Here is a 288,358-nt window from a genome sequence, read left to right as displayed (position 1 = left end):
TGCAGTGTAAGCCGAAGTGTGTGTACCGGTCTACGAAATGTGCAAATTTTCACCCGACCACATGCGTGCGGGCAGGCGGGTGGTGTGGTGTAAGGCTCGAGCGTAAATTTGCCCTTACCACGCACTACTATTGCAATGCCACCAATTAGCTTTGCAACGAGATAATTAGGTCAGTGCAATCTGCGATATAAATAGTACGCCCTAAGCTGGAACGTGTAAGCATAGTAGCGTCATGATATTTGTTAAAAAGAAGAAAAAGAGCCGAAACTCAGGGTAACACGGCGCTGGAACGTTGCCGCTCAAATGTCCATAAGGCTGCAAAATACGACTACTGCTGAGTGAGAGCGGGTATTGACCTGAGAAGCGCACAGGTCGAATAGAAAGAAAAGCTGAAATCTGTGCAAGCAACACTTTTCTGTGAAAAAATAATTAAATTACCCTTACAGTATAAAAAATTTAGCTTTCTACGCGTTCCTATTCGCACGCTTTCGTCTCTGCCTCCTACCGACGGCTTCTGCACATTAAAGGAAATAGGACCTTGCATCAAAGTGAAGGCAAAGTAACTATGTCAACTGATGTGCTTTATGGCGATGGTAGCTTGCTGTGTGTGAAAACAGATCGAAAAGAAATAATTATGCACTCTTAACATTCAGTGATCTTGCTTCACAACACGGCGACAATATTTTGAGCTCCGACAAGGGGTCATCATGACATCCGTAATAATCGCATTTCGTACACCAACAGCCAGGATATCAAAGGCCATGCTTTTGCCGTGCATCGGGCGTCTGAAAACTGCTGGCGTCATAGCCGCCACGCTTCGGACATGTATTTGACTATAAAAAATAGTACTAGAATGTGCTTCACCGCTGGGCGCCAGGGAGCAATGTTTTGTCTTTGAAAGCAGCAAGTGCTAAAGGATGCTTTTGCGCAAAATAGAATATCCACATAATTTACCCAATATGATTTTATTTTTCTATGTATATTACATTTCGAGAAAAAAGTCGGTTTTCAGAGCAATAATTGTTTCGAAAGATAAAACTATACAGCCCCTAAATGCCCAACAAAATCGAGCCGGCTGTCCGATCAGTTATTTTTTTTTTTTCAACCTTGGCCACGAGGGACATTCCTCCCTCTAGGTGTAGTTCCCAGAAAGGGGTGCGTACAAAAAGGCCGGCCACAGCTTTCACCGAGAGGCGAAGAATGTCTAGGTGTGAGTCAACCATCGCAAGGTAGTGGGGGAGGGGGGGGGGGCATGTTTCGGCTTAAAGAGGGGCTTTAGTTCCGCGGTGGTCAAGGCGAAGCAGGTGGATGGAAAGAATGTCCCATGCCACTCCCGCGCATGCGCACAAATTTGACAAAGTTGGCCGAGTCGAGGCAAAGAGGGAGACCATCGCAATCGCCATCAGTTGCTTTGCGACACCTGCATGGCACGGTCGGGGCGATGTAGGTTTCGTGGCGTATTTTAGCAGAAATCTAGCTATTTTTGCTTCTATTTATTCTTATGCTGTGTTGTGGCTAATTGATCGATGCAAGCCAACCAGCAAGGTGTTTTCGAAGCCCACGGTACTTTCTTCGTTCCGTGATGTGAGCGTTTCTGGAACTTCTCTGCCAGCTGCGATGCAGTGTCGTGTGAAGTGATTTAATATTGGCACTGTCCGTGTTTTAAACTGCGCAAATAGCGAACAGCTGTTCCTCAAGACTGCTATGCGCCGAAGTTTTCTCTATCTCCAAACTCTAATAAAAGGTATGTTCTATTCCATCATTTTTCATAAACATATTATTTTGATGTTATTTTATTTCTGTTTCTTACGCCGCATTTTGGCAGGTTATTGTAGCCCGAACTGTAACGACGTGAAATGTTTTAAGAACGATTGTCTTACATTTTCCAGCTGCCCCGCGTCATGCGGTTCGCTAGAAGTTGCTATAAACAAGCGTGCGAATACTTCGTTTTCACAGCGTTCGCAATGACTTAATGTATTAAATATTGTCTGATATTAAAATCATTCTTTGCTCTTTCCTACTCTGGCTGCACTTAGTGAGAGATAGTAAAATATTGAGCGTATAGTTTCACGGTTCACAATTACATGTTTCAGCGAACCGGTTCACAATGCCATAGGTTGCACTGGTTAGACAAGTGCGAATGTGAAAGAAAATCATTCGCACTTGTTTAACCATTGCAACCAATGTCATTGTGAACCGGTATTTTTTGACACTGATATTTTGTTTTCGAGTAAAAATAAACGATCACGTCGAATTACAGAAGCGTTCCATGTAATAAGGCGTGCTTAAATATGCGTCAGTCAGCCATTGGTTGCTATCAATGACAAAGCATTTGTATTCTTGAATACTGCTTCAGGCTCTGTAATCTGCTTATATAAATATGGATGACACGTTTTGCACATGCTCGGTGCAGCTAGCTGGCGCTGTTACGTTCAGTCCTTCCAAAAATAACCAGCTGTGAGTAAGCGCTCGCGTGTCCACCGTCTCTGCGTCCGTGTCTGATGTGCGCGCTACAAATTTCACCACGAATAAACCATGCAATTAACTTTTTGAGTGAGTAACTCATTTATGCAGATAATTGGTAGAGAAAACATTTTGGACACTTTCCTAATTTTAATAACACGTAGTAAATACAACGCAGCAAAAGATACGCATTGCAAAATGTTCCTCATTGTTGCCATCTCCTCTGCAAGTAAGCAGAGATGACTGTTACAATTTTAGGATTCATGTGAACCCTGTTAAAAAGCTGTTCTGTGTATGTGATATGCTAACCTGAACATGATGTTAACACTGACCAACTTGTTTCTGTGCAGGGTTGGTTCATTCTGCAAACATTCTCAGACATCAGTTCTGAATCTAAGAAATACATTATAATCGATGCTTGCTAGAGACTATGCGACAGCTGCCATGCCGCAATCAACTAAGTCATTATTCATTTATTATTTTTATTAATTTCTCTACTACTTCTCTCACAATTCTGTGTAAATATTTTTGTGTGAATAAAATTCTTTCAGTGCAAACTTGCATTTGTTTTTCATGTACATGCACCTTCTAGGTTTCATACTGCCTTTTACCAACATGTTCACGCATACTGACAAGTTTTTACACTATGCTACTAGGTCGTATGTGGGAAAAATGTTACTAGGGGGATAATAAGACCTCAGTAGCAAGTACACAAGTACATGGAAGTAAAATATTGCCAGAGTGTTACTAAAGAGCCTAAGGACTTGTGTTGGTTGGCGGTTAGTAGAATGTTTACAGACCATCTATGAACATGCTTCAATTGAAGTACGGTAGCCAATTCTTGATGGCATCCAATTCTTGATAGGATGTTACTGGGGTGTTTAAAGACAAATGTTAATAGGTGATTGGTAGGAAGTTGGCAGAACGTTTACAAACATTGTTCAATTGGAAGAATGTTAATACGGTGTATAAAGAAAGCTTGTTAATAGGGATTGGTAGGAAGTCAACAGAAAATATATGAAAATTTTTCTTTTGAAAGAATGTTAATATGGTGTATAAAGAAAGCTTGTTAATAGGGGATTGGTAGGAAGTTAACAGAATATATATGAACATTTCTCTTTTGAAAGTATGTTACTAGGGTGTATAAAGACAAATGTTCATAGGAAATTGGTAGGAAGTTTAAAGACATCTAGTTTCTAGGATGTTACTAGAGCGTTGTTAGGATGTATAAAGACAGCTGGTAGGATTTCAATTGACTGTTGGTAGGTTCTAGTAACAAAAGTCTAAAGAGTGTCTAAAGAATGTTGCTAGAAATTTTTATAAGGGATAGCATTCGCCGCCAGCGCTTCCCGGTAAACATTACGGTTACATACGCTCCAATTGCCGGGAAGCGTGAGAAGCAGTCAGGGATCTTTAAATGCTGTCGGCGTTCCTCTCTTAAAGGCGAAGCTTTATCGTCCTCCAAATTTTATCTTAGGGATTGATTTTAAGGGTACTGACGGTGCAAACGTGTACGAATGGAGCTTTCTTTTTTCTTTGTTTACGGGTTACGGAGCTCAGACATTTTATAAGCTTATGCACGAGAGCTATTCCTGGTGCTCGTTCAGATTTAATTTCCTGATTGTGCTATTGTCAACAAGTGTATGAAGCTACGGAGCGCGTAGGCTGTGTGCTGTCATACATCGTGCTAAAAACGTAACACGCATTATTGTTGTGCTACTGGGTGTGCGTAGCGTTCTCAGTCCATGCTTTTGTTAGGCGCTGCAAATCCATTTTACGAGAACAAGCCGCTCGTTACCAAGTGTAAATGACTTTGACTATTGTGAGTAGGCTTTCTGTCCTTCGCTGCCTCGGCAGAATGAAGTGGTGCACGAGTTTGTTGGCTCATATTGACTTCAAAACTGCGCAAAGAAAAGGGGGAAGGTGCTAGCATTGATGCAAACCATTACTATGTGCAATTTTCAAGCTTGCGTACGCTTTCTTTACAGATGAAGTACAGGTTCACTGTGATGGTTGCGTTTGGGAGCCAGCCGCACCAGTTTGTCATAAAGGTGTATAACCAGTTTCCCTGCATGCAGAAATGTCGGCGTCATGACGAAATTGCGAGAATGGTTCAAATGCTCAGCTATTCATCATCGTTCATAGCACAGCCCTTAATAAACAAGCCTTCAATACAGTAAAATCCATGTTCTATCACCCAACAACAATTTTTAATGTCTCACCCCGAGTAACTCTATGGGCGAAGCGCGCACACCCAGAAACGAACGACCAAACTGCGAGGGCGAGCAACGAGGGAAAGCGCTAGAAGCGAGGAGACCACAAGGAGAGGCCGGGCGAGGAGGAATGTCGCTACCTTTAGTTTTCAAGAAGCCTAGTTTATCCGCCAATCCCTTAGTCTCTAGACTTTTGCACTAGACTGTACGTAGGCGCACTTGCTGATACACGTCCCCCCCCCCCCAACTCTCCGTCCTTGAGCGCGGCCCCTACGAAAAGGACAAAGACGTATTGCATGCACTCAGATTGTCAGCTCAAAATGATCATACCTGGTGAGGGCCTTTTACGAAATAGCGATCACATTTCCAACATTCAGACGGCAGTTGACTTCAGCAGGAGGGTAGATTGGGTGCATCTGGCGCTTTTCTTCAACTAACCCACACGCCTCTCCTGGTATCTCCCAATTCCCAAGAATTATAAGCAATCTCCTCCGATGACGCCGAGAAAATAAAACGCTTCCCAGCGGTCTGCACACTGAATTCCAAGGCCAAAACACTTCATGCACGTGGATATTCAAGGCCATCACCGGCCGACCACAACATCCGTGCAATCATCACTCGAGGGAAGCGTAGTGCAAGAGAACGTACATCTTTATAAAAGTATAGCACTAGCAGCTTACAAGACAGCACCCTAAAGAAGAGGTCCAGCAATCGTGCCTGGAGGCGCCGCTTCGTCGCGTCTTCTGTTCTGGCGGACTCTGCATCAGAGAGTGCAAGGACACAGAATGCTGCTGCTCGCTGTCCACCGGGACATCGTCCCTTCAGCGGAGGTTGCACGTCTCGCAGTTGAAGCGGCACTCGTCGTAGTGAACTTCGAGACGGCTCAGCTCGGACCTGAAGGGGCAGCCGAGCCGCGCGTGGACGCAGTACACCTGCAGGTGCCGCAGGTACTCCAGGCTGTTGTGCAGCTCGAGGTCGCGATCGCGGAAAGGGAGCCCGTCGTGAGGGCACACGCCGCCGAGGGGTAAACCGCTGAACGCGTCGTTCCTGGTACTCAGCAGCTCAGCATACAAATCCGAGCATCGGCACAAGCCGCACATTGCGTGGCCGCAGGGAAGCTGTAGGTTCTTGGCAGGAACCCTGCCGCAGCGGGCGCAGACCATAGAAATCGGTAGCGGCTCCACAAACGTGATGTCCCGCCTGTCTACCAAGGAACCGTCGAAACCGACGAGGGTGTAGGTAGTCGGGCGGCTTTGCTGGGAAGCCTGGAAATGGAGCCCCGCAAGCCGCGCCGCGCCTCTCTCGTCATTTGAGTGCAACGAAAGATTAGTGAAGGCGCCGCACACCCCCGATTCCGAAATCGACTGATCTTCCTCACTTGCAGTGACGACGCCTTCGCGGTGGCTGACGAACTTCGAGTTGGCCATGGCGAGGTCAAAGGGCGACCGACTAGCGCACGGATGTCACACACTCCTTTCCGCCGACCTGCCGCTGGTTTTCTCCGCGATAGGCGATGGTGGCAGTGTCGTCGCGTCCAGCTCGCGTGGTCGCTGCCTATTGCTCTGGTTGTCGCAGCAATTCTGGCTTGGAAGGACCGTGCACAGTTCCTGTGGGAAAGGGGGATGGGATGGCGGAAATTCTTAAAAGCTAGATAAAGCACGGCTACAGATACGAGGCACGAAGTCGGGAGAGAGCCGAGTGGGACAGTGACCGTCAAAACAGCTGGCTCTGCATGGAGGGGATTGGGTTCCCAGAATTGCCACGGGGTTGGCTTGGCTGGCGAAAGCTAGGATGAAGGCAGAATACGATGCAGGTGTGGCGGGAAACATGGTGCAGAAACTGCAGCGCTTCCCTTACTACTAACGTGCGAGGCCAGAGCGGACGCAGGTGGAACTGTAGAGAAGAGAACAATAGGAGAAGAAGGGGAGGGAGGAGAAGGGGCAGTTCCCATATAAGAGATGGGGTGCTAACGTGAGGAGGCAAGGAAACCCTACTACTATACGACAGTGGCTGCGGGGAAACAGGACAAGCTTAAGCTCAAGGTACGGTACAGTACGTTGCTGCTATTTCTGAAAAGTAAACGCCATGCAAATATGTCTAGCGGACAAATTACGCAGGGCGTTCATAAACAGAGCTATATTACTTAAATAGCTCCGCAAGGACTAGGAGACCTATGGAAGCAGTCGACCGCTCAACACGTCTGCGCCCGTCGCGTTAGCTTTGCGGCTATGAGAGAGAGAGAGAGAGATAGAAACAACTTTATTTGCCACTGTAGGGTAGGAAGTTAGGGCAGGTAGGCCTGGTGTGGCTCCCAGGTGGGGGCGACGTCTTGGGCCCACGAGACGAGTGCGAGTTGCGTTTTCTTGTCTGCTCTTGTCAGCAGCTGGTTCCAACCCTCCTCGGAGGGAGCTGGCAGTAATGATTGTGGGGGAGGGTTACCCTCCCATCCCCAGAGAATGTGTGCCCGAGTGGCGAACACTCCATTGCACTTAGTACAGACGGGGTTGTAATCCCCTCCAGTGATTAGATAAAGCCTAGAATGACTGAGGATTGAATCCGTCTGCAGTCTGCGAAGCATGGTGGCTTGCGCTCGTTCGAGGTCGGGGTGGGGAGGCGGGTAGACGCGTATCGTCTGCTTGTAGAAGTTGGTAATGTCAGCATAGGATTTGGGGACCTCTACGAGCGCATCTTAGTTCGAGGGGCCGGCCTCCCGGTTAGTTAGGCCTCGGGCTAAACGCTCGACCCGTTCCATCCCAGAGTTCCCCGCGTGAGCAGGTACCCACACTAAGCTGAGGTCGTGGATTTGATCCCAATCGCGGCAACGGCATTTCGACGGGGACGAAATAGAAAACGCACGTGCACGTACAATGTGGGACACCTTATAGAACATCACGGCGTCAAAATTAATCCGGAGTGGTGACAGTCCGGCTTGCCTCGTAATCCAAGTGTTCTTTTGGAACGTAAAGCCCCATAATCTAAGTTTAACACTTCTGCCATAATACGATGTGCTATGTGAGGAAATGACAACGCTCAACCCTCTCAAAAGTTACAAGATATGGCGCACAAGAACGCCTCCAGTGCACACCTCTACCTGTGTGATCTGTGTACTACGCAGACAAACAGCAGTGGGGCGTGCAAGGTAACGTTTAATATCAACTCACCACTCTCGTGTTAGCCTAAACGTTGAAGAAATTAAGCTTTAGACGTAAGCATCAGCGCTCATTATCATCAATGCATCCGGCCCGGAAAGCTTCGCCTACATCGATTCCCACAATGCGTGGGATCTGCATAATTTTAACAGGGGGGAAAGAAGAAATTGCTCATACCAGCACAACCTAGATTTGGTTTGGTTTGGTGCGCACGGATATGGATCAGCTCACTACGGGGGATCAGCCATGAATCGGAAGGCAGTAAGCAAGCAGGGAAGAACACTGAAATAGACTTTTGTAATTTAGAAATGATATAAAATTAATACTAATTGTTATTATCAATTTTCAGGCTGTATTGTTCTAAAATTTCAAGTTAATATTTATGTGTTCATATTGAGGAAAGCAAACCAATGAAATTAACATGGCCGTCTCTACGTACGTATCACTTACAAAATTAAATATGGCGTCAAATACGTTCCCGTTGCAGTGTCCTAGTGCAGACGCCCCATAGACAGTGTCATAGGGAACGTAATGCCCAATCCAAGTTGGCGAAGGGGACATTCTAGAAGTTATTTTCTCTGCACGTCGAGCCTAAAGCCCCTGCATCTATATATACGCGCCACCGCCGCTTTCTTAAGTAGCGACAACCTTTGTTGTGCGCCGCATTTTCCCCTCACACCAAATCCGATTCCGGTATTTCCGGTTCAGGCATTTCCGGTTTAAAAATTTCCGGTTCCGAGGTTTCCGCTTCCTGGAGTTGCGCTGCGGGAATTTCCGCTTTGACTGCTGTTAGACGATAGTGAGACGCCCGCGCGTGCTTAGCAGAGTTGTAGCAGTCACCATAACAAAAATGCAAAGGAGACAAGCTGTTGTATTCCGCTGAAGTAGTAGTTCGCGGTCGCTGTTGCCCAAATGCACGAAAAACGGCAGTGCTCTCCAAGCGCCCAGGCACTACATTCCACTGTACGTTGTCGCTCGTACCACAACCCGTCGAAGCAGCCAACACGAGCAAATCGCTGGTTACAGTAGGCGGTGGTTCTTGGATGGAATCGCATTCACAGTTTCAAGCGCAGCTCGTGCAATTTAAAGCCTCTCCATCTGCGCGAAAGCAAACATGCATCGCTAAAAACAAAGTGTCACTTCCACTCGGAACAGGAAGCTGCAGCTACGTAAGTTCCGCTTGCCGCCGGAAGCTAAGGGTGTGAGTGGGAGAGGATCGTGGAGGAGGAGGGCAGGTTGGTGGTACTTAACCTGGTCGGCGGAAACGTGTATGGAGGGGCTTTAGTCGAGACTACATCATCATCATCATCATCATCAGCCTGGTTATGCCCACTGCAGGGCAAAGGCCTCTCCCATACTTCTCCAAGAACCCCGGTCATGTACTAATTGTGGCCATGCCGTCCCTGCAAACTTCTTAATCTCATCCGCCCACCTAACTTTCTGCCGCCCCCTGCTACGCTTCCCTTCCCTTGGGATCCAGTCCGTAACCCTTAATGACCATCGGTTATCTTCCCTCCTCATTACATGTCCTGCCCATGCCCATTTCTTTTTCTTGATTTCAACTAAGATGTCATTAACTCGCGTTTGTTCCCTCACCCAATCTGCTCTTTTCTTATCCCTTAACGCTACACCTATCATTCTTCTTTCCATAGCTCGTTGTGTCGTCCTCAATTTGAGTAGAACCCTTTTAGTAAGCCTCCAGGTTTCTGCCCCGTAGGTGAGTACTGGTAAGACACAGCTATTATATACTTTTCTCTTGAGGGATAATGGCAACCTGCTGTTCATAATTTGGCGTGTAGAGCGGCGTAGTCGAGACTACGCCGCTCTACAAAGAAATATACTTCAGGTCTGTTGAGCTGGACGGTCCAACATTGTAAACTGCAAATACAGCGCAAGAAATACACATACAGAAGACACGAAAGACGCGGACAAGCGCTTACAAAGGCGCTTGTCCGCGTCTTTGCAAGCAATTTGAATTTAACCGCTTTTATAGCACTAAAATGTGCATCCGCTTAGGAAATTACGAATCCATGCAATTATATGCTGTGGGAGATTCGCACTGTTAAGTCTGTCGATCAAGATGGTGTGCTTGACACTCTCATACGCCTTCGCAATGCCTAATATCGCTAAGGCCGCGTACTGGTTGTTGCGGCGAGCGAGTTTAATTCGACTCTACAAGTCAACATGCGAACGTCGAATTGAATACCCAGGCCTGAATCCTATTTGAGAGTCACTTAATATTTGGTTGTCGCCCATCCACCTATCGATATGACCATACAGTGCACTCTCGATTAACTTTACAAGATTTGAAGTCAGAGAAATAGGTCTAATGTTATCCATTGTGTACCCATCGCCCTGCTTTTTAAGTAGCGGAATTACTTTGGCAACATTCCAATCTGGATAAATCCATGCATTTTGATATGAAAATATTTATAATGTTAAGCAAATCCTGTGAAGACAATTAGAATATTATTTTTATCATTGCTGGAGTTATGCCATCAGGACCTGGAGGTGAAGCTGGCAGGGACTTTGTACCACTTTCACTCATTCTTCTAATGTGGTTGCTGTGAATTCATAAGCTCGTTCAGGTGCCGTTATTTGGTAGGGAAGAAGTGACGAAAATCGACTCTCTAAGCATTTTGCAATCTCCTCCACTGACTGCACCAATTCCGTGGAAGTTAACCTAACAGATCCTACATTTGTTGGTGGTGAGACAATCTGTTAAGACTGTAGAAACCTAAATAGGGCTTCTTTATTACTAGACTGGGATACATAACTATAATGTTTAGCGTTATATTTTTTTTTCGCTTTGTCGACTGTCTGGCTGAATGTAGCTGGAACAAATTTATAGTCATTCCGATTAAGTGGCCACTGGTTATAGAGTAACTTTTTTCATGCAGCTTTTCTTCTATATTCGCTTTCACAGTGAGGATTTCACCAAGGGGAATAAGAACCACTTTCGATTGACTGCATACTGAATCTGGATTTTGTATAACTCTCACTTATCACGTGACACAATCTAACTTCCTTTGCTTTGTCACTTAGCCCTCCCTGTTTATTTAGATCTGATCTCAATCTTGAAATTTGCTATTGTTAATATAGGTGCGGACATGCTTATTCACCAACTTAATTTGGCACGCGATTTCAAAAATTACTGCAAGGTGGTCGCTGTTTGTGGCCGAGGTGATAGCAGACTAAGACAAAATGACACAACCGGAACTGGAAAATGTCAGGTCTAGCACCAAACGCGATTTCCCAGATACTTAAGTTGGGGTTCTTGAATTCACACAATCAAGGTCATTTGTTTAAATCCAATCTACAATAGTTTTCCACAAGAATCGGACCGATAGCCCCATGATACATGGTGAGACTTGAAATCACCAGCTGCGATTTTATTCTTTCTACACGATGCGACCGCGGAATCAAGATAACCTGTATTTATGACTCCTGTAGAAAAATACACATTTACTATTGAAAATGGGGCCCAACGAGGCAGCATCACGTCCAATGCTAGCGCCTCACTTTCTGCAGAGAATGACTGGTGACTAACGTTAACTCTATGACAGATTTTCGATAAGATGAAAAATGCTAAACCCCCTCTACGAGAAGGGCGATGTAGACTAAAACTACGATAATTCTATAAACGATATCTCCTTTGTGTAGATAACCACGTTTCTTGCAAAATAATCAAATCAGGAGAAAGTCCTTCACAAAGATGTCGCAAATCAGTGACTGCAGCGAAAATGGAGCGACAGTTCCACTGCAGCACTGTTAAGGTCCCTATCTTGACGATATTCCGGCAGTATTAACTGCCGTCTGTATCTTTTAGGAACTCATCCTTTGATAGGTTGTCATTTTGACTGTTTTTAGTGTTTAGGTTATGAAGGATAGTAGTTCTAGGAGAGTACGGAGAAGCGCGACCTTTGCACGTTCGAGCATCCAGACCCATGTTCTCAATCTTTGCTGAACGGGACCCTGGCATTCGACTGAGATGCGGAAGGTTCTGTGTCGCCAGCACTGCGGCGCGAGGCCTTTTTTACATATATTTTCATGAGAAGCTGTAATCTCAGAAACAACACTTGGTCTCGCAGCGACCTGCGAAATGTTGTGACATCTGAGAATTGGAAACTCTCCCGATGGTCTCAGAAAGGTTTAAAAAGATACAATCAAGGGCTTTTGCCATAGCTTTCTCCACAGCAGCCGCTACATCACCAAGAGATGCATGCACAGCTTTTGAGTGACGTACAACAGCTTCATCGTACCGGCATGACTGCTCTAGTACAATAGCCCGAGCCTGACGACGCGAACATCGCTTCCATTCTGTAACTTGTAGAATTTGAAGCTCTTGGTGTCTCGCAGGGCATTTCGAACAGTCCGCAGGGTGGGACACTTCGCACAGGCAGCATCGCTCGTTCAGAGAGGGACACGTCTTCGCGTTGTGGCCTTTTAAGCAAAAGCGGCAGCGAAGCTCTGGTCTACATCCCTTAATTCTACGGCCACATCGCCTACATGAACGCATTGCAGTGGGCGGGGAGTACGCCTTGTCCTCTGAGGAAATAACTGTGCCTGCGAAAGTGATAACGACCGACTCCGTGGGGTCTCCTTGAATCTCAGACGCTCGTGAACATCGGTAGACGCATATGGCACCTGCCATGGAAAACATCTGCAGCACCTCGATAGTACACAGACTCGCGTCAACTCCCCGAACTAGCCCCTTGAAGCGAGCTAGATGAGCAGGAATTAAAGGGTTTACCGGATGATTCGCGAACACTCCCCAATTTAGAAGGTCGGAGACACAGGTCTGATCTGCTGAATAACATAGATTGCCCCCTCTGGAAAATTGTCGGACATCGGTTATGCAGCTCTTCTTGAACTGTCTTTAGATTCTTCAGGCGGATGAAATCCCCATTGGCCGGAACTAGGGCAACTGGAACGTTGTAAATGCCACTGCGCAAGAAAGCCTCTATAGACGTATCACTAGTGCGAAGGGAAGCCGTCCAGAGGTAACACCGTTGGCCAGGAGAAGAGACATTAGGAACTCACAATGAGATCAACCAGATTATAAGAGGAAGATACTAAACAAAAGTAAAAACAAATCAACCACTTCGTGCACACTTAAGAGGGTGTTTCTTCTCCTTTCAGCATAGTTTTCTACTTATTCTGTTTCTTTGTAAATAAACTGTTAGTGGCGAGTAGCGCCCGTGTTTGTAGTTTCTCTTTTCTCGTCTACGTCTTTTACGCGCAATTTTCCTTACGATGAAACCCCACCAACTCGCCCAACTCTCAGATCTGATCAAACCACCGATTCTTGACCAATAACCCGCAGCACGACGCCTGGGAAAAGCGTCCGTAGAACACCAAGCCAAACTGTCGACCGCCTGGTTGACTGAATCAACGCTTCCCAACCTGTTCTGGGTTCGTACATGTTGCATCCTCCTTACCTTTCACTTGTATGCTATTTTCCCCCTAAAAATGAAGGAACTCTTTCTTTTCTCGCTCTTTCTAGATTTTCCCCGGCTCAAAGGACGTTAGAAGAAACACGCCGACCTCTTTGGTGCATTTATAAGACAGTATTAGACAGTTTCAGTTTAGCACGCGCTATATTGTTGTGTACGCTATAATATAGCAGGTCGTCACTGCGCATGCGCAAAACGCCTAACGACCCGTCGTCTATAGCATAAGCACGCTTTTTCTCATGACTTAGCGTTACTGTCTCGGCATGGTTTACGAAAAACATGGCGGTGGCCCCGGCTTCGCGCTTCGAATTGAATTTGACGTTGCTTTTGTAAAACTAATTTCGTTCGTACCAAATGACTGTGCAAACGGCTTTCGCTTCCTATCAGGCCGCTTCGACGAAAGAGTATTATAGTTAACATTGCGAAGTTTTGGAGATCGCTCCTCCTTTTGAACGAGTCGAAGCCTAAGAAGATGAATGGGTGAATGGATGCTAAGAGCGTCCCCTTTGGTACGGGGCGATGGGTTGCCCCACCAAGCTCTTCTTATGGTATTGCCTAGTGTGCTACCTATGTGAAAGAAGAAAAAAAGAAGGAAAGGAAAAAAAAACCCAAGATGGAATCCCACAACCAAACTTTCTCAACCCCTACGGGGAAATTTGTTTTTGCACACCTCCATTGTGTGTCGTTTTCCTACTTTTCTTGAACCAATATTCCAATCGCAGCTTACTAATCTCTACTGTGGACATCTTCACTTTCTCCCTGCTCTCGCTGAACCCAAGGACTTCAAGGAGGCCTAAGAGGTCTAAATCAACAACTGGGCAATTACTTTTAAATTCTAATAAGAAATGCTCCATCGTTTTCTTAGTTTTACCGCCGCAAGCACGTGCTTCTTCTTCCTTCTTATAAGTGCTTTATAAGTGCACGTTCTAAAGAATCCTGATCTCGCTTCGAAAAGTAATGATGTTTCCTTTGAGTTATCGTAAATTGCTTCTTTCCCGATTTCGTTTTAAAGCTAAGCTTTCTTTGCCTTTTCCTTCGACTTTCCCACTGCTGCTGCCGTCGGCACACCCCATCGGAGTGATTCACAGCGTGTATGTACATGGAAGGAGCGTGGCAGAGACGAGGCACTCGTTTGGACCGCACCGCGTCGAATGTGCACAATGCCCTCTGGGGCTCCCGGGTCATTGGCACATTAGCCTCCTGACAGCTGTAATTATCCGTGACCCCCCGCAAGCGCTTACCTTTCTACCAACGAACAAGTCCAGAGAGAAGCTAAACAGAATGGAAGAGAGGAGGAGGATATGCAGAAAATGCAGACCACCGTACAAAGCCCCTCTTACAGAGCGCGTGACGTCACGCTAGTTGCCCGTCCGAAGAGCGGCCGCTCCTTTCGGTAGCCGCCTGGCATGTTTCTTCTTTTTTTTATTTTTTTGACAGGCTTTGGATTAGGAAGGTATTGGACGATCCGTATCAGCGCACTTGAGTACAAAAAGTACAAAATAGTTTTCTGCAGCTTCAAGGCATGCAGCGCGAATATCTGAGGCCGCTTGTTGACTTTAAGATATGATACTAAACGGGAGTCAGAAATGCGTCTGTACAAATGATCTTATTGGGATACAGAACTAAAACCAATCGAATTCATTCCTTCCTTCGTGTTTTCATCTTTCTGACTGCAGCCTTCTTTTGCGCAGTGCTTTCAATCATATCACTTTGCAAACTACATAAGTTATTCAAAGCGACGTTCGCTGCAGCACGCACTACATGTCGCACAAGAGTCTCTGATGTGTGACCATTCTCGCAAGTTTCTAAATCAACATCTCCCAGGAAGGATGTGCCAATGGAGGTTGCAATGCCGCTTTCGTTATAGGATGCGAGGAACTGCTTGACATTTTCTCATGTGGCGAGTTTTTAACAGCTAGCTTGGTAACTAGCACCACGTGCACAGTGCACGGCTGCGGAAACGTTAAAGGGACACTAAAGCGAAACAATAAATCAGTTTAGACTAATAAAGCATTGTTCGAGAACCCTGCAGGCGGTCATTTCAAAATAATATTATTAGATGAAAGGAGGAGGAGGAGGAGATAAACTTTATTATAGAAGAGGTCTTAGGCGGGGGTTGGGGTGACGTTCCCCTCCCCGCAGTGGGCTCCTCTTCTAGGCCGGACGCCAGGTGGCCGACCGACGATGTCATTCGGCGACCTCTTCGGCCCGCTCCGTGACTCGGAGTTGAACCTCCGGGTCCGAGCTGAGCAGCGCGGCCTCCCATTGCAATTAGGTAGAGAGCTGCAGACTGTTCGACGGCTTGTCTTGATTACATGAATATAGGATGTGTGGTGTGTCTGCCTTATGGTGCCCACAGAGAGAACAGACGGGGCTGAACTGCTCTGGGAACCATATAGAGTATATGTACGGATTAAAGAAAGTGTCTGTTTGGAGCTGTCGCCAACTGACTTGTTGTGTTTTACTTAGAGATCTATTTGGTCCTGGGAAGATTTGTCTTTCTTTCTTAAAGTGGGCAGTAATTTCTTTGTAGGTCGTCATTCGCTCCTTGGCCGACCTGAGCTCGGGGTAACGCAACTCCCGGTTAACTACGAATCCTCGGGCAAATTGGTGCGCCGCCTCATTTCCAGGATGGCCTAAATGGGCGGGGACCCAGATCAATGTGATCTGGCGCGTATTGGAGATTGTTCGTAATATTTTGATGGCTGCTGAGTGGGCCCTTCCTTTGCAAAAATTTCGAATTGCGGTTTTAGAGTCGCTGATGATGTATTTGGCAGTGGTGGAGGTAATAGCTAAAGCTATGGCAGCTTCTTCGGCCTCCTCTGGAAATTTTGTTTTATCGATTGTCGCTGATGCGAGGGGAGAACCTCGATGATCGACAACTGCCAGGGAAAAGGCGTCTCTGTCCGCATGTTCTGCCACGTCCACATGCGCCGTATCTTTCTGAACTGAAAATCTTTCATGAAGTTTTTGTGCCCTAGCCTTTCTTCTGTTTGTATCGTACTGTGGATGCATGTTTTTGGGCAGAGGATGGACTATTAAGTGTTCGTGCACGTGTCTTGGAATCGGCAAGGTGTGTGCACGGATTCCTTCATATTGTATGCCTGCCTTCTTTAGGATGAATCGTCCCGTTTCAGTTCCTGATAGTCTTTCGTATTGTGCGGTGAGGTGTGCTTCCATCATTTCCGCTAAGGTGTTATGAATTCCTAACTGTAGTAGTTTTTCATTTGGGGTATGACGAGGGAGGTTGAGCGCAATTTTGTAGGATTGTCGAATTAGAGAATCCACGTCGTTCCTTTCTCTGACTGTGAGGGTGACGTATGGTGTAGAGTAGATGACTCTGCTAAGAACGAAAGCCTGAATTAGTTTCCTGGTCTCGGCTTCTTTAACTCCTCCTCGCCTATTCGCGATGCGTCTGATGAGGAAGGAGATTTGGTTGACGGTGTTTCTCAGCTTCTCAATTAGTGTGTCGTTTTTTTGGTTTGACTGTATCAGCATTCCCAAGATTCTTAGGGTTTCCACTTCTGGCATGGCTGCCCCTTCCGCGTAAATTTTGATCTCAGGCGCTTTATTTTGTCTTTGACGCTTTGGGTGGAGGATGAGGAGTTCAGATTTTTGGGGGGACCACGCGAGTCCCGCGGCTAGTGCCTCCTCTGCTACTACATCTGCCGCTTGTTGTAGCGTATCTTGTATCGTGCCGATACTCCCCTTGGTTGTCCAAAGGGTGATATCGTCCGCGTACAAGGAGTGTTCTAGGTCAGGGATTTTGGCGAGTTCGTGTGCCATTTTGATGAGGGTTATATTGAATAAGAAGGGGGAGAGGACCGATCCTTGCGGCGTTCCTCTGTCTCCTAAAGTGAAGGTGTCGGATTTGATTGTGCCAATTTGAATTTTAGCCGTTCTATCGGAGAGGAAGTCTTCGATGTAGTTAAACGTTCTTTCGCCTACATTCAACGGTGAAAGAGAATCTAGGATTGCTTTGTGTTTGACGTTATCAAATGCTTTGGTTAAATCTAGAGCTAGGATTGCCCTTGTGCTCCTTTCTTGCTCCTGAGAAAGGACCTCGTTTGCTAGTCTGAGCATCGTATCCTGTGTTGATAAATGTGGTCTAAAGCCGACCATAGTTTTTGGATATAAATTCTCTTTGTGCATGTGGGACTGCAGTCTGTCTAGTATGACGTGCTCTAACAGTTTTCCTATGCAAGAAGTAAGCGAAATAGGTGTGAGGTTTTCGAGCGCGAGCTTTTGCCCGGTTTTGGGATGAATTTAACGATGGCATGTTTCCAAGACGCTGGGAGTTTTCCTTCTCTCCAACACCCGTTCGCAAAGTCCGTGAGGGCTGTGATGGAAGCGTCGTCTAGGTTTCTGAGTGTCTTATTGTTAATGCAGTCCTCTCCCGGAGCGGATGTCGTGCGTATCTTAAGGAGGGCTGCTCTTATTTCCGCCATTGTTATGTCAGCGTCCAGGATGGGGTTAGGTTGTCCTTTATAATCGGGTAGGGACTTCGTCTCTCGAGTTGTGCAGAAGTATTTCTGCTGTAGCGTGTTTATAATATCTTGATCCGTGCCTGGGTCTATGTTTAAAATTTTGGTGATTTCCTTTTGAGTCGTAGCTTTGTTCGATTCGGGATCAAGGAGATGCCGCAAAAGATTCCACGTCTCTCTCGTGCCGAGATTGCCATTTACATTTTCGCAGATATGGTTCCACTGCTGTCTTGCGAGTTCTGCGGAGTGGTGTTGAATTGCTTCCGTGAGTGTGACTATCCTGTTTCTAAGCTTTTTCTTCTATTTTTGCTTAAGCCATCTTTTTTCTAGGCTTTGCCTTGCCTCCCACATGTGTGTGAGGCGGCTGTCAATCGTATTTACGCCTAGGTCATGTACTACGTCTTTAGAGGCCTTTCCCACATCTGATAGGAGGGTTTGTGTACACTGTTATAGGTCTGCGATCGGTTCCTGATTGTGGTCACGGATCGTCCTAAATTTGTCCCAGTCGGCGATTCTGTTTTTTCTAGGTTGGGGTTTGAGATTGCCAATGACGATTTTAGACGTCATGATATAATGGTCACTTCCCAGATTTTGTCTGGTGTTGCTCCAGCTTAAGTCTGGGAGATTTTTGCCTATCGTGAGGTCCGGGCACCTGTCCCTGTTCACGCTGTTGCCTATCCTGGTAGGTTGCATGGGGTCCGTGTATTGGGTTAGCCCTCTTTGCTGGATAAAATCCATTAGGGCCGTGCCTTTCCTGGATATTGTTGCGTGTCCCCATCGCACGTGTTGACCGTTGAAGTCGCCCACAATTAGGATTAGGTTCTGGCCTGCGATTTGTAGGGCTTTGAGTATAGCGGCTTTCGCTGGTCCAGCCTGTGCCCTGGGGTGGCTGTATGCGTTAAGTATGAACAGAGAAGAGGAGTGTTTTTTGCTAGGTAGAATTTTGAGTAATATACAATCGAGCTCTATGTCTTCAATCTCGTGGTTAACCACGGAAGATTTATATGTACCATCGTAGTGGTTAATGGCTGTTCTGCGATGTGACATGGCAGAACTGCCCGATACCCTGGCAGTTTTAGTCGAGACATTCTGGGTTCCTGGATCGCAATTACGTCAGGTTATTCGAATTGCCATTGAATGTGTAACTGCAGATGTGCTTTTTTATTGCGCATAGACCTGCAGTTCTACTGCCAAATTGTTATGGTTTTAGGATTGGCCATTTTGCTGGGATTGATCGATTGCCGCCCCTTGACCTGACGGGGGAAGCCGACGTAAAATTTCCTGTAAAACGGTGTCGAGCACTCCGAACTTGTTATTTACATCCTGTATGTGTTGTTCAAGGATTTGTGTTAGATTGTTAACTCTTTGTGTTAGGTTATCGAGTTTCTGGCTGTGCTCTGCCACTTTTTGTTTGAGTTTTGGGACTCTATCTTCGAGTGAGGGATTTCTTACGTCAGTTATTGCTCGTTTTTTGCGAGGTGTTTCTTCCTTGCTTACTACGCTTACTGGTGTTTCGACTGATGCGGCCACAGTAGTTTCCATTTCTGTGACCTCCAGCATTGGGAGTGGTTGTGGAAGAGGGTCCTTAGAATTTGTGGGGGCTTTTAGTTTACTGTTTTCTTGTTCCAAGTGTTTGATTCGGTCCGTGAGCATTTGCATGTGGTGGAGTGCCTGATCGAGTTTAGACTGTAATGACTGCAGCTCCGTCCCCTTTCCGTGAGAGGCCACTCCCGCCCAGCTCACCTGTTTCGGTCCGGGACTCTGAGTCCGGCTGCTGGTGCTGTTGCCACCTCCGCTGCGGCTGCTGCTGCGTCCGCTGTCCAAGGACGGGAAGGAGCTCGAGCGATCCTTCCTTTGGGTGGATGTTGCGTCGTCGCAGGTCCGGGATTTGGATCTTGACTGGTGCTCCGATGTTTTCGTTTGGGGTCGTTGAAATCGTTTCTTGCAACTGTTATCGCCTGTGCGTTGCCCTCCTCTGCAGACAATGCAAACTGGGTCGCAGATTTCTTCCTTTAGGTGCTGGTTGCCGCAGTACGGGCACCGTTGTTGCGGTGGCACCGGACATACGTCTCTCCTGTGTCCGACTCTTCTGCAGTTCGTGCACGCCTCTACTTTCGGAATGAAGGGGTAGACTGGGTACAGGACTCCGAAGTATACGATGCTACCTGGTAGCTCGCACGCGTCGAAGTGGAGCAGAAGGGACTTTGATGTTCTTCCCATGGTTCGTGCTTTTACGATTTCAGGGTTTCTTTTGTGGAATTCTGTCATCATTTCTTGTTTAGTTTCGCCATCGTAACCCCGATAGATGATGCCTTGCAGGGCCCTGTCCGGAGGGGCGATGTACGACGCTCATGATGACGTCTTTGCCTTCTATCTTGATTTGCTTGACTGTGACGTAGCGTAGTGCGTTTGCCTGCACCGGCGTCGATATGGTGAACACATTTTTTGCAGAATTTGTTCTAGATTGGTCTTTATCAGCCTCAGTCGCGGTGATGCCACTCGCTGTTGCGATCGCGTGCCTGATGGACTTCTCGGTGTAGCGCGTGAAATCAACGCCACCCGTTGGTCTGTAGATGATTTTATAGTCCTCCTCCGGGAGTCGGGGAAGCCGTTTCTTGGGATGCAGTGGAGGGAGAGGTTGCGCCTGCGGCTTCTCGGTCTGCTTATTTGGCTTCTGAGCTGTTAATGACTCAGCTTTGGGGTTCTTATTACGATAGGAAACAATCGTTTTCCCATCGGTCGGGTCAAATTCGACTGGGGAGGCGTTAGTCCCAACTATGGCGTACTCCATGACTGTCGCCGAGGCGTTCGCGCCGTGCTAGGCCTGGCGTTCGGGTAAGTTAAGGCGCCGGGGCGACGCTGGCTTGAGACAGTCGGAGCTCGGTCGCCCGAGCTCCGATTTGCATAAAAGAGGTCTTGAAAGGTGCCTTATACACTCACGCTTCTTGTCCGTGTATCGGCGTTGCCGTATCCTGGTGTTTTCCTTCGCAGCAGGTGCTCGAACACGGAGCCCAAACGAAGTACATGCGCCTCTGTTGGCCCCCTAGTCGCAGTCCTTCTTAGATAAGAAAATGAAGGTCAAGTACCACTATTTGAATTTCGCGCCGAAACCTTAACATGACAGAATCAGAAGTGTACCGTTATACCGTTATGTTTCGTTATTATGTATTTGGTGCAGAATATTGGTTTCTGGTGGTAACAGCCTTGTGGTGGGATCGTTTTACAGGCCGCCATCTTCAACAAGCTCAGAACCATTTGACAGGCTTGCACGATCACCGTCGGTCTTATCATCGGAAACTATTCTACTTGTGGGTGATTTTAACATGCCTGGAGTTGTATGGCGTGACCGCTATCCTCTAGAGACGAGCGCTTCGGCACTTCACTTGGCCTTCATTGAACTAACCCAGAACAATGAACTTGCTCAATTTGTAAATTTCCGAACGCGTTACGGTTCAGCCGAGGACAGTACGTTCCTCTTAAAGCCGAAGCGTCATCCAAAATTTTATCTTAAGAATTGAGTTCAAAGGTACTGAAGATGCAAACTTGTACGAGCGGAGCTTGTTTCTTTGTTGTCGGGTTACGAAGCTCAGACATGGGTAAGCTTATGGCCGAGTGCTATTCTTGGTGTTCGTTCAGTTTCCTGGTTGCGCTATCGTCAACAAATGTATGAAGTTATGGAGTGCGTAGGCTGTGTGCTCTCATACATCGTGCTAAAAACGTTACACGCATTATTTTTGTGCTACTGGGTGTGCGTAGCTTTGTGAATCCATTCTTTTATTAGGCGCTGCAAATCCATTTTACGAGAACAAGCTGTTCATTACCAAGGGTAAATGAATTTGACTGTTATGAGTAGGCTTTCTATCCTTCGCTGCCTCGGCAGAATGAAGTAGTGCACGAGTTTTTTTTACTAATATTGACTTGAAAACTGCGCAAAGGGGGAAGGTGCTCATTGATGCAAACCATTACTATGTGCAATTTTCAAGCTTGCATACGCTTTGTTTACAGATGAAGTACAGGTTCACTGTGATGGTTGCGCTTTAGAACCAGCGGCACAAGTTTGTCATAAAGGCGTAGGACCAGTTTCCCTGCATGCAGAGATGCCAGTGCCATGACGAAATGACGAGAATAGTTCAGATGATCAACCAATCTTCGTCGCTCCTAGCACAGCACTGAAAGCAGTACCGACAAAATTTCTCGATCTTTGTTTTTTCTGCTGAAATAAGTAGCTAATGACCCAATAATCACCGCACGAAACAGCATTAAAAAGAAAAATGTGGGGTTCTACGTGCCAAAACCACTTTCTGATTATGAGGCACGCCGTAGTGGAGGACTCCGGAAATTTCCACCACCTGGGGTTCTTTAACGTGCACCTAAATCTAAGTACACGGCTGTTTTCGTATTTCGCCCCCATCGAAATGCGACCGCCGTGGCCGGGATTCGATCCCGCGACCACACGAAACTGCATTGACTTCATAGCGCGAAAGGCAATTATTGGGAGTCTTGTTTGTAGCGACCAGTCCAAGTTTCGGTTTGAGAGAGCAATGAGATGGGCCAAAGAGGAATGTAAACACAGCTGGACACGTGATCGCTTAAAACTGGGATGTGCACCTGGCAACGCACTTGTCGACGCGCGAGCTTCGTGTTGCTAATTCGTCTGCTACTCCTGCACGTGTTTTACGATGTCCTCACCATCATCGCCGCCCTTGTTTTCGTCGTCCAGTGGCGACTATTTCCTGCTTGCGGCAGTCGCCGCCGAACTAGGCGTGGCCAACCCCATTTGAATGGATCCACTACAAAGCAACGACACGGAAAGTGCGGCTAGCGAAAGCTGTCAATATGCGTACGCACCGGTACAAATAGTACGATGCATTCGTCGAGGGCGCTTTGGGAATGAAGCATATTCCGGAGCAGGACACAAGGCGAGGCAAAAGTCCGGACAGCATCAGGCTTCGGGTTACGTACTCTTGATGGAAGGTCATCGGACTGCTCTAAGCTCGGCCGGTTTCATTTACACCAGGCACGCTCGCAATTAAACGAGCAAATCTGGCTGCTCTGCAGCGGGTCCCATTCTAAGCGTGCAGCGGCGCGCACGAACTCGGACCCCTTATGCAAATTGATTTTAAATATGTTCCAAGCTATATTCACCATTTATATTTTGCAGACGATGTGTGTGTTCGCACATAATTCGATCTCACACGTTAACGCGACTTCGAAATTTTGTGTCAGTACTCATTTAACAAGCAAGCCGTTAAAAATCCATGTGCTATCCCCCAACAACCATTTTAATGTCTCACTTTCAGTAATTTTATGGGCGAAGCCCGTGAACCCAGGAAAGAACGTCCAAACTGCGAGGGCGAGCAACGAGGGAAAGCGTGAGATGCGAGGAGATCAGGAGAAGGAGAGGCCGGGCGAGAAGGAATGTCGCTACCTGTAGTCATATTTACGCTTGACTGTACCTAGGCGCACCTGCTGACATACGTCACCCCTCGCCCTCCCTCCGTCTTTGAGCGCGGCACCTACGAGAAGGGCAAACGGGGTTTAGTCTGAAATTTAAGCTCTTTCCGCGGCACGTAGCGAGGTAATTCTGAGAAGACATATTGCATGCACTGAGCTTGTCAGCTCAAAACGATCATACTTTGGCCTTTTATGAAATAGCGATCACATTTCCGACATTGAGACGGCGGTTGAAGACTTCACCAGGAGGGTAGATTGCGTGCATCTGGGGCTTTCTTCAATTAACCTACACGCCTCTCCTGGTATGTCCCAATTCCCACGAACTATAAGCGCGCTGTTTCAATCTACTCCGACGACGCCGTGAAAAGAAAACGCTTCCCAGCTGTTTGCACATTGAATTCCAATGCCATAAAACACTTCATGCACGTGGATATTCAAGGCCATCACCGGCCGACCACAACATGCGTGCAATCATCACTCGAGGGAAGCGTATTGCAAGAGAACATACATCTTTATAAAAGTATAGCACTAGCAGCTTACAAGACAGCACCCTAAAGAAGAGGTCCAGCAATCGTGCCTGGAGGCGCCGCTTCGTCGCGTCGTCTGTTCTGGCGGACTCTGCATCAGAGCGTGCAAGGACACAGAATGCTGCTGCTCGCTGTTCACCGGGACGTCGACCCTTCAGCGGAGGTTGCACGTCTCGCAGTTGAAGCGGCACTCGTCGTAGTGACCTTCCAGACGGCTCAGCTCGGACCTGAAGGGGCAGCCGAGCCGCGCGTGGACGCAGTACACCTGCAGGTGCCGCAAGTACTCCAGGCTGTTGTTGTGCAGCTCGAGGTCGCGATCGCGGAAAGGGAGCCCGTCGTGAGGGCACACGCCGCCGCGGGGTAAACCGCTGAACGCGTCGTTCCTGGTCCTCAGGAGCTCAGCAAACAAATCCGCGCATCGGCAGAAGCCGCACATTGCGTGGCCGCAGGGAAGCTGTAGGACCTTGGCAGGAACCCTGCCGCAGCGGGCGCAGACCATAGAAATCGGTAGCGGCTCCACAAACGTGATGTCCCGCCTTTCTACCAAGGAACTGTCGAAACCGGCGAGGGTGTAGGTAGTCGGGCGGCTTTACTGGGAAGCCTGGAAACGGAGCCTCGCAAGCCGAGCAGCGTTTCTTTCGTCATTTGAGTGCATCGAAAGATTAGCGAAGGCGCCGCTCACCCCCGACTCCGAAGTCGTCTGATCTTCCTCACTTGCGGTGACGACGCCTTCGCGGGGGCTGACGAAGCTCGAGTTGGCCATGGCGAGGTCAAAGGGCGACCGACTAGCGCACGGGTGTCACACACTCCTTTCCGCCGACCTGCCGCTGGTTTTCTCCGTGATAGGCGATGGTGGCAGCGTCGTCCCGTGCAGCTCGCGTGGTCGCAGCCTATTGCTCTGGTTGTCACAGCAATTCTGGCTTGCAAGGACAGTTCGTGTCGGAAAGGAGAAACGGGTGGCGGAAATTCTTAAAAGCTAGATAAAGCACGGCCACAGATAAGGGGAACGAAGTCGGGAGAGGGCCGAGAGGGGAGAACGACCGTCAAAACGCGGTCGCTGAAAGGAGGCGATTGGATTCCCGGTATTGCCACGGGGTTGGCTTGGCTGGCGAAAGCAAGGATCAAGGCAGAATACGATGCAGGTGTGGCGGGAAACATGGTGCAGAAACTGCAGCGCTTCCCTTACTACTAACGTGCGAGGCCAGAGAGGACGCAGGTGGAACTGTAGAGAAGAGAACAATAGGAGAAGAAGGGGAGGGAGGAAAAGGGGCAGTTCCCATATAACAGGTGGGGAGCTAACGTGAGGAGGCAAGGAAACCCTACTACTATAAGACAGCGGCTACGGTAAAACAGGATAAGCTTAAGCTCAAGGTACAGTGCAGTTCGTTGCTGCTATTTCTGAAAAGTAAACGCCATGCAAATATGTCTGGCGTACAAATTACGCAGGGCGTTCAAAAACAGAGACGCATTGCTTAAAGCGCACCGCAAGGACCAGGAGACCTACGGAAGCAGTCGACCGCTCAACACTTCTGCGCCCGTCGCGTTAGCTTTGCGGCTATGGCATTGCTTGAGGTTGTGGATTTGATCCCCATCGCGGCAACGGCACTTCGACGGGGGCGAAATAGAAAACGCACGTGCACTTATAATGTGGGACACGTTAAAGAACATCATGGCGTCAAAATTAATCCGGAGCGGTGGCACTCCGGTTTGCCTCGTAATCCATGTGTTCTTTTGGAATGTAAAGCCCCATAATCTAAGTTTAACACTTCTGCCACAATACGATGTGCCATGTGAGGAAATGACAACGCTCAACCCTCTCAAAAGTTATAAAATATGGCGCACAATAACGCCTCAAGCAAACACCTCTCCGTGTGTTATCTGTGTACTACGCCGACAAACGGCAGTGGAGCCTGCAAGGTAGTGTTTAATATCAACTCACAGCTCTCGTGTTAGCCTAAACGTTGAAGAAATTAAGCTTTAGACGTAAGCATCAGCGCTAATTATCATCAATCAAAGCATCCGGCCCGGAAAGTTTCGCCTACATCGATTCCCACAATGCGTGGTTCTGCATAATTTTAACAGGGGGGAAAGAAGAAATTGCTCATACCAGCAACACCTAGATTTGGTTTGGTTTGGTGCGCACGGATATGGATCAACTCACTACGGGGGATCGGCCATGAATCGGCAAGCAGTAAGTAAGCAGGGAAGAACACTGAAATAGAATTTTGTAATTTAGAAATGATATTAAATGAACACTAATTGTTATTATCAATTTTCAGGCTGTATTGCTTTAAAATTGGAAGTTAATATTTTTGTGTTCATATTGAGGAAAGCAAAACAATGAAATTAACATTGCCGTCTCTACGTATCACTTAAAAAATTAAATATGGCGTCAAACGCGTTCCCGTTGCAGTGCCCTAGTGCCGACGCCCCATAGACAGTGTCACAGGGAGCGCAATGCACAATCCAAGTTGGCGCAGGGGACATTCTAGAAGTTATTTTCTGTGCACGTCGAGCCTACGACGCTCTATAAAGAAATATACTCCAGGGCTGTTGAGCTAGACCGTCTAACATTGTAAATTGCAAATACAGCGCAAAAAATATACATACACACAAAGAAGACACGAAAGACGCGGACTCGCACTTACAAAGGCGCTTGTCCGCGTCTTCATAAGCAATTTGAATGTAACCGTTTTTATAGCACTAAAATGTACATCCGCTTAGGAAATTACGAATACATGCAATTATATACTGTGGGAGATTCGCACTTTCAAGTCTGTCGATCCAGATGGTGTTCTAGACACTCTCATACGCCTTCGCAATGTGTAATGTCACTAAGGCGGCGTACTGGTTGTTGCGGCGAGCGAGTTTAATTCCACTCTCCAAGTCAACATGGGCACACCCAGGCCTGAATTTGAGAGTCACTTAATATTTGGTTGTCACACATCCACCTGTCGAAATGACCATACAATGCACTCTCGATTAACTTTAGAAGACTTGAAGTCAGAGAAATAGGTCTAATGTTATAGATTGTGTACCCATCGCCCTGCTTTTTAAGCACCGGAATTACTTTGGCAACTTTCCAATCTGGATAAATCCATGCATTCTGAAATGAAAAAATTTATAAAGTTAAGCAAATCCTGTGGAGACAATTAGAATATTCTTTTTATCTTTGCTGTAGATTACATAATGCGAACTGGAAAAAGTCAGGTCTAGCACCCAATGCGATTTACCGGACACACAATTTGGGGTTCTTGCATTCACACAATCAAGGTCATTTGTTGAAATCCAATCTACACTAGTTTGCCACATGAATCGGACCGATAGCCCCATGATACATGGTGAGACTTGAAATCACCAGCTGCGATTTTATTCTTTATACATGATGCAACCGCGGAATCAAGGTAACCAGTATTTATGACTCCTGTAGAAAAATACACATTTACTATTGAAAATGGGGCCCAACGAGGCAGCATCACGTCCAATGCTAGCGCCTCACTTTCTCCAGAGAATGACTGGTGACTAAAGTTAACTCTGTGACAAATTTTCGATAAGATGAAGAATGCTAAACCCCCTCTACGAGTAGGGAGATGTAGACGAAAGCTACGATAATTCTATAAACGATATCTCCTTTGTGTAGATAACCATGTTTCTTGCAAAATAATCAAATTAGGAGAAAGTCCTTCACAAAGATGTCACAAATCAGTGACTGCAGCGAAAATGGAGCGACAGTTCCACTGCAGCACCGTTAAGGTCCCTATCTTGACGATATTCCGGCAGTATTAACTGCCGTCTGTAAGACAATATCTTTTAGGAAGTCATCCTTTGATAGGTTGTCATTTTGACTGTTCTTAGTCTTTAGTTTATGAAGGATAGTAGTTCTAGGAGAGTACGGAGAAGCGCGACCTTTGCACGTTCAAACATCCAGACCCATGTTCTCAATGTTTCCTGAACGGGACCCTGGCATTCGACTGAGATGCGGAAGGTTCTGTGTCGCCAGCACTGCGGCGCGAGGCCTTTTTTACATATATTTTCATGAGAAGCTGTAATCTCAGAAACAACACTTGGTCTCTCAGCGACCTGCGAAATGTTGTGACATCTGAGCAATGGAAACTTGCCCGATCGTCTCAGAAAGGTTTAAAAAAATACAATCAAGGGCTTTTGCCATAGCTTTCTCCACAGCAGCCGCTACAACATCACCAAGAGGCCACAGCTTTTGAGTGACGTACAACAGCTTCATCGTACCCGCATGACTGCTCTAGTACAATAGCCCGAGCCTTACGACGCGAACATCGCTTCCATTCTGTAACTTCTAGAATTTGAAGCTCTTGGTGTCTCGCAGGGCATTTCGAACAGTCCGCAGGGTGGGACACTTCGCACAGGCAGCATCGCTCGTTTAGAGAGGGACACGTCATCGCGTTGTGGCCTTTTAAGCAAAAGCGGCACCGAAGCTCTGGTCTACATCCCTTAATGCTACGGCCACATCGCCTACACTGAACGCATTGCAGTGGGCGGCGAGTACGCCTTGACCTATGGGGAAATAGTTGTGCCTGCGAAAGTGACAATGACCGACTCCGTGGGGTCTCCTTGAATCTCAGCCGCTCGTGAACATCGGTAGACGCATATGGCACCTGCCCTGGAAAACATCTGCAGCCCCTCGGTAGTACACAGACTCGAGTGAACTCTCCGAACAAGCCCCTTGAAGCGAGCTAGATGAGCAGGAATTAAAGGGTTTACCGGATGATTTGCGAACACTCCCCAATTTAGAAGGTCGGAGACACAGGTCTGATCTGCTGAATAACATAGAATGCCCCCTCTGGAAAATTGTCGGACATCGGTTATGCACTGAAAGTGCGGGGTGGTTTTCCGCAGCTCTTCTTGAACTGTCTTTAGATTCTTCAGGCGGATGAAATCCCCATTGGCCGGAACTAGGGCAACTGGAACGCTGTGAATGCTACTGCGCAAGAAAGCCTCTATAGAGGTATCACTAGTGCGAAGGGAAGCCGTCCAGAGGAAAGACCGTTAGCTGGGAGAAGAAAGAGACATTAGGAACTCACTATCATATCAACCAGATTATAAGAGGAAGATACTAAACAAAACTAAAAACAAATAAACCACTTCGTGTACACTTAAGAGGGTGTTTCTTCTCCTTTCAGGATAGTTTTCAACTTATTTTGTTTCTTTGTAAATAAACTGTTAGTGGCGAGTAGCGCCCATGTTTGTAGTTTCTCTTTTCTCGTCTACATCTTTTTCGCGCACTTTTCCTTAAGATGAAACCCCACCAACTCGCCCAACTCTCAGATCTGATCAAACCACCGATTCTTGACCAATAACCCGCAGCACGACCACTGGGAAAAGCGTCCGTAGAACACCAAGCCAAACTGTCGACCGCCTGGTTGACTGAATCAGCGCTTCCCAACCTGTTCTTGGTTCGTACTTGTTGCATCCTCCTTGCCTTTCACTTCTATGCTATTTTCCCCCTAAAAATGAAAGAACTCTTTCTTTTCTCTCTCTTTCTAGATTTCCCCGGCTCAAAGGACGTTAGAAGAAACACGCCGACCTCTTTGGTGCATTTATAAGACAGTTATTAGACAGTTTCACTTTAGCACGCGCTATATTGTTGTGTACGCTATAACATAGCAGGTCGTCACTGCGCTTGCGCAAAACGCCTAACGACCCATCGTCTATAGCATAAGCACGCTTTTTCTCATGACTTCGCGTTACTGTCTCGGCGTGGTTTACGTAAAACATGGCGGTGGCCCCGGCTACCCGCTTCGAATTGAATTTGACGTTGCTTTTGTAAAACTCATTTCATTCGTACCAAATGACTGTGCACACGGCTTTCGCTTCGTATCAGGCCGCTTCGACGAAAGAGTATTATAGTTAACATTGGGGAGTTTTGGAGATCGCTCCTCCTTTTGAACGAGTCGAAGCCTAAGAAGATAAATGGGTGGATGGATGCTATGAGCGTCCCCTTTGGTACGGGGCGATGGGTTGCCCCACCAAGCTCTTCTTATCGTATTGCCTAGTGTCCTACCTATGTTAAAGAAGAAAAAAAGAAGGAAAGGAAAAAAAAACCCAAGATGGATTCCCAGAACCAAACTTTCTCAACCCCTACGGTGAAATTTGTTTTTGCACACTTCCATTGTGTGTCGTTTTCCTACTTTTCTTGAAGCAATATTCCAATCGCCGCTTAATAATCTCTACTATGGACATCTCCACTTTCTCCCTGCTCTCGCTGAACCCAAAGGCTTCAAGGAGGCCTAAGAGGTCTAAATCAACAACTGGGCAATTACTTTTAAATTCTAATAAGACATGCTCTATCGTTTCCTTAGTTTTACCGCCGCAAGCCCGTGCTTCTTCTTCCTTCTTATAAGTGCTTTATAAGTGCACGTTCTAAAACATCCTGATCTCGCTTCGAAAAGTAATGATGTTTCCTTTGAGTTATCGTAAATTGCTTCTTTCCCGATTTCGTTTTAAAGCTAAGCTTTCTTTGCCTTTTCCTTCGACTTTCCCACTGCTGCTGCTGTCGGCACACCCCATCGGGAGTGATTCACAGCGTGTATGTACATGGAAGGAGCGTGGCAGAGACGAGGCACTCGTTTGGACCGCACCGCGTCGAATGTGCACAATGCCCTGTGGGGCTCCCGGGTCATTGGCACATTAGCCTCCTGACAGCTGTAATTATCCGTGACCCCCCGCAAGCGCTTACATTTCTACCAACGTACAAGTCCAGAGGGAAGCTAGACAGAATGGAAGAGAGGAGGAGGATATGCAGAAAATGCAGACCACCGGACAAAGCCCCTCTTACAGAGCGCGTGACGTCACGCTAGTTGCCCGTCCGAAGACCGGGCGCTCCTTTCGGTCGCCGCCTGGCGTTTTTTTTTTTTTGTTGTTGTTTTTTTGACAGGCTTTGCATTAGGAAGTTATTGGGCGACCCGTATCAGCGCACTTGAGTACAAAAAGTACAAAATAGTTTTCTGCAGCTTCAAGGCATGGAGGGCGAATATCTGAGGCTGCTTGTTGACTTTAAGATATGATAATAAACGGGAGTCAGAAATGCGTCTGTAAAAATGATCTTATTGGGATAAAGAACTAAAACCGATCGAATTCATTCCTTCCTTAGTGTTTTCATCTTTCTGACTGCAGTCTCCTTTTGCACAGTGCTTTGAATCATATCACTTTGCAAACTACATAAGTTATTCAAAGCGACGTTCGCTGCAGCATGCACTACATGTCGCACAAGAGTCTCTGATGTGTGACCATTCTCGCAAGTTTCTAAATCAACATCTCCCAGGAAGGATGTGCCAATGGAGGTTGCAATGCCGCTTTCGTTATTGGATGCGATGAACTGCTTGGCATTTTCTCACGCGGCGAGTTTTTATACCGCTAGCTTGGTAACTAGCACCACGTGCACAGTGCACGGCAGCGGAAACTTTACAGGGACACTAAAGCGAAACAATAAATCAGTTTAGACTAGTAAAGCTTTGTTCGAGAACCCTGCAGGCGGTCATTTCAAAATAATATTATTAGATGAGAGGAGGAGATGGAGGAGATAAACTTTATTATAGAAGAGGTCTTAGGCGGGGGTTGGGGTGACGTTCCCCTCCCCGCAGTGGGCTCCTCTTCTAGGCCGGACGCCAGGTGGCCGACCGACGATGTCGTTCGGCGACCTCTTCGGCCCGCTCCGTGACTCGGAGTTGAACCTCCGGGTCCGAGCTGAGCAGCGCGGCCTCCCATTGCAATTAGGTAGAGAGCTGCAGACTGTTCGACGGCTTGTCTTGATTACATGAATATAGGATGTGTGGTGTGTCTGCCTTATGGTGCCCACAGAGAGAACAGACGGGGCTGAACTGCTCTGGGAACCATATGGAGTATATGTACGGATTAAAGAAAGTGTCTGTTTGGAGCTGTCACCAACTGACTTGTTGTGTTTTACTTAGAGATCTATTTGGTCCTGGGAAGATTTGTCTTTCTTTCTTAAAGTGGGCAGTAATTTCTTTGTAGGTCGTCATTCGCTCCTTGGCCGACCTGAGCTCGGGGTAACGCAACTCCCGGTTAACTACGAATCCTCGGGCAAATTGGTGCGCCGCCTCATTTCCAGGATGGCCTGAATGGACGGGGACCCACATCAATCTGATCTGGCGGGTATTGGAGATTTTTCGTAATATTTTGATGGCTGCTCAGTGGGCCCTTCCTTTGCAAAAATTTCGAATTGCGGTTTTAGAGTCGCTGACGATGTATTTGGCAGTGGTGGAGGTAATAGCTAAAGCTATGGCAGCTTCTTCGGCCTCCTCTGGAAATTTTGTTTTATCGATTGTCGCTGATGCGAGGGGAGAACCTCGATGATCGACAACTGCCAAGGAAAAGGCTTCTCTGTCCGCACGTTCTGCCACGTCCAAATGCGCCGTATCTTTCTGAACTGAAAATCTTTCGTGAAGTTTTTGTGCCCTAGCCTTTCTTCTGTTTGTATCGGACTGTGGATGCATGTTTTTGGGCAGAGGATGGACTATTAAGTGTTCGTGCACGTGTCTTGGAAGCGGCAAGGTGTGTGCACGGATTCCTTCATATTGTATGCCTGCCTTCTTTAGGATGAAACGTCCCGTTTCAGTGCCTGATAGTCTTTCGTATTGTGCGGTGAGGTGTGCTTCCATCATTTCCGCTAAGGTGTTATGAATTCCTAACTGTAGTAGTTTTTCATTTGGGGTATGACGAGGGAGGTTGAGCGCAATTTTGTAGGATTGTCGAATTAGAGAATCCACGTCGTTCCTTTCTCTGACTGTGAGGGTGACGTATGGTGTAGAGTAGATGACTCTGCTAAGAACGAAAGCCTGAATTAGTTTCCTGGTCTCGGCTTCTTTAACTCCTCCTCGCCTATTCGCGATGCGTCTGATGAGGAAGGAGATTTGGTTGACGGTGTTTCTCAGCTTCTCAATTAGTGTGTCGTTTTTTTGGTTTGACTGTATCAGCATTCCCAAGATTCTTAGGGTTTCCACTTCTGGCATGGCTGCCCCTTCCGCGTAAATTTTGATCTCAGGCGCTTTATTTTGTCTTTGACGCTTTGGGTGGAGGATGAGGAGTTCAGATTTTTGGGGGGACCACGCGAGTCCCGCGGCTAGTGCCTCCTCTGCTACTACATCTGCCGCTTGTTGTAGCGTATCTTGTATCGTGCCGATACTCCCCTTGGTTGTCCAAAGGGTGATATCGTCCGCGTACAAGGAGTGTTCTAGGTCAGGGATTTTGGCGAGTTCGTGTGCCATTTTGATGAGGGTTATATTGAATAAGAAGGGGGAGAGGACCGATCCTTGCGGCGTTCCTCTGTCTCCTAAAGTGAAGGTGTCGGATTTGATTGTGCCAATTTGAATTTTAGCCGTTCTATCGGAGAGGAAGTCTTTGATGTAGTTAAACGTTCTTTCGCCTACATTCAACGGTGAAAGAGAATCTAGGATTGCTTTGTGTTTGACGTTATCAAATGCTTTGGTTAAATCTAGAGCTAGGATTGCCCTTGTGCTCCTTTCTTGCTCCTGAGAAAGGACCTCGTTTGCTAGTCTGAGCATCGTATCCTGTGTTGATAAATGTGGTCTAAAGCCGACCATACTTTTTGGATATAAATTCTCTTTGTGCATGTGGGACTGCAGTGTGTCTAGTATGACGTGCTCTATCAGTTTTCCTATGGAAGAAGTAAGCGAAATAGGTGTGAGGTTTTCGAGCGCGAGCTTTTGCCCGGTTTTGGGATGAATTTAACGATGGCATGTTTCCAAGACGCTGGGAGTTTTCCTTCTCTCCAACACCCGTTCGCAAAGTCCGTGAGGGCTGTGATGGAAGCGTCGTCTAGGTTTCTGAGTGTCTTATTGTTAATGCAGTCCTCTCCCGGAGCGGATGTCGTGCGTATCTTAAGGAGGGCTGCTCTTATTTCCGCCATTGTTATGTCAGCGTCCAGGATGGGGTTAGGTTGTCCTTTATAATCGGGTAGGGACTTCGTCTCTCGAGTTGTGCAGAAGTATTTCTGCTGTAGCGTGTTTATAATATCTTGATCCGTGCCTGGGTCTATGTTTAAAATTTTGGTGATTTCCTTTTGAGTCGTAGCTTTGTTCGATTCGGGATCAAGGAGATGCCGCAAAAGATTCCACGTCTCTCTCGTGCCAAGATTTCCATTTACATTTTCGCAGATATGGTTCCACTGCTGTCTTGCGAGTTCTGCGGAGTGGTGTTGAATTGCTTCCGTGAGTGTGACTATCCTATTTCTAAGCTTTTTCTTCTATTTTTGCTTAAGCCATCTTTTTTCTACGCTTTGCCTTGCCTCCCACATGTGTGTGAGGCGGCGGTCAATCGTATTTACGCCTAGGTCATGTACTACGTCTTTAGAGGCCTTTCCCACATCTGATAGGAGGGTTAGTGTCCACTGTTATAGGTCTGCGATCGGTTCCTGATTGCGGTCACGGATCGTCCTAAATTTGTCCCAGTCGGTGATTCTGTTTTTTCTAGGTTGGGGTTGGAGATTGCCAATGACGATTTTAGACGTCATGATATAATGGTCACTTCCCAGATTTTGTCTCGTGTTGCTCCAGCTTAAGTCTGGGAGATTTTTGCCTATCGTGAGGTCCGGGCACATGTCCCTGTTCACGCTGTTGCCTATCCTGGTAGGTTGCATGGGGTCCGTGTATTGGGTTAGCCCTCTTTGCTGGATAAAATCCATTAGGGCCGTGCCTTTCCTGGATATTGTTGCGTGTCCCCATCGCACGTGTTGAGCGTTGAAGTCGCCCACAATTAAAATTAGGTTCTGGCCTGCGATTTGTAGGGCATTGAGTATAGCGGCTTTCGCTGGTCCAGCCTGCGCCCTGGGGTGGCTGTATGCGTTAAGTATGAACAGAGAAGAGGAGTGTTTTTTGCTAGGTAGAATTTTGAGTAATATACAATCGAGCTCTATGTCTTCAATCTCGTGGTTAACCACGGAAGATTTATATGTACCATCGTTGTGGTTAATGGCTGTTCTGCGATGTGACATGGCAGAACTGCCCGATACCCTGACAGTTTTAGTCGAGACATTCTGGGTTCCTGGATCGCAATTACGTCAGGTTTTTCGGATTGCCATTGAATGTGTAACTGCAGATGTGCTTTTTTATTGCGCATAGACCTGCAGTTCTACTGCCAAATTGTTATGGTTTTAGGATTGGCCATTTTGCTGGGATTGATCGATTGGCGCCCCTTGAGTTGACGGGGGAAGCCGACGTAAAATTTCCTGTAAAACGCTGTCGAGCACTCCAAACTTGTTATTTACATCCTGTATGTGTTGTTCAAGGCTTTGTGTTAGATTGTCAACTCTTTGTGTTAGGTTATCGAGTTTCTGGCTGTGCTCTGGCACTTTTTGTTTGAGTTTTGGGACTCTATCTTCGAGTGAGGGATTTCTTACGTCAGTTATTGCTCGTTTTTTGCGAGGTGTTTCTTCCTTGCTTACTACGCTTACTGGTGTTTCGACTGATGCGGCCACAGTACTTTCCATTTCTGTGACCTCCGGCATTGGGAGTGGTTGTGGAAGAGGGTCCTTAGAATTTGTGGGGGCTTTTAGTTTACTGTTTTCTTGTTCCAAGTGTTTGATTCGGTCCGTGAGCATTTGCATGTGGTGGAGTGCCTGATCGAGTTTAGACTGTAATGACTGCAGCTCCAACCCCTTTCCGTGAGAGGCCACTCCCGCCCAGCTCACCTGTTTCGGTCCGGGACTCTGAGTCCGGCTACTGGTGCTGTTGCCACCTCCGCTGCGGCTGCTGCTGCGTCCGCTGTCCAAGGACGGGAAGGAGCTCGAGCGATCCTTCCTTTGGGTGGATGTTGCGTCGTCGCAGGTCCGGGATTTGGATCTTGACTGGTGCTCCGATGTTTTCGTTTGGGGTCGTTGAAATCGTTTCTTGCGACTGTTATCGCCTGTGCGGTGCCCTCCTCCGCAGACAATGCAAACTGGGTCGCAGATTTCTTCCTTTAGGTGCTGGTGTCCGCAGTACGGGCACCGTTGTTGCGGTGGCACCGGACATACGTCTCTCCTGTGTCCGACTCTTCTGCAGTTCGTGCACGCCTCTACTTTCGGAATGAAGGGGTTTGACTGGGCACAGGACTCCGAAGTATACGATGCTACCTGGTAGTTCGTCCGCGTCGAAGTGGAGCAGAAGGGACTTTGATGTTCTTCCCATGGTTCGTGCTTTTACGATTTCAGGGTTTCTTTTGTGGAATTCTGTCATCATTTCTTGTTGAGTTTCGCCATCGTAAGCCCGATAGATGATGCCTTGCAGGACCCTGTCTGGAGGGGCGATGTACGACGTCATGATGACGTCTTTGCCTTCTATCTTGATTTGCTTGACTGTGACGTAGCGTAGTGCGTTTGCTTGCACCGGCGTCGATATGGTGAACACATTTTTTGCAGAATTTGTTCTAGATTGGTCTTTATCAGCCTCGGTCGCGGTGATGCCACTCGCTGTTGCGATCGCGTGCCTGATGGACTTTTCGGTGTAGCGCGTGAAATCAACACCACCCGTTGGTCTGTAGATGATTTTATAGTCCTCCTCCGGGAGTCGGGGAAGCCGTTTCTTGGGATGCAGTGGAGGGAGAGGTTGCGCCTGCGGCTTCTCGGTCTGCTTATTTGGCTTCTGAGCTGTTAATGACTCAGCTTTGGGGTTCTTATTACGATAGGAAACAATCGTTTTCCAATCGGTCGGATCGAATTCGACTGGGGAGGCGTTAGTCCCAACTACGGCGTACTCCATGACTGTCGCCGAGGCGTTCCCGCCGCGCTAGGCCTGGCGTTCGGGTAAGTTAGGGCGCCGGGGCGACGCTGGCTTGAGACAGTCGGAGCTCGGGCGATTTGCATAAAAGAGGTCTTGAAAGGTGCCTTATACACTCACTCTTCTTGTCCGTGTGTCGGCGTTGGCGTATCCTGTTGTTTTTCTTCGCAGCAGGTGCTCGAACACGGAGCCGAAACAAAGCACATGCGCCTCCGTTGGCCCCCTAGCGGCAGTCCTTCTTAGATAAGAAAATGAAGGTCGAAGTACCAGTATTTGAATTTCGCGCCGAAACCCTAACATGACAGAATCAGAAGTGTACCGCTATACCGTTATGTTTCGTTATTATGTATTTGGTGCAGAATATTGGTTTCTGGTGGTAACAGCCTTGTGGTGGGATCATTCTACAGGCCGCCATCTTCAACAAGCATAGAACCATTTCACAGGCTTGCACGATCACTGTCGGTCTTATCATCGGAAACTATTCTACTTGTGGGTGATTTTAACATGCCTGAAGTTGTATGGCGTGATCGCTATCCTGTAGCGACGAGAGCTTCGGCATTTCACTTGGCCTTCATTGAACTAACACGGAACAATGAACTTGCTCAATTTGTTAATTTCCCAACGCGTTACGGTTCAGCTGAGGACAGTACGTTCCTCTTAAAGCCGAAGCTTAATCGTCATCCAAATTTTATCTTAAGAATTGAGTTTAAAGGTACTGAAAGTGCAAACTTCTACGAGCGGAGCTTGTTTCTTCGTTGTCGGGTTACGAAGCTCAGACATGGGTAAGCTTATGGCCGAGAGCTATTCTTGGTGTTCGTTCAGTTTCCTGGTTGCGCTATCGTCAACAAATGTATGAAGCTATGGAGTGCGTAGGCTGTGTGCTCTCATACATCGTGCTCAAAACGTTACACGCATTATTGTTGTGCTACTGGGTGTGCGTAGCCTTGTGAATCCATGCTTTTATTAGGCGCTGCAAATCTATTTTACGAAAACAAGCTGTTCATTACCAAGTGTAAATGAATTTGACTGTTATGAGTAGGCTTTCTATCCTTCGCTGCCTCGGCAGAATGAAGTGGTGCACGAGTTTTTTTACTAATATTGACTTGAAAACTGCGCAAAGGGAGAAGGTGCTCATTGATGCAAACCATTACTATGTGCAATTTTCAAGCTTGCATACGCTTTGTTTACAGATGAAGTACAGGTTCACTGTGATGGTTGCGCTTGAGAGCCATCGGCACCAGTTTGTCATAAAGGCGTAGGACCAGTTTCCCTGCATGCAGAGATGCCAGTGCCATGACGAAATGACGAGAATAGTTCAGATGATCAACCAATCATCGTCGCTCCTAGCACAGCACTGAAAGCTGTAGCGACATAATTTCTCGATCTTTGTTTTTTCTGCTGAAATAAGTAGCTAATGACCGAATAATCAACGCACGAAACAGCATTAAAAAGAAAAATGTGGGGTTCTACGTGCCAAAACCACTTTCTGATTATGAGGCACGCCGTAGTGGAGGACTCCGGAAATTTCCACCACCTGGGGTTCTTTAACGTGCACCTAAATCTAAGTACACGGCTGTTTTCGTATTTCGCCCCCATCGAAATGCGGCCGCCGTGGCCGGGATTCGATCCCGCGACTGCACGAAACTGCATTGAATTCATAGCGCGAAAGTCAATTATTGGGAGTCTTGTTTGTAGCGACCAGTCCAAGTTTCGGTTTGAGAGAGCAATGAGATGGGCCAAAGAGGAATGTAAACACAGCTGGACACGTGATCGCCCAAAACTGGGATGTGCACCCGGCAACGCGCTTGTCGACGCGCGAGCTTCGTGTTGCTAATTCGTCTGCTACTCCTGCACGTGTTTTACGATGTCCTCACCATCATCGCCGTCCTTGTTTTCGTCGTCCAGTGGCGACTATTTCCTGCTTGCGGCAGTCGCCGCCGAACTAGGCGTGGCCAACCCCATTTGAATGGATCCACTACAAAGCAACGACACGGAAAGTGCGGCTAGCGAAAGCTGTCAATATGCGTACGCACCGGTACAAATAGTACGAGGAATTCGTCGAGGGCGCTTCGGGAATGAACCATATTCCGGAGCAGGACACAAGGCGAGGCAAAAGTCGGGACAGCATCAGGCTTCGGGGTACGTACTCTTGGTGGAAGATCATCGGACTGCTCTAAGCTCGGCCGGTTTCGTTTACACCAGGCACGCTCGCAATTAAACGAGCAAATCTGGCTGCTCTGCAGCGGGTCCCATTCTAAGCGTGCAGCGGCGCGCACGAACACGGACCCCTTATGCAAATTGATTTTAAATATGTTCCAAGATATATTCACCATTTATATTTTGCAGACGATGTGTGTGTTCGCACATAATTCGATCTCACACGTTAACGCGACCTCGAAATTTTGTGTCAGTACTCCTTTAATAAGCAAGCCGTTAAAAATCCATGTGCTATCCCCCAACAACAATTTTAACGTCTCACTTTCAGTAATTCTATGGGCGAAGCCCGTGCACCCAGGAACGAACGTCCAAACTGTGAGGGCGAGCAACGAGGGAAAGCGCAGATGCGAGGAGATCAGGAGAAGGAGAGGCCGGGCGAGAAGGAATGTCGCTACCTTTAGTCATATTTACACTTGACTGTACATAGGCGCACCTGCTGACATACGTCTCCCCTCCCCCTCCCTCCGTCTTTGAGCGCGGCACCTACGAGAAGGGCAAACGGGGTTTAGTCGGAAATTTAAGCTCTTTCCGCGGCACGTAGCGAGGTAATTCTGAGCAGACGTATTGCATGCACTGAGCTTGTCAGCTCAAAACGGTCATACTTTGGCCTTTTATGAAATAGCGACCACATTTCCGACATTGAGACGCCGGTTGAAGACTTCACCAGGAGGGTAGATTGCGTGCATCTGGGGTTTTCTTCAATTAACCTACACGCCTCTCCTGGTATGTCGCAATTCCCACGAACTATAAGCGCGCTGTATTAATCTACTCCGACGACGCCGTGAAAACAAAACGCTTCCCAGCTGTTTGCACACTGAATTCCAATGCCACAAAACACTTCATGCACGTGGATATTCAAGGCCATCACCGGCCCGATGGGGGCCAAATGCGAAAACTCCCGTGTGCTTAGATTTAGGTGCACGTTAAAGAACCCCAGGTGGTCGAAATTTCCGGAGTCCTCCACTACGGCGTGCCTCATAATCAGAAAGTGGTTTTGGCAAGTAAAACCCCAAATATTATTATTATTATTACCACAACATGCGTGCAATCATCACTCGAAGGAAGCGTATTGCAAGAGAACATACATCTTTATAAAAGTATAGCACTAGCAGCTTACAAGACAGCATCCTATAAAAGAGGTCCAGCAATCGTGCCTGGAGGCGCCGCTTCGTCGCGTCTTCTGTTCTGGCGGACTCTGCATCAGAGCGTGCAAGGACACAGAATGCTGCTGCTCGCTGTTCACCGGGACGTCGACCCTTCAGCGGAGGTTGCACGTCTCGCAGTTGAAGCGGCACTCGTCGTAGTGAACTTCGAGACGGCTCAGCTCGGACCTGAAGCGGCAGCCGAGCCGCGCGTGGACGCAGTACACCTGCAGCTGCCGCAGGTACTCCAGGCTGTTGTTGTGCAGCTCGAGGTCGCGATCGCGGAAAGGGAGCCCGTCTTGAGGGCACACGCCGCCGAGGGGTAAACCGCTGAACACGTCGTTCCTGGTCCTCAGGAGCTCAACAAACAAATCCTCGCATCGGCACAAGCCGCACATTGCGTGGCCGCAAGGAAGCTCCAGGACCTTGGCAGGAACCATGCCGCAGCGGGCGCAGCAGATAGAAATCGGTAGCGGCTCCACAAACGTGATGTCCCGCCTTTCTACCAAGGAACTGTCGAAACCGGCGAGGGTGTAGGTAGTCGGGCGGCTTTGCTGGGAAGCCTGGAAACGGAGCCCCGCAAGCCGAGCAGCGTTTCTTTCGTCATTTGAGTGCATCGAAAGATTAGCGAAGGCGCCGCACACCCCCGACTCCGAAGTCGTCTGAACTTCCTCACTTGCGGTGACGTCGCCTTCGCGGGGGCTGACGAAGTTCGAGTTCGCCATGGCGAGGTCAAAGGGCGACCGACTAGCGCACGGGTGTCACACACTCCTTTCCGCCGACCTGCCGCTGGTTTTCTCCGTGATAGGCGATGGTGGCAGCGTCGTCCCGTGCAGCTCGCGTGGTCGCTGCCTGTTGCTCTGGTTGTCGCAGCGATTCTGGCTTGCAAGGACAGTTCGTGTCGGAAAGGAGAAACGGGTGGCGGAAATTCTGAAAAGCTAGATAAAGCACGGCTACAGATTAGGGGCACGCAGTCGGGAGAGGGCCGAGGGGGAAGAAAGACCGTCAAAACGCGGTCGCTCAAAGGAGGCGATTGGATTCCCGGTATTGCCACGGGGTTGGCTTGGCTGGCGAAAACAAGGATCAAGGCAGAATACGATGCAGGTGTGGCGGGAAACATGGTGCAGAAACTGCAGCGCTTCTCTTTCTACTAACGTGCAAGGCCAGAGTGGATGCAGGTGGAACTGTAGAGAAGAGAACAATAGGAGAAGAAGGGGAGGGAGGAAAAGGGGCAGTTCCCATATAAGAGGTGGGGTGCTGACGTGAGAAGGCAAGGACACCCTACTACTATAAGACAGCGGCTGCGGGAAAACAGGATAAGCTTAAGCTCAAGGTACGGTGCAGTTCGTTGCTGCTATTTCTGAAAAGTAAACGCCGTGCAAATATGTCTGGCGGACAAATTACGCAGGACTTTCAAAACCACAGCCGCATTGCTTAAAGCGCACCGCAAGGACCAGGAGACCTACGGAAGCAGTCGACCGCTCAACACTTCTGCACCCGTCGCGTTAGCTTTGCGGCTATGGCATTGCTTGAGGTTGTGGATTTGATCCCAGTCGGTAACGGCACTTCGACGGGGGCGAAATAGAAAACGCACGTTCACTTATAATGTGGGACACGTCAAAGAACATCATGGCGTCAAAATTAATCCGGAGTGGTGGCACTCCGGCTTGCCTCGTAATCCATGTGTTCTTTTGGAATGTAAAGCACCATAATCTAAGTTTAACACTTCTGCCACAATACGAGGTGCCATGTGAGGAAATGACAACGCTCAACCCTCTCAAAAGTTATAAAATTTGGCGCACAATAACGCCTCAAGCGAACACCTCTCCGTGTGTTATCTGTGTACTACGCCGACAAACAGCTGTGGAGCGTGCAAGGTAATGTTTAATATCAACTCACCACTCTCGTGTTAGCCTAAACGTTGAAGAAATTAAGCTTTAGACGTAAGCATCAGCGCTAATTATCATCAATCAAAGCATCCGGCCCGGAAAGCTTCGCCTACATCGATTCCCACAATGCGTGGATCTGCATAATTTTAACAGGGTGGAAAGAAGATATTGCTCATACCAGCAACACCTAGATTTGGTTTGGTTTGGTGCGCACGGATATGGATCAACTCACTACGGGGGATCGGCCATGAATCGGCAAGCAGTCAGTAAGCAGGGAAGAATACTGAAATAGAATTTTGTAATTTAGAAATGATATTAAATGAACACTTATTGTTATTATCAATTTTCAGGCTGTATTGCTTTAAAATTGGAAGTTAATATTTTTGTGTTCATATTGAGGAAAGCAAAACAATGAAATTAACATGGCCGTCGCTACGTATCACTTAAAAATTAAATATGGCGTCAAATGCGTTCCCGTTGCAGTGCCCTAGTGTCGACACCCCATAGACAGTGTCACAGGGAGCGTAATGCACAATCCAAGTGCGCAGGAGACATTCTAGAAGTTATTTTCTGTGCACCTCGAGCCTACGACGCTCTATAAAGAAATATACTCCAGGGCTGTTGAGCTAGACCGTCTAACATTCTAAATTGCAAATACAGCGCAAAAAATACACATACACACAAAGAAGACACGAAAGACGCGGACTAGCACTTACAAAGGCGCTTGTCCGCGTCTTCATAAGCAATTTGAATGTAACCATTTTTATAGCACTAAAATGTACATCCGCTAAGGAAATTACGAATACATGCAATTATATACTGTGGGCGATTCGCACTTTCAAGTCTGTCGATCCAGATGGTGTGCTCGACACTCTCATTCGCCTTCGCAATGTGTAATGTCACTAAGTCGGCGTACTGGTTGTTGCGGCGAGCGAGTTTATATCGACTCTCCAAGTCAACATGGGCACACCAAGGCCTGAATCCTATTTGAGAGTCACTTACTATTTGGTTGTCACACATCCACCTGTCGATATGACCATACAATGCACTCTCGATTAACTTTACAAGACTTCAAGTCAGAGAAATAGGTCTAATGTTATAGATTGTGTACCCATCGGCCTGCTTTTAAGTAGCGGAATTACTTTGGCAACTTTCCAATCTGGATAAATCCATGCATTCTGAAATGAAAAAATTTATAAAGTTATTCAAATCCTGTGGAGACAATTAGAATATTCTTTTTATCTTTGCTGTAGATTACATATAGCGAACTGGAAAAAGTCAGGTCTAGCACCCAACGTGATTTACCGGATACATAATTTGGGGTTCTTGCATTCACACAATCAAGGTCATTTGTTGAAATCCAATCTACACTAGTTTGCCACAAGAATCGGACCGATAGCCCCATGATACTTGGGGAGACTTGAAATCACCAGCTGCGATTTTATTCTTTCTACACGATGCAACCGCGGAATCAAGATAACCTGTATTTATGACTCCTGTAGAAAAATACACATTTACTATTGAAAATGGGGCCCATCGAGGCAGCATCACGTCCAATGCTAGCGCCTCACTTTCTGCAGAGAATGACTGGTGACTAATGTTAATTCTGTGACAAATTTTCGATAAGATGAAGAATGCTAAACCCCCTCTACGAGTAGGGAGATGTAGACGAAAACTACGATAATTCTAAAAACGATATCTCCTTTGTGTAGATAACCATGTTTCTTGCAAAATAATCAAATCAGCAGAAAGTCCTTCCCAAAGATGTCGCAAATCAGTGACTGCAGCGAAAATGGAGCGACAGTTCCACTGCAGCACTGTTAAGGTCCCTATCTTGACGATAATCCGGCAGAATTAACTGCCGTCTCTAAAATAATATCTTTTAGTATGTCATCTTTTGATAGGTTGTCATTTTGACTGTTTTTAGTCTTTAGTTGATGAGGGATAGTTGTTCTAGGAGACTACGGAGAAGCGCGACGTTTGCACGTTCGAGCATCCAGATCCATCTTCACAATATTTTCTCAACGGAACCCTGGCATTCGACTGACATGCGGAAGCTTCTGTGTCGCCAGCACTGCTGCGCGAGGCCTTCTTTATCTATATTTTCATGAGAAGCTGTAATCTCAGAAACAACACTTGGTCGCACAGCAAACTGCGGAAAGTTGTGACATCTGAGCAATGGAAACTTGCCCAATGGTCTCAGAAAAGTTCAGAAAAAGACAATCAAGGGCTTTTGCCATGGTTTAATTTTTTCTCCAGAGCAGCTGCTACAACATCACCAAGAGATGCATCCATTGCTTTTGAGTGAGGTGCAACTACTACATCGTACCCGCATCACTGCTGTAGTACAACGGACTGAGCCTCACGACGCGAACATCGCTTCCATTCTGTAACTAGTAGAATTTAAGCTTTTCGTGTCTCGCAGGGCATTTCGAACCGTCCGCTGGGTGGGACACTTCGCACAGGCAGCATCGCTCGTTCAGAGAGGGACACGTCATCGCGTTGTGGCCTTTTAAGCAAAAGCGGCACCGAAGCTCTGGTCTACGTCCCTTCATTCTACGGCCACATCGCCTACACTGAACGCATTGCAGTGGGCGGGGAGTACGCCTTGACCTCTGGGGAAATAACTGTGCCTGCGAAAGTGACAATGACCGACTCCGTGAAGACTCCTTGATTCTCAGACGCTCGTGAACATCGGCAGACGGATTTGGCACTTGCCGTGGAAAACATCTGCCGCACCTCGGAAGCACACAGACTCGCGCCAACTCCCCGAACTAGCCCCTTGACGCGAGCTAGATGAGGAGGAATAAAAGGGTTCCCTATTGAAAATCCCAGCATTGCCCATCATGAATTTTATGCTGGGCATGATGTAAAATGTGCTGGGCATGATGGAAAACTTGGTGGTGATGGTGGAATTCATCGTGGGTATAATGGGTGGATGGTGGGTACAGTGGTAGATGGTGGGATGTATTGGTGGGATACATACTGGGTGACTTGTCTCAATGGTGGGCGGGCTGGGTGAATGGTGGGTATAGTGGGTGGATGGTGGGATGACTACTGGGTGACCTGTGTAAATGGTGGGTGAATGCTGGGCGTGCTGGGAGGATGGTGGGTACATACTGGGTGAACTGTGGGAATGGTGGGTGAATGATGGATGTGCTGGGTGAATACTGCATGTACGTACTGGGTCAAATGTAAATGATGGGTAAATGGTGTGCATGCTGGGTGAATGGTGGGTGTACTCGGTGGTTTGTGAAACACATAGTGAAGAAAAATTTTGCTTTATAGCACGATTTCTACAGCTTGATTGCTATGATATTTCAACCCCACTAGAGGCATTTTACTGTCAAGCAGGAACAGGACACTTATTGAAGAAGGCAAAGAAGACAAAATTAGTCACAATGTGACGTCATGTCCCACTTTAAAAACACAACCTGATCAATATTTAATTTAAAATTGAGAGACCTCTTTAAGGAAAATGTAAATTTCTTAGTACAAAAAAAAGAAAAGTATAAAAAAATATTTTCTCAACCGGGATTCGAACTTGGGACATAAGGATCACGAGCCTAGCATCTTACCACTGCACCACGGCGCTGTTATCTCTCAGCGTACATTTTGGCTGTGTCAACAGTAAAAACCACTGTCTCCGTTGCTGTTTACATTTGTATTTTAAAAGCCAAGATGTGGGTTCCCTCCACCGCGTCAGCTGCCACATCTCTAGAAGAGCACAAGTGTTGTTACGATCGACAGGTAGTACATCGTGGAGTGATAGAACATCGATTTTGCTGTACGATATGCATATTGAATAAGAAATTCAGAAATAGACAACGGCGACCGGGGACATTGTTAGGGTTGTTACTGCTAATTTCGACAGTTGTCTCTCGCTCTTTACACTTTTGAGCGCGCACATAATTCGTGTGCTCAACGCAAAATAGCTACATAAACACTCGTGGATGAGTCTTCATTCTGACAGCATACTGGCTTCTCACGGCAGCGCTGTACCAGATTAATGAGACCCGAGCGAGACAAGTTTTCACGCAACTTTGTGGAACAACCGAAAACTTCTTTTCCGCTTCGCATAAGCTTCTGCAATAATTCTGGGAAATTAACTAATGTGACAGTGTAACCACACATGTAAGTCCACAGGCTTGTGTGCCACATCTTACCAAATAAAACAAAACGGATACGCAGCCATTCCCGCAGATGGTATGATTTTGATCAGCGGCCGATTTTGAGGAGGCGGGTAGGTGCCGCGTCGTCACGGCACAATTATAACAATTGGCCACGTCGACTTTAATACCGGTGTCGGTGCTATCAGCATTGGCGGCTTGAGAGAAGCACGGTTGAATACCGCGCAAGAGAAAAGTACAGTGCACACCACCGATGCGAAACTGACAAACAATTTTAAAGGGCAGCGACGGAAAGCGCTTCTGTTGCGACTTCAGTGCTCTTGGCCGTCGCGACCGGATGTTTCTGTTGCGACGTCAGAATTGCTGTCGTAATGTCAGAGTCGCTGTCATGATAGAAAGTTGTTGTTCCGACTTCAGAACTCTTGTTGTCGCGACAGAACGTTTCTGTTGCGACTTCAGAGATCTTGGCCTTCGCGACAGAATGCTTCTGTTGCGACATCAGAATTTCTGTCGTAACGTCAGGAATGTCTGTCAACTACGGAAACGTGAGGAACTTCTGTCGTACAACAGAAATTTCGCTAGTTGCGACATTAATTCCTGCTGTCTTCTTCAACTGGGGTACCTTGTGGATTCTATCGCAGACGCAAGTAAATCACAAAGCTAATGAAGAAACACTGAATAAAACCGTGCATAAGCAGCCGCGTCTATTCGCTGGAATGCACGGTAGCACTCGGCTGCGAACATATTGTACACCGCCGCACATTTCTGGCACCACCACATAGGACACATTCACGCGGCAGAGACATGCGGTTTTTTCCAGGAATATTCGTGCGCCGCACGATAAATACAGAAGGCATGCACGACAGGAGCGCAATACGCACACATTCACCACACCAAAACGAAAGCAATGCGGATGACACGGGTGTAACCCGCGCCACACGAGCGATTAATTCTCGTAGATTTGATGCTTTCTGACTGAATAAGTTACAACGCGCACGGAAACATCGCACACTGGACGTGTACCTCCGAGATCATGTCAACAATTTCTATTGCTACAGTAGAGGGTGACGAAAGCAACAAGTCGTTTAAAACGAAGTGACGGCGCAGGTTGCACGGGCAGTAGCGCAAGGCGTCGTGGGTGGGCATGGATGGGCTTCAAAACAGCTGAAAGTAGGCGGCAAACTTTCCGGAAGGGAGCAATGGGAGACTTGGCTCGCCAGCCTCGACCAGGCACGGCGGACCGCACAAGCCAGTGGAGTTCTGGGCTAGGGGCTCCACCCCCTCAATTTCCACACCTTTTTTTTCTTGTTTACTAAACCTTTTTATATATATTTCTTCAAATTACAGCCCAGAGAAGGCTTCCTAAGAATGGCATACGCGAATCTCGAAGGCCATCTTTTTACTGCCCGCATGCGACGGAAGCTCCTGGAAATCGAAAACACGTCATAGAATTTCTTTCTGCGCTAAAGTATAGCGGATAATATAAACTGTGTGATGGTTGTTTATGTATTGCAACATCTATATGCAGTTGGGCGCAACAAGGCACAAAGCGAGTGTGTGCTGGTTATTATTTTAGTCATAGCGGAGGCCAACCAAACTCCCAATTTCACAGGTGGCGCCACCCACCACCCCGTTTCAAAGTGGTTGCTCATAGTATCCATCCACCAATCTTGTTCTCTTGTTTACATGTGCTGTCGGTCGTACGAGTTGCTACGATGTGTTTGTTTGATCGTGTTTTTGCGTTTGCTGTAATGAATTGTGACATAGTTCGCGTGCACAAAAGTGCCAGAAGATAGCTTGTGTCTCGCTGCAAACTCGCGGTATGCGTGGTGCGCCAGGCAAACGTGGACCAACGATTTTCATGCCATCGAGTGCGTTCCCTTTGTCCGTGGTGGTTCTGGAGAGTTCGGTGGGCGCCGCAAAGAAATGATGCGCATTATTAGCGTTCCGCAGGTCGTCCACTACGCAACTGCATGTATGCGGGAATAACTTTGCAGCTCCGGCAACTTGGAGGGCGCTTTTCGACCGCATCGTACCATTTAAAAGGTGAGTACACGCATGCTGTGCTTGCTTCTCGTGTGTGCTTAGAGTGCCTTGCGAGCGTAAGAAATCGAACTCCCGCGACGACATTGACTGTGCCGATGCTTGCTGAGCGTTGGTTGACATAATTTGCTTGCGCAAGCTTATTGGCTTAATGCTAAATTGAAAGTCTTGGTGAGCGCTTCCTTCCGGTGAGAGGGATTAGGTTCGGCAACAGTCCTCATTTGCGCGAGCTGCCACTTTTCTGCTAAAGTTGGATAATAAAGACTCATCTGCCTCTTTACCTATTCTTACTGCAATGACGTTTCCTCTCTTACTTACGCTTCGAGGTTGAAAATAATGTCTGTTTACGCGGTTGTCGGTTTGTGAGCAGTTATTGGGAAAAAGTATAAACACCATGCAAGTGATCTTGCGCGCGACAGCGACGCGATGTAGATGGTTGTCGCGCTCGCTCGTTCCCTACAAGTCGTACCCCATGCGAGCGGTCTTGCGCGCGACAGAGACGCGATGTAGATGGGTGACGCGCTAGCTCGTTCCGTACAAGTCGTACCCTATGCGAGCGACGACATTGAGAGCCGTCTCCCCGGTGTTGCCGGTATGAGGGCAGCAAATACGCGCCAAAAGTGTGCTTTATTAATTTAGTTTGCTGTGTTTTACTCAAAGGAGCAGCGTAAAACATTTCTTTAAAGTCTTGCAGTAGGTTCTTAACCTTGCACGTATCAAAATAGTCGTTTGCTTGTTCCATGCAACAAGCGGTAGTACTCGACTGATGTACAATTCCGGCTTCGCGCTATTGTCTGTTCGCTCATAGCACTTCTGGGCGACGAGCGACGAATTCTAGATTTCCAGAACCAGGCGACAAAGAACGAGCGATATGTTCGCGCGACGGCCCGTTTTCTCGCTCAAAGCCGTCGCGCACAAAATCTCCCTCATAGGGTTCGGGCAAAAAAATTTAAGCAATTACGGCTTGCTACTACTACAGCTTACGTTTTGAGACAAGGTGTTTTGACATAACTTTGACATAACTAGATATGACAAGGGAAAGTTGCTTAACTGATAGAAAAAAAAATGAATTGTTACGTAAACAAACATTTGTTTGTAATGTACTGTAGCTGTAGGTCTTAAAAATTTTATTGTCATGAAGAGGTCCCTATTATCACAATATTCATCAGTAACTTTGACCTTGTGCTCTGTTCCCACCCTGCAGTGGTGCAAACATTGTTTTTGTGACTTTTTCTGTGCTCCTTGCATGTGTTCACAATGACTTCTTTAAAGTGCCACTGCTATAAGTTAACACAGAACCTATCTTGCAGGGGCAAGGCCGTGACCAACAACAGTGTCCACGTCAGGGAGGAGCTATGGCTGCAGCAGCACTGTGTGTAATCGGATGGTCTGGTCAGGTATGACTGAAGTGTATGTGTTTGCAAAAGTAGGATCTCAGTATCATTCGTCAATAAGTTTATGGACATATTACTCAGCAGTGCTTACTAAATAGGCTAAATATCTGCTCAACTTTATTCAACTTGCTGCTTATTTGTGTCTGTAGACATTATGTACACATTACCTTGTTCACTTTAAAGCTAGACCTAATATGTCTTGAGGTTTATTTTTTCTTGCATCAATCACTTGGCTGCACGTTAAATTTTATTTTGCTTAGTACACATTATATCTACCTCTTGTTATTTTGTTTTATTGATTTGAAACTTTCCTGTGTTACACCTTTTATATCCACTTTTTTTTTCGTTTAGGCTACACGCTTGTGCAGTTTCTGCACACGTAAGGATTAAAATTGTAATGGGCCAAATATGTCACAGGTCTAAGCATGCAGCATGGTTACCATTGTTTAACATTGGTATTACAATTATTGTGAGGTTTACTTGCACGAACAAGACTAATTGAAAAAAGTTGGACAAGACAGTGCACTAGACTTCAACTTACAAGCTTTATTCAGAAAACACGCAATGAGGCCCCACCTTATGCTCAAAAATATCTGCAGACAGATGCATAAATAAATGTTCCACATGGGAGGAAACCAAATGCGCAACAAAGCCAATACTGCCCAAAACAAACCATTACAAAGCATTCAGCAGGTTCTTCTCAAGGTACAACAAACACTCCTTTATCAGTTAGTTCCAGTGAAGGAGTGCTTACACATTCATCATCAGCCTTTGAAATGCCAAACACCAAATATTTCCTTATCTAACTGCCTGCCAAACCGTCTGAGCACTTGCTTGTTTTGAAAACACAGGTAGCATTTACGAGCACATCTTCGGCAGTGGTCAGCCAAATGGGCAGTGCCTGCTAGAGTGTTTACAGCGTTCCGGTGCTCCCTAAGCCTCTCATTCAAGAACCTGCCCTTTTGTCCAATACAGCACTTTCTACAGGGAAGTGAAATCTTGTATACCACCCCCACATTGCAGTTAAAAAAGTGGGTGACATGCTCCTTAGTGCATGTACCCTGATTCTCGGCGTTGCTTACCAACCTGCACATTCTTGCGAGCTCTAGTGGCGCTGAAGAAAACACCTACACTGCACTGGTTTGCCACATTGTTTAGGTGATGGGACACCCCATGTACAGATGGCACAGCCACAGGGCACCCACTGGCACGTGCGTTATTGCACCGAGCAGCTGCCAGATTTGTTTTTACCTCTTTAATGAGGCTCCCAGTAGTTGACACCAAAGTGTTATCGAGATACCCGGCCCTACATAAATGGCTCGCTTGTTGCTGAGCGCTGCAGGAAACCTGGTGCACAAGATTTAACCAGAACAGCTCTCGGGCAGCTAGGAGCTATGCATCCTTTAACATGGAGTATGCCAAACGGTAGTCGAGCAAGGGCTTCGTTTTCCTAAGAGAGTATATATAATAAGGAAAGTATGATTTAAAATTATACGAATATCGAATGATTGCAGGTGATCATCTTCTGGCAACTCATGTGTGAACTTGAGTCCTACTGAACACTGTTCGAAAACACCCACAATGTTTTTAATAGCAAAGCCAGCACAACAAGAAAGTCATTAGCACTACCACATTGCCCACTGGACGTGCAGTAACGCATGTCCCAGTGGTAGCCGTGCAGCTCTGCCATACATACACAGGGTGTCCCACCGCCTAGAAGAAAGGTGGCGAACAAGTTTGGTGTAGGCATTTTTTCGGCACCGCTAATGCTCACAAGAATATGCAAGTTGGCAAACATTGCCGGGCGTCAAAGTACATGCACTAAGGAGCATGTCACCTGCTTTGTTAACTGAAATGTAGTGGTGGTATGCTACATTGCACTTCCCTGCGGAAAGTGGTATATTGAACAAACAGGTGCCTGAATGAATGGCTTGGGGAGTACCGGAAGGCTGTAAATGCTCTCACAGGCGCTGGCTACTTGGCTGATCACTGTTAAAGTACCCATAAGTGCTCCCCATGTTTTCATAGCACACAAGTGCTCAGTCAGTTTGCCAGGCAGTTATATAGGGAAATGTTTGAGGTGTTTTGCATTTCGAAAGCTACTGATGAATGCATAAGCACTCCATCACTGGTACCAGCTAATAAATAAGTGTTGTCTTCAGAAAAATCTGGTGAATGCTTTGTAATGGCTTCTTGTGGATGCTTATCAGCTTCTATGTGCATTTCGTTATCCCCTATGTGGCACATTCTTTTATGCATCTGTCTCCACATTAACTGAGCATGCGGTGGCCTGTTTGCATGTTTCTTCTGAATAAAGCTTGTCAGTAGAAGTCTACCGCTTTGGCTAGTCCGACCTTTATTCCGTACGCCTTGTTTGTGCTAGTAACTATGTCACAGGAGCTGTGTCAACGCCAACTAGCCTAACCTTCTCCATTTTTTCACAATTATTTCTCAAGTTCCCAGAACAATAGACACGAGCTTGAATTTCTTTAAATGGTAAATGAAGGCCAGTATTCACTGTGCTGTAAGTACTACAGCAGTGAAGAGTTTTCTAGTAAGCTTGCTTTCTTTCTCTACATTTATTAATATTCTTCTTAAGCTATACCCATTCATGCAAGTAGGCATTGTGGCAGAGTCTGTGTCCAGTTGCATCGTTTTCGACTTTGTCTATACTGCATAGACCACATAGTTGGTACATAGTTCAGTCTATTGATGCACTATCATTAAATAAGCATGCAGTTTTGCACATGCAAGATTGCCTGCTCGCTATTGCTAAAGCATTTGCTGGTTATTGCTATGTTGCTCATCAAGTGAACTTGATTTCAACAGCACCACACAGAACATCTGTTTGGCAGTGGTGTAATTTTAATAGTGACTATCAGCCAACAAGCTCTAAGTCTACAGCGGTCCAGAAATAATTCTATTACTTTGGGTCTCTCCATATATTTGGTTAGCACAGTGGGCAGTTTTCTATTTATTCTGCTTGGTGCTGTTCACGTGAGAATATTTTCAACTAGCAAGTACAAAGTGTAATGCTGTCAAAAGCCTTTGATTACTGCGCAAATGAATTGAAAGCATGGTACGTAATCCAAAAAGTATTTTTCACAAAATACTAGTGTCAAGAACAAGCATCATATGCACTGCAACTCATGGTTTTATGTTGGTATGCAGGTATCTCAAGCTAAGGGTGCTTGTGCATGTATTTTCCACATATTAGCTAATGCTTTAGCTACATGAAACTGTCTATGTTCTGGCTGCTGAAGTCAAATTTGTGGTTGATGAACCTGCTTGTTTTTGCTGTGCACTTACATTTCTGTTGTTTCTTAAGGGTTGTAGCCATGTGACAACTGATGTATTGCAGCAATGTCAAAGGTAGCTTCCACCCATTATTGCTACAGTGTGCCAACAGACACCTGTCGCCGTATTGGTGCATTTTCTGAGAACCAGCCGTATCCTCTAGGTGAAATTTGTAGTGTCGTTTTGAGTTTGCCAGTCAGTTCATATAACTTGAGGACAAAATTTACACAGTGAAGGAAGGGAGACCATACAACATGACCAGTGATGACTGAATATTTTGATAGAAGGAATAAAAATAACACTGAATGTGTGCTTATATTGTGCACAAGTTCCTTCAGAAGGAAAATGTGAGTTGTAATACAAAGGCAAAAAATCACAATAAACAGTATATGCGTAAAAAAAGGTGAATAGTCAGACTAATTTCTATCCCTTGTCATCTAGAAATGACGCCTTTTTTCATGCATTCATAATGGGGGCTTGCTCACACGTCTTGTGGTATGCCTCTCTGATTTCTCTTGTCAATTTTTCACCGTGGGTGGAAACAGATAAACTAATTTAATCTGGCCTAAAGCCCTATCGCGGCAATGCACGGCCAAGTCAGACGAGCATGCCGGTCTTCTCAGTAAAATGTGGTGATTTCTTTGGTACATATTTAGTTCCTGGCCTGTCAGCTTCCTAACATTGGAATGCAGTACACTGCCCCTAACACACACTAGACATATTTCGTGGTATGTTTAACCAAGCGTACCTCGCTTGCCTGCTCGCTTTTCTCAGTTCACTTGTGGACTGTGCGGCATACCTGCCTACTTTATTTTTTCTCTCGAAATATGTGTGCATAGCATTCCACAAGCGCATTGAGAAAGGCGTCCAGGCAAAGAAGATTTGTATAAATTACCACTAAATATGTCTTGTGTCCGTCATTAGTAGTGTATTCTATGCCTCTGTTCATGTGTATGTTTGGTCAAATGCACAGGGTCGTCAACTCTTGGCACGAATACGACTCAGCGTGACCACGCCCCGCGGAGTGCCAGCGTGCATGGCGCAGGGGGGATGTGGAGCTTCGTGTCATCTGCTAAAGTGCGGGAGCACGCCATGCTTTAGCGGATGACACATGACATGAAGTCCCACCTCTAAGCCCCTGTGCGCCTGCGCCGCTTAGCTCCGTTGCACAGCCATGCAATGCGCGCTGGCAATCCGCGGAGTTCGGCCACTCTGCACCATCTTCGTACTAAGAATAGACGGTCTTGTACATGGGGCAGACTGGCCGCTGTATAAGCATGTGCCCAGGAGAGCACCATTATTCACTCAAGGGACAAGCATGCTCGTCCCACTTGACAATGCATTGACACAACTGGTGATGTACGCCAGATTTAGATTGTTCATCTCTTTTGTTTACTTAAGGCAACCGATTGATCAACAATATCACTGAGGCATACCATTTAAAAAAGAGGGACATCTGTCAGCCAGTGCTCATTATGATTGCATTACAAAGAGGAATACTCTCTAAATGACACGGAATAGTGATCACTCCGTGCTTATTTGTTCTATTTTTATGCAAGTACTGTTTATCATGATTTTGTACATTTGTATTGCAACTTGTGCCCTTTGTCTTAAAAGATTGCTTGTGCAGTGCAAGGGCACACGCAGTATAAATATTATCTTAAATTTTTGCACCAAAATTAATGTTGAATTGGTAGCTTTTGTGTCTTGTTGTCTTCTTTCTGTCCCTTGTATCACTCAAAAGGTAAACATTAACGTACACCAACTTTCTTAATTACTTGCCCGTCAGTGTTGATAAACATGAAATGTTGTTTTCAGCCAGAATATTCTTACCATTTCTCATTTCCGGTCAGCATAGTGCTAATCCTTTGGCTTTTTATAAAGCGTGCTAATATGTACTTCTGATTAATGCAAAAGTTAGTTCTAGTTGGTGGTAGCTGAACTTGGACATCATGACAAGTGCAAGGGCACACACACACACAAAGAGACACAGTCTGAACGAGTGGCTTAATGACAAAAAACAGCAACGCACATATTGCGCAAAAACCTACAAAAAGATGTAGAAGGTGCAATTGTCCCTAAAGAGAATTCCGCTGCCGCTGTACTAGCGCTGTACTGTTACAACAAACATTTCAAACCTGGTCGCAGTAAAAGGAGCGTGCACACTGAGTTCTGAAGTTTGAAGTTGTGACGGGACTTGGCGCATTCGTCGCTGCAGTTTAGTCATGACGAAAATATAACTGCTGAGATGAGTGAGTGGTGCGAGTGGTTTTCATCAACTGAAGGGCTTAATGACAAAAAACAGCAACGCACATATTGCGCAAAAACCTACAAAAAGATGTAGAAGGTGCAATTGTCCCTAAAGAGAATTCCGCTGCCGCTGTACTAGCGCTGTACTGTTACAACAAACATTTCAAACCTGGTCGCAGTAAAAGGAGCGTGCACACTGAGTTCTGAAGTTTGAAGTTGTGACGGGACTTGGCGCATTCGTCGCTGCAGTTTAGTCATGACGAAAATATAACTGCTGAGATGAGTGAGTGGTGCGAGTGGTTTTCAGAGCCCACAAGGGAATTCACTTGTTTTCAACCATGCAAGGGTAATCTTACTTTCAAGGCATGTCTCCAATGTTCTTTAGAACAAGGCCATGTAGTGTGTGATGGTGGTGGATTTTGGAGACTGGCGCGCGTAGGTCTCTAGGTAACGTGCTGCACTGTTCTCCGTGTGACACTGCAATCTTGGAGGCCTTGACGTCACTCGTTCTTGCACTGTTCTCTGCATGGCGGTGCGCCTATTTGAATCAATTGTTTCGCTTTCTCTGTTAATTTCATTATTGCAAGGTTAGACTGTACGAAATATGAGTGTTTGCTGCCCTTAAAATGGGAAAATTTTATTAGTTTAATCCTTTACACAAAAATGAATTTCTTGGTGAGGTTGGGTTTAACCCCAGTTTTTTTTAAACTTGTTCGAGGGGCAGAAATAGGAAATTATAGAGTTGCATCAGAAATTGACGGATCTAATTAACCTATATCATATTGTTTTATACAAGTGCGTTTTAGTGTTAAGAATACTGCTCAGGAAAAAAACACTTCATATCTATTGCAGGTACAGATTGGTGTGGGATTTGTGATGCCACTCAACAAGTGGCATTACATATTCAAGTCTGCTTCCGACGGAAAGTACCCATTAGAGGTGGCATGGCACCTGTGGACACCAGTGCAAGCAGGTGAAAGCAGCCTGACTGGACAGGCCTGCCGGACAATGTGCCGCGCATCTTGGAAGCTTCCGGCAACACCGGAGAAAGTGGCTGCTTTGAAGAGTAAGTCAACAGTCACCTCATTTGAGAAACATAACTGCATATCTACAAGTTATCTGAATGAGTTAGCATTACATGATGTATACAGAGCGACAAGAAATGCCAAAGCAAGAATGAGGCAAGTGCCTATATATTATATCTTTTTCTTCTGCTGTATATGCACTGTGTCTCGACACACAATTTAAATGTCTCTGTGGGTATGAAAAACAGCACAAGATAATTTCGGGATATGGGTTTCCGGCGAAAATCGCCCACAAAGTTTCCCCCATAATCAGTTTCAATTAAAAACAATCAAGAAAGTCGGGTGGCTACACGAGCGGTTAATTTTGACAGGACCTTGATAGCTTGCATTCACCTGCTGCTCATTGTCTTAACAGAAGTGAACATTTAAGCACCTCATTGTCTTTGAAATTTCTGATGTAGACTTGGCATGCGTTATTGTAGCTTTTCACGCTGCAGCTTTCATTTCACTTTTTTGAAATAATGCTTCTCAAGAAAATTGGGTTCCGACACAGCTTGGCAAATTGTATGGTCTAAAAGAAGCTTTTTAAACTACTGCCGTCCAAAGTGTTGACTGTGGTCAACTGATGTGCTGCTTTACAATCTGCAGCATTCACAGCCATGCAATTTCAAAACACTATTCTGATTATTGGGATGTAAAAGTTATAAACAGGGATAAAGTGCCTCGGAAAGGGTGGCCAACGTTTCGTTAGGAGGACCTGTCTTCTCAAAGGCTGCCTCGTCATCCTCGGCATGTTGGTTTTAAAGTGTTAGTAGAGTGACGTCACATGCAGTTGTCAGGAGTGGCTGGTTGTAAAGGGAGAGACTTGAAGGAGAATGAGCGCGGTCACCTGATGTCTGTAAGCATGATTCCTAAGACGTAGGAACAATAGTGGGAGTGGGAAGGCGGGGAGAAAAGGAGAAAAAAAAGAGACCAAGAGGGAAAGAAAGAACAAGAAAAGAAAAAGAAGGGCATAGGAAGGTGTTAGGGACGCAAGAGGTTAGGGAGCATTCAGGGGTGTCTTTGGCAGCATGTTCTTGTGGCTTTAAAGGAGCCGGTGAGGCGGTCAGTGCTCGAGTAACAAAAACAACCCGAAAAGACATTAGTTGAAAGAATGACTTGAGTAGCATAGGAGCAATGCGTCGGATAATTTAGAAGGAGTTAAGATGGCAGCAAGGAGTCTGGAATGCAGTGCATAGGGTAGCTGGAAGGCAGCGGCACGGTCTTTCTAGGGACGTTAGTCCCAGTAGCTCAATGTAGGTGTCGTCACAGCGGTATGCAGAAGTGGCGATACCCTGTGTGGCTGAGGCTCCGAAGAAGGTATCCTGGCGCCTGGGATTTTGGAATATGTTGGTGAGGGTGTTTCGAAAAAATAGAATAAAGAACAGACAAATATGGGGGCGAACTGAAACTGGAATAACAAATAAGAGGGTGGCATGAGCAAAAGCGGGCGGAAGCAGATGTACATGGGAAAACATATTTATGCGAACATATTTATGGGGATTCTACAGACTTCCTATTGCGCTGCACTGACAGGCCCCACACATACCTACGATACATAGACGACATATTCATAATATGGTGACATGGTCAAGACAGCCTAGATAAATATGTAGGATTTCTAAATTCTTTTCAGCCAACAATAAAATTCGCATCAAAATCTTCAGTGGAGCGCATAAACTTTCTGGACTAAACAATATACATTGACACTGGGACACTAATGACAATGCTGTATGGAAACCTTTTGACAAACAACAGTACCTAGAATATACAAGCCACCATCAAGCCACATTGCAAAGAAGGCATCTTTAAAGGCCAAGCACATGGCTACGTCACATGTGTGTTGAAAACCAAGACTACATAGATAGACTTGATCACCCTAAAGAAACCCTATCATACGGGAACCACCCAAAGAGTGCCCTTCAGAAAGCCTGCACCGATGCAACCAAACTTGACTGAGCCGACGTGCTCAAGCCCCACCCTAGGATCACAAGAACAGCGCCTCTTCTTACTACTAAATTCTCACACTCCCAAACATGAACAACATCCTCAATAAATACTACCCAATTCTCACCAGCAACCAGAAACAAGATTTTTCCCGCCCTGCCCAGAGTAGTCTTGAGATGCAACACTATAATATTAAGGATATTCTTGTATGTGCCAAACTAAAAACAACAACAAAGTTAGGAACCAGTCCCTGTGGCCGCCTGGGTGCTCTACATGCAAACATATTTAATCTACTACTACAGTATTAAGTACAGCATCAAATTACTCAAACAACGTAACTTCGAGTTTCATCTGCACATCAAGCAATGTAGTCTACTGTCTAGAATGTGCCACTTGTAGCAAATAATACATAGGTGAGACAGGACAAAACAATCATAAAAGACTGAACGGTCACCGCGCAGATACAAAACAATTTACCTAAAGGAGTAGCCAGCCACTTCAATGAACATGTCATATGTGACAAAGCAAGGCTCTATAGACTACAAATTTCCGCTCACCTCGCTAGAGGAAATATCTGGAATCATACCTCATACACAAGTTTAAATGCCTACATCCAATGGGAATCAATTTAACACAGCAACTTAGAATCTTTAAAAACTTTAAAGCTGTAACTTAAATCGGAAAGCCTCATGTCATCAACCAAGGCGCAAAACACATTGTGCCACCAGCTAAACTTAATTCTTAACCTCACCTATTCCACCGTTTCTAATTTTTACCTGCTTACTACTCAATTTAATATATTCTTTCGTGTTTTAATGTTTATATCAACTGTATGACCCCTTTTCCCATGTACACCTGCCTCCGCCCGCTTTTGCTCATGTAACCCTCCTATTTGTTATTCCACTTTCCGTTCCCCCCTTTTGTCTGTTTTCTATCATATTTTTTGAACACCCTCACCACCACAATCCAAAATCCCAGATGCCAGGATACGTTTTTCTGCGCATCAGTCACACAGGGTATCACCAGCTCTATATACCACTGTGACGACACCTGCGTTGAGCTACTGAGGCTGACATCCCTAAAACACCATGCCTCTGCCTGCCAGCTACCACATACATTGCATCCCAGACTCCTTGTCGCCATCTTAATTTCTTCAACATTACCCAACGCGTTGCTGCTACGCTACTCAAGTCATTCTTTCAACTGATATCTTTTGGGGTCTTTTTTGTTACTCGCACACTGACCGCCTGACCAGTTCTTCTAAAACGGCAGAAAGATGCCGCCAATGACACTCCTGAATGCTCCCTAACCCCTCACTTCCTTAACACGCTCCCATGCCCTTCTTTTTCTTGTCTTTCTTTTTTTGCCTCTTGGCATCTCTTTTTTTCTCCTTTTCTTTTGTTTCTTTTCTCGCCGCCTTCCTATTCTCACGGTCTTGTGCCCTCGTCTTAGGAACCATGCTTACAGACGTCAGACGACAGCACTCATTCTCCTTAAAGTCTCTCCCTTTACAACCAGCTGCCACTGACAACAACTGCACGTGATGTCACCCTACTAGTCCTTTAAAACTAACATGGCAAGGCTGACCAGGCCACTTTTGACGAAGATAGCTCAAAAGTTGGTCAGCCTTTCTGAGGCACCTCATCCATGTTTATAACCTTCATACCACTGTGTGCTATTCCATCTGTCAGCCGATTTCTTGATTTTAGATGTTCTGATTATTGAAGTTTGTAAGACATGGCCTATCAGCACTTTCGGCATACTTTCAGTGATCTCATTTTATTTAAGCATAAGAATGAGGAAAGAACTGCTACACAAAGAAAGCACCTCGAACATTAGTCGCATGTACGCTCTGATCTGCATAGCTGATCTTGTTCTACGCAAAGCATCCTAAAATTTTCATGCCTCTTGTCGGTGCCAAGAAAAGCAAGGTGCTGGGCATCATGTGGAATTCCAGCGCTTTCCGCCAGCCTGGATTAGAAAGGAATGTATAGTGTGGCTGTAACTGGCATTCTTCTGCCAAGATTCAATTGTTTTATGGATCAAAGTACCAGGTACTCTTGTAGTCGCATCAACACTCTGCCGAAGATTTCATTTCCTACATAAATATGTTTTTTTTAAACAGACGAGCATGAAAGATTGCTCTGTATTACGTTAAGATGCTTCTTTGGGCTTTTTTTACATTGAAGATGTAGGTTACCTTAGCAAAGTAGCAATATCGAGATTGAAAAGTAGAAAAAAAATGGCAGATCCCATGCACTGTGAGAATCGATGTACACGAAGCACACATTGTTTGCTTTGATTGACAATAATTAACGGTGATGTTAGTGGCAAGTTTGTAATTTTTTCAGTGTTTAGTCCAATACGAAAGTGGCGAGTTGATGTTAAGCATTACCTTGCATGCACCACTTCTGTTTGTCTGCATAGCCCACAGAACACACAGGGAGATGTGTTTGCTTGAGGCGTTGTTGCGAGTCATTGTTCATAATCTCTGAGAAGGAATGGAGCGTTGTCATTGCCTCACATGGCGCACCGCATCATGGCAGAAATATTAAACTTTAATTGAATTATGAGGCTGTGCATACTTCAATTAGCTATTGTAATTGTATGTATACAATGTATACATAAATTCGCGGTCTGCACTACATTTCACTGCGTAGCGAAGACGCTCCTGTTCTGTGTGACACTTCTTTCAAGTCTGGGTGTCCTCGACGTCGAGTGCACGCCTTGCTGGCGCGTTTAATGGGCTCCTTCTACATACATGGCGAACACACTGTTGAGATTCCAGCTCAAAGCGCTCTCTTCAGACTAAGGACGATTCTAATGTTTACACTATCACAGCCCAGCAGCTGCATTTTTCTCGCATAGAAATTAAAACCAGCACAGCACGTGCAATACACACTAACGGTGAAATGCTGGGGCAGCAGCGCCGGTCAGGATGTGCAGAGGTGAGCGCCATCTAGTAATGTTGCAAGAAATCCAACGGCAGGCATGACAAGACCATAGCAGCTGCAGCGCCCGTAATGTTGGGAGAAGAGGCAAAAAAAGCTTCACTTTAAAACATTAGTTGCCATCATTTGCAGCTAAATAAAGCTTGCAAGCCAGCCATTATACAGCTTTTACATGAAATCTTTTATACCTATATGGCAAATGCTAAAGTTACGACTTCCTCACCAACTGCACGAGCAACAAGTAAAGCTAACAAATGATAGAATGGACAAATCAGACAGCTTGCACCTTGCATCTCCGCTGCATGCGTTAGAGACAGTGTAGCCAAATTGTGGCTCTCTGAATTTGACAGGAATTTGGGTGGTTGAAGAGCAGACAAATTATGCAAAATCAGAAGCCAAATATCCACCCCATAAGGCTTTGAGTACAGCTCCCATGTGTCTAAATTTTGCAGTTAAGCCAACCTCCAGATGAGAAGAGGCGTGGCTTTGGCAAAAAACATACAAAAATTCCATGTAAATCTGCAAAACAATGTGATGCATGTGTATGCATACTCACTGCAAATAAACCTGTGCTGGCTTGCGTCCTGGGTAGCATGTTTGTGTGTGACATTTGCTGCATTTTGTTATCTTAAACTTTTTTTGAAGTGATTAGAGCAGATTTCCTTCATTCACTTATTGCTAGAAATCATTGGAAAAACAATTTACTTATATATTTATTGCACTCTCCTTTTAGACTGCCTGGCGAAATACATAAGTGACCATCCAATGATGCCACCTGCACCACATCCGGAGAACCACCTTGCTTCCCTGCGAAAGCACCTTTGGAGCTCTCTTTTACACAAGGAGGACGCCAGAGCAAGCGAGTGGAAAAGTAAATACAGTACAAGTCCAGTGATGCTTTTTCAATAAAGTGTGATGATATGCTACGTAGTATGGTGCTTTACATATTGATTTGTTATGGCATGAAAATAGCCGCATCTTGGCAACATGTATATACAGACTGTACACTTCACAAGACTCAACATCACATAAAGATAACCCGTCATGAGCTTCCGAATGGCAATGGCTGCTCCTTCAATTCATCACACAACTTGCCTTTGACGTGCTGCGCCCACGATGATATCCAACCCAGTGCCCACCGTGCCACCCATCACCCACCGTGCCGCCCAGCACCCACTGTGCCCAGCAACCACCATGCTGCCCAGCACCCGCCGTGCCCAGCAACCACCATGCCGCCCAGCACCCACCGTGCCACCCGTCACCCACCATGTCACCCAGCACCCACCATGCCACCCGTCACCCAGCATGCCACCCGTCACCCATCATGCCACCCACTACCATAATCCACCATGATGATGGATGATGGATTCCACTATGCCCAGCATCGGGCAAATTTTCAATAGGGTTTACCGCATGATTCGCGAACATTCCACAATTTAAAAGGTCGGAGGCACAGGTCTGATGCGCAGAACAACATAGAATGTCGCCTCTGGAATATTGTCGGACCTCGGTTATGCTCTGAAATTGCAGGGTAGTTTTCCGCAGCTCTTCTTGAACTGTCTTTGGATTGTTCACGCGCTTGAAATCCCCATTGGTCGGAACTAGGGCAACTGGAACGCTGTGAATGCCACTGCGCAAGAAAGCCTCTATAGAGGTATCACTAGTGCGAAGGGAAGCCGTCCGCAGGAAAGACAGTTGGCCGGAGAAGAAAGAGACATTAGGAACTCACTATGAGATCAACCAGATTATAAGAGGAAGATGCTAAACAAAACTAAAAACAAATAAACCAGCTCCTGCACACTTAAGAGGGTGTTTCTTCTCCTTTCAGCCTAGTTTTCGAATTATTCTGTTTCTTTGTAAATAAACTGTTAGTTGCGAGTAGCGGCCGTGTTTGTCGTTTCTCTTTTCTCGTCTACGTCTTTTTCGCGCACTTTTCGTTAAGATGAAACCCCGCCAACTCGCCCAACTCTCAGGTTTGATGAAACCACCGATTCTTGACCAATAACCCGCAGCACGGGGCCTGGGAGGAGCGTCTGTAGAACACCAAGCCATGCGGTCGACCGCCTGGTTGACTGAATCAACGCTTCCCAACCTGTTCTCGGTTCGTACTTGTTGCGTCCTCCTTGCCTTTCACTCCTACACTATTTTCCCCCTAAAAAATGAAATAACTCTTTCTTTTCTCGCTCTTTCTAGATCTTCCCCGGCTCAAAGGACGTTAGAAGAAACACGCCGACCTCTTTGGTTCATTTATAAGACAGTTATTAGACAGTTTCACTTTAGGACGCGCTTTACTGTTGTGTACGCTATATAATATAGTTGGTCGTCACTGCGCATGCGCAGAACACCAAACGACCCATCGTCTATAGCATAATCACGCTTTTTCTCAAGACTAGCGTTACTGTCTCGGCTTGGTTTACGTAGTTTACGTGAAACATGGCGGTGGTCCCTGATACCCACTTCAAATTGAATTCGGCGTTGCTTTTGCAAAACTCATTTCGTTCGTACCAAATGACTGTGTAAACGGCTTTCGCTTCGTATCAGGCCGCTGCGACGACAGAGCATTATGGATAACATTGGGGAGTTTTGGAGATCGCTCCTCCTTTTGAACGAGTCGAAGCCTAAGAAGATAAATGGGTAGATGGATGCTATGAGCGTCCCCTTTGGCACGGGGCGGTGGGTTGCCCCTCCAAACTATTGTTATTATATTGCCTAATGTCCTACCTATGTTAAGAAAGAAAAAAGAAGGACAGGAAAAAAAACCTAGATGGATTCCCACAACCAAACTTTCCGAACCCCTACCGTGAACTTTGTTTTTGCACGCCTCCACTACGTGTCGTTTCCTTACTTTTCTTGAACCAATATTCCAATCGCAGCTTACTAATCTCTACTGTGGACATCTTCACTTTCTCCCTGCTCTCGCTGAACCCAAGGGCTTCAAGGAGGCCAGGGAGGTCTAAATCAGCCGCTGGGCAGATACTTCACATTCTAATAAAACATGCTCCATCGTTTCCTTAGCTTTACCGCAGTAAGCACGTGCCTCTTTTTCCTTCTTATATCTCGCTTTATAAGTGCACGTTCTAAGACATCGTGATCTCGCTTCGAAAAGTAATGAGCTTTCCTTTGAGTTATCGTAAATTGTTTCTTTCCCAATTTTGTTTTTAAAGTTAAGCTTTCTTTGCCTTTTCGTTTGACTTTCCCACTGCTGCTGCTGTCGGCACACCCCATCGGGAGTGGTTCTGAACGCGTATGTACATGGAAGGAGCGTGGCAGAGAAGAGGCACTCGTTTGGACCGCACCACGTCGAATGTGCACAATGCCCTCTGGGGCTCCCGGGTCATTGCCACATTAGCCTCTTGGCAGCTGTAATTATCCGTGACCCCCCAAGTGCTTACCTTTCTACCAACGTGCAAGTCCAGAGCGAAGCTAGATAGAATAGAAGAGAGGAGGAGGAGGATGCAAAGAATGCAGACCACTGGACAAAGCCCCTGGACGGAGTGCGTGACGTCACGCTCATTGCCCATCCGCAGACCGGCCGCTCCTTTCGGTCGCCACTCGTACGCGTATTCGGCGCTTGTCCTTAAAATGAAAACTCGCTGACGTCTTCTTTATTTTTTTTTTTTTGCAGGCTCTGCATCAGGAAATTATTGGACGACCCGTATCAGCGCACTTGAGTACAAAAAGTACAATATAGTTTTCTGCAGCTTCATGGCATGCAGCGCGAATATCTGAGGCTGCTTTTAGACTTTAAGACATGGTACTAAATGGGAGTTAGAAATGCGTCTGTACAAATGATCTTATTGGGATACAGAGCTAAAACCGATCGATTTCATTCCTTCCTTAGTGTTTTCATCTTTCTGACTGCAGTCTCTTTTTGAGCAGTGCTTTGAATCATATCACTTTGCAAACTACATAAGTTATTCAAAGCGACGTTCGTTGCATCACGCACTACATGTCGCACAAGAGTCTCTGATGTGTGACCATTCCCGCAAGTTTCTAAATCAACATCTCCCAGGAACGATGTGGCAATGGAGGTTGCAATACCGCGTTGATTATTGGATGCGAGGAACTGCTTGGCATTTTCTCCCGCGGCGAGTTTTTCTACAGCAAGCTTGGTAACTAGCACCACGTGCACAGTGCACGGCTGCGGAAACGTTAAAGGGACATTAAAGCGAAACAATAAATCAGCTTAGACTAATAAAGCATTGTCTGAGAACCCTGCAGGCAGTCATTTCAGAATAATATTTTGATTATTAGATGAGAAAATGAAGGTCGAAGTACCAGTATTTGAATTTCGCGACGAAACCCTAACGCCGGTATTTCAGTGTGACATCAGGGATTCCGAAGTATGTTTTCGCATTTGGGCCGCGTTGGCTGAGTAAAGGTTACCGAAACTTGCAATGTTTAATGCTTGGTTCCTTTAGAACACAATGTAGTCAATCTGTACCGCTATATATAATTAAGTAGGCCTTAGAAGATGCCATCAAAATCCATGACGTCACAGCGACCAGGTGCGGGAACTTCAAGGAGGCATCGCCACCCGTCTTTGGTTCTTGCACTTTTTCTGGCTTACCAAGCGTCTTATCGTAGTAAGAGTGACCTTGTTGCTGTTGTAGAAAGGTTATTTACTGATGCAGAAGAAATCAATTTTCTCTTTAGTGTTCCTTTAATGCTCCTCTTGACAGGTTGGCAATCATTCTTTTGTATTCAACTTTTATATTCCTGTTTTCGAGAATGAGTGTGCGAAATGCATAGGACACTTTTTTGAGAGCTGAGTGGGCTCAGTATCCAGCGATGTAGGCAGCGGCTTCCATATCGTGCTTTGGGCGTGAAATATCTTCATTGGATATGACCACAGTGAAGTCAATGTCGTTGTTGCTCTATGGCTTAGGAAGCATCAGGAGCTTTTGTAGCCGAATTTTATTTTCGGATTCGAAAAGCTGCCGCCCAGTAGCATGATACTGTGCACAGCAAGCATAGGTGTGCACAGGGAGCCACTGAAGCGATCTTCTAGAGTACCTGTTTGAAATTTGCCCAGGAGAACGTACTTCAACTTGAGCTCTTCTAAGCAGTACCGCGACAACTGAACAAGCGAATAGTAAGTTAGTCTCAAAGCAGAGTGGTTTTCCTTCATCATGCAGCCCCTGTCCGTGTTGATACTGCGCCAATCGTCCAGCCAGTCTACCATAGCATTCAGGAAAATCAGCGACAAGCATAAAACGAGTGAATTATATTCGGTACATGCACACACTATTCCAAAAAACATGTGCTATAATGTGGGCATTTATTGTGCACTTCTTCATCATCTGTATATTATCATCATCATCATCATCATCATCATCAGGTATGTACCCTTCTTCTTCATCGTGCGGGTAGTCGCATCATCATAGTGGACTGTGCCGAGGGTCCTTCGCCGCGTCTCACAGGCTCAATAAAGGTCAGCCCTTACTGTAGCGTCACAAGTGGTGGAGGAGCTTCTTGATCTTCCGTCCTCTGCACGCCTGGCATACTCCCTGGAGCTTCGTTCAGGTCGCCGCTTGTGCCGACTGTCCGCCAGCATGTCGCAGGACGAGCAGTCTGGCGCTTCTGCCGTAACCATCTCGACACCGCAAGCCGCACCTTCTCTGATCATCAGTGGCCAGCGGCGTGATCCCCATCTGTTCGCTGGTCTTCGCGGTGAAGATGTTGAGGACTGACTGGACGATTACGAGCGCGTAAGCTCTGCTAATTGGTGGGATGATCTACTCAAGCTACTCAATTAAACGCCAGTACGACCTGCCTCACACTCTAAGAAGAATTCTGGGGAAAACGGGAGTAACTGGGCAGTTCGTCCTAAAAAGGGCGCTTTCGTCCCTCAAGGGAGTAACTGCATGGATGTGCGTGTCGTGTGCAAATTTTGGAGAGTAAGTGTTTAGTCCCTGGTCAGAAAGAGAGCAACGGGAGGACGAACGGCAACAGTTACTCCCCACGCGCTCCGCTGTTTTCGTCCATGTCGTGGAGTGATGCGGCAAAAACTGTATTGTCTATAAATCGTGAATAGTTCGAAGTTAGTGCGCTGTCTATTGAACTACATGCAAAGCAGCACTTTGCCTCTTCGTGAGAAAATGGCGTGAAATTTAAAGTTGGAATGTGAAGAGCCATGCCCTTTGTGGGCACACCATAAGTGAGCGATACACATTAAACGCGCAAGTCATTGATAGACTGCCAGATTGTGCTGGTCGATAGTACCTAAGTTCATACCGTTCCAAGAAGATTGCGAACTTAACTGAAGTGGTGTGTAGCTCAAACGGGACACACTAAGCGACAGAGCAATTGTCCGTCTCTGTCGTCTTAGGTGCCCCGTTTGAGCTCGCATATACACGTTTACATCGCGTAGTGCCTAAGTTTAAAGCACCCTAAGAATACTCGGGCAGATTTCTTTTCGCACTCGCTTATGGTTGCAGGTACACTCAACGTTACACTCTCTCCGCACAGCATACACAAAATGCCGAGTCGCTTTTACATTGCTGCACCTGCATGCCAATGCTTAACTTGTCTCAATTTCCTACCCCGTCAAGCAATCTGCCGTGGCGCAGTGGTTACAGTAGCTGACTTGTGGGCGCGAGGACGTGAGTTCGAATCCTCCTTTCGGACACCTTCTTTTTCTTTTTTTTCAGCTCAGTAATCTTTTTTATTAGTGTATAAATGCCTAATTTTATTAATTCCACCTTTGCGAAGCATCGGAAATAATGACCGTTACTCCCTTGAGGAGCATCGGAAAAGAGCAACTGTTAGTCCTCGGAAGAGTAACTGCATGGGGAGTAACAGTTCATCCCCTCGCACTTACCCCCTAAAGGGAGGAATGGTTGTGGCGGATCAGTTGCTCCCCTAAAGGAGTAACCTCAATACCCCATTTCCTCCTTTACTTCTTAGAGTGCATAATCCCATGGCGGTTTTGGCACGTGCAGCCCCATAATCCAATCCAAGTTTAATGATTCTGCCACGATGCGATGCGCCATGTGAGGTAATGAAAATGCTCAACCCTCTCAGAGGTGATGAAACATGGCGCAGAAGAATGCCTTAAGCAAACACCTCTCCCTTTGTGTTTTGTGTTCTACGCACGCAAACAGCAGTGGTGCACGCAAGGTAACGTTTAACATCAACTCACCACTCTCGCGTCGACAAAATGTTGAAGAAATTAAACATTCGCCGTCAACATCACCGTTAATTATTGTCAATCAAAGCAAATAGCACTGAAAGCTTCGCTTACATCGATTCCCACATTGCCTCGGATCTGCATAATTTTTGTCCTCTTAAGTAGTTACTCACAGCAGGTTTCTTTTCCATTGCCACCACCAATGGTATTATCTCAGCCTCTCTGACTTTCCGCTTGACGCTCTTTGTTGTCATGTTGCTCACCATACAGGTCATGTACACACTTGCTGGTAACCTTTTTAATTCTTTTCCTCCATTGTGAATCAATGTTATTCCTGTACGAGTACCTGAAAACTCTCCCAGCCCATTTACTTTCTACCACATTCCTCAGCCGCTCTTCATATTCAATTTTACTGTGAGCTTCTCTCACTTCAAAGCTTGTCCAGCACATATCACCTTGCACATTTTCATTTGTAGTCTTCTAGTGAGGCGTCCCACTGACCTTTGTTGCTATCGAGTCCTGATTGTACCCCTGATTTCAAACAAACAACCGCATTTCGATATGTAAGTCCTGGAACCATTACACCTTTCCACATACCTCGGAGCACCTCGTACCGGTATCCCCATCACGCTCTGTGTTTCATTATCGCCGCCTTCCCCTGCCCCCTTTGCTGTTATTGTTTTTTCCTGTGTGTCCACATATCAATTGCCTTCGTTTATCCATATACCGAAGTGTTTATATTCTTTTACCCGATGTGTTTCCTGGTCCTGAATTGACACTCACTGTTCACTGTTTTCACTGAATACACTAAACCCGACTTTTTAAAGCGCAGCTCTTTGGCACCCGTTCCCGCGTTTCGCGTCGCCGTCAGCCTCGAACCCTTGACCTCCAAAGCCGTATCACGTGTTCTCGCCTATCCTCTCGCCCCTTTCCTCCGCGCACCGCCGTTGCGGTGACTCTCGCCGCTACCGTGCACTCCGTCCTCACTGTCCCTTCACCCGCTGTCGCGGCACTGCCGCGGTGCCGGCGGCGGGCGTTCTTTGCCGCCTCGCGCGTGATCCACGGCTCTCCGCTCCTCCTTCTCCGCGTCGCGTGGCCGTACGGCTCTCAGCCGCGTCTCTTGCTTCCCCGTCCGCGGGGTGCGTTCCTCGGTGATATTTGTCGCCTCTGGCAGTGCTTGCGCCTGGCTGTCCTGCCGCCTCCATTCCTGCCCTATACCTCCCCTTACCTGGCACTGTGCCGTTGCGGTGACTCGAAAAACAGTTATAACGTTTCTTCCCCTTACTCCTACTTTCCACCCTAACCTTGTGCGGCCACATTGATGCCTGTCTGTGAGTGAATGAGTGTGTGACCTCTACTAAATACCAATGTTCTCCAGCCGTTTCCTCATCGCACGTCAGAAGAAACATTAAATGATTGCTACCCATAAACCATATGCTGCAAAATGCGACCCATAATGCTGCATTTTTTTATGCTTCCGGCCTGGCCATCTGAGTTTTACTGCGACAATTTGTACGTTGCATAAAAATGGGGGGGGGGGGGGGAATCTTCAGTATGCCGAATATTCTGCTTGGACTCATCACCTCGCACGTCGTTAACTGTTATTCAGTCAAAAATGAAGCACTGTAGGCTCTACTTTCCGCTGTGAAGTTGAAGTTGAAATTTATTTGCATCATCATAATGCGGGAATGCTCGGGCAAAAAGCGAAAATCAATTCACTTGAGAAGCATCCGAGCCCCCATATACAAGGCATACAAAAAGGGCTATAATGTGTATTAACAAGGCATTTTAACTGTTTATGATTGGAGGCCAACCTCTAGTGTTATACAACGTAATATAATACGAACAACTTTACAGTAATTATACATACATAAAAATACTGACAGCAGTGATAAAAGAGTACTGACATCATGGACTTAAAAACTCTCGCATGTTAAGTATGCTGCACATTACCACATGAATGTCTTGGAAAATTAGTCTGCAGTGTTCAACAGAAGTGGAAGTGCATGACGTAACATTTGCCGCCCATGCTCAGTACGACAAAATGGCACGCGCCAATACTCTTTACTACGGAATGGACATACAATGGTATTCGTCTTCAGCCATAATACGCTAAGAAATGCATACTCGCAGCTATATACAGATTGTTTGTATCTTATGCATAGAAAATACTCGTAAATTTTGGGCACGGGAACAATTTTAAACTGACGAAACAGTTCAGCAGTGTGTGCATTGTAATCAGCACTAGCGATATGACGTAAGGCCTTCTTTTGTAGCACATGCAGTTTGCTAATGTCAGACGATGTGGTATTTCCCCAGACCAGGAAACAGTACTTAAGATGTGATAAGGAGAGTGTGTTATAAATTAACATTTTTACGGATACGGGAAGGTATGAGCGAAATTTTGTTAGAACACCAACACATCTATTTAGGCGTGACATAACTGAGCTAACGTGAGGATCCCAGCTCATGTTTTTATTGAAAAGTATTCCTAGCGTTTTTACAGTATCAACTATTTCAATGTTGCAGTTGTTGAACTTTATCACTGGTTTTACAATAAGCGAAATTTGACGCGCATGGAACAACACAGCTGTTTTTTTAGAATTTATTAGTAGGCAATTTGCAGCACTCCATGTACTAAGGTTTTCCATATTATCGATAATAACCAAAATCAGGTGCTGTATGTCGTCGCTTTTAAATGGGAGGCTTGTGCCATCTGCATACAGAATGTAACTTGGATCGTTGTTAATTGTTGTTATATCATTAATATATAGCAAAAGCAATGATGGGCCCAGGATGCTTCCCTGAGGGACTCCTGTGGTGATATTCTGCCAAGTAGACACGTGGTTTCCTATCGCCACGCGCTGGCATCGATATTGTAGGTAAGTTTTTAAGAGGAGCGGTGCGATTCCATGAATACCATATAATTTCAGTTTTTCCAAAAGTATTTCATCGTTCATCCTATCGAACGCCTTCGAGTAGTCTACAAATACGGATCCCCTGTTGCAGGATCAAATGCAGTATCCCCTGTTGCTAGGCATTGCTAGCCCCGGACAGAATCTCTCTTGCGCCGGCCGAACAAACGTATCCTGCAGGTACGTAGATGAACTTACGAAACCACGTACACATACTTTCATGCAGTCAGAACTTGGAACTGAGGTAATTACGCGCGTGTTTGAGCACACCGTGTGCATGCGTCGTGTTTAAGTAACACGCGCTCTCAACGTGCGGGCGCTTTACGCCTTAAATAATGGCCATTTTCTCTATCTTTTTGCGCAATCCCAACACGACTTTATTAGGGCCAGTTACGGACTAACGAAGCAAAACCCCGCCTCAAAAACTGCTCCGCAGGGCTCGCGCGAACTTTTCCGCGGATTTCCTTCAGTAGCGTGTTTAGCCGTCGTCTGCTACGGCAGGGCCAGCACAGGCGACGCCACCGTCGAGGCCGTGCAGAGCGGAGGAGGAGGGAAGTGCTTGGCACTACTTTTGGAGATTGAAGGGTTTTACGATGCGTCGGGGCAGAACTCACGTACGGGGCAGAAACCTGGAGGCTTTCGAAGAGGGTTCTACTTAAATTGAGGACGACGCAACGAGCTATGGAAAGAAACACGATAGGTGTAACGTTAAGGGATAAGAAAAGAGCAGATTGGGTGAGGGAACAAACGCGCGTTAATGACATCTTAGTTGAAATCAAGAAAAAGAAATGGGCATGGGCAGGACATGTAATGAGGAGGGAAGATAACCGATGGTCATTAAGGGTTACGAACTGGACTCCAACGGAAGGGAAGCGTAGCAGGGGACGGCAGAAAGTTAGGTAGACGGATGAGATTAAGAAGTTTGCAGGCACAACATGGCTACAATTAGGACATGACCAGGGTAGTTGGAAAAGTATGGGAGAGGCCTCTGCCCTGCAGTGGGCGTAACCAGGCTGACGACGACGATGACGATGCGTGGGAGGCGAGCGCTATCTGGAAGTGTTGCGAGGCAGCGGGCGCGCCGCTCCGTAGACTCTGAGAGGCGCCGGCGTGCGCAAATGGCAGACGCCGTCTCCGGTCTATGAATTGTGGAAACGCTGGAAAAGGGGTTTGTTTGAGTTTTCGCGTATCAGAATTAGGTTTTCTCGTATATTCAAATTACAATCCGAGAGCTACCATGTCTTTAGGTTGAGTGTAAGTGGTAGTTTACAATTTTTGCACGTATTTTAGCATCGAAAATTCAATTAGCTCAGTGAATTCCTTGCGTCACATGAACGGCTGGGTATGTGGGGTTCGAAAATCTTTTTTTTTTCCCACGCTGGGCTAGGCCCCGCACACTTTCAAGTTCACCAAATGGCCGCAGAGGGCGAAAAAATCGACAGCGCGCCGGTGCTAATGAAACCAGCATAGTAAGATCACTTCGGGATGCTTACGTTGGTTCCAATATTTCCAGCTAGAGGCGCCGTAATAAACGCAATTTCATTTTAGAAACTTTCTCCTACAATTACCGAAGCATTCTTATTACATAAAAAGGAGGGCAAAATTATCATTGCTAATTAGATATTGTACCCTTTATTAGTAAGTTTATTGTTTCTTTGTCACTATAAACGCAAATAGCGTTCAGCATCATCGATCTTTCACGTGACGTCTGGCCTGGATTTAAAATTTTTACCGGTATTTTCGCGTGAACGGCGGCTCGGATTCATTGGTTCGTACATTAAGAGTGGTTGCTTCTTTGTTGCTAAAGCTAGTTTATTGCGCTTCGATGTCTCGCGTTATTTAACTTGGGGTGAGGCGACGGGTTTGCAAGCGGACATGTTAGCTCGAAAGCTAGGTTTCGGTCGTGAGCCATTCGGAACACGTCTGCAACGAAACGGGAGCTGGATTCTGCTGCGGCTGACAATGGCAATAACAGTGAGTCGTTTACCACCGCTGCTTGAATCGTTATATAATATTCGTCTCATTACCTTACAGGTGGAGACAAGTTAACGAACTAGATCCTGCATTACATATGGGCAGTCAGGATCCTCCGTTGCTGTTTCCTAAATAAGCCTTTACTTGCGGGGCCGTCGTTATACACACACACAATCAGGAAAGAAAGAGAGAGCGATATCGGAACGCGCGTCACATTTTTCATCTTGTCGTAGCCGTGGCCATAGGTGACTGAGTAGCCTTATCAATAAACATATAAAACATTTTTCCGAGTCCGCCGGCAACTTCTTAAGTCCACACAACCGATAATCCTTTGGTAAAATGAATAATAATAATAATATTTGGGGTTTTACGTGCCAAAACCACTTTCTGATTATGAAGCACGCCGTAGTGGAGGACTCCGGAAATTTTGACCACCTGGGGTTCTTTAACGTGCACCTAAATCTAAGCACACGGGTGTTTTCGCATTTCGCCCCCATCGAAATGCGGCCGCCGTGGCCGGGATTTGATCCCGCGACCTCGTGCTCAGCAGCCCAACACCATAGCCACTGAGCAACCACGGCGGGTCTTTGGTAAAATGAAGTGAAAGTACAGAATTTAATGTATTGAATATGAGCAAGCATGATAATTCACATTATCTAGTGAGGCGAGTCTAGCAGTGCTAGTGGAGGAATTAGAGGGCAGTAAATGGGATATAAAAAGGAAATGGGATAGGACAGCCGTAAGTGGACCTGGAGGAGCCCGAACGGCGAGACTATAAATGAAATAGACTTCATACTCTGCGCTAACCCTGGCATCATACAAGATGTGCACGTGCTCGGCAAGGTGCGCTGCAGTGACCACAGGATGGTAAGAACTCGAATTAGCCTAGACCTGAGGAGGGAACGGAAGAAACTGGTACATAAGAAGCCGATTAATGAGTTAGCGGTAAGAGGGGAAATAGAGGAATTCCAGATCAAGCTACAGAACAGGTATTCGGCTTTAACTCCGGAAGAGGACCTTAGTGTTGAAGCAATGAACGACAATCTTGTGGGCATCATTAAGGAGTGTGCAATGGAAGTCAGTGGTAACTCCGTTAGGCAGGATACCGGTAAACTATCGCAGGAGACGAAAGATCTGATCAAGAAATGCCAATGTATGAAAGCATCTAACCCTATAGCTAGAATAGAACTGGCTGAACTTTCGAAGTTAATCAACAAGCTTAAGACAGCTGACATAAGGAAGTATAATATGGACAGAATTGAACCTGCTCTCAGGAACGGAGGAAGCCTAAAAACAGTGAAGAAGTAACTAGGAATTGGCAAGAATCAGATGTATGCGTTAAGAGACAAAGCCGGCAATATCATTACTAATATGGATGAGATAGTTCAAGTGGCTGAGGATTTCTATAGAGATTTATACAGTACCAGTGGCACCCTCGACGATAATGGAAGAGAAATTAGTCCAGAGGAATTCGAAATCCCAAAGGTAACGCCGGAAGAAGTAAAGAAAGCCTTGGGAGATATGCAAAGGGGGAAGGCAGCTGGGGAGAATCAGGTAACAACAGATTTGTTGAAGGATGGTGGACAGATTGTTCTAGAGAAACTGGCTACCCTGTATACGCAATGCCTCATGACCTCGAGCGTACCGGAATCTTGGAAGAACGCTAACATAATCCTAATCCATAAGAAAGGGGACGCCAAAGACTTGAAAAATTATAGACCGATCAGCTTACTATCCGTTGCCTACAAACTATTTACTAAGGTAATCGCAAATAGAATCAGGAACACCTTAGACTTCTGTCAAGCAAAGGACCAGGCAGGATTCCGTAAAGGCTACTCAACAATAGATCATATTCACACTATCAATCAGGTGATAGGGAAATGTGCGGAATATAACCAACCCTTATATATAGCTTTCATTGATTACGAGAAAGCGTTTGATTCTGTCGAAACCTCAGCAGTCATAGAGGCATTACGGAATCAGGGTGTAGACGAGCCGTATGTAAAAATACTGAAAGATATCTATAGCGGCTCCACAGCCACCGTAGTCCTCCAGAAAGCAAGCAACAAAATCCCAATAAAGAAAGGCGTCAGGCAGGGAGATACGATATCTCCAATGCTATTCACAGCGTGTTTACAGGAGGTATTCACAGACCTGGATTGGGAAGAATTGGGGATAAAAGTTAATGGAGAATACCTTAGTAACTTGCGATTCGCTGATGATATTGCCTTGCTTAGTAACTCAGGGGACCAACTGCAATGCATGCTTACTGACCTGGAGAGGCAAAGCAGAAGAGTGGGTCTAAAAATTAATCTGCAGAAAACTAAAGTAATGCTTAACAGTCTCGGAAGAGAACAGCAATTTACAATAGGCAGCGAGGCACTGGAAGTCGTAAGGGAATACATCTACTTAGGGCAGGCAGTGACGGCGGATCCGGATCATGAGACGGAAATAATCAGAAGAATAAGAATGGGCTGGGGTGCGTTTGGCAGGCATTCTCAGATCATGAACAGCAGGTTGCCATTATCCCTCAAGAGAAAAGTATATAATAGCTGTGTCTTACCAGTACTCACCTACGGGGCAGAAACCTGGAGGCTTACGAAAAGGGTTCTACTCGAATTGAGGACGGCGCAACGAGCTATGGAAAGAAGAATGATAGGTGTAACGTTAAGGGATAAGAAAAGAGCAGATTGGGTGAGGGAACAAACGCGAGTTAATGACATCTTAGTTGAAATCAAGAAAAAGAAATGGGCATGGGCAGGACATGTAATGAGGAGGGAAGATAACCGATGGTCATTAAGGGTTACCGACTGGATCCCAAGGGAAGGGAAGCGTAGCAGGGGGCGGCAGAAAGTTAGGTGGGCGGATGAGATTAGGAAGTTTGCAGGCATGGCATGGCCACAATTAGTACATGACCGGTGTTGTTGGAGAAGTATGGGAGAGGCCTTTGCCCTGCAGTGGGCGTAACCAGGCTGATGATGATGATGATGATAATTCACCCATATTTTGTACTTGTTGGTTCCAAATGTTCTTGCTGTTCAGTTTGGTTTACCGTAGGGTATATATTTTTGCAGTAGTGAAGCGGTGCATCACGTTCGTGCAGAAAAATAATGCACCAGTTCTAATACCTTCATGGCTTTCATGCATTTGCTTGTGGAACCAGCAGTGTGATCTCTTCTAGTGTATAAATGAACGCACAAATGTTCTCATTTGTGATCTTAATAATACTTAAGCTGTTGACATGCATTGTATTTAGGCAGACATCCAATTTTATGGATAATAACAGCATTTATTTAACATGTTGCTTAAGCACCCTAGAACAGACAGTATATACATGTGGATGTGTTCCGCAGTCGCAAACCATTACAATATATATGTCACACCTTCTTGCGTTTCATATTGCAAAATTGTGCTTTTTCAATTTCTGATGCAGTCAAAATTTATATTCCAGACGTGCAGTAATGAGCACGGCACCAGTATAAAGCAACACACTCAATGCACTAAACAGAAGCTGCTACCTGCTACAACAAGGTCATTGTGTGGACTTTGGCTGCTACTACAAGGTAAACAACACCTGGTTCAGAAATAAATATGCTCGATATATGCTGTATTGGCTTGCTAGTCTTGAGATACACGTCATTTGTTTGCAGCAGATATAAACGTATTTTTTTCATATTTATGGTTCAGTATAATTGGGCTCGAACATAAAAGAAAACACTACATGAGTTTGGCTAATCTGTGCTGTATCTCATGTGTCACTGTTCTGTCCCATCAGAGTTTATGCCACCCACATCTTGGTCGTCACAGGAGCTCCCATCTACACCAACAGGAAGGGGCTCGAACCGAATTTGCAAGGCTTTTACACCACGAAAGAAGAAGTGCATGCAGAAGAATTTGGATGAGATATCAAGTCTGCAGAGGACTGTGTCAACACTGAAAAGAGCTTCAGCCACCATTCCACCAGCACGGACATTTGGCCGAGTCATCCAGGTAACTCAAAAAGGACTTTCTAGAAATTCTTCGTGTTCAGATGCACCTGCAACTTCTGACCAAGCACGGACGACGCTGGCCAAAAGAGTTCCGTCAGTTTGCCCTTAATCAGCTTCCTGTCCATGTCAATTCCATTTGTGCCAAGTGTAATTTCTTTCTATAAATGCAAGCTTTTTCTTTGCCCATGCTCATTAGAGATCATTCATACTCATCCAAACATAAAGGTAAACCGATTCTTTGCTGATACTTGATCCCAGTCACTGTCGAGTAGCGTAACGCATCTGTAGCAGTATCTTCTAGTGTTTGTTGTCGTGCGCAACTCCTCTCCTGAAATAGCTGATGCAGTATTTGCATGTGTATTGCATTAACCTACGCGCTGTGTGTTATGCACCATTTTACTTGTCTTGATGTTTTAGGCTTTAACGCTTGCAGAGCAGAGTGGCTTCTTTCTTGAATGCAAGCTTTCTCATTTTCCACATTTCTAGTCTAGTTGATGATTGCTCTTCTTCCTCGATAGCCTGGGTCTTGGCGCAAGCTACATTGAAGTGAATGATTGCAGAATCTGGGTTTGCTGCTCTACTTGGTTGTGGTCGCCGTGTTACTTTTTTCGGGTGCGGTGGTCTGGTCAGTTGGTTTGGGAAGCAGTCTCTCGAGGTAAGCATTTGCTCCTGCAGTCCGCACAACGACATAGACTCCCAATATACACGCACCGTAACTGGTGCTCCCCGTTCGTCCTTTCCTGCTGCAGCCATGGGCAAATTGTGCCTCTGGCGTTTCTCGACCGAGACTGAGCATGAACGGAGATCAGCATACGTGCTTACATGGTCCGACGTGTATGAAGTTGATAGCCACATGGGTGGTAAGGCCCGCAAAAATGGCTGTCGAAGGTGATGCCCACGAAAGAGACTTGTCCATATTGAGACAAAGTGGGACACCAAGTGTGAGCCACACATTAGCGGCGCCCGAAAGAAAAGAAACGTGCAGGTCGGAAAGGAATCAACGCTAGAATGCCGGGTAGTTCATGTCACTGTGTTAGCTGCGGCAGCAGATGCCTGCATTACCCGATTGCTTCGCAATGAAAGTTTCTCGTCTTTAACGGTGACTGCAGCTTCAAGCAGGTGGGACGCTCTGTCCAATCTGCTTGCGCCGCTGGTTGTCGCTCGTTGCCAGAGCGCCATGTGCGACAACGACGGTGAGCCGTTTACGAGCTCGCGTCAATGATTCCAACGTATCTCGACATACAAATTTTATTTCTGCTATTGCACGAGAATGTGCTGCTTGTCTTCTCTCAGCAAAGTCGCACGTTCTGTTCACTCACTTGTGGCTTGTTTGTATGGGCGTCAGTAGAGGCTCTTTGGTCTCCTGGCAATTGGAACGCACCAGCTACGCGGCAGCCAAGGCATTGAGGCATGCCGCATAGCCGGCAGGGCAAGCACGGCGCATACCAGCGTACGCTGCCAGTAAACCCTTACAAAAATCGGTTTGACCTTTCAGTCACTCATGAGTCACCTATCAGTCACCCCTGTCACCTATCTGTAGACTCGACCTTTCTGTAGACTAAGTCTGCAGAATGTCTGCAGACACCGTGCGGACTGCAAGTAGACTTGTCTGTAATATGCGTGCCCAGTGAGTGTGTGTGTAAATATATATATGTATCTATATATACATACATATTCTCAACCATGACATATATTATAATTACGGTTAAATAGTTTTGACCTTTCAGTCACCCATGAGTCACCCACCAGTCACCTCCACGTAGACCTAGTCTGCAGAATGTCTGCAGACACCGTGCGGACTACAAATAGACTTGTCTGTAATATGCGTGCCCAGTGAGTGTGTGTGTGTGTAGATGTATATCTATATATAAACGCATATATACACATATTGTGAACCATGACACATTCTATAATTACGGTTCAATAGGTCTGACCTTTCAGTCACCCGTGAGTCACCCACCAGTCACCTCCATGTAGAGCTAGTCTACAGATTGTCTGCATATTGTCTGCAGACACAGTGTGGACGGCAAGTAGGTAGACTTGTATGTAATATGCATGCCCAATATATATATATATATATATATATATATATATATATATATATATATATATATATATATATAAATATATATATATATATTCTACATCACACATTTTATAACAGTTAAATCGGCTTCACCTTTCAGCCACACACGAATCACACACGCACACAAGCACACACACACGTGTGCGCATCCTGAACCATGACACATTTTATCATTGCGCTCTGTTTTGCCATTCTAACATTTTGAAAACTTTGTCACTGATTGCTACACGAACAGTCTGATAATGGCAGTTATATAAATCAATTATTTAATACTAATTGAAATAAGGTAATGGTTACATAACGTACATTAAATGCAGTAGTTGTACTATGGCTCGAACCGCAGCCTGAATTTAAGGACATATCTACCGCGCGACGCCGACACCATCCATCCGACCACCGAAGGCGTGGTTGCTTTCGGCGCCGGCCCCCAGGAGGCGCTGGCCGCTGGCACCGGTAAAATTACGGGTGAGATTATTTTCCCGTCTGCACCTGTCACCGTCATGTCACGGCGTGCACGCCGCATTGACGGCGACCGATGTGGTAGTGTACTATCGGCCAAAAAATTAAACCGACCACGGCACCGCTGGCCGGAGCGGCTGCGGGGCCGCACAGGGGCGCTGCTATCTCGCTTCGCGCGCTGACGGCGAGAGGGCCCCGAGTGACGCCAGACTTCGCCCTCTCTCTCTCTTACGGATCCTTGTCACGCTTGATAAATTTCTAGTGCTCCGTTCGGTTGCTCTGCTGCTGACGGTCGCGACGAAGGGGACTGTGCATCGCCGGTAGTTTAGCACATGGCGCTGTCGAACAGTAGTGGACGGCCGCGGGGCGTCAAACCGCGCCACTGAGAAGGAACGAAGACTCGTTCTTAATGTTGTTTTGCTTATATTCACCATACCTCTCATATGAGTGCATTTCGCTGGCGTCCACCGCTGCTCGATTTTAGACAACACAACGAAAGCAGCCGCAGCGGCGGCTACGGTGACGCGCGCTTGCAGGTGCCAAGCTTTACTGCCGGCGCGGGTTCTCTGTCGATATTACTTTTCCGGCATTGTCTCCAGCAGTGGGTTTATTAACTATAGCAGTGCGCCTCTTCACACTGCTTTAATTCGCTACTACAATACACAGTCCGTTATGAAACTTTCTTTACAAAAGTACCATCAGAAAGAGATGATTGGAAAGACTAATCGGAAAGACAAGTCGCTCGTGAAAGTTTATTCACGGAAGAAAATAAAAATTGGGGTTCCATGCGTTGAAGAGGTCCTCAATGGGATGAAAATTCGCCGTCGTCCGCGATTACTTGGCCTACTCGCCTTGGCATCGAGTCATAGAGCGCGGCCACTAGCTCCGGACGTTCGCGTAGTGCTTCCCACCCTTCTTTCGCGGTATGATGCAGCTGATCCGCGGTGCCACAGCAAAGGGGCCAATAGGACACCGGCGTTCAATATTTCCTTTTTATTCTCTGGAACGGTGTCGGCGACGCGCTTTGTAGTGCGCGCTGCTATCCAGATATGGTTGTGTCCAGCCATTGGACACTGGAAGACTAGGAAATGTGTAAAAACGAGAACGGCCGCATTCGTTTCGTCGAAAAAATGCCATCCAGGGTGCCGATCGAGGAGAGAAGGCGCATCGTGCGGCTTAGCATAGAACGTGTCCCTCAGCGTGAAATCTGCCGCCGCACTAGAAGGAGCAGAACATCGGTGAACCGCATTATTCAAGCCTATAGGGATGAATACGGCAGAATTGCTGATGCTCAGCGCAGTGGGCGGCCAAGGCTTACAACGTTGGAAGAGGACCAACAGATAGTTGCTGCCGCTGTTGTTGACCCCTTTCTGAACGCCAGGGAAATTCGCTACGCACTGGACCTCAGTTGCTGCAGCGAGACTATCAGGAGCAGACTGCGAGAGGCAGGTCTCATGAACTGCGTTGCCGCTCAGAAGCCGCACCTGACGACGAAGCAGAGGGAAGAGCGACTGAATTTTGCCCGAGCGTTCGAGCAATGGACTGCAGAGGAGTGGCGGGAGGTCATCTTCACGGATGAGTCAACGTTCAGCACACGCTGGGACCAACAGCAGCGTCTGTGGCGTCCGTTGAACAGCAGGTACGACCTGTCATCCTTGCAGCTGAGGGAAGTTGCGGGTAAAGTTTGCATAGCTAGTCAGTGCTAAAAAATAGGGATTGTTTGCAACGCATACTAGCCTTAAGAATGCTGTACAGCCTCATTTCTCGTCTTACTGCATGACTACACGTAGGCGCAGTATTGACTACGAAGTGTTTCTTTTGCGTCATTGCATATCAGCGAGCTGAATGTTAGACAGGGTATGATTTAAGCTTTGATTATTTTCTTTTCTACAGCAGAGTGACGTGGCTGCGCGTTAAGTTTTGTACCCGACATATGTTAATGACTGCTCTCTCATATGCCCAGATATGACCCCGGCCACATCCACAGCGTGCTCAGCAGCGGCCGCTGCTCGGTTAGTGTTTGGGGCGCCATCAGTAAGGACGGCCTTGGCCCACTCGTGCGGATTGAGGGCTCGTTCACTGGGTCGAAGTACTGCGAACTCCTCGTCAAGCACTTGATTCCATACGTTCTGGACGGGCCATTCCGGGACGGGTGCTACATGTTCCAGCACGACCGCAGCCCTGTGCACAAAGCCCGCGCTGTGAGTGCACTTCTGGAGAGCTACGCCGTGCGTCAGCTTCCGTGGCCGCCTAACGGGGCTGATCTTAACCCCATCGAGAACATTTGGGCAATGTTGAAGAAGACTCTTGCCTCACGGCGCCTGTGTGGTGGCACAGCGGATCAGCTTTGGCATGCCGTGAAGAAAGAGTGGGAAGCACTACGCGGACGTCCGGAGCTAGTGGCCGCGCTCTATGACTCGATGCCAAGGCGAGTAGGCCAAGTCATCGCAGTCGACGGCGAATTTTCATCCCATTGAGGACCTCTTCAACGCATGGAACCCCAATTTTTATTTTCTTCCGTGAATAAACTTTCACGAGCGACTTGTCTTTCCGATTAGTCTTTCCAATCATCTCTTTCTGATGGTACTTTTGTAAAGAAAGTTTCATAACGGACTGTGTATTGTAGTAGCAAATTAAAGCAGTGTGAAGAGGCGCACTGCTATAGTTAATAAACCCACTGCTGGAGACAATGCCGGAAGAGTAATATCGACAGAGAACCCGCGCCGGCAGTAAAGCTTGGCACCTGCAAGCGCGCGTCACCGTAGCCGCCGCTGCGGCTGCTTTCGTTGTGTTGTCTAAAATCGAGCAGCGGTGGACGCCAGCGAAATGCACTCATATGAGAGGTATGGTGAATATAAGCAAAACAACATTAAGAACGAGTCTTCGTTCCTTCTCAGTAGCGCGGTTTGACGCCCCGCGGCCGTCCACTACTAAAACCCCTCAATCTCCCAAAGTAGCGCCATTCGCTTCCCTCCTCCTCCGCTCGGCGCGGCCTCGACGATGGCGCCGCCAGTGGTGGGCCTGCCGTAGCAGACGACGGCTAACACTCTACGGGAGGAAATCCTGCAGAAAAGTTCGTTCGAGCCCTGCGGAGCAGTTTTTTCAATCGAGATCTTTCTTCGTCAGTCGGTAACTGGCCTTTAGAATTTCGTGTTGGAATTGCGGAAGAAATAGAGAAAACGACCATTATTCAAGGCGTATTTAAGGCGTAAAGCGCGCGACGTTGAGAGTTCGTGTTGCTGAAACACGACGCAAGCACGCGGTGTACTCAAACACGCGCGCAATTACCAAAGTTTCGGGTGTTGACAGCGTGAAAGTATGTGTACGTGGTTTCGTAGGTTCATTCGCGTACCTGCAGGACACTTTTGTTCGGTCGGCGCGTAAGAATCCGGCTGTGTGCGGTCAGCAACGCCTGGCAACAGGGCCGTCTTTTTCATTGCGTGGTGCTTTGGTAATCGTGACGATATATTGTTTTTTTTTTACAAGTACTGCTCCAGGAGGGCACATGTAATGGCTAACGGTGGCCTCTGAAGAGCACGTAACATTACACTAATGCAGGCGTCGCAGGGAGTGTTCGCATACAAAATTGGCTGTCCGCGATCTTATACCCCCTTGGCATGCACAGGCTTCGGCAAGCCCCATCCCGCCCTGGTTCTAGCTTTGGTGTTCCCGTTGCCGCTTTGGTGCCCTGGAGGCGCCGTCAATAATACGAAATAATGAAAAGTTGTTACAACTAGTAAATAAAATTTATTGAAGAAATACAATCGCGCCGAGGCGCCAACTTCTAAAGCAGCGCCAGCACGCGAGTATTATGAAACGCCAACGAGGAATTTACCGGCCCACGTACGACTCTACGATCAAAGTGCACGTTAAACATCCCCAGGCAAGCTAGATAAAGTTATCCGGAGCCATCCACTACGACCTCCATCCTAGCTTTAGTCGCTTCGGTACGTTAAAAACGTTAATCACCACAAACCAAATCAGCACATGCGGGCGTACATTCGAAGCTAAAAGACTGCATCGTAACTCATAGTGAGCCTTGCAAAAGCGTCGAGAATGTGCTAACTTCTGGTGGAGCTCAAAACACACTCTGAATAAAGTCGCTTTTATGTCACAGGCCAGCTGCAGATGCGTGAATTTCACCGCAAGACGAAACTACATGAAACAAAGAGAGCACATTCGAAAAAAAAAAGTCCGACAACGCGCTAAAAACCACGCAGAGCATGAACACACACATTTCGAAGCGGAAGGCGTGAACTAGGCTCAAAATAAGAGGTTGTGAGTAGCCGTGGCCCTTACTTCACTAAGCCGTGCGTTCTTTGCCACTTCCTCGAAGTCAGCCCGCCCGATCCTGCGAATCCACACTTCTTTTTGCGTTGCGCCCGCCGGACGGCAAAGCAAAAAGCTTTTTGCCCTCGCTGTGTCTGTTGCGGCAACCGAAGGCGCAGCAGCATGGCATCGCAATTAAGTTCTCGGCCTTGCACATTCTATTACGCTAACGCACTCCGTCAGTCCGCCTGCCGTACTTTCGTCGCGCAGGCCCAACAATGGAGGGCGGCGCGCGCTGGAAAGAAAAAATATACAAAAGCGCGGCGCCTGCTCTGCGCTGGATATAAAAAAATATACAAAAGCGCGGCGCCTCCTTCGACGTGACACACATTGGCCAATGGGGGAGCGGAGGAGGCTGGGGCGACAGGAGGCGTGGAGGAGGACGCGCCAGGGTGAGCGGGGTGGCGGAAAGATCTAAGAATGGCACTACTTTTGAAAAATTGAGGGGCTTTATCCACTACTGTTCGACAGCGCCATGTGCTAAAGTACCGGCGATGCACAGTCCCCTTCGTCGCGACCGTCAGCAGCAGAGCAACCGAACGGCGCACTAGAAATTTATCAAGCGTGACAAAGAGAGGGCGAAGTCTGGCCAGGCCCCACACACTCTCAAGTTCAACAAATGGCCACAGAGGGCGAAAAATCGATCGAGGCGCGTTTCAGCGTAAGCGCGCAAGTGGAGCTACTGTAATTTGGTCGAATACTTTAATTTGTGCTTTCTCTGCTAGGGGCGCTGAACATGCCGAATTTTTTACTTTACACAAACCATTGACATAAACAATCGAGGTGTCTAAGGATGCTTTTTTACCTCAGGCAAATAGGCAGTTGATTTTTTTTTAAATTTGATTGTTGAAGCTGCTTTTCAGTCATAGCGTCAAGGTTTTTGTACTTGATTACCCACCGACAGCCGACAGCCTATTGGTATCGATGTGTTTTCCTGGCCGTTGGCGTTCGAATACTACGGCGGTAAAACATTTTCGAAAGCATGCTGGTTTCGTCTGCGAGTCACTACATAGACTTGCTGTAAAGAGGTCTACTCTTGGCAAAAAATAGTGCCTCATTTTGTTTAGGCGTTGATTATCATAATGAATGCGGCGGAGGTTGACGGAATACGCTTGAAGGTACGTTTTTATGCCGTTGATCTCCATAACACCGTAAGTACGCAAACCGATGTCACAGAACACCCGATGCATCATTGTGTGTTCTCCGTCATCGCTTGTTTGCTGTACGCCTACTAATTCTTCACTTCTTCTTCAAGTGTTGCATCCTCCTTTTGTCCTTGTTCTCTTGTGCTTCACTTACAGTATGTCGTTCCGTCAGCTGTAATGCGCATTTGTAAAACCAATACGTTTGATAAGACGCAGTGGTTATCATAATTTCACTACACATGTATTAAACTGGCACATGTGGTTCAGATACAGATACCTGTATGCGGACTTGCACTACATTGATGCGGAGATTAGGATAATTATGACACCCGTAAGGAAGAGGCAGCTGACGGCCGTAAGCTGTTGCGTTCTTTTCGCCAAATTACCCGGCCTGGTAGTGCTCTAAAGATGCTGTATAAAAGTGACACGCGGTGACAGGGAAGTAATGTTTAGCAGCCGACTGTACGTTTTGTAGCTTAGGTCTTCTTTCTTGTGCGTCTGTGCTACCCTTATTAATGAGCCATTTCTTGACTATGTAACCGCGTTTGTGTGGATCCGTAGACGTGTGCTTTTTGTTGTACTTGTAAAATGCAAATAAAATATTTTCAAGCTTACTCAATCTTTGGTGTGTGCGTTTATTCCAGTCGAGGCCATCGTGCCACCTGGAAACCGCACTCTGACGAAATGCAACAGCTGGAGCGCGGCGGCACAACTCGGGGTAACGGCGGCGTAATAAACGAAAAACCGCTCGGGATGCCCTTAAAAGTCAGTTCAGAGTGTGCCTTAACTCGATATGACTCAGCGCTACATATATTCTGCTGCGCCTTGATCGTGCTCCCGCCAGTTTGGTTGCTGTGTGGCAAACGTAGCGCCTACATACATATGTAGGCGCTACGTTTGCCACACAGCAACCTAACTGGCGGGAGCACGATCGATGCGCATCAGCCAGAACCCAGTAGGTAAAGCGACCATACTGTGCAAAACCCCGTTTCCGGATGGATGGATGGATGGATGGATGGATGTTATGAGCGTCCCCTTTGGAACGGGGCGGTGGCTTGCGCCACCAAGCTCTTGCTACTATGCTGCCTAATATCCTACCTAGATTCACCAATGAAAAAAAAACCACTATGAACTACCACGTCCAAATTTTCTGATACCCTATTGCGAACTGTGCTTTTGTACGTCTCCGTCTTTTGTAGTTTCCCTACTTTTCTTCCACCAATCCTCCAATCGCCTCTTACTGATGTCTATTGCGGACCTGTTTGCTTTACCATTGCTCCCGCTGAACCCAAGGGCTTCAAGGAGGCCAGTGGTGCCTAAATCGACCGCTGGATAGATGTCTTTACATTCTAATAAAATATGCTCCGTCGTTTCCCTAGCTTTACCGCAGCAAGCACATGCTTCTTCTTCCTTCTTATATCTCGCTTTATAGGTGCGTGTTCTAAGGCATCCCGATCTCGCTTCGAAAAGTAATGAGCTTCCCTTTGAGTTATCATAAATGGTTTCTTTCCTAATTTCGTTTTTTCCCCTTAAGTAGTTACTCATGGCAGGTTTCTTTTCCATTGCCGCCACCCATGAGATTAATTCAGCCTCTCTGACTTTCCGCTTGACCTTCTTTGTTGCTGTGTTGCCCACCCCACAGGCCGCATACTTGCTGGTAAGCTTCCTAGTTCTTTTCCTCCACTGTGAATCAATGTTTTGCCTGTACAGATACCTGAACACTCTCCCAGCCCATTTACTTTCCTCCATATTCCTCAGCCGTTCTTCATACTCAATTTTACTGCGAGCTTCCCTCACTTCAAAACTAGTCCAGCCCATATCCCCTTGCACAGCTTCATTTGTAGTCTTCCCGTGAGCGCCCAATGCGAGGCGACCCACTGACCTTTGGTTCCCGTCGAGGCCTGATTGTACCCCTGATTTAAAGCAAACAACCGCATTTCCAAAAGTAAGTCCTGGAACCATTACCCCTTTCCACATACCTCGGAGGACCTCGTACCTATTGTATCCCCATAGCGCTCTGTGCTTCATTATGGCTGCATTTCTCTTCCCCTTGACTGTTATGGTTTTTTCCTGTGTTTCCATATATCCGTTGCCTTCGTTTATCCATATACCAAGGTATTTATATTCTGTTACCCGAGGTATTTCTTGGCCCTGTATCTCCACTGTCTGTTCACTGTTTTCATTGAATACAATAACACCTGATTTTCTAACACTAAATTTCAAACCTAAATTGTTGCCTTCCTGTCCACAGATATTAGCCAGACGTTGCAAATCACTTTGCTTGTTTGCGAGCAACACAATGTCGTCCGCATAAAATAAACCTGGGAGTTGCTGCTCTATTACTGTACCTGCCTGTTTGTATGAGAGATTAAACCCGATATTACTTCCTTCTAGCGCCCTCTCCATCCTCACCATGTACATCATAAACAGCAGCGGGGATAAAGGGCACCCCTGCCTCAGTCCCTTGTTGATATGAACTTTCTCCGCGCTCCTCATCCCCTCCCATTCAACGCAAACAGTATTTTCTAGGTAAATCTCTCTCAAAAGCTGTATAAAATCGTTACCTAAGCCTTCCCCTTCCAGAATATCCCACAAAATGCTGCGGTCTACGTTGTCGTATGCTCCTGTAATGTCCAAAAAGGCCACATACAACGGTCTGCTTTCTGCTTTTGATATTTCAATACACTGAGTAAGAACAAACAAGTTATCATCCAAACGCCTACCTATTCTAAAGCCATTCTGAAGCTCTCCCAAAATGCCATTATTTTCTGCCCATGCTTGAAGCTTTAATTTGATTGCCTGCATTGCTAGCCTGTATATTACCGATGTAATGGTCAACGGTCTATACGAGTGAATTCTGTCTTTCTCCCCCTTACCTTTATAAATTAAATTCATTCTACTTTGTCGCCAACTGTCTGGTATTCGTCTATCTTTTAAAGTTTTTTCAACTGCTTTCACGAGAGCTTCCTTACTTTTTGGTCCCAGTTCATTTATCAGCCTAACGGGAACCTCGTCTAGCCCTGTGGCTGTGCGCTTAGGAATTTTCTCTTCCGCTTTCTTCCAGTTTAAATTTGTAAGCACTAGCTCCTTTCCCCCTTGGGTCTCTTTCATGCTCTTTTTTTCTTCAAATACAACCTTGTCCTTGCCTTGGAAAGATTCGGCTGTTACTTTTTGGATGTAATTTATTGCTGCTTCTCCTTCCAGTCTGTTTTCATCTTCGTCTAGGATATGTTGTTGTATTGTTGTTGCCTTCCTGCCTAATAATTTTATGTGATTCCAAAATATTCTAGGTGCGGCCTTCTTTTTCTCACGTATTTCTGACAACCAACGTTCACTTTCACCTTTTAATTTTGCTTGCACCAGTATTTGAACCATAGCCGTTTCCTGTTGTACAGCGCCACCCGTGGTCACATACTTTAGTTCACGACGCCACCGCTACGCTTATTTCCGTAGCACTGTGGAAGGTACAGTTTCCCTTCTCTAAATTTGTATGGGGAACCAGCGCTGGAGTTTTCACGGCGCCTGCAGCGCCGCCCTGGCGGTCAGAACGTGCACAATGCAGCCTCCCCCGCGGACGAAAATTGCGTTGCGTGCCCTTAAAGTCGAAGGAAAACAAAAGGGCGCCGACGATACTGTTGCGCATACAAGTGCCACAACTAAGTCGGGATGAGGGAGGATGTATCCTTCTGCGTCTTTCCATCTAAACCCTACGAACAAGAACGGAGGCGGCGTTGGATCCAAGCAGTCAGGCGAGCGGAGTAAGCTCCCGTCTTGTCGCCCTGTCAAGCGGTGTCGGGCTGGTTTCTAAATCAAATTTTGCGTGTATCCTTGGTTTATTCGATAGTGAAGACGGTCAGCCATGGCAGACAGTACCAAACAGCAGAATCTGCTATCGGTATTTCGTCGGAAACAAAATGAGCAATAGCATGCACCATCCGGCATATGTACCATTTTTCCTTCGCAATGCCACCGCCAAGCCCCTTCCAACGCCACCGCACCAAGTGAACGATACGAAAGGTAAAAATTATCCATTCATTGCCAAGAATTATGTAGGAGGGAAGCTGCCTTGTAATACGAGTTGTATGCGCATAGTGCCGGCGCACGCGCGACTAAGCCACCTATGTGTTCATAAATATGCGCATGCGGATGAGGACTCGGCGCTGAGATGCATCCGGCAAATTAATGTAATTAGTGCTAAATGTAGCCAGAATTGTTACGGATCAAGCAGCCGAGCACTCAAACCTTTGCTTGCGCGAGTCAGCTGATGCGATAGAGCTTTCTTCTCCATTGACTGCTGTGGCGAAGTAACATCAGAATTTTTTATGTCTAGCCAGAGAAATATGGAATATCTTCAGGCCAACTAATACTTCCGAAACCATAGCGCAGCACGACCGGAGCCATAACTGCTAGATTTGCGAGGCAGGCAGCCACGCAAGCATGGCATCGATACACGACGCAACCGTTAAAGAAACACACGTGCTCGCCGCGACGCACTGTGAAAAATGTATAAAGCTTAAAAAGCTTCTTTCGTCATTTCTTCACTTGATGGCGCTAGCTTCTTTACAAAAACTCCACTTGAAGCGGCGCGAAAACGGAAAGATACGAACTATAATACGGCTGCGTATGCGTGTGTCGTCTGGTTGTGTGGCTGGAATATGCCGCGCTTCGTCGCCAGGGCGGCGTGCAACGCACTCTTTTCGACGCGCCGCCTATCCAGCGCTGGTTCCCCATAGGTGTTCTGTGGTCTGGCGTCACTCGGGGCACTCTCGCCGTCAGCGCGCGGAGCGAGATAGCAGCGCCCCGGTGCGGCCCCGCAGCCGCTCCGGCCAGCGGTGCCGTGGTCCGTTTACTTTTTTGGCCGATAGTACATGCCGTGCCGAGAGGAATTGTGGCGATTTTTGTGTGTATTAATGATCCAAAACCCCTGTGACTGCATAACGTAGCTCTCAGTGTTTTTCGTGTGGCGTGCCGATGCCAATTATCGTAGTTATGGCCCGTTCGCGCTTTCTTTGTCCCCGGCTTATGAAAAGCCGATGGTACGTACTCTCGCTGCGCTCGCATTCCATCACAGTGCGCGGAAGAATTTTTTGAAAGTTGTGCTATCACGTGCTGTAATTCATCGTCAATTCTACACTGTTGACGCCGGAGGCACCGTACACCGACTGTCCTTCCTGCGGTACCTGCGCGATGCGGCCGCAGCTGTCACGGAGACGCGTTTACCGAGCACGCCTAGAAAGGTAAGTCCGGCGTGTGCGCGCATTCTTGTAGTCCGTGAAGTGTGCATTTCTGTACGGATAACAAGATGATTAGTAACGTGACAAAAATGATCGCGCTTTTCGAATCTTCGTTCTTGTCGCAGGGCACATTTGGCGAACAGTTTGATAAAAATTGCCCTAAAACGTGATGTTGCCAAAACCTATCGATTATTTGCTTTCTGCTGTGAAGTTTCCTTGCGCCGGGGACTGTATGATTTGAATAGGCGCGAAAATTCAAGCAGGGAAAGTTACTATTTCTGTACGTAATTTTTCAGCGAGAAATCGTATAGCCATTTCTAGAGGTACGTCGATATGTCGTCTTCACAGCTAACGGCTGCGCGAGATGGCACCCGATTGCTGTGTCTGACGCATGGCCAGATTTTAGCTTGTATGCAAGTTCTTTTATTTATATAGTGTCTTCAGACAGCCTGTATTTCTTGCGTTGGGTGTCATGTGTTTTCGTATATTTCTAAAGGGTTCCGAGATTTCAACAACAGCATTTCTTTTTAATAGAAAAAATTGTTTTCTCACCTGAAAAAGAGGGAGCCTGTTCTTTTTCAATGCATCGTCCTTTGGGGCAGGGCTTTGTTGCACCGCATAAATAAATTAGGTTTTTGAACGCTTATCATGTGTTAAGGAGTTTTCTGCTTGTGCAATTCGCATTTGACTTAGTACAGACATGCGTTTGTGTGAATTTTTTTTATAGTAGATTCATGTATGCTCCAGTTCCATTTACATGTTAGCCGCCTGTGATGTAATAATCGTGTATTTGTGCAACCATGCAGCTTCATGTAGCTGTTAGTACGAGACTTTTCACAATGTCACAAGTTTACAGTTTCAGCAGGGTTTACAGTAAACTGAACATTTCTTCTTGTTTAGGGATGTCACGATTTTGTGAGCCAGAGGAATCTACACCACTTGGGAGCCTGCGGCACTTCTGCAGGCTGAACAGCGCGTCAAAGCATCTGATTTGCATGCTGCGACAAGGTGTGTGCAAGACGGTCACTGCCACTCACATGAGATGTCGGTACTCACTACTTCGTTCCTTGGAAGAGATATTTTTGGTCCCAACCAAGCAGCCCGGAAGAAATCGGAGACAAATAAAAAGTGCAATGAATACTATTACGTCTGTTATTTTATTGCATGCATGCATGCCAGTACCCCATAGTGGGGCTACAGAAATTCTCTCTAATGTCTGCCTAAATGCTGCATCCTGTGACCACAATCTCGACAGACTTTCTGCAGAAATGCTGTATCCTGCAGCTACACAGATTGAGCAGACTTTCTGCAGAAAGGGTGTACCAATTGGGCGCTGGGAGGTGACAGGGGGTGACAGAAAGTCTGTCACCTGTCTTCAGATATTCTGCATCCCGGGTGACTCAGGGTATGCAGAATTTCTGCAGCAATTGTCTGCAATGATTTTCGTAAGGGAAGCGCAGCCATATTGGATTTTGCGCTAAAGAAAAAAAAGCGCACTTACGCTTCCTAGTTGAGCAGCGCTATCTGGCGTCCACCTAAGTAAGCTCCATGCGCTGCCGCCGCTTATTTTAGTACCACTGCGGAAGGTACAGTTTCCCTTCTCTAAAGTTGGTTCTTTATTCTAGGGCTGAAAGCCAACGCCGGATTTTCTGCGACACGGGCTCCTTAATGCTATCGCGCTAATGCATGCACTGTATGCCGTGAGTGTTTTGAACATCCGGTTGTGCTCCCATGGAACAATGGTACATCGCTGACATGCTCCGGGCAGAGCTACAAGGGCGCGCACGCGCTAACCGACCGCGCCGGTTCAGGGCAACGGCTCGGCGACAATGAGGTTGCGGAGAACAGGGACGAGCCCACCACGTAAAACGAAATTACCCAGCATTTCTACCTCGCGCGAAGAGCGCATGTACCAACTCCTTCACCACAAATATGCCGCAGGCTCTTACGCTCAGACTACTGCAACAGGAGACGTGGCCTAATCTCAGCAGCCTGCACGCATGTTATCCCGAGGTATTTCCTAACGACGCTTGTCACGCATGCGGGGACGTAGCCATGCTAGCGCGCATGCTCTGCGAGTGCAAGGCAACGTACAGTAGCCCCATATGGGAGGCGCGCCACTCCGCAGCCCGCTCCTGGCCGACCAATTCTGGGCCTTCCGGGAGGCCCGCGGAGCGACCGACAGGCTTAGACTGACAGTCCCGATGTGGGAGTCGCGCGCTGCGCGCTTACGGGGGCCTTGCAGGACCTCAATAGAGTTTTTCAACCAACCAAACAACCAACCGGGAGAGCTAGCTCTGTGCCGCGCGTGCTAGCGAAGGCTCTATTGACTTTCGCTGCAAGACAGACATGAACTGGAACTTGTGAAGCTCGATCAATATCCCCATATAACTCTTCTGAAAGATCACTTTTCCTTTGTGTGTGTGCGTGTGCGTGTGTGTGTGTGTGTGTGTGTGTGTGTGTGTGTGTGTGTGTGTGTGTGTGTGTGTGTGTGTGTGTGTGTGTGTGTGTGTGTGTGTGTGTGTGTGCGTGCGTGCGTGCGCACGCAGCGTTAAAAGCGCATGGCAAGGTGAACCTGACCACCTTTCGTCCAAGTCATTATTGCTTCCTCTTCTCTTTTAATTGCGCAGTGGGGCCTCAAAACTGCCGTGTGCGGCGGTAGCCCACTGAAGCACCACAATTCTTCTGTCCTAAGAGCTATTATACGGTTCGTATGCTATCCGCCAGATGGTCCTAGCTGTCTATCTATCCCCAGTGCCATATACCTCTTCGCTCTCCGCTTGCAAACAGCGGAACTACAGCCGACTGACTTTCGCCGCTTTGCTGCGGAAGTTGGCTCGGCAGCAGCCAGCTCGGCAGGCATCAGTGTCGAAAAAACCCCGGCATTCTGAGCAAACGCGGTCGCAGTCCGATTCCGTGGCAAAAAGTCAGACGCTGTGTCTGTCCCATGCAGAGCAGTGCGCAATGAAGCCTTCAGCGGCGCTTGTGTGGGTCATCCGTCTGGCCTTCGTGACGAAGACAGTGACGCAGCCATTTAGTGGTAAGTTGCGCTCGCGTTTCACTCTTTAATAATATTCTCATTATCTTTTTTTGCATTCCTAGTCAGTGGGGGACAAACAGGCTTGTACAAAGTACTGCAAGAAATGTATTCAAGTACCAAAGTACCACGCCCCCGCCCTCCCAAAAAAAGTTGTTTGGTGGTGTACTAAATTTCGAATAGCGAAAAGGTATTAGCGCAGTCCTTTGGAACTCTGACCAAACTCCTTTATTGTTTTTAGGTTAGAGTAGCTTGAAAACGAAGTCGTAAAACTGATTCGTAATTTCGTAACTACTTCCAGGGTCTATGCTATGACCTTTGAAGACGAAAACAAAATATAAAGAAGCTGTTTGCTTTGGGAACACATGCTACGAGAACGAACCTTAGAAAAACCGTTCGGCACACTCGAATTAGGTCTGCTGTTACAGATATTCTATACATTGGTGAGAAGGTTTTTTTTCTGGCATGCGGGATTTTCCTTTAGTTTTAATGAAATTTATTCGCTAAATTTGGATCTTAATATTTTTTTGCCATATGTAATTGCATTATTTTAATGCTGGGAATAATACTATATTTTATATTAATATATACTCTCCAACTTGTGTTTCATTTATTTCTAACCCACATTTATTACAAACTATTGGTTAATTCCTTACGTATTATATATTATAATTTATTATTTTGGGATAATGTATTCTTAGCCGACACCGAAGAGTGCGTCTGAGCCATTACAACTAACATAACGATCTGCATCTATGCTGCGCAAATGAGTGTGCAAAATCGAGCACAGTTGCACAATAAATGTGGTAGTGTATTTTGATACGTCAGTACAAGATGTCTGGAATAAGTATGTAAGTAATATTAGTAAATAGTAACATTTCTGTTCACCCGTGACATATCGAATTACTAGGAACAATGCTTTTTCAGGAAGGATAACGTGAACCTTGTACTTAATTTGCCCAAGTTTGCAACAGGTATCCAACTGCACCAGCAAATAAAATAATGCGACACAACTGAGAATAACAAAACATTAGCAAGGGTCACACTGCAACTTTTACACACAGTGCCAATAATTATGAGGCAACATGGCTGCTTAGCTCGAAAGAAAAAGAAATGCAACCTTCATAATCTTCGGCTTTCGTATACCTCGTCCTCAACACCCTCGAAAGAATAATGGTTGTCCTAGGCCTTTAAACCATAGAAAAATACTGAGAAGCCTCAGAGAGCCCTAAATAATTTATTATAATAATAGGTTTTTTACGGTCAATTCCGGCTTCGTTTCGCGGGCGGGGACTGTGGTGGTGACGTCGTGACGCAGAAAGTGATGACGTGACATCAGAAAATCACGAAGTTTTAGCTCTCGCTTGCGCTAGCGCAGCCATATATACATCGGTCTAAAGATTTGTAGCAGGGTATTAGGCGACCGAAGGAGCCGGAACAAGCGCCAAGAACGTTGAACACGTCTGCACGGTCGCCCAAGCATTTAAGTGCAGGAGCAGGCTTAAGTCGTACCTGTTGTAGTTGTGTTCCCCTGTCGTGCGAATGTTGCCTGCGAAGGGATCCGATGTACGTCATATCCCACGTGACTTATTTCTCAGCGATCGCAGCCGTCGCGTAAATCCTGCTTGAGCATTGGTGCTGTAAAAGCGAGCAACCTGTGTCGTATGTATATGTGTAGAAATCACGCGGCGTGGAGACAGGACCGGTTGATCGTTGCACTGTCACGAGGCAATCGTTTGACTGCGTACCGACGACTCTCCCTTGCCGACGCGACCGTCGGCGGACCGTTTTAAACATGTCGGCGTTGGAGTAGTGTCACAGGGTGGCCGAAATTACAAACCCTAACGGCCGAGGGAAGTCGGAAGGCCAGAATCGAGGTCGCGTTGGCTGTGTGATCTGGTCTTTTGTCGAACACTCGTCTGCTGCGCTTCAGCGCATCCGTAAACCGTACGTGTCATCGTTTTCAATACTTCCTACATTTGGCGAAACCGGCGAAACTGCGAAATATTTATTGCGATAACACTTATACGGAAACACTCAAGGTGCGTTCGCGCAGGCCTGAGTTAATAAAATCAGAGAGGTGACGCTCATTACTGAGAGAAGAGACAACAAAATAGTTCTGGACTATACTGAACCCCTATGCATGGCAAGAAAAGAAACAGCGAAGTATGTGTCACAAATAATGACCTCAATGCGACATCTAAACTGCAAATGAGATAAAAGGCACAATTATTGTCTCTAGAGTGAAATCAAATTGTCACTAATTTTTTTTACAATTTGTTGCACGAAGTGAAAGCTCACCAATAACGCTGAGAATTGGCCTGCAGTATCTGTAAATAAAATAAATAAATAAATAAATAAATAAAAATGAGGTGGGCTCCACCTAAAGCCACCTAAGGCTTCATTCGGAATTTGTACAGGCAGTTCTCCTCACACGGGAACCACATGTGTGCATTCCATGTGCTTTATATCGTGTGTGTAACACCGTGCACTGCCAGTCGGAGATCTGACATTGCTCTGTCTCCTCTGACAGTGCTTTCAAAAGAAAGCGAGTCGCACGCCAAACTTCTTCTTCATCACGTGATTCTGCTCCAAACGAACAAATGACGCTTTCTGCCTGTCGTTCAGTGTTGGCCGAAGACATTTAGCCGGAAATTTCATACTCAATACTGAAATTCGGCAAAACAATATGTGTGTGTGTGTGTGTGTGTGTGTGTGTGTGTGTGTGTGTGTGTGTGTGTGTGTGTGTGTGTGTGTGTGTGTGCGCGCGCGCGTGCGTGTGCGCGTGCGTGTGTGCGTGCGTGCGTGCGTGTGTGTGTGTGTGTGTGTGTGTGTGTGTGTGTGTGTGCGCGTGCGTGCGTGCGTGTGTGTGTGTGTGTGTGTGTGTTTGTTTGTATGTGTGTGTGTGTGCGCGTGTGCGCGTGCGTGCGTGTGCGTGTGTGTGCGTGTGTGTGTGTGTGTGTGTGTGTGTGTGTGTGTGTTGCCTGTAAGCAACACTCGTTCATAAAGGGTTAAGATACCAAGAAATACGAAAACAGAAACACGTCACACAACGCGCGCACCCTTCATCCTCAACAGAAGTGCACAGACGCGAAAACTCGCATGCATTGTATTAGACACAAAAGAAAACAGCAGGAAATGGAATACGAAAACTGCAAATCGCACCATATTTTGAAGAAGACAAGCATGCACAACGCTTACTAAATAATCAGACATATTACTCAAGTGACCGTATGAGTGCTTTCCAACTAAGCTCGCTCATAAAATAGTTGATGGTCTCATATCTGTTGTCCCTACACCAGAAATTATCGCACGGTGTCCCCAGTCTGTAAATTGAGGGAACTCTCTGAAAGCATTTGTAGATGGGCCTAGTTTCACACGAGCGCTTGTGTGGAGAGTAGGGCGGGCGAATGGGGGGGTGGGGGTGGCATTTATATTTTCTTTTTAGTGCGCGTGAGAATGCATACGTGTGCGCGGATAAGTTTTCTAATGAGAGCAGCATTCCGGGCAAGTTGGTAATCCATTACTCAAGTATTACTGTCCAACAAAAAAGACACGGACGTAAGAGAAGAAGAACACCCACCAAGCGCAAACTTTCAACTAAATTTATTGTTCCACTGAATCGGTGTTTATATAAGTTTAGTCTAAAGTTCGCGCTTGGTGTGTGCTCCTCTTCTCTTACATCTGTGTCTTTTCTGTTGGGCAGTAATATTTGAGTAAAGAGTTTTCTAATCACAAAAAAGACACACTGCAATATATAAATAACTCTTAATCCGTCCTGCATTTGCACGATTTTCATGATTCCGAAGATGGAGGACAGTAAAAGTAAATGTTAAACGGGCACAATTACTCGGCGTCCGAAAGGTTTAATGCGGCGCAACGCGCTTGCACAGGTGCGCCAAAACCGGAGAGTTTCGGTTTTTCTACCCACCTGCGACCGGGCGACGAAGCCGTTGCGACCTGCCTACTGAGAAAGATGTCGCCCGAGCAGACGGCGGAGCTGACCTGGCTCCGGGAAGGCCGCCCGGTGAGAACGTCCGCCGATCGGCGAGTCGTCATCGTGAAGGCCTCGCAGAACAGCCTCACCCTGGCCATCAGGAACGTCCTGGTCGGAGACGTCGGCAACTACAGCTGCGTCGCCGACAGCGAGGCCGGCCGCTTCGACACCACCGCATCTCTCGTCCTCCACGGTGAGCGCTGAATGCTATAGCTTGCAACCTCGACACGCTGCCCGGCAACGAGTCTGTCTACGGAAGTCGGGGCATACCGTCGGCCGTTTTACTTCCAGCCTCTTTTAAGCAGTCACCGAAAGTCGTGCTAAACATGCGTGTGGCGTTACTTACGATGACAAAACTACAGTCCTATCTGCCGCTCTAGTCGGTATAGATAGCAATGGCACGAAGAAGTAGCGCCGGAAATAAAGTATGACGTATCTGAAACTGACATGGCTAAATTTAAAAGGCCAAGTGACTGTCAATTATAATGGCACAATTAGCGAGCGCCCGGCTCTGCGGAAGAAACATTTCGCTGTGAGAAGTTTCTAGAAATATTCATCTCTCTCGCTAACTGCGAAATATATAATCGTCGTTTTCGAACCAGGAACGCCACGTGAAAAGCGCTGTCAATTTTATGCACGCAACTCGATCTGTCTTCACTGCGTCTCACCATCAGGAGAGAGAGAGAGAGGACATTTTACTGTGAGAAAATCAGAGAGATCGGCCGGAGAAGCTTTGTCTCTGGCGTGCTAGTCTACGCAGCAGAAAGGAATCAACATCAGGCTCGAGCACATACTGTGTACCGTATATATAGGAACCCATACTGCATTGATTTGTTCCGCGTTCGGTGTATTTCCTTGCGTTGCCTCGCGAGATAAAAGGGTGACACATGAGCGTTGATGTATCTTGCCAGCGCTTCCGCACTGAAGTGCGACGAGCTGCGTGCGCTCGTTTCTACTATATCGGGTCCACGCGTTTCTTTTCTTTTTTTTTTTTTCTTGGTAAGATGAATAAAAGCATTCTGGATTCTTGACGTGCCTCCCGCCGTCTATACGGTTGGGTTGACCAACTACACGGAAATAGCACGACATGCATTCCGACGCCGTCAAGGAGTTTTAAAAAGACCGCCAGCAAAGCCGCCGTTTCTTCGCACCAGGTGTCGCGAGTGCCCTTGAAGACGTAAAGCCCCTCAATTTTTCAAAAGTAGCGCCATTCTTAGATCTTTCCGCCACCCCGCTCACCCTGGCGCGTCCTCCTCCACACCTCCTGTCGCCCCAGCCTCCTCCGCTCCCCCATTGGCCAATGTGTGTCACGTGGAAGCAGGCGCCGCGCTTTTGTATATTTTTTTCTTTCCAGCGCGGAGCAGGCGCCGCGCTTTTGTATGTTTTTTCTTTCCAGCGCGCGCCGACCTCCATTGTTGGGCCTGCACGACGAAAGTACGGCTGGCGGACTGACAGAGTGCGTTAGCGTAATAGAATGTGCAGGGCCGAGAACTTAATTGCAATGCCATGCTGCTGCGCCTTCAGTTGCCGCAACAGACACAGCGAGGGCAAAAAGCTTTTTGCTTTGCCGTCCGGCGGGCGCAACGCAAAAAGAAGTGTGGATTCGCAGGATCGGGCGGGCTGACTTCGAGGAAGTGGCAAAAAACGCACGGCTCAGTGAAGTAAGGGTCACGGCTACTCACAACCTCTTATTTTGAGCCTAGTTCACGCCTTCCGCTTCCAAAAAGTGTGTGTTCATGCTCTGCGTGGTTTATTGCGCGTTGTTTTACTTCTTTTTTCGAATGTGTTCTCTTTGTTTCATGTAGTTTCGTCTTGCGGTGAAATGCACGCATCTGCAGCTGGCCTGTGACATAAAAGCGACTTTATTCAGGGTGTGTTTTGAGCTCCACCAGAAGTTAGCACATTCTCGACGCTTTTGCAAGGCTCACTATGACTTACGATGCAGTCTTTTAGCTCGCATGTATTGATTTGGTTTGTGGTGATTAACGTTTTTAACGTTCCGAAGCGACTAAAGCTAGGATGGAGGTCGTAGTGGATGGCTCCGGATAACTTTATCTAGCTCGCCTGGGGATGTTTAACGTGCACTTTGATCGTAGAGTCGTACGTGGGCCGGTAAATTCCTCGTTGGCGTTTCATAATACTCGCGTGCTAGCGCTGCTTTTTAGAAGTTGGCGCCTCGGCGCGATTGTATTTCTTCAATAAATTTTATTTACTAGTTGTAACAACTTGTCACTATTTCGTATTATTGACGGCGCCTCCAGGTCACCAAAGCGGCCACGGGAACACCAAAGCTAGAACCAGGGCTGGATGGGGCTCGCCGAAGCCTGTGCGTGCCAAGGGGGTATAAGATCGCGGACAGCCAATTTTGTATGCGAGCACTCCATGCGACGCCTGCATTAGTGTAATGTTACGTGCTATTCAGAGGCCTCCGTTAGCCATTACATGTGCCCTCCTGGAGCAGTACTTGTAAAAAAAAACAATATATCGTCACGATTACCAAAGCACCCCGCAATGAAAAAAACGGCCCTGTTGCCAGGAGTTGCTGACCGCACACAGCCGGAATCTCTCACGCGCCTACTGAACAAAAGTGTCCTGCAGGTACGTGAATGAACCTACGAAACCACGTACACATACTTTGACGCTGTCAACACCTGAAACTTAGGTAATTACGCGCGTGTTTGAGTACACCGCGTGCTTGCGTCGTGTTTCAGCAACACGAACTCTCAATGTCGCGCGCTTTACGCCTTAAATACGCCTTGAATAATGGTCATTTTCCCTAATTCTTCCGCAATTCCAACACGATATTCTAAAGGCCAGTTACCGACTGACGAAGAAAGATCTCGATTGAAAAAACTGCTCCGCAGGGCTCGAACGCACTTTTCTGCGGATTTCCTCCCGTAGAGTGTTAGCCGTCGTCTGCTACGGCAGGCCCACCACCGGTGGCGCCACCGTCGAGGCCGCGCCGAGCGGAGGAGGAGGGAAGCGAATGGCGCTACTTTGGGAGATTGAGGGGCTTTATGAAGACGCGCGAGAAACGAAAAACGAGCAGCGGCAACGTGTCCGCGCATGTCCGCTTCACCGCGCTGCTTTGCTCGGTGACAGAGCGGTCGGTGCTGTCAGCAGCTCAGTCGTCGCTTGCTGGAAGACATCGCCATCGCGCAACCCCACTTTTGGTCTCGCGACCTCCCTTCAATTTGCTGGTTTGTCTTCGCTCTTGGCCTCGATGAACCAACCGGTCATGCCGGTCATTTCGCCGTTGCCACTGCTGCTGCTGATGCTGCTCACTTCGGTCCCAACGCCGTCCGTTGCTGAAGGTAAGCATTAGTCGATGTTTCCAATCTTGGTTCTCTCTAGCTCTCTTTCTGTGGCAAAGTAAGCTTTCCGGGTTGGCAGAATGCTAGTACATAAAAAAATAAAACATCCCGCCCGCCCAGGTGAAAACGAAAATATTGCCACACACAGAGTGATGTGCGCGTTGCGCAAGCGCAAGCAAAAATACAACAGAGTGAAAAGGAAAGTAATAACTATTACTGCAGAGTATACAAAAAGAGTTTTCTGTTAGGCTGTACCGGGTGTTTCAGCGAACACTTCCTAATTATTTTTAAAGGTTGCCTGTGGCCAATAGCACAATGCTGGTTCATGAGCTGGCCTACTCGAAGAGGCGGACATTGCTCAAAAATCTGAAATCTATAATCGACTAATTAACAAAAATTCACTAATGAAGTTTTTGACTGATTATCTTATGGCCCCATATTGCAATTTATAAATTCTAGCCGTGGAGTTCGCCAGGCGATCGGATCCACATGGAACGAATCCTGAGGATGCCAACAGTTTCGAGATGCCGATTCCCCAACTTTGCGGAGAATTGCATTGGCGTTCCTTTTTTTCACCATTGCTTTCTTTTTTAACAAAACGTCGTCTTATGCACTGAAGCACCAAAGTAACTGGAACGCCAATGCATTTCTCCGCAAAGTTCGGGAATTAATATCTCGAAACTGGTGTCAGCTTCGGAATTCGTACCGAGTGGAAATGCCCGGCGAACACCACGGCTAGAATTTGCAAATTTCAATGAGAGCCATAAGATAATTAGTTAAAAACTTAATTAGTAAATTTTTGTTCGCCAATTCTACATTTCAGTTTTTTGTGCAAGTAATGTCCGCCTCTTCGAGTAGACCAGCTCATGAAGTATAAAAACCTTTTAAAAAATGTGAAAGTGTTTGCTGAAACACCCAGTTCGTACATGATATTTAGAAGAAAGACAATGCGATAAAACGGGACGAGAAAGAAAAAAAACATGGCGCTGTGTGTTTTTCTTTGTTTAATCCCTTTCTTTCATTCCTTTTTCTGTTGTTTTTTTGTTCTCAACAGTATACAAGGCAGAGACAACTCCATTGATATCTCAGCAACACTGTCGTAGCGATGCAGCGGCACCATTTAGAAATTAGCTGCCCTGCTTTCGGAACGGACAAAGCCAAGAAACGATTATTCAAAGCAAAAGCTTTTCGGAAAAACCCTTTCGGTATGCGACTCTCCCGGGGGGATACCACCCTTGGTGCTGCCGAACTGGGTTTGAGTCGCATGACTGTTTGTTGCGACGCCCTCTGCAATTTTATATGTAAGACAAAAAATGACAGCATACTAAAGTTTCCTCTTTTTGTATCATGTTCACATATTCATTTACGGCAGTATTGAGTTACTATAGGCTTCATATCGGTAGCAGCTAACTTTAAAGTTCACAATTCTCAGTAATCAATTTTTGTTTAATTTCTTTTTTTCCCTGAATCCTTCTACCACCCAATTTATGACCAATCAGACAGAGTGGGTTATCAAAGAATTTTAAGGAAGCCTTTCTAACAAACCAGTGCGCTCATTTGCTGCCCTGCCCTCAGAGACGACCTCAGTTCCAAAACCGCAAAGTCTCGGCTTCCCGCCCAGCCTTGGGCTAGGCGATCTTGCCATTGTGAGCTGTTTCGTCAAGGGAGGCACGTCTCCGGGGCAGACGCTGGCACTCTGGTGGGACAAGGACGGCCGCGTAATCGTCCCCGACCAACCGCATTGAAGTGCACACAACTTCGGCGAGCGGAGCCATCGTGTTGAGCATCCGGAACTTGCAGCCAGACGACGTCGGCAATTACACGTGCACAGTTCGGAGCCCCGGAGGATCTCAAGGCGTCACCGTACCACTCGTGGTCACCGGTAAGCCAAGAAGCCGGAAGAACGTTAGAGCTGTAGAGACGGGTGGTGTAGAAAATTGAGCTTTAGCTTTGCGTGGCATCACACGTGATACGTTTGCCCACAGCGCATGCGCGGCTTATGCCTCTGACTACCGCGCAGATTTCCGTGATTGCGTAATGTGAAAGCGCCTGGACCAGCCCAGACCTCCCACTTCAGTTTCACAGAGAGGTACACTCCCTGTGGCACATACCTAATTACCCAAGTTGGCGAGTCCTATCTCGCGCTGAGGACAAAGTGTTAACGATGTCTCATCGTTATTTTTGAGACTAGTCGTTTGGTTTGGCGCTGCTACAGGCCAAGAGACACGGCACCGAGCTGCGAAGCTGTTTTGATCTCCATCCTGACACGTGGTACCACAGAATTCGCGTTCGTGTTGCGTTGATGATAGCAAACGCCCTATAATCACGACAGTTCACTTCAGTCCACGCTTCACCGCGGTATGCAAATGACGGTGTGCTAAAACGGATGTCTCGACATGCCTATACCGCGGGTACACGGAGTAGCGGCATGTGTGCAAAGGGCCTAACGTATCACGCAAAACTAAAACCCTCTAATACCAAGGTTCCATCGTGACACTATCCACTGTAAACGAAAATAAATCTATACCTGGGAATTTTTAACAGGTGATGTGCCCTAAAACCTCCCCGTCCTTGAATATTCACACCGATGCATGGGAGCAATACAAGCGGCATTCCCTCGTTCCACTGCGTTGGCTATCTGCGGGAGGATTAAAGTATAAACCCCATGCAAGCGATCTTGCACGCGACTGCGACAAGCGACGCGATGGAGATGGCTGTCGCCTTCGCTCGTCGCCTACATTTTGTACCCCATGCGAGCGATGACTTCGAGCGACGTCTCCCCAGTGTTGCCGGTATGAGGGCAGCAGTATAGGCGCCGAAACTAGCGTGACACGTGCTTATTAACTTAAGTCGATGTGTTTTACTGTAAAAAGCAGCATAAAATATTTCTGAATGCCTTGCAGTAGGTTCTTATCCTTGCACGTATAAAAATTCAATCGTTTGCTCGTTACGGGCGACTATCGGAAGTACTTGAGTTATGTACGTCCAGTTCCGGCTTCGCGCTATTGGCTAGTCGCTCATAGCACTTCCTGGCGACGAGCGACTAATTCCAGATTTGCAGAACCGACGAGCTATCGCGCGACAAGACCGAGCGATCTGTTCACGCGACGGCCCGATCCGTCGCTCGTCGCTGCGGCGCACAAAATCGCGCACATGGGGTTTAGCCTTAAAGCGACATGACGCGATTTTACTCCGCTTAAGAATCTTGTCCTCCTGGGAAAAATCCGCACCGGGAGTTTTACAAAACGCCCCGCGCCGAAACAGGTTGGTCACGTGGGTCATCCCATGAGGCAATGCGCCGCCCCAGCGACCGGCCGCGTTCGCCGGAGTCGGCAGTGCTCATGGCTGACGATTTGCTTACATCTGTGAGATGTCGTTCCGTGACAGCGTTTCGTCAATTTGTTTCCCCTATTTCTTTCCAGACAGTTTTATAGGCGTGCCTGAAGCTCACAGTCTCTGTTTCAAGTATGTTAGCTGCGATCGCTTTGCTGACAACGATAACTGCAACATGAACGTTTTCAAGTGCGGAAAAAGGCTTAGGTGTACCTCACAGTCTCTCAGTTTCAAGTATGTTAGCTGCGATCGCTTTGCTGACAACGATAACTGCAACATGAACGTTTTCAAGTGCGGAAAAAGGCTTAGGTGTACCTCACAGTCTCTCAGTTTCAAGTATGTTAGCTGCGATCGCTTTGCTGACAACGATAACTGCAACATGAAAGTTTTCAAGTGCGGAAAAAGGCTTAGGTGTACCTCACAGTCTCTCAGTTTCAAGTATGTTAGCTGCGATCGCTTTGCTGACAACGATAACTGCAACATGAACGTTTTCAAGTGCGGAAAAAGGCTTAGGTGTACCTCACAGTCTCTCAGTTTCAAGTATGTTAGCTGCGATCGCTTTGCTGACAACGATAACTGCAACATGAACGTTTTCAAGTGCGGAAAAAGGCTTAGGTGTACCTCACAGTATCTCAGTTTCAAGTATGTTAGCTGCGATCGCTTTGCTGACAACGATACCTGCAAGATGAACGTTTTCAAGTGCGGAAAAAGGCTTAGGTGTACCTCGGAGCTGCTCGTTGACTCGTGATGTCGGCTCAGGTTTCTGACTGTGTTTTCGTGCCGCGTGACCGTGGCTTGTGTCCTGTGCGTGAAATGCGACTTTTATGTCCTTGTGAGTACGTGCTGACAACGTTCGGTGCAATGTTTGAAAGCACCGCGTAGCAATGGCAACCGCAGCCACTGTTCGAGCGACAACGTCCGTGCTAGTCGCACTTGAATAGCATACTGGAAGTTCGTTGCGGTGCTGTGTCGCCAGTGAGAAAAACTGGAGTGCAAGCAACTGTTTTTATGTATCTGTGTATACGAGTATCCTCGCCCAAGAAAAACAGTAGGACATAAGTATGCGTACTGTAATTAAAGCTTCTTAGTGAGCGATGTGAATCGAATTGTTATAGCGAATTTTGGTCTTGGTCATGTCGTTGCTTCCTATTTTGCATTAATATTATGCTCTATCCCAGACACAGATTTAGAAGCATGCCTGGTGGCTCAGAGTCTGAGGATTCGCTCGACAGATCAGCGTTGTAGCTCCTTGTCACAACCGAGGGCGATTGCTTGGACGCTGAGCAAGTAGTGCGGTCTAGAAAATGTATGACTACGCACTTTTCGGTGTTACTGCGGTGTTGCGTTTCGCCTGCGACACGTGGTTTTGCCGGCGCGACTGCGGCGGGGCGGCAGACATTTTGGCCCGATCGTCGTCGCCGCAACACTCATCGCCAGGTGTTTCCAGGCGCGACTGCGGCGATGCGACCGCCTAGGGATCATCCTCGCATTCCAGTCATTGTGCCCGAAACAGGCGATGCCAAAGCAGGGATCTCATTCCAGTCATTGTGCCCGAAACAGGCGATGCCAAAGCAGGGATCTCGTTCCAGTCATTGTGCCCGAAACAGGCGATGCCAAAGCAGGGACCATCCTCTCATTACAGTCATTGTGTCCGACCGGCAGCGCCACGACAGGGTGCTACGAGATCGTGCTCGACATGGTGCTACGGCATCGCTACGACAGTGTGCGTCACCATTAGCCCATTGTACATTCACGTGCTCGTCTTTTGAGGGGTTCCTTCTTGCCCTCAACTGCGAGAGTATAAAAACAGCTGCCCCCGGACGCCAAAAGGAGGGCTCCGATTTCTTCTGTTGAGTGAAGTGCTCTCCCGTCTCTCTACTACGGTCAAACCTGACCGCCAACTCTTTGCGATGTTAAAATAAACAAGTTGTTTCGTTGTTACCAGTCGACTCATGCTTTGCCGGGACCTTCGGATGCTTCCAGTTGTACCCCAGGCCGCCAGGCCAACGCTACCCTTGGGGCTTGCGACCCAGGTACAACCACGGGCGTCAGCGCCGAGTTCCCAACAGATCGTACCAGCAGTCCGATCCCAAACATCTGGTTGGCAGCGGTGAGATCGCCTCCGACTTCAAACATCTGTCTGCCAGCGGTGAGATCGCGACAACGGAGGCCAGCAGCGAAGAGATGCAGTTGACTGTATGCTGAGCAGCTCAACGACGATCCGGGAGCAGTGCAACGAGCCCTGTGTGACGACTGGTTGCCTGCAGCGGAACGACTGCGCGGAATTCCTGCCTGCGAGGTTTGGTGAGTGCGGGACTTTCTTCTTCTGAGCTTTGCCAGGCTTTTTGTTAGTGTCAGAAACAGAGCTGGTAATTGTGGTTGTCGTTGCTGCCGGGTTAGTTTGCGGCAAGACAATAGTAAGCAGTAGAGAAAGCAGCATTCAGAGCAGCCATGGATTTGAAGTCGTTGCGCAAACCGAAATTGTTGGAGCTTGCAAGAGAGTTGGGTCTGGATGTCTCAGACAAACTAAGAAAACCTGAACTGCTAAAGGCTATTCTTGAGTTAGAGGCTGAGGATGACGAGCTGTCGGAATGCCTTGAGACTATTGAAGAGAGGGAGACTGCAAAAAGACAGGAGCGCGAACGTAAAGAACAAAAAGAAAAAGAAGAGCGTGAACGTAAAGAACAGAAAGAAAAAGAAGAGCGTGAACGTAAAGAACAGAAAGAAAAAGAAGAGCGTGAACGTAAAGAACAGAAAGAGCGAGAGCAACAAGAGCGTGACCGTCAACACGCTTTGGAAATGAAGCGTCTTGAGGTAGAGATGGAACGCGCTCGTAATGGAAGTCAGGCACACGGTGCAGGAGAACGCGTATTGTTCAAAATGACTGACCTGATGCGGCCGTTTAAGCTTGGAGAGGACATTGGTTTGTTCCTGGTTAACTTTGAGCGAACGTGCGAGAAGCAGGGGTTCTCTCGGGAAACGTGGCCACAGCGCTTGCTCACTTTGTTACCCGGCGAGGCGGCCGACGTAGTCGCTCGCTTGGATAGAGAGGAGGCAGAGGATTTCGACAAAGTGAAATCGAGTCTTCTAAAAAAGTACCGGCTGTCTGCGGAGGCGTTCCGTCGGAAGTTTCGGGAAAATGAGAAAGGCAGAAGTGAGTCATATACAGAGTTTGCGTATAGGCTTATGTCGAACATGCAGGAGTGGCTCAAAGAAGAGAAAGCGTTTGGTGACCACGATAAAGTTCTGCAGTGTTTCGGGCTAGAACAGTTTTATAGTCGGTTACCGGAGAACGTGCGATACTGGGTCTTGGATAGGCCAGACGTTTGTACGGTGGCTAAAGCCGCTGAGCTAGCCGAGGAGTTTGTGACGCGTCGGGCTCGCGGAGCTAAGGACGGTCAAAAGGGTGAATTTGGCTCGAAGTTTGAGAGGCCGAAGTTCACGCCCATGAGATTAAAAGGGGACACGCGTAGTGCGGATGCGAGCGAAAGCAGTCCGACCAAACGTAAAGAGACGGCGGCAGCCAAACGCAGAAAGCGGTTCGAGATGAGGCGAGCGCGCTTGTGTTATACGTGCCAGAAGCCGGGTCACTTTTCGGCGCAGTGTCCGGAAACAACACCAAAAGTTGTGTTTTTTTCAATAGGCAGCACTGACGAGAACATGAAGCTTCTCGAGCCTTACATGCGAGACCTCCTCGTGAACGGGAAAGAGTGCCGAGTGCTTCGCGATTCCGCAGCTACGATGGATGTAGTTCACCCATCTTACGTAGAACCCCATATGTTCACGGGCGAGTGCGCGTGGATCAAGCAAGCCGTGGAAGCTCATAGCGTGTGTCTGCCAGTAGCAAAGGTGCTTATTGAAGGACCTTTCGGAGCGCTTGAGACAGAGGCGGCAGTGTCATCTATGCTGCCACCCCAGTACCCGTACCTATTTTCAAACAGGTCCGATCACCTCCTGCGCGAGAAGGGGCTTTTGTTTGGTGAAGCTAGTGTACAGGCCTTAACCAGATCGAAGGTTCGGGAGCTCGCTGCAAAGGCGGTAGTTGCGGGGCCGACGTTATCAAACAACGAAAAAGGGTCAGAGGCGCAGCAAGCTGATATTCAGAGCACGCCCGAACTGAATAAAATTGAGTCTGTAGCGTTGAAGGCGCCAGATACTGGAGAGGAAACGCCCGACGCGGGAAAGTTAGAAGAGCTATCTACTGATTTGCTCATCGCGCCTACGTCAGACGGACTTGATAGGTTGCTAAAAGTCAGCCGGACGGCTTTGATAGCCGAGCAAAAAAAGGATGGCAGCCTGGAAAACGTGCGCTGCAATGTCAAAGAAGGTATCGCCAGGAAAACTGCGCGTTTTGTGGAAAGAGGTGGAGTCCTGTACCGGAAGTATCTAGACCGAAGAGGAGTGGAGTTCGATCAGCTGGTCGTGCCTCAATGCTATCGTCAGGATCTGTTGCGCTTGTCGCATGGGGGTTCGTGGTCCGGACACCTAGGAGTTAAGAAAACTAAGGACCGTCTCTTGCAAGAGTACTATTGGCCAGGGTGTTTTCGGGACGCAGACCATTTCGTGAGGACATGTGACACTTGTCAGCGGGTGGGCAAACCAGGGGACAAATCAAGGGCGCCGTTGAAATTGGTACCTATCATTACGGAGCCTTTTAGACGGCTCGTTATTGATACAGTGGGACCTCTGCCGGTAACAGCCACGGGGTACAGACACATTTTGACTGTGATCTGCCCAGCGACAAAGTTCCCTGAAGCAGTGCCGCTTAAAGAACTCAGCTCAGTTGAGATAGTCAATGCACTACTGTCCATATTTGCGCGAGTTGGTTTTCCTGCGGAAATCCAATCAGATCAGGGCACAGTGTTTACTAGCGCTTTGACGACAACTTTTCTCGAAAGGTGTGGGGTAAAGCTGTTACACAGCTCAGTGTACCACCCACAGTCGAATTCCGTTGAGAAGCTCCACTCCGTCATGAAGCGCGTGTTGAGAGCGTTGTGTTTTGAACATCGAACTGACTGGGAGCTGTGTCTGCCTGGGGTGATGTTTGCTTTAAGGACCGCGCCGCATGCGGCTACGGGGTTTTCGCCAGCTGAACTGGTGTACGGTCGCTCGCTTCGATCTCCGCTTCGCATGCTTCGAGAATCGTGGGAAGGTAGGGGCGACGACCCAGTCGTGGTGGAGTACGTGCTTAAGCTCCTCGAACGCTTAAGAAGGGCACAGGAGTTGTCAGGTGAAGCAATGACAAAGGCCCAGCAGAGGGCCAAGGTTTATTATGATCGGACAGCCAGGGCCCGTCGTTTTGAGGTTGGCGATGAGGTCATGATATTGCGCACATCGCTAAACAACAAACTAGACGTGCAGTGGGAGGGCCCAGCACGAATTGTTCAGAAACTGTCGGACGTTAACTACGTGGTAAGTCTGCCACGAAAGCGGAAAGCACAGCAAGTTTACCACTGTAATCTGCTCAAACCTTATAGACAAAGGGAAGCAGTGGTGTGCATGATGGTAAACGTTCCTGAAGAGCTTCCGGTCGAGCTTCCAGGACTAGGCTCAGTGACGAACAGGGAAGACACCGGTCAAGTCATTAGTGACCTTATCAGTAAAGCACCGCTGTCGCCCGAGCAGAAAACCGAACTACACCAGCTATTACAAGAGTTTCAAGGTCTGTTCTCTGAGAGGCCTGGTAGGACTTCTGTACTTACTCATGATATAGAACTTGCCTCCACAGAGCCAGTACGATCCAAGGCGTATCGGGTGTCACCCCGCCAGAGCGATATTATGGAGGCTGAGGTAAAGAAAATGCTACAGCTCGGTGTTATTGAGGCAGGTGAGAGTGATTATACCTCCCCTTTGATTTTAGTTGAGGTACCGGGCAAGGAACCTCGTCCTTGCGTCGACTACCGCAGGCTTAATTCCATCACTAAGGATCAAATTTATCCGATCCCTAACATCGAGGAGCGCCTTGAGAAAGTTAGTAGCGCTCAGTTTATTTCCACCCTAGATCTTGTCAGGGGTTATTGGCAGGTTCCACTTACAGAAGAGGCTAGTAGGTATGCGGCGTTCATTTCACCAATGGGAACATTCCGTCCTAAAGTGTTGAGTTTTGGTTTGAAGAACGCGCCATACTGTTTTTCAAGTCTCATGGATAAAGTGTTGCGGGGACAGCAAGAATTCGCTTTACCGTATCTAGACGACGTAGCGATATTCTCCGCATCCTGGTCTGAGCATATGACACACTTGCGGGCAGTGCTAACCCGCCTGCGCGAAGCAGGCTTGACAGTCAAGGCTCCTAAGTGCCAGTTAGCACAGGCCGAGGTTGTCTACCTCGGTCACGTGATTGGTCAGGGTCGTCGCCGCCCCTCTGAAATAAAAGTGGCCGCTGTGCGAGACTTTCCGCAACCGCGCACGAAGACCGATATTCGGTCGTTCTTAGGTGTCGCCGGCTACTATCAGAGGTACATCCCTAGGTACTCTGATATCGCGGCTCCCCTGACGGATGCTCTAAGAAAAACAGAGCCTCAAACAGTCGTCTGGGACGAGACAAAGGAAAGAGCTTTTAGCGCCCTAAAGAGTGCCCTAACAAACCAGCCTGTGCTACGATCGCCAGACTATACAAAAGGGTTCGTTGTTCAGTGCGATGCTAGTGAGCGAGGCATGGGCGTTGTACTGTGCCAACGGGAAAATGGAGAAGTAGAACACCCCGTCCTGTATGCTAGTCGTAAGCTGACCAGTCGTGAGCAGGCGTATAGCGCCACCGAGAAAGAGTGTGCATGTCTCGTGTGGGCCGTTCAGAAATTGTCATGCTATCTAGCCGGCTCAAGGTTTATCATTGAGACGGATCACTGCCCTCTCCAATGGCTGCAGACCATCTCTCCCAAAAATGGCCGCCTCCTGCGCTGGAGCCTCGCTTTACAACAATATTCCTTTGAGGTGCGTTACAAAAAGGGGAGTCTCAACGGTAACGCCGATGGCTTAAGTCGAAGCCCCTAACGTAGGAATCAGCCTCAAAATTGTTTGTTACTGATGTTTTTCTTCCTGAGGCAGGATTTTTTTTTAACATATTGCTTTTGTTTAGTGTTTCAAAGTGATGATATGCTTTCTAGTGCAATTTTTCAATTTGTGGACGCGTTCTGAGTGATGCTAGACTACTGTAAGGAACTAGGCAGTGGTATAACAAGGGGAAAGAGCCTGGCAGGGCTTAGTGAGGGTTGTGCCGTGCTTGCTGACTGAGCGGTTGAGTTTCAGCGTAGTTCTAACGCTTGCCGGGAACGAGAACAAAAATGTGAACTCTCCCGAAGTCACTTTGCAGTGTCCCGTGCGAACCTGAACGAGAGAACGAGGCCTTCTCTGTGCGCTGCGCTCAAGAAACGTCGAGGGACGCCCGACTTCGGTTATGAGCATCATCGAGCGACATCCCTCCGGACAGCGGATGCAGTCCCCTGTCCATCGGGATCTCCTTCCCCCGGCGGGGCGGTCTGTTGCGTTTCGCCTGCGACACGTGGTTTTGCCGGCGCGACTGCGGCGGGGCGGCAGACATTTTGGCCCGATCGTCGTCGCCGCAACACTCATCGCCAGGTGTTTCCAGGCGCGACTGCGGCGATGCGACCGCCTAGGGATCATCCTCGCATTCCAGTCATTGTGCCCGAAACAGGCGATGCCAAAGCAGGGATCTCATTCCAGTCATTGTGCCCGAAACAGGCGATGCCAAAGCAGGGATCTCGTTCCAGTCATTGTGCCCGAAACAGGCGATGCCAAAGCAGGGACCATCCTCTCATTACAGTCATTGTGTCCGACCGGCAGCGCCACGACAGGGTGCTACGAGATCGTGCTCGACATGGTGCTACGGCATCGCTACGACAGTGTGCGTCACCATTAGCCCATTGTACATTCACGTGCTCGTCTTTTGAGGGGTTCCTTCTTGCCCTCAACTGCGAGAGTATAAAAACAGCTGCCCCCGGACGCCAAAAGGAGGGCTCCGATTTCTTCTGTTGAGTGAAGTGCTCTCCCGTCTCTCTACTACGGTCAAACCTGACCGCCAACTCTTTGCGATGTTAAAATAAACAAGTTGTTTCGTTGTTACCAGTCGACTCATGCTTTGCCGGGACCTTCGGATGCTTCCAGTTGTACCCCAGGCCGCCAGGCCAACGCTACCCTTGGGGCTTGCGACCCAGGTACAACCACGGGCGTCAGCGCCGAGTTCCCAACAGATCGTACCAGCAGTCCGATCCCAAACAGCGGCTACTGCAGGTCATGCTTACAAGTAATAAATTCTGGCTACGCTACCACTATTTCGCACAAAGTTAATTTTGCCATGAAACACACGCACTTGCTTACTATAACGCACTTTCATGAGAGCGCCGAGACGTACACGGCTGTTTCATGACCTACATGACACGCATATCATGACATCCATGTCATAACCAATCATTTATGTTCGTTCTACACTCTTGTTATAACTACGCCAATTTTTAATGCCAAGTTAACGAAACGACCACGACAGCGCCGAGACGTACACGGCTGTTTCGTGACCTACATGACACGCATATCACGACGAATTATTTATGTTCATCATACACTCTTGTCCTGCTATGCCAATTTTTATACCTACCAAGTTAACGAAACGGCCATGACAGCACCAAAACGCAGGCGGCTGTCATGACCTGCAGTAAGCAAGTGCAAGTACTTACGCACTTGCACTTGCTTGCTGTAACGCGCTACTTTTTGGCCGCGAACAGTGTGCGAAGTCGCTTCAGCACTCACAGAATGGCATGCTAACTTTGAAAAATTACGCGATGAAATTTTTTTCTCACTATTCTGAATTAGCAGTTGTGTTGATTGAGGTCTTCTGCTAATTTCAGAGAGGCAGAGAGGCAGATGAGCGAGCATGTGAGTCGTAATTCTGAAAACAGCACAGCTGCTCGCTAGGCGGTTTCGAGGCACACAATATCGTGTCTATATATACTGGCAGCATTGCTTCTTGAGTGTTGCGTATACGTTGGATGTCTTTCAAAGTGCTGCATTGGGCGTTTCTCAAATGTTTATGCATGTCATGATTTATGTGCTTTCATTGACTTGTTTCGTTGAATTTGACGCGGCCTTGTGTGCATATTTCGAAATTTGAGCAAGTAGCCTCTGCATATAAAGATATTCACGCGAACTAACGCGATACCACTTTTTATACTCCCGTTACACCTCGAAAAAACTCCGTCCAGTGCAAAGTAAAAATTAAAGAAAGGACATAAGAAAAACTACCATGGTTGCACGCAAATATTCCGCTCGCACGGAATAAAAATTCTGCTCCGATCATAGGGAGCATAATCCTAATCGGGGGGGAGTCGCTAGAGGACAACCATTATACTCCCACCTGGGAGTTATTTCCGTTTACACACTGTAAACGGACACCCTGTAAACGGAAATAACTCCAAGGTGGGAGTGTAATGCTTGTTTCCGTTTCCGTCTGCAGTGTATAAGGTCTTTTCATCGGTGAAATAACATTGCCACATTGCCTTCGTCACACCATCGTCGTCCTGCCGTCGTCCACGTATGCCGTCGGCATTATTCCAGCGTCCGGATCGAGTTCTCATTACGCCGTCGTCGTCATACCGTCGGCCAGCGTCGCCATCCCGTGGCAATTACACACACGTGCAATGGTGGCCGCTGCCACAGCTCCAAGTTCACCGTGCGTCTTGTCGTGTCACGTCTTTCTGCTGCTTCCGCCGTATATCTACGCGGTATGCCTTTCGCGTGGTTTTCGACGTTTTTCGATTTAGCAGATGCATAGCAAGTTCATTGCGGATACACCTTAAAGGCGCAAAGGTGCCTTTGCGGTGCGCTTAAGCGCCATTGCACTTTCTGGCAATGTAGCGATTGCCAGATGATATTGACATTTAAAATAATTTACTGTTGAGCAGAAAAAAAAAGGAAACACGTGAAAATGGAAGGAATTCGTAGTGCAGACATGACTTACGACAGTCAAGTCTGGTCGCTACCGAGACCGCCGACGGTCACGCCATAACATTTGAGAATATTGTGGTTTTTGAAGTAAGCTCGCTCGCGATAGTTGCCTCCGGCGCACCACGATGTGCTCCTACCCGCCGTGGTTGCTCAGTGGATATGGTGTTGGGCTGCTGAGCACGAGGTCGCGGGATCGAATCCCGGCCACGGCGGCCGCATTTCGATGGGGGCGAAATGCGAAAACACCCGTGTGCTTAGATTTAGGTGCACGCTAAAGAACCCCAGGTGGTCAAAATTTCCGGAGTCCTCCACTACGGCGTGCCTCATAATCAGAAAGTGGTTTTGGCACGTAAAACCCCAAATATTATTATTATCTGTGCTCCAACAAGGCACTCGAACGGCTGCAGAAGGCCTGAAGGCCGTTATAAAGGGCCACTCTCCTATTACTGAAAGGGCAAGCGGTTCGCGGGAACACTCAAGAAGAACGTTGTCAAAGTGGTGTGGCAGAAAGAGGAAACAAGACAACTCCGGCAAAATTTTTTGTCATCTTAGGGAAGAAGTAGTTGAGACTTTCATGGAGATTCGTATGGCCGCGTAAGATGCGTTATTTCCGGAAATTAAGCATAAAAGAGCGAAGGCAATTTAAATAGGGAAAATAGAATTACATCGAAGCCGTAACTAAACCGGGCTGCCCGAAAGCGTCCTGTGGCATTATTGATGACGCCAGGACACCCACACGCCGGAGAAATTGGGGCTAGTTGCGAAACCTTCCGCTGGTGTGCTCAACTAAAATGAACTCTAAACTTCATATTGCTAGTTAGAAATAGACGCCATCACTGCACAGCGGACGTTGTTGTGGTTGATATTGATGTTGTGGTTGCCGTTGATATGTGGCGGACCGCGTAGTTTGTGATTACACGTACTGTTTAGCCAAGCGCACGGAAGACCGTTTTTGCCATTAATCTAAAACGCCGGAATATAAGACAGCGCTGGAGATGTTTCGACTTACTTTCGAGAAAGATGGTGCACATTGTACGCAAGTGCACGATATGCCTGTTGTGTTCCCGTCATACCAAATGTCTGGCCGAGTTCACCATATATAGGTCTTCCATGCTGAATGAGCTCGTCATATTTGAGAGTTTTAGATTAGGGGGACGCAAGCATTGGGGCCCCCTAGCGCTTGGGGCCACGGCACTGCGCATGCGCGGACCCTTACGTTAGGGTATACGCGCTTGCTCAGTGCGTTGGCCGCAAGCGCTCAACCTGTCAGCAATCGCCATAATCAAGATACGTTTAGATTATTGGCGGGGGAAAAATTGATAGGGCCGGATCCCTTACAGGTATAGGTATACGTATAGGTAAGGCAGATACAAAGGTTTGAAGAGGTAAAAGATTAAGGAGACATAGACAAAATGCTAGACTGACAAATATCCAGTAAAGTACTTCATTAGCTCAGGCAGGCTAAGCGACCATTTGGCACTGCCCCTTTTCGAAGGGGATGCTAATAAACCATCATCATAATCTCACGTCTGCGTTCACCGATGGTCACATGGTATGCTAAAACGGATATCCCGGCACGTCTGCGGTACGTCTGCACTGTGCGTCACAGCTAAACCTTTTTCTGTTGCACCGGTATACATCGCGCGCGTTCGGTGTCTCAGGACAGTGCAGAGAGCGATTTTGGCGACATTAAATGGCATTGTGGGAAATGCCATTATCAAACTTGGTGGCGTCCTATTCTGGTTAAGCTCTCTTCCTTTCCTATCTATCTATCTATCTATCTATCTATCTATCTATCTATCTATCTATCTATCTATCTATCTATCTATCTATCTATCTATTGACGAAAACGTTGTAGACGTGAGGCGGAACACCGCGTCTCTGATGTGCCGTTCCTGAATTGCCTCGTTGCTAGCAAAAAGAGACAGAAAGCAATGTTCACAAGAAAGACACCGCGTAGCATGTTCTTTAATTTTGATTTCTGCAGAGCTGCCACGTGCACGTGGTACGTCCTCGCTTTGCTGGTTACGATTGCTCCATGGCAGGCACCTGTAAAAAAGAAAGAAACAACTGAAATTAAAGACACGTTCTCTAAAGCTGCCGAAAGAATAAAAGAATGGGGTGGTGGGAATTTCTTTCAGCTCAGTTATTACCAGTGGCACAGCACCGAGGGTAAGTGGGAAGTGGAAGGCAGGAGCGGTATGCGCGTCGCAGAAACTTGTTGACTTGAGAAACTGCAGCAACGCAGTCCGTGGCAGCGACTTACGCGGTCACAACCCAATGATTCGCGGGGCTAAAGGGGCGAAATAAATGGTGTATTCTTAGCGGCGGAAGTTTTTTTCGGTTAACACATACCTCTTTAAAAAAATAAAAGCAGATTGATGACGTTCTGCGGACCTCGAGGTCCAACGCACATACAGCACTATTTTGCCTTAGCGACGCGACGTCTTCCCGTTTTCTAGCCCGCGCCGCGTGGCTGAGGACGCAATGCAGTTGCTTCCAGTCACGCCTAGGTGGCGCTAGGTGTCCGGACAGTGGCGCGAACTTCGTTCTACGCTGGGCGCCCCCTGCGATTCGACTTGGCCGGCGTCGCATTTTAGCTCGGTGCCAACAGAAATCGCGTGTGTGCGCGGTGGCCCGGTAGAGCGGGGTGTTAACCGAGTTGCGCTTATTTGACGTTGTTTGACGCACTGCCCTTTGTAGGATGGCGATGTGCTGCTTGAGAAAATTGTTGTCGACGTTCGTGATCACCTCTCTCGCAGCGACGCCGTCACAATGCCAAGGTAAGAATGCCGAAGTTCTGATTTTTTTGCCCCGCGTGCAATTTTCCCTCACGATTGTGGCTTTGCCCTTTCATAAGAAATACTGTGGGTCTAGTGAGCTGTTTACTGAGACAGACACTGGTGTGCTCTAAGCAGGGAAAAAAAAAACATTCTCTTAAGCCAATGCGTCCTCCTTCGAATCGACACGACTAGCACAACACTTAGGTAAACTTCAGGCTCGGTAAAGTAGCACATAAATTCAACTTTATCGCAAATTCCGTGGAACGAAAACTTATGTGGTCGGCCGTATATGATCGATGGCTTTATTAGCTACGAAAAAAGAAAGAATATAGATATATGTAGACGCAAGTACAAAATGGTTTAGATGAAATGGAAGTTCATGATGATGAATATAGTGTTCTGTGGCGCAAGGGCCAAGTATGACCAATGAGCGCCAGGCCAACGATAATGTGTTCAATGTGAAGCTATAAATTACGAACAATGGATGTGACAGGGCTGTAAAAGGGCCTAAAAGACGGTCACCGTAAAATGCGTAAGAGATACATGTAATACAACTGCGACAATGACTATGAAGCGTGCCAAGGGTGCCAAAGACACATTGTGAAAGAATCGCCATGTGTTAAAATTGGTCACAGGCTAAGACATAGAAGTTCTGCGTGGCTAAAGAATAAGCAGTTACACCTCTGAGAGCTGAAAAGTGTGCTGGCGACAACTAGCAAAATCTAAAAGCACTGACACGTGAGCTGTAGCAAGCTGTATTTGCTCCGTTGCATAGTGCGGGCCTCGTAGAACTTCAAAATCAAAAATATGCAAATGTCACGTAACTGGACAGAACTGAGGTAATGTCGTTGGCTGTCGCTTGCAGATACTCGGATTATGTTTGTATTCCGCCTAACACGGGCTTAATTAGTAAACTTCTCAAATATTATAACTAGATGAAAAGTGTCAATGAGAAAACTGTAGAGCAACACGAAAGACCCCTGACACAGCTTTCTCTTGCTCGATACGTACTACATAAAAGTGTTTTTCCTAGCGTGAAAGAAGCCCGCGAATACACGCAAAGCGCCTCGAGTAGCCAGTTGCGCGGCAATTTTGCGTGTATTCACGGGCTTCATTCACATATGATGTGATACCGAAACGAATAAATTTGAGGCATGAAGACAAATTCATACTCCATCACGAGATTTGTTTCCGAAGAATATGCAATTTAGTACGCGAAATGTCTTGGACCAGTTATCCCCACGAACTGCGATGGAAGGTCACTAAATTTGACAGAATTTCATAATTTTATTTCAAGGCAATGCATATAAAATTGCGAGACAGTCAAGGTAATACGACGGTGCTTCGTGAATTTTCCAGCGAGTTCTCGTAAACAGCACTTAAATGTCGTTTTATTGTGCAGTCAGTCATGCTACGTTCCCAATTTTTTTATTGTTTTAGTATTCATTATTTCAGCTTTCTTTTTCATCAGACGAATAGAATCACAGACTTGAAGCACTTGCACAAGTTAATTATTGATTGCAAGTATTACATGAAAGGAAATAAATAATTACTTTGTAATTGCTGGCGAAGTGCACGTCAATTTCTTACGAAAAACCGACAAACATGGCAGTCCCTTGGGGAATTAAAATGCTCATCCGCAGCAATACGCAGCATACTGAAGTGATACTGAGAACACACTGCGTCTGAGAACACACTGAGCAGTGTGTTCTTCAGGAGAACACACTGCTCCTGTGAGTTTCTCCAGGAGAAACTCACTGTCGACAGAGACAGAGAAATAAAATTTTATTTTCTTAAACAGTAATCCGACTCAGGACTCGGTTTACCCTAGGTGTGAGGATTCCTTATCCCAGGAACCGATGTGTTCTTTCTTTCTTTTTTTCTCTCTACCACTGAACTTAACGGATATTGACAAGTTGGTTGCACGATTGCGTAATCCGTTACCGAAGCGTTTATCATAGTGAAAAATTCTCGCAACCGTACCGCGATTCTCGAGCTATATACGGCCCTGTATACACACACACGTTCGCCGTGGGCACGGATGGATGGAAACAACTTTATTCTTCGCCACGGGAACCGCTTTCCAGCTCCGCCCCGGATACGGGCCTTCGGCTTCTCGCCGGACCTGTCGCCGGGCGATTCGGCGGCCCTGACGTGCGCCGTGAGACGGGGCAGCGCGGGTCCCCACACGTTCGCGTGGCTGAGGGACGGCGCCCCGCTCGCGGGGGGCCCGCGCGTGGCCGTGAGCCGGCCGTCGGACGCCGTGTCCGTGCTGGCGTTCGAGAACGTCCGGCCCGAGGACGCGGCCAACTACACCTGCGTCGCCGCCAACGCGCACGGCCAGCACCGGATGACCGCCGCCCTGCTCGTCACAGGTACTATATACGTACGCCGCTGTGACCGTGTCTCCCGCTTACTGGAAAGCTAGAGCCTGACGGCGTGCGTATCGAAACTTGCGGAATGGCGCAATCCCCTGGACGCGTGGACGGTAATATGGATTAGCTCTGGTGGCGATCTTTTTCATGCTGGGGGCCGACAAATGTCGCCTGGCCTGCGAGCTAATTATGCGTCGCTATATACTGTAATCTACAGTCGAGATCGGGGCCGACAGATGGAAAGATGCTGTGGAATAAAAAAAAAGTAAGATAAACGGGGCTAAGGTGCCTCAGACAGTCGGGCCGACGTTTCGATAAGTGCACTTATAATTGTCAAAGTCTGACAGCCATAAACAGCTCCACCTATCGAAACGTCGGCTAGCGTGTCTAAGGCACGTTACCGTTAGCCTTCTTTATCCTACTTCTATACATTAATCGCGTTTTCTGTCCAGTCTCTGATTTATTTCATGAATTGCCGATGTCTGCGGTGACGATCGACCCCCCACGTCTGCTGTGTGTGTGCGTGCGCGCGTGTGTGTGTGTGTGTGTGTGTGTGTGTGTGTGTGTGTGTGTGTGTGTGTGTGTGTGTGTGTGTGTGTGTGTGTGTGTGTGTCTGTGTCTGTGTGTGTGTTGCTTCCGTCGACCGCCGCTGACCTGTTAACGCTCGGTGATAAATGCGTGTGGAAGTGTAAAACGAGTCCTAATTTAGCGGTATAATCTCCTGCCAGACTTCCGCAAGCGCGCTAACGTATCTCGTTTGACCGACACGCGATGGCGGACGTCGCGCTAGAAGTGGAATTATACAGCAGGAGAGTACGAGCTGGTACCGCCTATCCTATCCTTGATACCCGTTCTTCTTTGCTACATCATCGCTGTTTGCAAGTCGAGGGTGCCCCACAAAAGATGGCCGACCTCGCGCTCAAGGCGCCATTCAGGCTCAGGTCGGCCATCTTGTGTAGGGCAACCTAAATATAGTGCGGAGTAGCCTTCCTGAACTATTTCGCATATCTCCTATAGGTATCGGACTCCATGATATTGAAGGCCACGGAATCACGCCACTAACTCATTTCACGAAACGGAATAGGAACGCAATCGACCATGCCACCCTGCCCCCTGCACTCGAATGCCCCCCTCCCCCCCCCCCCCCCGCCCCCATCTGCGTTCGCGGCAGCTCGAGAGCGCAGCTCCGTGCCAAACACGAGGCATCGCGTTGCGCTCGCAGACCGTCTCGTTGCGTCAAAGGCGGCTATTTGACACCGGGCCCGTCCCATTGTCTTCCGACCTCGTTACGCCGAAGTCGTCTCCTGTGCTCCGTTCCTGGGGCGCCGGCGGAGGCGGGCCTACGTCGAGGTCATCGCGCAAAAATGAAATGCACCTCGGCCGGCTTCCTATACGTTGCCACATTTTTTTTTTTAACACGAGATGCATCCAGAAGTTAACGGATTCGTCGCGTAGCACATGGCCGTCTGTATTATGTGCAACGCGTCACTGACAACCTGCATACGACTCGCGCTTGAATAAACACACACACACACACATATATATTGGCGCGAGTACTTGTTGGTCTTTATCGCGCGACACGTTTCACCGCCTAACAAATGTTATCGCACAGCGCAGGACGCGCCTGCATGTATCGGAAGTTTCTGGAATGTTATCGATGCTTCCATCCGCTGTCTATGACCGGACCTTGTGTAATCTCATCGCATGTGTGCGCGACGTGAATAATGTAGAATTTTGTGGAAGGCACGCGGGTCCCAGCGATTACTCTGGAACATTCGATGACTGATGTATAATAGCCGACGCGCTTAACCCGCTGATGAGATTTTGAGGATCGCCGACTGTGTTCGCCGTTGTCGCCGTTCTTTACGTGTAGCCTGTTTTTGTGGGCACAGGTTCGCCCAATAAAGGTTAGTTTCGTCTTTCAGAGTATTGCTACTGTGTTCATCATACGTCACTCCACGTGACAATAAATAAATAAAGAAATTCTTTCTGGTTGTTTTGAATCAGCGAAAGCTGGTTTATTTTCGAGGTGTAAGACGGTATCATCGTAAGGGATGGACCGGTTCGAAGCGGGCAATCGCCGATACCGCGCCCCCGTCCTCCGCTTTCTTCTTCATACACATAAGCGTAGCACGGCAGCGTCGCAATATTCCAGAAGGAAGCGAAGTTTTCAACTTAACCTGTACGCATTCCGCTGATAACCGTGTCCTGTGGTGGTTTTGTACCACGTTCGAGTGGTTGGAATATCGCGAAAGACACCATTCCCATCAAACATGACAGTTCATATTGTCACGTGTTAGTGACGGTGAAGAAAGCAGCAATACGGTGGAATACAAGACTACCTTTTATTGGGCGAACCTGTGCCCACAAAAACAGGCTACAGTTATAGCACAACGATAGCGGCGAACACGGTCGGCGATCGTCGGAAATCTGATCAGCGGGTCAAGCGCGTCGGCTTTTAAAGAACAGTCGTCGAATGTACCAGACTAATCGTTCGGACCCGCGCGCCTTCCACAAAGTTCTACACCATTTGGGTCAGGTGACGAAATCAGATAACATAAGGTTCGGCGACAACAAACAGCGGATAGAAGCATCGATAACTTTCCAGAAACTTCGGATACATGCAGGCGCGTCCCACGCTGTGCGATTACATTTGTTAAGCGGCGAAACGTGGTTGCCCGATAAAGATAAGTACACGTGTCAATATTAACTTACTTATAAACTGACCGATAGCAGATGAAAACTGTAAGCTGGCATGATGACATTGCCAGCTATATGTCACGATTTCTTTTTTCCTTGCGCCTGAACCTCCAGTGGCATAGAATGCGGGGGAACTTTAATAAAAACTATAAGGGAGAATCTGGAAGAACCGAGGGGATTCAACATTGTGCCGTAATCACCGGCAGTGATTGTCAATGCAAGCAGATACCCCGAAAGAGGGCATGGGCGAGCGAACAAAAGAGCCAGCGAGAGAGAGAGAGAGAGAGAGAGAGAGAGAGAGAGAGAGAGAGAGAGAGAGATTCTTGTTTGGGAAGGATAAAATTGGGGTAAAGTGCAGCGCAGTAACTGTCTCTCAGGTGAGGATACCTCAACCGCGCTGCACAAGAGGGATAGGGAATTGAAAGAGGGAACGAAACGGTCGTTTTCCTTGCACACTCCAGCCACCGACCACCTGCTACCGACCTCCGACCAACCACGAAAACGGCCTAAAGGGCCAAGGAAAGCTATTTTCTTTAAGATTCCGGCACGGTATTGGGGGGGGGGGGGGGGGGGGCACATGGTCACACGACACCCGCACACTTAAGCATCTCGCCGCTCCACACAACTCTGTGCCGCGCTCAACTGCAATTCATTTCCGTTTGTACCTGTTCTCTTACTCAAGAAGAGTAACGGTTCTCTGCCTCTTTATATCAACATCGGCGTCGTCTCTCTCTTTCTCTCTCTCATCTGTATGTATATATATATATCTTACGGACTCGTACGAGGGCCGCACTTGCTGTGGTACATCCCTGAATGTACCATTGCATCCGCGGTCAACGCGCAGCTCTCACCATCGAGTAGGTGGTGCACGCTGAAGTGGGCAGCGCGCGCAGCATCCGGGCACCGAAGTCGACTGCTTCTCCGATGGCACTTTTTTTTTTTTCTTCAATATTTTGGACTGCCAAGTTGGGGGTGCGGCCCTTGCGCGAGTGCGGCCCTTACACGAGTCTATACGGTATCGGTTACTCACCATGTCCGTCCGATAAGTCCATACTGACACGCGCGTACATTGTTTGCTTTCTTTTTTTCGTTGACCGTTTTTCACCGGCTAACAACTGCTACAAGGTTGTAACTCGGCGCAAGAGATGTGTCGACCAATAAAGAGTTCACTTCGGGAGTGAGAGTTTCGGCACTGTCTGTTTCTTCACCGCCACTACGTCGTCACCCTAGTGCGGGCTTCACATTTCCTGTGGCACGCATGTCACATTTCATTCCTTCGCTGATTGCATTGTCCCTCGCTTTTCTAACCATTACGTATAAAAATTTAGTATCCATTAATGACTTTGCGAAAATCTATAGCGCTATCTTTTTTTTTTAACATGGTGCCTTACACAGTGCTTCTATCCCGTTATAACACACCGATGGCCTGAACACCCTGATGGCAGAGTAGCCTTCCAGGCTCAGCCCGGTAGGCTACACTGTACGCCGAGTTTGATGCCTGAAAATGCTGATTGAAGCGCGAAAAACTGAATGCAAAGCCATAGTTGCGTTTTTATATGCCGAAGTGAAGTTTCATTTGTAGACATTTTAACAAATTGTTAATTCATTAATTGGTACACTAATTAAGTTGTAACTGAAGAACATTGCTTCTTTTTTTACTACTAATGTACTCTCGACGGCCATAAATAAATGCCAACAACTTGTTCCAATTTTCCTTGATGAACTGTGTTTGGGCATTAGAGCGACCTCTCCTAGCTCCTAGTGTGTTTGTTGTCAAGTTTCGGTCTCGCGAGGGGGGGGGGGAGGGTGTTGTACTGCTATCTCCTGTACTTTTCACTGCCATTGGTGAGCTGCAGTCGAACGACTTTGGTCGAAGAATGCATTCCCCTGAACCGTACGTTACGGCAGCCCCGACGGAACCAATCCTTACTAAACATATTTTGCTTTGCCCAGAATAGAACGTGAAGCTTGGGAACACGAAAAAGGAGAAATCTCTGCATCTCTCTTATTTCCTGTTATTCTGCTTTATGTTCTTCTACTTTGCGCCAGGAACAATATGTTTAGTAGGCCTAAGCACCAACTTGCCCAAGAACAAATTATTTTGGAATCAAACCCCTTTGGCCGGAACACGCAGTTCTGCATGCGAAGAAATGCCAGCAGTGACACAGCAGTTATACCAGCGATAACAGCGAACGTTAATCAAAGGTTGGGTGAATGATCAAGTTGGTGTGAGTGCGCTGTTTGGCTAACTGAGAAAGTTGGACGATGGAGCGGGTTTCAACGTCACAAAGAAACACAAAGGCTATGTGTGAGACGCCTTTCCTACAGTAGTGAGTTTCGGACTGCAATTTCGGCCAGCCGACGTTTGTCAACGGTATACGTGAGCGCTTGCGTTCGGCCTGCACCGGAATGCAGCCATCACTGTTGGGAATCGAACCCTCGACTAACAGCGCAGCAGCAAAACGTCATAGCAACTGAGCCATCGCAGTATACGTAACAGGAATAGACGAACGGACGCACTTGTGAAGCCACACGAGCATCGTGCATTTATACAAGCCCAACCGTCCACCGCAGTTGCTCAATTCGACTGACGGACCACATTCCCGCTCGTTTCTTTACCTTAATCCAGAAGAGAGACGCGGAAAGGGAATTAAAGAAAAGAGAGAGAGAGAGACACTTCTTCGTCAACATCAAGTATTTTCTCGACGAAGTAGAATAGGTATTTCTAAACCTGTGTCTATAGCGGGAACGCAGCGACGCTGTCCCGGCGCGAGCATCACTGCATATACATACACACCGATCGAGGGCCGATAAAAGAAGGCGGCGGTCGTCCTTCAGAGCGCGCTATCTCCCGCGCTTTTGTCTCGGCCCTCTTCTCGGACGCAGAATCTCGAGAGATGCTCTCGTGTCTCCTCCTGCGACACCACCGCAAGAGCTCGTCGCGAGAGAAAGAGCCCCATTGTTCGCTCCGCAATCGGCGTCCCGGAAGAAACAATGGCGCTGCTCGAGGGGCGACCGGCGATGCGCCTCGTGGTCGCAGCGACGCTGCGGCTGCTGCTGCTGTCTTCGACGCGCGGCCAAGGTAAGGGGACGCGCTTTCCTTACCGTCATTATGCACGCTCATTAACTGACCATGCCCTAATGTTAGAGACACCAGAATTGGGCTTGTTGTACCGGCAAGATCCAAAATGCCAGACAGTGCTTCCCTCACAAAATCGTGAGAGAAAACCTGTTGCCTTTCTGCATATATGCCGATATTTCGTTGCTGTCAGTAGATACTATGTTGAGGTGCTACAGAACATCACGCACGGTTTTTGCAAGGGTTGTCTTTATCTGCTCTTCGGTTTGTCACCTTGTCCCGAGCCGTGCGATGTTACGCATTTTTTGGGATCCAATGTCGGAGTCTTGAGTGTTCGCCGGACGCGGTGGCTCACGGGCGAGACGGTTCTTTCGCTGAGCGCGAAGTTGCAGGTTCAACTCCCGGCAGAGGCGGCCAAAAGCGAATCGAAGGGGGGACAAAAATTCCCGTGTATTTGGATGCAGTGGGAGCGCGTCACAGAATTAATGGTCACAAATAGTCCTGAATCTGTTGCTTCGTAGTATTTTTAACATCTTGTTTCCCTCACAAATCAGTTCTGTATAACGAAATTTACGCGAAAAAAATACGGGGAAAGAAACGCACTAAAAGGTAGACGGACACTTAACACAAAGCGGTAAATTTCAACTGTTTACATTTTTCGTTGTGCTTTATTGGATGTAATACGTGCTCGAGCATTACGACAGAACACGGCCTTGTCTGCCTTTCTCTATAGACGGCAGTGGACTCACACAGCAACGCAATGTTGTTGGCTTAATGTCCGCCTGTTCAGCGCAAGCGGAATCCGCACGTACTTCAGAAAGTGTCGTGCTCGAGGCACGGACCTGTCGTGACATACAGGCGTGTGACTTGCCATAGCCTCCTTCGCTCAGTATGTGGCTTGAACAGTAGTTTAAATGTTCGCGGAGCGTACCTTCCGATTTCTCGTACATGTAATAAAAGAATGAGAGTGAGAGAGAGAGAGAGAGAATGATGCTCCGTGTAGTGGATTTTTGTTTCCACTGAAATTTCAAGGAAGCTCTAAAGCAACGGGAGCTTTCTTTCGCATCGGCACAATGTATACCGCTAAACACAAACTTAGCGTTTCTTTCTCTCTAATATTATTTGCATAGGAGCAGACGGTATACATTTGCACAGCACATTTCGCCAAATGATTTAAGAATTAGGCGCGAAAGTTTTTGCGTTCCACCCCTATCGAAATGCGGCCGTGTATACACGGGACTCGAACCGAGGACCTCGTACTCGGCAGCAGAACGTGCACAGCCAGTGAGCCACCATGGTGGGTCCTGCTGCATGCTTCACTCGATGTCGCAGCACACACAGCTGTAGGTGACAACCTGAGAATGCAGTACCAGCGGTGTCCACGAAAATGCATTGCCCTCCACCTCTGAAAGAGCCGATTCTGCTCGCCGCTTAATGACCTATGTCTGCTAATGTAAATGCTAGGCTGATTAGGAAAATGAAGGCAAGGCTCATTCATAACTGCGAGTCGGCCTAGTTGGAACAGATTCATCTTAAAACGTTTTGCCAGTTGTTAGAAAGCGCTCGTCCTTGTGTTGCTCCTATTCTTCGTCCCTGTTTGTCTGCGCACAAAAAGTTTTAAGATGAACAAGGCGCATTGTTTCAAAACTAAAATATCATGTTTGGTTGAGAGCTGATGTCGGGATCGCGCGCATAATTTGCCAAGATGTTCAGGCTTCGTCCTGAAACCAGTGACACAGAGAGAAAGATCTGTACGGAGAAAGCAGCCGTACTATAATTGCGCAAAACCGCACTTACGGGAAGTAATCGTGAGCGATCTTAATTGGCTGGCGCATCTGTGCAAATTGTGTTTGAATTCGACAGTGTACACATACCCTTCTATTACTGAGTTGCCACCGACGTAGTGATACGTCGTGTAGGTATCGGCTATACATCAGCCTTCACCCGCTTACAGCATCACTCGAGTGGCGTCTTTCTCACGAACTCGTGGCTTTCAGCGCTGGCGCCCAGAATCCGAGCGTTCTCCTTCCAAGATGACCTGTCCATCGGCGACTCGACCGCGGTCACGTGCGCCCTGAGACGAGGCAGCCGCGGCCCGCACGCCATCTCGTGGATGAAAGACGCGTCGCGACCGCTCTTCGAAGGAAGCGGCCGCGTGAGCGTTCACAGACAGGCGGACGAGCTGTCCGTGCTCACAATCGGGGACATCGGCTTCGAGGACGTTGGGAATTACACGTGCGTCGCCTCCAACGACCACGGCTGGGACCACCACACGACAGAGCTGCTCGCATCAGGTCAGCGCTGGCACGGACTGTAAATTTTGACCCTTTATGCGGCGGTCCTGTGGCCGCTGCCATGTTTGATCACGTGGTGAGGCGTCCATTGCTTGCCTCAGCTGCCGCCGTTGCCTCTGTGTTTACGATGGATGTACTACATGACGCCGGTGCGGCTCCGCGAACCTGTTTCGGCGGATATCGTAGACAGTGACTGGGCGGACGACACGCGAAGCTTTGACTATAGTTTAAAAGGTCATGTAAGCGCAGTCGGAGCTCATTCTGCCCAGACAGCACGTACGCTTGCGGACGCGCGCAAGCTCGCGTCTACGCGCTTTGCGCCTGCCGCGCCTCGCGAGAAGTGGTGGTTTGTATCCACAAAGGCTGTGTTCGAATACTCGCCGTAGACGGCCAAGCAGACAGCGGCCATCTGAAGTATCGTTCCAGTTTTCACGAAGACGTCAAAGTAGACAGCTTCGCGAAGACAGTATTGAAGTCAAAAGCGATGCAGGCTACCTTCCTGTCCAAACAAGATGGCGGCTGATCAGGACATTTGGAAAGCCGACAGGAAGGTTGGCTGCTCATAAGAAAATGTTGACACGCGATCCTGCGCCCTTAATGTAAGCTACATCACGTTTTTCATAGGTTTGCAGGCGCAAATACCTAATAATACAGAAATAATGTGTGCCTTTCTCACTTTCTTTATTGTTCTTTGTCGCCGCGACGTGGCGTCACGTCACATAAGCGTCTGCCATGCGTCTTCCAGACGGCTAGAAACGCGTTCCATTGCATGGCCTCGAAATACGTACTATCGCTAGTCGACTCGCTTACTGTGTGGACCGCTACGAAAGGTTCAGCTTCGAACATTAGTGTGCTGTCGGTGTAGTCGCCGTCACCCAGGCTTCGGCGCGTCGATTATGTATGCGCCCGTTCACTTATTCTTGATACGCGGGCGATAGAGTGGGCGTAAGTTTGCGTGTGAGCTCGGGTGCACGTCTGCACATTACGCACGGGAAACTATGTGCGATAAAGCGGCGCTGCTCCCTTTGTCACCGTATAACGAGCGCTATACTCACTCGGGAAGACGTACCGGGGTTGAAGCTCTTTCCTTGGAGGTTAGCGCTACAATGCTGGCAGTTGAGTGATTTTTTTTTCTTTCTTTTTCACCAGGGAAGCCGTGCATCGCGAAGAGCCGGCAACACAGGCAGACCTTATGTAGCAACGGTCCGTGAACTTGCAGACACAGATTCATTCCATTCCTTAACATGAGAGTCATCATTTTTGCAGCCAACTACTGCACACGTCTTCACTCCGCCGTTCCATATTTTAGAGCATAAATGGAGCAGAGTGCGTCTGCAGAAACCCGCGGTTGCATTTCCAACAGCTGATCGCACAGAAGCAGGGCAGAAGAGCTAATGGTTTAACTGAACCATGTATAAGTGAACCATCGGTCATTCTTCAGGTGAAAGAATTTCGCTATTTATATCAGTTCTGATCGTGTAGAATTCTTTTCATCACATCATCGAAGCGTACCATTTCTCCTGCGCATGTTCCGGTTTTGGGGCTTTCGTTCCTTTATATGTGCGCGAACTTCTTGAACAACATACCACTTGTGAGTCAGCGCCGTGTGGAGTTTTTCTTCCTTTTGTGCATGTTGCTTTCTGCGCTGTTACAAAACGTACGATGAATCTTAACCAAGTGGCCCACCTTGTTATTCTTTATTCTTTATTCAAGAATTACCCCGCATTGCCCGAAGGCGTTATAGCAGGGGGGTTACAGCAGGGAAAAAAACAAATCTTCATTCGTACAGCACACTTGCTCTTCACACAGCTGATTCCACTCCACAATAGTTCTGACAAAAAAGGAATCCGCAAACAAGAACGTCCTGGCACGGTATTCGCGGATTTTAAGTGAATGGTCATTACGCCTAGAAATATAATGTGGTTCTTTCAAGTAGCTTTTACTACTAATTCCAGTCTTATTATTAAATATGAGGTATAAAAACTTCAGTCTCAACTTTTTCCGTCTAGAAGAAAGCAGTTCCCAATTCAATTCAAGTTTCATTTTAGTACAACTTTCTCTCCGCCCATACCGCCCCAGGACGAACCGAGCAGCTCGGTTTTTAATTCTTTCCAGCTTATCAATCAAGTTCTTGCTCGACCATGGAGAAAGGCGTGTCCAGGAGAGACGACTCGCGATTTGCGTGTGCAGCTAGAATTCCTTGCGCGAAGGCCCGGCTGGCAGTCTGCGAGTCCGTCACTATGGTGACGGGGGTGCCATGTGTCGGAAGGGTCGAAGCGTGGACAATGGCCAGCGCAATGGCTCGCTCCTCTGCCTAGCCGCTGTCCGTGAAGCGTGAAGTGCGAAGTGTGAAGCGTGTTGGACATTCTAAGCGCGTATGCGTTATCAATTACAGCTAAACACATAGCGCACCTCTTTGGACAATGGGCTCCGTCAGTGTAGAGAGACCGAAAGAGAGAACGAGGTTTATTAATTGAAAAATAATATTGTACGTATACCCGCATTAAAAGACAATCCCAATGGTCTTTCCAGCGAGGTGCCTAGATTAGGTGAATTGTTTCGCTCCTTAATAGATCGGGCAGTAAGCTGTCGTATATAGCCTTGCGGTATTGAGGGGTCTCTCTTGTAAGGATCCAGTCGTTTAGTGTAACGACAAGGCTCTGTAGCCTGCAGCAAGGCAGATTGATCGCAGTGACGGTAGGCGCCAACATAAGGAACTGCTGTGCTTGCGGTGCGCCATCGCCAAAATACATGTGCCGTCGCCCAAGTTCGGGCACGTCTCTGACACGTCGCTCAGTATGCACGTTGCGGGGAAATGGGAGCCATTTTAATGGTAGTGCGTACAGCAGGAGCAAGTCGGTGATGTGGGACCCGACGGATGCGCGTCCGCGCGGGTTCACGATTCCGCCCGTGCTGACGCTTCGCCAGACGCCACTTTGGCACCACTCTTCAAGCGCCGATAAGCACTTCGCTGCGAAATAATTTTTCTCGCTTTGGACCATAAACAAAAAAGCACGCCTGCAGCGCCGAAACGCGTAATCACACCACTTCGTGGAGTCTTTACCGCGTTCGACCGGCAATCTCGGAGCTCATGCTCTTTGCAAATTGACGTTTTTCTCCAGCGTCAGTAGGCGGCGCCAGTCGTCCGTAGAACGCGCCCAATTCAAGCTTTATTTCAGCACCCTGAAATATTCCTCGCCTTCGCGAAGCGGTGGTCGTCGATCAGTTGCCCCGAGTTTCGCAAATCAGTGAGGACGCGTTCGTGTCTGTTTACAGCGACGGGGGCTCAGTAAGTTCACATTCCAGTAACTGCGATGCAGTTTCCGTGGCCCCTGTTCTCCGCTGCCTTTCTTGCTCGAATCGTCGTTGCTAGAGGGGCCCATACAGGTGAGTTTGGTTTCTTCTCGGCATGCGCGATAAAGTAAGCACAGCCAGTGCAAGGACGTCGCGCGGGCTTCCTTTTACTTAACTGCAGGGCATAATGCGGTACACTGAACCGTGGTTGCGACGTCACGAGCGGTTCAGCGCTCAAATTAGCATATATGCCTTTCTTCTCGTTTATATTCATGTATTTCGTTAGTATAGGACGATTATAAATGCACAATGTTATTCTGATGGGATTGTAAAAAAAAAATTTTGTTGAAGTGTACTAATCCTTTTTTTTTTTTTGTTGCATACCTCCAATAAATGTACATGCTGTTAGGAATAGGTACCGGCACTTTGCAGTCTAGAAAGGGCTAAATAAGTTACAGCATGATGCTGTTTGTGAAAGCTTAATACACAAGAAAGTGCCCGCAGACGTCACTATATTTTGCCGTTGTGTAAGACTGAACTCAAGAAATGTGGCAGCCAGTCGAAAAATAATGATGAATCCGAAATCTGCACGAAGAACTCTCTAAATGGCTCAATTTTCAAATCAATAGTACAAATAATTTGTTTTCGAGTAGCATCGCGCCTTAAAGAAAATGTTGCACAGTTCAAACACAAGAGCGCTGCACGGCATTCACATAAGTGAATTTCGACGTGTTTCATATCAAACTTGCAAAAGCGCGTTACGAGCAGGAACACAAGCAAAGGTTGGACAAACACGGCGCACCGTGTTCACACCCTGATAGGCTATATTTCTAGTTATCAACGTGTACGCCTGTAATGAGTCCACAAAGCTACTCGGATCTGACGTCCGGTCGGGAATACTATACTATTTATTAATCCTCGTGGTTGTTCAATGGCATCCCTATCGAATACCAATAGGACTGCGTAACGAAGCAGGTGTTTCACCCTCGCCCCCCTCCCCCGTTCGCTCTCAAGTTATGGAATGCACGGCGTCGCGTTCTCAGAGCTTCCGAATAATTGAGAAACGTTTTGAGCGCGACTCGAACTTCACGCCAGGGCCTCCCGTGCTGCAACCCTTCAGCTTCCCGAGCGATCTGACACCGGGCGAGGACGCCACGTTCAGGTGCGTCGTGAGAAGCGGAAGTGCCCCGTACCACTTCCGGTGGCTCAAGGACGGCGAGGACGTCGCGTCCCGCACCGCCGAGCGACTGACAACCACGGTCGTAAGCGAACGCGTGGCGACGCTGAACGTTCGGCGAGTGACCGTCGGAGACAGTGGCGACTACACCTGCCTGGTGTCCGACTCCACGGGTGCGGACTCCGCCATCACCGCATCGCTGGGGATTCCAGGTAAGCGGCGACAGGCCGCACTGATCGAGGTCGTTATGGCCCTTCAAGGAACGCGCGCATGCCGGGAGCTCGCGCGATACCAGATGCCGCGCTGCTGCCACCTGTTGGCGACAAGTGCCGGTGCGATATCCGACTCATTCCATTGTTTCCGACGGTCGCTCCTGTTGCACTGTGGCAAAGACGTGCTTTGCGAAGTCTTTGCCGAACAGCATGTCTTTCTCTATGCGCGTTCCTGGTTGGTTACGGGCTCACAGTAGAGCTATAGGCGGAACATTTGAAGACATTTTTTCTCGTGTCTTCAGGGTGAACTTCGTTCACGATTCACACGGACATTGAAAAAATATTTTAACACGATCTAGCAATAATAAAGCTGTAAATGTTGATTTCCGAGGCTCGTAGACATGGGTGGTCGAGTACGTTCCACCGCCCAGTTTACAAGAACACTCTACGGCAACTAAATACTATAGCCACGATGCTGCTCCTGTACGCTGAAGCATGGCGAAAAGAGGTGCGCAATAAGTTGTCGAGCATAATTTATTCTCTTCGAATTTCGTAATAAGCTCGTGGATCGCCGTTATGAAGATGATCATTGGCGTCTTGGAACAAGAAGGGACATTTATTAATCCCGACTTTTCGAGCCAAATTGTTTGGGGCTCCTTCTTCTGGATTTAAACGGCCGATTGCTGCAATAAGTAGCTTTGCAGAATATCTTGATACTAGAGCGAGAGTGTTTAATTACGTTTCCTTTTAACAGTTTTTTTCTGTTGTCATGCGTCAAGGCGCTCTAAAACCGCCACAAAAGACGAAGATTGACAGAAAGGACATTGTAGTAAAAGTGGCAGAACGCTTGAACTGGCTGTCAGTTTTCAGTTTTGGTGGTTCCAGCAGGAACTATAGTCCCAGTAGCACGCTCTTCTGCGCTACGTCAGTGGTTTGCAAGCGACACGATCCGCGCGATTCGGCAACATCAAACGGCACGGCTCCCTTTCGTATCTGATCTTTTCGCGAGCATTGTGAATAAGTAAATCGCGACCATCTTATCCGACAATTAACAACAGTCGATTGGTTGGGTGATACATGAATGCTAACCAATAAGATAACTACGACAACATCAGATACCAGTAATATTGAAAGTGTAGTGATCGTAGGGCAGTCGTTTGACCTTTTAGAAACTGCACAGTTCGAACACTTCCCTGTAGGTGTTAGTTCAATCCTCCCTCCGCGACTCGTTCCGAATATGGCACGATTGAGTTTAGTAAACATGTATATAGTACGCAAACAAGCGTCAAGTTCCTGCGCAATTTTCGTGTGTGCGATATTGCTGTAAAACTTTCACTCTCCGATGTATCACACTGCACCTTGTCTTGTGTCCTTATAGGTAACATACTATTTCGTCATTGCACGCTGACGTGAATTGTAACTTCTGGCCGCCTCGGTTTGATGTGAGTTTGCACTCGATTTCTGCGCTCCAGATACCCTCAAGTTATCTTCCTTTATTTTCTTTAGCTTTTTGTCTGACCTCTTTTCCCTAACTGAATGTGCCCGAAAAACATTCATTCATGCATTGCCCTCCAATTACGATCTCATGTACAAGCACCCAAGAAGCGTCGTGCCAGCTTCCGTTAGTGCGCGCCTACCCAGTTTGACTGCTTACCGGTTGGAGGCAACGTCGCTTGGTGTCGCTGGCTGTCCGTGCACGTCCTGCCCACCACGCTGCCAGAACGATCAGCGCCTGGTTCCTTTCGAATTCGAAGTGGGCGTCACTGCTCACTGATGACTCGGGACTTGCGTACGTACGCACGAAGATCTGTCAAGCAAAAAAAAAAAAAGATGGACGTTTTCTCTGAAGCGCAGACTAACTTCGAACAGCGACGGAAAGAGAAAAAGAGGGCTATCGAAGACAAGCTATTTTGGCAACTCGCACTGACGGTGGCCCTCCTTCGCGCAACTTACTCCAAGGCGGATGTAGGTAATACCCTCGGTACGCGAGGTAATACCCTTGGTACGCGACGTGGTTGATAGTCTGCATTACGCATTAAGCTGCGTCCGGACGCTGTTTCTCAAGTGCTACCAAGCTTCGCGAGTTCCCGTTCCCTGGAGAAGTGTCGCTCGGTGAAGAAGTCATCATCGGCTGCGTCGTCGGGAGAGGGGACCCTGTACCGCGTCGGATGGCACAAGGATGGTCGGGATGTAGCGGAAAGTGAGCGCGTCTCGATAGCCGCTCGAACCCAGAGCAGCGCGACGATATACGCGTCGTCAGCCTCCCAGCCGAGCAGGTCGGGAACAGCACGTGCGTCGCCAGCAATGTTTTCGGGGGCGACAGCGTCAGGGCAGCGCTCGTCGTTCACGGTAAATTAATAGACGACTGTCTCACGCATTCGATTCTGATTTGAAGGATCCATGGTAAAACACGCCTCCATCGCGACTAGCACGATTGCCTTGATTGCGTACGCACAGTAGGCGATTGATGGGAGCGCCTGTGTTTGCATTCAATCACAATACTATACAATATGTATTTAACAAGACACGGACCACAGCAAGAAAAAGAAATGTCTGCGTCTTATTAGCGCTGGAAAAATTCACACTGTGTCGAACCAACTTGCCAAATAGTCAGCGTCATTGCACCGTCAGCAATGATCTCATGTCCCCGGTTCATTAGAGCTATGTCGGATGCTCCCGCTGTGGGTCTCAGCCCCATTCGATTAAAACTGTAGTTGAGACTATACACATCTGAAATGGCTGTCCACTGAGCTGCTTCCTAGGTTAGTAATCCAAGTCCATTCATGCATCTTCCTATTGGTAAATAATTATTCGGCTTGATTATACTGGCAGTATGATGTTATAACACTGGAGACTGCTGTCTGACTCCGGAAACGCGGCGCCTTATAATGCGTCAGTTCCTATATTGTAGATATCCGGCCTGGCACTGCAACGTGAGATCCTTTATTCGCTTACTTGAACGGCGCTTTTCCTTATTTTTCATAATCGTATTGTACGTGACTGCGTTAAGCGAAGACACACCTGTCCGCTGGAAGCTTTATTTCCTTTCTTTCGATCCGTATACTGGACCCTAAAAGTAAAACAAAATGCCCCCTTTGTCTCAACCTGTTGCAAGCGTTTCGGCTTGCAGGTAAGGCCCGCTGCGGTGTAGCTGTTAAGTTTAACCCTCCCAAAGTTCGCTGATGTCATTGAGGAGGTGTCTCGAACGGGAAGCTACGGCAACCATAGTTTATTGGTCCCGGCTAGCCATGTTGCTATGGTTCCGGGAGCTTGAGCGACCGGTCACTGCCAAGCACGCCACTCGGTGACGCTGTTGTCGCGCCGCTAATAAGCTTTTCTTAGGCCGCTACTAATATCCCTATGGGCTAGGGCCTGTAGCCGCTATGAGGGAGTCTTCAGGCAATTCTCGTACCGCTTACATGTAGGTTCTTTAGCCGCTATTTCATTCCCAGTTCACTGATAATTTACGTCCACTTACTGTAACAAAGGAAGTTCCTTAGTTCGGTAGTACATAGTACCCCATCCACAAATAACGTAAAAAAGTGCACTTGTCGTGTAAGCTTTAATATATGCGTTATGAGGGAGGCTGCTAATTGTTATAACCTACCGCCAGGTAAAGGCTACAGGAACGCCTTTCTTTTTTTTTTTTTTTTTACCATGGTGCAAGCGCTGGCTGCCTGCAACCAATAACAGTCACATAGCACTCGAGCCGATAATTTATGCATATAGATAATCCGCTAGCGCGTGAGCGTACAACTGTAGTTCTTAAGACGAGTCAGAAATGCGATGCGTCTTATAGCAGGATAGATCTTCAATTTTTATTATCGGAAACTTGAAATACACATCTCAGAAGATTATATATATATATATATATATATATATATACAGACACACACACACAGAAGGAGGCCTCATAGTCAAAAGATTTAATGCGATACCTTTTGATGATGATGTCAGAGCATTGCATAAGGTGACGATGAGGCGAAATGCGAAGACACCCGTGTACTTAGATTTAGATGCACGTTAAAAAACCCCAGGTGTTCGAAATTTTCGGAGACCTCCACTACGGCGTGCCTCATAATCAGAGAGTGGTTTTGGCACGTATAAAACCATAATTTAATTTAACAATAAGGTGACGATGACAGCAGCGCTAAGCGTCAACCGCGCCGTGACTTTCAGCGAAACAAGTTTTAGCTTCTATAACTGCATGAACGAGTATATAAATTTATCGCATTTGAAGCGTTCAGCTAAAGTGGAAGCAACAAAACAAGGCGGAAAAGCGCTTTCGATTGTGCTGTACAATCATCATAAATTAAACCGCGAACTGGAAAATCCTGCGCGACTGCATCACATTGAAAATGTGCCACTGAGGTGTAGGCGGCTTCTAAACATGCTAGAGTCCCATATCTAAGTGACCGCGGAGACTCAGTTATTCTCGTACCGTAAACGCGCAGGTAAGGTAAGAGTACAAGAATGCGTCGCACTCGATTTCGACATGGCGTCGCATTTCCTACAGACAGTATAGATAAGTAAAGTTGTAACCATGTTGGGGACAGAATACAGTTCTCCTCTTATGTTAAGGCAGTTCGCATGGGCCTCGGTGCTTCTCAAAACGAATTATTAAGGCTAGACGCAATCGAATAGCGACATTATCGAACTGAATACCGAACACTTCCAATTTCTAAACAAAGTGAGATACAAAGCTTTTCTTTTTATTACTGGAGATAACTGTGCATGAGTTATCTTCTAGCATTCCCTCATAAATTGGTTTGTGTGCGCAACTGCGGTTCTACTATAACAGAATCTTTCGGGAGAGTCGCCACTTTGATTGGTCTTTCTCCCTGTAGGCTGCAACAATCATTGTTTTCATTCACAGTATTCGAAGAAAATGAATATCCAACAGGTTTGAACAGTAAATTCTTGAATCGAACACTATTGGATTCGGTTATTCGAGTAGAAATCAAAATTTCGAATATTCCCCCTCCTCCAGCTGCCAGAATCAAGCGCCAGCTATCAAAAGCATCGTCACGCGTGCAACGGTTTCCCGCGATGCCGCAAGGTGCCGCTAGTTGTCCGTGCATTCGAAACTGGTCGTCTGCGCCACCTCTGGGAATCGGCGAAACGCTTGAGAAGCAGTCGTGAACGGTGTTTGTGTGCGCTGGGCTTCAACAGGGGCACATTGAGATGAAGACAGCATCTGTTTTTTCGATACTCGCCGCTGTGCTGTCGAGAGTGCACGCTCAAAGACCAGGTGAGCACATGGAAGTTTGTAAATTAAGTTTTTTCGCTGTTTTGGTGCGCGCTAACCGCTAAGTTTCGAGCTCTCCATAGAGGAGGCGTTAAACGATGTTGTTCTTTCAGGTTGTTTAGCGGCGTATGTTCGGCAGGTAGGAGCTATCACCTTGAGCTTTAATGGGACAGTAAATACCAACACTAAATCAGTTTATAGTAACAGTTTATCTTTCAAAACTATTTTCTTTAATTTCACGCTATAATAGGCTGTTTAGCAGAAGGAAGAATGAAGGTCAGAGTTTCATATTTATTAAATATCGCGCCGCAATCCCAGCACTGGTACGTCAGTGTGACGTAACAGATTCCGAAGTATATTCTCGTATTTGAACCGTCGTACTTCAATAAAAGCTCTTTAAATTTGTGAGGTTCAATCTTTGCGTCTCTTGCGATACAGTGTAGTCCATTTTTGCAGATAAAGACTGTATATTAGGCCCGAGCATGACGCCATCGAAAGTCATGGCCTCAGGGCTAGCTCGCGCGGGAAATTGGAGACAGCGTCGCGACCCGTCTTTTTCTTATTGCGTCTTTCCTGCCTTACCAAGCGTCCTATCACGATAAGAGTGACTTTTTATCGGTATTGTAGAAGGGCGCTTAGTTTCCTCTTTGCTCTTCCTGGAAAGTGAACGAAAGAAATTCGAATTAAAACAGAATGGCATGTTTGGATAGTTGGTGCTTACCCAATGACATGGCCATCCAAAAGTTCAGTCATTCAACGCCTGTTTAGCGTGGAGAGGCGGAATTATTGCCAGAAAAAAAAAAAAGGCCTTGAAGCCATTTTTTCGTAAGTATTCCTCCTAAGAGCCGCAGCGCCGAGGACAACAGCCTGAAACGTCACAAATTTTTCAATCTGTTCCTCGGTAAAATATAGAAAGAAGCTGTCTGGGAGAGTTGCCGACTAACTTTCTTTTTGTAAAATAAAATATTATTTTCTTTTTAGCAATGAGCAAGCAAATATCCTCGCTCAGTCGTTGTGATCACCAGCGACGTATAACGTGGAGACGGCTCGGGAATCGGCAATAAGTGTCGCCACTTGCTTCAGTTTCGCTCAGTAACACAAGACACCGCTCTCAGTAAAAAACCGCGCATTTCCAGTTTGAGATTATGACATGCCATACTTTATCTTCAGCTTCATTATAACGAGTCACTACAGGACGCTAACACGTGCGGAGTTAAAGTGAAAAATTATTCGAGCTGCATTACTTATTTGTCCTTTGACTATTAAAAAAAAACACTCTCACCGAAAGGTGTAGTAAGCGTAAAGAACGAGACGGAGGTGGCGACGCCGCCTCCAAGTTCCCGCACCACCTCGCTGTGACGTCACAAATTCTGACGACGTCTGCTCGGGCCTGGTTAACTTTTTCACCGGTAAAAATGGAGCACAATTCATTCGAAGAAGCCGAAAGCTGAACTTAGCAGAGTTCAAGAACAACTTTTACACAGTGACGGCGACCCAAATATGAAAGCATACTTTGAAATCTATGACGTCACACCGACGCGCCGGCATTGAGGTTTCGACCCAAACCTCAAGAACTCAATCTTTGACCTTCATTTTTATCTTTTAAGTATTACCTCGAAATTAACGAAAGTGAAGTTTTGAAATAACACTATGTCAGCATAATTAAGCTAATTTAATGTTTCTCCTCAGTGGCCCCTATCGCTTCTGATACCGCATTCATAAAAGCATTCCGCACGCTGGAACAGTTCCTAAGGATAATCGCGGACCAACCTATGCGTTGCTGAAACTCTGTTAACTGGAAAAGCAATTTCCTCTGCACAGTTTCTGGGCAACGGCTATGTATTGTACGAAAACGACCTGACTTTAATTGTACAATACAAATGCCGCCTGAAGTAAATAATTATAGCTGATTAACAAAAGTAGTTAATAATTAGCATTCTAGTGATTATCAGGCAATTTCTGCAGTGCAGCAAGCAGATCAATAAAATTTGGTTAGCAAAAAAAATAATGTGTCGAACCCTTCATTTTTATAACGATATCGCTGGAACACCCTGTATATCTTAGGTACTACGGGGCCTAAAAGTGACGTTTTCTTTTGTTCTTTTTAAGCAGCTTTTCTTTCGCCATATATGTGTATTTAAATAAATGCATGCGGTAACGTCCTTATCCCAATTTGGCGAACGACCGCGCTTTTGGGAGCCTAGCAGGGGCCCCGCTTGCTTCATATGGTTTGGGTTTCAGGCCCACCGACACTGCGGGCCAGTGGATTTCCCAGCGATCTCTCCTTGGGAGAGGATACTATGGCAACGTGTTTTGTGAAAAAGGGTTCCGAGGGACCCTACACTATGACCTGGTACAAGAACGGCGAAGCAGTCAAGGACACCTCTCGCGTGAAGACAACCATCAAGGCAACGGGAACATCCATCGCTATTGACGGAATTCAAGTCGAAGACGTAGCCAACTATACCTGTACAGCCACTAACGCCGAAGGAAGCGACGCCCTGACTCTGTCCTTGTTCGTCGCAGGTAAAAGGATAGCGCCTTTTCTTCGTTTAAATCGCCCGATTGCGGAAGGCATCGCAGGTAAAGTCCTGCTGTTGCTTTAGAAGTTCGTATTTTCTCACGAGCGAACAGCTTTTGAAAAGTAAGCGATAGACGGTATCAGTAATCCACTGTGCATCGGCCGGCCTCACGACAGTAGCTCGCACTAGAGACGGTCTTTGGTTAACAATACGCAGTGACGGTACGCTGTTGCGAACAGTCCTGATCAAAAGTATGCGGTCCGGAGCTTCTGCGAAAAAAAAAAAAAAAAGAAAGAGATCGGCCACGTGAAACTGACGAGTGCACTGCGATGTTTCGAATGCTTAGTTCGAATTGCGGCTTTCTGCTTCAGGTTACAGGGAGTTCGTTTTCTTTCTCTTTTTTTTTTCTCGCAATGCATCTGGTCCGCACATTTTTCGTCACAAGTGTAACTGCCGTGCGCGAAGATGACAGCTTCGCGAATAGTTGTTGTCTCTATAATGCTATTCGATAAACGAAATGGAGAACGTTCGTCTTGTGCTCCTCAGCTGAGTGCTTTTTCGCGTTTTTGTACTCCTGTATACTATCTGATATAGTATTTCGACGTATGCCACTGATACGTATAACCGCATGCAGAATGTACGAGCATTCGAAGTGGCACCGTATCTCACATCGACGAGGAGCTTCCGTTACCGAAACCTTACTTCCGCGTGCAGCGATGCAGCATGGGTGCAATACGCAAGCGCCTCGACGGGGGATCAAGAGAACAGACTGGTGGGCTAGTTGGTACTGCATAACTTGAGGCAAAGCACACAAGAAAAAAAAAACAAAAAAAAAGCACGAGGACACCAGAAGGCAACGAAGAGACAGCGCTGTGTTTTCGTTGCCTTCTGGTGTCCTCGTGCTTTTTTTTTTTTCCCCCGCTTTGCCTCAAGTTATCAAGTCGTTGAAGGACGCAGTTTGCGAGTGAACAATAATGCAGCGCAAGTTACGGGATGTACGAACATCTACACATTGAAGTGGACGTTTACACAGTTGAAGCGGACCACTTACACTACAATCAAATACACATTGTGTTATCACAGAATAGGCAGCAGACTCCCTTACAAATAACGCGCCGAGTGGGTCTTTCAAATTAGCGCGGGAAATGGTTTAATTGGTCGCCACCAGGTGGCCGTAGTTGTCCACGCTGCCAAGAGTATTCAACCGAACATATTTTTGCGCCGCTTTCGACTGCGCTTTTCATTCCCTGTAAGCGAAAGCGTTGCCGTGCGATCGCAGGACTCTGCTCGGCCCTGACACCGTCCCTCTTGTGCGCCGACGTTCACTCGAGAACATGCGGATCTTAGATACATTATTCTACGGGTTGATTCTTCACGCTGGATCATGCTGGGCGAGCGACATCGGTAAGCGAGTTTACGTTTCTCGTTGGGAACTTTGCTCACTGCCGCGCGCAGAACCGTCGTGAACGAACAGCACGAATTTCCAGGTGTTCCCGACCTCCGAGAATTCGCGTTCCCCTCAGAAGTGGCACTGGGCGAAGAGATACTGGTCGGCTGCCTCGTGAAAAAAGGCACCGCGGGACCGTACCGCATCACGTGGCTCAAAGACGGCAGGGATATACAAGAGAGCGAACGCGTCTCCATCGCGGCCCGATCAAAGACCAGCGCGGCCCTGCGCATCTCCAGCCTCCGCGCCGAAGACGTAGGCAACTACACGTGCGTCGCCAGCAACGACTTCGGTACCGACACCGTGACGGCACCCCTGATCATCAACGGTAACTTGACGTCGCCCTGCTTGTTTTGATCAATTACCGTTTCTCAGAGCAGGAAAGAAACAACCCCCTTGTCAATAGGCGTTCGAGACTGGATGTGATAGGATGGGGGATAGAATAGGATGGATGGATGGATGCACTGGGTTTAATGTAGGAAAGGTGGAGAGGTCAAACCGAAGCTTGTGTCTCTAGACCGCAGCTCTGCACTGGGGAAAATGGAAAGGGTTGAGACAGGTGACAGACCGTAGGCGGTAGCGCGATGAACGCAACGAATTAAGGGAACCGGTGCCAACGAAACCACCATATCTTCCCTGCCGACCGTGGCCGATGTTTCACGATTCCGCTCTGTGGACGAAGTCAACGGTCAGACTTTGCTTATACTGGCACGTAGCCATTTATTGTTCTTGTGGCGCTGAACCGTTTTCACGAATATTCGCGCATGCGCTCACGGGCTGCATGACTGCAAGGTCGACGTGGACGACCGTGGCGTGGACACCATCCGTAGACACAGGTCGCGTTTTACTATGTCATATTGACTTCTATTGGAATGGCGGATAACAGTAACCGTGACACTTTCTTGGGCCTTTGGTCAGACAACTGCGCATGTTACAGTGCAAAGAGGCAAGTTTTGTAGCGGGCTTGGCATACTGGACAGCGAGCACCTCGCCCGCTCTGATTTCTCTGTGCGTGTGTTAATTTGAATCCCTCTTCTAATACCGTACAGGAGCACAGTAACCACGACGGTTGTCCGTCGTAGAGGCTGCTAGTGCGCTGGTTAATTTCCTGCGATGTGCATTCTTGCGGGATATCGTAGGCTGTGCTCATAGCGATCTGTGGACATTTCAAACACTTCCAGGTTTTACTCCTCCCCCCCCCCCCCCCCCAATGTGATATTTCCCCCTCGTAACCGGACACCTTTCCCCTAACCATTCTGCGTGCTGGCCCATTTCTGGTCCAATCCCACCTTCGTATGCTTCGTTTACCTATTGCTCCATGAAAAAATGCTAGTACGCGCGAAGAATATTAGATCCCCATAGTGTCCCAGTGCCGACGTTCAATTTACGCAGCGCTGGCCAAGACACTACAACTGCCTACCATGACCCCAACGCGCCTTTCATTTTTTCGCGCCATGTGTGGTTGTTCTCTGGGCTGACAGGCGGCGCTACTTGTCCACAGCTCGACCGAAATTCGTCTTCTGCTCGCGTTTTCTTTGAACTGCTGGCATTGCTGGTGCATTCTCTCACAGTGAAAGACAGTCAGGCTCTGGCTGCGGGTGAATCGACAACTTTGACTCTTGGAAGCTCTTGGGAGACATTCGGAAATGCATGGCTGTGACGCTCTGCAGGCTTTGGTATTCACTGTTGTAATGGTGGTCAGCCCAAGTCGCTCTTCAGGTACGACCGTGATTTTTATATATATATCCGACGACCGAATTATGATGTTACAACCTTTGCGCATACGCCTAAGGCAAGTTTACGCCGTCGACGTTGATCACGTTTGTACGACGGCAATCACTTTATGCAGAGTTTTACATGTCTGTAATAATTAACGTAGACGTTAATCACGTTATAGCCACATGCAGCGTACAAATGGCAGCTCGATTTTCAAGCTTAATATGAATTTAAATATAAAGGACAAACGCGTTATTGAATTTTTTGTCGGTTGTTAGTGGTACGTCTGCGCAAGTACTTGTAACATTTAATAAAGTGTGTCCAATCCAATCTTTGTAACCTATAAAACCAGACGCCGTAGATTCCTGCAGTCGTTTTACCACCGTTGACGCCTCAGTCAGATGCGCTAGAGATGCGGCTCGAACAGACTGCTCAGCGTGTACGATGCACTGTCCTCCTTGTTTCAACTAAGTTTTCGTAGCTGGGGGAAAAGTGAGAGATAAACAACTAGCGCGCGTTCCGTTCCAGACGTTCCCAAAATACTGGAGTTCAAATTTCCCGCCAGCCTGTCTTCCGGAGACACTGCCCACGTAGGCTGCATAGTGTCCAAGGGAAGCGCCGGTCCCTTCGAACTGTCGTGGATGAAGGACGGTCTGCCTCTGTCACACGACTCGTCGAGGCTCTCGGTGATGTCGCATAAGGGCGGCCCGGTGTCTACGCTCACCATCGTGGACGTGTCTGCCGCGGACAGCGGGAACTACACCTGCGTGGCCCGAAACGCAGCCGGCAGTGACAGCTTCTCCACGTTGCTCGCTGTGACAGGTACGGCTTGGAACGTGACTTGACGAATATTTCTGAGCTGTTGTCAGAATCGATAAAATATGACTGCCACCTCGCCACAGTGACATTCGATGCGAGTCTAGTTGTCCTCGAGTTTCTCGAAACATAGATCAATTATAGCCACCCCTGGGTCGCGGATGACGATGAAACGTCAAAGCTAACGTTGATGTATATGTTATCAAAGGTATAGAGCGGCACCACTTAGCCGTGGGCTCATTTGTGGCACTGCACCGAAGATTCTTTCCGAATCGCGGGTCAACTGGAATGCCGCCACAGCGATAAGCTGTGGTCGCCACATCTGCTTCAGCGACGCGATATTTACGCCCACGCGTGGTATCCACTTCGCTGTGACTACATACCCTCTTGATTGAGTGAAGAGTGAGTAGCAAAAGTCTAAAACGCCTCTGGCTCGCCAACGACATGTTGCGATTATGGAAAAAAAAAGAACGCACAAGATTATTTGCGCTGTTGGCGTTTGCCACATACGTCGAAGCATGTTTTTCTGCATTTTTCTCCTGTTGTTCTTTCTTCTTTCTTCTTGGCGGGGGGGGGGGGGGGGCACGGGAATGATTAGTGATACCTACGGCAAAGTGATAGCTATACGGCGATAGCTCAGTGTCTATAATGCTGTACTGAGTGCGAGGTCATTGCTGCGAACCCGGCTGCGGCAGCCACATTCTGAAGGTGGCGGAATGCAAGTACGCTAGTGTGATTAGATTTCGGTGTTCGTTAAATAATTCCAGGTGGTCAAAACTAATCCGGAGTCCCCCACTATGGCGTGCCTTATATTGGTCGTAGTTTCGGCAAGTGACTCGCCAAAATCGATTTTTTATATTCTTTAGGCCATTTGTTCCAACTTCGTTTGCCGGGATATTCCCAAACCCCTGGAATCGCTAGTTTGCCGGGAAAACCCCTAGCTTGATATATTGATGGTTATTTTTTGAGTCGATGGTCCGCTCTGTCATATTTGACCTTATAATGCCACTGGCAGCAATAACGAGGAGGAAAGCTACAAAAGTCACAGCACACACTAATCTTTCGAATATCAACTCTTCTCGTGTTGAAACAGCAATTACAAAGCATCTCGTGCTTAGCAGCGCAACACCATAGCAGCTAAGCCACCGCGGCGGGTATACCATATTGGGATCGCTACCTTTAATCAAAATTGAATACATTCATTTTCTTCCTAAATGATGTTCGGCTGCATGATCCGTTCTGAAACACCTGTACAGATTTCTTTATGAACACGGATCTTCACGAAGTGGCATTGACACCAGCCCCATCATGAAAAGGCGGTGACAAAAAAGAAAGCGCTGATATCAATGCACGTTTCAAAGATCCTTTGAATTGTCTTCCTGAGCACTGAGCTGCTGCGGAGCGCCTGTCCACAGCCCAATTTCTCGCATCGATTGCAGACTGACAAAACACTTCTGATGGCAGCATTCAACGTGACAAGCCCTGAAACTTTCTGAAAGGCGCCGGCACGTATTTCAGTCCGCTGACACCGTTGTTCGCTTGCAATTCTGACGAGCTATTGGAGGGCGGTTATGATTTAAAGTTTTGGCTCGCTCTTCTAACGAGGTAAAATATACTAATGTGTACGTTACCCTGAGCGACAGGGTTCCCCAAAATACTGGCACAAAATGGGAACAAAGCCCTACCTGTTTTGGCTTCCTAATGTAGTTTGTATAGAGCGTCCCAGCGCTTGATAAAAGATACCAGTAGGAATTGAATGATTACAGAATACTTTGCCATGTGTATGTGTCCGTCCTCGTTAACCATATACCAACATCTGTCAGCCTCGTTCGAAAGTTTCTCGATATCGCTACAAAGACGCCGAAATCCCTAAGCTGGCTCCGAAAACCCTAGACCTAGGGATACAGTTGGCATCATTGGAGGAGTGCGAATTCCGGCGAAATTGAAATGCTTGAGGTGCAAGTTGTGGAAAGCGCCACGAGGTGGCGCTAGTCGTCCGCCCGTCGGCGGTTTTGAACGTCTCCCTCTCTCTAGCAAGACGGTTTCCTGCTTCACACTGCCCGTAGCAGCTCGGCCAGACTTCATTCAGCGCGGCTGATTTGGTTCGGTGCAACTGTGCTCTGTCCTGCAAGATGTCGCTGCTCAAGGGTGTGTACGCGATGCTATGCCTGATAATCGCATCGCCTCTAGATTCGCTTCAATTGCAAGGTAAGCGTCGTTGAAGTTCCACCACAAAGTTGCAATTGTTATTTCATTGGCACCGCGCAGGAAAACAAGGAAGCGCACTTGTACGTGTACCCTAGTGGAGATTTACACGACCGGTAATTTTATGATACGGTCGACTGCCGTTAATCCGACATGGTTATTTAAGTTGGACTTATGTATATGGTAGAACTTTATGTATATGGTAGGTGCCCGTAAGAGGCACGCTAAAATGCTGTAATTCCAACTAATATCAGAACTGATACTGTATGTCTCGTCGAGGTCGAGTGCGTTCGCCTCACTATACTGCGCTGTCAAAACCGATCGAGTTCCTTAAGAGCTCACTAGGACGCCTTCCTTGCGTTATAGTTATTGTGATATTCTAGTGAAGTGAGGGGTTTTCATCGCCTTACGTTTGCAAAGTACTTTTCGGAAGCCTCAACATCCCCTTAGCTGGCAGAACAGCCGAGATAATGGCGATGCGCGGAACAGCCATCTCAGAGAGTGTGCGGTGAGCGCACATATTTCAGGACGTCAGGAGTTGCGCGCAGGCTTTAAGCAGCGAATAGCGATTGATGAATGACCATAGTGGCTCACAGAGAAGTGACTACAAACACCGCATTACAGGAGCCCCAAGGTTACAGAGCTCTGGGTTTCCGAACGAACTCTCGTTGGGCGAAGAAACCGTGGCGACGTGCTTCGTGAAGAAAGGGTCCGTGGGTCCGTACACGCTGACGTGGCACAGAGACGGCAAGCCCGTCCACAACTCCGACCGTGTCGTTGTCACTGCCAAGGCGACCAGCACTGCCCTGAGCATAGACGGCATGCAAGTCGAGGACATCGGCAACTACACCTGCTCGGCGACGAGCGCCGCTGGCACGGACGTACTGACGTTGCCGCTTCTGATTTCAGGTGAAACACATTTAAATGACGATTGTGAATTGTCCCACAAACACAACTACGTATAGGTACTTCACAACCATGTGCACATTGCAACAAAAGAAAAACTGCTTTGACGCTGTAGCACTGCTGTGCTAGTAAGTAGTATTACTGGAAGTCTACTGCTGAGCGCAGAACGTTGTAACAGTTTTCTTTCAAAGCACTCAAGGACTCGACGCTTGTGCGTGTATAGTGCACATGATGTGACGTGGATTTGCATTATCGCCTGCCTGTTACGCCTTATTGCACACGGCTCCAAGGAGGCTGTATACGGAAAGGCGCAGACTAAGACGATCTGCTTTCTTCCCGTTTTGACTGATTTTCAATGCACCGAACTAGTGTTCCAGTCGACGTGCATACTTTGTTACACCCATTACTGCATGTTGTTGGACAGGGAAACAAGACGGCCACTCTGAACATACTATCATATTTTCGTGCAATGCACATATATTACTTTCGCGTCCCGTGTAAAACTGATAGGCACGTTTAGTATTCACCGTCAAGACTGTACTTAAGTGTATTATTGTGCTCTACATGTGCAGTGAGCGCTGTGCAGCACTCCAGACAGCACACTGGGCGCGGAGACATGGTCAGAACGCGAACGATGAACGTGCGGACAGAAATGCATACTATAAAGCCGCGTTAGAAATCCCACCTGATGTCCCCGCTCTATACCGTTAAGCCAAAATTCGCTTCTCCGTCCTGGCAGACGCTCCTTAATCCCTCCGCGTGCCTGTTCAGTTCACCGTAATTTTCCTCGTATGAAAGTATGTATCTCGTCAGAGGCTACGGGTTGGGGAGGCCCCAACGCCTTCCGCAGCCGGACGTGGGGCCTACCTCCCTGAAGACACCGTAAGCTTTCCAAAGCGTGCTGCTCTATAACATTCACAGCGGACGTCCCCTTGTGGCGGCTATGCATGCCAGGAACAGGAGGCAAGATCCTGAAAGAACTGCCAGGCTACGGATGGATCAAATAGGCGTTGGATCGTGTACGATAAGTAAGCCAAGCCAATACTCTCATTTCTGCATGAGGAGGACATCCACGCTTTTACATCTACGCCGCAAAGCAGGGTTCTCGTGGGGCGCGAGCGGGTGCCTTTCGTACACGTGCTCCGGATTTCGTTTTCCAGTAACGGGGTGTATTTTATTGCAGTTGTTGTGCGCACATAGCGTATCTTACATGGCATCGATTTGCAGTATCCCCTAGCCGATACGGCGTAGTCTAGTAGTGTTTTACGTAGTATTGAACCGCGCGAAAAGAAACAAAGAACGGAACAACACTCAGGCTTCGGATTTCTGGCGCGCCTACGCGTGACAAAAAAAACGATACACATAACGCGAGAGGCATGCAACCTCCGCTGATTGTTGTCACGAAATCAGCCTGCATTATTTTCTCCAACGATATATGGACCGGTGTTTCGTCTACGACATTGTAAAGTTAGCCTCTGTGCGCTTCCGTGGAGCGCGCCCAAGCACATCGAAACCAACCCGTCTGGCAAGTATTTATTCGCATGCCCACCATGCGGCGCTAGTTGTCCACTGATCCTGACTGCGTTTCTTCGCGGCAATTTTAGGCGGCGCTCGCAGAGCCCATCACAGTTGCAGACGGCAAGTTGCGCGCCGAGATACGAACGCTTGTCTCGCGATGGGCTTCTACCACTGCCTATCAATCGCTCTGCTCACTTCGACTGTGCGCCTCGCTACGGCAAACGGTAAGCTTGCTTTCCCGCACGACCCAACAAGCACAGCGGCGTTATCAGTGAACGAAATTTTGTCGTTCGCCTGGACTCCGTTTCAGCACCTCCGTCGATCAGGAGGTTCTCGTTCCCTCCGGAAATCGCTCTGGGCGAAGAAGTGATCGTCGTCTGCTCCGTCAAGAAGGGATCGCCCGCCGACTCTTACTCCATCGCCTGGCAGAAGGACGGTCGCGGCGTCTTGGAGACCGACCGCGTCTCGACGTCGTCACAAACCAAGGGCAGCGCCACTCTGCTCATCGCCAGCCTGGAGCCGGAAGACGTGGGCAACTACACCTGCACGGCGAGCAACGCGTTCGGCAGCGACAGCTTCACGGCGCCGCTCGTCGTCAACGGTAACGCCCGTTCCGGGCACGTTATCGTTTTTAGGGGGCATGGGTTGAGAGGCAGCAGCGCGTGCCCTCAGGTCGCGCGGCCGATTAGGCGCAGCCCACGTTTCGAATCGGACGGCGTCTGGAACCATTTGCGTGTGGACACTTGTGCCCGTACACGCAGAACGATCGCTCGTATCGCGGGACGAATTAATGCGGCGAAATTATACGCTTCGGCGTTTTTCTCGGAATGGCTAAAGTTCCGCATAGCGACGGCGCTAGAGTTACCGCTGCCGCCTCGACCACTTCCCAAGTTCGTACCTGCTGTAGTATGCACAAAACCCGGAAGGCAGAACGGTGCATGGGTCATGCTACCTATTTAGCCCACGTTCGATACGTTATTAATCATATATACCATTCAAGAGAGAGTATCGGTTACCATAAATGACAAGTTGCATCGGGCGCCTTGCCGTTCAGCGATCTGTTACACGCGACACGCCAGCTGTGCCGGCACCACTAATTGCGTTGGATGCGTAAAATTACATTACGGAACTTTATCATTACAAAATTTACGGGTAGCAAACTGTTCGCTTTACAGAAGACCTATGCGTGCCACCTTTGTCAAGCAGCTGCGCTGCCATATAAAGTGGCTTCTCAACGCTGTATGCCAGCGTGCCCGAACAGCAAAGAATGCGTTTTGTTTGTTCTAATCACGTCGGTAACTACAAACGGGAGTTCTGATGAGAAATGTCTAATTTTTTTTAGCCGTGGGTCACATACATTTCTTTTTTTTTTTTCTTACACACGACGCTTTACACTTTCTTCGCCGAAACCTGAGACTTGGGATTTTTCTTTCAACAATTTGTGGAACTCGCTGACAACCGCAGCAGGACAAATAATAGGCTACTTAACTATTTATCTTCCGGCAATTTCGTTTACCATAATCAGACGATAATTAGCTCCGGAATTCGGCCTATGCTGCACAGCGCCAGCAAAACCGATGAACTTCACTGAAGGAAATCTAATGATACCAACTGGAGAATACTCTAGGTTAGCTTTTCTTCACTTAGTCTTTTCGATCCAGAATGTCCTGCAGCTACTGCAACAATCTATCTTTTCGCATTTAAAAGCTGTTTGCTAGGAGGAATTCTGAACAATTACCGTCGCGGTGTCGTGGTATACCGCTTTGAAACGACGCGCTTCACAAATCACTCGCCGTTGGACGAGAGCGCACGGCTTCCGAGACGTCCAACTTGTAGTGTTATAGTCGGCCACCAGGTGTCGGTAGTCGTCCAGCCTTCCAGCGACTCGCATCAACCGGCAAGTTCTCGCCATCGACGCGCCAGTTTGCTGCGCTGTTAGAACTGCAGAAGGTGGCGCAGCGGTGCCTTGAATGTGCAGCACAGAGATACACCAAGAGCCTCTTCGACGATGAACGGACGTAGGTGGCTACTCGGGATCTTCCTGATGGTCGCGACGGCGTCTACAGAAAGCGAAGCCGGTAAGCGGCCTTCAACTGTCCGAATGGCCCGTCCATGCGTCACTGGTTACCCGCCGCCGGCTTTCCTTTACGATACGATCCACTCTCGCCGATGTTTCCAGGCCCTCCAAGGCTCCTGGAGTTCGCATTCCCCGCCGAAGTCGGTCTGGGCGACGAGATCATAGTCCCGTGCGTTGTCCGCAAAGCCACGGCAGGACCGTATCGCATCGCGTGGCACAAGGACGGCGTCTCCTTGGAAGGCAGCGGACGTGTGTCAGCGTCGTCCACTAGCTCCAAGACCAGCTCGACGCTGCGCATCGCTGGCCTCCGACCCGAAGACGTGGGCAACTACACGTGCGCCGCGAGCAACGCTTTCGGCAGCGACAGCTTCACGGCACCGCTCGTCGTTCACGGTAAAGTGAGCCCCGCTTTCAAAATCTCGAGCTGTGTTATATAGCGCAAGCGCTACACCGGCTGGCGCAGCATATCACAGCCCGGCGTTCCGAACATGTTTACAAACTGCAGTAAAATCAGCTCGTGCATTTGAGCCATTTGTTGAGAGAGGGCGCATCCGTTTACAGAATCCGTGATGCGACATCTCGCAAACTAGTAACTCTGGCGCCTTCGAATCGTTTTCCCCGGAGAAGGAACATTCGTTTACAGAGCTCCTGATGCGACATCTTACGAGCTGCATTAACTCCGACTGGTACCGTTGAACCGTTCGCTCGGAGAATGTGCATCGGTGTTACAAACCTCGTGGTGCGACTCGTTTTACTAACCGCAGAACTAATTTTTTAGTACGGCATCAAAATGAAACCATCAGTACCTACGACTCTTCAGTTTCTGCGCTTGGGCCCATTTGTACCCCATTTGCGCTTGCCCCAGATGACGCAGGCAACGCCACTCGAAAACGACTTCCTTCCTCTTTTGTATTTCGCGCCACTCTTAAGTTGACGAGCAGCGGGTAGGTGGCGCAACTTGTCTGCGGGGCGCTTGAGAGTGAACTCTCCCTTCCGGTGCCCGAGGTCTGTTACCCCCTCTTTTACGCTGCAAGCTCTGATGCGCGCAGTTGAAACTCGGCTTCCATTTCGTTGCTGCGCCGATACGCGAGTTTCCGACGCAGGATGATCCGTTACGGTGTTCTGACGTGCTGCATCGCCGTGTTTCTCATCACCGCGTCGGCAAATGCTCATTCTCGCTCTTCAGGTATGGCACAGTTCACTTCGTCTCTTAGTCTTTGCACACATGGGAACGTTACGCCAGTCGTGACATAAGTTTTTCGACGTATCGTCTTGATCTTGTCTGTTTTGTTAATTGCCAGCGCTCGTGCTTGACTATTCGTGCGAGTTCACTTCAGGTGAAGAGCTTAGACGTGTGCGTATGCTTCAGAGCAGAACGTCGCTGAAACGTCTCTCGTTCATATATATATATATATATATATATATATATATATATATATATATATATATATATATATATATATATATATATATATATATTATTTAGTTACGATACCTTAAATACCCCAACAAGTAACTAGGGTTTTCATTTAGGTGCGGCTATAGAGATAGGAGAGTTTTCAGAGGTCTAAAAGTAATCTGCAAATGTAAATGATTACGGCACATATATCCTCGAGATTATATCTTCCTATGAGCAACGGCAATAATCAACGGACGAAATTTTTGCCAACAGGAGACTGCACTGAGCGCTACATAAGAGCTAAAACCAACATTGCGCTATATGGCGTCGGAAATGTCCTGATCTCGCCTAACCACCGGCGCGCTTGTCATTCCAGACGCCCTGAAGATAAATGAATTCAAATTTCCCGCTGAGCTATCACCCGGAGACACAGTGGCCGTTATTTGTGTGATCAAAAAGGGCAGCGCGGGCCCCTTCGAACTGTCGTGGCAGAAGGACGGCCGGCCCTTGGAGCCTACAGCGAGCCTTACGGTGACGTCACCTAAGGGAGGTCCCGTCTCGACGCTCACAATCGTGGACGTTTCGGCTCGGGACAGCGGCAACTACACGTGCGTGGCCCGGAATTCAGCTGGGAGCGATCGGTACTCCGCGCACCTCGCAGTCACAGGTACACGCTAAAGATTCTTTAAAGGGTGCTCGGTTTTCCTACGGCTAACACTTTTAAGCTTTTAAGTGCGTAAGATAGAATCCTTTATCGGGACAAATGAAGTCTTATTTCCTGGCTACCTTTTCTGACAAGTAAACATGTTCACTGTTGCGACCACAATGCGAAAACTGCATGAAATTAACTTTAAAAGCTACATCGTTGTTAAACTCTCGTATCGGATGCTTTTGCGCGCACCATGGTTAGAATTATTATTACAAAGCTTTCAAACACCGCTTCCTTCTTCGTAAATGTAGCTTGAGCCTGCAGTCGTCCGCAAAAAAAAATATTTGTATAACTTTGAGAGTAAGGGTGTTAGCTATGGGAGAAACCAGTGCTATAAAGAGTGCCAAAAGTTTGAGAGTGCACGCGCCAGCGGCGGCGAGCCCTGCATCGCTCGAGCGTTCTCGTAGGAGAAGCATAATAGGTGTTCGTCGGCACTTCACGTGTACCGAAAATGGCAACACCTGCATTCCTCGACAACTACGCTTTTGGAACTCCGCGGCGCCATATCTAGGCGACGATCGCATGTGTTTCGTACGTGTTTTAGACGCGGGGTCGGCGCGGCTGTGTATCTTACGACGCGCGACCTCTCACGCTGAACTGCGTACCACGCAGTTGACCGGTCTCCAGTCAAGAAGTGTTGCACGGAGCGCATTACGTGCGACCACGCTATCGGCTGAAGCGCCGAACGGCGTCTAGCCGGAGATGCGCCATCGATGCATTCAATGTGGTTTCTGCTTTGGAGAACTCTTAACCCACCTTTATAAACAGTTTCAACTATTTTCCGCGTGCAGTGGCGCGATAAGCTATTTCCATAAACATTGTATGTTCGTGGATTGTCTCGGTAACTAGTCCACGTTTGTAATCAACCACCGCCGCTCCATAAACTCGTATTCAATGTAACGAGCCTTGACGATTCACTCTGAAGGTATACTGCTTGCCACACACGTGGCTGGATTGGGATAGCACATGCTGCGGAAATCGATGGACGCTTTGCACAGCGACCCACGGCGGAGTAGGTATATCTAAATGTGTTCATCGTGCCTCCGTGGCAAATATATCTGTATGTTTGTCTATGTGTGGAATTCATGAATATGTACCAGCCGGACGTGAAATAAGGAATGAAGAAGTTATGGCATGCTTTTTGAACGACCTATCCCCAGTCAATAACAGAAAAAAAGAAAACCAGGAGTACCTTTCCTGCATGAGTGTTTCAAAAATATTTGCTACGTTGCACAGATAGTATCGGCAATAGAGAATTTTAGCTCACCTAGTTATTGAATACGGCGTTAACGACGCTGGTGGTCTTGTTACGCCATGCCCATGTGCAATGGGTTAGACAGGTATGTAAGCTACCCAGGTGCTGTTGTCGAAGAAAAGTTTTAAAAATTAACTGCATGTTACCGATTATGTCGTTGCCGACTCTTTAAGCCAGCAGCAAGTGTTATGGTTGGTTACTACAATAATATAATAATATATGTGTCCTCTCTGGTTTAACTCTGCGCCACGAGATGGCGCCACCGACTTTGTCCCTCGACGCAAGCGCCTTCAGTATCCGGGTGCATTACACAAATGCATACGTATACGAACAAACTACAAAACTCTCTTATGACAAAGCTCTAATCCGTTCTCTTGTTCAGCGCCGTGTTCCTTTAGCCTTCCAAGTAAGTTCGCTAAGTTCAATGTACATTGCATTGCAGGACATTTCGTTCCTATGATGCGAGGGCACAAACGGTACAACCACCGCAGTGGCAACATTTGGCGTTCAGGCCACGCACAAGAACGTCCTACATGCCTCGCTGAATAGGCCCTATATATATATAAACTTCAGAAAGCAAATTTTGAAGCAATGCCATTCTTTGGCTCTTTCGGCCGTTCTCGTGGTTGGTCGGGCTCTGCAAGGAAAACTTTTGTTCGCGCTCTCTTTCTTTCGTTCGCTTGCACGCTCGTTTGTTCGGGCTTTTTGCTTACAGTGACTATTATCGTCGATGGTTATGGCGCAATTTCTCTGTACAGTGCTCATTTCCGTGATGCCGATAGCGATTAACATCTCCGTAGGTGATCAGTAATTGTGTGGTATGAATTCTCGAACCGATCGGAGTGACCGACAGATTATAATCTCCTCTATTTTTTTTTTTCAATACCATCTCAGTGACACCCAAACCGGTGGTGTCTGAGAGGGCGCCAGTTTCCGAGTAGATGGTCACAGTTTATGGGGCATGGAAAAAGTCACTTCAACTATCCTTCGTCACAAGTCACGCGGAAACCTAGAAGCGGACATAGAGCGGCGGCAGCGACCAGCAAAACTTATCCATGCTCTAGCATGGTAGGCATAAAAATGACCAATACTGCGGTGTCGCCGCGACGGATCACTGGTTCCCATGCATGGCAGAGCGACAGGGCAGGCATTGAAAATTGCAGGAAGGGCTATGGACAGATTGCTGGGTTTATGTTGCAATGGTATTTAAACTGTTTAATACATGCCGGCGCTGTTGCGCTTAGTTGTTGGATACAGGCGCACGTAACAATCAACTGTTATGATATTTTCGACCATCACACAACAGTCTATGATAACAGGAACGAGGAGTCTTGACCCCTTTGAAAGACGGCTCGCGAATACGTGATTTCAGCCCTGGGACTGTCCTGAAATCACACGACGAAGCTTCCTGCCTCAGGCGGAAGACATTTTTTCACCCGGAAAATATTTTCGAAGAGCAGCAGCTGGCAAATGCGAGAAGTGCGCGTCGTCGCCAGTGTTCCCTTCGTGTTCTACAAAATATTCCGTACGCCGATATCAGAGCCGGTTGAATTACGCGCGGTCAGCCTGCGCACCCGATTGTTCGCCAAACTGTCGCGCTGAGGCGCTAGTTGTCCGAGGCATGCGCGTAAATCTCGTCGCCCTGCTGGAAAGCGAAACGCTCCTCTTTCTCTGAGCTGTGTTTTCTGCCACTTCTCCGTAGGGACGCCGCTCGGCACACGTCTTCAAGGCCTGGAGAGGCCGATCATTTTTCGCTGTTCATTGTAGCCAATAGAAGAAGCATGAACCCTTCGCTAAACTTTTTCACGCCTGCTTCCACTGCGGCGGCGATAGTCCTGGAGGTCTGGGTGCTTGTACGGTTGTCTTCCGCAGCGGCTTCGGAAGGTACGTGAGTTTCGGCGCCCGCCGTGTTCACACCATCGTCCTTAGCCGTTTCCTTTCGGATGCAGCTGCTCTGTCGGTCTTCCGCCCTCCGAAGCCGAACAGTCTCGGTTTCCCGCCGAACCTCGGCCTGGGCGACGATGCCATAGCGAGCTGCTTTGTGCCCAGATCAAATTGGCCGGGCGAAGGGCTTCGTATCGTCTGGACTCGGAAGAACGGCGAGGACCTGTCGCTCAACCGTCGGATGTCCCTCGTCAGGGCCTCGGAGAGCAGCGTCACCTTGGGCATCAGAGACATCCGTCCGGAGGACATTGGAAACTACACCTGCGTCGTCACCTACGGGAATACAGCGGAGAGCATTACAGTGCCTCTTGTCGTGTCCGGTGAGTCACTGACGTCGCTTCACACGACGGTGGGTGCTCCTCGAGCTAGCGAAGCACTAAGCCTTATCTCCCTCTCTCCGCTCTTTCATTCTGTCTGTCTACGTCAAAATAGATCATAACCCTTCAGTTACTACAAATTTATTTCCTTTGATAGCCATGTTGCACCGGACATACCGTAAACGTGCGGCAGAAGCTGCGCCACCAAGCGCGTGTATGTTTTTCGAAGGACCAGTACCTTTGCAGTGTTACAGTTATAGATGGTTAGTGGGGTTCTGAGAAAATACGTTGGTGACATACCCTTCCAGTCGCAGAACGTAAGACTGAAAGCAGCAGTTTGCTGTGCCCTTCTCGTTCCAGACCGCTTGCTTGCGATTTAACGTACGGGCCAGCGGTTCAAGAGCAGCGAGAAATAGAACTCCGGTTCTGACAGAGTGTAACTCGCGCGAGCAAGATTTTGTCGCTGACCTGCTCATTACATTTCTGCAGTGCACAAAACGCCCATACTAAAATGCAAAGCGTAAAAATTGTGTTGCACGAAAAGAATGCGAATTTCAAGTCCCGTGAACCTAAACTATGATGTTGTAAATACGATTTCTTTTAAATAACAAAAAGCGGCAATGTTACGGACACGAAACGGAAATACACCTGTGTCCAACCGTATGCTTATTTTGCCGCATCAGATATTGCCCAACATTGTCGACTTCGTGCCGAATAGCCAAACTACGTAAATATGGGGGTGTCCTCACATTTCGAGTTCAACCATTTTTCACATGAATGCTGTCGGTTGTAGCAGTTAACCGCAATTTCCGCGCAGCGTTCAAGCGCGAATTGACATTCCCTCCATCCGAACTTGAACTCAAAGTAGTTCCTATATTCGCCCTTAGGTGCCGCTAGTTGTCTGCCTCGCGGCTTATTCTTGCCCCCGGCCGCATGCGTACGAGGGCCTGTACGCGCACTAGAGTTGCGGCTCTCGCAGTCCGCTCTCTAGCGCGGGATGGAAGCCGGAGCGCAATGTTGTAGCAAGTCGCTTGCTCGGCTGACGATGCATCGGACGGGAATTACTCTTGCGTTCGTTCTGACGTTCTTCTTCATCGAACACTCCACGGCGGGAGCAGGTGGCAAGCCCGAAACAAGTTTCGTTTCTGCATCCAACACACTCCTTCGGTTTGGGTACACCCCACACTGTGCCGGTTCTTTCCTCCGTCTCATATCTCTGCAGCATCACCGAAGCTCAGGGAGTTCGCATTCCCGCCGGAATCCACGCTGGGCGAGCAGATACTCGTTAGCTGCGCGGTCAGAAGTGTGGCGACAGGCCCACATCGCATGACGTGGCTCAAGGATGGCCAAGTACTGGAGAAGAGCGATCGCGTCTCCGTGTCAGCCCAGTTCAAAGGTACGGCGGCGATCATGATTGCCGACCTGCGCCCCGAAGATGTTGGCAACTACACCTGCGTGGCGAGCAACGCCTTCGGCAGCGACAGCTTCACGGCGGCGCTAGTTGTGCAAGGTGAATTTTGTCCCTACATAAGCATACTTCGGGGCCATAGCGCGAAGGCAAGTACAGTCGAGCGCCTACAACGAAATGACCTGTATAACGAATGAATAGTTCTGTACCGGTTCTATTGTGAGCTCTGCACTGCGCGACCTTTACAACGAACTCACCTGTATAACGAATGATTTCGGAGGCCCCGAGCACTTCGTTATAAAATCGTTCGACGAAAGGCTCGACCAATGACTCGCAGCCGTAACTCTTATGATTAAGCCGGGATTAACAGCCTTCAGTGCGTGGAGGCGCACAGCGGCCGTGGTCGCAAGAATATTTGCGGGAGAAGGTAGCTCGACGAAAACGCGAAATTGCGCCGGCCGCGTGTTCTTCCTCACCCCCCCCCCCCCCCCCCCCCGCGGCCGTGGCTTTTTCAGCAGCGTGGGAAATTTGGAACTGAGCGAGGTAAAATTGATCCACAGAATGCTAAAAACTTCTCATTGCTTCGTTTTTACAAGGCCGTGATGGTGTTGAATCACTCGAGGTTAATTATCCTTATAATTAGCCGCTGACGTAACCGATCGGCAGATATGTATGACTGATAGCGGTGTTCTTAAGTCTGCTACGTAAGAACTTGGAAGCGAGTACCAGTACATGATACGGCTGGAAGTTGGGTTTCGGAGATTGGGGTAGTGTCGTGATGTGCCGTTCTATACGGATGTATCATGACAATGACTGAAAGTTAGGTGCAATCTACTTTTCGTTCACAGCTGCCACTCACCCCCCCCCCCCATTTTTTTTTTTCAATTGAAATATAATTGTTTTGCCGAACATTTCTAAGGCATTAAACTCCTTCATATCATTATGGAAGCGTATAAGTTCTGGTATTACTGACAAAAGTGTGCCTTGACTTCAGTATGTGCCGCAACGAGCTGTGCGTCCTACGTCACCAATTTCATACCATCCCCACTTCGACGTTACTAACAAGAACAGTGTAGTAAGCACACTTAATAGACTTGACGAACTTTGCTCGGTTCCACTCGGTAACTCCGAGATATGCTTCATAAAGTGCGTCTGCACTTCGAAGGGACCACATTAGGCGTCAATCATCGACGCACGATTGATTGCAATTCCGACAACACTAAGCCGGAATTTGTGGAATCTTTAAAGGAATTCGAGACGTCCCTCAGAATGCTTGACTATCTGTAGGCGCGTATGCAACGACATAGTTATGGAATCGGTGCTGCCATTATATAGGGCCACCACTGTAGCAGCCGCAGGGAGCTAGACTTACTCCCGTGAAATTTCCAAATACAGCACCTCCAATAAACATATATATAGCGGGATATACTGATGTATCGACAACCCGGAAGTGCACGTGGTCGAGCCGCTTGTGTTCGCCATAAGAAAAAGCTCTGGAGGTCAGTTTGACACGCAGAACGCCTATGAATTAAAGGTTGCTTTCCTCGGCGACATGACCATCGCAGAAGTGTTGAATGTCATAACAACACTGACACTCCCATTTTGCCATACATCTCTTGTGCTGAAAAATTGCACCTATGGAACTCTAGTTCAGCCAAAGAAAGAAGTCGATGGAGTTAAACAAAATCGTGGTTATCCTTCATATGGTCCAACGCACGTATACATGTTTTTGCACTATTATGCCTGCACGTTGACGTTCGCATGATGGTTTATAACGAGACAGATTATATAATGCCAGAACTGTTACCCCAATTGTGTTGTCTGACAGTTGTGCCAAATGTAATTGTACGACCACCAACTCCATACAGCGTGCAGCCACGTGACCAAGGCGAGCGATACGAACGCCGCTGCTCTGAACAAAGCCTCGACCACGCATCTAGCCTTTCCAGACGCAAAGTGCTCTTGATGCCATTACTGACTAACGGGCTAACGCTCGCACTTTGGAGACGGGGCTGATTATTCGACGGTATGGCTCACATGTGCAACAACTCTTGCGGTGCGTTTCATTCTTTCGGCCGTACACGTATCAGAGAAGAAAAAACACAACAACCGCAAGAACAAACAAACAAAACGCTCCATGCTTCGTAATAACAGCGGTGGCGAATGCCTGTCGATGTGTCTTAAACTCTCATTTGTATTTCTCATGCAGACGTGGACTTATATCTGCATCATTTATGGTTACTGAAGAAAAAAAAATAAAGCTGTGGCGTTGCGACAGTTGTGAACTTGTGATCGATGGCTGTACATGATTTTGTTACCGTAGGCGATCGTTACGCGTTTTATTTCTAGACGCCGGTTTGGGCCCACCTTCTCATAATGCAAATGCAACCCGGTGACCATACTTCGGTGCCTTCTGAGCTTCGCTCTCATCGCTCTCAAAGACCTGCGCCGACACACACACACACACACACACACACACACACACACACACACACACACACACATACCAGCGCCGCTGAAGAACTAACCAGAGTTATGCTTACTTTAATTAGTGTCTCTAACATATTTTCCTTAATTTATCCGTCTCTCTCTCCAAGATCTCAAATACCGTAGCCGCATTGTGCCACCTCCAGTTGGAATCGTGGATTTCTAGCGCGCATCTTAGCGTTTACAAGAAGCTCACGCTTTCGTCTGCTTGAAAGCAGATTGAAATTTAGCGCGCTCTTTTTTTACGGTTTGAGATACTGGCGCCAAGCGGCGCTAGTTGTCCATCGGTCAGAGTTGCTTGAAGCCGAGCTTCCGCAAGTATGCGATGTTTCAGTGCCATCCATGTCTGTCGTTCTCGATAGACGTTTCGTGCTGCTCGCTTGCTCAAGGAACCGCCTTGGCGTCCTCGTGAAATACTGAAATCATGTTCCAAGGTGCACTGCTGAGTCGTTGCATCATCGGCTTTCTTTTTGCTTCGTCATCAAAGCACTCAGTGCAATGTTCAGGTATGTTACCGGCGTGCCTTAATATTAGCGATTGTTACTGCAGTTCTTACACTCCGTGTGTCATATACCATACTGCTAACGTATTAGATTACATAAGTGTATCGGGAAACTAGAAAAACTGATATATTTTATATGTGAGAATTAACTTCTTATCTGAAACTTCAGCTCGCTCCATAACAAGCGCGCCGATTGCAGCTTCCTAAAATGATGTTGCAGATACTTTTGGGGCAACTCAACTGAACTTGAATATGCATGGGCTGCGTTTACTCAAAAAGCCAATATTTCGTGCCATCTCATAACGTCCACAAATTCTACGCGTTTAGTACGTTACACGGTAAAGTTGGTTTGCTATGCACTCGAGCGTGACGTAGTCCTCAACCAGCCAGCTCATCTAAATTTTGCTCGACCATTCAATACAGCGCGCCTCACGGCGAGGATATCGTCGGCAGTAATTGTCGCAGAATGCGTCCTCTGTTTACAAACAGAGTTCACGATGTCCCGAGCCTGTGATGACACCTTCTTTCACTATATGTGCGCTGAACACAGCTCAACAGCGAGTCTTAGGGAACTGTAGAGAATCTACGTCGAGGATCCCTGTCGCGGTCACAAACTCGCCTCGACTCCAATTCGACAAGGTCGAGTGCACGGCTACATTTCGACTCGCATATTCACCCAGCGCCAGTGAGGCTCCTCGGCCATTACTGAGCTATAGTTTCGTCTACATTTCGACTCGCATATTCACCCAGCGCCAGTGAGGCTCCTCGGCCATTACTGAGCTATAGTTTCGTATTTAGGCAAACCCAGGGTATAACCTAAAACACTGGAGTGAAGTTGCGTTTGTCGAGTTGTTTCTTATCGTAGCAGTCTCATCGGGGCGTAGCGGATCTTGAAGCGACAACTTCCGTTCGGTGTACTTGAGCAAAAGGCGCGTCGTTCGTCGAGTCGAGGTCTGTTCGGAAATGCGGGTTTCGGTGACGCGAACGCCGACAACCGGCTTCGTTTCCAGAACCACCGAAGATCAAGGAGTTTAAATTTCCGGCTAACCTTTCTCCCGGAGACACGGTGGCCGTGAACTGCGTCGTGAAAAAGGGAAGCACGGGTCCCTTCGAACTGGCCTGGCGCAAGGACGGCCTGCCCATGCAGCCCACGGCGACCCTGACGGTGGCATCGCACACGGGGGGACCGCTGTCGGCGCTCAGCATAGTCGACCTGGCGGCCGAAGACAGCGGAAATTACACCTGCGTCGCTCGGAACGAGGCCGGAAGCGACGAGTTCTCCGCTTACCTCGCCGTGAAAGGTAATGAGGCGTCCATCAATGTGTTAATCTTTGATTGTATACTCGCGCAAGAAACATGGGGACGCATTTTTTTGGTGTTGCGCGCGCGTCTAAAAAAGTGACGCGATGTTTCTAGCTGACATAGAATTTTTATTCGCAAGGTATAAGGGTCAAGCTTTAAGACGTCCGCATTGTGCGCACAACCGCCGCCTGTGGAGTTGTCGCGCGACAGCTGCGCTTCGTCGCCAGTAACGTCGGAAGCATCGTGGACACACCAACAACAGTGGCGACTGCAACGGGAGTTTTGCAAATGGGTTTACTTCACTGCGCCTGACGCCTTCCGTCGTCTCTACGATCTAGCATCTAGTTTTTTTCTGACCGCCTACAAAAAGCCACTGTGATGAACCACGAAAAGCCAGTCTACATACTGCACGTCACGACCGCGGAGGTACTTGGACATCTCGCCACGCTTACCGTAAGGTTGTATTCGCGGCCCACGATAACATAGTAAATTTGGTAACACACGCACGTGCTCACGTCGCTATCTCGGCGACGTTTTCTTGTTCGCACACGTGGTCGCGGGTTCGACTCCTGCCGGGTTCATTCCAGGTTCGTTACGCGGCTGCGTTTCGACAGCCGAGTGACACGAGAATGCACGCACGTACCCCGACTCTAGTACGTCGCAAACTATATTTTAGCACTCGCAACAATTTCGTTATGTCAACGCCGATGGGTCTGTGAGGCCTTGTCGCGAGCACTAATTCGTAATTTGAGGCCCAGTTGTGGGTGAAATAGTCACTCTTGGAGTCCAAACGACAGTCCGGAGCAGCCCTTAGACGCAAGAACTAGCGCTTATTAATCTCGCAACGAGCACGAGCGAACGAGCATAGTGCTTCAGTCAGGCGCTAGATGGCGATACTTGTCCACGCTCCAGCGGTTTCGAACTTCGTGCTGTTCTCCGTCGCGTCGTTTTCTACACCAATTTGCTCTGGCGCCTTACGTCCGCTGTCCAGTCGCTCCCTTGTGCTCTCTTGCGACAGTACGTGCCAGAAGTTGCTACATTTCTCTGAACTAGGCAGGTTCGTTAGCCTTCCTGCAGCATGGCCCCGCTAGCTTTGTTTCTTTGGATATTATTGAGCAGCGCATTGGAGCTACCGGCAGGCGAAATCGGTAAGCCGGCGGCAACTTCGTGTCATTTTTTGTAGCGTTCTCGCGAGCAAAGTTGGAACTGGCCTCCGATGTGCCCAGGTCCTCCGAGGCTTTTGGAATTCTCCTTCCCAGCCGAAGTCGGCTTGGGCGACGAGATAATTGTGTCCTGCGTCGTCCGCAAGGGCACCGCCGGACCGTACCGCCTTTCGTGGCACAAAGACGGCAGTGCTCTGAAGGACGGCGGCCGGGTGTCGGCGACGTCCGCGCACTCCAAGAGCAGCGTCACGCTGCGCATCGTCGGCCTCCGACCCGAGGACGTGGGCAACTAGACTTGCGCAGCGAGCAACGCTTTCGGCAGCGACAGCTTCACGGCACCGCTCGTCGTCAATGGTAAAGTGTTGTTCGATCGATCTAATCAGAGGGGTATACACTGATTCTTCCAGCAAGTGCAGACCTCTTGACTACGGTTGGTACATTAGAGAGCTTTAGCTCAGCGGGTTTACGTTTCGCTCCGCTCCCGGCCTCCACCGTTGCGCCAGCGGAGCGGCTCGCGAAAAAAGAATTTTAGCCCGGCGGATCACTCACCCGCTCGAGCGGAGGGAGCGGGGCGCTCTGCCTCCCCACCTAGTGGTCCGAATAGGAGTTACTGAGAAATGAATTTGAATTACGCTTGCTTTTATAATGCAAGAAATGTTGAATAAAGATATATTACATGTTCTCAGTACATTATTTGTTAATAATATACTGAGCACTAATGTACGGGTCAGCGCCGCAGTCGCCGTCGTCGATGCAGAACTGCCGGCGTTCATGTTCGCGGCTGCCATCTTGCATTTCCCATACACGCCCGCGCGCGCTTACGCACGCTCGCGCGCTGCGTATACCCTCCGCTGGGGAGTGCTTTCCAGCGGGCGTAAACGCTGCTCCGTAAAACCGCTGGCCGCCTCAGCGTTGTGCGCATGCGCAGTCGTGTCTCCGCTCGCCCACTCCGCTCCGCTGGCCGTAAACCCGCTGGGCTAAAACTCTCTATTGCTAAATAGCGAATAATAGCGCGATACACACGGGACTGGAACAATGAAACGGGCCACATGAGCGAATCCATTTGTAAGCCCGTCAAAATGACACCGGCGTTATCATTAGTTTAGTCCGTCACATTTTCTCGTCGGACCGCCTTAGGACAAATTGCCTTGTCCGCGTACTTCTCAAAACTGTCATTTACAGTGACAGCAATTACACTAAATACATTAGTTGGAACTTCATAGCATTCCGATGATATAATGGTTGGCCTGTCTGAAAAAAACTGCGATGCTCTTTGGGGCTCAATTGACACCCTTGAGCCGGCAGACAACGACGCTAGTGTTCACGTTCCATCGGCTGCTTTCGAAGAGTTTCGTCCTTGGCGCCAGTCGTAATTCCTCGAGCCGCCGTTGGGTGGCTTCACTTGTCCGCTCTGTTTCGCTTTCGAAGTTCCGCGTCGAGTCTACGCTTCCGCGCGCCCCCTGCGCTCACTCGAAATGCAGGTTGCGTAGACTGTGCAGCTCGAGCTCTCTTCGACATAACTCGTCATGCTTCGTCACGAAGTTCGGGTGTGTTTTATCGCGCAGTTTCTTCTCCTCGCGTCTACAGGTGGCTTCACTCGCGCTTCAGGTACGACGTCTTTCACCTTGACTTATTTATTATTACTATTACTACTTTTTTTTTTTTTGCGATGCAAACCTCCTTGTGCATGTAAGTTTTGGAAATGGAAATGTTGGTTTTGCTCCAGTTCACTATGTTGGGTTACCTCTGCCATTAAAAAGATTTAACTATGCGTGTACGGGTCAACAGGAAAGATTATAGGCACGTGCGAAAAACAAGTCGCATAGATCATGTTTAGTCGTATTTAATTATACGGAAGAAATAAAAGACAATGTAGCCTACCAGATTTTATAGCCAATTCGTCAAAGCATTCATCGAATAAATTGCTTACTTCCGTGACTTCAAAACCGTATGCATTCCCAGGTCCCACTTGCCATGTCTATGGGGCTATGTCCTCCGTCAAGCCGATTGCGACTTTCTGACCGCGTTCCCCGACATTTCGTGCCGAAAATAAATGTATAGATTTAATTTCATTTGACTTTTTGCTCCAAGTAGAAGTACCAGAGCAGTGAAGTTAACAACGGGTACTTGTTCTTCCAGACGCTCCAAAGATACAGGAATTCAAATTTCCCGCGAACCTCTCGCCCGGCGACACGGTCGTTGTCAGCTGCGTAATAAGACAGGGCAGCGCGGGGCCGTTCGAACTGCGGTGGCGGAAGGACGACCGTACCTTGGAGCTCACGCCCAGCCTGACGGTGACGTCACCTAAGGGAGGCCCCGTCTCGACGCTCACCATCATCGACGTTTCGGCCAGGGACAGCGGCAACTACACGTGCGTGGCCCGGAATGCGGCCGGGAGCAATCGGTACTCGGCGCACCTCGCAGTCACAGGTACGGCTGCGGCGACTGCGTCCTCCTTGCCGCAGCTGTGAGCGTTCTCCATTCTGGGAAACATGGGTGCGGTAAACAGGCGGCGGAACTTTGTAGAGACCTCGAGACTGTTATGAAAACACGCTGGTGCGTGCAGCGAAAGTACGTAGCAGAAAACAGCGCGTGTACTGAACCAAGCTCTGCTGGCGCGGTACATTCCTCACTGGTATACCCGGGCGGTGGTTATATCTGAGGCGGTACTGAACGCACTCGGACGTTGTAACACACAGCATCGAGATGTTTTACTTCGAACTTATTGCTATAATGACGTGGTCCAGGGAAACCTTCGCGAAAGCTGGGACTTTCTTATACGCGCGCATGTGCGCTAAAGCGAGACCATATTTATTGGATTTCTCCTAACGCGAATCTTAAAACGACGCATCTGAAAAAAAGTGCACCAGAGATCGCTGTTCTATAAACGCACGCTCAGTTTGCGTTGACTTTCGCCTCACGCGAAAGGCCTATCTCCGATCGCAACCCTGATCGGCTTACTTATAGTTTCTTCAAATCCCTGAAGCTTTGGTTGATCGATTCGGTTTAGCGTCCTAACGCTGGGCATACGTGGTAGACGCCGTAACGGTGGCCTACGGTACAATCTTGACCATCCAGCATGGGGAGTGTACCTCATGCGCGATCGATTCACGAACGTGTTCTTGCATACCGCGTTTTCAGGAATGCGGTCGCCAGGGTAGGGGTATAGAACGCGCAAGATCGTACTCACCAGCAAACCCGCCATATCTACTACCAACTACAGCAGGACATATATCCGATGCCCAAATCCACGACCTAGGGACGATTGTTTCTCACGGGAACCGATGTCGAAGGCTATGCGCTTGCGAGCTGCCGGCACCGGAAGTGGCAGTGGAGCCGGAAACACATTTTGACCGCCATATTTTGGACACCATCTACAGCGCTGGTTTGTGTTCCCCTGTTCAAGCCCGGTTTTCGATTGCGTGTTCAATGAGAGTGCGCATAACGTGAACGGATAAAGCTCGAGTAGTAATCGTCGGCATATCTGTGCCAACTTTTCCGAAACGCGCTCGATGTGGATCCAACATGGCGAACGGCGGGTTGGCGCAGGCGCACTTACGTGCGGGTTTTGACCCTTCTGCTAAGCCTGGCTCGCCGTCCGCGGCTATCCTGTTATGTGCAAATAAACGTGATTATTTTAGTTATTATGGTCAGTCCATAGCGCAAGCATGTTTGGTTTACAGCCCTTGTGAAACAGCGCCATGCGAATGTGGTATACGTTGAATATAGGTACAGGCGCGCGTTTTAGCCTGGCGACCGATTGATTGTGACCTCTTCGGTTTCTTTAACGTGCACCAAATGTACGGTACACCCGAGTGTGTTTTTACTGCGTTAAGCCCCCATCGAAGGGTGGCCGCGGCGGACGGTGTCGAACCCGCGACCTCAAACTCGGCAGCGCAACGCCGCAGCCACCGGTCAGCTGCGGCGGGTGGTCACGACGTGCAGAGTCCGTTCTGCCACGGGAAAACGTGCTGCGAGAGAGTCTCCGGAAAATCGCTCCCGTGAGCACGCACTTTCTTCGGCGCTGCAGTCTAGTATATGTAAGAGAGTTTTAGATAATAGGGAGCGCCGGGAGGCTCGCTCTTCGCTTGCGTATACGCAAGCCACTTCCGTCACAGCAAAAGGCAAGCAGCTAGACTTTGGGTTCTTTTGGCAAGCAAGCACACTCGCGGGCCCCGCCCGTCTAAAAACTCTCTATCGTTGCCACGTGAAAGCAGAGGAGACAGCGAGTTCCGAAAGGATGAGAAATCAGCGCGGACACCTAGCGCACATACAATGTTCACAGCGTCATCATCATTAGCACGATTTCCATGGTCATTTTCATAGGCGTAGTGAACAGAGCTGTCCCAGCAATACCCGGAGAATGTTTCTGCAAATCGTGGTCGTTGCAGTGAAATTGCTGTTTACGCATCCACATTCAATAGAGCTACACCCAATGCGGTATACGAGGGGAGAGGGGTGTGTCCTCATGGTGGGATGTCTCGTACCGGGTATTTCACGAAACGCCTTGAGAATTGCGTAATGGGGAAGGTTGGATAATTAAATGATTATATTTAAATATGAATTACATGATGAGTTATGCAAATTAATCTAATTCTTGAGCCAAGAGAGCCGTGCGATTTATTCCAGCAGAAGACTTGAAGCGCGCCATCCAGGAGCTCTTAACCGTTTCCAGGCATGCAAAAAAGTTGGTGCTAATAATTTTTACACTGTAATGAATTCCGGCCGATTTCACACAAGAAATCGAAAATGTGTTGCTCAAGAGCGCAACTGTCTCATCCACAGTAGACGCCCATGAGTGGCGCGACTGCTTACGTCTCACCGTCAGACGAGTATGAAGCAGGACGCTCCCTTTGGTCACTTTGCTTTGCTCTCTCTCTCTCTCTCTCTCTCTCTCTCTCTCTCTCTCTCTCTCTGTGTGTGTGTGTGTGTGTTTAGCTTCCTGGTGGAAGCCAGATTTTTCCTTGCATAACGCCACGCAAACTCAGACCTCTTTCTTTCAACGCCTGTAGCACAGCTTACGCCCCGGACAACTTCGAGCGACTTCGAGATTTCCGCGGGTTTTGCGTTTCTCAGTATCGACACCAGAAGACGCTAGTTGTCCGTCTTGCGCTACAGTCGATGTTTTCTGTCTCTTGGCGTACCCGCGGCGCGAATCTCCCCCGTTCAGTCGGTGCGTGTAGTCCATCAGTGCGCGCCACACGCGTTGTAGTTTTGCAGGAGAGTCCACGAACATGTCACACGAATCAGTTACGAAAATTTTCACCATTTGTGTTTTCATTACTTCCGCTGCAAGAGGCTCAGTCCGTTTAACAGGTATGCTAAGGTATCTATCTCCCATTTTGTGTTCCACCTGATTCTAAAAGTTTTCGTTGCCTTTAGCTAGAAACATTTCTAGCTTAACTTGTTCAAGTAAGAAAAAAAAAATGAACAACAAAAGTTAGTTTCAAGAGTTGCGGGTTTACGCGTGTTAGAGGCTGCATGCTGGTAGCGATCATGTGCGCCGTAAAACCGAAAAAAAGTGTTTGCTTTGCCCGCGCGAGGTGGAAACTAGAGCTTCTCGTGAAAGGTGCTGGAAGCTGCTATAGTTTGGCGCTGCGATCGCTAAGGCGCCTTGGGGGATTCGTGCATGTTCATGCATAGTGCGCAGGTAGTTGCAGCTAATTCAGGTGACTCAGTGGTGGACATTCATACCGGAAATACGTAGGAGGCGGTGGTAGAGCGTTGAGCTGTATGGGGGCCTACAGCCCGCAAAAGTATGGGGACAATATACTTAAAAGCAGGAAATGCTAAACTAACTAAAAACTAGTATTAGAAGTGTATGCTGAAACAGTAGTAAAAATAACACCGCAAACTAAAAAAAAATATACGTTAGCTGTTAGGTAATAATGATGAAGTACATCTCGAGAAATGGCAGCACCCAAAGTATAGTAGGCACAATATAATGTACCACACTTCAGAAGTCATCTAGTAGAATGCACCGTACTCCAACTTGGCTAATGTTTCATTCGAAGCGCTCCTTGCGCCTTTTGGTGCTATTCAAAGCCGTTTCTTTTTTTAATTGTCTGCTTGCCTCTTTGCGTTGGCTTACAGCATTGAAGTACGAGTTCCGTTTAGTAAGGCGGGCAAGGCCGCAATTTATGAGCACTTTAACGAAGATAAAGCGCCAAGCCAAGCGTAACATGACATGCATATTTTAAGAACGCTGCTCGCAATGACGCTAAGGAGGCAAAGCGAACGATGACGAAGAGCAAGCGCACGTTTCAGGCGCCCCCAAGCTACAGAGCACCGGCTTTCCAGCGCAAGTTTCTCTGGGCGAAGAGATCGTTGGAACCTGCTCCGTGAAGAAAGGATCCGCGGGACCGTACGCGTTGACGTGGCTGAAGGGCGGTGCACCGGTCGAGAGCTCCGACCACGTGACCGTGAGCGTCAAAAGTAGCAGCACCGCCCTGAGCATCGACGGCGTCCGCGTGGAGGACGTCGGGAACTACACTTGCGAGGCTAGCAACGCCTTTGGGAGCGACGCCCTGAACTTGCCGCTCCTGGTCGCAGGTGAATTGCGATGACGTCATCGTAGCTGCCATGCTGGTGCACAGGCAGAGTGAGAAGCCGGGTCCGTGACGGCATGTGAAAAACATCAATGCGATGGCTTGCACTGATGCCATCGTAGCCGCCATGCTGGTGCACCGGCACGGCGAAAAGCTGGGTCTGTGACGTCACGTGAAAACTGTCACTAGGGAAGCAACGCACTCAATGACTCCTTTGACGTCGGCATATATAATCTAGCGTTTTATGCTTCTACGAACTGTGTGACCTAAATTAAGGACGAAAACAACGCGTCACGACTTTGCATCGTTATACTTATGTGAAACCAAAGGCCAAATCAAATGACTGACCGTACTTGAAAGCATGTGAGACGCAGAAAAACCTTCATTCTCGCTGCAGAAGCTCTGCGGTGGCACAGCTGCGGAAATCGCATTCGGTGATTTTCCGCTGATCAAAACGCAAATAATTTGGTGGCGGTTGCGAAGAGGCGTGTGGGCTGTCGCAAGACGTGCCTCTTCGGAACACGTGTTGTAGTTATTGCGCTGTGAAACGTAAAAACGAATCGGTTGCGTACGCTCATACGCACTTGTAGCATAGAAAGGAACGCTAACAACGAAGCTTAGCGTGACTTCACGTTTCATATGCTACGCACGTTGGGCGTCTGGGGGGAGGATCGAGGCGTGGCCGGCCGATACGTAATTAACCGGGTACTGATTTCCCTTACAGGACTGATTACCGTGATGCAAACACAGTAATTTCAAACGTATTAAGAATCTCTGGCAAACGCGGTTCGAGCAAGTGTTATTATGTGCACGACCAAATAATGTGCGATCGAGTGTTCTAGTTTTCTAACACGCACTGTAAGCTTGCACGGCTTCTCAAAGCTAATGTTTTCTACGCTGCAAAAACAAGCTTTCTGCAAGCTTGCTATATTATTGTTAGCGAAGTGATTTAATCGCCCTTAAACTGTCCCACTGTCACTTTATGTGGCCGGTATGACCGACTATAGTCGTTAATGATGTGTGGTTCAATTGCGCGCATGGCGATGTGGTCCTTTTTTTTTTTTGTCATTTTTAAGCTACAGCTATCACTTAACACTATGGACACGTTTGTACCTCCCATTTTCGGACGGATAATTCATACGCCGTGCAGGAAAGCACCTAAGTGCGTGATATTTCGGGATAATGATTTGGCTCACTGTTTCGCGCAACCCCAAATGTTGGATCGAAAACATTGGTACCGTATATATAATATACCGGGCGAGTTCTATTCGCAAGCTTGTCCGCGCTATTTGCAGGTAACCAGCAAATCGCTGCATTCTAGCGTCCCTCCTATTGTTGCAATCGCGGACACCTTCGAAGCTACCTGTGATATCGCAACAGGGACGGCAGGCGGTCTGCCTTACCTATATTATTATCAGCAAGCAGTGCTTGCGCGTCCGGAGTATCGAAGAGGACATCTTTTGTGTATTCTTCTAGGGACGGCGACAATACATTTGGAAAATGCAACTTCCTGCGACTCTCAATGCAACTCTCTCAAGAAAAAAGTAACTAGTCGTTACGAATTCGTAATACGACTTGCTTTGTATGTCGTTGGAGTGGGTGCTACATGGCCCCTTTCAGTATGGGTGTGGGTGTAAACAGAGTCCCGCCAGGACGCGAAGGCGGTTTGTTAGATTTCGCTACGCGCCAGTCGATCTTTGCCCGTGAAGACAACGGTCTGATTGGGCCAACAAACCGCAACGAGTCTGCATCTCGTTCGTCTCGCCCATCATTGTCGTATTTCAACGCGTTACAATCGGTTCAAGCTCGCCGCCGCCGGCGGTGCGCGCCTGCTTGCACGGGATAGCGAGAATTCGCCGAGGCTGTGGATATTGCCGACAGACGGCGCTAGTTGTCCGCGACGCTCGAAGTTTGAAATCTGCGTCTGTCGGAGCGTAGCGTGGAGTCGCTCCCCATCACTTCTTGCGCCGGTGTTACGGACCCAGTCTCGTTCCCCCAAGTCTGCTTCGCACCTGAAGTTCAGTCGTGGGCCTGGTGACGTTGGACCCTCGTGTTCTTAATCGCACTGATTAGTAAAGAAACCGGAAATTATGAACCAGTGCGTCCTGCTGGCAATGACTCTCTCTGCGACAATGATGATTTCTGAAGCAGATGGTAAGCGCTGAATCGACATCATCGTTTTTATGTTTATCGGTAAATAGCCGGCAACTTTCTGGTGGCTAATTGAACTCGCGCGTCCGATGTTCCGTGACTCGCCCCCTCCTCCCAATTCCAGCGCCTCCGAAGCTGAGGGAATTCTCATTTCCGCCCGAAGTGTCGCTGGGCGAAGAGATCATCGTCGTGTGCGTAGTCAAGAAGGGCCCAGCAGGCGCCTATCCCATCACGTGGCACAGGGACGGAGAGGAAGTGAGGCAGAGCGACCGCGTCTCCGTCTCCGCCCAGTCCAGGAGCAGCGCCTCGCTTCGCATCGCCAGCCTCCGAGCCGAGGACGTGGGCAACTACACCTGCACCGCGAGGAACGAGTTCGGCAGCGACAGCTTCACCGCACCACTCGTTGTCAACGGTAACGGGCGAAATGCATAGGGAGCGGGATGACTTGCCTGTGGAAAGCACGCTCTTAATTCGCGCTACAATGTTAAAGTAGCCCACAGCGCACTTGGATTGATTGATTGATTGATTGATTGATTGATTGATTGATTGATTGATTGATTGATTGATTGATTGATTGACTGGTTGTATTTAACGCCCCAAGGCAACACTGGGTTTACGAGAGACGTCGTGGAGGAGTGCTCCCGATTAATTGTGACCACCCGGGCTTCTAAGAAGCGTGCACCGAAATCAAAATACGCATTTCGCCGGCATCGAAATGCGACCGGGAGTCGAACACGCCACCTAGTGCTACGCGGCAGAACGCCAAATCAGTGCTGAAGACTTGGGTTGCTTGAATGGTTGCCGCGTTTTGCGGCAATGCATAGTATGGTTTTGTTTAGCGTTTCCGCCAACGTTTTGCGATTCGTTCCCGCTGTATCCTGCGATGAAGCGTCGTATGTAACGCAACGCGGTATTTCCGGAATACATGAGCCCTCGAGATTGTGCACGCAATGTGCTACGAATCTTGGAGGCCGTGCTGAAAGCACCTATAAAGTTGATTTTTTACCTCCTAGACGCCGCTAGTTGTCCGTTGCAAACCGCACGTCTTGAGATGCATTTTCCGCGCGGTGCCAATCAGTCAGTTTCGAAAGTCGAGTGCTAGCGGAATGAAGGCTGTGGTACGAGTTACCGGGAAGGTTCTAGCGGAGCCAAGTAAATGTTTGATGACAATAATTCTCGCGCTTCTGTTACTGACGCCACAGCGCTCCATGGCCAGAGAAGACGGTAAGGGCGCAACATTTCCTGTTCGGAATTTGGCACCTATTTTCCATTGGCTAATTAACATGATCGTTTCTGTGCAGCAGTGCCCATTCTCAGGGAATTTTCATTTCCGCCGGAAGCCACACTGGGCGAGCACGTATTGGTGAGCTGCTCGGTTAAGAAGGGCGACGCTGGAATGCACCACATGGCGTGGCTGAAGGACGGCAAAAATATGGAGAACAGCGATCGGGTCTCGCTGTCCGCGCAGTTCAGCGGGAGCGTAACTCTGCGCATTGCTAACCTGCGTCCCGAAGATGTCGGCAACTACACTTGCGTAGCGAGGAACTCCTTTGGTAGCGACAGCTTCACGGCGCCGCTCGTCGTACAAGGTATACAGCCTACGAAGCTCGAACATTTTGACTGGTCCTACGTGCACGAAGTGTGTGTGTGTGTGTGTATATATATATATATATATATATATATATATATATATATATATATATATATATATATATATATATATATATATATATATATATATATATATGTAAAGATCACTCTATGCTAATAAGACCTAGTGCATGTCGTTCGGAGTCAAGTTGAGAAGCAGCCAGTAAATTTTTATGACATCCGAATAACTGCCTAAAATTAGTTCTTTTAAATTGTTCGAACTGTTAAGATGCGACGTCAACTATGGAGATGTATCGGCTGGTAAGAGACGTCAAAATGAGATGTTTTCAGAAACGCACGCACACATGTATGCTTTTTTTTTGGGGGGGGGGGGGGGGAGGGGGTTCAGATGGCTTGCGAAATATGAAAACTTCCGTGCGACTATGCGCCCGCGCGCACGATTAGCAGCGCCATGCACAAGTTTCAGTGGGAAAGCAAGCTGCCGATCTGCAATATGGCCGAGAAGCAGCGATTACAAAAGGTGCGTTCTTTTCACGACACCCCAACAGCTCCCAGCGAGATGGAAAAACGAAACCGAGGTGCTCGCGTGCATGTTTAGTAACACCCACAGGAAGCTTGAAAGAAGCAAAGAAAAATAAAGCGGAAGAATACGGTGGCTGCCAGAGGGAGCCGAACCCAGAACCAAACCTACGGACTGCTGCAGCTGCGGCGTCGCTGTTCCACGTCCCGTCGCTGTCCTCCTGCTGGTCCTATTCCGACCAGTTGCAGGGGCTGCTCGGCACACGAGTGATTTTTCTTTCCTTTCTTTTTTTCCCTTGCACGTTTCATCTGAATGCGGCCGCTGCAGCCGTGGATCGACGGCGTCATCTTGTGCTCAGCAGTAGAACAGCGAACTGAGCACGTTTACTTTAGAGGTTGGTAACCGTGAAGATGAATGATGCGAAGGTGTGAACATGTGGCATGATGTGATGCATATATCCAGCGGAGAAGACGCGCACAAAGTAAGCGAGGTGGCAATGGGAACTGGTTTACCGTCATCAACTTTCAAGTCAACACGCACTTACACTGCCTGCCCGACGGGCGGTGTTTACCGTTGCTCAAAGCGGCCGTGCTCCCTTCTTATTTTTTCTATGGTTTTCTCGATAGCAGCGAAAGCCGGGCTTGGTAACGAGGCAATATTATCTGGGTCTGTGCGCTACCTGAACGAGAACATTGCTATTTTTGTTTCTCTCTCTCTCTCTCTCTACGTCACTCGTCCTACGTACCTGTTACGAGAGCGCTTGTAACGTTTATCGCGCGACAGCTCGTGCAGGATAAAATGAGCACGTGCAGCATGAAATACAAGTGCGCGAGCGTCGACCACGAGAGCCGGAATTCGAGACGCCAGCCCGGGCTGAAAGACGGGCGCTAAGCGGGCAACTAAGGTTTCTCACTTTCAGTGCTCGTGAAGACGTCAACAGACGCGAGCATCTGAGTGTATATAATCTCGACGTAGATGGATGGCTAAGCGGACAGTGGCCATCGTCTTAAGCTTCGTTCCAGCACTGATTAAGCCGTCAAAGAAGACAGCTTTGCCAAGACAGCATCGAAGTCATAAACACGATGTAGGCTACTTTGCTGTCCGAACAAGATGGCGGCTTATCAGGAAGCTTTGAAACCCGACGGGAAGGTCGTCTGCGCACAGTGAAACGTAGTAACGCTTTCCTATCTGTCTTACGTTAAGCTACGGTGTGTTTTTCATAGGTTAGCAAGCGTCAATAATTACAATACAGAGATAACGTGTGATTTTCTTCTTTACTTTTTTTCCATTGCCGCGAGGTGGCGTCATATCGCGGCAGCGTCTAAAGGCGGTTGCGGGTTTGGTGGGAAACGTACGGAGACCGCAAACAACCGAGGAGTACAAAAACGAAGTTCCCAATAATGGCTCAGAACGTCTGATGCTGGGCATTTATTCTGTTACAGAAAATAAAATTATACAGAGATAACTGCGTGTGCGATTCAGCAAAAACAAAAGAAAGAGGAAAGAGCTTAGTGGCGCAAGCCAGCGCCCCCTTAGCAACTATCCATCCATCATCATCTTTTGGACGGTTCCGGACGCATTCAATTACTTGCGCATTGCTTGGGCTCGACGCTGCCCCCTTTGCTGTCTACGTAGTCTGTCTCCGACGCTGGCCGTTAAACGCTCAGGCTCGTGCTGAACCGAAGCGCACCAGTCGTTCGGCATCGCACTTGAGTTTCGCGCGTTGCGTTTCCCACGAGATAGTTCTCAAACCGATCACGACGTGGCGCTAGTCGTCTGCGGGTGCGCAACAGCGCGTCACTTGAAATGCCGCTTTTCTCTTGAATGCATAGCCGTTTCACTCGCGCTGTTGGACGGACGTACTTCCTACGAGCTTCGGGCACCAAGTTGTCCTCGTCTTTGGCGATGGATGCGCTCCACGAAAGTGCGTTCACAAACGCGTTATGGAGGTGGACTGCGACCGCTGCGGTCGTCTTGATAGCCGCGAACCGGCCCAACGCTGCGTCTTCCGACGGTACGTGGAATTTAATAATGTCACGAATCACCGGGCACGCTTGTAACACCGTCTCAGCTCCTTGTATCGCGCTCGAAATTTCTCCCTGCAGTCAACGCGCCCGAGCCGCAGACCAGCGGCTTCCAGCCGAACCTGGCTTTGGGGGACGACGCCATAGCCAGCTGCTTTGTACCTAAAGCAAGCTGGCATGGCGAAGGCCTTCGTATGACCTGGACGAAGGAAAACGACGGTGACGATCTCTCTGCCAACGGTCGAGTGTCTTTTCACCGGGCGTCTAAAAGCAGCATCACTCTGGGCATAAGCGACGTGCGACGCGAGGACATCGGAAACTACACTTGTGCCGTTTCTTACGGGGCGTCTACGGCCAGTGTTACGGTGCCTCTGACCGTATCCGGTGAGCCCTAATTTGTTTGCATAATTGGAGCACTAAACCGGGAGCGCGCTCGTTGGTGCGAGTTTCATCTCTGAGTATTTACGCAGGGCGGAGGCGGAAGTTTTCCAAGTCACGTTTTTCTGATTGTGTGATTATGTGTACTAGTCACGCATACGCACTTATACGAAACACGCCATCGGCGCAAACATGCAACCTAGTAAGGAAACGCTTACACTACAATGTATATAGTGAATTTTCTGTAACGTATTGCATATCATTCATTGCGATTGAAGGTATTGCAGCAACAAAGGAAAAAGGAATGTAATTGTGACTTCCCTACGACTGCAAGGATGTGAACGGCGAAAGCCTACCCCATTCCTTATTGTTTCTGCACGTTGGTTAAATTTCCCCTATATGCTTTATGGTTTTGTGCATTAGCGGCTTGCTCAGCAGAAAGTCTAATGGGGCCTCAACCGGGAAATGTTTCCAGAGCTGCCACGCAAACAAGTTAGCGATGTGTACAGGTACCTTGATCAAGTGTGCGTGTGTGTGTAGGAGGGCAGGCTCTTCCGGCAGCTAGTCTCCGCATGTTCGCTTTGGTTTGTTGCACATCTGCTGTTGCCAAGAGCACATGGTGTCCAGCTGGGTACTCCTGAATGTGCTATACGCTTCAGATATTTATTTCTTTCAAATCAATAATGTGTATCGCGCATCATTTGTTTCTATGCGTTCCTTTTCATTAGCTGCTTTCCTTGACAATTGTGCGTCATCTTTTAAAGCCTGCTACCTGCAAGGTTTTCATTACTTCGAAAATTTGTATCATCTCAGATATATGTTACAGATATGTCACAGGCAGATATGTGACAGCCAGATGTCTCATATCTGCCACTTTTGGCGGTGACCTTCCTGAATGCGCCGACAACATGCCGGAATCACGTGCTTTCGTTGAGGCAGACAAGGGAGCGTTCTCTCGCAAGGAGACTGATTTCGCCGGCGTACTGAACATGATATTAAGGAGGCAAACAGAGATATTCGAATACTGCACCGGTTGTAAGTACGTGAACGGCATGACTGGAAGGCGCTTCGACATTTGCATCTTTCAGTTTGAGTCCTTACCCAATGTTTCGTGCTGCCGCAGAGGCTTGAAGCATTGTCGTCTGCTTCCGACGAAAATGCGCTCGTCTGCACGCGCTTCAGTTCTCCGCGCGTTTTACGTTTCGCACAGTCGGCACCAGACGGCGTTAGTTGTCCATCGGCCTGCGATGCTCGAGAGCCCCCCCTGACTGTACTTTTATTCGCACGGCTCAATTCCTCTTCAGTCAGCCAGGACGAAGGTTGCCTGGCAGGAAAGATTGCTCGCAAGCGGTACAACGACGTTACGAGCAATGCTTCGCGACACGCTAGCCAGACGTTTGATCCTGTGCGTTCTCACTGCTTCGACTACAAGATGCCTAGTGCAGTCTACAGGTACGCTCTCGTATCCTCTCTTCCTTTTCTCGTGCATTGCGCGTCTCTGAAAAGCCACATCCTCTCTTGCCGAGGCCTATGCAGACGCACTATTTGAGCAGCTTGCGCAACGAGAGCGAGAAAGATAGAGAATAGTATCGAAGATTGGGTCGAAAATTAGAGCGGGTGTCTTGTGCTGACTTGTATGCCGAGACAAGTTCATGGGCGTTTCCGTGACGTAATGCCCAGAGAAATTTCGATGTTCGACACCCGGGTGTTCCTGGTGTCGCAACACCGATCTCTTTGAGACCGGGTGCTGCTCTTGTTTGAAACAGAAACTTTTTAACAGCAGGCATGGATGGAAACTCTCCGAAATTAGGAGATTTAAAGGGACATTAAAGCGAAAACTTATTTGACCTGTATTTGTAAATTATCCTTACACAATACCAAAAAAATCCACTAGGCCTCCTCTCACCGTGAGAGGAGGCCTACGAAGAAAGAACAGACGAAAAAAGAAAAGAGAGACGGGTGGCGCCGCCGCCATGAATTTCGCATACTAGCTCGCCGCCATGTCATAAATTTTGACAGCCGCTGCTCATTTCTTATTGGTGGAGCGCATTGTATACGAAAATATTCAATCAATGAACTTGCCAAGTTTCGAGAAATTTTGCTGGGCCGACACGGCCGAAATACAAAACATTAACTCGGATTCCTTGACGCACGTCGTGCCACCGACGTACCGGCACTGGAGCTTTGGCGCGAAATAAAAACAAATGAAATTTCAAATTCACTTTATCTTCCAGTACACCACCTACTATAGCGAGGTCAACGAAAATAGTATGTAGAAAAATAGTCTATACAGTCTAAACTGATGTTGTGTTTCTCTTTAGTGTCCTTTAAAAACGCCATCCCGCTCAAACCTTCAACTGAGTAAAAATGCCCTCGAAAACTTTCTTAAAAGTTGTCGCTACGCGGCTCTATGTCATATGAAATATAATGGCGCGATCATGAACTAACGCGTTTATAAACCTTGTAGCTCCAAAACAGACTGTGGTACATTGAACCAATACTATTTTTCTGAAGGCGCGTGAGATCAGCAGGACCTTTCAAAAGACGCTGCTTTAGCGCGATATCTAGTAGGGCTTGGACTTAACAGTCCTCGCCTTCTCAACCGTTTCACATTCTGCGCATCATTCACGCGCGGATAGCCGCTCCGGCAGCAATGACCTTGCGCACCGCGCTGCCTTCCAGAGCCTCCAAAGATCAAGGAATTTAGGTTTCCCGGGAACCTCTCGCCCGGAGACACCGTCGCCGTCAGCTGCGTGGTCAAAAAGGGAAGCGCGGGCCCGTTCGAACTGTTCTGGACGAAAGACGGCCTCGTCGTGGAGCCCACCGCAGGCGTCGCGGTGGCCTCGCACAAGGGCGGGCCGCTGTCGACGCTGAGCATAGTGGACATCTCGGCCGAGCACAGCGGCAACTACACCTGCGTGGCCCGCAACGCGGCCGGAAGCGCCGAATACTCCGCGCACCTGGCAGTGACAGGTGAGCGTCACGGCCGCATATCGGCACTGTTTCCGCCGGCACTTGCCCCAGGTGTACTTCGAAATACACAAAGGGGATGGGCCACTGTCCACGCCTACTGTTCGTAATTCTGCCGGTACCTCTTAGCAGCAGACGCAAGGAGCACCAAGGAAGCAACGCTCGACCTTGTGTACGTACACATAGCTAACTCAACCCCATTCCCTACGACGGCCTGGCAACCTATTTAGTAGCACACAGTGTATGTGTATATTGAGGGCACATCAACGGCGGTGGTAACGCGAATTCGTATCGCGCCAGTAACAAGCGCACATTTCTTTCATCTTATCTTTCCTCTTCTTTTTGTTTGTTCCTCATTCGTAACGCCATCTTCTGACCAACTAAAGTGCGAGCGTCTGTACGTCCTCACTGAATGACCCGACAGTTTGCGAAGCGCTTGAATATTCCGCGCCGTTCACTTGTTTTACATAGTTTCCGTACGTTTCACCGGATGGCGGTAGTTGTCCGAGTCTCCAAATGAACGCGTTTCATTCTCCTCTCCACTGTACGTCTTTCTCTCGACGTCGACAGATTCACGCATTTAAGAGTGCAAGGAGTCCTGTTTGACGAAAGCAACCGAAGACATGCTTTTGCCGTTGCAAGCGTTTGTAACGACTCTTCTCATCACAGTGTGGCTTGTATTCACAAGTGCTTGGGAACAGGGTGAGTGATTTTTACTTTCCGTGGTCATGAATCAGAACACTCGGGATCTGTTCCCATAAACGTCGAGGCGCGAGCTTGGTTCGCAACTATACTGGCGCCCGGCCGCTGAATATACATTATTTAAAGATTACATAGCCAATATATACAACGTCAATAGGTGCTGAGGAACGGAGCATGTACTCTTATATAGGATATCCCAGCTAACGTTAGCCAAGCCGTTCAATGAAAAAAATATATATATTTAGAAAAACACGGCGTAAGATACGATTTTAAGACCCACGGTGTTCCGTCGTCAGACCTCCGACGGCTTACGCTAGCTGGGACACACGTAAAGAACTACAGGCCGTTTCAGACCCCGAGATTCTAATCACTTAGCCGTTTAGAATCTGTACGATTTTGTGCCGATCGTTTATACGCTCTAAATGGTAGCCTAATCAACTTCGAATTTAAGCTTAAGTTTTCCTTTGTTGCTCAATTTATTTAAGAAGCTTGTAAGACAGCTGACGCTTTCCGTTATCTTTTTCATTTCACGCGATTGCTCGCACACTCCGTGTCACTTGCAGAAGCCTACTCGGGCAAATGAACGTTCCTTTTTATTAGCGTACATGCAAGATAACCTGAAGGTGCGTGCCACTCGCGGAAATGTTGCATCGCTGATTTTATAGAGAGTTAACGGTAAATGCGAGACACTATGTAACGGCTGTCGCATCGACGTGACAGAAAAAAAAAAAAGAATAACGGTGGGACGCACACGCATGTTACAGGCACACCCAAACTGCAGAGCGCCGGCTTTCCCGACGAAGTATCTCTGGGAGAAGAAATCGTTGCCACGTGCTCCGTGAAGAAAGGGTCCACGGGGCCGTACACGCTGACGTGGCTGAAAGGTGGCGCGCCATTGGAGAGCTCCGGTCACGTGACAGTGAGCTTCACGGCTAGCGCAAGCTCGCTGAGCATCGGCGGCGTGCGCGTGGAGGACGTCGGCAACTACACCTGCAAGGCGGCCAACGCCTTCGGCAGCGACACCCTCACCTTGCCGCTGCTCATTGCAGGTGAAATACGCGAACGCGTAGACGAATCGAAAAAAGAAAAAAATCGAAATTTGGCTTTAGCCTTTCTTCGCGGTAAGGACAAAAATCCTTCGCGCGGGAAACCCCAGAATTTACTTTGATTGCCATAGCAACTGAATGGACCTTCCAGGCGACGTTTCGCCGTCGGCGCCGCCATGATGTTCCGTACAAAGTCCTGGTGCGATAAGATCTATCGCGCTCCGCCGGCCCAATGCAGTGGGCTTGTTGGAAAAGGTTGCGAGTGTGAGCCCAAAGGGTGGCTGCTTGATGCGCGCCGTCATCCGCGTCCCGAAACTGTCGAGATCACGTGATCAAGCGCGTGATGAGAAGGAGGTGGTGAGCGCGCGTATCCTCCTTTAGCCCTGCCCTGGCTGAGCACGGCTGCCCGCGCGTCGTATATATGTGCAAAGGGTGCGAAGTGAGATGTGTTCGTGTCTGCCTGTGCGCGCGTGGCATCGTGCTTGTTGATTTAATTACTCAGCGAGTGACTATTGCAATTTGTGCTGCCGATAAAATTGCGATACTTCGTGTAGCCCAACAGTTTGCTATCACTATCAATGCTTCGCCTATCGCAACCAAATACTGCTGAGCGTCGGCCAACGTCTCCAACTAGCCCTGTCTCACAGCTTCATCCAGTTTAAAAGAGAAACCGCCGATGAAATGATCTCACATGGGTTCCGGTGCCGTGACGAGACGGGGCGGATGACGGCTGTGCCAACCGGGCCTTACGCATACTTCTCTGGTGCCAAAGCCAGTTAGCTATCCCAGGCGTTTGGCGCATGCTAGCATTAATCTACCGCAGCAGCTAGTACTTCGGGGCGTTGCGTTAGACTGCACTTGCTTTCGGGATCGGCGCACATTCCCCAATCCTCTCCTCGCAGCAGTTAGCGCTGCTTAGAATCTGTGCTACATTGTACTGCCTTCATTTTATGATGAGCACAGGTAGAATATGTTTTAACGTTTCTTTGCTGGAGTACAAATGCTGTCGTCCTCTACATAGACCAGTAGACGTGGTTACGCAAGAATATGACGTCACAATCCCTGTTGCTCTCACGCAAACGCGCGTCCAGTACCTATGTAGAATGTTACCATCGGCATCTTGTAAACTCGCGTCGAACTTCCGGAGCAGGTATCGTGCCTGCCGTCACCGTCATGCGATCGTCTTCACCGTCGTCTTGCTAATACATTAGACAACCACGTAACGCTTTGCGAAAACCGAAACGATGCTCGATAGCGAGCTACCTTTAAAAACGTTTCCCACACCACCGATTCCCACAGTGTGTGGGATCTTCAATATTTTTCTGTGTTGTTTTTCTCGGCCGAGATTTCGCGATAGCGTGCACTTTAGGTGGCCAATCTTCTCTCATATCGCAGCTATTGAAGAAGTGCCAGTGGTCGCCAAAAAACGCACTAGCAATTTGGTTAGCACACGCTAATGACGAAGCAGTCACGTTGAAATCAGGTCACGGTGGCGGAGGTAATAAATGCAGCCGTATATTGTCAAACAGAAAGAAAAAGAGAAAGAGAATTGCGGTCCACAGCAAAAAATACAAAAAAGACGAACGAGAAAAAAAAATCGTGTGTCTTCTCATGCGATACACATACTCGACTCCGACCCATCGCGGGCCCCGTGCACACGACCTGCTCCGAGGACGAAAACAAAACCGCGGCTCGCCATCTGGGCACACCAAACTGGAAATGCGAACTGATGCGACGCCTGGTCTGCGGAACGAAAGAAGTCCACCGCCCGCGTCCTGCGGCGCCTCAATGACCTTGCGGCGTTTGAAGAAGCTATAGAATACCTCGTCTACGACTGCCTCGACTTCGACAACCGAAGCGATTATTTACCCTGCAGCCTGAGTCAGCTGGACGACCCACTATTCTGAGACGTACACAAAGTATTTCGCCGTACAGACCACCATCCATGAAAAAGCAACAGAAAAGCAACAATAGAGCAACGTCGGACAACTTATTTAAGCGAGCATTTGTAAGCTCCCGCGACGCATTTCTGAATTGCGCCTCGTTTACAGCTATAGCATAAAACCTTGTCCCTCACTTCCCCGTCCGCTTTTCCCCGAGCCGCATGCTCACGCAAAAGTACCAGAAGGCAGTCGCACAAAATGCAAAAGGCTTTGCTTAAACGAGAAGGAAGGGGGTTAACCGAGGGGCCCGATCTTTATTAGTCATACTATAAAAAGCCAACAAATACTGACAGTGTTTGTTGGCTTCTTATGAAAAGGCTTTGCTCGGCAGTTGCAACTTCACCTGACTGTACATACCTTATAGAACTCGCGTTAACGCACAATATGAACACTAGCGCCTAAGGTCGGCGCTGCAGTTCAAGAAGACATCTACGAGTCTTCGTCCAGGCCTCGCTCTTTGGACGGTGGAATGCGTTCGCGAAGTCGTCAACGTATTGCAAAGATGCATTGATGGCTTGAGCCACTATGGAGTTCCAGTCACTGGGGCACTCGTAGAAAGCGGTGAGAATGAAGAAAAACTGCGCGTGTGACACGCGCCACGTACTGCTAGCGAGCCTGGGTACATACCAGTCGGTCATGTTGAGCGCGTTCAGCGTCGACTAGAGTCGTGACGGCCAGTGAGTGGCCCGCTGCTAGCTTGTTGCCGCCTGGGACTTCAAGAGCATCGCCGATTTCAGTAAGTCGTAAAAGGCGTAAGCCACCGACGGAAGTTTGTAGGCCACGGAGGCAGTGACAATATAGGCGGAGGTTTCTCTGCTCTTGAAGACGCTCGCACCTTTCCACGCAACTTTAACCAATGCACTGGCGAGACAATGCTGGAAGGACCGCGGCGAGGAGCGATCTCCATGCAAGACCTGTAGTAGGACGCGACGAATCGCGCGGAGTCGCTTCCCCAAATACCCACTTCGGTGCGGCCCGTGATCAAGGATCGCCACAGCTGCCCGCTCTGGTCGTCGTGAATCCGGTGTCCGTCGCTGATGACGTCAGAGCAGACGGAGGCGAAGAAATCTCTGCAAGTCTCACGCTGCTGTTGACGTACACCATGCCAATTGGGCGGCTTCGTTGCGATAGCGGAAAAGTGGCTCGGTCGCGTCATATCTGCGGTGCTCGAACCGTGCTGTAGGCGGCTCCCACGAAGAATCCGAGCACCGCTGTCGGGGTGCAAGACAGCAAAGAGTAGAAATTCCACGGGTGCTCGCTTGTCAGGAGGCCGCCGTGGAACGCTGGGGCTGTCGGCGTGCGCCTTGTTCGATGAGATGAAGGACGAATGCCTTGCTGCGGTTGCTGTTGCGGCATCAAAACACTGCCTTGCATACCGGCTGGTCGCATTATTCTTCTTGTTATTATTAAGTCAGGAGGCTCCTTTTTGTCCGAACTACTTCTGTGTGGAGCCTATCCGAGTGAGATACCCGCGAACGATATTATTTGTGTAGGTTTGGATTATAAACGGATTGAACTGGTAACATTTTTTAATGTAATCTAGAAGGAATTGGCATATTTTTAGTCGCATCATGATTGCGTCACACATATCGCTATTTGACCTATACCGTGTGCATCAGTTGGGAAGAAGCCAAGCTTTTGATACTTCACTTGGCGAAGAGGTCATCGTCATATGCGAACAGTCAAAAGGACCGACAGGCGTCCATCTCGACACGCGGCAGAAAGACGAATGGCGACTTCGTGAATCGTGAACGCATCTTCATTGCGACCCTGGCCCAAGAACTATTCGCATGGTTCACATGGTCGGCGTGGTCAGCCTCCCAGCCAAGACTGTGCGCAACAACACCTGCACTGCAGTTTTCCGAACATGGGCGCTTCGAGAAGCATTACGCGATACTCTCGGCAAAAGTACTTCCATAAACCTTTTTTTTTTTTCAATTTCGCGCCATGAAATCGTTACGAATCTCGGAACCCGACCCGGAGGCTCGGCTGTGGCCGTGGCCTCCAAGATCATGGGATCACGGGAAGCCGTGCTTGCCCAGCCTACAAAACCTGCCACCAGGTGCCGGTAGCTGTCCGCTATTTCCAATTGTGGCGTTTCCCTCTGGCATGAGCGTGCGCTTTGTAAATTCTAAGCAGCTTGGTTGCGCAAAGAAAGGCAGAGGCTCACTGCTCGAACAAACGCCGCACCGTTAGCCCTGGCTGATTTCGCTTCGCCACTGCTTATAACATTTCGAAGTATTATGAAGCCTTCGATGGCGGAGCAATTCGTCGTCCTTCTAATGTTGGCATTCTCTCTCAGGCGGGCGTTGGCTCTGGAGGAAGGTGAGCGACATACGTTTTACACAAAAACGATATTGTGTTGTTTCGGAGCTTAAATACTATGCAGTTAGAGAGCTTATTTTACTGCACAACAGTACAAGTAATGTTAAAATCACATTCATTGCGCGGCTAGACTGAAAACAAATAACTCAGACGCTGTGATCGCGCACCGGCGACTGTCGGAAACTACGCTTACAGTTGGGGGCAAAAGTTCATGCACCGCGCCTGACGCGAGGATATCAGAATTTCGTAGAATTCAGCCTATATAACGTGGAACTGAGCGATACACCAAGGCTTGCGAGAGAAGAAATTTAGTCGGCCCCCTTCGAATGGGAAGTTGTATGCATACCCATAGGACATCGCTGAATTCAGCGTTTTTCTCTTGGATGGAGTCCACAAGCTTTTCTTCCGGACAGTAAGTTCAAAGTGCATTTAATTGTTGACTACCAACAACAAACCCTGATTGCGAATGTCAACAACGCGAAAAGAAAAACAATTAAGGCAAGGAAAAGAGGCCCACCACAACGCGCGTTCACAACTGTGAGGGAGTGCAGCGAATACCGTACTTGCTGGAGAAATTAGATTTGCGCTTTCTAACTCGGCAGCAGTCGCGAGATATTACGAAGCATGCTGCCACAGGACGGCTGAAGATTGGGAGTGCATGCGCGCATTGCATGCAGTCGGAATGCGCGAGAAAAATCCGCGACGTTCCAGGATCGCCGAAGTTGCACAGCGCGGGATTCTCGGCCGGCCTCACTCTGGGCGAAGACACCGTTGCGACGTGCACCGTGAAGAAGGGATCGCCGGGACCTTTCCTGCTGAGCTGGCACAAGGACGGCCTCGAGATCGGGGGAGGCGCGGGGCGCGTCTCCGTGGCCACCAAGGCCACGAGCACGATGCTGAGCATCGACGCCATCCGAGTGGAGGACATTGGAAACTACAGCTGCGTGGCCAGGAACGCCTTCGGAAGCGAGTCGCTCACGCTGCCGCTGACCATTTCAGGTGAAGCACGCGGTGATAGTATGCATACACGCAGCAATAACGAAAGGGAGGGGGGGGGGCAGAATTATGCTGGTGCATTTATTTTTTTCTCTCGTACTTATAGACGAGAGAGAGATGAATTCATTGGCGAAACGCAGAGTGGTTGGCCCAACTGGTTGGCCTTCTATAACATTCTACTCTACTCAGAGGGAAGAGGGAGAGGAGAAAAAAAAGGAGTGGTGTTAGGAGTAATGATGAGAGGGTGCCATTGTACAAGTATACATGTTCTTGCCCAAAGGGCCCGTTCACAGCTTTGAATCTAGGCCCGTTGTAATGAAAAATTCTAAGACAGCCTTGATGGCTTGCCCATATGTTACTGGACCCGTGGGCCTAGTAACACGTTTTTGACTCGACAGCGTGTTATTCATTGGCGCTAATGAAGAGGTAGACGCCTGCCTTTCACAGTCATAATTGAAACAGGCCACAGCTACAGACAAGATGGACGCTCGTAAACAAAAGGGAGTAGCAGTGCGAAATCCGCCGAGCCAATCTTGCGAAATTCCGCCGAGCTGCTGATTAGGAATTTGCAAAGTAATTCTTTGAAAAGTAGATGACCACGCGTGAACACTCAGAATTCCTAGAGAGTTCAGGCCTGTGCATTTCCTATATACGTTCTTATTTTATTTTTTTATTTTTTTGCCTAGAGATAGGTGACAGCAGCGCCAGTGACTGCGTTTGCCTGAATTTCTGCGATGTACTGACTGGATGACGCCATATCATTTTTTGAAATCTTGAGCTGTTTTACGCTGCCTAATGAAATGTGAACAAGAAGAGCGGGTGTGAGGCGGGGGAAGTAGTTCATTTACGATGTCCGGAGTTTACGATGTTTGACCGTTCGCTATCCCATTTCTGCTGCAGCGTAAAATACACAGTGGCTTCACGCGGTGCGTTTGGATACATCGAGTGCAGTGGGAATGTGGAGCCGCTCATAAACTCATCCCGTGAACTTGACCATTTCTCTTGTGCGCATCTGCCGTCCTGCAAATCATCTGCGGTAAACGCAGGCAAACAACAGCGTCGTTTCACTACCCGACGTGCGCGAAACGAATGACTGCACAGTTCTGTGCCTCTTGCATGACACTATTGTAAGATTTCTTTCCACTGAAAAAAAAAAATCAAGAAAGAGGGAGAAATTTCAGTCTTCTGGTATTTACTATTCGGCTTCTGAAGTATTACTGCTTCAAGTTAGAACAAAATTCCATCGGCGATCTTGCGATCGCCACGTGTACTTTCAAGACTTGAGCCGTTTCGTCTATCCGCAGGCCGTCCCGCCGAAATGAGCTCTACTTCCGTTCGCGGTGCTTTATTACTATTGTTCTCGCAGCTTAGCGACTTGTACGGGTGCGTTGGTTCCAATGTACATCTATACAGCTGTTGGCGAACGCGGTCGGCGCTCATATTGAGAAAGAACTTCGCACTCAGCGGAAGGCTTTTCCGATTGCAGCAGAAGTTGGCGCCACATTTTTGAACTTGCGTGGTTCGTTTGTCGGGCACACACCAGGTGACACCACTAGTCCACTGTCAGAGCGATATTCGCGCAATTCTCGCTCTCCTATCCGCCTCAATGTAGGGAACCGCCGCCGCCGCATAAGCGGTATAGTTCGACTCGAAAGAGTACGCAACGTTTAACCCGTGCTCGACACGCACTCCAAGTAGCAAAACGAAGTTCCCTCAGACTGCGGACGCCATGCTTAGAAATGACGGCTTCCTTGTTCTCTCCTTGGCTTTCTGCTGTTCTGCGAATCCAGCTACAACAGTCGGTAAGCGTTTTTTATAAAACTGACAAGTGCTGACAACTAAGCACGGCTGCCCAAACTGCACGCGCGGTGTGAAAGCACTGGTCAACAGAGGGCGTTTTTGCCCAAATGCTTTCAGAAGCCCCAAAAGTGGCCGACTTGTCCTTCCCCTCGAATCTCGCGATGGGAGACGAAGTGATAGCCCTGTGCGTGGTCAAGAAAGGCAGCGCCGGACCGTACCACGTCGCGTGGCGCAAGGACGGCGCGGAGCTGAGCCCCACGGGCCGGCTGTCCCTGTCGGCGCTGTCTCAAAGCAGCACGGCGCTGCGGATCGAGAGCCTCCGCCCCGACGACATCGGGAACTACACGTGCACGGCGAGCAACGCGTTCGGCAGCGACACCGTCACGGCACCGCTCGTCGTCAACGGTAACACGACACTTTCGCTTCGGAGATTTAACGTAGTGAATCATAACCTTGTTCAGAAATCAGGGCTTCAGTACCACGAGGTAAGCTCGTAGTTAGGGGTGGGGGGGGGGGGGGGGCGAACATTTTGAGGATGTAAGATAATATAGCAATGTACAAACGAAACGCGAGTGAAAGTATTACCGAGTAGGACACCTTTCGCAAGCGGCGACTCGAGAGCGCTCGCGAAAGATGATGAGAGGCCTCACGTAAGCGTGCAAGTCTAAAATCGTGCCGCTACTGCACGTAATGGCGCAAACAGCAACGAAAGAACGCGCCCCTGCGTGGCCCTGTCTTTTGGCGTTTCACTTGACGACGATAGTACAACTGCACTCTGTAGCATCATATGATCATATCTGACGCCTAGCGATGGTCGCCTGGATCCTAGAACCTGGACTTGCGATTTTGTCGCCGCAAAAGCGGCAACTTCACAGTCAATCTAAGGCCGCATTGTAGCTGCTTTATCAGGTCTCAGTTCGTACTGCCTCTCGTCTCGCCCATGCTGTTCAGAGAGAGGCGAAGATGCAGGCATTCGCGGCTTTGCATTCCCCAAGGAATCATTTGCTCAAAGCTGATCACAAGTTTTTGTTTGTTGACTACTATGTTATGGTTCCGACTACTGGACGTGGCGACTGCGTTGCGATAGGGGTGGAAGGCAAAAACAAACAAAAAAAGTTGCGCTGAGATATTGGTGCAGGATATTAGCCGAAGTTGGTTCACATTCTTCAGAGCGGTCCTTCCCCTTGCGGCTGCCCCGATAGATGCGGGACGTAAAACCTACTAATTGTTATTATATTATGCTTTATTAACGTTAAATCGGACAAAAAACTTAATATTATCATAGCCGCTTCATTAGGACGGCAGCTGGAATGTGTTTTTCATGTTGAACCATTTTCTCTCTCCCGCCACACGTTTCACAGAGCACTGCTGCACGTGGCCGGCGTGCAGCAGTGCGTAAAACGCACACTAGATGACGCTAGTTGTCCAGCGAGCGCTGATTGCGCTGCCGAGACGTTCCCACCCGCTTGCCGACAATTTAAGTCGTCCGCCGCGCAGTCAGGAGTGCGCCGCGCTAAGCACACTCAGGCAGCGCGCATCACTTAGCAATTTCGGAGCCATGCGAGACGTTTCGGATACGTTGATCCTTGTCGCTGTCGTCCTGGCATACGCCCGTGGATCCGGTAAGCCACTTTCCAGCGCTGCACCTTGAATTGCAGTCGCCTTGACTGGAGCAATGTGTTCACGTCGTCACCTCGCATATTGTGGTCGCGTTTCAGGGCCTCCAAAAGTTTTCGAATTCACGTTTCCACCGGAGGTAGCGCTGGGCGACGAAATTCTCGCCGGATGTGTCGTCAAGAGAGGCACGTTGGGACCGTACTTCATCAGTTGGCAGAGGGACGGCAGAGAACTGGAAAGCGGTGACCGCGTGTCGGTGTCCGGCCAGTCCAAGACCAGCGCCGCGCTAAGAATCGCCGCCGTTCGGCCCGAGGACGTCGGCAACTACACCTGCGTGGCGAGGAACTCGTTCGGCAGCGACAGCTTCACGGCACCACTGGTTGTCCACGGTAATAGCTGCCACCTCAGGCCTTCGCATCCTTCGTTCTGAGAGGGAAAATCGCCACACTCGACTCGTAGCACGAAGCGACTAAGGAAACCCCCATACGGGTTTCTCAGAAAATAAGCCTCACTGTTGTAGAAGGATTCGTACTGGTCCCGGACCAGGACGAATTTTTCGGGTGACAATTTTCCCTTCCTCCACCTTGCGCCCGGCTTCCTCAAAACCAATTTGCCGTATTCTATGCTGATCCACTAATTAAGTGTGTGACTTTACCGACCCACACCCGTACATTAGAGGGTTTTAGCAGTGCCGAATTACGATACGGTAAGTGCGGTATACGGTACGGTATTACCGTTCCGTACTAACGTACCGCGATGACCGAAGACGCTTTAGCTGCGTGTGCCGCTCGATGCGTACGGTAATGTGATAATGATGATAGCGGCTAATATTGGGGCTTTGCAGAATGCAATAATTATGCGCTGAACGCGAAATATTCATTCTGACAAATACTTTTAGAAAGCTTTAGCTTGTCTATACACGCATTATTTTTTACAGAAGTGCCCGGCTACGGCAAACTTAGACGCCAGTCACAAGGCCAGTAGCTACATCTTGTGACACTTCGTCCTGCAACACGTGAAGCTTTTGTTACATAGGTGTCCTTATCTAATCAATACATAAAAAAGGGTTTGTTTCTTGTCAATTGCACCGCTGCTGACACTTTACACCGGCAGATAAGTAGAATATAGTTAGTTACTGCAATAAGATCTCTGCGCCCCCTCTAAGTAATCTCTGCATCACTAGATGGCGCCACCTACCTGTTTTTTTTTATGCCACTGTTTACTTGTCATTTCGTTGCTCCGCAGAACATGATTTAAAGTAACCTGTTGCCTTGGTATTATCATGGTAAAAAAAGCACGCGAGACGTGGACTCTGTGGCCGACATCAGCTTCTCACTGTTTTGGCTTGGTGCAGCTCAGCTCGCGACGGACGGTGCCAGCCGAGCCTTACCGCCTAGTATGCCGTACGGGAAGTCATTCCGCACGGTAAAGTTCGCGCATGCGCAGTCCTCGACCGGTACGGTATTACGCACTTACCGTACCGTATACCGTACTTTCCGTAGTACCGCTAATAGTCCCTATTTAGAGCGACGGAGGACGCCATAAAAGAGGACTCGGCATTATTTCAGTACTTTAGGGCCCCTTAAAACGCCGAGTCAATATCGGACTATGCGGCCATACTTCCACAATTTCTTCTCTCACTATTGCTTTGTCAAACTCCTAAACCACGTGCCGTGGACGAGAAGTAAACGCGCACAATTACGCTTAAAACGCCAACTGCAACGAAATATTCGGCCAAGTAAAAAGCCCCGTTTCAGATCAAATAGTGTATATAGGGCAGCCTACACGCACAATTTTACGTTTGAATCATTGCATGCGTCACGAAAGGCTTGCTGAAGTAGACCTTTACTGATACCTAAGCCGAAAAAGGAACTCTGCCACTACCGTTCACCGGAAGTGACGCATGTCCCAGAACGCGTGGTTCCTCGGCATGGCCTCCGAGAGTTAAGCACCGCCCACTGTGCGCTGACAAACCTCGGAAACGGCCTGCTAGGAGTAACGTCACATCCGTTAGCCAACCAAGTGCGCGCGTGATCTGTTGTGTTGTTGGTTGGCGCCATGATATAACGATATCCATATAAGTTGCTTTTGCGCCATAAAACCTTACATAGAGCGTCCTACGTTTAGGTGTTATCTTAAAGCCTACTAATAATATTATTACCAGTCCCGTAGCTTTGCCAAAATTGTTTCAGTACCATATACCACTAATCTGTTTCAACTATTGAGCCGGAGCGAAATTTTGTGGCATTTGGCCTTTAAGCGATAACCACGTGGAACACAGTTCCGGCGTATTTGCGGCGGTGCGGCGCTGGCGTTTAGCGCATCTAGATGATAAAATAAGCCGCCGGGCGACGCGACGCGACGCCGATAATAGGTCGCAAATTCCTTCCATGTGGTTGCCGCTTTGGATATACCAGGAACTGAGCCGCTGATAAGTCTTCCCAAGGCGTGCGAAAGAGGCAGACTGTGCCAAGCAGGGTTTGAGACGACCTCTCCTATGCGGATTCCGTATACGAAGCAGCAGCGAGGTAAATAATTTTCGATGCGGCCTCCTACGTTGCGACACAGGAAAAGTGCTATATACTTACTATGATGCGCCACCATCTCAGCGGCTGATCCTTGTGTGCCACTCTAGAGCCCTTTCAAAGTACTCATTCAGCGCTCAACTTCACGAATACCGATGATCTGCGCGAATGCGCCTTCTCGCCGACGGAATTTAAATTTTGTTAGCCAAGCTACACGCTTTGCAGTCCGGCTAAGTTCGTTGTCGACGACCGCCTGGCGTTTGGCAAATTCAGTGGCTTCAAACCCTGTCGCACGCGCTGCTAGTTTCCCGCAAGGTTGTCCACAAATGCATCACCGTTGCTGCCGACAGCATCATATCAGTTGTCAAAGCGGCGTCGCCGTTATGTCACGCCTGTTGCGTTTCGCCTGCGACACGTGGTTTTGCCGGCGCGACTGCGGCGGGGCGGCAGACATTTTGGCCCGATCGTCGTCGCCGCAACACTCATCGCCAGGTGTTTCCAGGCGCAACTGCGGCGATGCGACCGCCTAGGGATCATCCTCGCATTCCAGTCATTGTGCCCGAAACAGGCGATGCCAAAGCAGGGATCTCATTCCAGTCATTGGGCCCGAAACAGGCGATGCCAAAGCAGGGATCTCGTTCCAGTCATTGTGCCCGAAACAGGCGATGCCAAAGCAGGGACCATCCTCTCATTACAGTCATTGTGTCCGACCGGCAGCGCCACGACAGGGTGCTACGAGATCGTGCTCGACATGGTGCTACGGCATCGCTACGACAGTGTGCGTCACCATTAGCCCATTGTACATTCACGTGCTCGTCTTTTGAGGGGTTCCTTCTTGCCCTCAACTGCGAGAGTATAAAAACAGCTGCCCCCGGACGCCAAAAGGAGGGCTCCGATTTCTTCTGTTGAGTGAAGTGCTCTCCCGTCTCTCTACTACGGTCAAACCTGACCGCCAACTCTTTGCGATGTTAAAATAAACAAGTTGTTTTGTTGTTACCAGTCGACTCATGCTTTGCCGGGACCTTCGGATGCTTCAAGTTGTACCCCAGGCCGCCAGGCCAACGCTACCCTTGGGGCTTGCGACCCAGGTACAGCCACGGGCGTCAGCGCCGAGTTCCCAACAGATCGTACCAGAAGTCAGATCCCAAACATCTGGTTGGCAGCGGTGAGATCGCCTACGACTTCAAACAACTGTCTGCCAGCGGCGAGATCGCGACAACGGAGGCCAGCAGCGAAGAGATGCAGTTGACTGTATGCTGAGCAGCTCAACGACGATCCGGGAGCAGTGCAACGAGCCCTGTGTGACGACTGGTTGCCTGCAGCGGAACGACTGCGCGGAATTCCTGCCTGCGAGGTTTGGTGAGTGCGGGACTTTCTTCTTCTGAGCTTTGCCAGGCTTTTGTTAGTGTCAGAAACAGAGCTGGTAATTGTGGTTGTCGTTGCTGCCGGGTTAGTTTGCGGCAAGACAATAGTAAGCAGTAGAGAAAGCAGCATTCAGAGCAGCCATGGATTTGAAGTCGTTGCGCAAACCGAAATTGTTGGAGCTTGCAAGAGAGTTGGGTCTGGATGTCTCAGACAAACTAAGAAAACCTGAACTGCTAAAGGCTATTCTTGAGTTAGAGGCTGAGGATGACGAGCTGTCGGAATGCCTTGAGACTATTGAGGAGAGGTCAAAAAGACAGGAGCGCGAACTTAAAGAGCAAAAAGAGAAACAGGAGCGCGAACTTAAAGAACAGAAAGAGCGAGAGCAACAAGAGCGTGACCGTCAACACGCTTTGGAAATGAAGCGTCTTGAGGTAGAAATGGAACGCGCTCGTAATGGAAGTCAGGCACACGGTGCAGGAGAACGCGTATTGTTCAAAATGACTGACCTGATGCGGCCGTTTAAGCTTGGAGAGGACATTGGTTTGTTCCTGGTTAACTTTGAGCGAACGTGCGAGAAGCAGGGGTTCTCTCGGGAAACGTGGCCACAGCGCTTGCTCACTTTGTTACCCGGCGAGGCGGCCGACGTAGTCGCTCGCTTGGATAGAGAGGAGGCAGAGGATTTCGACAAAGTAAAATCGAGTCTGCTAAAAAAGTACCGGCTGTCTGCGGAGGCGTTCCGTCGGAAGTTTCGGGAAAATGAGAAAGGCAAAAGTGAGTCATATACAGAGTTTGCGTATAGGCTTATGTCGAACATGCAGGAGTGGCTCAAAGAAGAGAAAGCGTTCGGTGACCACGATAAAGTTCTACAGTGTTTCGGGCTAGAACAGTTTTATAGTCGGTTACCGGAGAACGTGCGATACTGGGTCTTGGATAGGCCAGACGTGAGTACGGTGGCTAGAGCCGCTGAGCTAGCCGAGGAGTTTGTGACGCGTCGAGCTCGCGGAGCTAAGGACGGTCAAAAGGGTGAATTTGGCTCGAAGTTTGAGAGGCCGAAGTTCACACCCATGAGATTAAAGGGGGACACGCGTAGTGCGGATGCGAGCGAAAGCAGTCCGACCAAACGTAAAGAGACGGCGGCAGCCAAACGCAGAAAGCGGTTCGAGATGAGGCGAGCGCGCTTGTGTTATACGTGCCAGAAGCCGGGTCACTTTTCGGCGCAGTGTCCGGAAACAACACCAAAAGTTGTGTTTTTTTCAATAGGCAGCACTGACGAGAACATGAAGCTTCTCGAGCCTTACATGCGAGACCTCCTCGTGAACGAGAAAGAGTGCCGAGTGCTTCGCGATTCCGCAGCTACGATGGATGTAGTTCACCCGTCTTACGTAGAACCCCATATGTTCACGGGCGAGTGCGCGTGGATCAAGCAAGCCGTGGAAGCTCATAGCGTGTGTCTGCCAGTAGCAAGGGTGCTTATTGAAGGACCTTTCGGAGCGCTTGAGACAGAGGCGGCAGTGTCATCTATGCTGCCACCCCAGTACCCGTACCTATTTTCAAACAGGTCCGATCACCTCCTGCGCGAGAAGGGGCTTTTGTTTGGTGAAGCTAGTGTTCAGGCCTTAACCAGATCGAAGGTTCGGGAGCTCGCTGCAAAGGCGGTAGTTGCGGGGCCAACGTTATCAAACAACGAAAAAGGGTCAGAGGCGCAGCAAGCTGATATTCAGAGCACGCCCGAACTGAATAAACTTGAGTCTGTAACGTTAAAGGCGCCAGATACTGGAGAGGAGACGCCCGACTTCGGTTATGAGCATCATCGAGCGACATCCCTCCGGACAGCGGATGCAGTCCCCTGTCCATCGGGATCTCCTTCCCCCGGCGGGGCGGTCTGTTGCGTTTCGCCTGCGACACGTGGTTTTGCCGGCGCGACTGCGGCGGGGCGGCAGACATTTTGGCCCGATCGTCGTCGCCGCAACACTCATCGCCAGGTGTTTCCAGGCGCGACTGCGGCGATGCGACCGCCTAGGGATCATCCTCGCATTCCAGTCATTGTGCCCGAAACAGGCGATGCCAAAGCAGGGATCTCATTCCAGTCATTGGGCCCGAAACAGGCGATGCCAAAGCAGGGATCTCGTTCCAGTCATTGTGCCCGAAACAGGCGATGCCAAAGCAGGGACCATCCTCTCATTACAGTCATTGTGTCCGACCGGCAGCGCCACGACAGGGTGCTACGAGATCGTGCTCGACATGGTGCTACGGCATCGCTACGACAGTGTGCGTCACCATTAGCCCATTGTACATTCACGTGCTCGTCTTTTGAGGGGTTCCTTCTTGCCCTCAACTGCGAGAGTATAAAAACAGCTGCCCCCGGACGCCAAAAGGAGGGCTCCGATTTCTTCTGTTGAGTGAAGTGCTCTCCCGTCTCTCTACTACGGTCAAACCTGACCGCCAACTCTTTGCGATGTTAAAATAAACAAGTTGTTTTGTTGTTACCAGTCGACTCATGCTTTGCCGGGACCTTCGGATGCTTCAAGTTGTACCCCAGGCCGCCAGGCCAACGCTACCCTTGGGGCTTGCGACCCAGGTACAGCCACGGGCGTCAGCGCCGAGTTCCCAACAGATCGTACCAGAAGTCAGATCCAAACACGCCTTTACCTTCGTCCGGATGGCGCGTCGGATGGCGAAATATTAAACCAACTGTGCTCAACGCAGTTTCATTCAGCACGGTATCCCCCCCCTCTCCCCCTTGTTGCCATGAAACGCCCTTTCCGCTGTCGTGCGAACTCACTATAGATGCGAGTGCAGTTTTCCTATGCGGAAGATGCCTATCACATATACATGAACGCTTTGTGTAGAAAAAAGTCCAGTCTGGCTTCGCCACTGGTTTCCTTACTTACAGATCTAGATGCATAGGGAGGCGAGGGGAGCAGCCGACCGCCCAATATGTCCTCCTGCTCGTCTAACCCCCCCCCCCCTCCCTTCATACGACATCGGAGTGCCTAGTGATGGAGTGTGCCCCTGCACCCCCAACGAAAATTGCAAATCGTGATCTTCTCCTCTGCCCCAAGGGAAAAACAATGGTGCCGCCCCTACATATGTGCCTCAAGGAAAAGTATTAGGGCATCCCGTTTTTCATCCGTCATAAAAACTTCAGCAGCAGAAGATGTTCGGTTGAATGAGACATAAGTGAACTTACAACGAATTGGGAACTTTTTGGCAAACACTTAAAGCATTCCGACGAGCGAGAGCGCAAAAACAAGTGCATCTTCCTGGCTCTGTATATATATATATATATATATATATATATATATATATATATATATATATATATAATATGAGCACTGCGCCGCAGTAGCTCAATTGGTGAAGCGTCGCACGCGTAATGCGAAGACGTGGGATCGTTCCCCCACCTGCGGTAGGTTGGTTTTTTCATCCACTTTCATTTTCATTAATTTATCATTTCTTTAATTGAATTTGTAAGTACAACTAATTTTCCTTGTGTTGTCATTGGTGTTTTTTGTTTGTTGGCTTCTTATGCTATGACTATATATCTATACACATATCGTGTTTCGTTGTTTTATGAATGTGCTTGAAACGAAGTAACACAGGAATTACTGTGGTCTTACTCCTATCTATAGATTCCAGAGACTCCTATCAGCATTCCACATCAGAGAAAAACGCAGGCCAATAGGACACCTATCCGGGTCTTTTTTTTTTTGTCTCTTTATTTTTTTTATCTCCGGAAGTGACGTCACATGTATTAGACAGTACCAGCTTCCTTCGCTTCTTCGTAAACTTGAGTTGTCGAATAACAGGCGGGAATTTTACGTATGTTCCTGGGGCAAGTAGGCGTAGCGCGGCTTGATTCACGCGCGCCGGATTTTCAAACTCCGTTACTCGACCTGTTGCACGTCGCCAGCACCACGCGGCGTTAGTTGTCCGTTCGTCTGGGATCTGGTCTCCACAGCGCTTCGTCTTCGGCATTCCCAGCGCCATTCGGTTCGAAGTCCTGGGATTGAGGAGTCGCCCTCCGACGACTGAGTCATTCAATGGGGCTTGTACGCATCGATGAATGCGGTGCGCCTGTACGTACTTCTGAAGCCATGAGGAACTGCGCCAGCCTGGTCGGTTTGGCGCTGCTACTATTCTCGATGACGGCCTCTGCAACGGGCTCAGCCGGTAAGCTTCTGCCCCCTAAGCGAACTGCGAATTGGAGTGCGAGCGTAATCAATGCATTCCCGCGTCGGCGTTCTCTCGGGCAGCCCCGCCGAAGGTCGGCGAGCTCGGTTTCCCTGCGGACGTCGCGCTGGGAGACGAAGTGATCGTGCCCTGCGTGGTCAAGAAGGGCAGCGCTGGGCCTTTCGTTGTCGCATGGTTCAAAGATGGCGAGCAGCTGAAGAACCCGGCCGGCCGCGTCACCGTGTCCACGCCGTCCAAGAGCAGCGCGACCCTGCACATCGCCGGCCTCCGAGCCGAGGACGTCGGCAACTACACGTGCGCGGCGAGGAACCGCTTCGGAAGCGACAGCGCCACCGCGCAGCTCGTCGTTCAGGGTAACTCCGTCACTGAAATGACTGAACGCTAGCTCGCTCTCCGAGTTTTCTCTCGCCAGGGAGTACTATACGTAGGTCTGGAACGCGAGGGAGGCAGAGAAAACGCCGCTTTCTACAGCGCGGGGAAGCTGTGTGTTCGGCAAATATGGGTGTTGTGATTGTAGTATAGCAGTAGTTGGTCGCTTATTTACATTTTGGATCGAAAACAGGACGAAAGAAAATTGCTGCGGGCCCCCCCTATCTAACTGTAGCTGTCTAGCTTTGGCTGCTGACACCCCAACGGCCGCCAGCAGAAAGAGGTGGCTGGGGTGTATGACAATAAAGGAGAGAGAGAAGGAATAGCGGTGACGATGTACTACTAGTAATATAAGAAACTATATACACTTATTTACAAACGGTAACTACGTCAACACTTCACCTTTTCTAACATTTCGCTTGCTCTACGAAGTGCTTGTCGCGAGGCGTATTGTAGCAAAGTGTCCAGTAAGGGGCGTGGCAGAGGATAATAATTACCAGAGGCAGAAAACTTTCTAGAATGGGCTCAAGGGTGTAGTAATCCTGCCTTTCCAAAAAAAAAAAAAAAGCGCGTCAGTTGGGTTTTCCGCTAATTTTCAAATGCGAGATCAAGCGATCAGCGTAAGGTGACGGAGATGCAGCGGCGCTGTTGTCGTATTTACAACGAGGCGCCGTGCATTATTAGCTGGGGCTTAATTTTTACGAAGTTCCCGCCCATGAAAAGTATTCGAAGTGGACGGAAGCAAATCATCACAGCACATGCTGGGCAGTCACACACTCCGTTGGCCTTACACGTAACCCGCTTTTAACCCGGTTTGTATACGCTACGGTTTGTTGCCACGAGACCAGCAAGTCTGTAATATTGGCTGTGTTCACCACTCACCGATGCACACAAGGTTGTTCAACTTTTCCATAACACGTGGGCAGGATCCTACATACGTTCCTGGCCGAAGCAATTACATCGCGTCATTACAATGTGAACGAAGAGTGGCAAGATGTACAAAACACTGCCGAGTTATTGGGTGCCATCTCATTTTATATCACATCCATAATTGAAGTGACATTTCTATTCGGTGTTGCGCCTAAATACAACGCATTACTTCACGAGGTCATGAGCACGAATTGTACTGTATTGAAATTCACCATGATCGTTGAGACAATTAGCGTTATGGTTTGCAACGATTATGGGGATTCGGCCTTTTCCTTTATGGGAGAACGCTTTAATGCCATCGACAGTGAACGTCTTTCGTATCGTGCGTGAGCTTCTGTTCGGCGCCTGGCGTCTCTCAATGCAGGTTGAGTGGATAATGGCGTCACTTGAATTCAAGATTGACGTGAGCTCGTTACTCTGAGTTATGCTACGTCTGCTAACCTACAACATGCTTTTCGGCACTACATTTCGGAAAAAAATGAGCTGAAAATGTGTTTGCATTGATGGTCCGCACGGTTCCTTTGCTCACTTTTTCCGTTGGCTGTTATGTTCGGCAACGTCCTTGTAGCGGCAGTTAGTTAATGAAATAGCTTGCTGAGCTATCTGCTCACCCTCTGGCCTGATTACTTGTGGGTTTGGTGCACTTATACGCGTGCTTCGTTTCGCACGTGCTCATTACAAGACGCGGGAGATATGCGCGCAAAGGTAGATTCCATGTGCTGAACACTGCTTGTGCGCGAGATCACGTGAGGCACGCTGACAATTCAGCTCAAACCGTTGCTTCTTCGCGTGACTTGCGCTCACTGAAACACCGCTCGTCACTATTGTTGGTGAACGGACACATTTCTATATCATCAATGTCTCACGCGACATTGCGCGTGATATATATATATATATATATATATATATATATATATATATATATATATATATATATATATATATATATTCTCTGCCAAGCAATATCGAACAACAGTGCTCGTTCGAAAGCTTGAAAAAAAAAAGTGCAATTAACTTTTTATACCTAGCGCGTATTCCATCGACAAGAGCTCTGCTACAAGTGCCTTTCGTCCAGAAGTATCTGACATATGTTAAACTAGTAGAATTCACTAACGAGTCATGCAGGCTATACTGCCAACCTCAACGGCGAAGACCTTCACGAGTTGGCGACATCGCGTCTGCAAAAACTTCGGGAACAGACCGGACTTGAAAATAGCCGCTCCACACGTAGTTCGCGAAGACTCCACCAGATGCCGCTAGCTCCCTGCGCTGTGGCGCGAAACGTTGAAGCCTCAAAAAGCAGCTTCCACGTAGTGAAACAACATCCAGCATCGTATTGGAGGCGCTTTAGATGCCTGTCTTCAAGAGCTCGCCGTGCGATATGAGACTGCTAAGCATGCTCCTTGCGTTAGGGACTGAACTTTTTGCTACAAGTGCTCAAATGCAAGGTAAGCGACAGATTTTGGCCTCTTCATGAAGGTTTGATGGCGATTCTGGTCTTTATATTTTTTAGCTGTGAAAAGTGCGGTGACCTTCCACGGCTTAACTTAGTTTCAAACATTGCAAATATCGGTATTAACGCCCGGGTCCAGTCGTACCTGTCAATGCTTCATAATAAGACAGCGCTATTTTCTGTACTATATATTGGATATAACTAAGACATTCGCATGACGCCCGATGTCTGGGATGACTGCTCTGCATGCTTATTTCTTCGACGAATTGCGAACACATATATAACGCAAATTTATCGCACTATTACTTTATTTATATCTATTTTTACTGACAAACAAGAAAATAATAATTAATAATAATATTTGGGGTTTTACGTGCCAAAACCACTCTGATTATGAGGCACGCCGTAGTGGAGGACTCCGGAAATTTCGACCACCTGGGATTCTTTAACGTGCACCTAAATCTAAGCACACGGGTGGAACAAGAAAACAGCTGCGACACATCTGGAGAGAGAACAGGCTTATATTTGCCGCGCTTTCAAATATTTTCAAAAAGTATTGTTCACCACTCACGTTCCAGCCTCGCCGAAGCTACAGAGCACCGGATTTCCCAGCGAAATCTCGCTCGGCGACGACACCGCCGCGATATGCCTGGTCTCGAAGGGCTCGTCGGGACCGTTCAAGATGACGTGGTACAAGGACGGCCACGAAGTACGCAACTCCGACCGCGTCACCGTCGGGGTCGGAGCGAGCAAGGCGGTGCTGAACATCGACGCCGTCCGGGTGGAGGACATCGGCAACTACACTTGCGCGGCGACTAACCGCTTCGGCGCCGACAGCCTGACTGTGCCACTCCTAGTGACAGGTGACACAATCTTTGGTGCACGCGATTATCCTCAACTGAGTATGCACGACGGTTGTAGGCGTTATTCACGGCTGCCCTCAACCCAGGCGTATATTCGTGTCTTGGCGTTCGTACGTCTGGAATCGGCGTCATCAGCGTCTGTGTTGATAGCTCGTGACAGTTTTAGTAGAGTAAAACACCAGTGGTACCGCAGTCAAGGTAATCGCATCGCGATATACTTGCATCCTTACGGGTACACATATAGTGACCACTGGAGAACCATATCGCTGCTCGCAAATGATCGATCTCTACTTGCGTCGTGCGCATAACAGGCGTTCACACACCCCATTGTCAATGAGCTGAATGTTGAACGTTAGCGCACGAAAGGCGTTATTTATGTCAACGCACACGGTCGGCAACGCATACGCGGGGCAACAGCTAAACGTCTGAAAATTAAGGCAGGAGGTCCGTCCGCGTGCATCATCACTGCGCGTCGGAGAATGTTTCTGCTCCTGTCCGTTAAAGGGCGCCGCGATGCGGTACAACGCCTACTGCCCGTGTCCTGGACAGGCCTGAACGCCAAATGCTTCAAATCACAGGAAGTGGTCTATCGCTGATTGCGTTCTGCGAGGTGCGAATGGGGTTCACGGGGTCTTGGATTCATCGCCTCTGCGCAGAGGAAGAGTTCGTATCTTCCGTGCAGCAGACGCCCCGCGACGGCGCGCGTTTCAGCGCACTTGTGGTCACACGGCTGGGAAACACTCGAAACGGAGCGAAATATTATGTGCACCCAGCATGCTCCAGAAACGTGCCGGTACCTGCGATGTGTGCTTGCATTAGCGAGACACAAAAGCCTACAACTACATTTGTAAACTTCTGAAAGAAGCGCAAGAGCAAAGATGTACGGATGACTACTGCAGCGATATTGTCGGGGCCGCTGGATGAACTTACCAGGCATATATGCATATGTAGAGTAGGTGCGGTTCCATTCTGAGCGTTGCACTGGCCGACAGCTTAGTGGTTCGGTAGTGATACCATTGTTGTTCGTCCTGCGGCAGAACAGAAGAGGCAACTTCAGAATTTGGGACAATGAGGTAGTATGAACATTTATTAAATAGCGTACCTTGCGCGAACCGCGAACCATCGACAAACGCATGCCATCTAAATGAAACAGCAGGCCCTTCGTCGCAATCATCATCATTATCAGCAGCCTATTTAATGTCCACTGCAGGACGAAGGCCTCTCCCTGCGATCTCCAATCATTCCTGTAACCTAAGTTAATATTCGCGCAGAGGCTAGGTTACCCGCGAAGAGTGAACATGTCTCCTATCAAAGACACCTAAGACCGGCTTTCATGCTTGCAGATGATCCGCCGAGTCAACTGCAATTATATATAAAATGATGTTCATAGAATTATAAACGTATTGGCGGACGGTCCCTCTTCCATACTGTTGAGTCGCCGTATTCGCTGCCAGAATCATTCGAAAAAAGCACAATGTAGAAAAATACAAATGTTTCAAAGAATGTTAGAGCACATATATCAGCCAAATAGTACGCCTTCTGTGCTCTCTGTCCTAAAAATCGCCGTTCCGAGCCGTAATGTTTGGTGAGCGGACGGGTACTCGAACGACGATGCTCGCGCGCGGTAATTCAAAATCCTTCGCAGCGTTAGTGCCATCCTCCAACACGACGCGGCGCTAGTTGTCCAGGTCTTCGCATGGTTGATCTCCTGGGGGAAGTCCGGGCTGTGCTTCAAACGGATTCACTCCACACAGATCCAACGGCGCAGGCACCCATGCTACGCTGCTTTACAGGCGTTATCACTAAGACGCGCGGGCGCGCACACCTCGCTTGCTGTTAAAATAATTCGTATGAAGCGTAGCAGTTCACATTACGCAAAGTAGTACATGGATAATTTTGGCGTGCTAATTCTGGGAACCGTGCTCGTTGCGGCGACATCGGCAGCGACTGGAGCTGGTAAGGAGCGTCATTACGTTGGTCACTTTCGTCCTGCATGACTCCGTTTGCTTTGTGCGGCGGCATCAAATCATAAAGCGAGCTCACGAGAAGTGACGGACCTCTTTATGCTCTTCTTGCTGCGTCAGCGCCACCGAAGCTCGGAGAGCTGTGGTTTCCGCCGGACGTCGCCCTGGGTGACGAAGTCGTCGTCACTTGCGTGGTGAAAAAGGGTAGCGCGGGACCCTATCAGATCACTTGGGAGAAAGACGGCAGAGAAGTGGCAGGCAAGGGAACGGATCTTCGAGTCTTCGTGTCTACACTATCCATGGGAAGCGTGGCGCTTCGCATCGCCAGTCTCCGAGCCGAAGACGTCGGCAACTACAGCTGCACGGCGAGGAACCGCTTCGGAAGCGACAGCGTCACGGCGCCTCTCGTAGTACACGGTATGAATTTTCACATCAGGGAGGAAGAGGGAAGGTCGTCTTATCGCTGTACCCCACGCCTGCCCGTTAGCCGCTTTTCTTCTCGATGTTGCGCATGCCGATTTTCCGAATAGACCTTTAAAAAGGCGATGACCGATTGATTGATTGATTGATTGATTGATTGATTGATTGATTGATTGATTGATTGATTGATTGATTGGGTTGAATAGCGCAAAGCTTTACCACCTGCGGTTACGCTCCTAAATGTAAGTACACGAAAGCTTTTGCATTTCGCCCCCATCAATATGCAGCCACCGCGGCAGGAAGTCGAGCCTCTTGAAGCCTGGGTGAAATGACATTAGCACTTAGAAAGTCGTCGGTAAAAGCTAGCGGTCTCTATACGCAGCTTATACACACGAATTCTGCACCGCCGCAACTATGGGTATAACCGCAAGCAAACGTGTCCAGCTGTTTGATGTTTACACTTCAGCCTGCCCTTTGTGCAAGACGCGAACGCTTTTTCAAGCATGACCTCCAGCTGATATAAATAACAAGTATGATAAGATAAGAAGCATAATGAATTCCAAAGATAAATGATTAGACGCTGCTACGCCCTGCCGATAACTTACGGCTGCGTGTTTTCCGCATACCACAGAATCGCTTCCCTTTGTACTTCGACACTGAACTAAAGAGATTCGATTGCCGATCTGGTCTGCGCTTCACATGACTGGCCCTCATTTCGCGCCGCATGCGTACGTACGTACGTAGGTGTGTGTGTGTACTTGAGCTACATGACAGATTGATTGCTTACATCGCACCAAAGAAGTGACAGGTGTCGCAAAGTTCACGTGATCTGCATTTGTTCGCGAAATATAAACGATGATAGTGGTTATTGGCTTAGAAGTAACGACAAAAGATATGGGTGACGTCTTTAAAACTTCAAAACATTTCCTAACGAGACCTCAAGTACTGTCGACCTGTCAATTGTACTGTCGACGAGTAACTTTGAGAGTCGCAAAAATAGAACGACCGGCTGTGCTTTCTGATGATCGTTTTTGATATAGCAGAGGTGGTGGCTTCGCTCATAAGCTGGCTCGTCTGCGAAGACTGACTATTGTTCCGACATGTGCTTTGGGAGCGTATGGCTATAATGGAAACATGAGCGTTGTCTGGCCTCAGGCCTGACATGCTACTCGTAGTGAACCCCGAAAACGAGGTAAAAAGACAAGCGGGGCACATACTCGACGAACACGCTCTCCTGTGTTTCCTACGAAACAAGCAGATACCGCGAATCGTGCACAGATTAAAACGAAGGAAGCGTACGAAACAATCTGCTGAAGACATTGCATGGACGTCGGCCCCCGTGAAGCGGTTCGCCCAACATTCAAAAACGAGCGACGCTGACGCGGTCTCTGGAAATGTCCGAAAGGTGCCGCTAGTTGTCCACCTACGACGGCTGCTGCTCTGCACACACCACTCGGCTTGCATTCATGTGCAACCCAGCTCGCCCGCTCATTTACGCCTTCACGAAGAGCACCTCGCACGCGTTCCTAGAAGTCGCTCTACTCGTGCCCTCCGCTTAAATTCCAGCGTAAGCTGGAGCATTCGCCCTTCATGATGAGGAAGTCGGCCCTTTCCGTCTTGGTTGTTTTAGTTCTCAACACTGCAGCTAATGCACAAGGTGAGTTCTCATCTTTGCTCGCCTATAACGGGACGTCAGGGCAACGTTTTTGCATAGCTTTTGTGATACATTAACTAATGTCGATTTAGTGGCACTGATTCCTCTGCCTTCGATATACCCAAGCATAATTCCTCGCAGGACTGAAACGCGCTCTAAATTTAATAAAGTGCGAGCAGCATAACTGCCCTGTACCGTTAATTATTAGGTAGGATTAACAGAACTGGCGAAGCTAAGCACCCCGATGTAATTGTTTAAGCAATGGTATAGTGTGATGTAGGGTATAACATCTGCTATTTCACATTGTCGCGCAGAAATTCGATATGTCTCTACTTATAAGTGAATCCCTCCCCCCATATAAAAAAAGAAAAGAAAAATAAGGAATACTAACAATACTTTCTTTTTTATTTCTTGCGCAATATATCGTCCTGCTGTAAGCTGCTAAGGATCAGTGTCTAAAGAGCAGGCTATCAGATATATGCGCGAGGCCCGTGAGCGACCGTTCAGCCTTCTCGTCAGCACATGTCGGCTGGAAAGGGTCACCTTGCCAAACGTTTCAGCGCCTCCGAAGCTGCAAAGTTCCGGATTTCCGAGCGAAGTTTCACTGGGAGACGACACAGTTGCAACGTGTCTCGTCAAGAAAGGCTCGTCCGGACCGTTCAACATGGCTTGGCACAAGGACGGTGACGCAGTGCGCGACACGGACCGAATCAGCGTCGTCACCAAAGCCAGCAGCGTGGTTCTCAGCATCGAAGGTGTTCAAGTCGCAGACATCGGCAACTACACGTGCTCGGCGGCGAACGAAGTCGGTGTCGACGCCTTGACCATGTCACTGGTTGTCACAGGTGAAGCACTGCCCCTTACGCTCTCAACCAACTCCAAAACGTGATATCAAAAACGTGCCGTTCGTTCATTCATTCGTTCTGTGCTTGCAGCGTGGTACAAGTCGTTAGCGTGCCGTATTTTAGCAAATGTACGAAGTCTGTGTCGACGCTTTTGCCGCTTTCCACGCTTGAACCGTTTCTAATTGATGTTCTCGAGGAACTTCAAAGAATATCAGTATGCTACCGCGGTACACGCGTCGTTTACAATCGTTGCTTGAATTTACTCGAAATATGGAATACGTCTTTAGCGTGTGCCATACTGCGACAAAATCGGATGCCACGGACTGACCTCCATTCGCCAATGTTCGAATTTCAATGGCGTCACTTCGCACCGCCTCTCGATTGCGTTCGCATTCACGCCCGCTCGCACTCGCCAACACTCGATCTTGTTCATGTCACTGACGAGTTCGTTGAAACGTACCGGCGCACTCACTGAAATTCACGCCTCTGGAACGAGCTTGAACGCGTACGCTCGCGAGTGAATTTGCGGATTTGTTTAGCGTACTCGCAACAGAAGCACTGCATTCCCAAGGTAATCTCTGTGTTGAGTCGGTCCATCGCCAAACACCCAGTTGGTCGCAGAGTTTACTCTATTAAACGGTGGTCGTATTAGTGCAATAAGCTGACATCGGGTCGGTTAGTTTATCTGCACTACAAAACTGGCTTCACTTGGCGACAGGGTTTTGGTATTATTGAGCAGGCTAGGCTGGTGTAGCTGCGCCAGTCCGGTTATACTAATGGGCCGTCTCAAGCGACGTCTCCCTCAAATTCGTTCGTAGCTGTGTTCAACTGTTCATCGCAAGGAAATGTAGCGTAAAAATAGCGGCTTTAAAAGAATCTAGTCTTGTACTGTCGTACAGCGCACACTGCACTTTCACGTAATGCATCCTTTAGAAATCAACAGCTGCTGCCGATCGTTTCTGACGCAGAAAACAAATTACGCGCCATCTCCCTTATTTTTCCAAGTGGTATTCGAAGAGACGTCCAGATGGCGACACCGGTCCCAAAGGGCAAGCAAGGTTTCACTGTTGAGTTTTTATGTTCGTTCGCGAAGCTTCGAACCACTTCAGTTGCTGCTCGACGACTACAGTCGCAGACTTCATCTTCGAGTTGCGCCGAGACGCTGAATCTTCTTCCATAAATAGCCGATTCAGCAAGAACACAATGCCGAGCGCTGGCCTGAAGACAGTGACCGACTGCCTTGTCTGTTTGCTGGTGCTGCTGTACTTCCCTAACGCTCTTGCCATCAACTCTGTCGGTAAGTTCCCGACTCAGGCCTTTACACACGCGGATCTCATATAGCGCACTGCCTGTGAAAGCTAAGTCTAGCTACGCTTTTTGAACTGAACAAATTTTTGCGAAGGTCAAGGAGGTGCCCTCCCTAGCGAAAGTTTATTAAAGCGACACGTATATAAATGTAGTAGAGGAGATACTTCATAAAGGGTGGCTACTATGATTATTTCCAAGATGCCAACGTGCAAGCAGAAGCTAAAATTACCTAATCAGAAGCGACTAAACCGGAAGTTGGCCACCCTCTGAACATGTATAGTTTATTCCGACCAGCTAGCTCACTCCTTGAGCTATTCACCGGGTTTAATTCACTGCTTCACTATCTGCCCAAAATACTATTGTGTTGCATATCACGAACTGTTGGGCACAGGCATGATTCGAGTGGCAACAATGCGGCAATCGCTTTCCGCCCGTCTCGACAGCGCCGACAGTTGGCAAGTTCGGCTTTCCGCTGGACGTGTCGCTGGGTGACGAAGTGATGGAGAACTGCGTAGTGAAGAAGGGCAGCTCCGGCCCGTACCGCATCACGCTTCTGAAGGACGGCGAGGAGATCCGCAGCGGCGACCGCGTGACGGTGTCGAGCCTGTCGAAAAGCAGCGCCACGCTGCGCATCGCCAGCCTGCGGCCCGAAGACGTCGGCAACTACACGTGCACAGCGAGCAACGCGCACGGCAGCGATAGCGTCACGGCAGCCTTGCTGGTTCACGGTAACCGCATTTCCCATTTACCGAGCATGCGCCCTTCTCAAAACGTTGTTCCCGTTGTGTTAAATCTTGCGGTAAAAAAAAAAAAAAATGCTTCGACGGAGTTTTTCAGTCGCTTGGGACGCGCTGGTCGCGGTCCAGCAGTATCAACGGAATTCGCGTCGTATGCCGTCGTCCGAACCTTTGCACCCTTTCCTCCGACGCTCTTTTCTCCACACAGTGTATGGAGACTTACAGGGCTACTTTGCATGATCGTACGTTTCGCACTTTTTGACTATACGCTACATACGTCGAATTTGCGTACCGTAAAGAGACGCACGACATTACAAACAAGTGTCAACAGATGTTAACACAGACATAATTTTTTGAACGTCTTCAAAGGAGTAATCAGGCGTCAGACCGCGTTCACCTGAAATAAAAATGCAGCAGATCCAACGAGCTGGAATATATGCACAGCGAAGCTTTGTCAGCGCATAAAGAGTCCGAACGCGAGTTTGTCTTTGTTGATTGTCCGCACAAATTGACATGGAAGACTTTATTATGTCATTGTAGCGAGGTTAATACAATGCCGCCGTGCGCGCGCGAAGGCGATCTTTCTGATTCTTCTTTTTTTTTCTTTCACCTAAACCGCCGGCGCCACGGATGCGCGGAGGCGAGCGCAATCTGGTGGTGGTGCAACGAACCCAGCGTATCGCGTCGTCCGCTGTGATTGGTTGGCCTAATCGCCCAGAGAACAGCCACGCAGTAGCACCCACTGTCGCGGAAATACGGCGAGGTTCGCAAAGAAAAAAACTTCGCTTTTAATAACACAACGCTGCAGTGATTCCTTGCGCGTATTGTAGATGGGCATATATGACGATAGCGGTGGAATGCATCTTTCGCCACCTATACTATGTATACCGCTACAGACGTGCTGATTAACGGACCTGCGCACCAGTGGAACGACGAACGCTACCCAAATATCATCACCGCAATGAATATACGCTTCAAGCTCATGATTAATTTAATAAAGCGAATAGCTTTATAGATGTCGTAAATCATGGGTGATGACGTCCACGCATTTCTTTTGTTTGCAATGACATTATTCACTGGAGATTTAGCGCTAAATGTGGGAGAAATGCGTTACCATTACGTCACACCTCTTGGAGGTGCCAGGGCCGTGACTTAAACCGCGTTCACCACATTGCAAAGTGATGTACAGCATGCTTACCCGACACACGTCCTGCCTCTTCGACGACCGAAGTGCACCTGACGGTGGTCCGGGGAAGACCTCCGTCAGTCCTTTCCACACTTCACACGCATACACTATTTTTCCCGCTTTGACACTCCTAGTGCAAACGCATTAAAAGTAAGTCTACCGAGCTTGCAGTTCGAGTTACTTGCTTTAAAAAAAAGAAATGCAAGCTAACAAACAAACAAGCATATAAATTACCTGCGAACCATTCTTATTAGCGAACCACGGTTTCGCGCTTTTGTAACAGCAATCAAACGCTTCACATGATGAACTTATTTCACTTTTCAATTATGGTCCACGATTCATCAGCGCGCCTATGTAATAATCTTAGCGACCTTCTCGGGAAACTTAGTGAAGTTAGTCTGCTTTGAAGAAACCTCTTGACCTTTCTGCACAGCGGTCAATATTCGTCGAAACACCGCTTCACTTGTACCTTGAACATGAACGGAACAAGGATGCCTGCAGTTCTTTTGGACAAAGTGGCGTCAGATGATTATTATCATCATAGTCGTCGATGGGGCTTCACGTTTGAAGTCTGCGTCTAGTTTTTGACGAACGCCACGAGACAGGGTTCCGGACTATTTTCTGGGTACCTCCATGAAGCCGTATGTTCAAACGATATAGCACTTTCTATCATTTTCGCTCGGTCCGACGCCACCGAGCCGCCGTCGTCGGTCACTCGCCGCGACGGGTAATAGCAATGGAAGCTTACAAATGAAACGTAGTTACAAAACACGGTCCGGATTTCTTTAACGCGCCCTGAAATGCAAGCAGAAGGGTGTTCTTGCAATTCCCAAACTTTGCAATGGCGGCACACAGCCGCCGTTGCAAAGTTGGGATTTGATCCGGCGACCTCGTGGTCACTAGTGGATCGCCAAAGCCGCTCAGCCTTTGCTCCGAGTTTGACGTGATGTGGTAGGAAACATGTGCTGCAATGTTTGGCGATGGTCAGCTTTGTGCTCTCTCTTCTACAACCGATAACTGTTTTCAAAGCTCCCGCTTTAAAAACGTGTATCCACCGTCCCGAGCCAACAAAGCGGCCTCGAGTGCTCGCCTGCCTACAGAGATCGGCGCCAGGTGTCGCTAGTTGTCCATGGCTTGCGATGGCCGTTTCGTCTTCTGTTCGCGGTGTTGAGTTCGCCAGTGCATCGGCGACACACAGCCGTGTTCGCACCGATTGCTTGCCCCCTCTAGTGTTAACAGTCCGTCTGCTTACGATCCGCACTTTCTGAATGATGAATACTTTTCTCGCGTCTCTTCTGTGCAGCGCGGTTCTCTTCTGCAGACAAGTACGGTCGCAAGGTGAGCACGTTGGATCACTCCGGTACCAATTGAGTTTCTGAGCTGCAGTAACTGTTTTTTTTTTTTTTTTAATTCTGTAAAACTTCAAAGCGTCCACTGTAGTATTGAGTTCATAGCCAGGTCTGTCGAATCAATCGACAATGTACTGCTTACATACAATTCAATGTTTACAAGTTTAGCTGAACTTCTGAGACGTAAACCAACATTTTTCCCAACGTTTATCATTATCCACACTAGGGGATCCGCATCGCCGACTGCGCAGATACCCGTAACCAGGCACCTCACGACGAGATCAAAGCCTGCGATCAGATATTGTTAAACAAGATAACGTCGAAAAGTCGAATCTTGACTACGAATCAGCGACACCTCGCAAGGTCGTGCTGGATCTCGAATGATATTGTCAGGAGCGCTGAATTCGTCCACTCGGGCTGAGGCCAACGATTCGACAAAGGAACTTGTCTTCGTCATGGCGCTTTGTACAACCGGAGCGTGTTAGAGGCGTTTTGTTGTTTAGCATGAGTGGCCTCATTGAAGGACTAGGTCGTGCTTGTTAGGAGATATTGTCAGGAGGACTTCGTCGACTCGTTCTACCTCGCTGCAGTCATCCGCCTAAGCTGCAATAACGGCCTCAGCGCAGCATTAAATGCATTTACGCATGTTGAGTGTTAAGAAACGTTCGAGGTGTTAGCAGTTCCTGCGATTAGTGTAACGGGTCGCTAACGTTCCAGGGCCGCCCAAACTTCGTAGCTCTGGATTCTCCAGCGACCTCTCGCTCGGCGAAGATGCTGCCGCCACGTGCGCCGTGAAGAAAGGGGCCACGGGGCCCTTCGTGCTAAGCTGGAACAAGGGAGGCCGCGAAATCGAAAGCACCGATCGCATCACGGTTGCCATCAAGGCTACCAGCGCCATGCTCAGCATAGATTCCATTCAAGTGGGAGACGTTGGCAACTACACGTGCGTGGCGAAGAACGCCTTCGGCAGCGACGCCCTCACCTTGCCTCTGCTGGTGCCAGGTGACGTATACCGGCCTAGATGTTCCGCACTATTATGAACACAAAAAAAGTGGCCGCGCGAAGATTTTTTCGTGCGGCGTTGGAGGGCCAATGCGGAAACGTAATAAGACACATGCCAATGTCACGGAAGATCGTGGCGTAAACACGGATGTTTCTAAACGTTCCAGCGTTTTCGCTCATGATGCAGTTTATCTTTTGGTCTCGCGAAGTATTTTTGCGTACTAGCCATGTTATGGTTGTGAATACAATAATCATGTATTATATTGCACATGCTGCAGCTATTGACATAGCGAGATAACTGTACATTTGCTGTCTGGCGCCTGGCGGAATTTATATATATATATATATATATATATATATATATATATATATATATATATATATATTCTAAGACACGCGCACATGTCGGGGTAATTTGACGCGATTTAGCAGTGGGGACTCGGAAAAGGCTCCCCAAATTAGGGTACGCTACGTGCCGGGAAGAACGCAAGAAGAACACAGACGGAGTCTGGGTTTCTGGATACGTAGATGTGCTTGGGGTCGTTATTTCTGAAGCTTCCCCATATTTGAGAATACGCATATACTCGCCCTCACGTCCGCCCACGCGTGCCCTGATGCATGCGCGCTCTCGTCAATCTCTCTGACACACATACAAAGCCGTACATGCTATCGAATGAGTGTCAGCGAGAGCTTGCCGACCTATGACCGCATTGCACGCCTCGGATTCTTGAATATGCGTTCAACTCCTTGAATGAAACAGGCTGCCTCGTTAAAGGCAGCCTGTTCACTTGGTTACTGCTCGACGCGCCCACCAGGCGGCACTAGGTGTCCACGATCACGGTGGCATGGGCTCCAGTGTCGACTGTCGGATTCACTTCCAAGAGAATTCAACGACGGGGAGAGTAAGGACCTGCCGCATGCGCCAGAGGCCTTCGCTGCCGTGAACGTCATCCGCGCCTGCCTTCGAAAACAGAACCGACTGCATCAGTGTGTGGAGGCACAGTCATGCTGAGAGGAGTGGTTAATGCTTTCTCCTATGACTTGTCTCACATATTGCGGTGAAATCGGCAACGACGGCTGGTAAGCGCCTTGCTCACTTCGTAAAAGTGTAATGGACGGCACCCTTCTCGCAAAGATGAGCCAACCGTTAGTTCCGATTGATTCTTTCAGAAGCTCCGAAAGTCGGGGAGTTGACGTTCCCGTCAAAGCTCGCGATGGGCGACGAAGTGATTGTCGTCTGCGCGGTGAAGAAATGCAGCGTTGGGCCTTTACCGCATTACGTGGCGCAAGGACGGCTCCGAGCTGAAGCCTACCGAGCGGCTGTCCATTTCCACGCTGTTCAGAAGTAGCGCGGCACTCGGCACAGCGAGCCCTCGCCCCGAGGACGTCGGCAACCACACGTGCACGGCGACGAACGCCGTCGGTAGCGGCGCCGCCTCAGCGACGCTCGTCGTGCACGTTAACGAAGCTCCCTTCTTCGAGTGGGTGAAATGACGGGTCGTCTGTCGGCTGTGCTTGCTGGGCACGGGGCGGAGCGAAATGGGCATCGTGCACTGACAGCGATGATGCACTCTCGGCCTATACCTCGAAGGGATGTATAGGCAACAGCGCGCAACGCTTTACACTAATGACGCCGCACTATAAAATGGAATCGCGCACAGGTTAAGTTCATAATATGGTGAGAGATATTACTTTATTACTTGCCTCGCGTTTTCTGAAACAGGCATGATCATGTTTTTTTTTTTTCGTTTCTTCTGAAGCGAAGACTTGCACATTTTTTCATTATACGTGATTATGCAAGAACCTTACTGTTTTATACATCTTTCCTCATAACTAAGACTTGCGGCCGTGGGAATGCGAACTTCAATTGACGTGACGACACGATGTGCGACTAAACTATCAGTTTCATTATTTGCGTCCCTGACGCGAAGTTCGAAATCGGCAACTTTCGTCAAATTTTTATGAGTAAAATTTATTTCCAGTTATTGAAGTCGTTACACTGTTATACCTCTACAGAAAGAGTTGAGACCACAAAATTTGGAACAACTATAAAACGAAGGGATTTTTCAGTGCATGAGCGATAGAGAGACGGCACGTGGCGACAACTGCACCTTGTGTGCTGGCGTAAGTCTGAAAATATCCACTAGGTGCTGCTAGTCGTCCACTTCGCTCGCTGGTCTCGTTGACGACGCTTTGGAAATCCCTATTATTCGGTTCGCTTTTCCGCTCAGCGCCACCCGCTTGCAGTTGAGGTTCGTTTGCTGTCAGCGCACCAACGTAGTTACTGAGCCAGTACTTGTATAGCTGGCTGAAAGCCGCCAGGTGCAGTTTCGACTGAAAAGTTTAATATTGGATGAATGCGTGCCGACTTGTTCACTTCTCGACCAGCACTAAAATTTCAGCTAATCTGAAAGCAAAGCAGCGTGGATTGAACACATCATCCTTTCCCGACAAAATGAAGATCTTGCTCGTAGTGCAAGTGATTGCTCTCACCACCATCGGCGCAACGTGTGCAAGCGACCCCGGTAAGCGATCTCCCGTTACGCTTCGTTTAACCGGAACGTTCAGACGCTGGGCGCGTTGCGTAATTCGCTCGTTTGGATGTTTCCAGGACCTCCCAGAGTTTTCGAGTTCAGTTTTCCGCCAGAAGTGGCGCTCGGTGACGAAATCATTGTGGGATGCGCCGTCAAGAAAGGCACGTCGGGACCTTATCGCATCGCCTGGCAGAAGGACGGCACGGATATCGACAGCGACGGTCGCCTGTCGGTGTTCGGGCAGTCGAAGACGAGCGCGGCGCTACGGATTACGGGCGTCCAACCCGAGGACGTCGGCAACTACACCTGCGTGGCGAAGAATTCGTTCGGCAGCGACAGCTTCACGGCTCAGCTCGTTATTCACGGTAACCGGCGCTCGTTTGTGTCTCAAAGCTGGTCGCTGCCGCTGCGAGATCCTCCAGGCAGGCTGAAGCTATTGCAGTGGAGTAGAGGGATTTTTTATTTCCACCTTTCGAAATACTCGCATGAAGATGCAGCTGGCGATGCATTAGGTTCTAGGTTCGGTAAAGGGCGAAACGGCAGAGAATGAGAAGATCACGTGACATTATATCAGCTGTTTTTATATGCTGTAAACTGCATAGGGGTGGTAGTGTTGGAGGATGATTAATGCAAGAGGGGAGGCGCGAGGGGGGGGGGGGGCTACTGCTTGAACCCGGTTAGTTGCCGGTGCTGCTCGTATATAATACGATTCGGATGTTATAAGCGGTCACTATACGATAGCGCACTGAGTCTGCAAGCATGGTCCGTGGCTTTTAATCCGCTCGCAGGCGCTTGCTGGATGACGTCGTCTTACTCACTACTCTTTTGGGAGGCTATACAAACGCGAGGGGATAATGTGCCTCGCGACACATGAATACAAACTGTACTGTGCCAAACATTCCTTGGAAACAAAGTACGTCTTTCGTTGTGTTATAAGCGGGCTTTACCTCGTTCATTTACTTATTTATCGAAGGTCGGCAATCCTCGACCGAGTTGCGTAATGCTGAATGCGGTTTCCTTCGATAACATATATGTATAAACTATGGGGGCTAGATTTCCTTTACGATTATTAGGCAATGGTGTCAGTGCGCGTACTCAACACGTCGCGTGCACATGTCAGTAAACACTATAAGTATGCTTAATAAACGAATGCACCTGAAAAAAAGAAATCATAATGTTGTATGTGGCGCAGATGCCGCTTTAAGGGCCACAAGTTAGCCAAATCGTAGCGAACAAAAGGAGACCTGAATCACGATTACTGATGGAAACGTTGACGTATCGCTATCGTTCAGTAATGATGCACTAAATGCTCGGCGAATCGATTACCAAATATACGGTGGCGGTGCATCCGTGATGATTACGGTGGTGAATATGCGATAGCAAATGAGCATACGGGTCGAAGAGAGGTCTCCCTGTTTCGGGGGAAGTATTTCCCATACGCACAATAAATGGAGAACACGTATAGCAAGCGGACTAATCCAGTGGAATTCATTTTGCTATGGCCGCCGACACGATCGCACTATCAGATCTACCGTTATTTGGAAGTAAGTTATAAGACCTGGTTTCTCTGGTTAATTTCTCTGGTTCATTTCTGACGTGAAGTACACGTGAGACGGCTGCAACGGTTAACAACGGTTAACAACGACAGGAATTGCAGGCGTTATATTTCTACTCCTGTCTGAGCCGGAATTATTACCTAATATATACTGGTCTACTAGAACTTATACAGTCCAATAGTGTCACTCGGTTTACGTGACATATTTACACGAAACATGCAAAAAAAGTAATTTCCAACCGCAATGAATTCTGTATTATGTTGTAGGCAGAACAAGATGGCTATTGCGGAGAGTTATTGGACGGCGTGTACGGAACCTTTAACGATGATGCAATTGTCCAAACATGAGCTAGAATTGGTTTGCACGACGTTGACGCCCACAAAACGGAAGAATTCGAATCGCCAAAGGTCAGTGGTGACGCTAGCAGATGGTGAAACCACGGCCATTCTAGGCCACTCTACCACGGCGATTTCGCACCACCCGCGACTTGAACAACGGTTTCCGAGGGCTCCACAAGGCGTCGCTAGTTGTCCGTGGCTCCGGCGTCGCGAAGTGTTGTTGGACGTCACAAAGCGCCCGCGCTTTCAGTTTCATCTCTTCGAAGCGGTAGACGAAGTGGTTAACCAAGACCCTCCAGTAGCGAGAGCTGTAGCAGTCGGCTACAGACATAGTTGCGGCAGATATGAACTTATTGGTTGCATTCGTGTTCGCCGTGGCCGGTGCTCTCGCCACAAATACCCAAGCGCAAGGTGAGCGACTTTAGCATATTTGACTCATATCTCGCGCATCGAAAGGTCGGTCCGCTGTGCTGTGAGGCGTACCGATTATCAGTAAAAATGGAATCGTGGAGCAGCTTTCGCGCCATTGCCTTGAAAGTCCGTGTGTTTAACGAGGTACGCACGATATTCGCGACAAACTCTGACGCACTCAGTTCTCGCTAACAATACCTAAAAGGACACTGACAATGGCTGATAAGGTAGAGCTGTACATTAGCAGATTTCGATTATGCAGTTGACAAAATCAGCCGCATTTAAATGCCGCAAGTTGAATACTACTATACTACAACTCGAACTTAAGGCGCGCATGACACTTACGAAAGTCATTGAGCCCAGCTTCAATGGATTAAAACGCCTCAATTTTGAAAACCTACGAAAACGTGACTACGAAAGTGACTACGAAAACGGTTAAATTCCGGTCTTGCATGTTAGGGAAAACGAAAAAGAAAGAAAATGCGTCCGATTTCAACCGTGAGGCTAAAAGAAAGCAGAAAGCCTCTTGCCAGATGTTTGCCTGAAATGAGCGTTCTTGCACCTGCGTTCCAGTTCCGCCAAAGTTGCAAAGCACTGGCTTTCCCAGCGAAATCTCCCTGGGGGACGACACGGCCGCGATGTGTCTAGTGACCAAGGGCTCGTCCGGACCGTTCGACATCGCGTGGCACAAAGACGGCAAGGAAGTCCGCAGCACAGACCGCATCGCCGTCTCCGTCAAGGCCAGCAGTGCGGTACTGAACATTCAGGAGGTTCGCGTCGAGGACGTTGGCAACTACAGCTGCACCGCGACGAACCGCTACGGCACAGACAGCCTCACCCTGTCGCTGCTCGTCACAGGTGAACTGCACGCTCACTGGGCTGGGATACAGTGATGGCTATAGCGAATTATGGATGCCCGCTATTCGCTGTTTCGGAACACCATGGTGGATCCCGTCGCTGCTCCCTCGCTGTTTGACATGCCGTAACTTGCCCGTGCTGATATTTCAGTGTAGCGCTCAAATAATGTTTATTTTTAGAAAACGGGGAAAGGGGAACTGGTGGGCAAGGGGTGTAGATGTGGGTTTGTTTCTGTGATGAATTGCTCGCTGATGTTCTAGATGTTGCTGACAGTAATACAATTTGTCAGCGCCATATGGCCACGTTAAGCCGCTGTATGATGATCGATTTGATGAGTTTACGTAAAGAGACACTTTACGACTTCACACAAATAGTAACAGCGTCGGTGACACTCACACTGTTGTATTCTACCATGGCATTTTTCGGTCTTGAAGGCTGAAAACGAAAAAAAAAAAAAGATCTGGCGTGATAAAGATAGACTGAGATAGCAAACTTTACCTGCACGACGCGAACATGTTGCCGGTCTCTTTAAGACAGCTGCTTTGAAATTACATTCGTCTCGAATGAGCTGATCGACTGTTTGCTAGTATATCAGCTGTTCAATACCCGAGACGGCGTTCACGTCATTCAGCGCAGGTGATTAGTCAAGACAAGTACTATAAGCACGGCCTGTGTTCTGCGTTAGTAGACAGTTGCATGATAATATCGCACTCGTTTGATCGCGTACTGTGAACGTGGCAAAGCAAGCGTCAACGTCAAAACGGAACTATGCACGCAATTTCAATGGCGATCGCTCTTTCACTATCTACCACCTCATCGGACAAGGACGTCACATTTCGCCCGCGCGCCTTTGTTCGAAACCCATCATGACACCGTTGGTGCGCACTTTAGCAGCCAGGTGGCGCTAGTTGTCCAGCACTTCTCGCTTCTGGTCTCTCGACGATGCCTTCTCGTTTAGCTTCAGTCGGTGACGCTGCCGTTCTGGTGCAGCCTCGCCGCAGCCCTGAAACTCCGGGGTCATTGTGTTCTTTCACCAAAATCGCCAAACTCCCGCTCACGCAATGACCGGTCGCTGCGCGTTCGCGATGACAGTATTTCTGGTCGTCGAGACGACTGCGCTGAATGGACTGGGTAAGCAGAATCGTCTTTCCTTGTACATTTCGGAAGCTCACTCCAGCATGCGTGATTCCCCCCACCGTATTATTGCACATTGCCGGAACCAGCGGCACCGAAAGTGGGCGAGCTGTCGTTCCCTTCGGACGTCGCGCTGGGCGACGAAGTCATCGTCACCTGCGTGGTGAAGAAAGGCAGCGCGGGACCGTACCGCATCACGTGGGAGAAAGACGGCAGAGACGTGACGGACGCCGGAGGGGCTCGAGTCTCCGTATCCACGCCGTCTGAGAGCAGCGCGGCGCTTCGCATCGCCAGTCTTCGGGCCGAGGACGTCGGCAACTACACCTGCACGGCGAGGAACAGCTTCGGGAGCGACAGCATCACGGCTCCGCTGGTAGTTCACGGTAACTGCGTTTTGGTGTATGACCAGTTTCGTTCGGAGCAGAAGGTCTATTGATTGAATGATTTTATTCAAGTGTAGGGACACGCAGCAGATACGAGAGACAGTCTAGTGGAGATGGCTCTGATTTCGTTTGATCACGAGAACCCGACGCGTGGTATACGAGCGTTCGTGCATTCCGCTCACGCCGTCGTGCGACCGCCGCTGCCGGGAATCGAACCGACGACCTCGTGCACAGCACAAGAGCGCCTCGGCCATTGAGCTGTTGCCACGGCTGGAGTAAAAAGGTGGCGGCGCACTCATTCAAGCAGCTTCGCTTTACTGCTCCTGAGGTACTCTTGCTCTGTTCTCAAGTTCGACCCAAGGAACGCGGAGGAAAAGAAAGTATTGCGAAACATTCCCGGTATCGCTCGTTCACAAACATGACAAATTCACGTTTATCATGGCTACGGGCACGGTTGCGCAGCTATAGATCGGCGACTGCTAGCTTAGCTAAAGAACAAAAATTAAAGTGATTATGTGTTAGAGAATTTACGGAGACTCCGTGCGTCTACGATTTTATCACTAAGATGCAAAATCACCACGCTTTTACCCATTGTGGGCAACGTGAAACTGCACTTTATAATTACGGGAAGTGTTCCACGGACTTCGAAGCTGCTTAGTCGGTTACAGTCAAACTATACGTGCTGGATGCTTGACCCGCGGATCTCGCCATGCTGAACGAGAGAGGGCTGCTTGACCGCTTCTCTTTATCAATACCATAGAAACACGTATGGGTTGATGAAGTTGACGGTTTCTGCTGATGGGCCCTAACCTCCACGTTTCTGACTCATCTACGCGGGAGTGTATGTTCGTCTTTTCATAATGCAAGTGTTTGATTTGACCTCATTCATGGGCTTAACGTCTCAAAGCACCACTGGTTCTACGAGAGACCCCGCAGTGGAGGACTCCGGATTAAATTTGATCACGTGAGGGTTCTTTCACGTCCATCTAGGTAGACGAGCGTTCTTGCACATCGTCTCCATCGAAATGAGGCCGCCTCGGCCGGGAACCGAACCCGCGACATCGTGCTCAGCAGCACGATGTCGCGGGTTCGACATCGTGATCAAGTGTGCTTAAATATATAAAATGAGACGGCAGCTCGAACCTCTGCTGGTTGGTTTTGACTGGGGCTGCGATAGTCTCTCTCGTACCGTCGTTCGCGATGTTCGCCATGTTTACGCAAGCTGGAGGCACAAGAAGGCATGATGCGAAAGAGCTCGGTTAAGGACACCAGGCATTTCGTCAAAAAAAGCTCTAAGCTGCGCGCGCGTGCAATGAAATAACCTTTGAGAACTAACTCTAGTTCAGAATGGTAGTCACTCGCATACAATGCCAAACAAAACAAGGCAGCATATCGCAACTATGTGCATCTGCCCAGATATATTCAGGAGAGGGCATGATAATCAGATGCACAGCATAGTAAACTGGAAGCGTAATTTTGTTTCATTTGCCCTTAGCACGCTGGTGTTTTGACGCATCAAAAAAGATGCTTCACTTGAAAGAACAACGCATTCTTCGTCTTAGCATATCGTTCAAACGGGAAACCTGCCGCTGTGGTTACATGGGCGGCCGCGAGATGCCGCTAGCTGTCCATGTTTTGTCGCAAAGGTTCCGGTCTTCGACGAGCGGACCTTCCCGTTTCGACCTGGCATAGTCGCCGGCAGTGCAGCTGCAGGGTTGTGTGTCGTCCTCGTTCTCCCAAAGTGGGCGTAATAGTGGAGCGTAAGCTGTCAAGTCGGAAGGAGTTGCGGCTAGAAGATGAAACACTTTGTCGTCCTCTTTGTGTCGACAGTTTCGCTTTTGACCGCACACGCTCACGGGCAAGGTAAGCTGACTGCTATGTTATCCAGCATAAATAGTTTTGAGGCATCCATTAACAATCGGCTATTTCCTATCAGAATGGTCGCCGGCTTGATTGCAAGTTAGCAGAATCTTCTAGTTCTCTTAATGATGAGAAGTTATTTGGAATAGGCACGCGTGGTAATCGATCATTCCTGCAATACTTAGTAATGTTGGCGCGAAGCGCATAAAATTACGACGCTCTAATTGGATAATTACGTTATCCAGTCACGTTCACACGTGAGCGACACGAATAGTTATTTGCAAGTCGTTAATGAAGAAAAAAAATCGTCCATGCTTCAAAATGACAGGTTGCCGTTTTTCAGGCAATGTGAAATAACCTAGTACGTTTTATAGCTAACGAAATATCACCCTTTAATTTTCACCGCCTGACAAGCTACTGCGTAATTGCCTGCAGTAGGTTGCATTTGATCGAACTTAAAATATTTGAATGCTAGGGAATAACCTAAAAGCGCATATAGGGCATATTTAAGGTCTCACGTTTGAGCGTAGGGCAGGCAAACAAAAGTGATCAGCGAGATTAATTGGCCCACGTTTCAGCGCCACCGAAGCTTCAAAGTTCCGGATTTCCGAGCGAAGTTTCTTTGGGAGACGACACAGTTGCAACGTGCCTTGTCAAGAAAGGCTCGTCGGGACCGTTCAGGATGGCTTGGCACAAGGACGGCAACGAACTAAGGAACACGAACCGGGTCAGCGTCGTCTCGCACGTCAACAGCATAGCGCTGCGCGTAGAAGGCATTCAAGTGGACGACATCGGAAACTACACGTGCTCGGCCGCCAACGACTTCGGAACCGATGACCTCACACTGCCTCTTCTTGTCGCAGGTGAATTTCCCTCGCTATTTTGCGATTTGAGTTACTTTCCACTTTATTTAGAAGACAAAAAGAAGGAAAGGAAGTTCCACGAATATAGTCTCTTTCTCTCGCTTTTTCTAACCGTGTTGGCACTTGAAAGGTACATACTGCACACCTGCATGGAATGTCGCCTTTATGTCACCTTTATGAATGTTATCTTTATGTGCATGGAATGTCACCCGAGCGCATGTGCACTCGAGAATATTTGCACTGCATCGGTAGGCCTACGTGGCTCGTTGGGGGCAGGCAATTTTTCCCGTGTGAAACTGGAATTCGCGCCTTTGGTCCGGTGATGTGCGCTTAGTGTCGCATACAGTCACTAGGCGGCGCCACGCGCTCCACGAAGCAAGTGCGATTTTCCTCGCCGTAGGAAGTTTGGAAAGGGGCAACGAGCACCACTACCTCCCCTCACTCATTCGATGCGAACGCCAATGCGAAGTCGTCCAGCGATCAACTCACAGTCGCACAGCAGTGATTTCCTCAAGAGACGAATCCAACTGTCAAGAAGCTGCTCTCTGCCGGCTGCAACGATGACCACAGTAGCCGGTCACTTCGTATTCTTTCTGTCGCTGCGGCAACTTTCTTCTACAGCCTTTGCCGCCGGCCTTGTCGGTAAGCGTGGACAATTTCTGCAGCGGTTGCTGTTATTTGCAGTGCATGACTGACAAAAAAAAAGTAAAGTTGAACAGTTGAAGTTAGCACAACATAACCGTAAACAGAATGTAAACTTCCATCGTGCTAGCGCTCGTTAATATCCTTTTAAATATTTAAATTCTAGTACTTCCAGGGTGTAAGCTCAGAATGTGTCCATGAAACGAACATTTCGCACTGCGTATGGCCTACAAAGCACCATTGTCAATTAACGTCCCGAATACGTGGTCGAGCTTGTTGTTAAGAAGTACCATGAGGAGGAACAAAAATATGAACATCTTTATCATTCCTGACAGCGCCAAAGGTTGGAAAGTTCGTTTTTCCGTTGGACGTGGCACTGGGCGACGAAATCGTGGAGTCATGCGTGGTCAAGAAAGGCAGCGTGGGACCGTACCGCATAACCTTACTGAAGGACGACAAGCTGATCGAAGGTAGCGACCGTGTCTCGGTATCCAGTGCTTCCAAGAGCAGCGTGACGTTGCGAATTGGCAGCCTGAAACCGGAGGACGTCGGGAACTACACGTGCACGGCGAGCAACCAGCACGGCAGCGACAGCGTCACGGCGACGTTAGTCGTCAACGGTAACGATCCCTTTGCTCCCAAAGAACCCAACTCCTCTCACACTTGTCGCGCATGCGTAGTGGAGTTCTTGTTGTAGCCGCGCGCTAAGTTGCCGAACAGCTCTTGCATCTAACTCAAATCCTCTCATTTAACCCGTTCCTTAAAAGACTTGCCGTGTGAGACCTGCGCTAGCTTATAAGTATGCTTTCTCGCCAACTTGCCCATTCCAGGTGTGTTACGGCGATTACTGCCTCCACAGGCAGTACGTGATTGAGAACGGTATCTTGTCATTAGATATTTTTAGCCATGCGTTGTCATAGCACGGAAAAGCCACTTGGCCGCTCGGTAGACTTTTCTGTCCAGCAGAGCACCACCGTACGCAAAGCTTGAACATTAAAAAAAGAAATTTATGGGTTTTTACGTGCCAAAACCACTTTCTGATTATGAGGCACGCCGTAGTGGAGGACTCCGGAAATTTCGACCACCTGGGGTTCTTTAACGTGCACCTAAATCTAAGCACACGGTTGCTTTGGCATTTCGCCCCCATCGGAATGCGGCCGCCGTGACCGGGTTTCGATCGCGTGACCTAGTGCTCAGCAGCCCAACACCATAGCCACTGAGAAACCACGGCGGGTAAGCTTGGACATTCGTGCGTCACCATATGCGTGATATGGAAACGTGGGAGGTCTGAAATCATCTCTTCGCCTTTTCTGACGGTACGCTCGGACCCTTGAGCATTTGCTGGACGACGGTGACGTCAGCATTCTCAGGAATAATATCGCGGCAACGGATAACTAAGGTGCCTTTTACAAGGAAGAGCTTTAGCTGGTACGTTTACGTGATTGGCCGTTTACGGAATGGAGGGTTACCGAGTGCACAGACGTCCGCAGCGAGGATTGGGGCGCCATCTAGGACACATAGTTATTACTGCAGTACATAAGCTGTTCTACTTATCTGCTCGTGTAAGGCGTCGGCAGTGATGCAATCGACAACATGCTGTCCATTTTGTTTTACGTTGCTTCGACGAGAACCCCCGTCAAGCACAAAAAACGTTTCGGCTTTGGTGTACAAAGCGCCACAAGCTGCCGGCCGCTACCAGCGTTGTTGCTTGCGTCTCGGTTTGCCGTTACGCGGCATTTCCGTAGATGGCAAAACGTATACGAACAAGCGCTATGAACTGCTGCTCGCAGGCGGTATGCTTGTAGTTTTATTTCTGACCGCGTGTATTCTGCATCACCAAACTGCCCGATGACGTTACCGATGCAGTCGTGCTTCCCGCCCGTCCGCATTTCAAATTGTGGCCCACAGATGGCGTACGACGTCTGCATACGAGAGCGCGTGCACTTCCCTGTTTTACCTCCAGGACCGCCGCGCTCCGCATCACGAAGATCACGGCGGGGGGGCACCACAGCCTGTGGTCGCCGCGTGGAGTCGCGCCTCCATAAGGTTTACGTCGCGAGTCGGTTGCGCGTCTACCTTGAGCAAGTTCAAACGTTCCTCGTCGTTGTATCTTTTTTTGACCAAATGCATCTAAAGCTCTTGGCAGTTTTTCTACTCGCGGGTACCCCGTACCTGCCGGTGTTTTCGTCTGCTGCTGAAGCAGGTACGTTCGCCTTTCATGTTTCGATGCGTTGCATGTTGTTCACGGACTTGTGCGCACTAGCGGCGACACCTGACGGACCACGCGAGAAAATTTTATTATTTCTATAACGTTTTTAAAATTCTTTATAATTTAATTCTACAGCTACTTGCGTAGTCGAAATTCGTTTTAACAAAGAACCACTCCGAGCTTAAGAAAACAGGAAAGGAGTACAACTGAGTTAGCAAGGATAAACGAACTATGCAGATATCAAAAGGCACGTGCAATCATTGTTCCCCAAAATAAGAACAATTTATTTGCTTGGCAGAGTTCGCTTTCAAGGCCGTCAGGGTGTGCGTCACTTCTGTATATTGCCAATGCGATATTGCGTGAGCATACACCGCGATCTAGTTACGTTAGCAACTTGCGTTGTTTAACTGTTATACATTCACTACGCGTGTATAGTAATTCTCAGTTATCGATAATGTACCATTAGGAGCTCGGTCAGGAGGGACTGTCACATATGGCGTCGAACCTTTAAAAATCGCATAACCCTGAAATCCAAGCAGCGTGCGGAAGGGAAAAAGGAAAAGTAAGCAAACGTGTAATAACGCAGCCTTCGTATCGACCAGAGGTCAGACTACAATTTTAAGTGCACTTTGGCAATCGCACCACCGCCACAAATGCTCAGTCATTCGAGTCCATTCTTCGCGGCCAAAGCACGCGTCCTGCAGCACACATGCTTCTTTTTTTTTTTTTTAATGAAAGGCCATTGGTGAGCACGACCTTTGCTAATTCCTGACTACGTCGTGTCGAGCCTGTAAAAATGCTACGTCTGTAGAGAGCTCCGGACGTTAACAGAGGGTCGCCTCTCTCCTCAGAGCTTTCAAGCCGTGCTGACATTGGCCGACTATATACGTCTCGGAATCGGCTGTATGGCCATGGAAGCACTCGGCTTCGTTTCATCTGACAAAAAAAAAAAAAAGAAAAAGAAAAAGCTGACGAGAGCTGCAGATATCGTCACGGTTGACTCCCGTGTGTGTGTTTTCAGACAACGCCCCCAAGATCCAAGCTTTCTCGTTCTCCCCCGACCTATCCTTGGGCGACGCGGCGGCGGTCACCTGCGCCGTCAAAAGAGGGAGCAGGGGTCCCCACACTCTCTCGTGGCTCAAAGATTCGAGGGGACTCGCGGAGGACCACCGCGTCTCGGCGGCCCGGCAGTCGGACGTGCTCTACACGCTGACGATCCGAGACGTCGGACCCGACGACGTCGGCAACTACTCGTGCGTCGCCAGTAACGCTCGCGGACAAGACACGTTCACAGCGCCGCTGGCGGTGTCAGGTACTTTGGAAGCTTCCGCGCCTATGCTGACACGCTGGCCGCCTCGCGTGGCATTACGAGGTGTACCGCCTGTTCCGAAAAGTTCTTCTAGCCTTATGTAACTGTGCGGCCCAAGCAGGCCTAGAGCTGCCGCGGCTCTGGTTGCGGCACTGGTCCGAATTGATGTTGGAAACGCCAGTTTATTCTAGGCAGCGTTGCTGATGATGATGGCGATATGATGTACGTTACGAGTACATCTTCTTTGAAATGCGATGCTGCAGGGCGTGATGCCATCAATCTCGCTGTTGCTCGTCTTCCGCACTCATTATCGGCCCGTAAGACCCACGGTTCGTGCTAACAAACCATCGAACGCGGTGCAAATTTATTGCCCTTTATATGAGCATACGGCTTTTTGTTTCTTTGTTGCTCGCCATTAAGCCACTAGTGGCTTCACCGCGGATTCCTTTAATCAGCTTTCCTCTTTCAACCAAAGAGCCCAAAGCACCAGGCACAGCGCTTTTTGTCGCGGTGCCAGTAGGTTTCAGGGAGCACAATGGCCTCCGAAATTGCGTGTCGCGCGTCAATCTCGGAGGTCACACGCCTGCACGCCTGTTGGCGGGCGGCGGCGTTTCGCGCGCGCTGCCGGCAACCATCGCTACTGCGGTGTTTCCGCACCTGTACTAGGGTGGCTAGAAGGGGAGGTGTGAATACCGGCGGCGAAAACGTGACCCCACAGCGCACCAATGCCGCGGGGCGGCGCTGTTGACCAAGGCGCGGGAAGCAGGCAGCCGAAATGAGCGCCTCGCCAGCCTCGCGTCGGCTGCATCTCTAGCACCCAAGTGAAAGTGAGCCCGTTTCGAGTATCGCGCGCTTTCTGCTAGCGTCAAAGAATGAATCTTTATCATGAAAACGATGTTTTGTCAGCCCACATCATTACTCCTGTGAAATTTTACGGGTCCAGTTCACACTGAATCGAGATTCAAACGCGTTTTATCTGTGCACATTTCGTGAAGCGGCTCAGGGTGTTAGGGGCTAGTGGGGGGCTTCGAAATAATTTCGACCACTTCGGGTTCTTTAACGCGCACTGACATAATACGGCACACGGGCGCCTTGCATTTCGCCTCTCTGAAAATGCGACCGTTGTCCTCGAGATCAGCAGTCAATCACCCTATGCGTGACGCACGCATAGTAGTCAATCACCCTAAGCAATCACCCTATGACGTAGTCACGTACAGTAGTAAATCACCCTATGCGTATCAGGTAATGTCTGCAGATTAAGAAACATTACCTGACAATTCGTCTCGACGTATTTAGAAACCACTTTCTGTCTGCACTTGACCTGTAGCATGTAATTTTGATGCTCATTTAAGCAATTTCCCATGATTGCAGACAGTGAAGCAACAGATCTGGTAATGAAATCGTTTATTTACAAGTGAGGAAAAAAATTGTCATAACTTTACAACACACAAAATTTCAGTGTTTTCCGTTTCTTCTCCTACCCTGCTGACTCACACCTTTAAGCAAAAAGTAAATCCTTGAGAGGCGATAAAAACCTATAACTGAGGCTGTCAGGGTAGCAGAACGGTCCAGGCAACCAATTTTTGGCACGTCAAGAATTGACTGCAACATTTCGGCCACAGCTTTGGCATGCAAGTGTATTACACTGAATGAACGAGTGAGTTGCTTTTCAGGGGCATTGACCAGCTTATAGAATTATTCTGAGGGATATAAAATTATAAAATTCCCCCAAGGTCCCAATCTTTGGATGCCTCTGATGGAAGTTCTCTGGGTATATTGCCTTTATCGCTAAGAGATGCTGATTTGTAGCCTCACAATGTGTGGGAAAAACGAGCCTTCTCGCCACATAACCTGCAATGTAATAAATTAGCCGTGCGTCGCTGCGGTGCTCTATATAACTTTGGTGGTCCAAAGCCACTTGCACGGCATCAGTTGGCACAGCCTTCACGCTGTCTTCACTGTGGCTTTCTTGTTCAGCCAGCGCCTCTTCAACAGATAACAAGAACTCCAGGACATCCGACGGCACATTGCCGCCTTGGGGCTCCTGCTAGACTGTAGAAGCTTAGACACCTGGATGTGCACAAGCAACATTTGTTACATACTGTTGTTACATACTGTTGTTTGTTACATGAAGTCAGCGTTTTCTGCAAGGTACTTTAGAAGGTGTTTTGTTGAATGGATGTTCATCCTCAGCCCTTCAGAAGTACTGTTTCTAAGAAAGCCGAGCCCTTTGGAGTGAGCCTAACATTCATCAAGAAACGGAAGAGTTTCAAGGGTGGCCTCTTCCTTTCTGCCCCGTCTAAAATACGAAAGACAACAATCATGCACCATTTTGAGCGAAAAACTATGTTAAAATAACGTCATGACTTCATAGCTTCAATGAGGCTGGCCCTTGGTATCGCTCGATCCCGTTCGGCAAACGTTTGTTTGCAGGCAGGGGAACGGAAGAGATACTTTTTCTGAGGTTTTCCTGAACCCAGGATCACATCCGGGCACAAAGCGCCAACGCTCCGTCTTCTTTTTCGCTGCCGACTGGATCTCGCCCTCGAATGACAGGTTGTCGCAATGAACCCTCCAAAAGAGGCGACGAGACCAAGTGACAGCGGAGGCACGGAGGCGCAGGCCAGCGAGGCTACGAGTACCCCGCCGCGAGCGGCAGCGCCACATTCCCCCTGGTGGCATCGGTGCGCAGGGGGGTCGCGCGCGCTCGAAGAAAAGCGCCGCCGGTATTCACACCTCCCCTTCTAGCCACCCTACCTGTACCGCGCGGTCTTTGTTGGAGTGCCCACTGACACTTCCTATATGTGCATCAGTGGCGGGTGTACAGAGGAAAGTGGCGCCGCGGCTACGTGCGTGCGTGCTAAAAGAACGCACATATATATTCCTTCGCTGTAGAGGTAAATTCGTTGTAGTGATCTTTGTTTAAAGGTTTTCTGAAGAATACATATAAAATGTAAGTATTCGACCTGTACACGTACGGAATCCTTCGTTATACGGGAAATTTCGCTTTAATGACACGTGACTCTACCTCTGCGAAGAAATCGGTAGCTAAAGCAAAAAACTTTCACAGAGCAAAGTAAAAATGGGGTGGGAGGGTCGAGAGAACTACATAAGCGATATAATGTTAATGAAAAGAGAGAGAGGCCTTGGTAGCAGTGCAAGAATGGTTCTGCTTTTTGGGTAATGAAAAAGAATGTGTAGTGTTCAAGCGTCCTTCTTTACCACGAGCTGTTTTCTTTTCCTCTATGGGTGTGCGAATACTCGAAGCTTTCAAATACGAATCGACAAACTTTTGCTATCCACGGGAAGAATGCCAAACGGTTCTGGGTGATCCTGCTGCGTGGAAGCCGCAATTGTTGCGGATAGGCACCATTTTATTTGCTGAGCAAACGCGTGGAGTAGCCAACTTATGTTCAACAGTTCCCGGTCGCTGAATGAGACTCGGCTTTAGGCAACTTCCCAATTTCTTTGTCTTTTCTTTTTTTTCTTAGAATTAGACAACACAGTTTATTTGCGCCATGCTACCGTGTTTGCATCCCCTTAAAAGTACGTGCGGTGCGATAGCATTGCACTTTGCTCCTTCAACGCTCGCTGTAGTGTAGTTCCATTCTCGTCATTGTCATGACGCGGCATGCACGATCACTTTTCACTTGTTTCCTCATTGACAAGCTCCTCGAGTGACCGAATTAAGTTCAGTTGTGAACGACTTTACGTGTAATAGGCAAACAAAATGTAAATAAGCATTTCTTTTTTCATTTGTGACCGAACGGACTTAACAAAAGCGTGATATTTCACTTTCTTTCGAAGTTTGAAACTGTACTGAACATTCGATACCATATTGGAATGTCTGTCTTTTCTATTTCTCGCATAATTTCCATTCGTTTTAGAAGTATCGCTATTCCAACACACCCGCTCTCTTTCTCCATAATGTAAACAATTCGTACGGAATACGCGTTCATCGCAGTTGGAGTCGAAATGCCTGCTCACCGATGTTCGACCGCGCTCGCGCGAAACGCTGCCGCCGCATGTGTGCAAAGATGAATTTCTCTCGTTTTCTCGGTGTTTAGCCCCCCACCGGAGGTATAAGCACTCTCCTCCCATTTGCCCCTCCAGTAGAAGACCCCCCCCCCCCCCCCCCCCCGCTCCGTAGGCTCCCTCCCGCGTCGTACCGCAAACAACACACGAAGGGGAGAGAGAACTTCCTGCACGGCTGCCCAACACGCGCGTCTGAGGCGCGGCGGCCTGTCTGCCCTGCTGCCTGCTCCGTACTTCTATGAATTTGTAACTTTTTATTTGTTATATTTTCCCGTAAGCTCTAATATTTTCTGGACGTGCTTCTAAAGAAAAAAAAAAAAGAACAGGCAGGAAAAAGAAAAAAAGTGCGTCGGCCGGGAATCGAACCCGGGCCACCCGCGTGGCAGGCGAGTATTCTACCACTGAACCACCGACGCCGCTACGGGAGAAACGCAAGGCCGGCGCCAGATATACCGATCGGTTTCTTGGCATCGTTTCAACGCTGATGGCAGCGCTTTTTGTCGAGCGAATTGGCTGCCACGCGTGACCTGCATGCGCTGGCTCCGCTAGCACCTCCATGCTTTACTACTTCCTCTCCCAATAAGTACGGAATCTCGGGAGGGAGGAGGAGGAGGAGGAGGAGGAGGCGGGGGGGGGGGGTTTCGCGAATGTCGACCTATCGCGGTTCCACGAGTGCTTGTGTGTGAAGCCGGCGACGCCATGCATAGTTTCATTCGTGAATTAAACTTCGTTGCTTTCGGGACAGAACAAACCGTGCAATAGATTTCTGCTCGCATAGAACAAGGAACACATTCCAATTAAAACTATTCATAGTCGAAAACTGCGGATGACGGCAATCAGTAAGAAAAGTTATTGCAAAAGACGAACACACTGTATGGAAAGTGAAAAAGTCGCAGTGATAAATATTTGAAGCGAGCCCGCGGCCCTTTCTGTACGCAAGCTCATAGGCCTGGCAACCTTTCATGTGAGGTCACACATTGGGCGCTTTAAAACTTGTTTCCTTGTATTAGTGGGCAGCGATCGATCTAGTTATCAGTTGTTTGCTTAACTATGACGACGGGATGTGTCTGTTGCCTCGCTATTGCTTGAAGAGCTTTCGTTTTGGTAATGATTCGGCTCGCACTATTTTATTTATTTATTTATTTATTTATTTATTTATTTTGTCACGGACGACTACAACGACGGCCCAGCATCGTCGTATTGTTCTACGAGGGTGGGGGGGGGGGGGGGGGGGGACCGCTGGTAATGCCAGGTGCGACATGTATAGCTGCTCTCGCGCTAGGTTTGAGGACCAAGTGAAACATACGTAATAAATGCATGAAATCAATATTTTATACGAATACAGAATACGCGAATACCTTCAAATAGTCACTTGGTGTTACATCTTGAATCTTGAACTCATAATACGTCCATCGTATCAACCAGTAATGACCAAATTATGTTCGTATGGGAGCGTATTATTCTGTAATTTTCCTTCTTTTTTTTCCCTTCCTTTCGCACCTTTTCGTGTTCTCGATGTAATCGCAGTTCTCAGCTTACTAGCAACTACGTGAAGCATACATACACGCACAGCCTCGTTTTGGTAATCCCGCGTCATCGCCGAAAACGGCATAGCTTGCTTTAGGTTATATCTCTTTTTTTTTTTTTAATTCGCACCGCTACATTTACAGCTCGCGCTACTCTCGGTAGGATTACAACCTTTCCATTCACGCGCGCTTACATTTTGCTGTGGAGTAAAATCATCAAACATTGAGAAGACTGAGCACGCGCTCAGTCTTGCTGCGCTCGACAGTCCGTAGGTGGCGATAGTTGTCCGCGTGGCCGACCCGATTCCGGCACCGCGCTGTGGTGGTGCCCGAAGAACAGTCGACCCCTCATTGCACCGAGCGTTGGCGTCGCCTCCGGGTGTCCGTGTCGTCGCACAGAGAGGGTCTCCTGGCCGTCTGCGGCCTCTTCCACGCTCGGTAGAGTTCATTCAGCAACGCCTCTCGACCGGAACACTTGCCGAAGCTGCATGCGTCGACGATCGGGAGAAGACATGTCCACTGCTCGTCCGCCAAGTCGGAATAGCTGCAGCACCTTCTTGTTGCTGCTTGCTGTTCTGAGCGTCGTTGCTGCCACCTCAGGTACGAAAATCGGACAGCTGCCTGCACGATTGGCGATGTTGTGTTTTTTTCTTTACGCATATCTCGCACCGTTGCGTTACTACGCTCGAATCTTGCGGAACTTCAGGAAGCTCTAGCTGACACTTGTGCCTGCTTAACGAGCTGTACCGTTGTGTGCAAGCTTCTGTGGTAGACGTAAGGTGTGACAAAAGTACTAAGGTTCTAGACCTGCGGTGCTGTGTTGTAGATAACTTCTCTGTCAGATATTATACTTGTCGGTAGCGTATTTTAGCATAGTGTTACTACGCTACGTTATCATTTCCGCCACCACGTCCCCCTAACAGCGCATAAGGTGTTAGAGGTTCGCGATAGCGGTAACCATGGTGGCGCTATTCTAAAGTATGCCCTAGTATAATATTAGATAATGTCACTGGCACGTACGGATGGCCTCGAAGCCTGGCGATAGCTCGAGGGAATTGACGAATCACTGCGCCATCTCGTTCAAACAAATACACTGTACGAACATGAGTAAAGCTTTGTAAGTACCGCAGAATTTCCTCATCGAATTCTCATAGCCCAGTTGACTCCACGCAAACGAATATCATAGTTCGAGGTGAGAGTCTGAAAAAGCGCACGTTTCAGGGCCTCCCAATGTGCAAGAGTTCAGGTTTCCCGCTCTTCTCTCCATGGGCGACACAGCCGTGGTGAGCTGCGTCGTTCGAAAAGGAAGCCTCGGACCGTACGCGCTCGTCTGGCATAAGAACGGCCACGTGCTAGACGCTGTGTCGAGGAGCAATGTCCTGGTGTCCCATCAGGGAGACTCCATCTCGACGCTGACGCTGAAGGACATTGCGGTGGAGGACAACGGCAACTACACGTGCGTCGCTAGGAACGCCGCTGGCAGCGGCGAGGCATCGGCACTCCTAGCCGTCGCAGGTAGGCCGGACTGCAGGGCGGGCTCGAATCGCAGGCTGACGGACCTGGTGTCGCGGGTGATTCGATTTGAAATGCCCGTACACGGTGAAAATAGGTAACAGTGGCTTTGATGGTTGAGCCATAGCATCACGTGTGTCTTCTTCCATAATGCGCCTAATGCGTTGCGTTTATAGTCATGCACAGCCTGTAATCGGTGGCGCAGCAGCTATATACTTCGGAAGGATAGCCTCGTCGGTCATGTTTTTTAAAATAAATAATGCTTGACGAACACATTGATTAGCAGCGGAATGTTTTCTGCGTTGGCTCCGAAACCCGATTCAAATTATTCACCTGCGCGCCGATCGTAGTGCTCGCGACGTTTACGACATTGTGGCCCTCACGTGAACCCGCTGCGCATTATGGATGCCCCCTTCTTGAATCATCTATAGCAGCCACGATGGCGCGCCTGAAAGGGAAATGAGACTCTAGTACATTGGTTGAAAAATTTCGTCGTTTTACGTATAGAAAGGCCGAGCATAACTTGTACTATTATGACTTCCTTTGAAAGGCGTATATATATATATATATATATATATATATATATATATATATATATATATATATATATATATATGTGTGTGTGTGTGCGTGTGCCATATACTCTTACGCGATCTCACTCAACATTGGCTCAAGTTCGCCGCCACATTTCTGTCCAAATATTTCCTCCATAACTTTAAGGCGCGCTTGTCAACAAGCACAGATAAGTTATGCTTCATCGTCTTCAACGCCTTCTATCCTGCTTACGCCAACTGATATATATATATATATATATATATATATATATATATATATATATATATATATATATATAATATGTGTGTGTGTTTGTGTGTGTGTGTGTGTGTGTGTGTGTGTGTGTGTGTGTGTGTGTGTGTGTGTGTGTGTGTGTGTGTGTGTGTGTGTGTGCACTGACACGATTCCCCTCACTTCGCCGAAAATATTTTCGTGAGGCGTTCTTGGGACACACATTTGACGTATAATGGGTGCACATTCAGTCAAGAGCAAGTTTACGAATCCACAACATTCCATCGAAAATAGATACCGAAGTTTTCCCAACCCCATCTGTTAACGCATTCAAAGTGCACAAACATATTACATACGATTCGATAGCTTTCGTGAAATTGTTACGCTGCTTACGGTAATTTTGCAAAATGCCTATTCACAAATCGGTGCTACATTCCATAGCGATGTAAATACGTGCACTTTGTCCACTTCAGATGTCTCAGTAAGTACAGCTTAAGGAACTGAGGCATCTTTTTCATAGCGGAGTTGTAAGCTTGATGTCCCTCTTTTCTTTTAGAATTTCGATATTGAACAATGTTTTGTTAAGAAAAAATGTATAATTCAACTAAGAAAACCTGCTTTTTACAGTAGACCGATTTGATCTTTTCAATGCAACGAACTCTATGAATTTCGGCGTAGTTGACGCCGAGGTAAACGATTTCTTCGTTTCCGTGTTCATTGAGAGGAACTCCCGAGACAAAGCTTGCTTCTTGAAAGAAGAACGATATTGGCCTCGAGCTCCACCACTGGAAAAGCTGGCGCCACCGTCGGCGTGACGTGCTAGGAGGGATCACGTGGACATAGCGGCCGCGTCGGCTGCTTCGAGCACGCCGAAGCGAGCTGTGAACGAGTTTACATTCCCTCGTACGCTGCGGTCCTCATTTAGTGGCGAAATTTTCCCGCTTCGAGTGTCTCCTTTACAAAGCTTGAAAGCACTACAATAGGTAGTGGCTGCCTTTGAAGGCGCGCAACATGGTAGGCTACTGCTCAGTGCCGCAGGGCCGGATGCACGTAACGGAGGCCGGTGTCAGCTTTATTCACACGTAGCCGCAGGACAAGAAGCTGCGTGAAGCTTGGCTCGCGAAACATAAAACCGGCAAACAGTCATCGGCTACAACTCGGGTGTGCAGCAAGCACAGACGCGAGGAAGATTTCTGCTACGTCGCCCGGTCTGCGATGTTCTGAAAACGCGCACTGAGACGCTCGCCCGAGTCTGCTGCACGACTAATGTTATGACGGTTTGGTTTATCAACTTGTCGATGCTATAGATACTGGCAAGTTCAGTGGAGTGGAAAGGCAGCAGTAAGAAGCACATTTAAAAAAAGCATGGCATATGGTCATGTTTGTGTTATGAATTAATGCACTGGATTACAAAAAAGGAGCAGCGGGAAATTGCACGCTGAGAACACCGATAAACATACAGTGCGACGCAACTCGAAAAATAATATTGAAAAGTCAAAGAATTTAGAAGCAGAAAAAAAGATTGAGTCGTCGTGACGGCACATCATAGTCCCTGTAGGCGTCGAAGTCTCTACAATGAAGTTATTTTTGAACAGCTCTGATAGCTGCCACGCAACAATGGTTGCTTGTATACTGTCAAATGCTCGTTTTCTGCGGCCTAAAGCTCATGGCACGGTGCGAGAACGCGCGCGCGGAGAAAGCGAAACAGTACGCAGACAAGCATGTAGACGCGCAGTCGGTCGCTGCGAATCTGCGCGATCGCTGCATTGAGGCTTCTTTCTATTACGCTCCATTTAGTTATACAAACACTATAAGAACATATTTCACATAGTTTGCTCTCAGTGTTTACCTACCTTTCACGCAAGAAGCCGGTTCGGGAGACTCCATCGCGGCGACCGCGCGCAGTGGCGTTCACTGTACGTATTCGGTAAAGAGATAGCGTCTGTAAACGATTGTGTGCTTTCAGTTTGCCCAAGATCATTATTTAGACAGTAAACAACTTCTCTCGTTTGGAAAGTACTTACGGAAATGTCCGGCAGAGCTCGCGCGTGGTGTTTTCAGTAAGCGCTGGCAGCAAAACCTATGAGGAGCGCGCCGCGTGATCCCTCATACTACGCCAGCGAGGCGCTTCCGATAGATGGCGACTCCGTAACTCCTCGCCGCCAATTCTCGCTGCGTCAACCCTTCCTGCTCCGCACCTACGGCGTCGCTTTTCGCTGTGTCTGACCCGGACTTTATATCCGAATTTCGCGCCCGTCGTTCCGCTTCGGCGGCGACAGTTATTTTTTGCGCCGTTGCGTGGCGCTAGCTGTCCGCCAAGAATTGAGAGAGGGACGGCGGTTCCCGTTGTGTCGCCGCCGCCGCCTTCTTGGTGCGTTTGCGAGCGTTCGCACCGCGAGACCGCAGTCGGTACCGGTCGCGCTTGCGCAGCCATGTCGTCCTTGCGTAACTTCGTCAATGTTGTCGCGTTGTTGCTGTGCTTTCTCGCCGCATCTTCGAAAGCCGAAGGTAAGCGTGGTGTTCGACAATCCGGGACTGTCTTTTTCTGCAATGTCTCTTAAATACCTAGGTTTAATGGCTGACTAATGAGTTTCGCCTCCTTGGCTGTTCACATTTAATCCGGCGAGTTCAGTCTGAACATGTGCTTATTCTAGCGCGTTACTAAAGTCCGCGCCTTAACGGATACATTTGTAATATCTATCTATCTATCTATCTATCTATCTATCTATCTATCTATCTATCTATCTATCTATCTATCTATCTATCTAAACTTCCATACTTCGCCAATAGTTTAGGAAGTGGAACTCCGTCAGGCCATGTTAAATTAACCTATTTGATCTTTATTTTTTATTATTGCAGTCAATCACGTACTAATTCGTCCGTAAGAATGCACTAAAGTATGGAGGAGGGGCGGGGGGGGGGGCAGGCAAATGGAAACAGTAGTAGAATACTGGCAGTGTCGCCGTTAAGGTGCGTTAGACCGGATTAGTGAGGCTCACCAATTCAGACTCGTAAAAGCACTCCGCGGGACCATTCCAGGTTCGCCGAAGATCCAGGCGTTCAACTTCTCTCCGGACTTATCTCTCGGCGATACCACATTGATAATGTGCGCCATCAAGAGCGGGAGCCACGGCTCTCACGAGCTGTCGTGGTTTAAAGACGGCCTTCCGATCAGAAACCAAGAACGCGCCACAATCACCAGGCAGTCGGACACCCTGTCGACGCTCACTCTGCAAAATTTGAGGCCCGAAGACTTCGGAAACTACACCTGTGTTGCCACCAACGCCCGTGGAACCGACCTGTATTCCACAACACTGATCATTCCAGGTGACTCGCGCGCTAACGGGATTGCTTGCATAATTGTATACACGGGTCCCGTAAAACTATAACTACATTGAGACGGGGTCCATCGGCCATGCCTGCGTAATACGATATTTGCTCGTACAGGTCGTTTGGGACGGCCGCGTAGGCTACGTTTGTGTACATATAGTATTCGCTGTAATGCTCGTGACACGGTGGATGTACCGCAAATTGCAGAAATGCATAACAAAGCCCCGCTGTTAGCCCGTTCTCTTTATACGTATGCGGCACGGGATGAAGCGCGTTCACCTCAACACGTCATCTGTCCCGGTTGAGCGCACCGTAGACTATCCTCGTTCTCCACTTTAGTGTTTTTTTCGTTCGGCTCAAACTGGAACTAACGGAACGCCTCGGTTATTTTGAAATTTAATGTTGCGCGAGCTGGAGGTCAGCAAAGCACGTGGTATCTTGGCCGTAACCGGGACGGGTAGACGGGGCGAAACCAGCTGTAACAAAACAACGCGATTGCAACATTTGTCCCGAAGCGGCTGATTGCCAAATAGTGGTTAACTATCGGACATCACTGATTATGGCAGATACACCATCGTGCGCCAGCTGCTATGATATGCCCCAATATGAGAAAAGAAAAATGTCTTGCGAGACCCTTCCCAGGTGAAGCGCTAGTTATACGTTCCGGAGACGAGCTTGCATTACTTTCCGCTTGCCTATATATATATATATATATATATATATATATATATATATATACACACGCTGTTCGCGTGATCAGCCGGTGAATGAATCTTCGGTCACACGCATAACGCGCGAGAATCACTGAGGCTTCAAGTAAAGGCGGGGCAGTCACATGCACTGCAGCGCATCGTGTTTTGGGCGGCAAGCGCCACGCACACCACCGCGCACCGATGTGTGCGGGAGAGAGTCCGAAGGGACGCTTCACGGATCGCGGCGAGGAGTGTGCTTCCGTCTTGCTCCGTTGGACCGTTCCGTTTCGCGAGTAAGGGTTGGCAAGGGGGGGTCTTCGGGTGCGGTGTCCGTGACTGTACCCGTTGCACACGAACACGTCCCTTGCGACAGGCTACACTTCGGCGTTTGCCATTGTCTCAAAGTCCCCTCCCGTCTGCAGCCGACAAGCGCACAAAAGTACCTCTATGCAGAAACAAAATAATCGCGAACACCCATATACTGGAACACGAATCGTCATGGGCGGGGAGGGGAGGGGGAGGGGTGTAGCTCGTGATGTATCTAGTCGCTTTAGTAGTGAGTGTAAGGGAAATATATGAGTTTGAATTGAAATTGTGGGCGTCAACTTCCGACAGCTCCACAATAGCGTATGACGGCTGCTGTATAAGGGGAGGGCTCCGCAATAATTTCGGCTACTTAAGTTTCTTCGGTGGGCGCCCAAAGCACTGCATACAAGCATTTTTCGTATTTCACCCTCATCAGAACGCGACCGCTACGGTCGGGAGTCGAGCCCGCGACCTCGTGCTCAGCAGTCGAACGCCGAAGCCGGTGAGCCTGCGTGGCACATAATGCTTACGATTGCCCGTCAAGAACTTCGCTTCATGGCACACTTCACTCGATGCTGGGATGGTATTCTGCGAGTGCCCGCCTGGTGGGCAATGCTCGCTTCGTCTGCTAGTGAAGTGCTGGTTGGCTGGAGGCGCTTGTCTCCTTCTGACACGTGCACAGTCCCAGCCAGTCGGAAGTTGGGCAGCAGACGAAATGGACGTGTCCACTAGGTGGACAATTGCAGTATACGCCCCCCCCCCCCCCCGGTCTGCTGTTTTTCACGCTGCACTCAGTCAGAACACACTATGGTCGAATATGAAAAGGGGACTTGTAATTTACATTCAAGTAACAATTGGTGCAGATTCGCTCGCCAGTCCAGGTCTCGCATGACATGCTAATGTGTAGGTGTCGTGATTATCTCAAAAGAATCAGTCCCGCGATGTAGATATATCATCTCCGTGCGAAAGTGTTTCACTCGCGGTAGGTACAAATAGCTTTTGAGTAATTTTCGAGCATTTAAATATAAAAGCTTCAACTGCGAATTATCAAACACAATAAAATTAGTGCGAAAGTGCAGTAAATTTCATCGCGGCGGACCTATAGACTGGAAACATTTTCCGGATTATTCGTTGTCACTCACGCAAGATTTGTGTCTACACGAAGAAACTGCTTACTTGTTCCTAGCGTTCTATGGGTGCTTGTAGTAAACAACGCTTCGTACTGTGCAATGTAATAGCGGGAGCTTCATAACGTTGCGCATATACCGGAACGCGAACGTCTTTTTCTACTAATGGCCGAAACGGTTTTTCGTCATTCGAAACGTATTCCAAACTCGTCTGATTTCTGTCGCTACTAGATTCGTATTCTATTCGTCGTCAACAGTTACTATTCGCACCCCCTACTTGAAATGTCGCGCCCATACAGCGGCGCTCACGAGACTCGCGGAGCGGCCGCAAGATGGCGCCACGCACCCGCGTGACGAATCTGCTCGTTACGGCGAATCAAAACCTAATAAGCGAGAACAGAAGACGCGTCGTATCGCCCCGCAGCCGCTGGCTGGCTCGTTCGTCTCTGCGTCTTCGTGTTCACACGAAGCCCTGTTGGCGAAGCGGCGGACGGCATCCGTCGCCGGCAGTCGCCCCCAAGCCCGCTCTCGCGGCCAAGTTCGAAGGCTGACGAACCGCCGGGTTCTCGCTGATTCGACGTCCTGGGTATCCGGTGACGCACGGAAGACTACGAACACGCACGCGATGCCGTGGACGCTGCTGGTAACAGTTTACTTCGCCTCCTCCTGGTTCATCGGAGCAACAGCTCACGGTAAGTGCCGACTCCCATCTGCCTCTGTTGTTCTGAACAGCTGAAATAATAACAACCATTAAAAGAAGAGAACAGAAGGGACATGCGAAAATTCCAACTGTTTAATCGGCGCTGTCCACTGCGGACGCGATGCTAAAACAGTGCTGTCATGCGCGGACTACCATGTATCGGGGGGTATTCTGTCCCGCTCTGTAGTTAAGCATCTTAAGATTGCGTGTCATCATCATCATAATAGTCATCATCATGTGCGCATAACGGCAGGCGCAAGTCGCAATCATCTAGCGCAAGACGGTGCTAATTGGAGACCACTGCGAGAGGCCTTCGTCCTGGGGAGTGGACATAAAAATAGGCTGATGATGACAATGATAACGGCACCACTTGCGTATGGCACCATGAGCTGTGCTTTAACGGAATACATTTGCTAACTTTCTACAGTGCACCATTTTTTCTTGCTTACAATGTTTTGTTTTTGATTTGGATATAATTTCAGGTTTATACTGTGTACCTGTACGTTAAATATTAAGCCGGCTGCGCCGATCAGCTGGCCTTTGTTAACCAATACACTTTCTGTTGTTCGGAGGATTACGGTGGTGGCTAATTGGGCAGTGACAATAACCTCAAAAAGTGAGCGCGAAAAAGGAGCGCATCCTGGCACCCTCATTTATTTATTGATGTCTTTACGGAGTCGCATAGAAAGAAACGTCCTTTAGCTTACACCTGCTAGTTTTAAATGAGGAACTGTCCGGTTTGCTAACAGTAAAGGGAGGGGAGGGGGGGGGCGGAGGGAGGCGATGCTATTCTATTCGGTTTAAGGTATCCGGCACGAACGAACGAACGTGTTAGTTTGAGCGACAACTTGGCGCTTGGGCATCGGTAAGCGGTTCAATCAACACGCGAAGAGACGTATAAGCAACAATGCAGCAAACTGCACGCGTTATACGGCTCCCATTTGTTAATAACCTCGCGAAACAAACACTTTCGCTCAATCGTACTCGCGGATGCATCCGGCAGGTCGAGGGAAGGCGTCAAGCTGCGCGAGCCACATTGGTGCTTCTTTCGTCCACGCGCGTTCTTCATTTCGTCGCCCCCTAATGTCGTCTTAATTGTCCTTCAGCGCAACTGACTCCCACTTCCTGTTGTTTCAGAGCCGCCCGTGCTTCAGGAGTTCTCCTTCGCGAAGAACTCCTTCCTGGGCGGCACGGCCGTGGTGTCGTGCGTCGCCATCGCGGGAACCAGGCCCGTCGCCTTCGCCTGGTTCCACGACGGCGAGCCGGTGTCCGCGGGAGGTCCCGGCGGCGCGGCCGTCTCGCACGTGGCCGGCCACGTGGCCATGCTCACCATCGAGTCCGTGTCGCCGGCCTCGGTCGGCAACTACACGTGCGTAGCGCGAAACGCCGCCGGCACCTCGGCCGTGTGGGCCACGCTCTACGTCGAAGGTGGGTGCGCGCACGGTTCGACGAGCTGCGCAGGCGTAACGCGCGCTCTCGTGCGAGCTTCTCGTGTACACTAATTATGCAAATTGTGCGCCGCGATTCCCGTTTTCTCTGTTTTCTGTTTGCTCATAAAGCATATGCTTTCCTCCTCGAACGTGTCCTGTGTTATTCGCTTTCGTCTCGTTACTGTGTATCCACTATTGTCTGAAGCGATGAGTTGATTTGTTAATGCCATTTTTGGCGTGTTGCAAGCCCGATCATCGGTGGTGCTTTCGGCAAGCGTTTCCTTCGGCGTTGAAACTGCACGTGGAAAAACGTGTCTTGGAACACGCGAACTCTGTCTGCGCCGAATGGCGTATAAAATTTACCGCCGTCTTTTCCGCATACCGAATGCGCGAAAGCATCGACATGCACCTTTTCTTTTTTTTTAACTTCGTTTTGGACGTGCTTTATGTGTGACGTGGGCATTACGAATAAGCGCAGTCGGAAAGCGCGCTCGCGTACACCGGCTACACGCTTAGCGTATCTCGTCCGATTCGCGTAAGTGGCAAAATGTGCGTTACGGCGCTACCAAGCCACGATAAAGCGCTGACCGTAACCGTTTAACCGCTTAACCGCTGACCGCTTATGCTGACCGTAATCTTAAGCCAACCGCAATTCTGCGTATTTGAGACGCCCGCAACACCACAAATCCCAACATATATATTTGATACTAGAGTAACACTACAGCTCCTGGCACTACCTTGGAGTACATGTGTAACAGCGGCTGCTCTACCCTGCGGAGGAAGAGTAGCGCTGTGTGAACCGTCCCGCAGTAGGTCAGCGATTTTTCTTTTAGTTCAGTTCAATGAACCTTGGTCGTGTTACAGGCGTGTTCTGAACGAGATGCAACGAGAAGCCGGTGGTCGGCAGACCAGTGCCACAATGCCGGCGCACAGTTTCTCGCGTATGCCTGTTCGCACCGGTTTGAATTTTCTCAGCTGCACGGAACTAACGAGTGCTTCACGAAGCATACGTCGGAACAAACCGAAGTTCATTGGCCCCCGCAAGTCCACACATTGTACACGAATTAGGCGGGACATGCCCGTTCCTCGTGGTTTCACAACGTGGTTATTCGAATGCTGTACTCACAGACACACATAATTAGTCCTTTGTGCGCTTAACGCGCCGCCAATAAAGTACCGCAATAATGAGACGTGGTGTCGAACTTCCCTGTGTTTTCGCAACAGCGCTTGATGAAGAAGGTGGTCCTCCGGACGTGAGTACTGTCTCTGCCATGCACGTTAACGCTGTTTTGCAAACCGGCGTACCGGGCTGTAGACGGCCAATGTCTGGCCATTGTCGGGTCATTGCCATCCGCTCGGACTTAAGCGAGCTGTTTTGAACAGTGTCTGTGTGCCTTGTGTATGAACCCTCGCACAGTGCCGACTGCAGCTGTCTAGAAGACCGCTTTGTATGTTGTGGAACAGCTTTAGGTACGTAGTGCCTGTGGCACTTTAAGAAACAGTGATGTTTTTGCAGCATTGGCTCGTCATCGAGGTAGAACAGCTGTTTGTCGACGGTCATAAGCTATATTGCATGCGTTGACGGGGTTGTACATACGAGACAGATGTTCTAGCCGGTGAGACCGACATTGTGTGTTTGTGTACGTTTGTTTTTCTTGTAGGCCTTGCTTCGTAGTTCCCGTAAAAAAATATATTTCATTCAGAATTCTTGTCAAGAATTGAATATTTAGAGCGTAATACGTACAAATTCTGGGAGCAATCGTTTCTGCTATGCTATCTCGGCGTTAGGCTCTGCGCTCAACGTCGAACTGTCATGCCATCTTAACGACAGGGTGCGGCGCGTCTCGCCTAACAGGCAGCAAAGGGCGTCGCCGTTTCTGGAGACGAGTGCCGCTAAGCATCCAAAATGTAGAGGCAGATGCATCGTCACGTGTCGCTACGGGAGTTTGTGCTTACGCTCTGCCAGATGCACAGGAAAATGCAAAACAAGGCGCATTGCCTTGTGTCCTGCGGTACGAGTGTGGTTTAACGAGGGACAAGGTTAATGTTTGGGCTCCGAGCTATTTATCGCACCACGGACACTGTGGGCCACAATTAGATAGGATATGGCACGAAGCGATGGCTATCCACTCCTTTTTGGAGTTAACAATTGTGACGTTTGTACTGCGCTTGCTTCTTCTTCTTCTTTTTGCTTAGATAGCAGTGGCACTCCACAGTCTTATTCTAAGATTGCTAGAAGGGAAAAATTTGGTGGCTAATGTCTTCACTCGCCGCCAGATGGCGGTTAGGCAGCCACGAGGACCGTGGCCGGTACACGAATTCGTCCAAATGTTTTATTTACGCTTCTTTGTGTTAACATTCCTGAAGCCGATTTGAAACACACATTTTAGCTATACGACAATTATCAGTCATTCTCGCTACGGGCTGTGAGTTTTCAGAACGTTGCCCAGAAAAGAAAATCGTTCGGGACATTCAAAGTAGCGTAACAACAACGAGTATGACTGTCCAGGGACAATCTAGATTTGGCTGAACGCGTAACCAAAGTTTCGTATTTTACCTGTGTTCTTAAATATTGTTGATCAACTCAGATCCCGACGCTTGGTGTTTCCACTGCTCATATCGCAAACGTTGCGAGGCGAGTAAGAAACTCAACTGAATCTTTAAATATAACGGAAGGAAACAGAACGTGCTTTCCAAACAAAGCAAGGCCCAATCGTAAGAAGCCCGCGAAGTATGAATGATCCGCGGGATAGAACGACAAGAGCCACCAAATTTCACCCCGCAATACTCTTCGCGTGAAGGTGTATGCGTAGCGCCGCCAAGCCACGTGACACACGTGTTCGCGACACCTGCGTGCGATAACGGGACAGTGAAGAAAAACGGCAGGTTGATCTTGTAAAGGTGAATTACACTTCTGGAGCTGCGAAGCATGGGCCAGTTTTTACTGTGCGCGTGCTTAGAAAGCCAGAATGGATGTACACACGAAATGAGAATGGTGACACCATTCTGGCATTTTTGCATCTGCTTTCTGTGACGTCACAAATACTGGCAGAGCCTGCTTGCCCGTGCTTAACTGTAGAAATAAATATACGAAAAAAAAATTGAACAAGCCCACTTCGTTTTAGCGTTTGCAAAGAGACCCAAATAGGCAATAACACAGCGTAATGCAAAACGTCGACAGGACGTCAGCCAACATTCGACAAAGGAAAAATTTAGCCTTGATATCATCGGCAAAAAAACAAAGCACAACAACGCCCAGCTAAGCAACTGCGAATAGAGCAATGAAAGGATCGTCAATCGTCCTATGACGATAAATTGTTTCTCTTCACTGTCCCCTTAAGTCCTGAAAGTGATCGTATCTCTACAAAGTCTTTGTCGTGTCCTAAAACGTTTTGCTGGTGCCATATCTTGTCGTGTGTCGTCATTATTTAAAGCTTGTACGACGAACGATGTACTGGCAAGTTGCTCATGGTGTTGCACTGTTGGGCGGGGCTCGCTTGCGCGGGGCGATTGCAGCTGCTCCAGTCTGGTCCGCGGAACCGAGCGACGCCGAGGCTGTGCAGGGGAAGAACCTCTACCTGCCATGCGGTGCGGTGGGATACCCGAAGCCCAACGTCGTGTGGAAGATCCAGCTAGGTGAAGGCGCTTTTCTGCACCTTTCCTAAGGCATCCTCGACAAATCGCACTGGTGCGCCCCGGGGCCGCCCTCGCGCGCCGTTTGATCCAGTCATCGTTGCACCAGGGCGGCCCCCGTGCGCACCGTTGCGAATTGCCGAATTCGTCATTAATCACGCCAACCTGGAGCTCACAAATTCTACGTGGAAGTTTCAATGAGCCGTTGGCAACGTAGGCTTGGAGCGGCACATACACTAAGAAAACAGTGATAAGAAGGGAACACGGAAGGAATGGCTGTGAAGTGGTATGAAGCACGAAGGAATGGCTGTAAAGTGGTATGAAAAAAAGAAGATAAACCTCTTCACTTTATACCATTGTCATTTGCTAACACGCACACACCTACGCACTAAAAAGAAAATATGGTTTAGCGAGATCACGTTCTAGACACAGCGAGTGTGCAATACATAACTAATGCTAAAAAAAGATATCGCGGAGGCTGGCCAAGGCTACCCGACTTGATCACAAAATCGAAACTTTGCTTCTGCAGAGACATGGATTTCCGGAGTCAATGTACTCGACAACGATACCGAGACGTTTGAGAACAGCCGAGATTCACAACCTTCCGGCGGTACTACCGTATACGCTCCGGCAGTTGGGCGCCGGCTACATTTCATCGCATAGCGTGCGCTCTGGAGACTTGCATAGTGGTAGTGACAGTTAAAGGATACATCGGTTACAATAAACCGCAGCCCACTGCGACAGGGACGCGCGCAAGCTGTGGAGACACTATTTGTGAAGTTGCGGTCGTTTACAACGGTCGATCCTCTCGTATTACGCACATAAATAGCCTGGCATATGCGTTGAAGACTCCGTACTTTCAAAGTAAGCCAGCATCGCTAAGTATTACGCCGTCGTGAGGCCAAACTTCAGGTGCGCTAAAGGCCGCAGTTGGCAACCCTTTTGTTGCGCGCAGACGGCGGATATCTACATTTCCTACTAGCAAGTGATACAGCATAGAAATACGGACCGCAGACAGATGGAGTCTTTGTCAAAGGGTCTTTGTTGACAGTTTCGGAGGTAACAAGCGCGCGACCGCAACTGTCGTCTCGGGTCGCGCGCCAGCGTACCGGGGTCGGCGCACAGAGGTCACAAAATAAAAGCGCTTACGTACACTACTAGTTCACGTGTCACGCACACCAAACTGGTTGCTGTAACACGCGTGCAGAAACGTAGTATGGAAAGCTCGGCTAGTTCGCAAGCTTAAAAAAAAAAAAGGGAAGAAACCGTGACGAACAAGCGAGGACATGGCTCTCGTCCCTCTCTACTTTCTCGTGAGCTCGTCTCGTTTCTTTTTCTTTTTTTTTTATTTTGCTTTCCGTTGGCACGTATACACTATATACGGTGTCCTAGATGCGCGATTTGAAGAAATTTTACCTTGGAACGTTCGTCTCCTCCCCCCCCCCCTTTCCACACAGGTAACCGCGAGTTCGTGCCCCTGCACCCGGTGGGTCGCCAGCGCATCCTCGACAACGGCACGCTGACGGTGGCGGCGGTGGAGACGCAGGACGCGGGCGTCTACCGCTGCGAAGTCGCCAACGGCATCGAGCCGTCCCTCGGCAAGACGGTGACCGTCTCCGTGCACGGTACGTACATGTACACACACGGTGGCGAAGCCTTTTACTGCCGCGCTCGCTGGGGACTGCGCGCTCAGATACAACCTATCGAGGGAACGCGCGTTGGTAAATCAAAGACGAGTGTACAAGCGAGCATATTGCACCATTTATTCTTGAATATTTATTCTTATTTATTTATTCCATTTATTCCTATTTATTCACCATTTATTCTTATTCTTGCACTTGAACTCCTTATGTTTTCCAAGTCAAGGATCGTTGGCTTCACGAAACTCGGCCTGTAGCTCCAATGCATCGTTCGAACCGAAGGCCGTGTGAAAGCATTTTTGGAACGTGAGATGAAGTTAACAGTTTATTCCGAAAGATCTTTTCCTAAAGAATTGCCAGCGAGGCACCAGTGGAGCGTTAATATTCGATTGTATCCGGCGAATACATGCAGCGATGCTCTTTTACTCGGCAGAAGATAACACCAACAGTATGGCACTGGTGGCGTGAGCACCGAAGTCACCGCTCGTCGCTGAGAACAAAGGACACATTTTTGCGGACTATTAGCTTTTTTTATAAACGCGTCTGACTGCACGACCCTGTCTACCCTCGATTTATGGCATATCCTCCGAAATGCTTTGAACTACGTCACTTACATAGGAGCAACCAACCTGCCCGCATGCTTGCGTGCATTCTCTGCCTCCCCCTTTCTTTGCAAAATATCTTCCTCAACTTTCTGTGTCCGTGTTCGTTTCCCCCCAGCGCAGAGTAGCTAATTCTACGCACTTCTGCATAACATTCGCGTGTTCTCTCTCCTTTCTACAACTGGCTTTGCTCCGCCCGGATAAAAAAAAAAAAAAGTGACGTCACAGCGCAGAGTTCGCACGCCATTGACTTACCGTTGTCGCCGTGTGGTTAACGCTACGTGTGCAGTGCCGCCCACCATCGCCAAGGGCTCCAGCGAGGTGTCCGTGAAGCGCGGCGACATTGCCAAGATCGCCTGTGACGTCACCGGCGAGCTTCCCCTGGTGGTGACCTGGGAGAAAGACGACAGCCCGCTCATACCATCCACCGAAAGGTGAGACACGACGTCGGCGAATTGCTCGCCCCACGGAGCGCGATCCCTTCGAACAGAAGCCGAATCTTGGAGCCGAGGCTCCAAGATTCCCACTCTGGAAACCGGGACGCTGTTCTGGACCACGAAATTCTGCCGTATCTACGTTTCTTTAGCCAATCAGCGATGGTGATATACCCGCCGTCCGAACCAATCGGAGCTGACAAGATGGCGAATACGGACGATGTGGGGTAATGCGGCGGTGTCCAGAATGGGACTGTGGTAGTCTTCTAAACGGTTCACTGAAATTCTCGCTTGCGCGTTGTAGTCGCGACACAGTGCGTAAAACGTGGAAATACGTTTGAGTTACGTTGCATCGGAACGACCGCTTTTGTGAAGCTGCGCGTCTATGAAGTTGCGTGGCTGCGAGTGACGTGATCGCCGTCTGTTGACAAGGCGCAAGAAAAGAAGCGGGAACCAGGCGACAACACACCTGGCTTTACATATCTCGTGCACACTTCACGCCTTCTTTTGTGGCACATCGCCACTTGGTCGTAACTGTCGTAGGTATGAACCAACAAATCTAGCTCCAGGGCTGTCGTGTTTCTGAGAAACTAGCAAACTGAAAACACTTCCGCGTGAGTGGCGCAGCAAATTTGACAGTATGCACGTTGCGTGTACAGGAACACAGGTTGAGGTGCAGCGAACGTACTCGCGTTCGGCACAAGTCCAGTGTGTCCTTTGGTCTGACTTAAAGCCCTGTGCGTGCTTTCCCGCAGATACGAGACACACGAAGAAGTGACCCCTACTGGCGTCCAGTCCGTGTTGGTCATCCACAACACGGTCAAGAAAGACGCCTCGCAGTACGTGTGCATTGCCAAGAACGACTACGGCAAGACCAGGGACGTCTTCAGGCTCGCCGTCCTGGGTACGTAATCGCGCCTGCATGCAGACTTTGTTGGTATACACAGTGGCCAAACTTAAAAGATGGGACACAGTGCTTTATATACTTCGAAGGCGTGTCCCTTTGCTGTTCTAGTACGCAGTACAGGTGAATGTTTGACGCCACAAGTGGTGACATCGTGGTCAGGCATTTTTTTTTTTTTAGTTATCCTTCCTAGACGCAGGATTACTGTGCAGTTAAAGGCAAAATATTCTGTGTCCCTTCGCTGTTCTAGTACGCAGGACAGGTGAATGTTTGACGCCACAAGTGGTGACATCGTGGTCAGGCATTTTTTTTTTTTTTTTAGTTATACTGCCTAGACGCAGGATTCTGTGCAGTTGATATTGTGCAGCGCGGGTGCCGCAAAAAAGAGAAAAAAAAAGGAAAAGTGAGTTTTGTCGCGATTGAAGAGCACGTTTAATAACTGAGAAGAGAAATGACTTGCTTATCTATAAAGCTTCAGGATAGATTTCTGATTTTTAGACCGCGTACGCGGACCACGAAGAAGTTAAGCTTTTGCGCTGTATCCCAGTTACTACTCCCCGTTCGCCTGTAAGCGGTAGACACATTTCAGAGGGACATTACTTCAGCCTCTTACGAGCAGTGACATACGCAACGTGTGTTTACAGGGCGAAATATTGTCGCCAAGCGCGTGAAGTAGGCGCTCCAACATGGCGCAGAGGTAACAGGCCGACAAGTGACGGGAGTGCGTTTTCGCGACATTTAGTACGCAGTTGCGCACACACACGCACCGAAAAACGGCTCGAATTCGAGTGTGTGGCTTGCGTCAGAGCAAGGCGTCTTATTTCTTACGGATAAATTTCAAGAATTTACTAACTGGTGACATCGTCGCGAGATCATATTTTCCGTGGGCTAGCGCGCTCGCAAAAACGGTATCCGAAACTCTTCAAAACGGGTAGACGACGGGTCGTATCCGCATCACATGAGTCTTCCAAGCCTGCTTCACAGCGTCTCACTCGGCTGAGCGCGCGTTGTGTGGTGTCCCCGGGCCACGGCCGTGTAAAAGGGTGGCGACGCGCAAAGCCCGACACACACGGAACACGCCGTGCGCGCCAGTGCGCGTATATCGTGCGTCACGCCGCGGCAGGCAGGCGCACGCAACCACACGAGGGGCGCCGGCGTGGACCGTGTACTTTACCTGTGCAGCGCGCTGTTCTTGCGGCAAGTAGTGTCCGGAGTACATTTACTGCTCATGTAGCTATACTGCGAATTCGTACTTGTTCATTCTTCCTCGAAAATTACTATACACATATACCATTGCACTGGCGCATTTACGCCATAGGCGCGCGCCGGTAATTGACGCCGGTTGACGAGGAACTAATTTCGGGCCTCGGAGCTGATCACACATGCTGTGCTTGCACATCGAGCCTGTACTTGGAGCCATATTCCACTTGCTCACTATCGCAAATTTTCTTCTTGTCATTCTAGTTTTGCCCTCCCCCACCTTAAGTAAGTATAGGGTTGCAAGCAGGATTTTTTTGTGTTCTGGTTGACACTTCTATACCATACTTTCGTGCGTTTGTCTGTCTCTCTCCCTCTCGGCATCGAGCCCTGCTCTAAATACGCATTCTCTTTCTTCTTTTGCCCCGCAGAGCCCCCGGAGAGTCCGACCAACGTGGCGGTCACCGAGCGCGGCAGCCGCCACGTCCAGATGAAGTGGTCGCAGTCGAGCAAGTCGGTGACCCGCTACCTCGTGCGCTACTGGAAGAAGTCCGGTGAGCATACACACTTCCACGTGGGGCTCGGTCTACGCGCGACACCGCTGCGACTAGCGCGCACTGTGTGTGTGTGTGTACGGGAACGCTTTCTCCGCGCCGCGGCCGAGATTGCGCCCGCAAACGAAGAGCCATATCTGCAGGCGTTATCGCAGGAGGCCGCCTCTCGAATGGCCCACTCGATCGTCGGCCAGACGAGAGTGCTCGCTTTTGATCTTGCCCGACGAGGCGTTGCCCTGCCGATATTCCTCTGCACGGGGGCGTAAGCGCTGTTCATCTGCGCTGAATAGACGGACGATTCTGCGAAGGCTGTTAACGCGGGCCTTGGGTTTTTTTTTTTTTTTAATGCTAGAGGTTGCGCGCGAAAATAGCGAACGGGGGACCAGGGTGAGGCGAGTGTGATACAAACAGGGGACACCGCGCTCTAGGTGTCCCGTGTTTGTGTACTCGATTCGCTCTGGTCCTTTGGTTATTTTAGCGCGTAAGACACTTACGCAGACCTTTACACAGGCCTATATGGAATACAAGGTTCGCGGCGGGCTTGGAGCCTCCTGTCGCGACTTCACGGCCAGAAGCACGGCTCCTATCATCGCCGAGGTGATTATGCGGCGTGAGCTAACCAGAAGGCGCGATTCTAAGCCTGTCTCAGTGACACTGCTTAGTAATCTATATCTCGAGGGCCAGAGTACGCCGCGTAGGTTCGACTGCCATATAGAGGTTGAGCCAGATTTAGATAAAAGATTACTTCTGAGCTTTTACGTGCCACGACCACGATTTCATTGTGAGGCACGCCGTAGTGGGGGACTCTGGATTCATTTTAAATACCTGGAGTTTTTCCAAACGCGGCCGGGATCGAGCCTGCAACCCCGAGCTCAGCAGCACGACGTCATAGCCACTAGGTCTACCGCGACGAGTGGCGAGTGAGATTAGTTTGTCAATGTTCATCGCTGAAGACACGCAGGAAGCGGAGCACACACTATAGGAGACACACGTAAAAGTATTTAAGAAACCCCTAAATGGGCGAAAATCTTACGATTTCCAGCCTCAGCACGTGGCCACCCGTCGAATAACCTTCACTAAGACCGAGTGAAACGGTGTAAGAAGGGCCCTCTTCCCCCTCAATCTTCCCAAAAGGCCTCGTGCCCTCTCAAAAAAAAAAAAAAAAAGTTGTAATCAATTAGTTCCAAAGAACTCAGCTGTAGCACCAGGCTACTCTTATTAAACAGTGATGGCCGAACACACCCACTTCGCGCATTGGCGAAGCTGCCTCGATTTGAGAATCATTCCAGCAGTGGCTCACGCCTCCGGGTGCACGCCAGCGCAACATCTGTCTACCGAGGTGCCTCGAAAGAGAGGAAGAAACTTTTTTTTTTCACGTGTAGCAGAAATGGGTCACTGACCGGGATCGCCGGACGACGTTTTCTGGTTGTCCGGACTGTTACGGCGGCGCGGCGGGCGATTCATTCGCCAGCTTTGCTCGCCTTCGCTACATACCACGTGTCGCAACGAAGGCGGCGACAGAGCGACGACGAGCTCGTCGTCTCGCATAAGTGTTAATTCCTCCTCTCCTTCCGGACACAGGCAAGGGCAGCGTGCTGCAGGAACGGGAAGTGGACGGTCTGCGGCCCAGCCTGACCGTGACCAAGCTGCACCCGGGCACAGAGTACACGGCCGTGGTGCTCGCCGAAAACTCGGTCGGCTTCGGCGAGCCCTCGGACCCGGTCCACTTCACCACCACCTCCGAAGGTACGGATAAATTAAGTTCTGGGGCATTACGTGCCGGAACCACGATCTCATTACGAGGCACGCCGTAGTGGGAGACCTCGGTTTAGTAATTGACGCGCCTGGAGTTCCTTTTTAACGTGCACCCAACGTACGGCACACGGGCGTTTTTGCATTTTGGCCCCACGTAAATGCGGCCGCCGCGGTCGGGATTTGATCCCGCGACCTCGTCTATATAGCAGCGCAACGCGAAAGCCACTAAGCAGCCACGGCGGCTAAAGTATAAATGCACACGATCATCAAGTTACGTTCGCTTTCTCAATTTCATAGCACTGCATGTGGTCGCTGCAGCCGATGTTTCTGCCAAACTGTTTGGTGCTCGGATAAATGCGCTTTGACACGGGCCTACCTGGTATTGCATTAACCGCACATGTGGAATTCCGATTCGGGATATCAGACATACTGATTGCGTCGACTCTCGCATTTGCGAGCGCCCATGAAAAGATTTATTGGCATCAGCTTCATCAGGTAAGATGCATTAAACTATAAATGAGGTAGTTTTCGTAAAACTTCATCGTATTTATTTATTTATTTATTTATTTATTTATTATTCTTTTCAATGGAAGGAAAATTATCAGCCACGCGCCACTGTGATGTGTGTCTGAGGAACCGCTTTGCTATTAGGCTACCCAATCACGCGGCACTCCTGAGGTTTAAATTCCATTGAAAGCAGCTCAAAACCACGGCTGAGATTTAAAAAAAAAAAAAAGACATTTAGAATACAGATGCCCAAAATGCGTACAGAATGTCGCGATCCTCCCTGACGGAAAGCACAGCGCGACGCGCAGTGTGGAAACCATAGCTTGAAGAACAAGCAAACGAAACTATGCCGCGGTTTCCTTTGCGGTGTTATATGTATATATATATTATATGTTATGTATAGCGACGCCAGCGGGGCCAGGCGTGACATGAGGGGTGCTGAAGTTGTCAACTTGTCGATGTACTTGCGAGTGACGTCGGTTGTGCTGTTCCGGAGCGCTGGTCAACGTTCGGCAACTTGCGCGACAGCGTGTCGGTTATATGCGTACACGGATGCCGAAGATACACAGACTTCAGCGATTGGTCGACGTTGCCGTCAGCTTACCGCGGGGGCCAATGGCGGACATCAACCAGCCTCGTTCTATCTATCTATGTCGAATCACGTTCGCTCGGCAGCGGTGCTGAAGCAATGACGTCACTTAGGGGAGTCTGCTAAGGATGCCTCTACGGCGTCTCGCCTTGTTTCCCGAGTGAAATTATCCGAAATTGAGTACTAAGAAGAATTACATATCTGCAGGCGGGTTTTTGAAGTCAGGAGCCAGTTATTAATTTTGCGATGGCGATCAAGCTTCGAATTTAGCATTGGACTTATTCGCGTGACTCTTTGCGTTGCGCATTTCAACAGGCCCGTATTCACAAAAAAAAAAAATTCTTACGACGGAATTTTGTTTGTAAGATGAAATTCCAGCGATTCACGATGCTGGACATATTAGTGAAGGCGGCTGTCCAGTGGCAAACAACACGAACGAATTTAAAGCTTTGCGAATTGGGACCCCATGTTTTACAGCTAGTCCTCCATAGTTACTACGTACAGTCACGTTAGAATGTGTGCCGCTATGGTAAACGCACTCCAGAGCAAACCGTCTAATTATCTCATGATTGCCCTCACCGTTCACGGAATTGCGAATGACACCGAAACACCCTGTGCGCGCCAGATGCGACGGCTCCAACGAACGAAGCGTGCGCGTGCACACAAGCCCGCGGTGTCTCATTCATTCGCGTCGCTTCGTATGCTACGCGAATCAAAACCAATTCGCCGGGCATTCCAGCTTTTTGGCACAACGTGTGTTGGTTACGCAACAGCGATCAAACTTACTATGATTCGACGAACCTTCTCCTCCGTAACCGTTAACATTGAGGCAGAACGATTTATCACGGCAGTATTCCTGCGCTGTTAAACGCCGCTGTGTAGCGCAGGAGATACGCAACACTCGTTACTACGAGTTTTAGTACTGCGACATGGCGATACGTGAACTTGTTGCGCCATCCGGAAGATAATCAAAGCGCTTGTCACACGCAACTCAAGCCAATTCAGACGCGCTCGCCGCATCCCTAGCCAGACACAGTAGCCGGATTGTCAAAATGCCTCACTGGAATTCTGCACTTGGTAAGCGGTTCCCGCCGCGCAGGATTCTGAGTTGGGCTCTACGCGTTGACTTCGCGCAGCAAATCCAAATTGTAGGCCACCGAAAAGTAGAGCCTTCCGGCGGTCATCTTTGACGCCGCCATTTTGCGAACACGAACAGTCTCGCGCTGTCCCGGACAAACGAAAATTACGAGAGCGACAGGCGAGGACCCCCCCACGTACGCGCGCAAAGATGGGATGCCTGCGTGGGCGGCGGCAGCGTACGCATCACGTTCGTTCGTGACGCGTTCAGCACATGCGCACTTTGCAAAACGTAGCGCTCTCACATGCGTGCAACGTACGCAACACTAAAGCTCTGTATTACCAAGAGGAGTTTCAAGCGAGGCTATTGCGCGACCTTTGAGCTTACGTCGGGTGAACTGCGCTATCCGCAACCTTCCGTGCGTCAGGTAGTCACGATCGGGTTTAATGCGAGACTCTGAGCGTACCAAAAATCAAACGGGTAAGTCCTGTACCAAAATCTCTAGGGACTTTAGAAAAGGCTCGCGATACAAGGAGCATTATAGAGTAGGGAACACAATGTGGTTTATCTACGGCCACTTTAGTATGACGAAACCGAAAAAAAGAAAGACTTGCAACACTGGTGGACTGTAGTACTTGATGCAGATTATCTACAGAGGCTTTCGTGTATGCAGAAGGAAATGAAGATGTGCAAATACAGCGGCTTCTCGTATCTATTCAGCGGGACTGACTTGTGCCATGCTCTTTCCGCTCTCTTCTCCTGCAGAACCTGGCGCTCCGCCAATGAACGTGAAGTGCGAGGCCATTGACACCAAGACGATCAAGGTCATCTGGGAGGTGAGCTCTGAACCTCTGACTTAACTGAATCAATTTCTGTGAATACCAATTTGTTGTCGTCGAAGAGGGCAATAAGGCATGGAACACAAGGTAGCGCAGCAAATGTTCCGCGTTGGCACGCACTGCGTCGCTTGTTGGGCTAGTCCGTAAAATTGTGTCGCTAAACACCGTAATATCGAAGATGAGACGAATTTTACCTCTTGTTTTTTGCTGCGCTATTAAATCATGGAGCTTTAGCCCAACTATCCCAATAAGCTACTATTGCAGAAGTGTTCTCGCTCGCTTTTTGTGGTTGGCTCTGTTTCTTTTTTTCATTAAGATGAAAAGTAATAGATAATAATAATAATATTTGGGGTTTTACGTGCCAAAACCACTTTCTGATTATGAGGCACGCCGTAGTGGAGGACTCCGAAAATTTTGACCACCTGGGGTTCTTTAACGTGCACCTAAATCTAAGCACACGGGTGTTTTCGCATTTCGCCCCCATCGAAATGCGGCCGCCGTGGCCGGGATTCGATCCCGCGACCTCGTGCTCAGCAGTCAAACACCATAGCCACTGAGCAACCACGGCGGGTGAAAAGTAATAGAGTCTTCGCGGTAATATACTGGCGACGGCGTTTTTTTCACTTAGTTATCTCACAGTTAAACCGAATACAGCTACCATTGCAGGGTACAGTTACGTGCAAGTGCCAGGCAGGAGCACACAGTTAGGTGACTAAAAACTTCAATGACAAACTGCATTATTACTCCAACTCGCGGCCGCGGGACAACGGTGATGATAAAAGCACTAAAAGCACACAGGCAGACTTGATCGTAGGTATTTACCACGCGAGTTAATCCTTTTCGCGATGCGCCGCGGTGGGAACGCTTAATCGGGAGACACACGGTCCGATCCGGTGTCCGATCCGGTGTCCGATCCGGCGTCCGACGCTCCCCGACGGCAGCCGGAATCGAGGTGTTCTGCCGTGCCGAACCGCCGGACCGGGCGCCCGGCGTGCGACAAACCGAGCAGGTTTCTTGCCGCTTTTTTTTTTTTTTGGCTTCATTTTTTGTCTTTGCCGGCTACGATTCGTTTCCGATACGAAATGATTACCAGTGTGTAAAATTATCTCGAACGTGTGCCTGTTCTGCAAAGCAGCGCCTAGTACACTACTACTAAGCTACTGGCGAGATCGGGAGCTGCGAGGCAAGGGCATTTCGCAGGCGGCTGTAGCCGACACCCATCTACATTTGCGACAGCTGATCGCACAGTAGCAGGGCAGAAGAGGTAACAGTTTCGTATTCGTGCGTTGTCGCTGAGGCAACGTGCGGGGCGCCACCAAAAGCTCCATCTCGTTCCAATGGAGCAAACTGCTTCGCCAAAAGAGTCTACACGAAGTTTAGTGGAAATCGAAACTATCAAGTGCCCTTTCGCAATGTGTCAAGGCAGGAGCATTCACCCGCTGTCTGAGCGAGGATGCTCGCTTAGCTTGCACGTTAGCCCTTCGCATGGACGGCGTCGAGCAAACCAACTGTATTTAATTAAGGACGGCCTAAGTGTACAGTGTTAATCGCGTTGGCCAAAATAAGCGTCCTTCGACGAGCTCGGGCGGGATCGCAAGCGCCGTCGGCCGCGGCGTCCGCCGAGCTAGGCCTACCGGCCCTATCGCTTGCTGTCAGCGGAGCCTTCAGTGGACAACGCGCCGCTGTGAAGTATTTCGTCAGTCGCGGAGGCATAAACTTATTGAGAGTGTTCGCGTAAAGCGAAGAAGTGTTGTGCAAAGTTGTTTATATTACGCTTCTCGACGTGGATATGAAGTCTTCCGAGGCTATATACAAGCTCGGACGGTGTACCGGGACGGAGTTTACGCGCCGTGTGCCCCCAATCGTCGTATGCCGCACGTCGGATCGGGCGCTGAATCGTATTGGGTGTCTGCTGCTTTACGCTCTTTTCACGGCGATCTCGCCGGCGACGCCACGTTTGATCACGTGGTGACGCGTCCGCATCTGGGCTCAGCTGCCTGCGTTGCCTCCATATTTACAATGGATGTGCATGACGCCTGGTGCGGCTGGGCAAATCTCTGTTTCGGTGGGTACCGTAGACGGTGACTGGGTAGACCACACGAAGCTTTGGCCGCAGCTTCACAGAGGAGACGTAAGCGCCTTTGAAGCTCATTACGTCGTCTTCAAACGACTGGAGCAGCGTATACGGTGATTGTATGAAAAACGTGGATATAAATGTACACCAAGCGGTCCAAAGTTTCCGCTTATGAATTACATCAAGATCAACGTGTTTTGATCTTCGTTCTTTATTTCGCAAACGCATTGAAGCAGCGGCTTGTCATGTTTCTGACTCAGTAACGTCCCTTGCTGCGGTCACTACCTGCCTAATTGCGCTAAGTTGCGATAGGTTTGTTCTTGCGGTGCAGAGGGCTTGGAACGTAGATTTTCTGCACATCGTAATAGCTCGTAGCAAAGACGCGTTATCGCTAGTCGTTCGCTAACTCTGTGGACCTTTACGAAACGTTCGGCTTCGAACATTCGTGAGTTGTCGCTGTAGTCGCCGTCACCCGCGCTTCAGCACATTGAATCAAGTCGCTCACTCTTGATACATTGGCGACAGGTCTTGCGTGTGAGGTTAGGCTGGATGTGTGCAGATAACGTGCAGCAAGCTTACTAAGCCAGGAAGAGGCCCTACTCTCGTCACTTTGTAACCAGCGGTACTCACTCTTGCCGATGTTCCAGAGTTAGTCCTTTCGTTAGAGGTCAGCTATACAACACTGACGGAAGAGCGATTTTTTTTTTATCCTCGACCAAAGCCGTGCATCGCGAAGGCGGCCAGCATCACAGACAATCCTTATGTAGCCGCGATCCGCGGAATTGGTCACGCAGATTCAGTTCATTGCTTAAAATGCCTGTAACTACTTTTGCAGTCAGCTACTTCCCCCCTACCATTCCACATTTTGAGGCATGAATGGAGTACAGTACATTAGCCGACACCCAGCTACATTTCCGACAGCTGATCGCACAGTAGCGTGACAGAAGCGGTATTGGTTTCCTATTCGAGCGTTTTCGCTGAGGCAACGTGCGGCGCCCCGCCGAAAGCTACAGCTCGTTCCTATAGAGCCAACTGGTTCGCGAAAAGTCTATGCGGAGTGTACGAGAAATCGAAACTATAAAGTGCCCTTTTACAGTGCGCCAAGGCAGGACCACGACAAAGAAATTATGCGTCTACCTTTCCGCGATGACCTGCGGCAGGAACCCGAAGCGGAGCGCAGTGGAAATCGAAACATTGCCTTTTCGCGATGTGTCGCCACAGAAAAATGAAATGGAATGTCGCAGAAACAGAATCCATGTTTCCACCTTGCGATGTGCCATGGCAGGAACGCTAAACAGAGCGCAGCGGAAATCAAAACTATAAAACTCCTTCTCGGATGTGCCGCAGCAGGAAGGCTACACTACAGCGGAAATCGAAACTATAGGCGCTTTTTTTCGCGATGTCTCGCCGTACAGAAACGAAATGGATTATCACAGAAACGGAATCTGTGCGGCTACCTTCGCGATCGCTGCGGCAGGCACGCTGAACAGTGCAGCGGTAATCGAAACTATAAAGTGCATTTTCGCAATGCGTCGCAGCAAAGAAACTAAAGGGGGTACCGCACACACGGAACCTTACCTTCGCGATGCACCACAGTAGGAACGCTAGACAGTGCAACGGAAATCGACAGTATAGGTGCTTTTCGTGATACGTTGCCGCAAAGAAACGAAATGTAGTGTCGCAGAAAGTGAATGTATGCGTCTACCTTCGCGATGCGCGCAGGGACGCTAAACAGGGTGCAGCGTAAATCGAAACTATAGGTCTTCTCGCGATAAGTCGTCTCACAGAAACGAAATGGGGTGTCGCAAAAACGAATCTATGTGTCTAGCTTCGCGACGCGCTGCAGCAGACCCGCTAAACAGAGTGCAGTGGAAATTGAAATTATGGAGTGCCTTTTCGCCATGCGTCGCAGCAGAGAAACAAAAAGGTGTCGCAGGAACGGAATCTGCGCGTCTACTTTCGTGAGGCGCAGCAGCGGGAAAGCTAAACTGAGTGCAGTAGAAATAAAAAACTAGGTGCTTTTTGCGATGCGTCGCTTTAAAGGGACACCAAAGGTTAATATTAAGTCAACGTGGACTGTTGAAATACTATCCCAGAAACCTCGAAACGCAGGTTTCATGCGAAGAAGAGACTTACTTTAAGAGAAAATGCGTTCCGAAGCGTCCGCGTACTTCTAGCGCAGTTCAAGTCGTCCGCCCTCCGATCGAGGAGTGGGGACGCCATGGTCTCATACTGACGTTGCGCCGTCGATGAGTAAAACGGCGCCCGCAGACGGCGCTACGGCTTTTCTGCACAAAAGGCAAACGCGCGGCCAGAAACAGAACCAAGACAGAGCCGACAGCAGCGCGAAAGCGATGTGGTGGCTAGCGGAAAGGAGAGAGAGAGAGAATAAACATTTATTTCGTAAAGCGAGTAGAAAAGTTCCTCGATGAGTGGGGCCCTCAGTCCAGGGCTCCATTTCCATGCGCGACTTCGCGAGCCCGCTGGATCAGCCGTTGCTGTTCCTGCTGGCTTGTGCTGAGCAGCGCAGACTCCCAAGAGGAAAGGGTAGGGTTGGGTATAGGAGGAACACCTGAAGGGTTAGGGCATTCCCATATGGAGTGGTACACCATGGGTTTGGCCCCACAGTGGGGACAATAGGAAGGGTACAGGGTGGGATGAAAGATATGTAGCATGTGGAGACAAGGAAATGAATTGGTCTGCAGTTGCCGCCAGACAGCGGCATCTGCTCTATTAAGCGAAGGATGAGGAGGGGGATAGTTATGGCGACTTTGTCGGTAGACTCGAGCGTATCAGTGTACTGTAGGGGCTCTGGCGGTGCGTCGTCTGGGTTGGACAGCTCTTCCGATGGTGCCCGGCCAGTCAGACCTCGGGCTACCGCATTAACGCGTTCATTACCATGGAGAGAGGCGTGTCCAGGAGTCGAGACGATACGCACCCTGTGTAACGTGGGAGGGGGGACAGAGGAGATAATTCGATGTGTGTGTGCAGTCACGAGGCTCAGACTCTCACGCGATGCTCTGCGGCAGGAACGCTCAACAGAGTGCACGGGAAATCGAAACTATATGTGCTTTTCGCGATACATCGTAGGAGAGAAATGAAACGGAGTGTCGCAGAAACGGAATCTATGCAGCTACCTTCGCAATGCGCTGCGCCAGGAACGCTAAATAGAATGCAGCAGAAATGGAAACTATAGCGTGCCTTTCCCGATGCGTTGCAGCAGAAAAAACGGAAGCTATGCGGCTACTTTCGCGATGCACTGCGACAGGAACTCAACAGAGTGCAGAGGAAACCGAAACTATAGAGTATTTCGGGATACATCGCAGCAGAGAGATGAAATGGAGTGTCGCAGAAACGGAATCTATGTGGCTACTTTCGCGATGCGCTGCGGCAGGAACGCTAAATCGAGTGCAGATGAAATCTATACTATAGGCGTCTTTCCCTATGCGCCGCAGCAGAGAAATGAAACGGAGTGTCGCAGAAATGGAATCTATGTGGCTACCTTTGCGATGCGCTGCGGCAGGAATGCTAGAGTGCAGCGGAAATCGAAACTATAGAGTGCCTTTCTCGATGCGTCGCAGCAAAAAAAAATGAAACGGAGTGTCACAGAAACGCAATCTGCGGATATACTTTCGCGATGCGCTGCGGCTGGTACGCTAGAAGGTTATGTGGCTACCTTCACGATGCGCTGCGGCAGGAACGCTAAATAGAGTGAAGCGGAAATCGAAACTATAGATTGCCTTTCTCGATGCGTCGCAGGAAAAAAAATGGAACGGAGTGCCACAGAAACGCAATTTGCGCATATACTTTCGCGGTGCGCTGCGGCTGGTGCGCTAAAAGGCTGTTTCATATGGCGCGATTGGGGCGAAAGAAATCGTTCTGCCGCACACGTCGCAGAGCGATTTTCGCTGACAGCTTTCACATGCGTTTGCGGCAGCGCGATTTCTATCGCAGCGATGCGCAAGGTTGCCCCCTGCTCACGAAGTATCCATGCCTGCATCGTTAAATTAAAACATGGAAACTAGTCGAATATCGGAATTTTCCTATTATTATTCGATAATAGAATAGGTACACCATTTTTTTACATTTAAAAGCGTTGATACTTTACGACAGCTTGCAGATACGGTGAGTGAGGCGCTGCACAACACCACAAGTATGAGCGTGCGGCGTCGGTGGGGTGGTTCCGTTTAGTACGCTAGTTTCGCTGTTACTATGTAAGCCACGACATTTTTTCCTAGATGAGTATTTGTTTTTGCAGAAGAGCAAGCTACTTCTGAATTTTCATGTATAAGCAGCTGGCGCAATTTGTAGCGATGAAGATTTTGACGGCGGTGGCGATCAAGTGGGTACGTGCCTTATGTTGAAGCGGCGTCCTTCTCAGACCTGGATAGCGTGCAGCTTCTCCTTTTAAAAGAATTGTTTAAGTGGAAGAAAAGAAAAATGGTCATGAAGCTCCTAAGCCGCAAACGCTGGTGGGTACGCCCTATTAAAACATAGCTAAAACAGGCGCGCGACACTAAAACAGCGGTAAAACAGGAAAGCGACTATTTTGACGGCGCTTTGTTTCGTCACATACAATGCCTTTCCCACATCGCGCCGATCGCTGCGACTCAGCGACGGAGCGACCAAGTTTGAATCCAGTCGCGGAGAGTCCACGACGTCGCGGCGGTCGCTGAGCGACAGAATTCGCTGTGTCGCTGACTGAAAATAGCGCAGTGTGAAACAACCTAAACAGAGTGCAGCGTAAATCGAAACTATAGGTGCTTTTTCGCGATGCATCGCCTTAAGCAAAGCGGAGTGTCATGCAAACAGAATATATGCGGCTACTTTCGCGACGCGCTACGGCAGGAACGCCAAATAGAGTGCAGTGGAAATCGGAACTATAGAGTGCATTTCGGGATGCATCGCAGCAGAGAAATGAAACGGAGTGTCGCAGAAACGGAATCTATGCGGCTATTTTCGCGATGCGCGGCGGCAGGAATGCTTAACAAAGTGCAGCGGAAATCGAAACTATGGAGTCCCTTTCCCGATGCGTCGCAGCAGAAAAATGAAACTGAGTGTCGCAGAAATGGAATCTATGCGGCTACCTTCGCGATGTGATGCGGCAGGAACGCTAGAGTGCAGCAGAAATCGAAAATATAGGTGCTTTTCCCAATGCATCACCTTAAGCAAAGTGGAGTAACGTGGAAACTGAATCTATGCGGCTGCTTTGGCGATGCGCTGCGGCAGAAACGCTAAATGGAGTGCAGTGGAAATCCAAACTATAGAATGCCTTTCCCGGTGCGTCGCAACAGAGAAATGAAACGGTGTGTCGCAGGTATGGAGTCTACGCGTTTACCTTCGCGATGCGCTGCAGCAGGAACGCGAAACGGAATGCAGTTGAAATCGCAATTATATGTGCTTTTCGCTATACATCTCCGCAAGAAAACAAAACGGAGTGTCGCAAAGGTTGTATCTATGTATCTGCCTTAGTGATGCGCTCCGGTAAGAACGCTAACCTATACACGAAATCGAGGCAGTAAGCTGCCTGTTCTCGATGCACTGATTCCGATAGCAAACTATTAAACAGGTATACGAAGTAAGGATAGCAGCTTTATCGGATATATAAGCTTGTAAACATTTGCTTAACTAATTCACAAGTATGGTGTCATGCACACGCAGGAAAACAAACACATCTCACTGGATGACCTGGACACTCGCTGTCAGAACGCTGGCGTGGTGATGAGCGATAACAGGAGCGAGCGAATTGACATTCATGCTGCCTATCGTTTCAACGCGAACTAAGCGTATGGTGTACTGGAATGGGGCAGTGTGTCATCCGTGCAGCAAAACAATGGGAGAACAGGGGACGCTCCTGCGATGACGCCACCAGTAGTGTGCTGCGATCGACCGGCGTCGCGATAGTTTAGTAGTGTAAGAGTCCTTCACTTTTGCAGTGTCACTGAAATGGAAGCTACATTTCAGCATGTGTTGCGGAAGGAACATGAACCGGAATGACACTGAAGGCGAGACAAGCGCTCTTTCGCAATGAGCCGAGGTAAACGCGAAGCGGACTTTTGAGGAAATGGAAACTCTGTACTGTCTATGTTTTCATGATCCGCTGAGGCAGGATCGTAAAACGAACTGTTGTAAAAACCGCTATAAGTGCCTACCACGATGCGCTCCGGCAGGAACGCTAAACACAGAGTCGTGTACACAAACAGCTTTGAGCACCGAAAGGGGCCTTTGTGCACCCAAAGCGGCACGCTCCGCTTCCCTTCCATTCTTGTGCTTGTCTTGAATTCTTTTGTGGACCTTTTTTGCATTCCGTTGTATTCCCGGTGGCTTGTATCCCCTAAGTTTACGCTCGTAAAAATGTAAATCTCTCTAATAAATGCCTGTTCGTAATGCGCAGCTGTAAGAACGCTAAACGGAGTGTTTCGGAAACCGACATAATGCGTCTGTCTTTCTCTGTTGTTCTGCGGCAGCAATACACAACAGACGATCGCGGAAGCCGAAACTATGCGGATCTGCGGTGGACGTAACACCCAGCGAATCTTATGATGCAGGCACCGCCGGCGGATAAGCTGAACGGCGAGCTCCGTGGCTACTCGGTCAGCTACCGACTGGAAGGGACACCCTTCAGCCACGAGACAGTCAACCGGAATGCCAAACAGAAAGTGTTCACCGGCCTTCAGGCGGCCTCCGTGTACACCTTCTCGGTGAAAGCCTTCAACGACATCGACTCCGGACCGGCTTCCGAGGAAGTCTCCTGTACTACGCTCAATGGAGGTGGGTCACTCAGTGGGGCATGCGCACAGCCTCCAGGTGTGAGCGACAAAACGACTAGTCATAAAAGCACACTCATGCCGCTATATTTATTACAGGGTGGGCCTATTCTGTTTTCATTTCACACAACAAATTGCACAAATCCGGAGCGAACCTACTCACCACCACGTGAACAATCGTTGAATGTTGTGCACTGAAGGGTGCAGCCAAGGGGGGTACACCGGGCACGTAGGTCACTGCGTGGGTCGAGGTAGTTTGCTGAAAAACGAGCACTTAGCTCATTACAACTGCTAGTGGAATGAGTTATCTTTTTCACGAAAATGTTCAGTGCAGAGAGCGAGGCGCCGTCGCGTTCCATCTTGACATTTGCTCAGGCTTGGAGTACTAGGTGAACATAGCCACTGATAAGAGGGAGCCGTAAAAGCCATTTGTGCAACGAAAAGAAGCACTAATAATAGCTGGGAGGCATGCTCATCAAGCGAAGTTGCTTTAAATCATTCAGTACCCCACATGGCACACGGGGCATGCCCACTTCCGCTCTACACATTGCTCCAGAACTTTATGCCCCGTCTTATATATTTCGCGTAATGCAGTGAACGCTGCGGGTTGTGTCAGACAGACAGGAACGAGAACCAGCTGCAAGTTGCCGAAAAGGCAGCAGAGCCTGCCCATTTTGTGAGCTGCTAATCTTTTCGTTGCCCTTCTATATCTGCCTGGCGTCGTGCTTAGTAAGGCGATTAGCGAAAGACGATGTGTGAGCCACTTTGATCTGGGTCTCTTTCCTGGTTGGCTAAAGCAACCATTTTCGCTGTACTTCGCAGATTGGATCAGAAGAACAAATGTTCTGGGTTTTGCACAAATGCGCAGTAATTGTGCAGTTGATTAAGGCGTTGATTAAGGCGTTGATTAAGGCGTGGTGTGAAAAGCAAGTATGCATTTCTCTTAGTGCGGACTTGAGGACGCGGATAGAGAGACATGATTCACACCCCAGCCAAAAACAAAAACTTGGAATTCTAGAACCGTATACTTTTCATTGTACTGGCAGGTGAACGGCACTGGCGTTAAAATAGAGAACTGTGTTCACACATGCCAGTGCTACTACTGACCATGAGCTGTTTGCATGTGCATTAATAACAACTTGCGCACATCCCCACCAGCACATGCCCCTGGCTTGTATTTGCATGAACAAAGCTGGCTGATCTCCCCTAGCAATCGCTTTCAGCAACCTTCATTGAATGCCCATATAACACCACCGCCATACGCAAGGCCTTAGGGTTCTCAGCCATGAATGTCACACAGTGGACAGGCACACCAAGATTCTCAAGAGAAGAGCAAGAAGCCAGCAGCGGTGCTTTCTTCACTCCAATTTTAGGAGCGTCAGGCTCGGCTCACTGGCTCGAGCGTTCAGGTGTAGGAATATCTTGCACTGTGAGCTCAAGTTGTTGATGGTTTCATGCAAATGACTGTCCTCGCGCCTCCAGCTCCTGACCCACAACTTCACTACCACTTTCAGACCCACCATTGGTACCGAGCCTGCGAGTGACTGGCATAACTTCGTCATCCGTCAGCCTCAACTGGAACACCCCGCCTAACGCCGCCTCACCTGTCATTCGTGAGTGCAAAATCGTCCATAGATTCGCTGACCTCACTCGTGAAGCAAGGTACCAGAGAGTATTGGCTTGTCTGCAAACGTGCGTGAGAGTGACGTCTAGCGATGCACTGTCTCACCAGAGAACCACGCAAAACTAATACTGCAGTGACTTACACATTGTACCTAACTGCTGTGTAAAGTGTATAGCCTATTTATTTATTTATTTATTATACCCTCAGGGCCAAAGGCATTACAGAGGGGAGTGGGTAATATAGGTTACAAAGTCAATCAATACAATACAGTTAATTCCATTAGAACATATTTTCAACATTCTCCAAAATAAACAAAGGTTGTTAGTGCATCGCGAAATAGTTTATTATAAATGGTTGATTATAGCTAACGTGCCGTACTTTTATGATTTTTCTTCAACGATAACAGGGACACGACAAAAGCAATATTTAGAATGCATTGTAGTTGGACAAATTGTCACAAGATGTCACCACGAGCTCTGCTGCTACTGCCGTCCACTGCTCCGTTAATTCGGTAATCTGTGAACGGTGACAACATGAGAGAGCTTTAGTGTTTCCAGTATTCCGGTAAACACAAGCGGTTTGGGCGTTTTTACCGGATCAGTAGAGGCGCAAACATTCACGACCTGCTAGGTGCAGCCATCTGGTGACACCAAGCTAAACCACAAAAACAGAGATAATATTGCAGTAGCCAAGTGTACTCTACATCGCTGCCGGTGTAAATTTTTGGCGCTGGCCCGCAATCGTGTTTCCACTTTTTTCTACATTTAAAACAAACAAAAGTAATATATAAATAAAGAAATCCCGCAGAGCCCATCTCATTGATCACTGTTCACGTTAATGCGTTTACCATTCAATCAGTGTGACCACACATCGTATTCACACCGCCATAACTTCATGCATGAGCCGTATACTGCAGCTGGGCTCCTGACTCTCAAGTCTTCCATGCAGTGCCATCCAGCGGCACGCTTGCAAAGTCCGCACGAAGTCCCCCTCATTTTGCATGGCTTCCGAGATGCTTTGTGCACCGGTGCTTGCTAACGTTTGAGAGGGAATCCCTCGCTGCCAGCGGGCATTGGTATCTAAAGCGACGGGCTGCTTCGCTTGACGAAACTGTGTTACGGGGGCATAATTTCGCCGAGCACCAAGAAATCGCGACATTCTTTTTTTTTTATTGAAGAACGACAGAGATCGATAGACGCAAAGTGCCTCGAGTAGGCACTATTGGCATTAAAAAATGTAAGCGAATACAAGCTGGCAGCTGCCTTCCGAAGGGGCGCAGTGACGGAAAGGGAGGTGCGTTCAGGAGGGCACAAGAAACGACTATTATGTTGACTTCCAATGGCGGAGTCGGAGCAAGTTTTTCTGCTCGTTTCGGAGCAAGTTTGTTCCAATGACAGAGTGAGGGCGGGAGTAAGGTGTTCCAATGAGAGAGTCGGAGTGGATTCAGAGCGGGAGTGACTCCGTGCACCCGAAAAAGATGCTCCGCCAAAATCGGCGGAGTGGACCGGAACCCGGCGTGACGTATTTCCGTTACCAGGTTTGTCTGCTGGGAGGCGCTACCGGTCACGATTCGCGAGGAAGCAAAAGCTGCTGCACGCTTAGCGAGATATCCATTCCGCACTTTAAAAAAAGAACAGCTGAACGGTGATGACGAGACAAGTAACCGGTGCGGCGGTTCTGGGAGCAAACAGCGGAAGGAAATGACAAATGACAACTCGCAAGGTATCCTGGGTAACTCGGCGATACAAGTTCCGCTTCCGCCTTGCTCTGGCGGCGCGGGTTGTGTTCCGCTCGCGGATTTGGAGGCGTTGCTCAACGCCGGAGCCGAGTGCTCGCTCGCGGAGTCCGTCGGCCACTCCGACTCCGCCATTGGAATTCAACATTAGAGAATTCCCGCGCCAAGTTCGGTGGCTTAAGCCCGTAGCGCGGCCGCGATCCGACGATTGCTCCGGCATTTCGCAGAGTACCTGGTGCAGTACGGCACGGACGAGGAGGACAAGGCGGACCTGCACATTCCGGGCAACAAGGACACCGTGACGCTGCGGGACCTGCGCGCGGGAACACGCTACAACTTCCGGCTGGCCGCGTACAACATGTACGGCCGAGGGGACTTCTCGCACAACCTGCCCGCCGTCACCCACCTGTCGGGTGAGTGCGCCCGGCCCAGTGTGCCCTGTCGTCCTCTGATTCGACCCCGGTGGTCGTAAAACCTGATGTTCGCGGACGGGCTTCGGCTCGAATCCGCAGTTGTGTTTGGCGCCGACGAAGGGACAAGCGCCAGATAAACAGAGTCGCCTTTTAACAAGAGTTTATGCCCTCCGTGTCACGAAGTGCGATTGTTCGGTTGATGAATGCATTGCGTGACTTTGTTCCGAAGTGCTCGAGACCCCATTGAAAGAGAGTCAAGGTTAAAGGTGATGCTATGTGCATTTTCTACTTAGTCCTTATAGTAAGATTATATATCGCCCTATTGTACAGTCAGATACGTAGCGTCTTCGTGTACGATCGAATAATTGGACCATCGGCTCGCACCACATGAAATAGTTTATCATTTACTGTGGGCAGTACAATTAAAAATAAGAACTTTATTATTTCACCGTTGCTAGAACGCTGCACGTGGAGCATCCTGTATAGTTTTGCTGGTAGTGCCTTCATTAAAGTGGTTGTGTGTAGTAATTCGCAGCGAATTAGTGTTATCGTTACAGTGAAATGAAATGGAGCCACAGTAAGTACCCAGGTGGTTCAATTTGCTCGCAGCTCAAATTATGTGTTACTTTCTTTCCCCTTCGCGCTGGCCAGAACTGGCAAATAACAAATGACGTACAGAACTGTGTATGCCGTGACTGAAGGAGTTAAATGAGTTATTGCGACGCAAGTGGGCCCTTTTACAAGCAGCCCCTAGGCTAAGAAAATGAGCAATTGAAGGGATACACAACGACAATCGGAATTTGTCACTTCGATTGAAAAAGCAAAAGTTTGACCTTAGTCGCTTGCTGCTCGATTTTCTCCGCTCTACGACTGGAGCCGCAAAGTTGCTGAACAAGTCAGCGGCGCAGGAACAGAACGTCGGAATACGCTGACACTTATTTTACGCGGCGGTGGCTGTGCGAGCAGATGCGAACGGCACCAATCGCGAGTCTGTGTCGGTGTGGTGACGGGAAGGTCGTGCCTGCTTGAACATCGGTCGCGGAACGTATAAACACCACGCAAGCGATCTTGCGCGCGACAGCGACAAGCGACGCGAGGGAGATGGCTGTCGCGTTCGCTCGTCGCCTACAAGTCGTACCCCATGCGAGCGATGACTTCGATCGGGGTCTCCCCAGTGTGGCCGGTATGAGGGCAGCAATATAGGCGCCGAAATTGGCGTGACGCGTGCTTTATTAAATTAAGTTGACGTGTTTTACTGTAAAAAGCAGCATAAAATGATTCTGGACGTTTTCCAGTAGGTTCTCATCCTTGCACTATAAAAATTCAATCGTTTGCTCGTTCCGTGCCACAATCGGTAGTACTTGAGCGATGCACATCCATTAGCGACGAATTCTAGATTTGCAGAACCGAGCGATCGCGCGACAAGGCCGAGCGATCTGTTCAAGCGACGGCCCGATTCATCGTTCACAAAATCGCGCTCATTGGGTTTAGCCTTTATCGCCATTGGCGGTCTGTCGCGCGACCAATAATAGCTTGCGCGAATGCCGCGTAATTATTCTACAGTTCTTTAAAACGTCCAACGCCTGCATTTGTGGCTCGCTTTGGAGTCGAATGCATGCGAAACCAATCCTTCTTGCGCGTGACTCCACGTAACGCTTCTCTCTCCCCTCTCCCGTCGCAGACGGCCGGTCGCTGCAGGTGACGACAGAGAGTGAAGTGCCCTTCTACTACCGCACCTACTTCGTGGTGCCCGTGGCTGCCTCGTTCACCGTCATCATCACAGCTGTAGTCATCGCTTGGGCCTGCCTCAAGAGGGCAACCATCATACAGAAGAGTAAGCGCCCTTGCTTCCTCGAAAGTGCGTAACGCACACCCAGAGAAAACCTCAGCACTCGCACGTTTCACGCGAGAGTGCCGAGCCTTTTCACAGTGAGGAAAGCGGGGCGAGTTCTCCCTAGACACCAGTTGGGAGACACGCACGACCTCTGACCCCTCGCGGTCACGCTGTGCAAGTACCGGCTAAGCGAGGGAGATCCCGACTTAAATACTTGTATTACTTGTTTTACTTTGACGTTCGCCCATGTTCGGCAGGACGGTGAGGCGGGAACAGTCGAGTCACTTATGTGGCAAGGACGGGACAATTAAGGGCCTTAAATGGTTTGAGTTCCGTGTTTCTGGGTGACATTAGCCAGAATTTCTCGCCCCACAGAAATTAAAGCTCCAGCGTTTGGCGAGTCTAGAGGCAGAGTTATAACGCTTCGGTGGACGGCTTTCACGCCTCTCTTGGGAATTATCATTTGATGCTAACAGTTATAAAACTAGCCTGATTATTAGAGTAACTCGTACAGTGCATACCTCTATAGTTAAGTAAATATAGTATAAAATGCCCTCTGGTCAAATGCAATCCCGAAAAATATAGCTGTTATCTCGTGCCCTAACTTTAAGGAACCTCTAGCGCATTATCTGAAACATCCTGTATAACCTAATTCTAAGCGGTGGTACTCGCACGCTAGAAAGCGTCTTATGAGATTTGAAACTCGTGCCAGCGATCGAACAGCCCGAAACAGACAAATACCAGCGAATACCTCTACAGCGCTCATGACTATCTCGGGCTGTTAGCCGGCGCTCGTCCGGTTTAGTTCTATCGCGTCCACATATTCGCGGAACTGCATCGCTATGTAAACTGTCGGTAGGAGCCAGACAGGCTTTACGTGCGAAAATTTATTCTGCAAGGCAATCTATTCAAACTGTCGTGTCACAGGCAACGAACGGCGCATAAGCAGTTGTGTCCCATGGCAGTAAATTCTGAGTTGCGGGTAAATGGACTACTCCCGGGGATAACGCGCGACACCACTCATGACGTCATTTCCGGCGAGCCTCCACTCTTTTCCCCCGCTAGAGCAGCAAGGTCGTTCGCGCCGAGGCTTGGAGCTTCTCCCTTCCCGGCCACTGAGGAGTGCTAGTAACACGGAAGCACTCGCCGCTCCCTCGGGGAGATTGAAGGGGAGGTAGCGTGGCCGCGCCGCATAACGAACGCGTGACGTGCTCGTCACGTGGCGCGATCCCCTTGCAGCGGGGAGGTGCAGTTCACCCTCCACTGAATGCGCCTTCATCGGTCAGGATGAAGCCAGTTGCTGCCCCACCGCATGCCTCTGGAATACAGAGCGCATTCCACTGGCTCACCCCACACCGGTAAACTGTCGCTCCGTGTATTTCGAGGTGATGCTCGAGCGACGCATCGATTACTATGGTGTATCTGCTGCCGCTATTCCCGTCTTCCTGTTAGCTAGCGTCAGATGCTAGAAGATAGGACTGGCATGCTCTTTCCGAGTTTGAAATACGTGGACGGACATGCATTGGTACTCGTGAACACGATAGGCGCTAATCAAAATCCAATTCAACCGAAGTTGACTTGGTGCGACTTAAGCGTCCCACTTATCCCTGTTCAGCTAATGGCCGGAGCACACGGATTGCACCCCATAAGAAGTAAAAAGGATGCTACGGGTGTCTAAACCTTAAGGAGCACCCTTTGAACACCAGCGTGCGACAAGCATCGAACACGGGTGATTCTGCCCAAAAGCTGTATCACGCTACGTTTGACGTGGTGCAAATTCCCGTTTCAGCGAACAGTAAACTGCACTTTACTCGGCAAAAGACAAACCAAGCAGATGCGCCAAACCCGAAACTTTAGAAAAGTAAGCGCAGAAAGGCTTGTTTTATTAAAGTAATTGTGCTCTTGATGACGTATGTTTGTTGCACTTCGCATATCTGAGTACCATTTGTTTTATCACTGCGTAATTCTATAGAAAACAAGGCCACCAGCCGTCACCTGTAAGGTTAGTAAACACGGTAGTGATGTCCTGCTCGGTAAGAAACCCAGCAGCCATTGTCAGAAAAGCCCGGGTGGCGGGTTCTTAAAGCTTCGCTTTAGAAAAACAAAGACACAGCAGAGCGAGGTTACTTTTCTTGATAGTTTCGGTATCCACCGTTGTACTGTATTGGCTCTGTTTGGCTTGCGTGCTATTCAGACTGGCGCGAGAGAGCAAAAGATGGCGAAGTTCGACAGCGAACGAATAGAATCCCTGACGACACCGTTCACGCGGCGCGCCTCGGGCACAACATGAGGTTCTGGTTCGTGCCCAAGCAAGCGATGTGGCGCAAACATGTTCAACTGGCGCAACCTGGCTGCTACATTCCCAGTCTTCTATAACTTTCTTGATTTTGCGTCGTAGTGAAAACGACGAAGCGAAATGTAAAGACCGACCTATCCATTTCTAAGTGCGCTGTGCGCAAGCACTTTGCATACGATGCAAAAGCTCGACGGCTGCAGCCACAGGCACCCAGATTTGCATCTTTCGTCGAGACGCGCGTGCCCACATAGAATTGCAGTGTTCGCGGACCAGCCCACACGTGGGCCACACTGTGACTCACGCCTCGACTCGTTTGTGTGCATTTCCAGACGCATACCTGAAAGTGTACGGTTCTTCCGAATACTATGGCGACTGTAAGCTACCTCCAGGTAAGGACGAATGAACGCAACTAACTGCCTGTCGCCACGACGCACGCGCTTGGCGGAGGCCCTGAAAAAACTCCTCTGGGCCGCTTTCTTGCGCCCGCCTTCTCCACACTAACCGCTCCCGCCCGAAGCTGGAACTACAGCTCGGCGGCTTCACGCTGAAGAATGCTTCTACCCACCGCTTACTAACACGCATCTTCCCGTAGCCTTTCCTGCTTTCTGCACATACTTTTTACCAGCGGAGTGCCGTATCCTTCGCGATACATGCATTTCCAGGTCTCTTCTCCTGCTTCAACAATTTTTTTAGTCTAAATTCCAGTGAATATTTAGTTGCTCAGTGTTGTCGATACCAGTGCTAAGCTATAAAAAATAAAACTTCATCCTATAGACTATATATGCTGCAAGCGCATTTTCTACAACGAAGTACCTGGCAGGAACCACTATGACAGCAACTCTATCTCTCTCTCTCAACAAACGTTGCGATGTGACCTTGTTGGCTTGCCACTTTAGAATGCCATTGAAGCGAGAACAACACGGGCACACAAAAGATACGTGATCACGCGGACCCCGTACGTTCATCTGTGCCTCTGGTGTCCTCGTCTTGGTTCGCGCTACGCCAGCGTTCGCTAGTCGTGCTTTCGCAGTCGAGGTGTTTAATTCGACATAACAATCTTCTATTCTTGAGAAGTAACCCGCGCTATATACAGGCTTCAATATACCCTATAAGTTCGTGTGATCAAAAGGGAGCGGCTTTAACTGCGCAGCAGAATTAACAGCGGGTGCTCACACGACTCTAGAAGTAAAAAAAATTATTTGTGTTGTTGACAGCGATTCTGCGTATATTTTTGCAACAGAACGCACAATTCTGCACAGTTAAGGTATCTAGCTTGTACCACTCGCACAAGATACAAGGCGCAAGGCATAGCTGGATACTTAACAACGGCTAAGATGACCGAAACCATCGACACTTCGTGTGCAGCAATTCTGAACTTGCATGAGTTCTTGTCTCAAATGTAGCGCTTGTTTTCTGCGCTAGCGTATTCTTTGTTCTGTCTCGCCTTTCATTCCTTCACACTAACGCTTCAAGAATGCAAAACGGTGGCACTGTTCTGTGCCGTTGATGCAACTGCCACTACCACGCATCTTGTTCCCAGGTTAGACATTTGCTGAAATTCACGAAGCCGCGGCGGCTGGCAACATTAGATGCACCCAATAGGTGCGACGGCACGCACGCGCCATACTCGCGTGCTTGACTCTCGAGCGCAGCGTGAACACACGCACGGGGTTGGTCATATCCGCGCTGTGCTGTGACAGCGGCCTTCACCACCGTACTCCTTGGCGCAGGCACCCCTCTGGTGAGCCAGTACGCCCGCGGTTCGTACGCGCCCACCATGGAGCACGGTCGCAACAGCCAGAACACGGAGGAGGCCTACGACATCCCTTGGGACGGACCGCCCACACGCACTGGAATGGTGAGCAGTCCTGCATATCTACACAATGGGTCGCCGCGAGGCACATCAGGCGCTGTTGCTGCAGCGTACGCGCTAAGCCACGCCGACATCCATGTGCAGCCACGGCCGGGCTAAAGGCGGGGAAGCGCGCTCTCACCCCCCCCCCCCCCCCGCTTACACGCCTTTGATCACTGGAACTGCAACATTGGGCGTGCGGGAATACAGTACCAGTACGCGCCCTCCTTCTTGGTTCACCCTCGCATGCTTTTTACCTCGCACCCACAGCATACGGCGCGCGGTACGCGATCTCATCTTATAGAACTGCGACTTGTTATGAAACATCACGACGCCGCCGAAAACTCGCCTGGATACGGATTATACGGGCATGTACACCTGCAAGCAAAGACTGTAAGAAAAAACGTAAAAACACAAGTCAGCGGTGCGCTCATATAAACGTTAATTATAGTTGTGTATCCTTGTTTTTTTTTCGAAACAGGAAATCAATATCCCATTGCGTTTGAAACGCAACATAAGCTACACAAGCAGTGCCGGATGCAAAAAACACCCCTGTGTACACGATTCGAGACGCGACTTCAGTACGGCCGCAAGTTGACGTTCGGGAGAAAGGAAAGTTGTGCAGTCAAAGTTCTCGCATACACGGGGTACAGACGACCGCAAAAGTTTTCCGAGCGCGGAATTCGCGGAGAAGCTAAACTTACTCGCTACTTGGTCGATGTGCCGGGAACTTGTGTGGGCATCACAGTGGCAGAAAAAGCGTGGTGAGGGTTAACTTGGTCGTAGGAAGAAATATGACCTCCACCTTTAAAACCAAACGCGGATGCATTGGGCGCGAAGTAACATTCTTCTAAGAGCGTTACCTCTTACTCATCACGTTTCTCGATTTCTTGGGGTCTGCTACCACCTCCCTTCGGCGTGAAATTTTCAGTCCGAGGAATTCAAGATGGCAGCCCCCATAGTAAATCGAATAGCAACCCAATTGGTGATTGATTGGTGACGTCATTAGTATACCGAATTGGTGATTCAATAGCGGCGTCAATATATCCAAGACGACTGCCAATTGATGACGTCACCGATAAATCCAAGATGGCGGCCCCCATAGTAAACAATAGCAACCCTATTGGTGACGCCATAATCGAAGATGGCGGCCGAATTCTGGTGCCAATGATAACGTTGTAATCCCATATGGCGTATAGAAGTGAATCCACGTGATGATCACGTCATAATCAACGATGGCGGTATAGTTTAGGAATCTCAAATCCAAGATGGCGGCCAAATTTGGGTGCCAACGATGTCATAATCCAGTATGGCGGCTAGAATTGAAACCACGTGATTATGACGTCACAACAAAAGATTGTAGCATAGTTTCGGATTCTGAAATCGAAGATGGCGCCTAAGTTCGGGTGCTAATGTTGACGTAACAGTCCAATATGACGGATAGAGATGGAACCACGTGATTATAGCGTTATGGGACGAAATGGCGCCATAGTTTCGGTTCCCCAAATTCAAGATGGCGGCTCGGTGTGACGTCATAGCCGAGATGGCGGCCACGGAAATTGTGCCCGGCGACACTGCCTTAACTTTTTCGTTACCGCGAGAAAACGATTGTTTTATAGGTCTCGGGAAAAAATTATTTACCACTGCAAATATTCGAACACACATTGCAGTACAGCATATTGTGCATAATGAAATCCTCTTCCCAGAAACATGCGTTGCCAAAGAAAAAAAAACTTAGTAGGTAAACCCTGAAAATTCTAGAAATCGCCACGAAACCTAAACTCTTGGAATCTAGTTGGAAATGCCAGGTACACATGCTGTACATGCGGCAGATCTTCAGGAAAACACTTGGGTGGGATAAAACGACTCGGACGCCAACCCAAAGCTCACTAGTGAACGACTGGCGCCCTTTTCGGTTGTCACCGCCAAGCACTGTTGGACGCCAAAGCCGGCAATTTAATTTAATCCTAGAGTTGCTGGAAGTCATTTGATTACAAAATTTTGATGCTACTGCAGCGTAATCGTGAGCGGCATGATTTTTTCTCAAGCGCGGTAGAAGGTGACAGCCAGGCCTCTTTTCGCTACAATATACGCACATTAGTTCGCAAAAAGGTCCGTCATCACAACGTCGCCAGAGCGCGAACATTTTCACTGATTCTGAAAGCTCAGTGCTGTAGTAACAACTGGATGGCCTTAAGTGGATAAGAAACCCCTCTAATAAGTTGAAGTCGGCGATGAATTTGAATAGGCGTGGTAACGAAAGAGATAAGAGTAATCCGTTTGTGCCTGCTTGCGCGTTTCAGTAAAATGTCACATATTGTCGACAGCTTCAGCCTATCGTTGCATGGCACTTTTGTTGAACGAGGAGGTCCTGGCGAGCGTTCACCATCTCTCTGTACCTATATGTCCCTGTTTCCCCTTGTCGGGTAGCCGACCGCGAGCGCTCTTCCGACTAACTTCCTCACGGGCGAACTTCCCTCTTATAGTAACGCGCGAAACACTTTGAAACAATGTTATGTCTATTAATTAAGTGGACCGCTGACATCTTTATTAGCATGACGAATCACTGCTCCGAATAGTGCATACGTTCCGGGCGGATTCATTTTAGCTGCTATTAGATTTGCCCACCGCTTAACAAAATTCGCAGTGTCGCCCGAAATGCGAAGCATTCACACCGATCGCAAAGTATAACAACCGAAGTAAGGTTCGTAATGTTGACGGCCGTTTAAATTGCAGCAAACATTCGCTTATCACTTAACAAGCATAGTGTCACGCGCCCCTCGCACAGACAAACAAGAACACCTCTCACTCGATGACCACGAGCACTCGCTGTCACAACGCTGACATGAAGGAGAGCGCCGGCACCGGGGAACAAATGCTTCGTGCCGTCTCTCGCATCAACGCGTGTTGGACACTTGAGATTACGCGACCTGAAGCCGCCAGCCTTCGCGGCTCGGTCTTAGTGTTTGCAACCGCCGTGTATTACCTCCGAAATATGGCGCGTGGGCCGTGTATGTGCTCAGCAACGAGAACATCTATGTGCAGCCACGGCCGGACCAGAGGAGGGAACGCACTCACCGCCCCCCCCTGCCCACCTACGCGCGTTTGATCACGTGACCCACTAACACTGGATGCGCGGTAACATGGCGCTCAGCATCCTTCTCGTCTCACGCTCGCTCGCTTTACCTCACATCTACAGCGGTCGGCGCGCGGTACCCAATATAATTTTGTCGGACGTCGACTCGATACGAAACACCACGGCGACGTCGGAAATTAGCCTGGAGTGTCCTTGTATTTATTAACGCACGAGTACGTGGCAGTAACGTGTCACCCAGCATGATATTTAAGAAAAACGAGTGGCACCTGTGCGAAATTTACATGCGCCGCTGGGCCACTGGTACGAAATGCCCGTGATATAGAGTAAAAACTTTCAGGTGACGATTCAACCGCGCTACGTTTCCTTGCTCAGTAAAAACTGAGCAGCTTTCGGTAATATCATATGTGCCTCGGTCTCCGAGTGAAAAAGGCCCACTCTTGCATTACCAGCGTTGACGCGCGGCCGTACTGATAAGACGTACTCAGCGCTTGTGTGTGCGTCGACTTTTTTGCCCCCATCGCTTTGCCCTACCTAACCTAACCTTTGCCCTTCTCCGCATGCAGATCAATGACGGCATCGGCAGTTACGCTAGGCTCAAGACGCAGGGAAAGCGCAACATCGTGTAACCGCTCTGGGACCTCACCTATAGCAGCTATCGAAGCCGGCTGCGCACAGACCCGGCTTCCCTGGAGCACAGCATCAAGTCAAGTGACCACAGCGACTGATTATTCAGCACGTATCGATTTCGTACAGGCTTTGTCAAAAGCACACGGGCTACGATGCCTGCTAATGTTAGGCTGACTGCAGCCTCTTTAAGGGAGTGCTTGTGCCATGCCGTAAGTTCCGACGCCCTGGTGAATCAAAGGAACTGTCGTACTCAGCATCCAGAGGAGGTATGCAGTGTCAGGAGCGTCACGGAAATTGCAGCACGCGGTCGAACGGCATATATATGGTTAAGGCGCGGAGGAGCCTTATATTTTTGACAAGGCCTGTACACACTGTACATGGAAGTACCTGGATTGTCTGTGAAGCGCGAATGTTCTTTATTTCTTCTGTATATTTATTTCGTTTTTGTTTTTTTCTTAGTCGCTCGTACCTGTGTTCCGTTCGTAAGATATTGCCGGAACGTCTGACCGACTATAATCTATTAGTGTTCTTCGGGTCTAACTGTCGTCAAAGCAGACGACTTGGAGGACTTCGCGCGCATCCTCTGTTATCGCACGTTTTCTGGTCAGCCGCGTATCCTTAGACGTTAGTATTCAAAGTTTTGTGATAGCTTTCCCGCGCAATCCAGGTCCGCCCTGTACTACGAAATTTCACGTTAGTGTTCTATCGGCCTGAAAAGTACCAAGGTAAGTATTTAACCAAACCCGGAAGAAATGGGAACGCACGGTTGTATCATAGCCTCCGAGATCCAAAGTGCATGGGTTGGTGTGTCAAGGATCTCGGAGGCCATAGGCCATGGTTGTGCCTTTGCTGGAAGCCGAGGCGTGCGCAAGATAGCGCCACCATGTCGTCAGGTGCTACCGCAGCGTCTTGTAGGTATTCTCCGTTTAGCCGGGTTCTAGCAACTACCGTCAAGCAATATTTCCTCCCTCGTCACAACTACGTGTCCCATCAACTCGCTTTAGTCGCGAACACTGCTTTTAGAGCAACGACGCCTCCGCGATTTCAGGGTACCAGTCAATGAGAACTTTGTGAACACTTACTGTTTGGATTTACTATACTCGCCAGCGTAGCTGGTCTACGTCTGGCAGTAGCAAATGCTGGCTCGTTTTCGAGGTACAGCTGAAACGTGCGTGTTTCAGGCCTAACCTAACACGGAATAAAACAAGTATAGGGCTCAGCAGCCTTCAGGTTTCACGGGTGTATTTCCCAAGTCAAGAGCGCAGCGGAACTGAGCGAGCCGTGTTGCAACGACGTGTGTGTTGTGTGTTGAAAAACCAATCCCAGTCATGCTAACAACATTTCGATAGTCATACACAGTCATACAATCACACTAAATGATAAAACCTTAGCACATATGCTTCATGAGCAGCTAAGTGACATTTGTGGCATGTGTTCGCGAGTCTATTGATCGCGGATGATAGGGTATGCGTGGCTCAGCGACTGAGCATTTTGAGTGTCACTTGCATGGAATGTACGAACGCATTTCCTCATTTTTGCGTACTGGAGAAATGCGCGAAAATAAGTGTTAGTACTATTAGTCGCAAAACACCTGTGCTCTCTTAGCAGTCCTAACAATTGTACGCTTACCTATTATATTCATAACCATCGTGGTCTAGGGTACGGCGGCAGAACATGTGTGCTGAGTGATAAAATGGGAATGTGTCATAGCGTCATTATATGAAAGTTTTACAGGGCTTATTAAAAACCATGTAATACCTAAATCGAACATGATTACAACAGTCGCCAAGCACGGTGTTACGGGCGCCTCATATCGATGGGGGTGGCTTACAAAAAACGTTCGCGGCTGACATCTACATCCATTTAAAGAGCCCTAGATAAATGCGATAAATCTGGCCAGAAATCTCCAGTGAGATCTTCATTGCCCGCTATGCTTTCTTTTGGGCCTGTAACGCCAATGAATAGTGAATGGCGGATTTTTGATAATTGACAAACGAGAATATCAATATCTGGCTTATTAATGAGGCTTACGGGGCTTTCTTAAACGGAAATTGTCGTGTCTGAAGGATTTTCTACATAGAATGCACAGTTGCGAAAGCAGTGTTACAGAGCTTGAAACTAAATAGTAACGCACCTGAGTGTTATTGTTGACCGTTTTGAGATCCGTACGTGCAGCGCGATATGACCGGACGACAAGAGCATGCATATTCGTATGTTTACTATTAACGTTCCTAACCGTGCAGCTTTGCTTTAGCCTATCTACTTAGCATTCTAGGTGTACAGCAGTATTTGTCATACGCACGTGTCTACGATATCTGAGCAGTGAATCGTAGCTGCAGCTCAATTTTAAGCGACATATTTCGTGTCACGTTATGTGTGTAAGAAACAACAAACCAGCATGTACATACCGCGTTATGTGTTTTGGTCACAAACCCCCGCGCTAAAGCTGTCAGCGTGATAAGCGCGACCAGACTGAACATTGTCATGTAATTACGTCGACTGATATACGCATTCATAGACATACTTGGAGAATTTCATTGGCATGCTCTGAACGTAATACCTTTTTTTTCTTCCACTGTTGTTGTGTTCGCCCGCTTCGCCATTTGCGTAGTTGCGAAGTCTCGTAAGCTTCACAAATTGGAGCGTGCTGCGCCGTATTCAGGCAGCTTGTAAGAACCTGCCATTTACTTTGAAAAACATTGAAATTACCTGCCTTCTGCTCGTTGAGCATGCCTTTGGCAGCATATGTTTTCTGAAAATGCTGCGTGAACAGAAATTACCGGCATTCTTATTTTATCGCAACTTCGAAACGACAGCCGGGTAATATCGTGATCCAGAAATGTTCGGCAAACCAATTGTCTTTTCGTCGGGAACAGTGGCGACCACGAATAACATACAACTGAAATAGTCGTCGCTACGAACAGCCAAGCGTAACGTACAAAATCGACAAAGCGTTGCTAAACATTTCGAGGCGAAAAAAAAAAACCAACTTTGTTCCTAACGTAATCGTCGGGCGAACTGGCATCTTCGCCATCATGGCTAGACAAACAGCCGTTTTTTACGAGCCGCTCAATCGTGCGGTCTGCTTTGTGAATACTTCTCCCGAGCTGCAATGTCCGGTTGCTTTTAAACGACGACACAAAAGTGATGTGTGTAATCTTGCGCGACTTCCTCGAGGGTAAGCTTACACCGAGCAACTTTAGCAGCACGCAATTTTGGATGGAATTTTTGTCAGTCACTGAATCTCACGCATTTCGATGTCTGTGACGTGTTTGTGCTGCGAGTATACTACGGTACTCGATGGTGAGCGCCCAAATGTGGCTTACTTATGTTGTTAAGTGTGTACATACTATATGTATTTTGTTACAGTTTTTGTTGTTTGTGAACATGTGCCCGAAGGACAATAAAGGAAATGTTCCCCTCTATAGACAGCACTCTCGCGTTTTCACTTGCTTGCGCAATGTCGATCGCGTACGAGACCAATGCGAATGATTACATGAAAGGTCTAAAAAATAAACATTGGAAACGGTCTCGGTGATACCATGCTGGCCCTAACTGACGAGCGGCGTACAGGTACAGCCGTGCAGTAGTAGCACATCCACGTTTGACCTGAGTGAATCAACGTATACAGGGATACTGTGGCGCAGTCATGATGAAACGATATTTCTGAAGGCGAGAGCTATAGACTGCCGTATGCTGAGGTTACATATGATGCGAACACATAATGAAGCCAAGGAAAGCACAGGGGGAGATGGTTTGTTTTAATGTAAATGTAAAAAAGGTAAAGGCAAGGAGAAATGAAAATGGACGAAAAAAAAAAAAGCTTGCCGCAGGTTGGAGAAATCACACGGCCATCCGCGCATTACGCATGCGACGATCTTATTGATCTAAAGCAACATTTATTTCAAGCACATCCTTGGGTGTTTGTTTATTTATTTGTTTGTTTGTTTATTTATTTTCATACTTACTCACTGATGGATGGATGGTGCCGCCACCAGATGCCGCCTTCTAAATTGCCTTCTTCTGAGGGCCGCGTGAGATGGGAGTAAGTGGCTCCACTTGCGGTGCGTGTTCGCAGGGTTGTGTTCGCATTTGCTGAGCTGTCTGATTTAGACGCGCTCTTACCGCACTTGCTGAGCGGGACGTTGAAAGGTGTATCGGTCCCGGGCGGCACTGCGCCGTCATTACCAACAGCCAGCGAAAGAGGAAGCTGCTCGTGCAAGAATGCTGCCACCAACGCTCGCGGAGATGCAAGAAGTTTGTGGCTTGTGTGCAGTACGTTCGCTGCACAAGTTTCCTGCGGCGCCTGAGAAACGACGCCACATGACAGTGGCTATTAAACAGAAAATACTTCGCGCCCAACAAGCTTGCTCGGGTGGGTATTCCTTTTGTTGTCGTGAAGTGCGCCATAGCGTTCGTCTTGCATTCACGTGCTGCGGGCCTGCGATAACAGCTGCTGCCGTTTACGGCCGTTCGGCGTCTTTATTTTCACTGCTTGCGGCGTGCACAACACAGAAAATAGCCTTATTGTACCCATACCGACCAACTTATGCTAAGAACTTACGGCGAACGAATGTCAAGGAAAAAGAAAAGCTGGGTAAAAAATAATGAGCCATTCCACTCTGTGAAGGCGAAGGATTCACCTTAATCCATCCCAATCCCTGTTCATGCACCTTAATCCTCCTTAATACACCCTAATCGATCTTAATAGACCCTAATGAATCTTAATCCACCTTGTTATATCACTAATGAATCATTAATTAACTTGGCTAATCATTAATATCTTATACACGGCTGGACATGCTTTGCGACGCTTCTGGCCTTCCTGCGTAACGTGATTTTTGTTCACAACGCGACCTTCAAACAGATTTAAAGGCTTTCGCCTTAAATAAAAAACGCAACGTGGACTAGATAGCGCTCACCACCTGCAATACCACGGGAATACTGGCCATTAATTTTTTTAGGGCCTGCATTCTGACTGACGCACACATTGACGTAAGCTAAATATAACAGCTCCTCTACAATTTATTTTTTCGATTTTCACTAAAACGGGCGACGGATCCTAAGAATCGCGACAAGTGCGATCGGGAGGCTGTACCTTCGCACATAAATGTTCACAGCCGAAAGCAGAATCTATAGTGCTAGGTGCATTTACGACTTAACAACAACAGTTGGCGACGTGCGAGGTGATGAATTACCAGCAGAACATTAAGCATACTGAGGACGAACTCATTTTTATGCAACATACAAATTGTGATAGCAAAAACGCTAGTGAGCAGGCCGGAAGAAATTTAAAAAATTCAGCATGAGGGGATTCTTTGATACGAGCAATAAGAAAGACGCCTCATCTCGCTAACAACGTTCTTCGTAGGAACAAAGTTATTTCGGCCAATGTTATGCAGCCACTGCTTCCTGCGCAAGCCGTCACGCATTCCTTGTGGTATCACAAATGCTGAATAACCATCTTCAGGCTTCTTTCTGCAGTTATATGCGCAACAACACGGCATACCGCTAGCACAGAGAGCAGGAAACACAGCGCACCAACCTTCGCTACGCCGAGATAAAGCGCCGAACCAGCCTTGCCGAGGAGAAAAATGGCGCGCACGAAAAAGACAAACACAAGCAAAACACAAGATGCGCGTGTTTTCAAGGGCAACGGCAGAGAGACCAATCGTCCTGCAGAAAAACGGGCGTAAGACCGTTTCCCTCTGGGAAGGGGGTGTGGGGGCGAGGGTGAGGTGAGGAGGTCGCGCGGCGGCGGCAGAGTTCAAAGAGTGGCGCTACTTCCAAATTATCAAGGGACTTAGACCGTTCTAAAGCCGGATTCAGGACAGTGAAAGAAACTCGTGCGGCCTCCGAGATCTGCCCGACACAACCTAGGGGATCACGCCCAAGCCGTGCATTTACTTTACCGATTGCCCCAGCGGCGCACCGCGCGGGCTGGCAGAGGGGCGGGGCCTCCGAGATCGCCTTGCCACCGGTGCGATCTCGGAAGCCACGAGCCGACGTTCGCTTGCCTCCTCGATCCCACAGCGGAGCGTTGTGCTGCTTGCCACGTGCTGCTCGATCGCGTCGAGTCGAGTGGAAAGCGGACGTGGAAGACCATCACAGTGGAACAGAATGCAGCTATCTACAACAGGCTGTCGCGTCAGGCGCTAACTCGCGTGTTGCACGCGCCGAAGATTCTCTTGCCGTTTTATTCAAATATCACAGAATGCGTGGCAGTGTAGCGCGTTACCGTGTGCCGTGCAGTGTTCTATGGTTTACGGTATAAGTCACAATCGTTACTACTGCAGGAAATCAACAACTGCGGAAATCCACACGGAATGTTTGCAATTGCGTGTCACACATGGAAAAAAAAAAGATGAAGAAAAACTTACTCCTTCCTATGCAGATACAAATCAAACAACAAATAGACATTATGCGAAGAGACTGCCTACTTCATTTCTGAAGTTACAGGATCATCAATTCAATGGGCTATCCTGTGTCCAAATGTCTAAACCCATTTTGGTTATCACGACTACTGACCAGGTAACACACGCTTAGAGTAGAATCCCAGCGCTTCTGGAATGCGGACGTTGCCGACGGTTCTTGCTGGGCTTTGGCAAACGAACACGCAAATGATCTTGGCATTCTTCATGGTCAACACATATTAATACCGTCTACGTCTTAGTCCGCCTTTTGCGCTTCTTACGTATTGAGTAGAAGGCGATGCTATCGTTAAGCGCGGCAGTATACGGGCAGAGTGCTAAGGCGGCTCGACCAGTGTGTACTTTGGTAGAGCGGCCATGACAGCACATCGTCCACGCAGGCACGATGACGGTTGGTGCAAATGTGATAGCTTAAACAGGCGTGGGTGTGACAGTAAACGTGCGAGCACGTAAAAAAGCTCTAGTAATGCAGAGCCAAAGCGCTTCTGGGAGCTCCTTCGGCACAAAATACTTGAACCAAGCTATGCCCTAAGGAAACCGCGACAACGTTGGTAACAGAACTGGAAAATAACATCGTTCGCACGAGGCGAAAGCCAGACAATAACTCTAGATTTCTTTAACATCGTCTTACCGTTGCGGCGCTACCGCTTCACTCCTACCGCGCAATGCGCCCACGGAGGCAGGCGGTATAATATCATAAGGTCGTGCCAAAATGATGAACATGCGTCTGCTAACGCGACGTCTTATCGTTGTTGCTGTCGACGTCTGGATGTCATCGCGGGAACCGTCTAATCATCGCACAAACTAGGCGCATATACGCCGGCCAGATAGGAAACGCCTTCACGCGAGCGAAGTCTCGTGAATGAGAACCCAGTTCTTTGAAGGTGAGTATAGTTTCATTTCTCTTTCTGTCTATCTTACCGATTGAGGACTTACGTGGTCCGACGGGTGAGTATCTCGGCCGAAGTAAATTAAAGCCCCTTAAAGTTCGTAAAGCACTGCCACGCTTTGAAGAATGCCGCCTCCTCCTCGCGCGCTCTGGCCGAGGCCGATGCCGCGTCGCTATTGGCCTAATAGCATCACGTGAGCCCTCGCGCCGTGCATCAGCGCCATTTTTGCTCGAGAGGCGTCTACAGAGTGGCGAGGAGCGCATGTTGGCGCGGTTGCGACGCTCGAGCAGTGTAGGCGGCGCTACGGTCGAGGAGGGAGCGTGAAAGAGAAACGAGGAGGAGTAAAGGCGGAGGAGGAGAGTGTCGCTACTTTACGAAGTTTAAGGGGTTTTAAAGGAAAGGGAACACGAGCGCCCTTGCGCGCGAGTTGTCTAACCAAGCTGCGGGGCCTTTCGCCGTTCAATGCTAACTAAAGCTTCTCGAGAGCCACGTGCTCCCGCTCGAGAGCCTTGTCAAGTCCGATGGCGTACATGCTGTGGTCGGCGGCGGCGCTCTAGGTCACGTTTCTGCGTCACCTGGGCCGAACTTGCGGGGCGCTCTCGTCACCGAAGTTGGCTGCTGCGCGAGTCTTAAATTAGAGGAAAAGTACGCTAATATTTCAACCCTGCAAGCATCGTATGCTGCGTGTACGAGCTAACGTTAGACAATCACTCAAGCTAAAGAAAGAAAGAAAGAAAAAGAACATTTTAAAAGCACACAATGAAAGATTCAATTACATGGCCTACGGTATTCGGTCATCGGACCTCTTACGACCGAACGCCGTATGTCTTAAAATCGTACTTTGCACCGTGTTTTTAAATATCTATTTCTTGCTGAACTGCTTGGCTAACGTTAGCTGGGACACCCTGTAGTTATAAAACATTAGAACTTGCGTAGTCGACCAGGCTACATTACTTAGGTAGCCATATATCACGGGCTGTACACGGCGATCATCCGCACTCTCTGAAGAGCCCCGAACACCCGAAGAAACTACTTGTTTGCTCTGAATGTCCCGTTGGTTTTTTTTTTTTTAATAAACAACGCTTCGCAACGTACTACGTAATGAAAGAAACTTGCTAGCTTTAAGAATATCGGTATGCAAACAGCGTTTTAAATTAAGTGCAACAACGGCTATTTATTATTCGAGAACTACTCGAAAAAGATTCGATATTCGACTCGCTTTTGGCACTATTCGATTCGTATTCGATTCGGTCTCAAAAATAACTATTCGCACACCCTTTCCGCATATGTCTCGAAGAGTAATCACGGTCTCTATCAATGAGTTGAGAGATGAAACAACCGACTTTTATTCCAAGCGTTACACAAGGCACTGTGTAAGCACCAGCTATGACATGTGTGGAAAGTCCTTGAGAAGCCCTTAGAAACTCGCCGTCAGATAAGGCTCTTCGTCGTGTGCCGAGATCTGGGATTTTTCACAAATCTGCTAAGTTACTTTTTCTTTTTTTTAATGCTTCGCGGCACGGCAAACACCACTCCAACGAACGTTACTCCAGCGTCATAATGTTTCTATAAATATTGCTGGACCGCCGATATAATCTGGAAGCTCTTTATATTCCTTCTTGCTCCATAGTACAGCTATAGCAGGGCGATTAGATTCGTTTAATAGACAATGAGTAAATAAGCGTACTCACAAGAGATCACCTTCGTTAGGCGGACGTCTGTTTCTACTGATCGAGTGGCGTTACGCTGTCGCTGCGCTTTGGTAGCTGCTGTCGACAGTTGAGTCTACCTGCAAAGGAGCAGAAATAACTATTACCGCTATAGTCAGTGCTTGCAGTCGCGTCCGGACATGTTGGTGTGCTTGACGTAAAATAACATTCGTTCACTCCATAAACAGCGCGACTGAGCGCGACAAAGACAGAGTAGGTAGAAAAGGACAATTTTCTCATAAATTGTCGTGACCAAACTTTTTTCTTTGGCCGATAAAGAACTGGCTTTGTCTTGACGCGAGAGGTCAGGTGCACACGGCAGCTATCAATATTCAGTTATTTCTTTTCATTGGATGCCGTTTAACGCCCACATGGAGCACAGAGCAGGTGAGGCGAGACATGAAATGTATCCATAGTAACTATAAATAAAAGCATCATACGTAAGCGTTACGTATTGTTGAAACAGAATCAATTGCGTTTTGACGACGGAGCGCACTACAAAAGTTATGTTGTTGCGAGAGCTGTGCGACACAAAATACGAAAAAAAGTTGTCGTTAAGATATAAACAAGTTTCTATAATATATCTATATGTACGTTAATGCACGAAATGGGAATGTAAACGCTTTCGTGAAAGCAACGTTGAAACCTTAGCATGGGTGCGCGAATAGTGATTTTTCAGACCGAATCGGATACGAATCGAATAGTACCATAATGGAATCGAATCGAATATCGAATAGTTTTCGAGCAGCTTTCGTATAATGAACAGGCGTTACCACAATTCACATAAAACGATGTTCCCATCGTAGCATTCTTAAAGTCAGGAAGATTCTGTCATTACGTGGTACGTTATGAAGCGTTGTTTATTGAAAGCACAAATGAAAGCAGACAAGTACTTTATTCGCATGCACAGAACACCTCAGAGAGTGCGGATAGTCGCTGTATAGCCTGTAATGTATTGTTACCTGATCGATGTACCCTCCTTCACTACGCCAGTTCTCATGTTTTATGCCTAGTATGCCTACGGCACTGCAGATCTACCGTGCTTTTGATCCAATTCCATGTTAGCTTGGGCGCAGTCGGCGTTTTGAAATATTAGAATTTACTAATAGCGGACTATTCGATTCGTTATTCAGAAGTTTGAATATTCGCACAGCTCTAAACTATAAAGTAGCTGTGCAATCCCGGTAAGGCTTTACTGCGCTTCAGAAGCGCAAGATAAATCCTTATGTTTCTTTTTTTTTTAACTCTCACCTATAGCCTTGAATTACTACTGCAGTCGAACTTCTACATTTCATGAGTTAAAGTATGCAAAGCCTTTACAGAAGACGGACTTATAGAGCATACTATTATGTAATATATCGAGCGAACACACATCGCCACACAGGCGTACGTCCACGAAGTGAATCTCTCGCCAAGAAAGAAAAAAATAGATACTGGGAACCGCTCGTCGCGAACGACAAGCACACATTTTGCCTATTCGTTAGTCTGTTCAGGAAATCGGAAATTTCACAGTGTAATATACGAAAGCGCAAAATCGTGCCACCACATTTGCGTTAACAGAGCGGATTAGTCGGATCGGCATTCGAAAAAGAAAAAAAAGAAGAAAACATCGTGTAATTCATCTATAAAACGTTTCGCTCATGACGCCACATAGTGTATGATGAACAGCCAACTTCCCTATCATTGCTTTTCATCCAGCGTGCCAGGTCAGGGTGGACGATGACCCGATAATTTCTTCGGCTCACTCTTCTTTCAGCCCGTGTAAAAGAAGTCAAGGTCTCGCGCCAGGAACGCAGCCGCTACATGGCGCTAGCTGACCGCATAAGCAAGGGTTTCTAAACATGCTCCCCTCGTAGGGAGCATATACAGCAACTCTAGCATAGGCACCTCACGCGCTTTGGCGCACCGTCTCCTCAGCCCGCCGCGGCGAAGACGCCTCAGCGTCGCGGAAAACAGGATGACGCCATGACGCGCCACCTCTTGGCCACGTTCGTCAAGCTGCACATCGTGGAATACGTACGTACGCGCGTAGCGTGTGTTGTTTCCAGCGGCACCGCATCCGTTCCACCTCGCGTGGACCCGCTATGGCGCGAGACCGTGCAGAACACAGCCGGGAAGCGCGTGAAATCGGTGTTGGAAAGCACCGCGACCAATCACCATCGAAAGTGTCGGCGCCGAGGACACTGGAAACTACACCTGCAGCGTCAGCGATGCCGCCGGACGGGACAGAGGGAGCGCCACGCTGGCGATGCGGAGTGAGACCAAAGAGCACGCTAGATTTACATAACCGTTTCCTTTTTTTTTTTTTTGCATAACAATTTTTGGCGCGGCGCCTTCTTCTCCGCAATATC

The 288,358-nt window shown here is 48.6% G+C and overlaps 5 protein-coding genes and 1 non-coding gene across 23 annotated transcripts; 5 read left to right on the top strand and 1 right to left on the bottom strand.

Moving 5' to 3' along the window:
• Window positions 1–47,560: 47,560 nt before the first annotated feature.
• LOC142592748 (BEN domain-containing protein 5-like) lies at window positions 47,561–62,061 on the top strand. Its single transcript, XM_075704399.1, has 4 exons — window positions 47,561–47,937; window positions 49,245–49,331; window positions 55,728–55,941; window positions 61,571–62,061. Exons 2-4 carry the CDS (start codon window positions 49,290–49,292, stop codon window positions 61,744–61,746), a joined length of 432 nt encoding a protein of 143 aa, XP_075560514.1. The 5' UTR covers window positions 47,561–47,937; window positions 49,245–49,289; the 3' UTR covers window positions 61,747–62,061.
• Window positions 62,062–93,007: 30,946 nt separating this feature from the next.
• LOC142592743 (cell adhesion molecule Dscam1-like) lies at window positions 93,008–280,404 on the top strand. 18 transcript variants are annotated; one of them, XM_075704360.1, is made up of 17 exons: window positions 116,344–116,518; window positions 118,606–118,893; window positions 126,670–126,966; window positions 244,443–244,562; window positions 246,017–246,184; window positions 247,091–247,235; window positions 247,991–248,139; window positions 249,768–249,890; window positions 251,472–251,636; window positions 254,585–254,655; window positions 263,281–263,503; window positions 265,014–265,112; window positions 267,086–267,271; window positions 268,953–269,105; window positions 271,731–271,790; window positions 273,132–273,259; window positions 276,914–280,404. In XM_075704360.1, the coding sequence occupies exons 1-17, from the start codon at window positions 116,440–116,442 to the stop codon at window positions 276,974–276,976; spliced, it is 2,517 nt and encodes an 838-aa protein (XP_075560475.1). In that variant the 5' UTR covers window positions 116,344–116,439; the 3' UTR covers window positions 276,977–280,404. The 18 variants fall into 18 exon arrangements, with proteins under 18 accessions (XP_075560480.1, XP_075560475.1, XP_075560484.1 ...); XM_075704365.1 differs by lacking the exons at window positions 116,344–116,518; window positions 118,606–118,893; window positions 126,670–126,966 and adding exons at window positions 93,008–93,140; window positions 97,031–97,327; XM_075704369.1 differs by lacking the exon at window positions 126,670–126,966.
• Window positions 130,051–133,062, top strand: LOC142557887 (junctional adhesion molecule A-like). The gene is made up of 3 exons (XM_075670094.1): window positions 130,051–130,353; window positions 131,356–131,649; window positions 133,028–133,062. Exons 1-3 carry the CDS (start codon window positions 130,281–130,283, stop codon window positions 133,060–133,062), a joined length of 402 nt encoding a protein of 133 aa, XP_075526209.1. The 5' UTR covers window positions 130,051–130,280.
• On the top strand, window positions 136,793–159,381 carry LOC142557886 (hemicentin-1-like). Its single transcript, XM_075670093.1, has 11 exons — window positions 136,793–136,900; window positions 139,139–139,423; window positions 140,943–141,194; window positions 143,111–143,404; window positions 146,228–146,484; window positions 148,283–148,628; window positions 150,207–150,497; window positions 151,880–152,170; window positions 155,417–155,731; window positions 156,951–157,285; window positions 159,346–159,381. The coding sequence occupies exons 1-11, from the start codon at window positions 136,834–136,836 to the stop codon at window positions 159,379–159,381; spliced, it is 2,769 nt and encodes a 922-aa protein (XP_075526208.1). The 5' UTR covers window positions 136,793–136,833.
• Window positions 179,374–187,175, top strand: LOC142557885 (protein CEPU-1-like). The gene is made up of 4 exons (XM_075670092.1): window positions 179,374–179,494; window positions 180,259–180,543; window positions 185,520–185,807; window positions 187,171–187,175. The coding sequence occupies exons 1-4, from the start codon at window positions 179,416–179,418 to the stop codon at window positions 187,173–187,175; spliced, it is 657 nt and encodes a 218-aa protein (XP_075526207.1). The 5' UTR covers window positions 179,374–179,415.
• TRNAG-GCC (transfer RNA glycine (anticodon GCC)) lies at window positions 229,863–229,933 on the bottom strand. Its single transcript has one exon. It is a non-coding gene; the product is annotated as a tRNA-Gly (tRNA).
• Window positions 280,405–288,358: the final 7,954 nt, after the last annotated feature.

This window comes from Dermacentor variabilis, chromosome 9, assembly GCF_050947875.1.
Source record: "Dermacentor variabilis isolate Ectoservices chromosome 9, ASM5094787v1, whole genome shotgun sequence".
Taxonomy (NCBI): domain Eukaryota; kingdom Metazoa; phylum Arthropoda; class Arachnida; order Ixodida; family Ixodidae; genus Dermacentor; species Dermacentor variabilis.
The sequence above is the reverse complement of the archived record's forward strand: the minus strand, read 5'-3'. Positions and strand labels throughout refer to the sequence as shown.

Excerpts from the sequence above, each read along its gene's own strand:
- LOC142592748 (XM_075704399.1), top strand. The coding sequence starts at position 49,290 with ATGGCTGCAGCAGCACTGTGTGTAATCGGATGGTCTGGTCAG. Across the intron at positions 49,332-55,727 it reads TAATCGGATGGTCTGGTCAG|GTACAGATTGGTGTGGGATT; the intron begins GTATGACTGAAG and ends TATCTATTGCAG. Across the intron at positions 55,942-61,570 it reads GAAAGTGGCTGCTTTGAAGA|ACTGCCTGGCGAAATACATA; the intron begins GTAAGTCAACAG and ends CTCTCCTTTTAG.
- LOC142592743 (XM_075704360.1), top strand. The coding sequence starts at position 116,440 with ATGGCGATGTGCTGCTTGAGAAAATTGTTGTCGACGTTCGTGATCACC. Across the intron at positions 246,185-247,090 it reads GGTGACCGTCTCCGTGCACG|TGCCGCCCACCATCGCCAAG; the intron begins GTACGTACATGT and ends CTACGTGTGCAG. Across the intron at positions 269,106-271,730 it reads GGCAACCATCATACAGAAGA|ACGCATACCTGAAAGTGTAC; the intron begins GTAAGCGCCCTT and ends GTGCATTTCCAG.
- LOC142557887 (XM_075670094.1), top strand. The coding sequence starts at position 130,281 with ATGCAGTTTCCGTGGCCCCTGTTCTCCGCTGCCTTTCTTGCTCGAATC. Across the intron at positions 130,354-131,355 it reads TGCTAGAGGGGCCCATACAG|GGCCTCCCGTGCTGCAACCC; the intron begins GTGAGTTTGGTT and ends ACTTCACGCCAG. Across the intron at positions 131,650-133,027 it reads CGCATCGCTGGGGATTCCAG|GTAACATACTATTTCGTCAT; the intron begins GTAAGCGGCGAC and ends GTGTCCTTATAG.
- LOC142557886 (XM_075670093.1), top strand. The coding sequence starts at position 136,834 with ATGAAGACAGCATCTGTTTTTTCGATACTCGCCGCTGTGCTGTCGAGA. Across the intron at positions 136,901-139,138 it reads AGTGCACGCTCAAAGACCAG|GCCCACCGACACTGCGGGCC; the intron begins GTGAGCACATGG and ends TTTGGGTTTCAG. Across the intron at positions 143,405-146,227 it reads CACGTTGCTCGCTGTGACAG|GAGCCCCAAGGTTACAGAGC; the intron begins GTACGGCTTGGA and ends ACCGCATTACAG.
- LOC142557885 (XM_075670092.1), top strand. The coding sequence starts at position 179,416 with ATGCTTTTGCCGTTGCAAGCGTTTGTAACGACTCTTCTCATCACAGTG. Across the intron at positions 179,495-180,258 it reads CACAAGTGCTTGGGAACAGG|GCACACCCAAACTGCAGAGC; the intron begins GTGAGTGATTTT and ends CGCATGTTACAG. Across the intron at positions 180,544-185,519 it reads CTTGCCGCTGCTCATTGCAG|GATCGCCGAAGTTGCACAGC; the intron begins GTGAAATACGCG and ends GCGACGTTCCAG.